A 288,358-nucleotide genomic window follows, 5' to 3' on the forward strand; every position below is an offset into this window, starting at 1 on the left:
CAACAGGGCTTGGCGCTTGCCGCCCAGTAGAAAAATGGAGACTCGCATAAAATAGCACTATGCGATTGTGGCAGCAGCACTTGTAGATGTAGAGGACGACGTACTGCTTCCTGCTAAGAAAAGATGCTTCCCAAATGGGTGGATGCAACAAGAAGGATGTGAAATCAAAAATCAGTTGTACAAGGTGTGGCTCGAGGACAGCATCGATGAATCTCAAAGACTCGTCCGGGTGCCTCGGACGACAAGCGCGACAGTGCAAGCCACAAGTTAGGTGACCCCGATGCTACCGCCGCCATCTTGCTGAGAAGTCGCCAGAGACGCAAATGAAACACCGCCGATTGCAGATTCCACGAGCAAAAGCTCCTCCATGCCCCTGGGATGGCTACATTGGCGCAGCTACGAGCAGAGGTGCCACCTTCTTATGCGATGCGCATCGCAGGGAGCAAAGCAAGGGATTTCTTTCTGTGAATACCTGTCCCTCCCTATTGTAGCCAAATTGAACCTTGAAAATTTTACAAGCCCAGAGGGAGGATTCGGGGCCTTCAGGAAAGTACCCAATGTGGTGCTCCGTCGTCACTGCACACCTCACTCAAAAGAAGGCAAGAATTGAGGGGTACCCAGACCTTCAATTTGTATATATTTTTTTGCACGAGGTCTAGCACACTGAAGATAGAACGGAGAGCAGCGTAACTAAATGCCACGTCCTCAAAAAATCGTGGACTACAAAAAAAAAAAAAGTTTTACGAGTTGACTTTGGCGTTGGGCAACTAGACCGTCGGCGACAAAGAAAAATAACAAAAAAAAAATAAAAAGGAAAAGCGAACCCACATTTCCCAACGCGCAAGATGGACCGCAAACAATGCTACAAAAAAGCGCTTTGAGAGCGCGCCGTCTCCGCGCCTGACCACATGCTATGTTCTCCGCATTACTCCACGCCAGATTGGTTGCGCTGGCTCGTGTCATTTCTTTTCGTTCATCTCGACGGCATAAAGGAGCAGGCGCATATTTGTGCACGTTCGGCTTTGCAGCAAAAGGCCAGTGTTTCGCCGTACGTTAATTTTTCTGCCATGGTGACGTGCAATGAGAGCCCGCGCACATTCACTTGGGACGAATCATCCGATACGGAGTCTTCCCGAGTTCGAAATATCAAACTTTTCCTCCCATAGAAATGTATGGGAGCTCACCACACTTTTGAACACGATCGACTTAAATTAAAGTCGAATTAACCGAAGTCGAACGAAAGTTTACTATACCCAATTTAACCTGACCTTATCAAAAAGACATTTGGCACAAACAAGAACAGTCAGAAAGCATGCTCGGAGATCGGAACACCTTTAGAATTAGTGAAGGGGGGATCAAACGGGAGGAAGCCACCAACTAATGCGGTTCACGTCGAGTACTATAGCAAGATAAGAGTTAAGAATGTGCCAAATAAGCACCACCATGTTACCAGCCACCACATTCAATTGCTCCACGGATCAACCAGGAAATGCAGCAGCCATCGCAGGTCACACTACGTGTCGACATGTGGAACAGAAAGTCGCTGGCGTGACCGAGGGCGTGCCCTAGATTGTTGGACTACCACTTCGAGTTGACCTTGTTGGTGGATTCTGACCAATGGTAAGAAACAGCTCGAACACAAAACGATTGCGCAGAGCTTTGTCTGTGTGTCCCATCTGTGTAACCCTTTAAAGTTCAGGCAGTTTCCCTACCACTAGATTGCTGCACCTGTCCAGATAATGGAGCATTTTCTCTGCAAATAGCCCGTCTTGTTCTTTTTTTGGGGGGGGGGGGGGGGTGAGCAGTGTGCACTGGTTTCCCCAGATGTCAGCAGGACGCGAGCCTCGGTAGCGGACTATTGGCGCATTGTCGTGGAACACTGGCCGCTGATAATGAGGGTGTGGGGGGTAGCTTACGGTGCATTTTTTACTTGTACGAGAGATGGTCAGAAAGATTTGCAAGTCGCATATAAAAAAAGTTTGAAGGCACCTAAGCACTTCTTATGAGTTGTGAATGCGAAAATATAAATGTCCGACGATGCGGATGCTAGAGGTGGTGCCATGTTCGTCGGAGGCAAGACGAGCAGAAGCACCGCCGACGATTTGGATGATGGACGCGACGGCATGTTGGTCGGCGGCGAGACGAGCAGAGGCCTCCAAGCACACGCCAACGTGTCCGTTTTAACCAACACGGGGCCCGTAGTGGCATGGGGTTGCGCACTTTCGGCACTGACACACAGCGCCATCTGGTGGCGGTTGTGGAAACAGACGCGCACAGCGGCCAATGGGAACCTCGTCGCCAGCCAATGGGACCTTCAGGGTCAGAGAAACTAGGTGCCGTTTTCGTGCTCTGAACTGATGAAGTCGGCGTGTTAAGCAATTGCTCAGCGTCGTTTGCAGCGCATTCAAGTCATAGAACCTTGTTCCCTCGAAGCGTTTCCTTAGATTCGGGAAGTAAAAAAAGGCACTAGGGGCCGGATAGGGACTGTAAGGTGGGTAATCAAGATCTTCAAGAGCTCTTTTGTGAACCTGTGACTTGTGAAAGGGGACGTCACGCAGGAAGAAAACATGTCTTGTCACCAATCCTAGTCGTTTTTTCCACGACGGTCTCGCGCAGTTTGCGGAGAACGATGGCATAATATTTGCCCGTCACTGTGTCCGTTTTCCAGATAATCACTCAGCCGGATCCCCTCTGCGTTTCAAAGCACTCTCGCCATCACTTTCCTCCTCGAGTGCCAACCTGAATTTTTTCAGAGGGAAAGAGCCTAAATGCCTCCACTGCACAGTCATTTGGCTTCTGGGTCCCACTGGTAGAGCCTCGTGTCATCCCCAGTCAGAAGGTGGGCAATAAAATCTTCCGGGCAACCTTCATAGAAGCTCAAAATGCAAGCGGTGGTGTCGATCTTCCGTAGAGAAGCTCTGTGGCACCCATCGTGCCAAGACCTTTGACATACCCAAAACATGGATGACCAGGGGTGGAACTCGGGAAATGTACTTGGGAGCAGCCACGGGAGCAGCTGAAACAGGTGTTTTGGAGCAGGTTGGGGGCAGCTAAAACTACGTTCTGGAGCAGGCTGGGAGCAGCTCAGATCAGTATTCATTGCACTTTAGCAAGCACGGGAGCAATTTCAATAGCAGCACAGATGACTATGAGTGGTTAGGGACCTAGGTAGATGGGATAACAGTGTAACACATGCGAAAACTGGAAACTTTGTGAGCCTTAATGAGAATCAAAAAGCAAGTACCCTATGTTTCTGAAGATAGCGTCCTTCGCATTTTCTGAGTGGCTTTCAGCTGCTCAAAATGCAAACCAGCACTGCTTATCGCACAACCCACACATGCTCGACATAGTCATGATATGTGCGAACCACGTGACGTACTTAAGCAATGGACCTGCAGTTGCACGAAGAAACAAGGCAACAAATTTCGAGTTTATCCTATTGTGCAACTCGATATCGAAGCAGCAGGCTACGATTAACGAAGTTATCGTATTTGAAGCGATAAGCAGTAGCAAGGTTAAAGTACGCCTAGTAGATCTGCCACTCGCGTAAGAGCTGCTCGTCGGCAAGGTTTCGGATCGGACCGCGTTTCAGTTCCATAAAATCACGATTTATTTTGCGAGAATAAGGTTCCAACTTCTAACGATGAAGTACTAAAAGAAATATTTTGCTCATTTGTTTTTCACTGGCTGACGTCCGGATCTCGAATCCCGAGCCGCAGAGCCTCAGGCAATCTGACGCTTAACGACTCGACCTCACTTCAGCCGACTTGCTTAACCACTTATGGTTGAAGAATAACAATCCAGTCGCAAGTGGTGTAGCGCTTAGAATCCGAGCTTTTTCGTGCGCTTCCGACTCGGGATACACAGGGAGAATAAACGGAACAAAGGTTTGCAAAGCCGACCAGGCTAAACGCGCTCATTGTTGCTAATCGAATCAATGAAACCGAAACCAAGACAAAATAAAAAGTTTTTTGGCACACGTTTTGCGATTTGGCGCATAATGGCGCGAGGTATTGGCTGTGGCGCAGTTTCTGCAACATGGATCAGAATGGCGCAGACACATGCGTCTGGCGCAAAATTGCGCGAATGGCGCAGCCGTTCCACCCCTGATGACTGTGGAAGCACTGCCATACGAAAGGTTAGATTCTGTGGAAACTTCAGACACCTTATTTCGGTAATTCTTAAAGGGCAACTCCGCTCGATTTTGGAAATTTTGAAATAGTGGGTGATATAAACGAGAAAAGTACTTCAAAACAACCCTAGACCGTTTGTCTCATTAGAACTAAAACATTTTTCGTGCGATCTTGTTATTGACCATAATTGCAAACCGAAACTGAAACTTCGGCTCAGCCGGGCAACATTCTACCCTCAACGTCAGTTGCATACACACCCACGTGGGATACAAGTGGTCACGTGATCTACCTGCGGTCACCCAAAAAAGACGCGGATGCGCGGGAAAGGGCGAGGAGCGAAGAGGGGACGGGCGAAGCTGCGGCAGTGAACAGGCAATGCAAGCAGCAACGAAGGCGGCTAGTCTGTTGGCACCGGTTGGCAGGGTTGGCACGTACGTCAGCGAAACTCATTCGGTACAACCCTCTCCCTCCTCTTGTTTCTCTTGTTCTCGTTCATTTTTTTTTTTCGTCTGTCTCACTTCTTTGCTTGCTCAGACGCGGAGTGTGTTCGTAGCGCCGCCTGAAAAGCTCTCCCTGGAAAAAAAATACCAAGAAAAAAACTGTGTATGCAACAGACGTCAGCCACAACAGAAATACAATGTTGGTTGTGCCGCTCGTCGCCCGCTAAACTAGCAGATTTTGATGACTTAGCGCATCTCAGTCTTTGTCGGCCGGTTAAAGATATTTTAGGTGATATTACGTTTTAATATTTGATACTTAACCTCTTTAGATGATACTAAAGAGGGTCAGTGTTTGTCAACAACCGAGAATGAAGTGGAGTTTCCCTTTAAGTGACGATGTTCGGAGCTTGTAGAAAGATGGCTCCCAGACTTCCGGTTATAGCAGACAGAATTGCAAAACTCCGATCACGCTTCGTACATGACTACAATGCAGACTACAGTCGGTGACAGGTTAACAATGACGTAGAACTCCCCCCCTATCACACGCTCGTTGCGTTCCATGGTGCTTTGGCTATGCGAGCTCACGAGACAACGTAGTGCCATTCAAGGTAGAAAGCAGGTGGTGGAGCCACCTGCTTTCTACCTTGTCCTGCTTCTTTAACCTGTCCACAAAACCCTGCACCACTGAAAGCAAACTGGAGCACTGAGAGACAAATCAAACGTGCCCTCGACAAAATAGGAGCCTCCGATCGAAAAGGCGCGAGTACCTTTTCTCTTGCACTTGAGGCGCCACCCGCATCCGTCCGGACCAACGGTCTGCCGTCGGCAGCAGGCGTCGCCCGAAGAAATGGCACGCAACTCCTCGCGTCGGAAGGACCCTTTATTTGTTTTTAGATAAATTATACACTAGAAACTTCCCTAGCGCTTACTCGTAATTACGAAAGTTCCAGATATTTACACTGAACAACTAGTAACCAATTTCTCCGGGAAAGGGGAAGAGAGAGAAGACTGCGGGCGGTGCTCCTCCGCCGGACACTGCAGAGGCCGGCACCGCCCAAGCGTCACACAAAAATAAGTGCGGCTACCGGGCGTCCCACGCCGCCTCCCGCACCGGCGCGCGCCGCCGGTGTATGTACATGGCTCCGCCCCCACGTTTCCCGCACGAGAAATCTGCCTCCTTTCCCCTTTGCGGCGGGCAAAGGGGAGGGGAAGGGGAACCACCTCTGCGGGCGGCGGAAAACAGGCGGCAATGCGTGGAGAAACCGTCGGGGCAGCCCCCAATGCCTGTTGTATATGTACACGGCAATGCTCCGAAACAAAAAACAAGGTTTATGTACAAGTCATTTCTAATAACCGGCGTGTTAAGTGTATAAAAAAAAAGAGAACAGACTCCTTGAGCTGCAAGTGTCGTCCGACGCGGCGGCCGGGGAGCGGAGTCGGGAGGCAGACGACGACGCCGCCCACGTGTCCCTTCCCCGGAGCCGGACGCCGCGGGGGTGCCGCGGCGGTCTCGGCCGGTCGGAGAATGCTAAAAGACCGGAGAGAGGCAGTCTAAAAAGAAGGGGGCTCTTTTCTTCCGTAAGCTAAAACAAAAAATGCAGACACGAGCTCGGGGACAGTGTTTGGTCTCGAAAGTGTCCGTCGCATCTCTCTGGCCCGAGCGCGTCCCTCGCTAAGTAACTCTCGCGCACGCACACACACACCGGGGGAATGCGGCCCCTCCCACGTGCACAATTGAAACAGACAAACCCCAAAGAAGGGCCTCCCCCCTTCGGCGGCGGCACATCCGTGCGGCACTCGCGGCGCCGTCGGGGCCGGGGGGAGGCCCGTCGTGTCCTACGTATGTACACGCTCACGGGTGTCGCGCACGCATGCCGGCCTCCTCCTCGAGGTCGAGAGAGAGTCAGAGCTTGAGCTCGTTGGCCACCTTGGAGGCGATGTTCTTGAAGCCGATGGAGGTGCCCGAGATGCGCTTGAAGCGCACGCCGTTGAGCGACAGCCGGGGCAGCTTGCACACCTCAATCTCCCACTGGACCAGCGAGTCCGTGTTGGGGTCCCCGTGCACGCACAGCAGCAAAAACTTCTCCCGCTGCTCGTAGTCGCAGTTGTTCCGGTCCAGCACCTTGCGGATCTCCTGCATGATCTCGTTGGGGTCCCGCGACGACGTCGTCTTCATGCTCCACGTGAAGCGCAGCGAGCGAGGCTTCACCTGCTCCTCGTTCAGGCCCCTGGAAGCAAGCCACACCCCGCCCGTCCAAAATTCAGCACCACCTCGCAACTCCGACAGCCGTCTCGCCCCTTACGACGCCGCTCGAGGACGTTGAAATACTACTTTACTTTGGCACGTTCAATATTTCGCGAATTTTGCCAAGTGTGAGAATATTTTGTGGACACGTAATATTGCGATACGCTATGAATGTGTAACCCTCGAGCCATATTCACGCGATAAATTTTTCACCGTAGTGTTCGAGTAGCGAATTTGGTCAAAACCAGGTTCTCGCAAAAATGAAGTCGCATACATTAGTCACTTTTCGAAATGCAGTGCCGTCTAGTGACTCCAATGGTGGCCTACAAAACCATTTGAGAACCTTTTCTGAAACCTGGTGCCATCCAGTGGCTTAAACAGCTATCCAAGCCGCTAATATCAGCGATGACAGGGTCGTTATCGTTTGGGCCCGTTCTTGTTTCGACCTTCTCGTTTGGACTTTCTCCAAAGGCCCATTCTCGGTTGGCTTGCCCTATTTCATCGCTTCTCGTTACATGCTGCCCACTTGATCCCCCAAGAAAAAAAATTGAATGGGGGCACTTCGAGGTGTCTGCGATATGGCTGCGTCAACACATACCTCTAAAATGTTTCTTTAAGTCCGCAAGCGCTTGCATGTGCGTGTGCTTGCATACACACGCACACGTGCTAATTCGTCCCACGGTTTGGTTGGTAGTTCCTGGAATGTGCCCCTTCAGCTCTCGAAACATGCAGCAAAGGTCAAGACCCGCTCGTTGGGTTGTTCGGAAGTGGTAGCAGGCACTGGGCATTAAAACACTGAACTGCTCTTTCGCGTCGAAGCACGGCTTCATAGGCCTTTCTTTTCAAGGGTCCCAGGAGTGTGCATTTTAAGTGGTTTCCCCCCCCCCACACACCCTGCAATCTATTTTCCCTTAAAGTGGATTGCAGCATATCCTGCGAGCCGTTGGAGCAAATCCAGGGCTGAAAACGTACCCCGCACCATTCGATCCTAGTATCAAAGGGACCAAATACGAAGAGGCCCAAATGCGAAAAAAAAAGAAAACACGGTTTGGATGTTTGGAGAAGGTTCACATGAGAAGGTCCGATCAAGAATGGGGCGAAACGAGAACGGGCAGAATGCAAATACGACATTTCGATATACACCCGTAACAAAAACATTTTATCACAAATCACAACCTTCTTACGTGGAAGTCTCGCGAAGTTTTGTCCTGCACGGTGCAGCTTTAGGTTCACTGGCAACCAAGAAACTGGTCTGCACCAATTGCCTACCTCGGTAAAACCCACGACAAAACTCGCTACCTCGAGGCTGTGTCCGCCAACAAAAGCTGAAGGGCCAACCCAAGAATCAAACAAATTGAAAAAAATCGGTGACTGGTTAAGAGCTTGGGGGAAGCTGCTCCCATCTCTTTCCACTTAAGCGGAGCAAACGCTGCGAGGGAGGTCGCCTCTTCTCCTGCGTTTACTCTGCTAAAGTAGGGAGAAGTGGGAGGAGCTTCCCCCGAACTCATAAGCAGTCACCGTCTAAACACTCATAATGTTTCGCCGAATGCCTCCAATTATCCGTCAGCAACTGTAACAGTGGCCCTGCCAACATTAAATCTGGAAGAAACAAAAAGCTGAAATTTCCCTTTTCTACAAAAGCTGAGAAAAGCTATACAGCAGAAAGAAAACTAAAAAAACCAAAGCCAAACCCTATTCTTTAGTTCACCTTACGACAAACTGCAGAAAACACTACGAGCCAATCCAACGTCAAGTGGGTGCTGGATAACCCCGATGGGGGACGCAGCTACGCGCCAAGCGCAGAGTCAAGCGATACATTCACAATGCCGAGTTGGCTGGGGTGGGTCGTGGTATTCGCCGCAGTCTATCGTAAGGTGAAACGAGCATAAACCACCCTAGGGTGGTGGCAGTCTCTGTTTAAAAGCTTTCTCAAGGCTGGGAGAGAAGACAAAGCCATAGCTGGCCTAGCAAGGGAACGGTGGAAGAGAGAGGTGTCCAAACGAGACCCTCCAAGGCAGCAAGAGATTGCTCGGCGAGCCTTTGCACAGGCACGGTCACACATACTCGTAATTGTGCGCGCATTTAAGCGGGGCTCCTCTACTGGCTCTCGTCGGCCCCTTACGAGGTGCACCGTCTCACGGCCAGAAATGCGGGCAGACCTTTGCCACATTTGCTCCATGCAGAGGGAGTGCCGTGCAGACACCCCTCTCTTCCTCCACCGTGGGCGAGCGGAACCCTCTCGTCCCAATCGCAAAATGCACAGAGAGTTTTTTTTCTACATTTATTTTTTTGGCTTTTTACATTAGCCTCTTTTTACGACCTATTCTTAGGTAAGGCCTCGAGCACCGGCTTGCCGACTGCTGCAGGAACACTTACTCGCGTGCCACTTGCATCCCGAATCACACTCGAGCAATTCGAAGCCACACGTTTCGTGTTACGTCTTTACTTAGCCCTAGGGCGGGACTTCTGGGTGAAAGAAACTCAACGTAAGCCATCGCAAGCTCGTGGGACCCTTCCAACCCCGTCTGCCAAGCAGGGCAGGCATAATCACTGGTTCCAAGGTCCAGGGGCTCTCTGGAACCTGGGACAGACGACCCGGGAAAACTGCACCCCACACGTCTCCAGACCACACACAAAGAAAAGCGCATGCAATCGGGGACGTTAAGGGACACGACCACCTTCTACGTAACCGTCGCATGCAGGTGGGTGGCTCGGCCATTCGAGGAGGCTAGTGCAGACGGAAGGAAGCAGACACACGCGAGTGAGGGAGGGGGGGGGAGGGGGTGAAATGTGACGGGTGAGTGAATACCTTGTTCTAAGCTCTCGTGGCATGGGCGGTGGAGTAGCGTTGTAGCTGGCAGCACTGAGGTGGGACCAAAAAGAACGGAAAAACAAAGAAACGGTGGAATTACAAGCGGTACACTCTCCGGTTGCAGCCGACGGCGGCGGCCAACACAACGTCTGCCCACCGCCGTCTCCGACGTCAGCCTTGCCACAACACCTGGAACGCGTCGCAACTGGTCCCAAAGTGCAAAGAAATTATGGTAATTAGTTACGGAATTTCCGGCGAAGAGTAGCAGCCAACGACAGTCTCGCCGTCGTCGTGCCGTTCCCACTTGCGGCTGCCAAAGTTTCCACGCGCCATAAAGGCCGGAGAGCGATCCAAAGCAGAACGAGCATTTGTCCAGTTGGTCATCGTCAGTCGGTCACCGTCGTCAGACGCAAACTGAGGAACCACAAACGAGGACGCAGTAAATGCGCCGCCCCGACGCACGTTCCAGGTACCGTAGCCACGCCAGAAGCACAAGCCGAACGCCGAGGGGTTGTACGAGCAAAAGCTGCCGTGCACCTCTGAGGCATCTCCATTCGCTACCCCTGTTGCTGAAAATGTTAACTAGAAAGCAACGTCAGCCTACACAGTCGCAGGCACCGAAGAGATGCTCTAGGAAGCTCGATGACGCACCTTTGGCACGACGACGGCAACTCCGGGAAGCATGCAGTCTTAGGGGGTGTCCAAACAGGACACTACAAAACGCACGACTCTGACAAATCGTGAAAATTGAAGCGGGCGCATACGCTTCAATTTTCTTGATTTGTCGGAGTCGTGCGTTTTGTAGTGTCCTGTTTGGACACCCCCTTAGACAGCGACTGCGGCTTTCAAATGAAAGCCATGGCACGACTGGTACTATATTTCTTCTATAAAGCCTCAATTACCATCTCAATTTTTTTCACCATCATTGAGCGAGTTCATTCCTGTCCGTTTACTGCGTCGACTTCAAATGTGTAGATTGCGACTTAGTGTCAACTTGCCATCGTCCAAATAATAGAGCTCTCGCTTGCTCCGTTAAAGGTCGCAGTCCGAAGATGCCGTTTTTTGGACGACTAAGAACTCAAACTGCATGCGATACTCTCCAGAGTAAAATCCAACACTTCCTCGGCAATATTAATAAAAAAAGGCCAGATGTTTTGTCCATTGAATATATAGATGTCGACAAACATGCCGTGGTCTGTAGCCTGCTTCCGGACAGTGACATTTTGCAAGTGGTAAGCCTAGGAACGGTCACGGCACCCCAAGTTTCGCCATTCCCAGAGCATAGTGAATGCTACGCACCTCCGTTAGCGGAATACTGCGCGCCTCTACTAGCAGAGACAAGCAATAATCAACTTCTCCCGGTGAGCACTAAATAAATAAAAAGAAAGAGAAATACTGCTCGTGCTCTTTTTAATTAAAAGCAAGTTTAATCTGAAGAGTTTTGCTGTCCCCGAGAGCTTCTAATTGTCGAGAGTTGACTGTAGTTCACATTAAAGTTACTAACAATGTGCTCTACTTTGAGAGAAAAAAACTGAGGCATTAGTTTCACTCTGCTCCTCGAAGCAAGCAGCTCAGTACCCCATTCAGAGGCAATGCACAGCAACAAGGCGTGGAAAGCCGAGAGCGAACGCCAATTGTTTTTGTAGTAGGTTTCATGCTCGTAGCAAAGCCAAATATAAACTATCACATCTCTAATCTGAAAGGTATGACCTATTTATTCCACAAGTGCAGTATTATTAACCGCACTAGCTTCAATGTCAGTATTAGTATGTCATGGAATGCAGTGTACTCTGAGAACATGCAGTGACCCAGTTAGACGTGGTTGGCATACCTTAATGCACTACTACCCAATAAATGCGGTGGTCTTACAAGTAGCAGCAAGTGGAGATACTACGGTAGAACCTGATAGATACACGACACAATCCGGGAGAATGTAACAACCGACGAGGCTTTTGGGGACAAACAGATGATGCGGAAAAAAAAACTCATGCAGAAATGTATTTCAGATGGACTTTCACGTCTGCGAAAAACTATCAGTTTCTCAAGTACAGGTCAACTTTTTGTTGGAAACTTGCTTAAAATTGGGGGTTGTTTTTGCTACCATACCTAAAGAATGCCAATCTATAAGAGTGAGTCAAGTTTCTCAGCCGACTGAGCTAACCGATGCTGCCACCACTTCCACACTTTGTTTCACCACAAGTGAGAGCAAAGGTGCTACAAGACCCAGCTGTACATGCGTGCTCACAAAGCGACGGTGAAGGCAACATGCTCATGCTTTTAGCATCTGCTTCGCTCATACTTATGGTGAAACCCTATAGGCAAAGCTCGACGCGCACGCATCACAATCGCGTCGCATGCAGTGCATGATTAACACACTTTCCGGTTTATAAGCGCACCTCCCTAAAGTGCAGCCTTCACGAAAAAGTTTGAATGTAAATCACACTTTTGTATAAGTCAAACTTTTGTATAGGTCACACTTTCGTTCAAGTAACACTTTCGTACGATCAGCACAAAGTCGCTGCAGCCATGAGAATGTCAACACAGCTTACACCTTGCAAAGTTAAGAGTCCATGCTTAAAAAAAGCATATAAGTCGCAAAGTCAAATAAACAATGTCGCAAAAAAAAAAAAAAAATGCAGCTTATACGTTAGAAAATACGGCATAAACTCCAAACTCCATGCGAAATAACACGAGCTCAACCGAGCCAGAAATATGCGCACATCGAAAAGAGACGGAACGATAAACAGACAGCTGCTCAAGCGTCAATCCCTGCCAAGTCTAGTACAAGGTCAAGCCACCCGGTCAAAACAACTGACGAGGAACGCCGCACAGAGAGGCGAGGAAGAAACGGCAAAATCAAAAGGGTGGTCAGAAGCGTTTCGCTGGCTGTGCCGGACGGCAGTTTTTGGACTGAACAGCCGGGAAGGCAAACTCGGCAAACAGAAAATACCCACGTCCCGGTGGGCATCTTCCGGGACTGGCGTTCACAGACGTAAAAGCCGGGAAAACGCATTGGAGGTTCTACCGTAGCTTCAGAAAATCGTTGGGATGTCAGTTTTTTCCTACAGCTCATTACCGTATTTTCCGGATCATAGTCGACACCCGGTGTATAGTCCGGAAAGGTGAAGATCGGTAGAAAAAAAAAAAGTTCTTGCTTAGATTGTCTGAGCCAGGTGCATAGTGGGCACGTAAAAGCTTCTCGTACAGCATTAAACACTCAGTTGGAGTAAGCGCCCTGTCCTGTCCCCTCTTTTCTTGGTGTTTGCGCTTTCGATCTTTAACAATGTATAGCCAACTAGCCCAACCGTTAATTTTGATTCTCGTACGCAGGACAGATTGACAAATGCACGCTTTATTGGCCCAGAGAGAAGCTTGTATTGTATACAAATCCTCATTAACACATGCTGGCATTCAAAATATTCGTCGCGTGAACGACCTTCAAGAAACAAGGTTCTGTACAACCCGCACCTTAAGGTGTCCCCACAGCGTAAACTTTGAACTTTCAAATACTTGCAGTTTGTGAACCACAGTCCGGAAAATACGGTAATATCTTTTCCCAAGGCACGAGTGAGACACACTGAGTGTGTGCACCACTGTAAAGCTTGCTGCTGCCTGCAAGTCCGGTTAGCGAGCCCTTCCGCACGGGCACACCCCGTGCACGCCACAACGCAGCTGGCCCCGGTGCATTGATGGTACCGCTTGGTTTAATGAAGCACCATGCAGAATTGGCAGAAAGGAATTTTAGTAGGTGTATTTCCGCACTCTGGGAACTGTGCCCAGCGACACGGTAAGACTGTCACACACTGGTAACATTCAAAAAGGACACTGTACTCCCAAAGGTCTTTCTGTTCGGTGCCTAAACAGGACGCGCTTGTCGCGAAACCGACTTTTTCCCAACAAATATCTTTTAGACCAATATTTGAGTTGCGGGTTTCATTTTTGGTGGAGAGCGAGTCTGAAGGTGTTTTTACTTTGGCATGTCATTGCAAAACAAAAGTGATGTAGAAGCATGTCACGATACTCAAAATTAACAACTCTACATAAATACTGAGATTTTTTGTTTTCTATTCAGTGAAAGTTTATTCTGCAGTTTATGTGACAATGACTAATTGAAAGCCCCGAAATGTCAAAAATTTTGTTCAATTAAAACTTCGATGAAAGCCATTTTTTTTTTACTTAATTAGGCAATTGGTTGAAATAATACAATCTGGGGGTTTTACGTGCCATTACGACGAAGAGCATGTGGCATGCACCGGCAGACGACCAAAGATTAACTTCGACCGCCTGGGGACCTTTTGACACGCAACCAGAACCTCAGTTGCCTCGTCCGCAATAATCCCGCAGGAATCGAACGTGCCAGCTGGGGATCCATAGGCCAGCCTTCGAGCCACCGAAGCAGCTCCCCACCGGACAAATTTCTGATGTTTACTTTTCCACCTTTAACATCCTGTCGAGGCACTTTCTTTTTACCAAACTACCAGGGCCCATTTTGGACAGCCCCGCTCTGCTACAGCTTGTTTGGGAGAGAGGGGGGCTCACCTCTTGGAGAACTTTGAGGAGAGCTTGGAGAAGAAGGACTGCCTGCCCGAGACGCTCGAGGTGTCCTGGGCCTGGGCGGGCAGGCCCCCCGGCCCGTTGTAGGCCCTGCGTGTCTGCCCGCTGTGGAAGGTGCTCCGGTTCACAGTCCCCCTAGGGAAGGGCCGGTTCGTGTGCGACGGCAGGGGAGACGCCCCCAGGGCCTGCTGCTGGGGGGGCCCCTTGGCCCCGGACGACGCGCTGCTGGGGACACAGGCAGGGGGGGTCGGTCGGCCGCCCCCTCGGGACACGAGGCGCAGCACCGTATGCAGAGACACTGTTGGCGCGAGCCTTTGTTTTCTCTTTATTCCTTCGGTCGTCAACGTCAGACCCTTCAGTGGTAGACGTCAGAGGCGCTAACATGACTGCACCTCGCCACTCGGAAATGAGAACCCCTCGTGGTCAAACCTGTCTGACACCGCACGCCGTCCAAGCACCGTGTATGAATGGATTTGCGAGGAGTGCACCGATCATTGCCGACGTGAAGTCGCCGTGTATAGGCGCTTTACGTTACACTGGAATTAAAACTATGTTGTTGAAATTACCACTGGGTGCAAATGCTTCTTTTGAGGCACTAACCTAAGCGGCGGAAAATGCAAAAAAAGCAGCGACGTGATGTTCGCGCCAACAGTGTCCCGCAACAAACCTCGACCTAAACTCCAGTACCGTGCCTAGGCTCTTCGACATTGTGAAGAATGTAGTGGCATCATGAAACGAGCCAATTGCAATACCTCAGTCTCCTAAATCTGTTCCTCACTTCGTAAAAAAAAAAAAATAGAAATATGGCCTTTGAGCTTAGCTTTGACTCTACAGTCAGTGACAGGTTAAGAGTTTGGGGGAAGCTCCTCCCACCTTTCTCCTCTTCAGCAGAGCGAATGCTGAAGAGGAGCTTGGCTCTTCTCTGGCATTTGCTCTGCTGAAGTGGAAAGAGTACTGGTGTGCACGTGTAAACCACTGGGCAGAGACTGCAACTCTTGCTGTTCCAAATCTCCATCATCCCATCAACATGGTCTAGGAGGCCCAACCAGTTATCCAGTTTAAATATTCCTTAAAAATAAAAATATATATATCTGTGCTAGTATTTTGTAATATACTATATATATATCTCTTTTTCTTCCAAAAGGCAATTATTGCAGCACAATGCTTCGTAACAGCTGCCACTCACCACGCGCACATCCTCACTCTCTTTCTCGGCACAAAATTCCAACAACTCTGAGCATCTCTAAATACACGCTTAAAGGGGCACTTGAGTGCTTTTTGTAGAAGCTCATTTTTGATGGCCATTGTTCCTTGGACTTTGGTCAATAAAAATGACCAGTTCTCGATGGCAGGATGTCCTAGTCAACTCGCAGCGATAGAAATATCTGGGCACTATTTTCTCTGGGAGGGAGGGCCATCCAATGAAAATAGTGTGTGGAGATTCCAAACATTATTATTGCTCTTTTTAGGCACGTTGCGCATTATATTTTGACAAAAGCGTCGCGAAGACGTAATAATACGTCAAATATTGTTTAAAAACAGCGTTTGACGGCGCACCCTGGTATCCACTCCAAGGCGCAAAAGGCGTGTCACCATCTTTGATTAGATTTTTAATAGGGAAGCATAATTTTGTGTTTTCTACGATCGTTAGAGCTCGCAAATTGAGTTACCCCCAGAAATAGACCATCTCAGAACACACTCGAGTGCCCCTTTAGACTGTGCCGTTAAGTAGCAGTCTCCACTAGGGTCCTTACCAGACTTCCGAACTTCGCACACACCGGGCAATTAGAGCGGCACGCCGTGCAAAAGAAAAGCACGTGCAAAGCAAAAGCCCCATACACATGCTCGTCCCAAATAAGTGTAGGACTCGGAACCGCCAGAGCCTCGCAACGGGCTCCCCAAATGTCGGTACTTAGATGGACTGCCAAACAGCGGTGCGCCAAACTAACATTGACCCCACAGCAGCCGAGAACATTAGTGCGGCGTCGCGGCTTCGGCAACAACAAACCCAATCCAAGGTAGCAGCGGCAATTCACTCCACTCGCACACCATGCAGTGCACACCCGTCGGCACATGCTGCGCAATTCCAGCATTCACGCTAGACAAGGAACGGGGTTGTGCAGGAAAGACGTCCCGGGGAAACGAGGGTTAATGCGGCTGGCACCGCCGATGGCACAGGCAATCTCCGGCTGGGCTTCGCAATCGTGAGGCCACACGTGTCGCCACAAAGACTAGTGTCGCCACATGTAACCGAGCATGGCAACGTCCCACAAAGGAGCAAGCTTCATTTGTCTGCACATGGCATAAAGCCAAAAGTTAAAATCCCAAGTGTGTTTTTTTTTTTATAACACAGGGTAGAGGAAAAGGATCGACACCTTTCCCTTTAGCTGTGCGCATCGGGTGAAATTGATCCGAACATTGGGAGCCCCGGGGAGAAGTGACATTTCAGCCGCAGAGTTCGAGCGGGTCATCGCAGGTGGCTCTCGGTCGAAGCTAAAGGCTGCCCCTTGTTCTTACACGGTCAGTGTCGCGTAATGTTAGCCGTAGGCCGGTACACGAGCCCCTCAGGAAGTCGGATGCTCCAACGACGAGCAATTCTTTCCCTTGTTAAATGAGCGCTCTCGGCGCTGTCGACCAGAAATGGTCGGGGTATGGAGCGTGACACCTCGGCACAAACAGCGAATCCGCGGTATTAACCTGTTTTCTCTCACAACTGATGGACCGTGATGAGACTGGAAGACGTCGGAATTCAATGGCGTTTGTTCGTGTTACGCTACGACACGACCGCGAGTCGTTGGGACATCCGTGCTTCGCACGCTGTGCGCTCAACTGCTCCCAAATCAGTTGCCACGCTTCACACGAACTGACTCGCGACAGTAACTCGACGTAAGCCCTCGTAACCTAGTCTAATGTAATCAAATGCCACTGCGTGAATGGGCCTTTAATGTGACAGTGTGTGCCGGAGCTACGCACCAACGGACGCAGTGAAGTCTGGCAGTCACCCAAACTCTTAAGGCTCATTCACACCGCAACATTTTCTTACGTTAAGTTACGTTACGAAATATTACGGCAAAGTCACCGGGACCTCTGTGCTTCGTATTAAGCGAGGCTTCCAGTTTAAGGAGAGAGCATGACACGCGACATTCGAGACACAAATCTTTTGGTGACTTACATGTAACGTAAATTAACGTTAAGAAAATGGGACAGTGTGAATGAGCCTTTAGAGCGAGCCACTAAAAAGCATCTGCTCAAACAGACTCTGTTGCACGCTGTACCTTAGAAAAGAATCCGCACGCGCAATTTCCCCGACGCGGCGAGCGGGCCCACCCGCGCAACGGAGACCCGGTGGCAACCTCCCGGCCCGACCAAACTCTCCTTGGAAATGGCCTCGACGAGTAGCGGCAGGCTGCCCTTTCGGTACCGTGCCCGCAACGCTTCTACAACCGGTGCATCTACCAAGTCCTCGTCTGTGGTCATGGTCAACTCACAGCCACGAGCTGCGATGCTGCAACGACGGCAACGCTCGCTTTCGCTCCTCTTTTTTTTTTGTTTGCCAGGACTTCTACGACCCAATACTGGGATCGCGACGTCGTCCGTTGCCACTTCGGGACCCCACTCGACGAAAGGACGGTAAACGCACCGGTTGGGGACACGTTCGAGGCCTCGGCCCCACCGTGCCTGGGGACCGATTGGGGATGGTGATTAGTCGTGGGGGTGACAGGCGGGAGGGTGCTGTGCACGCTGTTAGGAGGGCTGCGGCAGAGGGGGCCCTCCGAGCACAGTCGTTACCTGGGCTTATTGACCGGCAAGCGAATCTTCCAATGGGACAACAACGAACCGGACCTGGATTTTGGCTTAACTGCCTTTGCCTCTCTACAACAGAGAACGAGAAAGAAAAAAAAAGAGGACAAAATGGCGGCACACTTCTAGAACGGCGAAACGCAGTCAGTAGCTGGAAACAAGTCCAACTCCCCAAGCAATATCTTTACAGTTCACACACCCTGCCATACTTTGTATTGAAAGTAACAATGTCACTCTCTACAACTGTACAGTCTTAGACGTTACACATAACGTAAATCCTGCAAAAAAAGTAAGATCAAGTATCTTCTTTTTTCTTCCTTCATGTTGGTTGGAGGCGACTTTCGTTTCAAAGTGTATACAAGAGGTTTTCTAAGCAAATGTTTCAGCCAAATTCGAGATGTCGTCTAACTCTTCTCCCCGTCTCTTGTACTTTTGGTTGTTTCAAAATTTTCTCACCCAGTCTAGGGTGTCTTAACAAACTGCTAAAGAACTCATTGCCAGTCTCACTTCCAGCGGTGCTTTGAGGTGCAGCGTGCCGGGATTGTTGCAAAGCCAACCAGTACCCCAGGAATGCAGGTCATGCTTCAAGCACGCTAAAAAGGAGAGCCACGCGGGCCGCGGAGAAGCTCATCTTTTGCCCCCCCCATTGTCGAACTACTTTCTATGTGCCTAAACTGATTTGTTAGAAGCACTCTCGCACAAAATACGCCATTTGGCGCGTATACGGCCACACGTGTCCAAGCGGCAGTTAGCGAGGTCTTCACTACAACGGACAAAGCGGCATTCGCACCGAGGAACGGCGAGGTCCAGCCGCCACCGAAAAGAGTAGAGTCAGGTTCACACGCCATTGTTTGCTTCCGTTGCGTTATGTAACGGAAGTTTACGTCCGCTTGCGTCGAGGGTCACCCAGACATCTGTGTATTAAGCGTGCCAACCAGTTTAAGTAATAGCCTGGCACGTGACATTCGAGGCACATACATTCCGGCGACTTACAACGTAACGTGAAAAAACGTAAGTAAATGCCCGCGTGACTGGGCCTTTAGTGTCGCTCGATTAACACTGCCTCAGCCATCTGTTGCAGGCAGCCTCGCACGCACACCTGGACGCGTTTTAGTGTTGGCCAAAGACCGATCCGCAAACTCTCATTGCCTGTGCCACCGGACAACAACCCCAATGGGCCGCAAGCATTGTGCAAAAAGCTGCAGAACAGCTCCGGTCACGATCGTATCTCCCGCGAAGCATTTCCCTTCGAAACGCCGCCCACAAACCCTCACCGATCCCTTCACCAGCCTAAAATGACACGACGCAAATTCCTATATTAGGTTTCGCCTTACGTCCAGATGCAGCGGACGCCGCGAGCCATTCTAGCCAACCCGGCTCTGTGGACGTAGCCCGCAATACGTTTTCTGCGCGTCGCCATGCCCCTTCTCCGAGGTCGCACGACGCTCTTGCGGCCTCGGATGGGCCCCAATGGCTCGTGGCATCTGTCGCGCCCGGACGTAAGGTGAAACGGAGTATGGGGACGAAGGAGCCACCAAAGCCAGATAGAGGAGAGATGCGAGGAAGCCGAAAATTATCGGCTCGACGCAAGTGCAAGGTTGCCGGAGCTCGAGCGAGAGGAACAAAACACAAACACGCTAGAAGGATTGGTGCCAGGGAACGTCAGCCGGGGCAGGGAGCCTGTAGACAGTGAAAGCCCCAACCCCAGGGCTACCCCCTTCTCGCCTGCCCCGAGCGAGAGCGCACAACCGGGCGACCAAAGGCAGGCGGTGTGCAAGGCGGGGAGAAAGCGTGCGTGCGAGCCATCCAGGACGAAGAGACAAACCGTGCGAGTGCAAGACGGGGGGACGACAAGGACGGACGGGAGTCAACCGTGCGGTACCTGGGGCGCAGCGGGTCGGCGGGGGCCAGGTCGGAGCCGGCCCTGCCCGTGCCCGACACCGAGGCCGACTTGGCGTGGCCCCTGGGACGGGACGCGCCTCCGCTCGACTCCTCCGCCAGCGACGTGTTGCTGGGCCACGGGGGGGAGGGGGCAGGCCCCTTTCAGATGCGGAGGACTACCCTTCGCTCCGCGCTCGAAAAGTTCGCTTCCGCTACATTGCCCCCGGTTCCAACGTCCGGACCGACTTCGACCGCCTCTACTACGGTGCCCGCGACTCGCCTCTGACCGGCACTTTTGACGTCCCATTACGCCCGCGAATCGAAAGCGGTCCCAAAGCGGCAACGGACGACGTCGCAGAAACCGACGCGTCCCGGCGTCAGGTGCCACAATTCTGGCAGTTCGTAAAAGAATTCCCGGGAAAAAGCACGAGCGCTTACAACAGTCGCTTTTGTCGGGGCGTCCAAATTTCCAACTGCCAAGGCGTCTGCTGACCGTCGAGCCGGGGAGCGAGCGACCTGCACCAGAAAGGCCTGCCGCCACACTTGCCAATGCGGCTGCAACGCTGGCGGGATTCCCAAGGGACTGGCTTTTAGGACGCGGTAAACGCGTGCGCTCCGGGCCTCTACTGCCCCCCCTGTGCTCCTGGTTAGCCAAAAAAGGCGGTTTGGCCTGTGCGAGTGCGCGTCCGTTGCCACTGGCAGGGTCGTCTTCCAAACAACTTTGCGACCTCCCTCGGGTCGCTGGGATTGCGAGGTCACGCAGTACTGCTTCGTTGGTATCTTTTCCCTTCAGAGTGACGGCCTTTCGTTTAAATTAAGCCCCCTAGTCAAATTTATTCTGTTTTTCTATCTTAGAATGGCAGACACGAGTCCGTAGATGCGAGAGAATGCGCGTGACACGGATACCAAAATGGCGAATGTAAACAAACTGTCACGATGGCGATGGGGTCACCCACCTTATACTAAGTACTGCGTTTTTCTTTTTGAGTTTCGGTTTTTGGTTTCGATTGTAACACACAAGTGTTTTTGGGCACCAATTTTGGCAAAAAAAAAGGTACGAGTTAGAATTGTGCAAACAAAATACCTCCCTTCTACCAATTATGAGGTTCCAAATCTAACCGCAAGTTAATAAGCTAACCTGCATATGATATGCCTGTTGGATTGTCTCCATTTTAGAAGTCGGACCTGCGACGACGCTGCATTAAAAGCAGTAATCTCCCAATCAACGACGCATGTTGCTCATTTCGACTCTGTCCTCGACTTTCCAATCTTACTGGCGGGTGTAATGTGGTGCATCTAAAGCGTGACAGAAGAGACCTTTGCTCCCCCACACTCTTCCCTGCACCAACGCTATGCATCCCCCCAGTCGTCTCCTCAAACGCACCGTCGACGGATGTCCTTTTTCTTTCTTGCTGGCGACTACGTGAAATTGTTGTGGCTCTTCGGTTTGTGAGAATTGCGGCCCTCGCCTAGAGCCTCAGCTGTTCGGGCGTCCATCTAGGATCCCCCATTTCCCAATAGCCCTCGTATCCCAAGAATCACCAGTTAATGCCCCCCAAACATTTTGGACTGCTGACAAGACTACGTTCCTGAGAGGGTACCTTCCGTCCAAACAGACCTGCATTTTGATTACACCCTCGACACGGCCTCGTCTCTGTAGCACCCCCAATTCCAAACGTTGTAGTGGGATGACGGCCACACTGCACTCTATTCCGGTTTTAATGAGACGCCGCTATCCAGCTGGACGGCCGTCCCCACCAGCTCCCACGAGACGCAAAAAAGAAGCCAACTGAAACGAGCAACAGCGGCTAAGAGCGGACCGCAGCCAACAAACCAGTTGCGCAGACAGAGCACAAGCGGCAAAGCAGCGTTAGTGCGTGTTAGTAGCACAAGCGTGACCATTCCTCAGTGGGGCTCCTTTAGAAGGGCACCAAAGTGGTGTCCGCAATATCAACCTACGACCTCTCAACATTTGAAGGAACCCACGATTAAATTGACGCCCGCTCAATTTACCTAAAACAATATCAAAGTTGCGAGACGCCCGCTTTTCTGCGACCTGACGCAGAAACCAGGGGGCACCGCGGTCGTGCGACCACCAATCGTGACCAACCACCTTCCGGACGGATTTTCGAATGTGCGCAATCCATGCTTGTGAAGAGATCACTCTCGATTGCCTGGTGCACTTCCAATGGCGCCTTCTGGTATCCATGCCGAATCACAGAAAAGCGGCCTTGTTGTCATCTTGGATTTTGCCTTTGAAAAAATCGGATGCGTATCAATCTAACCTTGGGTTTCTAAAAATGTTTACAGCCCACAGAGTTAGAGCTATGACCATAAATAAACAGTTTCAGAAACCACTTTACCGCCCCTTTAACTATTCAGAGTTTTTGGCGGCCCCAACGTTTCATTTCTGCGGACAACCCTGTACCCTCCCCGAGCCAAAAGTAGACGCACTCAACCTTGTACGAGGGTTCTCCAAAACCCGACGTCGCCACGCAAAATATCTACAAAAACGGCTGTAACCAAGGTCCCTATATACTGAAAGGTAACGCAAACAAGTCTGAAATGGGGAAAAGATATTTCTCCTCACACATGCCCTTTCCCTCTAGAAATTTCTCTTTCCTCTTGCTTTAATTGCATCGGGAAATACATGTGACTGTTACCTTCCCATGATCCCACACAATTTGGTCGTCTGCTCTGAACCGGCGCCATTTTCGTGCAACGTATGGCAAGGCATCACGATTTTGGCAGCAATGTGATGCTATATTGCTGCGCAGTGGATTGCACGAACTGCGTTACGAAAGGAAAGAAGCTTTTTATTGTCTTGACGAGAAAAAAAAATCTTCAGCGACAAATTCAATGGCTCCACCGGATCGGTCGGTACACTTTTGACTGCCTCCGAGGTGATGCATGAAAGGGTAATTAACCGCTTTTGACGAAACATGACATCGCTCGTCTGCTTTCCCGATTCACGCACTCAACCGTTTTAGACGAACCAGGCTCGCTCAAGCATAATTTGAGGCTCTAACAGATGGCAGCACCTAATTGTTTTTTTTTTTTTTTTAAATTTTGCTATTTTGTTTGTGGTAAGAAACTTGATTTTGAAGGCAGCAAATTTAAGTTCGAAGACGACAATAAAGCAGTTAAGAGTCAGATACTCCCGAAAACTAAAAACAGTTAAGAGGTTAAATACACGAAGCGCGCAAGTAGCAGACGTCCATACTCCTTCGTGCACGTGTGCACAGCTGCAGGTAGTATTCAACGTTTATAAAATGCGTACGAAGTAACCAAGCTGATGGTTTGGAAGAACAATCGGTAATGGCAAAAATTACAGACAAGTCCTGGGTTTCTACGCGTTGTTCCGTATTTTATTTGCCGAACTCCGATGCCAAGTCTGCAAATGCACTTTGTTCACGATACTAAAAAGTTTTAGTAGCACATACGCTAAGGATTCAGGGCCTTGTGGGCACGTGCTCAATCCACACTCAAAGCGACGGCACGAACTCCCGCTAGCAAAGCAGTCCTTGCTTACGATCCACTAAAACTATTTACATGCATAAAGTGCATTCTGTCGTGTGCCTGCTCTCAGCACTTGGTACAATAAACGGGTAAACGCAAAATACTTTAGAAAGTGCATGTCCACGTCCCAAAATACTCGGGACTACATTGGCATTTCTTTTTTTAAATTGTCTGCATTCAGCGGAATTGGAGAGAAAGCTTGTCATCACACTCGAGCGACTCCAACTCAACTCATGGTATTACATTTGCCAACTGAGACGTCGTCTTGTGCTTTAGAACTCCAATAAAGGTGCACAAATGCTAGTTTCTTCAAGCTAAAAAAAAAAAAATTGTCTTTATATTAAAAAGAATATTTCTCTAGTCCTGATGGCCTGTAGCTGAGCCGGTTGGTTATCCATGCTTACTGATTACCAGCTGAACGTTAGGAAAAGCGACGGAGAGAAAGAAACACACTGCTGGACTATCAACCCTTTTTAATAAACTTCCTTTTCCTCAACCCAATCCTAAAAGGGTAGCTTCTTCTTCTTCTTTCAAAGCTTATACTTAAACTTCCTTTTTCTTCTCACGGACCGTGGTGTTCTCCCCTCTTCGACTTTCCCCATCCCAAAAGGGTAGAAGCTACCCTTTTGGGATGGGGAAAGTCGAAGAGGTGGAGAACACCATGGTCCGTGAGGAGAAAAAGGAAGTTTAAGTCTAAGCTTTGAAAGAAGAAGAAGAAGCTACCCTTTTAAGGATTGGGTTGAGGAAAAGGAAGTGTATATAAAAAAAAGGGTTGATAGTCCAGCAGTGTGTTTCTTTCTCTCTTCGTCGCTTTCCTAACGTTCAGCTGGTAATCAGTAAGCATTCTCTAGTCCGCAATAGCAAAGAAGTATGGTCCGGCACGTGCGCCTTGCGGGCGTCGCACGGCAGCGGGAAACGTGGCACAGGATTGCCCCCGACGGAAAGGAGGAAAATGTGGGGAGAGGGGGAATTGCACTACCTTTCAGTTTATAGCATAGAGTTATTACAATAAACACCAGAGGCTCGGCTGGCGCTAGTGTCTATGGGACTTCCGGTTGCAAATTGAAGCAGACAGCATGCAGTCTAGATTTCCAGCCTCCCTGTGTATTCCTATGGGAAAACGCGCGTGAATTTTATCTCTTCGCCGGAAAATAACATGAATAACTTTCATAATTTCGGTTGTACCGGATAGTATGTACCTTTATTGGTATTGTGAGAGTGCAATTGCTTTAGTTACAACATTTTTCTTTACTACTGAACAATGTTAAACTTCGCTCTATTTCAGGCCCAAACCTCTGTGGCAAGGAAGGTATGTAGAAACGAGCGACAATTCTAAGCAAACTAACGATCGAAAGGAATGTAGAGTGTGTTCAAGGTTTGCTAGCATTTCGGTGGTGCTTATATGTTGCTAATTGCCCGTCCTGTCATTGGATGAAAATGACTCCGTCGTGCATCTTTACGATCCGCCAAAAAAAACATTCTAACGCAAAAAATAAAGCATGTGAACTACGAAAGGTGTGTCTTTTTATTATTTCCTGTGTAGGGCACTTTTTATCGGGCACCTACTCTCTGGCTCCTGCAAAGATTTGGAGCGTGCGGTTGATGATTTGAACACATAACAAGCATCTTCGCACATACTCATGAGCAGGAATGAAGCACTACTTATTTATTGCAAATTAGACTATATTACGTGGCATTCAATTTATTTTGATCGTCTGCATGCACAAGGAGTTACTTATCCAGTGTTACTGCGTAATTCTTGCCGTCTCTCTTGGTTTTCCACGTGTCCTTCGTTCAATTGGCACGTATATCCCCCATGCTGGAAAGCGCCGACGCCGTGTTCGAGCTAACAGTGCCCGGCAGTGCACATAAATACACGTACGAAGCGGTTTTAGCACAGTTTTTCATGCCACGAATTTCAAATAAAAATGCCGTAACTGACCAATTATTTCGTCTGCGTGACTGAGAAATGTTCCAATGTGCCTAGTACGTACAAATTATTTGTGATATTTGCTCTTATATTTGAGCGCAGAAAGAAAATGCACTCGCTTTTTCGCATAGAAATGCATTACCGGAAGTCAATTTCCGACTGCTTGCTGTCTGCTTCAAAATGCAACAGCACAATAGCGCCAGCTGAGCCTCTAGCGTTTATTGTAACAACTCTATGGTTTATAGGGACCTAATCTGCAACCAGTGTCCTATACCTGCCGCCTGCATAGAGCTCACAAGCTCATACAATCTTATGGACGAGGGGAGATTGCCCCTTCTCTAAGTACAATTTGTTGCAATAGAGAACCAGACTCGTAAATTCAGCACAAAAAAAAAAAGGCTTGAACAAACTTCAAAGGACCTAGAGCAAAAGGAAGTTTGCTGGGGAATTTGACAGAAGTTTGTACACCTCAATAGATTGTCCAATTCGAGTTTCTTCAGGTGGTACTTCACCAAAGTCCCTTGAGATTTCATCAACCAACTGAAATGAGCGTCGCATTTGCATGTAATATGCGCCTAAAAAAGTAACAGTTTGCACGCATAAAATTTCTACTTCACGTACATTCCGCAAACCAGGATAAAAAAAAAATTTTTTTTTTTATAATTTTTTTTAAACTCAAATTAAACTTGCACGATTTGAATCACTTCAGCAAGACAAAGCAACTTTTTTTTATCACTAGATGCATTTACAATTACTGCCTAAAATAAACATTTTCTGCTTGACCATTCTTTGCTTCAAAAAAAATGCCCATGGGGTGCAAACACCGACGGACAAACGGCAAATAGAAAATATTTTGGGAAATATTTCGGGGAAAAGTGGAGCATTTAAATCGTCGCAGCCAAATCGTCCCAATAGTCTCGATTCTTCCAGCCTGCTGCGGACTGGTTGGGAAGGGTACCTGGTGGGGGCGTCGATGGTGGCGGGGCCCCCCTTGCCCTCGGCGTAGTTGTAGGTGTTGCGCCGGGGGATGCCGCTCAGGTTGGCCTTGATGTAGTTGGGGGCGCTGTTGGGGACCCCTGCCTTGCGCACCGAGCCCACTGCCTTGGAGGGACTGCTCGAGTTGGCACCCGGGGGGGCCCCCAGGGGCGTGCCCGGGGTGCTGCCCCCGGACCCGGCCTTCTTCAGGCCCAGGGGCTTGCCCGGGCGGGGAGAGCCCCCCCCCCGCGGGGCTCTCCTTCGCCTCGCTCCCCCCCCGGCAGGGCTTGTAGCCCCCCCCGGGGGTGGCCGCCGGCGCCGTGCCCCCCTGGCCGCCTGGGGGAGAGAAGGCGCCCAGTCTCATGCGCGGCACTCCAAAGAAGCGATCAACTGCCCTCGGTCAACGAGTGTGCCATTCGATTACTCGAGAAGAAAAGTGATTAGACGTTGCTCAAACAAGTAACCGTTACTTCTTGGATTACTAAATAAATAAAATTGGATTAAATAAATAAATAAATAAAAAAAAAAACAAATTTTTCTTGTGGTTTGAAGGGCCACTCATAATGTCTATCACTCTATGGTAATCGCCGAAATAAAAAATACTAATCTTTTTCAGATTAAGGGAAGTTGGTCAAATTGACTGACCACAGAAAGACTAACGCAAACTTCATCCCGAGTTTCTTTTATTCTTTCTGTCAGCAGTGCATCTTCTTCATTTACCAAATCTGGTAAACCACCCTCCTGTTGGAGAACTGGTTTGAGGATGTCTTCACGAAAAATTGAAATGGTTACGAAAAATTTCAGTACTTCCAAAAGTAACGAGGTTACTCTCGCAATTACTTCCTCATAAATGTATTCCAATCATTACAAAATTACTCGAAAAAGTAAACGAGTAATTTGAGTACCTGTAGTCGGGGTGCCACGGTGCAAGAATTCCACTCTGGGATTGTCGGCCTGGGGACGAAGCTGCTCCCTTACAGCCTCCCGACGTGAAAGTACGAGGCAAGGCTCTCGTGTCGCTCGTATTTCAATCGAATTACTGGGCCGTCGCATATCTCGTAGTGCTGTGTTACGGCGATCGTCCCAACAATGCCCGTTCTGGTAGAAACTAGAACGCCCCCTGTAGGCCATAAATATTGAGGATCGAGTTTGTGCGACAATCTAGGGCGGAGCATTTCCGTCTCGAATAACGCCCCTCTCGGGACCGACGGCCGAGGAGCCCCTTCCCAGTCCTTGCATGTTGCAACCTTGCACCTTGCAACTGAGCCTTGCAAAGCACAATGCACATTCTACTACTAACGTTGTCACTACATGGTTCAAATATTCTAAAATAGTACTTAAACTGGAACAATGCTTAACTTAGAGGCAGGCACAGTTAAGTCAATTCGGGAGCTCATAAGAACCTCTGCCGCCATTGTTTTTAGAGTGTTCCATTTTAATCGTCGACTCGGTTTAAACGACGATCTAAATCATCAATTTTTGTTCTCACCCTGGTTCCCAGGGGTTCCCCGAGTGCCCCCAGGTGCTCCTCCAAGAACGTTTAAGGGGGGACACGGGCTCCAATTCCCAGTTTTTTTTTGAAAAGTGCATTTTTCAAATTTGTTATATCTGATTTCAGAAACTAATAATGCACCCTTCCATAAAATTTCATGCCCGTACGTCGAGTATTTAAGCAGATATAAAAGATTTTCGACAGGTCGGCGACGCGCCTCCTATCCCCGAGTCGTTCCGTCGCGCGATCGGTTGACAATATTCGCCATTTTCAAATGCCGACCGCTCCGCGCCCATTTGGCCTACCGCGATGTTGATACCCTCGTTGGGAGCGTCGTTTCTTCGGGCTTTTATGACGATAGTAAACTTCGTTCGAGAGTAAGCATGAACAAAGCCAGAGCCCTCTAGTTGTCGGCTATAATTGGCTTAAAAACGAAACTCAAGCCTGGATTGGTCCGTGACACCCCACGTGATCCGCTCGCCCGAATTGTTGTTTCGTCTCGTTGCTTCGGCCGAACGTTCGCTTCTTTTGCTTGCTCGTTATATATTTCTCACAGTTTTATCGTTTTATCTACGGTCTCGTCGCCGCGATGCCGGCCGTTAAACGGCATTCCCTCCAAGCCTTTGGAGCTCGCCGCCGTTCTGTGAAACCAAGAGGCTCGTCAGGTGGACGCGTACGATGCGCTAACCCTAACGGAACCACGTCGGACGCGTCAGCTGCTTCGCTCCCGAGCGCGTCACCATCTCCCGGTTCGTCGCTTCAGGACCTGACCTCTGAACAACCAGCCGACGTTTCTTCGTCTCTTCCTGAAGATTATGAGGTTGTGGAGGAGCTCACGGCGATAGAGTGCAAGATCTCGCTACTGCAAGAGAGCGATCCCGCTGCGGATCCCACGGACGCTCCCGCTGCTCCCGACGGTGCCCCAACCGAAGGTTATCGTCTGGTTGCTTTATCTGCCATCGAGACACTGGTGTCCGCTCTTCTGTGCCCAGTGTGCCGTGGATCAGACCTTCAGCTAAGCGAGAGTGGCAAGGGAGTTCAGGCGCAATTCGTCGTCGTCTGCCCAGACTGCGGGGACGTTGCTCGGACGCCGCACTCGTCGACCATCGGACACTCGCGGCAGAATGAATTGGCAGCACGGATTTCTCTTGCGTCTCGTGAATGTGGAATCGGATACACGAAGCTTACGAACTTTTTTGCCGGTATCAATGCTCCTTCGCCCATGCATCTCCGATCTTATCAACATCTGGGAGAAAAGGTCCACGACGCCTCAGTGAGAGCAGCCAGCAACGTAATGAGCAAGGCAGCAGAAGCTGTACGAGAAACACGCGAGTCAGATAGCGGCGATTTGATGGACGTTTGTGTGACATACGATGGCACTTGGCATAAGCGTGGGCACACTTCACACTTTGGTGTTGGAGTTGCCATCGAGCTTGAGACTGGACTAGTTTTGGACTATTCTGTCCAGAGCAATTATTGCCATGGATGTAGCCTTGGACCTGCGCAGGGATCTGACAGCCATGAAGACTGGGCCGAAAATCACAGGGCAGTATGCCAGAAGAATTTTGCTGAGTCTGCAAATGCGATGGAGCTGCAAGCAGCAGACGAGATCTTCCGTCGGTCCGTCCAACTCCACAACCTGCAGTATGTGACAGTGCTGTGCGACGGGGACAGTAAAGCCTTCAACCATGTTGCGGGACTTGATCTTTACGACAAGGGCATGAGGAAAGAAGACTGTGTGAACCACGTCGCCAAAAGAATGTATGCTGGCATGGAGGCCCTAAAGAAAACAAAAAAAGGTCTCTGTGGAAGGGGCAAACTAACGAACCTTGTCATGAAGAAATTGACCAGCTACTATGCATCTGCACTGAAGACCAGTGCCCCAGACGTTCCAGCCATGCAGAAGGCAGTGTTTGCCAGCCTCCTCCACAGCTACTCCACCGATGAAGAGCCCCGGCATCAGGCCTGCCCTCATGGAGAACATTCCTGGTGTCACTTCAATCGCCAGAAAGCGCTGGAGGCAGCAGGAGAGCCGACGAAGCCACAGCCACACCGCCCTGCCTTCTCCAGAGACATCGCAAAGGAGTTGGTGCCCCTCTACAATAGACTCTCAAGGCGGGACCTACTCGAGAGGTGTGCTAGGATGGGAACGCAGAACAACAACGAGTCGTTCAATGCTCTGGTGTGGAGGCGGTGTCCCAAGACGGATTTCGCCTCTCGAAGAACTGTGGAAACTGCCGTGGCTCTTGCCGTCCTGGAATTCAACCTGGGCCCCAAGGGCTTTGAGAGGGCCCTTCATGAAATGGGAATCGAACCCGGAAGCCACCAGGTTCAGCACGCTGACAAGGCCCTCCAAGCCAAGGTCTCCAAGGCGAAGCAGAAGGCCCTCAACTCTTCGAAAGTGGCCCATAAGCAAAGGAAGCTGGCAGCAATCGCCAAGGCACAGAGGGACCAGGCAGCCGAAGGGGAGACCTACTCTGCCGGCGCCTTTTAGTGGACACAGACTGGGCCAAACTAATAAAGTAAAGGTGCTCAATGTTTGAATGCGTTTTTCTCAGTTTCACTTTTTTGCTGCAAACTTTGTAGCAAGGAATCTATCGTTTGATGGTAAACATATCCAGGTGCCTCGTTCAAAGTGTTTCTGAACTGAAATTTACTGGGGAATTGGGCTATCTACTTCATTTTGTTTTAAGTTGAAGTCATCACTGAGAAAAAGTGACATTTTGGCAAAATGGCATTCAAAGAAAGTGCATATCATTTTTGGAGACAGAATTTCTCTCCGAAATCTTTACATTTTAATCATACAAATTAGATAGCCCAAAGCCACATACCCTCTACTTCATATCCAAGCAATAAAAACAGTGGTTTAACATTTCATTTTCATACGATAGATTTCCTAAGGAAAGGTGCCACAGCCTCATACACAAATATGTAACTTTTTACATAATTCTCCTATAGAAGTCAAAGTTTGCACAGTGTCCCTGCATCTGCTCATAAATGCACTCTCCAAATTTCGTTAAAATCGGACGAGGAGTTCAAAAGTTAATAATTACGCCAGTGTCTCCCCTTAAGTTGACTCATGTATGCGTAGCCAGACTGTAGGGGGGGGGCCCACCTGCTGCGTTTGGTGTGGCGGCGCTCCCGGCCTGGTCCCCCGTGTGGCTCAGCCGCCGATGGGGCTTGTTGGCCGTGGCCGAGGCACTGCGCTGCACCTTCACGTGCGAGGGCGACTGGTTGGCCACCGCCTCCACCCCCGTGGGCCTCAGTGTCCGCAGGGATAAGCTGGAACTAGACCTCGAGTCGCAGCTCTCGTTCTGCAACGCCCCGTTACCCACCCGTCAGTCCTGCCGCATACTCAAACTACCAGCGTGCCGGTAGCGATGCCAAGAATATGTCGCATCTCCGGTTCGACAAACATTTAGACTGCAGGCACAATTTGACCAAGTTACTCATTTTTAACCCTCCGACCGTCATCGTCATACATGACACATCTGAAACTGGCCGCCTAAACGAAAAACTCCACGCAGCGCGGGAGGTGTTGCTATCCATTCTCTCTTTGGCAAACTACAAATCTTTTATTTGCACAAAGTTTCACTTTGCTGGGCTAATTAAAGTTTTCAAACTAGACGTTCCAGGCACGTGATGCTCACTTTGCATACCAGTCGCTCTGGCGGTATGCCACTGTGGACACCTTTCGGGATTCAGAGGATGAGAGTTGATTACCCGACGGAGAATTTCCACAAAGTATCTACAGTTAGGGATCTGAAGCAGCTGGGAAGTTGCGGAAGTGGCTCCACCAAAATGAAATTGAATGGAATAAAGGTGACAACTTCCTGCCTTCCATATTTTCATTCGATGCTTCTAAACCTAAACAGCCTGCAAGCACTGCACATACTCCCGCTAGATAAGAAAAAACAAACCTGCGCATCGACCCTTTATGTATACTATCACTTCAGAGACAAAACCCCGACAGAGGGAAAACAACTTTTTGGGAAAAAAGAACTCGACTGCAACGCGGACTTATATACGAAAATATAAACTTTTGGCAAAGAAAAAAACAAATATGTCATACTAAAGTTCATTTCAAATTTTAAGAAGCAATAACAAAAAAATTTAGAACTCCAGCAGAAAGGGACCCTCGCCCGCGGTGCCTCGAACGTGTCCCCAACTGGCGCATTTAATCCGTCCCCAATGGACTACTTCCAAAACCGACGCGCCCCATCGCGGCGAAATTCCACGCAGTGCACTCGGGGAACTAGTTGGCCACTCAGTTTCGGTTTCGACTGAGCAGCTTCACCTCATGCTATCACTCCGCGACCGAACGCGCTGCTTGCGTTCTCGATTATCTGACTTTTCACGAACGTACAATAGACTCATTCTCGAGCGATGCAAAACGAAGACCGGGGCACTTTCCTTGGTTCCCGAAACACCGGATATTGTGCGTCCGTAGTAAGACGTGGCTTAGTCACCTCGCCCTACGAGTGCATGTTTGAGCTCAATTTCAATAATCCCGTCTAGTACCACTGAACTAGAGCTGAAATTTGTTCATCTGGAGCCGTATTTTGTTTGCCAAACGTCCGTTTCTTGTTACTTCATTGGGCGAAAAGAAAGCCGCATCCTCACAGGGTATCAAAGTTGAGTCCAGCGTTTACGCATGAACTTTTAAGGAAACGCAATAAATTCGACATAACTACAGCACAAAAGTTACTATGATGTCTTCCTCGTGTCATCATATATCTCCCACTCTAATTTTATGCTGGTAGAAGATTAATTTCTCGCAAATGCTGAGATCGGCTAGCTACGACGGAGGCCCTAACAAGCGTCCCCTACTCCTCGCTAAGCCTTTTTGGACGAGCTTTTACTGACGCCCAAGATCTGCGCCTGAACGGTGCGTCTGAAATTATCTCGGCATACTCAGGCAGGAGAAAAAACAAACACAGAACAAATATTATGGCCATTAGCAACCGTCAAACGCACTTTGAATTCGTTCGAGCACTTGTGTGAAGAATGTCGCACCGTGCGCCGGACGGGCATGAACCCCTATGTGGTGCGCATAGGGGTTCGTGCCCGTCCGTCGCACTTCCGGGGAACGGTGCGACACTCTTCACACAAGTGCTCGACTTTTGCTTTTTCAAAACGGTCTGTATGTGCGAATTTGCCTATATGATTGCAGGATAACTTTATGTGCATACGCGATGTTGAATATTAATGGAATGCAAGCGGGTGGGGACTTCACTTCGTGCAGTGCTGCGGGTCAGTACGGATAAGAGATAAGAAGTGTGTCAAAATTGAGCTTTTCAATGGCGCCTCCGAGTTTTACCTCGCATACTCAGGCATATTAAGAAATACAGTAATTGCAAAAAGTAACATTTCGTCTATGGACGCACGAAACAAACAAACTTCCTGATCAACAACACTAATGTAAAGGCGCGAGCTCGATGAATGCATACTTATTGGTTGCTACAGCTTGTTGATTCGTATACAAGCAAGATCCCCGAGCTTCGCAGCGTCGAGATTCCCAGCACTGGCTCGTCCACATAACTCGATTGGAACGCTAACAGGAAGGCTCAAGTACAAAAATACAACAAGCATGTGTTAAGACAAGCTATACGTCTCAGGCTTGAGCTAAAGCTTCGAGGCCTGGCCATTTAGGTTAGTTTAGAGACCACAAATGACGCTCTCGGGACCCGAAAACAATCTCTTGTCGACGTGTCGATCGAAACCGAAACCATGCCACCCTCCTCCCTGGCCAACTAGTTCCCAGAGTGCAACGCGCGCCGTGTTGCATGCAGGGCTTTATGGAAGTAGTCTATTGTGCTCCCTCCCTTTACACCCGTCGACCTCGTCCAAGCGTTGCGCCGTCACCCGTCACAATCCCGGAGATGGCACAGCAAACGGTGGTGTGTGCAGACGCGCATTCTGCCATAAGCCACTCTGCAGCCGGACTGTCGACGGAAACCAAAGCAGACGCAAAAAGAAATGCCGCGACACCACCAACCGCCAATATAGCAACGTTAACCCTGCACGACACACTGGCTCCCGCGAGTCGTCGCCACTTCCAAATGCCGATCATAGGTACGGTGCCCCCAAATGACCCTTCTACCGGTGCGCTTACTACGTAAAAAAAGACCTCCACCACCGTTCTGGTGGTTGTAGCAGACGCCCTTCCTACCACAGGTACCTCTCCGGGGGCCCTAATTTGGACACTTGGCCAGTCTTGGGTAGTAACGCGTTACTAGTAACGCGTTACTGTAATTTCGTTACTTTTTTGGTAACTTGTAACTGTAACGAGTTACTTTTTAAGAATGTAACTTGTAACTGTAGTTCTATTACTTTTTTCTGAGGTAACGACGAAAGTAACGACGTTACTTTTGTCGTTACTTTCCAGTTTTTTATGAATAATATATCACTGAACGAGTACAATTTAGCCATTTTTTGCGCTTTCCACATTGTCTCTTCCGACATTTCGAGTGTCAAGTTATTTTTTGCACAGACTTGTGAATACGTTCTTTCTCGCCAGTCACGACCCGAATATAGCCACGTGTAGGTTTGGTGAAAAAAAAAAAAGTAGTTATCTTTAGCACGCGCTTGTACTTTGTGACTGAACACTTGCATCTTAGTGTCTTGAAGAACTATCTCTTTCGCGGTTTTTCTTTTTTTCTGCGCAAACGCTTTTTACTCGGGTGAATCAAACGTGAAACAACAATACACGGGGAGGGCACTGCGAATGTTTCGTATTTTGATTAGCGCCGTCACTCCGCACTGCGCATGTTTCGCATTTTGATTTGCGCCATTAATCCGGTGTAGTGTCTACAGTCGAGGCAAAATTTACTGCTGTTTGCGCGGGGTTTGTTTTTGGCTTGCCGGGTACAAACTGAAATATGTCCAGGGACTTTATGAACCCAGCGCAACTGTCAACGAGCCAGCAATGTGCTAGTGCTACCAAGGATATGAATGTTGATAAGAACAAAGAAAAACTACCATGGCCGGCGTACAGAGAGCATTTTGCTGACGTGGAGGAGGCTACTAAGACCTTGACCGCAGAAAACGGCACTCTATTGCCTCACCGCCTACCCGGCAATCAAAAACCTTTTCCGGCGAAACAACACTGCAATCCCATCTAGCGCGTTAAACGAGCGCCTGTTCAACAAGGGCAGGAACTTGTTTGTTATCAAACAAGGGAAACTTTCAGAAACTAATTTCGGGAAGCAACTGCTGCTAACTTATAATACGAAGTAAAAAGAACACTTTTTAATTTTATGCAAATAAACTTGGTGAAAAGCGTTTTCTAGTTTTTCCTAATTTTTTTTTGTGTTATAGAACAAGTAACTGAAAAGTAACGTCGTTACTTTTTAAAAGTAACTGTAACTGTAACGAGTTACCTTTTTGTTGCGGTAACTGTAACGGTAACTTTACTACTTTTTTTCTGAAAGTAACTGTAACTGTAACGAATTACTTTTTAAAAGTAACTTACCCAAGACTGCACTTGGCGAGAAAGTCGGCGAGAAATCTGGCGGCCGTGATTGGTCAACGCTGCACTTGACCTTGGCGCCGGCCAATCTTAAACGCCGGATTTCTCAGAGACTTCTTCGCTAAGTGCCCAGATTAGGGCCCCAGCTCGACGGTACGGAGAAGATTCTGCCGCTGGGAGCCGGGACGCCGCAACAACGCCTGCGTTTGCTCGTGCCTTCTGCCGGAACTTCTACAACCGACCTCCGGGACCGCAGCATCCGACGGCAGAACGTGCCGGCTCTCGCGACCGCTTTCAACGCGTGGGCGAATGGGACGCCCAATGCACCGGTCAAGCCCGTGTCCCACTAGAGCGACATACAGAAACAAAAGACAACGACAAGCCTCAAACCAGAGTATTTCGCGATATGAGTGGCTTTGTAAAATAAGAGGCTATGCTCAAACACGTACATCATGCACGCGAGGGTATCTTTGGCAGGCTTGCAATTGCTCGTGCTCACTTCACGAGCACCGAACGACTAAACACCTGCCAAAGGTACCATCGCCAGCATGCTGCATGGGTTTGAGGCTTGTCGCTGTCTTTTGTCTCTGTCTGTCGCTCTAGTGGGACACGAGCATCAAGGAAGCGTCTGGAGGCACCTCCCCGCGAGAGAGGAAGAGAGCACCCACCTCGGTGGTCCGCTTTCCGAGCAACAGGTAGTTGGCCATGATGTCGTCGTACTTCCTGTTGCGCAGGGAGTCCTCTATCTCGTCCCGACTGTATCCCATCGACATGAGGATCTCTGCGCGCGAGGACACAGCTGCACCGCCGCCCACGCGGGAGGGGGGAGGGGTCGGGGGGAGGCCGCCGGGGCCGGCAGCGGGAGAGAAGGGCCGCCTGTTAGTCACACTCTTGCCACACGGGGGTCACACGCAGCCACGCCCCGTTTTGCTCCCAGTACAACCGCAGTCGACGCCACCATCCGACCGAGGAAATCGGGCGGCGCCAAAGGAGCGTCGTCGCAGCACTCGGCTTCGCGGGTTTCCAGTCGCCGGCAAAACCGGTCACGCGCAGAAAAATGCGCAGGATCGCGGCGCATTCATTGCGTGCAACTGGATTTCACTGGCAACAGCAAACGCACGAAGGCAACAAACAACACGACGACGGCGCCGCTCGAATCGTAGTGCCAGCTGCGGTCGGACTTGGAGGAAAACTGAGAACATTTTTTAGGTGGAAAAGCAGCATTCAAACGTCACCGGACAGTCACCGAGGAAGGGGCAAGAAACATGCCGACCCAAGGTACCTAGACGCCAGTTTACGCATGCCTCGTGGCAGAGACGACGCGGTCACCACCGCATCTGCGCCGCCGTCAATGCCAACTCGGCTCCGAGTCGGCACTGCGTCGTGCGTAAGGGGGAAAATACAGGGTCGCATGCAGTGGAGCACCCTTATAACTAGGGAGTGCATTTTCCGGTTTTAACCGAAAAACACCGATAAACATCCGTCGGTGACGAAAATATAAAACCGGTTAAAACCGAAAAACACCGGTGGTTGGATATTTTCGCCCTGGTTAAAACCGAAAAACACCGGTCGTTGCTAGTTTTTGACCTAGCGAAACCCTTTCCCCGTAGAGGTTCGTCAAACGTGTTATCTCGCGGATCCTGCATTTTTCCAGTGTTTATACATGGCTTGCAGGTGGCGTCAGTCCACCCTCCTTTCTGGGAGTCAAAAGCGTCTAGTGAACGCAGTGGAAGCTAAGCTCTCATACGCCTTTCCCCTATTGTGTCTCCCATGGCCCCCTTTCGTGGAAAAATTAACACAGTGGAGGGTAGGCTCTCACGTGTTTTTTCCTCATTGTGTCTGGCCAAGTGATGTCGGTGCAAGCCATGTATTCAGAGGTTGCTGTGGTTCCTGGAAGACACTGCCAACGTCCGTGTCGTACAGGAGTGCGTTTTCATAATTGCGGGTTGCGAACCGCAAGGAACGTGCTGCCACGACGGCAGCACGTTCGTTGCGTGTAGATGCAAGCATGAAAGTATGCTTGCATCTACTATAATAACCAAGTGTGAGAAATAGTTGCTTCCTAGAGAAGAAGTGTATGAACTATGTGAATAAAATCGGAACTCTCTGTATGTGATCAATCGCTTTTTTCACCGATATTCACCGATTTCAGCCTTGTCGCGAGACGTTCCACCGAAATACACCGGTGTTTTGAAAACAAATAAACACCGAAAAACATCCACCGATTTTTCTCACAAATAAACACCGGAAAGTACACACCCTACTTATAACGCGGAGAGTGCAAAATCCGCGCCGTGTCGATAGCACCGAGTAACCACAGCAGTTTCAGCGTGTCTGCCTCTCGTAAAGCTGCAAGGAACCCTCTCGTAAGGTGTATGCTACTATACTCTATGCAATACATACGATAGATGTGAAAAAAAAAAATCGGCAGACAAATTTCAGATTGCTTACATGTATGAATGCAAAAGCATTCCTACACGCAGTGAATTCTTACAAGCAGCGCGCCACGTCTTCCTTTTGCACTTGGGCGGTGCCACCAGTCTTCCCCGCTGCGCAGGCACGGCAAAATTTGCCGGCTTCACGACGGCTTCCGTGACGAAGCATTGTGTAGCTGCGCTCTTCTTTGCATTTTATTTTCGAGGGACTTTCACCTTTAATGGCCACACGAGCATTCGTGACAGCGCATCTGACATGGCGCAGCCAATGGGGCTTTAGGTGCCGTTTTTTTTTCTCGCTGCTACAGGCGATGACTACAGAGGCCGGCAGCTTCGCTTTATGGGACAGTTAATGTTTTCGCATTAGGAACTGCCACACCTCCAACTTTGCCTTTTCGAGACACCTACTGTTTGGCTGATGTGCACAAAAAAAGTTGTAAGCGCAGCAAGGGCTCGGGACACATTGCGGTTACTTCGGCTGTCGACCCAAGCACCCATTTCCAAATCATTACTTCGCAACTCACAATTTTGTATCTGCAGTCAATCGCAGCTTGCAAGGTCGTGCATTTCATTAGTTGGGATTTGCTCCAGTGCTCGAGTTAATATCTCGAGGCCATAGGAAAATGGCCTACACTTCTCACTCAACATGAACCTTCGTACAAAAGGCATTTGTCGTCTCCGATTGTACGGCCGAAAGCCCCGTGCTGATGGACACGCGGGTGTGTGCAACCAGTCGGGAAGCAGTGGGGGCAATGAAACAACCAAGGCGGCTCCCACACATGCATCCGTGCACTGTCGCACCATCTGGTTCGCCGGCACGAGAGGACTCCAAAATTAAAATCTCAAACAAATCGAGGGCTTTTGAAACTAAGATAGGATTTCGGTGGAACAAGAGTGAAACTCCAGAGCCTGGGCCAAAGCGAGGTTTATCCTTTCATCCACATTTAAGCAATCTGAAAATAACAACAGTCGCACGGAAATGGCTTAGATGCAAGTCACACTCTAAGCAACTGCAGTAAAATCACTTTAAGGGGGCACATGGGCCTTGGGAAGCAAAAAATACTCCATTCTTTCAGAAATGGCAAGGTTGACCTCTATAGCTGTTGCTTTCCTGAATCTACCAAGCTTCTATTATCACGGATGAATATTTGAGCTATCGATCAACTTGTAATGTCTACGCAGGCTTAATGACCACTGATGTTAACTCTAAAAGACTGTATCCACAAAACACAATTTTTGGACTTGTTTAAAGTTTGCAGGAGGCACATGCTAATATCTAGAGCAGATAGACTTTTCCTGAAACATGTAGCCAATGTTACTAGAACAGTCAGTTGGGAAACTCGCCGTCGAAACCTGGGCCGCTGGCGTCCACCGAGACCGAGCTAAATACGACAACAGCGCCACTCTTTATCATTTGTCTGTACTGTAATCACTTTGAGCTTTTACATAGCATATTTTTTGCATAAAAACAAAGGGAAAAGACTCTTTTTGTATGAAATTTATTGGAGTTTAGTACAAAATGATGGGTGCATGATGTTTTTAAAATCTTTAGTTTGCAGGGTTTTGCGGCACAATTAATTTTGTTTTTATACAACCATGCCTCAGCGGGCCTTTCAGGTAGCGCGTCCCGACCTAGGTGCATTTTAATTTCGGTAGTAGGACGCGGCGCATCCGCTGGGGAGACGGGGGTGGCACCCCCGTAACCTCTTCCGCGGTATCTGTTTCGGCTCCAAAATGGCCGATTAAAGCCAAAATAGAAGCGACATACAGTTCCTCGAGTGACCGCTGTGGTAGGAATGGTGGCGTTGGTGTTAGTCATTAGCTCGGTTCTCGAGGCCACTCCTTCAGATAAGTCTCTATGGCAGTTTCCCAACTGAGTGTTTTAGTAATGTTGCATGTAGCTAAATGTGAGAAGCATAGAATGTTGACAGCAGAATTTTAACATAGGTCTAAGAAATTTTTAAGTGATCTTTCGTTTTAATAGTTGCTAGTCACACATAGATCACTGAACTTGTATGTCTGATAAAATCACTAATGAAGGGTTAATCTTAACAGTGCTTCAAACATTGCATTCGCGTTCATGCCAACAGCGTACGAGGCAGCCACAGCCAAACCTAACCGGAGGGAGTGGAGGAAAGCCCAGCAACCGCAACTTTTCCGGGACAGACTGCCAGAGAGGTGGCATACAAGCCACAGGGACGGGCGGGTAGGGCCTCACCTATCCTTTTGGAGTCCCCAAAGTCCGTCTCGGGTTCCAGGTAGGGCTTCAGCTCGTCTTCCTCGTAGCCAATGTTCATCCACTTGTCCTTCATTATCACCTGCGGGAAGGACACATGGGAAGTTCTAAAGAAGCACGACCGCCACCGAAGGGCCGTCCAACCGCAGCTACTGCCCCTACAAGATCCCTCCAACCCACGCCTCGCATAGACCTGTGCAAAAAGAGCTCTCTGACCGCCGCCATTCTGTGACTCCAGCGACCGGGTTCCGAGCCCGTCCCCCAGTAGAGGAGGTGTCGCTCCGACGCAAGCACAAAAAAGTGACTGTTCCGAGCGAGCTCCAAGCTGCCCCAGAGCGCCTTTTCTCTAAAAGTGGATGGTCCGTGCTCACACAGGAAACGGAGGCACCTTATCTGGTCGTAACAGTCGACGTCCATACCGCTATAATTACCAACAGAACTGTCCTGCATCGAGCGCGGGCTTCCAGTCTCCGAACCGCATAGTCCCGAGATTGAACTAAGGTGTCCAGAACGCGCCTCTGGCCGGTGCGTTTACTGCGTCTTAAACGCCGGTCCCTCAAATTTCTGCCCGACGACGCCGTACGAGCATCATGTTGTTGCCGGACGTAAAAGGCGCCTGCTCTGGTGCGGGTCGTTTTCCGGCTGGAAGGCCCACGGAACCTTCGGCAGCCGGGAGCTCGTACGTTGCGACGACGGCTACGCTACTGTTTGCTCGTCCGCCGGGGTCGCTACGTCGGACGACACGATGCTGTTTGTTGCCGCTTTGGGACCGCTTTTGATGTATGGGAGAAATGGGACACCGAAAAAGCATTCCGGACGTTGTACTTGGAGCATGCAAATGCGGCCAAGTGCGTGCCAAAAGGCAAAGAGAGTGTGTTAGAGGCCAGGCATCCCCAAAAGACGTCCCGCCATTGCCATCCTGTCAACAACTATTTCAAAAAATAAATAAATCCATCCAAAAAAAAAATGTTTACAGGTTCGATTGTGCTAACAAAGACGAGAAAGCGCATAAAGTGCCTTGCACAAAGCACACTGTTTCGTTTTGTGCTGGATTTTTTGTTCTTTTTAAGATCCGTTTCATTTATTTTTAGGCATATATTTTTGTTCTTATTTTATCACATTTTTTTTTTAAACATGCACTCCTCACCAGCACGTTTGCATTCAAATAAAATCGTTCTGTGATCCAGAGCAGCTGTGCGCACAGCTTAGTGCTTATGGTGACCGACAGCCACCGTACCAACCAGAGTTTAAGCCCCGCCAGGGTGTCGTTTTTCCATTAGTTTTACAAAGACCTTTGTCAGCTTTATATAGGACTCGAACATCGCGTAGCACTCCCAGCATCATTCGTGGCGCCCTATCCCGGCGTTCGTTCCAGGCGCACGTCCACGACGTACCTTCATGACACCCATTCGGGAGTATATTTTCTCGTAGAAACGACCCACAAGACACATTCTGCAATGAATGGACAAACAAGGGCCGACCGTCGGCGGAGAAGGGGGGTCCTCACCTCGAGGGTGGCCCTCTTGGCCGGGTTCAGCACCAGGAACTTCTTGAGCAGGTTCTCGCAGTCGGTAGACATGTAGAAGGGGATGCGGTACTTGCCCCGCAGCACCCGCTCCCGCAGCTCCTTCAGGTTGGCCCCGTCGAATGGCAGGGACCCGCTGACTAGCGTGTACAGGATCACGCCCAGGCTCCACACGTCCACCTCAGGCCCATCGTACTTCTTGCCTGCAGTCCACGGGGGAGGCGCTCAGCACCCCGCTCAAGCCCGGACACCGGGGAACGAAAAAAGATGGGCAGCTTTTTGCCAAAGTGTCCGAAGAAGTGACGGCGATATGGTCGCCAACAAGGGCGCGTCTTTGGAACACCTGGCCTCCGGCACGCCTCCTGTCATTGTTTAGATGCATGAGACAAAGTATCGTCGAAAATAGGAAGTTTGAGAGGGACCGACTAAAGCTACTGCTCTCAGTCAGTAACCATAACTGTCATTGCGCACACAGTGATGGAAGCGGCATTTCACCTTTGGTAGCGGGTTCTGTAGCGGGCAAAATATGGGTTTGGAGCAGTCACTGATGCTTGTGAAGCTGATCCCAACATCCGCTAGCGCATCGCTTGAAAAGTAAAAAAGTGATTGCATCTCTAACAGAGTTCATCCATTCATCTATAATAATGACTGAGGGTTCTTTTCGATACAGGAGCATATTACTTATTACTGTTGAGACCGGCTATAACAAAGTTAGTTATAACGAAATAGCGGCTACAGCGAAGCGATCATGACTTCCCATTCCCTTTTGCACTTCGTTATAACCGAAGTCGGTTACAACGAAATAGCGGATATAGCGAACTGATTTCCGATTACCGTTGACTTCGTTATGACCGGTCTCGACAGTACCCTTTGAAATAAGAAGAGACAGGGAGCAAAAGGAACACGGCCATTTTTTTTTAGAAATAAGGCATTCTATTTACATGGGTACGAAAAATGGTTGAAAAAAGGAATCATAGTGCAACATCTTAGCTGGGATAAAGCCTCTCTTCCCTCCTCATTTTAAGCGCGGTAGTTGATACAGCCTGTAAATATAATTCCTATAAAGTGCCAGCAAGAAGCACCCCATCCGCTAACACCTACCAAAAAAACGTGTCCCACAAGTGCTACGAACCTACAAAACTGAAGACTTCGATTAAAGTGCAAAAAAAAAAAAAAACCAATCGCCCACAAATATTATCAAAGACTCGTTTTGTAAAGGTGACTGCTCTTTTGCGGTGCTGGAACCAGAGTTAAATCAAAGTTTGCTGCTCTTTTGAAAGACGGCTGTACAGGAACTACCCCGACCACCGTATTTATTCAAATATAGACCCGTGTTCTCTTCCTTCTCTCCCTTTCTTGTTAATTAGAGATCAACCTACAGTCTAGACAAAGGTCGACCCGTAATAACCCGGAGCACTATTAGCATGCCTATCACGCTAAGCAGCCGCTACCCCAGGCCAGCCGCTGCTTCCAGCACTTTGGTGCAAAGCGGCGAAGCTCGACGGGCTGGTGAGAGGTGGTGAAGGTTGATGCAAGCGGAGCAGGTGCCACGGTACACAGTCTGCAACCAAGGCAGGAAGGCACGTGATAGACATGTCAGCCAAGTGACTTATCACACTAGCCACCATCTTAGTTTTCTTGCAAAGATTTCTCGCGACTTGGAGTTACCGACGTCGCCGACACAGTCTAAAAATTCAGACGATGTCGGCGATCGACCGATCAGCGCATGAACCGGCGAGAGGGGTCGAAAAGCAGTCTCTATACTTCACCTTAAGCCAACGCTACGAGCCAATGGGACCAATTAAACGGAATAAAAATGCCACATCGTTGCTTTCATCATCCCCCTGTACTCATTCTTTCATCGGCCAAACCAATCGAGCCCAAGAAATGTCCCGTGAATCACGCCTTTAGTATGCCTGTTCGTTATTGTATATGTTCAAACCTTCGACTGCGCTCTAACCTAAGCATAGTTGTACCCATCTCTTGTCACTTCTCTGAATATAAAAATCAGCCCTTAAACTATTTTTTTTTTCTTTTTGCTTCAAGCCCATTTTGGAACAGGTGTGGCAAAAATCTCAGCCAAAATGGCGTACTGGCACAAGATGTAGCAGGCATGACACAATTTGGCGGAAATGGCGCAGCACTTCGATCAGTGCGCATAGTAAGTCACTTTTACGCGTGTCCACCTTTCATTTACTCCATCGCACGCAAAGAGCGCCTCGTGGTCACTCAAGCGTGTAGGAAAGGGAATGCTACACATACAAGGCGGCGTTCCAGCTCAAGATTAAAAAATCAGGCAGGCACCACCGAGCACCGCAGTTTCTCGACTCAAGGGCAAACTACTCTGGTTGCACATGGTCACATGATTTGATGACCCAATTAAAAGTATGACTCCAATTAACTGAGCAACAACAAAACAGATGCTGTTGTGGCTCCGAGCATTTTCTTCTTTTTTCAGTGTGTTTTTACATACTCTCTAAGGCTCCTGCCTCGTGTTTTATTTCTGCGTGCTCGACGAATCCGGGGTTACGTCAGTTGCCAGAAGGTCCCGGAGTTTTCTGCCCGGCACAACGTTGCTGCCAATGTGGCCGTGATAGCAGTTATTGCCGTAAAAGGGGGAAGACGGTCACGGAGGTCTCGGGTTCGGCTGCAATGTTCGTTTACCCTTCCCCGGTTCACGAGGAGGTCAAACTACCGACCTTTAGGCGTGCCGTGTCGATAGTTTGGCATGCAACCGAAGCTACCGGCACAATACCGAGGCACTCGAGGCATTCGCATACAACTAGCGTACACATACAATTTCTAACGTGCATCATTTTGATTCTCCATTGGAACATCCGTTTAAAAAGATTGAACGTAATTACCGGTGCCAATTTTTAAAAACAATCTGGAAATTTTTAGTGGTTTACATGCCTTTTAGAACTGACAACTTTGCACAACTTTCTGAGCTTGTTTTGTTTGTCCCAAGCTCGGTGCAATTGTGTGTTTATCAACCTCTCCTGTAATGGCCTTCGGGGGAAACTCAACAGTATCGGTAAATAAACAAATAATAAACGACCCCCCGCCATTCACGGCCTCAGAAGTTCACCAGCTCGCCCGCATCTTTTCCGTCACTTCAAGCGCCCTATCAGTTTTGAGAGCCTCGTAATCCTGAGGAGGCTTGCCAGGCTGCAAAAGGTTCCCAACGAAATAATAGGTGCGTTCGTGAAAACAAAACGTGAATGGAATAAAAGAAGTGGGGCACAAATTTCTGTCCCCTTCCTCCCATTCATCCAAAAGTAAAAAAAGCTGCCTCCACGACGTACAAAGACCAATTACAATTTGGCACCGGCGAGCACGGGGCAGCAAGCAGAACCTCTACTACAAAAACCAGCATTGCAAAAGTTCAAATTTAGCGAAGCGCCTTCAACATGGGCACGCAATGCCGCTACAGCCATCCGTCGGTAAACCAACCTCTCTTCATCAGATCGCTCGATTGGTTGGGAGTGTGGGAGCGGTCTCATTATTTGTAAGCGCAACACGACGGAGAAAACTCCCGGCTAAATTTTAACTACACGCTCAGAGTTCCGGCATTGCTCGAGTAAAAAGAAAGAAACACCGGGCCCTTTGATTCAAAAGAATAAGACTACAGTTCGGAGCCAAGCAAGCCGAGTCAATCTTGGGGATGGAACTAGCCAAGTATATATTGAGAAAGGCAAGGAAACTGAGAGGCACGGGCAAATGCTGGACGAACAATTTTTTCCGCTTCCTCGCCTATTTCTATATAGGTTCAGCTGGTTTTATTACGAAAGAACAGAGACACAAAGGACTAGGACTAACAATCTCAAAAAGCTTGAGCATCCGGTGCAAGCGGAAGAGAAGCAGAATACAAACGTGCGCTCACCCTGGAAGAGTTCGGGTGCCGCGTAGGGTGGGCTCCCGCAAAACGTGTCCAGCTTCATGCCGGGCACAAATTCGTTGCTAAATCCAAAGTCCGCTATCTTTATGTTCATCTCTCCGTCCAGCAGCAGGTTCTCCGCCTGCCGAGAGAAGACCACGCCCCTTTGTGACGGCCGCCAAAAATGGCCGCCGTTCGGTTTCTCGAGAGGAGATCCCTCACCTTCAGGTCCCTATGGATTATCCTCTTTTGATGACAATACTGCACTGCCGAAACAATCTGCGGGGGAAGAGAGACAAGCACGCACTCAAGACCAGGGCCTCAGTCGATGCTTCATCCATACAGAAATTTTTTTTTTAAGTGACTTTAGCATATAAATGAACTTCGTTCATAAATGTTCCGTATAATTATAGGAGACAATGCAAAAAAGTGACTGATAGCAATACGTATGTCAATGCATGGCCTGGCCCACGCTTCAATAGTTCAGCTAAAGAGAAACTTTTCCCAGGCATACGGATGATTGAGAAACTTCCAACGCTCGTGAAGCCCTTAAGGATGCCCAAAGAACCTGTTAACTGCAATACTGTCGCCGGTTAATTTTTCGGATGCCAAAACTTCGGACTAGCTCGAATGTTTGGATGTCTTTGTAAGACCGTCACCGACACACCCCACTATAGAACTTAATGTGGAAGAGAAACCAGCATTTCGGACACCGTAACGTGTCAAAATTTTTTTTACTTGGTTAGTAAGGCTTGTACCCACCAAGCCGCCACGAACAGAGCCGTCGCTATTTTGGTTTAGACTTGTAGACTCTATAGCACTCCCTACATGGAGAAGAAGGTGGATTGGGCCTAATCGCGACTCCAGCAAAACGGACGCCACCAAGCGGGAAAACCAAGAACCAGCCGGACCAGGTTGCTCCGCACCCCTCCGCGTCTCTGGTGGCTTTCGCGGACACGTGTTGCCAGAGCGGTGGCGAGCAATGTGTAATTTGACCAAGGCCCGGAAATTTCTTAAGTTCGCCCGAGTGCTCATTAGTGCGGTGAAGCCTCAGCAGGTTGTTTCCTTCCATCACGTGTTTGAAAGCCCATTCACTCCACAACACACGACCGCATGCTTTCAATTTCTTGGATAAGGAGGAATCACGGAAAACCTTTTTAATTTCTCGTCTGCCTTGAATCACATTCAAAGGGACGACTGCTCGGTAACTGATAAGTGGTTTCTTTATAAGGATGTAGAACAGTGGACTGAGGACGACAGACGAGGCATTTCACTGGAGGAAACATCAATGTTCCAGTCAAGTGAATGGAAAGGTTCGATAGCTGCTTTTCTTGAGTTTGGTTGTGTTTGATTATCTTGAAAATTGAGCCACCCACGCCGGTTGGTGCATTGTCTATTCATCTTGGCTGCTTTTCGCTGAAAAAGCCTCTGGACCACACTAAAGGAGTTGGGCTGATTTCGCAATTACTTGATTCAGGAAAACCTGCTCGCTGCATATGATTAATGAGGGAAATTATCTGTTTTCAAAAGGTGGGGGACGTGTCTCGCAAAGTTAGAAGCTGTCACGGCATTATGATCTATCGTGCCTCCAATATTTATATTATAGCCCCGTCGAAGCCAGCAGCAATATACGTCTACATTGGTCAAATTGACCGGCCACAAAAAACTCATTATCTCCGTTCAGGGTTCGAAGCAAAGTTCAATGCAGAAAGGTTCTGCGTGAATCTACGATGAAGACTCTCTTCAGTTTGTCTCCGTGCTACCGGCTAGAACCATTTGGCTAAGTTTAAGTAGTATCTCTCTGTCTGTCAAATATACTTTTATTCAGCAGTTCACCTAATAGCTAGTCAACTAAGCTCATATTTCAACCCGAAGAATATACTAATATCGCTTTAGTGGGACCATAGTACATAATATAATACATAACCCGCTCGTCAAAATGACTTCTCGATTGCTACTAAAACCTGAATTGAAATACGAGTATCAGCTGCTTAGTGAAGCGCCAGCGGGTTAACATGCTCCTTAGCCCAAGAAGCGCGTGCTTCATTTTTGTAATTTTTCTGCAGTCTGTGTTGTTGACCGAGCAGACGACTGGAGCTGTTTCTTAAACGCGGATACGCACAAAAGCTCGATTCCGCAGGCAGATAAGTCGCATGGTCCAGGCATGCGAGTTGGCTGAATATTACTCTCGATAGAACAATTCTGTAGCCATCGATGCTTTCCTTAGACAATCAAAACTGATTAGTCTATTACCGTCTCTCTCCGGAGCCCATAGTTTCGGTTTTGAATGAAATCTCAGAAACGAAAGTGACATGAAAATAACAAGAAACACCGGGAAAACAAAACTGTGTTTTGCAAGTTTATGTGCACTGGCTACACTTAACCGTCCAAGTTCAAATACCTATAAAATTGGGCATTAAACAAAAGAAAATCTGTTAAACTGAACGCGCCACCTGTTCAGGCGGCCCGGCCGAGCCGACGCAACCTGGACTCAGCCGCCATGTTTGTTTGGTGGTGGCGCCCCCTATAGGTCTTTGGAGTCGCGAACAGTGAGGGTCCAGTTTCGTCGTCACCCGATAGCTGTCGTAGCCATCCCTGCCATCCACTCACCACGGCTGCGACGGCCATCGGTATGCTGCCATTTTCGTAGAATTTGCTTTCAAACCGTTCTTCTGCCAAGAGCTCTAGCAATGAAGTGATCTCAGCTGACAGAATGTGGCCTCTAAGCAGCACTGCACCAGCGAGATTTCAACGAGGACAAAAAGTGGCAAACGGAGCACGACGAGAAGAGGAGAAAGTTGCAACAAGCAAAGAAGTGGAAAGGGGACGACACCAAGCAAAAATTTGTGGGAATTTAATACCCCACCTGAACTGCATTTTTTAACCGCCTGATTATTCCAACTTTTGAGTAAATTCGTCGAGCTAAAAGAACTGGCTGCAGACTGTAAAGAAAACCTCGAACAAGACGCAGCTTTTGTCGTCTTCTTGCGGTGGCCCCTCACCCGGGTGGTTGAGTGTAAAAGTCTATTCAGAGAGTGAAGTACCCTTTTAAGTTCCACTTCAAGTATCAACCTTGGAGTGTCCCCAGACCAAATGACTTGGACCCATAAAAAACATATCAATGGTCCCAAGATAAGGGAGCAACGGTAACTGACAACTCTCACGACACAACGTGAGAAAAGTATTGCAGAATCGAATCCTCTCAGATACATACATGTGCAGCAATGAGACAACTCAATTCTAATGTTTTCTCAGTGACGACGATGTTCTCGAAAAAAAAAAAAGGAGACAAACTGTGCCACTAAAAATTTCTATGCGCGTGACATTTATTTTAGATCTTCCCCTAGAACAAGGTCTCTACAGGCCTTTTCCACATACCCCCAATTTGAATTGTGGAACTTCCAGTACGGCAGAAAACATTGTTTTGTTCTCGCCATACCACTAGTGTTCCACTGTGAAATGTCATTTATTTTTGTTATGCCTCCTTTCTTTTTTTCTTTTTGTACTTATTCCAGGTTGCACGTCCTGCTCCTTTTTTTTTTTTTTTTTTTTTTTTTGTCCCGGTAAATGAAAAAAATCTAAGACGCGTTCGAAGAAACAAAACGCCTCACGGAGATTTTAGAAGTAGAACGTTTGGTGAAACCCCTACAACTGGATGTAGCCCTTATTAGAGAAATGCACAAAGCAGCCAAAAGAATGGGAGATAAGCCGACGCCCGAGCGGCAGTAAGACTTATCAATAATGCGGAAGATAGTGCAACACTCGGAGGCCTCTCTGCCGGAGAACACTCAACTCGGGCCGGCGATTAGCGACCGCGCACTTTCCACCCTGTCGGGCTCGAGATACGCAACGGGCACTTGGACACTCGCAGAGTCCGGGGGGCACATCAACTGCGCGATTCAAATGCATGTGCGTGGTCAGGAAGGAACTGTGCGGAAACAAACATGGACAGCCCAATCGTTCGTCATCCAAACAGTTTGGGCAATGGACAAAAGTGATACGACGACTACGTTTCGAAAGAAAAAATGTAATCGCCTCAATCCTACATTTGAAGTTGGAAATATGCAAAACGTAGACTCCGGGACCTCTCTCTCTCTAATTATAAAAGCTGGTTTTGGCCTTTTGGACGTCAAGAAAATGAGTTACACAAATGGCAATTTTGGCAGGTGGGGACTGCCCACCTAATTTAGCAGAGTGGCGGTTGCGCGATCTCGGGTGGCACCGTAACTGGCAGCACGACGTCACGTCGCGGACTGCAATTAGCCGCGTCAAATGGCAACTAAATTTAGCGGGAAAACTTGCCCGCTGAACTCAGCAGCTTGCTGCGAGAGCCAGTGTCCCATCTACGGAGCTTGTAAACAATAACGAATGAGTGTCAGGCTCGTGGTCACGCATCCACGGGCAGCTCAGACAGACCCTTCAAAATAGTGTTTACACGGGGGAAAAAAGCTGGCCTTTTATAAGCAAAGTCATAAACAAAAGCATTACGTCCTCGCTATCCAGGAGGTGTTGCTGTGGCCCATCGAAACAAGGGAGGGATAGAGAGGCCCGAGGGGGGGGATCCAGTGTGGGCCACCCACCTGCCTAAACTTTGCCCTGGCCTCCTTCTCTTTCATCCTGCCGTGGGCCACCAGGTAGTCGAACACCTCCCCTGCAGAGGAAAACGGGTGAGCACCTCCTTCCCCGGGAAGGGCTACAGGGACACCCACCCCCGCTGGCATACTCCATCACCAGGTACAGCGTCTTCTCCGTCTCTATCACCTGGTACAGCTTCACTGCAAGGCACAACAGATGCACGGGATCGTCAACAACAGCACACAATCGTCACCCCCCCCCCCCCTCAACAGTCCACTGTGGATGTTTGCCCTAAACACGTCGCTCTATATTCAGTATAGAACAGAGTGCACAGCAACCTGGGGCAGGAGCTTTTTCTTTGGTTCCCCTTCTCTTCTGCACCGTTTTAAAATTTATCTGTACCCCTAGCCCAGTTACTTCTACAGAGCGTCCCCTCACAACATTCGGTGTTCTTTTAGTCACAAATATTAACTATGCATTGCCAAATGCTCAGTCCCCACCCAAATATAGCGCTAGTGGTCCAGACCAGATGCTAATGTTTCAGAAAAAACCGTTACCTCGTTCAAAAGTAATAATCGATATTTCAAAAATTTTCCACGAGAAGATGGTGGCCGACAAAGCCCCAGAATATGTGGGGCCGAACGGCGCAAATTACTGTCGAGACTGGTTATAACGAAATAGCGGCTACAGCGAAGTCACGATTTCCCATTCCCGTTTGTACCTTTTCAATGCATGTGTTGAAAAGTTTTGTAGCCAAGGAAACTGAGCGGCTCTCGCAGATATAGTGAAGAGATATTTTCTGATGATTTAAAAAATCATAAAATTCAGAAAGTTTATTAAGTCTCAGACCGCCACACTTTGCTGCTGTGGCTGAGCAGCCACCCAGAACGGGCCGCAGACGAGGCTGCAAAGGCCGCTGGCAGCAGCCTCTGCATCCTTGCTTGCTCCCCACTCCTCATCTGGGAAGCTGCTTTTCCGCGTCACACGCGGAGAGGGGCGTTCGGCGCGCTAGCAACAAACAGGCGGAGATGACGGAGGGAGCCTAGGTTTAAGAGAGGAAGCAACTCCAACCATCGAGAGCGCTTGCAATTTAAGGGCAGACGCCTCCTGGGCAAATTGGCGCAAGCAAGCCTGCATTTGGTTGTAGCATGGCCAGCGTGGCTAGGAAACTGGGCGGAGAGGGGGACAGGTTTACAGAAGGTGATCGCTTGCGAGTTTTGACTCCTTGCATGCTCCAGCTCATAGTGCAAACGCAGCCCACAAACCATGCATACCTGCCAACCTGTGGACTTTCAAATTCGTAAAAGTTCTGCAGCCGCGGCGGCGGGGGGGGGGGGGGGGGGGGTGACGCGAAGCGATGTGCAGCTGAATGTCAGCCTGGCCAGCGTGCAAAACGCTTACATCACACGTGCACGTGCTACAGAATCCAAACTTCTCTCGCTTTTCGGGCGGCACGAAGCACGGAAATTTCGACGTGTAGACACCTAAAAGTACCTCTTTTGAGGTTTGGAGTTCGGCATTGCGCCGGCAAAGCCACAGTGACCAGGAGAATGCTTCCGTTACACGTGCAACAAACACAGACGCCGTACTTCTCGCCTCGAAACTGGCCAATGCAACGAGGCCCAACAACGTCTGAGCATGCCGAACCAACGTGCACCCGTGCACCGCCGAACACACGAACAAAGGCTTTGGGCTTTGGATTGGTTTTCGATTCGTGGCCACCGGATAGACGGATAGTAAAAATCACGACACTGCCGCAGACGGTACCTATCTTCTTCTTGTGGCGGTGCAAGATACCGCCAACAATGGAGTTACAAAAACGACAAAAAAATAAATAAAAAATAAAAAAAATTAAAAAAATTATTTTTTCGTAAGATTTGAAGCAAGATTCGTAAAATCGTAAAATTACTCCCAATTCGTACATTTTACGAAAAATTCGGAAGAGTTGGCAGGTATGACCATGTGACCCCGATCGAGCGGTTGCCACCGTTCTTAAATCTAGGCCCACTATATCAACGAGAAGTGAGCTTGAGCGTGAACTCCGTGCCATGCACGCTCCTTTGCTTGCTTCGTGTTCTGTGTTGGCGTCGCGGATCGGTGTGGTCACTCTTGTGCAAAAGACTAACTTCGCTCAAGTACAGATTCGGCGAATGATCGCCACACAACGATGGGGAGTACCGGCACCGCCGGCTCCTCAACAAGGACGATGAACGCAATTTCCTTGAAACAAACGCGTGCCATCCTCAACGAGGTGCGCATAAACGTGGCTCGCAGGAGCCACGTTTATGCACTAGCCTCACTGTGGAAGCTATGCTGCAGCACTATTGAAACTATTCTAGTCAGTGTAGACTATGCGACTCCATAGAAGGTATGCTGCAGCACTGCATAAGCTATGCTAGCCTGTGGGAACTATACTACAGCACTATATAAACTATTGTCTCGAAAGCTATTCTAGTCTTGGAAGCTACACTACAGCACTATAGAAGCTACGCTAGCCCGTGAAAGCTATCATGCAGTACTGTAGAACAACTACTGTAGAAAAAGGGGTGCACAAAGGCGAAAACGGCGCGGTGTCGAATGAGACCTGAGGTGGTACCGTATGTGCACAGAATGTCGCACAACCTCAAGAAGGTGGCGAACCGCTTTGGAGTGCCGCTCGTGTTCTCAGCACCGAGCAAACTCGGCCAACTATGCTCTCGTATCACCGGTGGCAGCGGTAAGAGGCAAGGCTGTACCACAAAACATGCCAGGCCATATGTTGGTTGTGCCACGGGGGTGGTTTATGAAATCCCTTTTACGTGTGGGAAGTCCTACGTAGGACAGACGGGCAGGTGTGCGAACGACCGACTAAGGGAGCACACGCAAAATTTAAAGAAGAATGATGGGGCACATTTGCCTGAACACTGCAGCAAATGCCGGTGTGAGCCACGTCTTTCTGAGACAGCAATTCTGGGCAGAGGCAAGTGCCAAAAAGCGCGCGAGTTATTAGAGGCGTATTTCATTAGAGAAAGGGGTGCACAATGCGTAAGTGACACATCTGTTGCACTCTATAATGCCGAGGTTAGATTATTTGATAAGTTTTTGTAAATTGGGCGATAAGCGTATGTCACATGGCTAAGCGCGTGCGTGGACGAGATGAAGATGACGAGGATTGTATTCCTTTCTTTCTGCACTTTTCAAATATAGTTGTGAGTGGCGCCTGTTTGTCTCTTTCTCTCTTGTGTCCGTGTTTTTGCGCCTTGTAACATGAATGCAGTACTGTGTTGGCCATTCTAGCCTGTGGAAGCTAAGCTAACCAATCGAAGCTATCCTAACCCACAAAAGTTATGCTGCAGCATTGTATTAGCTATGCACGCCCATAGAGCTATGCTAACCAATAGAAGCTATGCTAGCCTGTGGAAGCTATGCCGCAGCGCCATATTAGCTGTGCAAGCCTGTAGAAGCTAAGCTGACTAGCTGACAGAAGCTATGCTGCAACAGAGCATTAGCTATACCGCAGCACTGCGTTGGCTATGTGAGCCTGTGGAAGCTATGCCACAGCACTGTCGTGGAAGCTAGGGCAGCGTCCCACTTACCGATGTTTGGGTGGTCGAGCATCTTCATGATGCGCACCTCGCGGAAGAGCTTCTGCAGGCTCGATGGGTTCAGCTGGGTCTTGTCGATGATCTTGATGGCCACCTCCTTGCCCGTGGGCACATGCTTGGCCAGCTTCACCTTGGCAAAGTTGCCCTTGCCGATGGTCTTGAGCAGCCGGTACCGGCCGATGTGGGGCTCCTCAGAGGTGCGGCTGCGTGAGGACGCCGTCGTGCGGGGCGCCAGCATCGACGCATCCTCCCCCTGGGACGGGACACACGCATAAGGTTAAGGGACATCACCCACGAGATGCTCAGATTGAAAAAGAAGCCACCACCGGTTGCCACGGGACAAGCACAAAGTGCGGGAAGCTAGGCTATGTCAGCCTCTGCAACTCGCTGCATAAACAAAGTCAAATTTTTTTTACATGCTAAACCAACCAAGGGCATCTAGTATGCCCTTTGTTGAGGAATCATTTAGATCATGTGGGGATCGTTTGATGTACAACCAAAACCTCGGTTAAACGGTGCCTGCTCTGCAATAAGTCTCAGTCAGACTGTGGGCACCTCAACCAGGATTCAAACCCACTACCCGGAGATCTGTACCCTGGCACTCTGCCTCGGAGCCACTGAGGCGGCTCGGCTCGCCATGCATCTTGCTCCACCCGTCGTGTTTGTGGGCAGCGGTAAGGTATGAGGCAAGCGTTACAAGTCTGTGGCTAGAAGCAAGGAAGAGTCACTTGAAACTAATGTTGGTGGTGGTACGACCAAAGTACTGGGATTTCGGTAGCCCACATGGCAGAAAAACACTTGTGAAAAGAGACAGATTCCAGCAATGTGTCGTGACAAAAAAAAGAAAAAGGTTCATTTTCATATCTGCATATGTGGCCTAACAAAAGCTCTTCCCACTTGATTGTGACAAAATCATTATTCAGGAAAACCTTAACGAGAACTTATCTTCTTTGACCAAACTATTTATCTAGAAGACTTAGTTTCCACAATACAAACTGCACACTATTTTTGGGTCTGCCCCTTTCACCCAAGCTCCATTTAAATGTAGAGCCGCCTTCCTGCTCTCAATGCCTCAATGTATCTAAGAAACCATTGGTTCAACATCAGAAGCAAAATTCAGTTCCAGGAGGCTGTAATTGCAGCCGCTCAGTCGCCCGATATATGCGCATATGCATAGACACAGAAACAGCACGACCGGAAAGCAGCAGTCCACTGAGCCCCAAACAAACTGCAGCCGCCGCAACCAGGCTCTAAGCAATAAAATTTCGCAGTTTGGCATCTTATTTTGAAGGCACAATGGAGTATTAAAAAGTGGGACTATACGGAAGGCGAGTAAACCTCCAAGAAACCCGAGTGCTCCATGTCGAGAAGCTACCGAAGCATTTTACGGATATCAATAGTCCCAGAAAGAACGAAAACTGCGCCTATTTCAGGCCTTTGGCACGCTGTCGGTACCTTCCCTCTTGCTTTGGCTGAGCGTGCAAATTTTAGGCTCAGGAAGCGCCAAAGCGTTACCAAAAATTGTGTGCTGGAGAGGGAAGAACTACCGTTCTCATCCTGACTTATAGCAGGTAGAACCTAGAGAAAAGGACCGCAGCAATAAACAGGTCAGAAGACACACTCACCACTTTCCTAGATAGTGACAACAATATAAATTAAGTCACTCAGCACCCAATAACAATGAACCCATAGCCACTCAGTACCTGTAGATACATCTTGGGGAACAAGGAAGAGATTCTCCTAAACTATTTACGAGGAAGAGAAGCATTGCATGGGACTGTTCATGATCTTTTTACCTGAAATCAGACTACCCAACCAGAGTGCAAGGCCCCCGCTGAAGTCCTTTACGAGCACAGAGCTCCCGTTGGAACAGCTCAAGTTACCGAAACACCTGCAGCGATGCCATTAGCCCAGCTGTCAATGAGTCACAAGGCCCGACGATGTGACGTAGCTATGAACTATGCAGAGAAGAAGTCGGCGGCTGCATTGCCACCGCGTCGACCATCCCCCCGCGCTTCCAAATCGTGCTGTGCACAGATAGACAAGGGACTCCCGGACGGCACACCCTCCGAGACACGCACACCAAGAGAGTTCACTCACCGGCGGAGATTTGGGGAGCTTAAAGACCGGCCCCTGAAAACGACAGTGAGGTTAGCAGTCCCCACGCAAACCCAAAATGCTCGGCGAGGAATGTCATACAAGCTATCCCTGGCAGCGTACCATCTGCCTTAGGCAGCATTTAAAGGGGAGACAGTCAGGTTGGGTAAAATGCACTCTTCTGCAGAGCACTCCAATTGCCCTGCCCAGCTTTTCGCTCAAAGCTCTGCAGTCTTCGCACTTCCAAGGTGCAACGTTACCTACCAGTGCAGACGGAAAACCTACGTTCTTTTAGTTTTAATCTCCACATCAAAGCATGTATGAATGGCCTCGTGAACATTTACGCGACATTCTTTTAGTCTTAATTCCTCTATCAATTATGTACAGCACGTGCTTGCTCGCCTGCCGAGCAGAAAGCCTGCGCATGGTGGGCTGTGACTTGTGCATGCTACACCGCAATGTAAAATTGTCGACACACTGCCTTCTCCCCTTTCCTCCTGTCCACCACTATTTATGTAAAGTAATGCCCTTGAGGAAGCACTGTGCCAGAAATGCTTAGAACGATCAAACACTAAGCTCGTGGGCTAAACTGCCATCGGTTCAAATGCCATTAGGAATCAGGCCAGGTCCTATTGTGGGTTCCAACAACTCACTACCTCTGTACAAGCTCAAGATATATGAAACCACCATCCTTCTAAAGCAACACTCCCAAGAACAGAGTTATATTTGCGTTTGCAGTGATACAGACGCCTAGCAACACAAATCCACTACCGTAGAATACCGAGCATCCACCCATTCCACATTAAGCGCCCATTCCCAAATTTGTAAGATCTGAGAAAATATGCACAGTACATTGATATGTAAAATTGATGACTGGGCAAGCGCCCATCCCACATTCTTTTGCAATGATCTCTAAATTTTGAGTGGGCGCTTGCCCGGTATTTTACAGTAGGTGTGTTTTTGACAGCTACCCCAAGAGCATCACCAGTGAGAAGCAGTAAAAAATGTGGTTGAAATTATGGCCCGAAGAAGGGGGATTAGCACCACCATCAGAGACCGAGGAAACGGTAATAATGTAGACTTTGGCACCAAGTTACGATAAAGACCCACAAAGACTTCAATCAGAAGCGAGGTGAACACTGCCACGCCTTGCTTTGGCCATTTTAACTGCAGCAACAAAACGGAGCAGAATTGGCATGTGACCGATATATGGGCCCTGACTCGATGAGAACAGCAGGACGCCTCTTTCGGATATCCAGGCTCACGAGATGCTTGAGCCATGTCAAGGTCGGAAGCTCGTGCTGGACACGGGAAAACCCAAGGTCCTCCCTGCCATTCTCATTTCTTTCGCGCCTATACCATTCTTCTAGAGCAATTTTCCTCGCCTAAGAACCAAGCTTGTGTTTGTGTTTATTGTGTTTAAAGTGATGCAGACACCTAGCACCGGACAATGCAGTCCTTTTTAAGTTCATGCGGCACTTCTTTTACTGCTGCCCCGAATGCCCTTGAGAAGCAGTAAAGTGCAGGCAAGTATGACCGGGAAAGAGTATGAAGAAGGGTAGAAGGAGCAGGACATTAAGGGTCGAAGAAACTCCGCTAATGTATGCCTGCATACCGTGTTACATAGAAGTCGCACACAGACTCGAATTAGAAGACAGGTCAATAGACAACACCCAGGACCCCGGAAATAATGTGGCCGGCCATGAGGGTGGGCGCATGGGCCCTCACCTGGTCCGTGGTGACAGACTCGTGGACCGTCTGGAGGGGCGTCCGCACGCTCGACATGGCGACGGTCAGCGGACGCAACTTGACCGTCCCTCCTTTCTGGACCTGTGGGCATCGAGAAGCAGCGACGTTAGGTCACCTCGATTGGGGAACTCCCACAGAGGGGGGTAGCCCATCTCCCTCCCCCGAGCCCACCACCCGTCGTTTGAAGCGCCATCTAGAGGTCGCACTTCGAAACTGTACTTTTTGGCAACGCTGCCGTCGAGACGCCATACATCAAAACCTGCGTACTGCCGCATTCGCACGGGCGGTCGAATAGCATTTGCAAAGTTGTTGTGAACGCGATTGCTGAAGGAACCAATATGATTTTGTGCGCTCTTGACGATGAAAATGAGCGGATCCGCTTCATGGCCGCGATTTGAAAGCCAGTGTGAATGCACTTCACCTGAACACTGCGTGTGGAAGCGCCGTCTATGGGCACTTCCATAACCGAGTTAAACGAAAGCACGTGGGTGCACTTGGTGGGTAAACAAACACGCAAGGAGCGGACAAACATGCACACCGTATTGTACTCCAAAGTGACGCTCCGGATACGCCACCATTCCAGAGATTGGGCCATTCTACAGGTGCTGGGCTCATGTAGCAAAGCGACATTTCATTTCTTTTTTTCTTTCTCACTCTGGTTTTGCTTGTCAACAAACTTAGTTCTGCCACCTGCCAGCCATTCTTGTGTAGATTCCAATCAAGGTATGTTTACCAATTTTTTTTTTTTTTAGTACAGCTTTTCCAAATCACATGCATGGGGTTTTCCAGGAGTAACATCAGAGGTTACCGTTTCTCAACAAAATATTATAAAACTTTTATATTGCAAACAAAAAAACAAGCAGCAGCATCGATGCACAGGATCACTAGTGTTAACCAAGTACAGTAAAGGACCATTTTTCCGGGCTCAATATTTGACGAATATTGCGATGTACGGGTTTTGGGAATCTTTCGCTGGCACAAAATTTTGAGCTATCTATTTCTATTTCTTTGCTACCACAATCTATCTGTCGCAGCTTTTTCCGAGTTTCAAACTTCGCAAGATTTGATTTCTCACACAATTTAAGTCATTTCCAGCATTCCCACATGGGCAACAAAATGTTACAGCTTGACAGTGACCACAGTTGAGTGCAAACTCCTCGATGAACTGGTCAGTCAAGTTTTGACACTTGTGCCACGAGACCCCCCCCCCTTTCCAGATGCTGCTCACTGCTATAATAGTTGGGGTTGTGTGGATCTTTGTACAGCGTGTAGTTGGTCAGCCATTTCAAAGTTGCGACGAGTCACACGCTGTAGATGAGCAATTTAGCCAGTGCAGTACAACCACTAGCCTGGGGTGCACCACACAGTAATGATACACAAGCACACGCCGGTACGATGCTCATCCAGATCGAAACGGGCAGGGATTGATAGTGGCCAGCACTTCAAAGGAAGCATGTGTTAAACGTTCCTTGTACATGCAAGGGCAAATGAAAAGCAAACACAGTTTTCAATGCAACAAAATGGCCATTTGTGGGGGATTGGTGGCTGAGCGGGCTAGTGCACACAAGCTCGGAGCACGTGGAGCGAAAGCTCGCGCTGCAGAACCCAGGGATCCTGGGTTCAATCCCCACCCCTGCCCGTTTCGATCTGGATGAACATTGTACTAGCGCACGGTCGTTTATCACTCCTGTGTGGTACACGTTAAAAGACCCCAGGCTAGCGGTTGTACACCACTGGCTAAAGTTCTCATCTACAGCGAGTGACTTGTCGCAACTTTGAAATGGCTGCCCAACCACGCGCTGTCTAAATATCCACACAACCTCAATCATTACAATGGCATTCTCCTGCTCATTTGGGCGATTTGAAAAAAAAATTACAACAGGAGACACTGTACGCGCTTGTATCATGACTTTGGGACAATTATTGTGGGACAAAAGAAGCAGAAGCATGAGCTGGTGTTTGCAAAGATCGAGCTACTAGCTTTGTCCACGAAACAGCGACGGAAGCCAGTAAATGATTCTGCCTCCGCTCTCCCTTGCAGAATTCCCCAGACCTTAGACAATGTAAAATAAGTTAATACCTTTCTCACTGTTGTTCCCACAAATAGAATCTGCTGTTGTTAAGAAAGAAAAAAAGACTATGCTGCTTTTGCGAAACAAGGACAGACAATAGACACCAAAGTGTTTTCACCCTTCATTGCAAGTAGCTCCAGTTAAGACTACATCCAGCAGTCAGAACTGTAAACAACATACTTCATCGCTCAGCTTGTGGGAAGTTCCGCTAATTTAGAGGTCACAAAAGTGCTCCACCAGCTGTTTAAAAATGCAGAGGAGGGCCAGAAAACACGTGTCTGCAGTCACAAAGCAGCCACCGCCCATCCCTGCCCCACGGGAGGCAGGCAGGGAAGTCAAGTGTGCGTCGGGGAAGGCGGCCAGGACGGTTCAAAGAACGCGGGGCCCTAGCAACCCAGCCTTGGCACCCTAACCAGGGGCATTCTGGGGCCCCTTATAAATAGCCCCGCTCCGGGAAAGCTGGGAGAGTATGCGTGCCCAGCAATTGAGTGCACAAGGCCGCCGCCCAGAGCCACACCAATGCACCCCGTCACTTGACCCCGCCTCTCTCTGCAACCGCATCAAGTTGCAACCCAACGGCGCTCTTGGAAGCCTGGATCCCTAACGGAATCAACTGTCAAGCGGCCACTGGGATCGGTACACAGTGGCCGACGAGGTACGGCAACAAAGGCAAACCATGCAACTACTTTGCGTAGAAATTGAGCGAGTGAATTCCGGCGATTCGGAAAGTCGTGTGACCCACGTGCCTTGAAACTTGGTCAAACTCTGCATCCGAGCCAAGCATTCCAAGATAGTCTATAACGACACTGCAAGGAATCCCAGGGGGTGGAAGTGAAACCTTGCGACAACTTCCGGAAAATCTTCCGACCGACGATCCAAGTTCCGTCACGGTCCTTGGACGTGTTTAGTCCAGAAACCATGCCGATATCCACATTGGCAACGGTACTGCGGCGAGCACCACAAGTTGCACAAGGGGGAAGAGAACTTCCAAGGTATCGGAGAACTTGACGCGCGATTGCCTCCGTGGCAAAGAGGTTGTTGTGGGTTGCGAGCCATGAGGTTGAAAGTCCCAACCCAGGATGGTTCGTTCCAAAGGAAACCTCTGAAGTGTAACTAACAGCCATAATTGATTGGCAACATTTTTTTTTTTTGTCTAATTTGCATTAGAGTTTAAAAGCTAGCAGTATCTTTTGCTTTTAACATTATTCTTATGTACCTCCGAGAGATTTCCATGTTCAGGCAGGTCTTGCTTGCTGAAGGAAATAAAAAAATACAGAACCACCTAATTTTTTATTTTTTTTTGTCATTTAGAAAAAAAGCGAAATTGCTGCCTTTGGACCTCAAAAGAGATGAGCAGTACGATCGAAGCAAAGTGCACAGAGTCCTGGCAACTCATTGGGAGAGTACAAGGCAGTCTCATGCCATAACAAGCAGATAGGATTTTAGTGCCAAAGCAGGGTGCAAACATTAGGGTAAATGTTAGATACATAGCACACAAGCCATAGTATGAGAACACAAGGAGCCATGTCGCTAGAGCTCAAGGTTTGTAATGCTGAGGAAACATTGAAGGGAAACCAAGTTTAGGATCTAATAACAAAAAAAACAATGAAAAAAGAAAAAAACAAAAAAACCTAGGCAGTGTTTTAAATTTCACATTTTTCTTCAAGCAAAAAGGTGACTCTGTATTGTATTTTAAAACAGACATTTTGTCTACTTTCAGCTTTAGGAATTGATAAATGCCAGAAAACACTGCCTACAAGATGGTGCCTGCACAAGCTCAAATGCCCCAGATGAGGCCAAGGTAACCAATTCTAGACTGAAAATGAATAAAGCCACACATTTTGTCTCTCTTCCCGGAAAGCCACTGTTTAAGCTGAAAACTGCCCCGGAAGGAAACTAACTGGCCCTTTCTGAAGGATACTACAACTGCAGGAATATCACTTGCGTCCTCTGCATTATTCTATAGAACATTATGTTTTTATTCGTCCTGTTTACACAGTTTGTCTTTTTTGGGGGGGAAGGGCTGAGGAAGAAGGGTTACAAGCATCTGAAACTAAAGGTCCGTTTACACTCTTGCAACCGAGTACGACCGTGAGAGACCAGACCGGTTTTTAAGCCTCTTGCGATCTCTTAGGACCAGCTCCGCTGTAGCACATCCGGTCCCAAGAAGTCGCAAAAGGCTTTAAAACCGGTCTGGTCTCTCTCGGTCATACTCGGCTGCAAGAATGTGAATGGCGCTTAACCTGTTAGGGTCTGCTTAGTACCTGAAGCGCATCTCTGCTGTCAGCATTGTGAACAAAACAATTGTCCACCAGTAGCACCGAGTAATCTTCGGATGTAAAACTCTGTGAAGCTAATGGCACTTCACACGAAGCCTATCACGGTGTTCTGCCTCGCTTTGTACCCGACAGTGGCGCAAGATTGTTTATTGCGGTACCAAATGCCAGTTTCTCTTCTGGACAACAGTGCCACAGTGCAATGTTGGAGTTCCGCAGCACTGTGGTGTGGCAAAGTGGTACGATCCGTCCTCGCTCGGCGTCTGCTTGTCGCCTCCCTCGTGTGGACGCACTTGGGAGACGAACTGCGGACATGTCGTCACGTGATCAATCAGTGCACGGATCAGCCTGTCCTGTGAATCGGTTGTGAAGGGGAAAGGGGTGGAAGGAGCTTCCCTTTAGCCCTTAGCCTATCACTGACTATAGGTGGCTCGATTACATGGGAGGTCGTGGATGCAATTGTTGAGCAAACGCACCTTTTCCAGTGTTAAACACTCGCTGCGTTTTGTCCACGGAGCAATTATGTATAGACCAGTGGAGAGATGTGACTGCATGTGAATTCTATGCATTTCTGGCTTCCATAATGCTGATGGTGCATTCAAGAAAGAGCACCATTGCCGAGTTACATGCCAAAAGACCAGGCAGGGGTTGAGCAGGAGTAAAAAAAGAAAACAAGACCCGGCAGTGAAAGGGATCAGCGTACTCTCATTTGGCCACTTCGTCCCGAGTGAACTTTTATGGTTGGGTTGAAAACAAAAAAAAATGCATTAAGCGAGAAAGAGCTAGGCAATTAAATGTATGGGTTTGCATCGCCTGTGCATGATAGAGTCAGGGCAATTAAGCACACGGGTTCGCAGTGACTCTCGGTGATAATGCTACTCGCGGTGCTGAATTTTTTACGGTAATAAGAAGGAAAAGGAATGAGAAATCTAATTATTTGGGAGAATGTTGCAGATAAGCAAAATTGAGAGTGTACAGAGCCGAAGAAGCTCACTATGTCAAGGCTATGATTTTCTAAATCCCGATTCCTGGTTGCCCCCACAGTGCTGATTAGATGGACGGCTCTCAGCTCCCTTGGCGAGGCCAGCGCTGCGCGTGGTTGTGTACCAAGCTCTCCCATAGCGCTACAGAAAAGTTTCGTGACCAGTAGGATATCAATGGATTCTGTTCCGATTTTGTCGTGAACAAAAAGGTCTACTTCGGGGGTTCACCCTAAAAACAAGTGTTATGTACATATACTTACTGGAGAACCTATTTACTGGGTTCAAGGTGGCCGGGACAGTGCACCCATGACCGGCAGTTTCAGTAGTTGGTGCTGCGATAGCTGCAGTAACCGACCCGCTGCTCGTAGTCTTTGTCGTACTACACGCAGCGCATCTTGTATGTGCACATATTACACTAACAATCTAGGCAAAACAATGGCTGAGACCACCGAAGCTTCGCATTAAACGCCACCAATTATGCTGCGGTTGCTCAACAGATCTCAGGTAGGAAAATGGATTGGGTCGGCGTGAACAATCTGCCTAACCCACCGCATGCGGTTCTGCCAAGTCGAAGCAGACAATAGCCACGGGACCGTGGTTCCATGTGTCACACATGTGGCCTTGACAGTCTTGCATGTAACTGTCATTAATGGCACGACTAGCACTGCGTTTGCTCAACACCACAAGGCGCACATTCAGTGCAAGCAATAAAGAAGTAATCTGCGATGTGGAAGTGTTGAATGCTTTAAGCGTGTGTCCCCCCAGATTGCATCAATGAGCTCGCACCAACAACCTGGTAAGCATGAGTAAGATGTAGGGGTGAATGCGCACACATTAAATGGGCCAAAAGCTTGGCACTGTCAGTCAGGTGAGAGGCCAGTGACCTACTGTCTCGTACTGTAGTCACTGATAGGGTAAGAAAGGGGGAGGTTGAAGGTAGGAAGTTAGCTCTCCATCGCGAACTTCCTACCTTCAACAAGGCTTCGGCGTCTGGTGCAGCCCAAGCGCACAGCCAAGCACGGCGGAGGTTATGGAGCGCGTGCTGGAGGCTCGACAGACACGCCCTGCCGTTCTCGCTCTGTCAGTGACCAACGTATAACAAGCAGGATTTTCAAATCTCGACGAGAGAGGCACGTATTCAGGAAAGTCAGAAAGGAGGTCCTAACGAAATTTCTGCGCACAGCGCAGCAGCAGTCGGCGTCGTGGTGCGGGAGGCGCGGACGACAATAGCCCGTGAGCGAGCGGCCACTTCAAATCGGCCCAGTGGAGAAGGCGCTAGCTCGAGCAGAGGCGCCACAGTTTCGTGTCCACAAAACACCACGATAGCCCAGAAACACTCGGCGGCCGAGATAACCCCCGTCGAAACGAGCAGCAGCAGCAGACAAAGAAGTGAACGCCACCGTCCGTCAGCGCTGCCTCGATAAAGAAGGGGGGCCCCCGGCGGTCAGCGGTCGCGCCTCGCTGCACCGCCATGCCTCGTCACCGTCCACGGCGGGGAGGGGGGGGGGGGGTCACCGATCAGGGAAAAGGAGCCGCTCGCGCCCGGCGTAGCACGACGCCCCGGCTTTTGGGGCGTCCCCACCGTACGGAAAAGGAGCTGCGGAGATTCCGCGTTCTGTGCGGCTCGCGCAGACAGAACGACGCCAAGCATCGGCGTTGGCCTCGCCGCCGCTCGCTAAGCCTACTTGCCAAACAAACGCCACCCCCATGAACCCGCGAGGTGTAGTGGGGGACCCGTTAAAAAGCAAAACGGCGATTGCGGTTTTTAAAGCGCGCCGGACGGGTGTGCATGACGCCGATCGCTACCGATTCGGGGTCGTCGTTGGGGGATTCAGACTCGCTGACGCGTCGCGGACCCGCAAAGGTAGCGAATATTGCGTTCGCGAAGCTTCGTGTTGAGCAACGCCGGGGGGATCGTCGCCTCGATCGGCGGCAGGCGCGGTGCATCGTGCATTCTCAAGCAAACACCGAGTTGCTCCCCGATGCCGAAAGTCGCGAAGTAGGGCAACCGCCGGGGAAGGTGCATTTTGACGTGCCGGACTCCAGGAAGGTTGCGGGGAAGCCGCGGGGTGTCCCAACCCCTTCAGCCGGTCTCCGATCAACGGGGTTGTGGGAGGAGCCCCCTCTCCGGACGTAAGGTGTGAGACGTCCAGCCATCCGGCGCGAACAACGGAAGGTCGTTTGGCAGCTCTGTCACGCCCGCCCGACTGCCCCGACCGAGGCGGCACAGCCGCCCAAAGCCTAGGCCTGGCCGCCCCAGGCACCCGATTTCGTGCCGCAGTCCCAAGACGCCGGCGTCCGCACGCATGACAAGCAGGCACCGATCGCCGCTTTGGGGGTACCGTCAGAGGTCGTCGACGGGAGGGAGCCGACGAGGTAGCGAGCCGCCCCGCTGACACGAACTCGCAGACGCGGCACCGGCTAGCCCACATCACACTGGGGGTCAGGGTAGGAGACCCAGCAACGCGGGAGGGACACCCACCTGGGGAGGGTCTTCAGGGCAGTCCCGGCGTCGTGAGGTGCGGGCAGGTAACACCCGACGGCTCAAGGGGACTCATCGTCGCCCGAGGCGTGTGCCGCGGCGCAGTCATCCACCTTCGCGAAACGCAGTCTGCCGAGTCGCACGGTGCGGGGCACGGGCCCCAGGGCGGTTCACATGCGCGCAGGTTCACACACACTGCAGGTTATAGCGGGAGCAGCACGGCAGAATCGAGGCGCCCACAGCCACCTTTTTCCGGTTCGCGGTGCGCTAGGCCTACCGCCGCCGCGTACACCATTGCGAGTCGATCCTCGGCGGAGATGGAAGGCCACGCAGCTCCGCTGGAACGTCGTGGGAGACGCGGCGAGAACGGCTCCGAGAGAGACACGGGCGCCGGGCCGGGCGTGGAACCAGCGCTACGCGGGATTCCGGGGGTGCTCAGGCCGATGCTGGCGATGCCATGTCGCACAATATGGCGGCCATGTCCACGGTCAGCGCGGCGGCAGAAAAAAGCGACAAAAGGGGACGGTGCGCAGATTGGCAGGCCCGGATCGTCGACGGCGCAGGTCGCCCATTGGTCGGCGTCGCTGACTCATCGCGGTCACGTGACGCAAGCACGCCGCCACCGAAGCAGCAAAGAAAAGGCGCAGAGCAAAGGGAAGTCCTCGCTCGCTCCGTTCACAGGTGACGCCGGCCAACAACGCGCGCAGCCAGCGCAGCGCCGGTCTTTCCATTCTTATTTGGCCCCCATTGTGCGCTGCACGAGCGACGGGTTTTGCGTCGAAGCCGTTGCCGAACCCTCTACTGCCTCTGCCACCGTTGCCGGGCAAGAAGAAAGAAAGGCGGTTGCCGCTGCCGCCCCTCGGATAGGCAGGTTGCGTCCGATTATCCCAGACCTTGCGCGAAAGCGCGACCGTGACGTCACCGGCGGGGTCGCGAGACGGGGCGAACGAAGGGGCTCTGCGGTCGCAGGCGTGTGACCTTTCTCAGCTGGCGTAGGTAGCCCTCTAGCGCAGGGGCGCAGGCACTACAGCAACGTTGGTCAACAGCTAGCGCTCAGAGCATAGACACCCCGCGATGGTCTCGTGTGCGCCGGCATTTTGTTGCCTAAAGCAGAGCGGGCGAAATTGCGATGGAAACAACACGAAAATGCGAATTCCTGAGCTTTCAATACGGGTGTCGTGAAGCTCGGGCGGGACATTTTGCTCTCGCGGACTGTTTCCACATTTCTGGAGGACGGAAACGCCATTTCAGACAGAGGTTCAGGCAGCTGGCAACTATGACTTTAAGCACCAAGATGGCTGAAGTGTCCTCACTCTAAAGCCTATGTACTGATTCTAGGTAGGCAATCGCTCGGCTTAGCTTGGCAGATAAAGATAGCGGCGACGAAGTGCTGTCCAGGGTCTGCTGCCGATTATCTCAAGCTCTATCTGAAATCGCAGGAAACGTTTCTCCGTCTTCCAGAAATGTTAACACAGTTCGCGTCCCCAACTCCGTATATAAATAAAGCTCAGGAAGTCATCTTTTTCCATCGTAACGATATTTGCCCCCGCTCTGCACGAAGCACCAAAATGGCAGCGCCCACAAAAGAATCCGCGAGTGGAGTGCGTAGCTTTTTTTCGTGGTACTAGGGCGCCCGAAGCGGAATCGAATCGGCGGCCCGCAGTCGGACGATGACGAGCCGTCGTCGGTGGAGCAAGCAGCGGCGCGCTTCCTTCTCGGCCGTCCTTCCGAATTCAGCAGTCGGTCATGTCGAGTCGTCTGCGCGTGTTCCGAGAAAACCTGCGTCCCCGACTCGAGGTCACTGCTCTCCGCTGATGGCGGGAATGTGGGCTACACGGCGACTTCTCTGAATCCGACGTCATTAGGACGCAGCATCGGTTTCGTGGTCGCACCTGTTTTAACCTTTGGGCGAATACGCGACTCGGCGCTAGTTTCCTATCGGAGGGGAACCATTTTGCTCTAAAAGCGGATTCACACACTTGTGGCCAGGGGCAGATTTAGGGGGAGGGACCGCCCCCCCCCCCCCCCCCAAACCAATCAACTTCTTTTTAATAAAAAAGAGTTACATACATCAGCCAAAAGCTTAGTTTTTGGTGACAGCAAATATTGGGTCAACAAAAGAGGCCTGGGCAACGCCTGCTAATTAATGTCAGTGGCTCCAATAATGTAATTACGTCCCCAATGAGAATCACCACCGATTCTTCAACATTGCTTGATCTGCCCATCACAAGCACTGACATACTGTACTGACATCTGCACTCACATAACAGACCACCAACTTATTGCCTATCTGCGTTTAGACAAACTCTCAGACTTGGAATAAATTGAAGTCTTTGAAGAAGACAGAAATGAAGCGTACAATTTGTTTTTACACAAATTCGTGCAGCGTGCTTTCCATATAAATCCGTTAAGATTTTTTTTTTTTTTTTAGGTTGCGGATTATTTTAGATCTCGTCAAGATTAGCAACAAAATTTTCATTCTCGTGAAGAAGGAATAGCAGCGGAGCTGTAGCTTCTGTTCTCATAGGTGGCTTTCCAGGCAAGCGATCTGCTTTTCTTTTGCAAGGGAATCTGAAGCGCTCGACGCACGCGGCGGTTGCATCATCATCATCATCATCATCATCATCATAATGCCTTTATTGGTGCCAGTCAACAACCAACAAAGATCTACAATGTGGCAGTAAAAGATTGTACAGCTGTAACACATGCTAAACTGATAAAACTAGCATGCAACAAAACACGACAGTACATTTTTAGCGACGGAAAATAATCTCATCTAATTGTCTACTGAGATTTACCTAGGTATCAAAAATATCAAAATTTTCATGCCCAATATTGTTTAGACTTGTCTGCATTCTTGTTGTTGCTGATATCATGTGTTGATTATGGGGATAAAAAGTGAGAGGTCTCCTATTTGAGCGAGTCGGTACGTTAAAATTTACTGCGAACAAAAGTGTTGAGTCAATGTCCCCGTGAATTATTATATACAAGAAAGCTACATCGCGCGATAATCTTCTGAGGGATGGACACTGTAGGCCAAATTTGTCGAGCAGAAGTTCATAGTTTTAAAGATGCCTTCGGGCAAGGTATTATGCGCACAAGGCGTCTTTGAACTGACTCTATTTTAGCTGCATCACGTAGTGTCAGTGAATTCCACACCACAGAGCCAAAGTCTAGTCTCGATCTGAAAATATAACAAAATAAACGAAGGAAACAAGCACAGTTCACAAACTTTCTAGTTAATCGAGTAATCATTCCAAGTAATCTAAATGCAGAACAGGCAGTATGCATCAGCCAAACGATAGAGTATAGCGTCAGAGCGCACTCCGCGATCACGAAGCGGTGATACTCTTAAAACGCACTTATCATCAATTGAGTATGAATACTGTATAATTTCACGTTTTTTACTGAAAGACATGACCTTAGTTTTTTTTTTTTTTTTTCTGGATCGATGATTAAGCAATTTTCCCGACATCATTTTAAAATCTGCAATGCGTCACTCTGAAGAAGGTCACAGTCGTCGATCAAACTAATACTCAAAAAGAGCTTGATATCGCCTGCGAATAACAGCACGTTTGAGTTTACTACGCAAGTAGATATCTCATTGATAAAGATCAAAACAATAGTGAACGCAAATTGGAGCCCTGTGGTACTCCCGATGACGGATAAAAAGGATCAGAGACAAGTTGTCTCCACCCCACAGGAGACAACTTGTCAGCAGTGTCCCAGGCGCCAAGGCCAACTTCTGTGACCGAGCTAAGATCATTCCTTGGCCTCATAAATTATTACAGTAAATTTCTGCCTAACATGTCCACGAAGTTGGCGCCTCTGTACCAGTTGCTAGCTAAAGGTGCAAAATGGCAGTGGGGAAGAGAACAGGAAAAATCGTTCACTGGGACAAAGAAAGCGTTGGAGACCGCGCGGTTCCTAGTGCATTTCGACCCAAACAAGCCCTTGAAGTTGCAGTGCGATGCCTCTCCAAAAGGGGTAGGGGCAGTGTTGTCACACAGCACCAATGGCACAGATTATCCAATTGGTTTTCGGTCGAGGACACTAACGCCGGCCGAACAGAACTATTCACAGCTTGAGAAAGAGGCCCTTGCTTTAGTCTTTGGAGTGTCACGGTTCCGAGATTATTTGTATGGACATAAGTTCACTGAATAAAAGGTTAAAAAGCGCGAACAAACGAGGACAATAAAGAATCACGGACGACAGGACAGGCGCTTCACTCTCAACTGGTTTTTATTAACACCATTGTCACCTATATATACACATTGCCCAAACCACATCGAATTCAATCGCGACAATCAGAGCCAACCTTCCAGAAACACCATCTCACTCTGGAGCAAATACAAAGACGGAGCGCTAACGCAATTGTTTTCTTTCTTTTTTATGTAGAATGCCTCTATAATCTCTCTTTCCGTTTTTTCCTTTGCCTTTCTTAAAAACTTTGTGCCAGTCAGGTCAGGTTTACATTCACATCGCCCACAATGGTCAGCGAGATGGCCCCCCGCGTTGTTGCGCACACACAAATCATGTTCCCGTGCTCTATCATTGAAGCAGCGCCCAGTCTGCCCAATGTAGACTCTGCCACAACTAAACGGAATCTCGTACACCACATTGGTGACGCACGCAGTATATTGCACCGCGTGTTTCTTGGAGCACAGTGCCTTTTTCTGCCTTGTCAACATCGGACATATCCTGGCAAGTTTACACGGTGCAGAAAAAACCACGTTGATGTCGTATCTACCAGCTACCTTTTTTAGATTATGAGATAGGGTATGCATGTACGGAATGACTTGCACTCGTTTCTTTTCTTTACGTGCCTCGCTGCCTTTTTTACTTCTTTTTAGCTTTTGAAGAAGGCTCTCACAACAATTAGAGATTAGATTAGGGGGATACCCCGCGTCTGTTAACCTTTTTGATTGTCGTTCAAAACTGATTTTCATCTGGTGGTTGCAACTTTTTTCCAGAGTCGCACTTAGACATGTCAAGGCTATACCCCTCTTTACCAGTTTAGAGTGAGCACTTTCAAGCAACACCAGGCTTTTCTTAGTGCGCGGACAATACTGCCAACAGACATGTTCTTCAGAAAAAAGGATCAAAATGTCTAAAAACTGAATGCAGTTATTCACAGGCAATTCCCAGGTAAAATTAAGTCCGCCTGACACCTCCCTAAACAGTCCGACAATCTTCTCAACCGTTTTCTCCAAACCCGAGTCTGTATCTAAAATTAAAAAATAGTCATCTACGTATCTATACGTCTTTAAAAACATGGAAATCTGCAAGTCTATCTGAAATTTGCCGGTCCAGTGATGGCAAAAAAATGTTACACAAAACGGGGGCAACTGTCGACCCAATGCACACACCAGACTTTTGTACAAAATATCTCTCGTCAAAACTGACGGCAGTCGACTGAAGATAAAAGACTAGCAGCTCCAAAAAATGATCGCTGCTAACGCCCGCGGAGCTTTGAAATCTAATTTCTCCAGACTCGTTGATCTTATCCCGAACAGCCTTGAGAAGTCCATCGTGAGGAACGGAATAATATAAGTCCTCAACATCCACAGATATTGCAGTGACAGCATTCTGAAAACCTTCTCTAAGTTCATTGACTATTTCTAGCGAGCTTTGCACCAAAAAAGGGTCTTTTAGCGCAAGAGTGTCCAAATGGCGCTGTAAGAACCGACTGATCTGAACCTGCCAAGTGTTCTTTTCTGACACAATGGCTCGGAAAGGACACTCAGCCTTGTGTGTTTTTCCCGCGAAAAAAATTTCCAAAATTCCACTTTCTGCTTTGTCTACAGCTTTCCTTAACATGTCTAGGTTCAGACCCTTTAGCAACTTAACAGCCGCTGATTTTTGAGACTTTTGTCGAAACTTAACTTCTTTGAAGTTCTTATCTATTGCTCTCAATGCTTTCTCCTGGAATTGGCCCTTCGACATTACAACAAATCCCCGTATAGATACGTAGATGACTATTTTTTAATTTTAGATACAGACTCGGGTTTGGAGAAAACGGTTGAGAAGATTGTCGGACTGTTTAGGGAGGTGTCAGGCGGACTTAATTTTACCTGGGAACTGCCTGTGAATAACTGCATTCAGTTTTTAGACATTTTGATCCTTTTTCTGAAGAACATGTCTGTTGGCAGTATTGTCCGCGCACTAAGAAAAGCCTGGTGTTGCTTGAAAGTGCTCACTCTAAACTGGTAAAGAGGGGTATAGCCTTGACATGTCTAAGTGCGGCTCTGGAAAAAAGTTGCAACCACCAGATGAAAATCAGTTTTAAACGACAATCAAAAAGGTTAACAGACGCGGGGTACCCCCCTAATCTAATCTGTAGTTGTTGTGAGAGGCTTCTTCAAAAGCTAAAAAGAAGTAAAAAAGGCAGCGAGGCACGTAAAGAAAAGAAACGAGTGCAAGTCATTCCGTACATGCATACCCTATCTCATAATCTAAAAAAGGTAGCTGGTAGATACGACATTAACGTGGTTTTTTCTGCACCGTGTAAACTTGCCAGGATATGTCCGATGTTGACAAGGCAGAAAAAGGCACCGTGCTCCAAGAAACACGCGGTGCAATATACTGCGTGCGTCACCAATGTGGCGTACGAGATTCCGTTTAGTTGTGGCAGAGTCTACATTGGGCAGACTGGGCGCTGCTTCAATGATAGAGCACGGGAACATGATTTGTGTGTGCGCAACAACGCAGGGGGCCATCTCGCTGACCATTGTGGGCGATGTGAATGTAAACCTGACCTGACTGGCACAAAGTTTTTAAGAAAGGCAAAGGAAAAAACGGAAAGAGAGATTATAGAGGCATTCTACATAAAAAAGAAAGAAAACAATTGCGTTAGCGCTCCGTCTTTGTATTTGCTCCAGAGTGAGATGGTGTTTCTGGAAGGTTGGCTCTGATTGTCGCGATTGAATTCGATGTGGTTTGGGCAATGTGTATATATAGGTGACAATGGTGTTAATAAAAACCAGTTGAGAGTGAAGCGCCTGTCCTGTCGTCCGTGTTTCTTTATTGTCCCCGTTTGTTCGCGCTTTTTAACCTTTTATTCAGTAATGGACCAACTAGCCCAAACCCAAGTTTTAATGCATAAGTTCACACTTGTCACAGACCACAAACCTCTGACAGGTTTGTTTCACCCAGACAAGGCAACACCACAAATGGCTGCGGCAAGAATCCAGCGCTGGGCCTTACTCCTCGGATCCTTCCAGTACGATCTGCTGTATCGCCAGGGGAATGACAATGCCAATGCCGATGCCGTTAGTCGGCTGCCAGTTTCTGACAAGACGCCATGTCGCAGCGATGGCGAGCCCGCGGAATACATGTTGTACACCCATGCAGAGCCTGGATGTTGGTGTCTTAACGGCTAGGCAGCTAGCAGAGATGACAGAGCAAGACCAGTCGCTCCGTCAAGTGAAGATCTGGATTCAGCAGGGGTGGCCAGGGCACCTTGCTGAGACAGAGAAGAGGTTTCAGCCCTTTTTCAGCAAGAGAAATGAACTGACTGCCAGTCACAACCTGGTCTACTGGGGACATCGAGTGGTTCTGCCCCAAGCCGCATGCTCCAGGATGTTATCGGCCCTCCATGACACCCATTTAGGAATGTCGGCCATGAAAAGTATGGCTCGAACCGTCTTCTGGTACCCTGGAGTTAATCGAGACATCGAAGATCTTGTAAGAAGGTGCGAAACTTGCATCCAGGCCTCTCCAATGCCCCCAGCTGAAGTTCCCATCAGTTGGCCGGACACCAACCAGCCGTGGTCACGCCTTCATGTAGATTATGCTGGTCCGCTGGAGGGTCAGATGATACTAATTGTAGTTGACTCAAGCACCAGGTGGATAGAGGCGGTACCGATGAAGACGGCATCGGCCGAGACCACAGTGGAAGCACTCCGCGTTATTTTTGCGCGGTTCGGACTGCCAAGAACGTTGGTCTCAGATAATGGACCACAGTTTACCAGCGCTGTTTTCAAACAGTTTTTGCAAGACAACCACGTACAGCACCTGACTACGGCTCCATACTATCCGCAGTCAAACGGACTAGCCAAGCGTGCGGTGCGCACAGTTAAGGAGGGCATTCACAAAGTATTGCCTGGCAATCTTAGAACAAGGCTTGCGAGATTTCTCTTTCGCTACCGGAGGACCCCCACAAAAGATGGGAAGTGTCCATCCAAGCGGTTACTCGGCTACCGCATTCGGTCCCGGATTGACTGCTGTCTTCCAGACCACTCGCACTCACGCCCGTCCAAAAGCAGCAGCCGTCCTTTATTTGCTGGCAGGACCGTGTGGTCACGCCATTTTGGCGTAGGACATCGCTGGGTTCCTGGAGTCCTCCGGTCGTCCGAGGGTGCCCGGATGGCAACGGTGGATACTTCACAAGGGGAGCAGCGGCGGCATGCTGATCAGCTCCGGACACGAGTTCCCTCGCCAACGGGCCAGCCTGCGACAGGTCTAAAGCCTGGTTCAGACAGTTGCGTTTGACTGCGTTTGACTGCGTTGCGGCAGCGAGAAACCAGGACATCCCTGCTGCTTACATCGCGTGCCATGATGATTCCTTGAATTGGAGTCCACGCTTCATACGAAGCACAGATGTGCCGGTGACTCGCTTTCGGTTCTCGACGCAACGCAGTCAAACGCGCTCAAACGCAAGTGTCTGAACCGGCTTTTACACCTGCTACACGTTCGAGTGCAGTGGATGACCAAGGGACCACCTCACCTGCTACACGCTCGAGTGCAGTGGATGACCAAGGGACCACCTCACCGGTGCCGATTCTCAGAAGATCGACCAGACAACGACGACCTCCTGAGCTTTTAGATCTTTAGGGGGGAGAAATGCTGTATATATCCGCGAGGCCATATAATCATCATCAACAAACTCGGGGGGGATCTCGCGGTGTTCGCTCGAGCAGCCATCTGTAAAAAGCCATTATGTTCCTTTCATAAAGTGTTCCTTGGATTGTGTCTCTAACCCGGCGTTACTTAGGCTGCGATGTAACAAGAAGTTACTTCAAATGCGTACGACACAACGACGGTTAGTCAGGTAGCTTTCAAGCCATAAGAAAAGTTGCGGACCCATTGGCGCTGCTGCGTACGTCGCCGCTCCTTCCGCACCCGGTCTTCTTTCCCCGAAGAACACGGCCGACACATCGGGAGTCCAAACCGAAACTGATAAGAGCGTAGGAAACAGACGAGGACGAAGAAGAAACACACGTGACGTGCGCTGCGCTCGTCACGTGTGTTGCTTCTTCGTCCTCGTCTGGTTTTCGCGCTGTTTCCTACGATAAATTCCCACCAACTCGCCCAACTATCCATTCTTCTATGATAGCTGGAAAGGTTGCCACCATCTGTGAGCGACGGCGGCAACCAGCCTGGTTGCCTGGTTGCCACCGTCGCTTATAGATGGCGGTAGCTGTCCAGAGGTTCGTGTAGGTTTGTGTCGACATTTCTTTGGTACCGGACACGATCCTGGGGAACCTAGCCCTTAACAAATCCGCTGTAAAAAAAAAAAAAAAAAAAAAACACGTTGTAAAGGTTATTTTTAAAAACGGAAGAGCCCGAAGGCATTCAAAGTGTACCGTAATAGACTTACAAAGAAACTCAAGAGTGCTAGAGAAAGGTACTTCGCCAACTTATTTTCATTATCAGTAAAGCGAAGAGACATCGCATGAAAAAGGATTAATAATATATTTAATCTGTCATCTGAAGTAAAACAAATCGATAAGATATGCGTAGATAATATAGAACTAAAAAAGCGATAGATAATCTTGATGAAAACGCTTGCTCATATATTGAAAACAAGAATGAGCAGTCCATCTTTCTTGTTCCAATTGTAGATACGGAGGTGACGCTAACGTTCTTATCACTAAAGCATATTGCAAGTTGTGACGCTAACGACGTTCAAATAAGCCCAATGAAACATGTTTCAGGTCTGATTTCTCCCTGTTTGACGCAGTTTATCTTTAATTTGGGTCTGCAGTCTAAAGACTTCCGTAAAAAAAAAAAAAAAAATGTAGATTGCTAGGGTAACTTTTTTATAAAAAGGGCGATAAGTATCGACATCGGACATTATAGGCCGATTTCAATTTTATCATTTTTTTTTCTGGGGCTTCGAAAAAAATATTGGTTTCACGACTGACGAAGTTGGCAGACAAAATTGACATAATTATCGGAGTATGGGTTTTGTAAGGGTCGATGTAAAAAAAACTTCCTTTTAAGCGCAAAATAAATAAATAAAAATAAAATAAATTATGCGAAATTTTGAGGACAAAAAAATGACACTCAGTATCTTCATTGATTACACTAAAGCATTTAATTATTTAAATCATACCCTCCTGATAAAACAAAAAATATAAAAATATGGGTTTTGTGGAAACGCGTTAGCTCTCCTTTCGTCTTCCCTTGCCCATCGTAAACAGTACGGGCATATTAACTGTTACTATTCAGACATTAAACCAACCGCATCCGGGGTTCCACAAGGCAAGGTCATTTCTCGTTTAATTTATACATTAAGGACATTGTAAACGCAAACAGAAATATAAAATAGATCATTTAGCCGACGATATGAGTCAATATTTTTACAGGTGACCTCTGTCTTGAACTAGTAAATAGGGCTAATCAAACTCTCCTGGAGCTGCAGGTAGCTGGAGCGTATTTAACGCGTTAGAAATAAATGTGAAACAAAAACAATGACGTTTTGTTTCAACAAAAAAATTAAAGTGCTTCTATCAGAACAAATATTGTGTTCGATTCGACCAATATAGAGGTTTTGAGTAGCTTTACGACGCTCGGTATTTCATTATACACGTCAAAAACTCTCAAAGGCCGCAGATGTTATGTACAAATAGCGCCGTATACTCCCAACGTCAGCAATGCTTCTTAGATATCATTCTCTGTTTCACGTGCATCATAATTACTGCTTTTTGATTGGGGGGAACACCACGTCCACAAATCTCGATCAGATACAAATTCTGCAAGAAAAGGTTGTGCCTATTAAATGCCATACGATGCTCCCATACGAAACCATCGATTAAAAATCTTCAGGCTGTACAGATTCCAAATTACTATAATAGTATAATTATAAACTTTGCATCCCCTATAAAAAGCACTTTCATCGCAAAGAAAACGTATTTCTGTCTATTTAAAGCTTACAATTAGAGACACGATTTATGATGCACGCAGAACAAATTATGGAAATGAGATGTTGCGAAGTAGCCTTCCCCGTCTTTTAAATCGTTTGAAGGAATTAAACGTAGAAATTGCGTGTATGATAAACAGATATTTGCTTTCGTTTTTCGCTGAGCCTTCAATGTGCATGACGTACGGTCATTTTCATTGCTTTCGTTTTTTCAAAGGAATAATTACGTATACTATTTCTTTTTGTGTGTCAACTGTTTTGTGTGCTTTGTCTCTGCTACTGCTGACGGGAGATGGAGACCAGTCAAGCAACTGCTCTGTTTTCTCCGTTTCTCCCAATGGAGAAAAATAGAGAATTTTGATTTTTGATTCGATATTTACGGATCGACCAGTGGCGGTAACGGGAGGGGCCGGGCGGCCCCGGGTATCAGGCGTCCCAATCACGAGGGGGTTGCCACCTCTGGCGACATCCCCCCCTCTTTCGATTACCTTTTCTGTGTACTCTCGCCTCCAGCCACCTAATAGGCGTATCCGGTATGGGCGACGAAAAAATAATCCAACGTTTCAACCTGCAAATAGTAAAAAAATAAAGGGGAGGCAAAAAGAGAAAGTGTGACGGTTACGCTTATATCCTAAATGCCTTCTATTGGAGTGGCAAAGGCAAAACAATGTTTTCGCCCATACTGGAAGTGACGTCAATTCAAGATGGCGTCGCACTTGCAGAAAAGGTCTATAGTAGGTTACAAGTCAAGAAGGTAGCGGCAAATGCCCCTCAAAGGGAATCGTATATCCCTCCGCCACCTCCGCATCCAATAGCGTCCCATCGTTTCCGTGACGTCGCGGCCAACGCGCCAGGAGGGTCTTGCCTTTCTGTACGTATTTGCTTTATCTTTCGACTTTGACTTAGCATTGTGCAAGCCGCGAGAGGGAGATTAGAATTTTCCCCCTCCTACGGAGACAAATACGACTTTCGGGGATTAGCTTCCCCCTCCGATGGATACAAAGGCTGCTTTCAGGGGCTCGGTTCCCCCTCCAATGAATACAAAGGTCGCTTTTCTTAAAAAGTGGGATCGGAGACAAGTTGGAATCCATTGAAGCGGAACAAGGAGCGTTTCCAGTGAACTCTTCTTTCGACAGCGCAGGGATTTGAAACCGGCGCATCACGCTTGTGGGAGGAGCTTCTCCTACCTTCTTGTGCCGGTGACTCGCTTTCGGCTCTCGACGCAACGCAGTCAAACGCACTCAAACGCAAGTGTCTAAACCGGCCTTTAAGGTTTTCTGCTAAGAAAATGCTCGGTTCTTGTGCAGTTGGATGTTCCAATTACAGCCGTCACGGTTTTCGTTTTTATGATTCTAAAAGAAAGAAGGAAAAGTATATAAAAAAAAAAAATTTCAGCCTTTCCATTCTGGTGAGGAAGGAAGACCAGCGGAGCTGTACTATGGAAAGTAATGGCCGGCCGCAAGTCGGCAAGCCAGAGTATAGAGTTCCTGTATTAGCGGCGAGATATTTCGGTGGCGCCCTCGTTGGGTTACCATTCGTGACGTCATTACCTTGCAAACAACAAGTTCGATGGTGTTTGTAATGGGCATGGTGGAAGCCTGAAATCATAGCGATCACAAACCATCACTGCCAACACCGTCAAAATTGAATTTCTTACATTCCTCTTATTTCCGTCGGTGAGACATCCTTTCCTGACGTCATAGTCAGCATTCGCCCAATTGTGGTGGGCCGACCACAGCGACGCTCTCGCTCGCTCACGTCGCCGATAGGCTCTCTACGGGAGCCAGAGTTGCGCGTTCTAGAGTTCCTGTATAGGCTCTAGCGCGTTCATCTCCCTAGCGCCGTCTTTCCTGCACGGCATGTTGATCCCACTCGTCACGTGACTGAATTCGGCGAATAGCGGCGCCGCGCGTTCGAGGCGCGCGGCGCGCTCAAAAGCAGGGGAACGTACGACGGGGCGCGTGCAACGTCTACTTTCCTGCACGGCACTTGATCCGGCTCCTCACGTGACCGGATCTCAGCAAATAGCGGCGCGGCGGAACGTGCAAAGTATTGGCGAGGTGCGCGATCGAAAGCGTCGCTGTGATCGGCGTTCTACTATTGGCTGAATGTGGTCTGTGACGTCAGCAAATGATTTCTAGTCGACGAAACTTAAAGTAATGAAAGCACTTCAATTTTGGCGGTGTTGGCAGTGTTGGTTTCAGGGCGCAATGATTTCAAGCAGGGATGGGCAGTATTTCAAATACTTTGAATACTTTGTGTATTTTGCATTTGTATTTAATTACAAATTTGGTAATGTATTTGACGTGTGTATTAAAATACTAAAACGTGGGTATTTCAAATACAATTGTAATTAAATACAATTTTGTGGGCGAAAATACATCCCTCACATTTATTGTCACTGTCCAGAGCAGGAAGAAAACTACGTTCTGCACCGAATGAAGTGTCTCTCAATCAAGCACAAGCGTTTAGTGACTTTGTGATTACGGCGCTAGTCCAGGGCAAGTATAGTGACGAAATCGACGTTCACAGGCAGACTGGCTAAATAAGTGCCTGTGACAACTTGTGATGCTTTCCAGCTTAATTTCCATTGATAAGTTTGCCTGGAACATTCTAAATGCGCGGGTCGTCCGAATTTTCGTAACTGGTGCGAGTTGCAACAATAAAAAATTCTCTAGCTAGTGTTGCGCATCTTGGTCGTCTCGGTTCTTTGTTGGTCTATACCAAAATGTAGTCAATAAAAAAAGCTGCTTGAAGCTCTGTACTTTTTTCACCTATAAAGTCCAAGCTGATTACATTTTTTTTTTGTGATTATATTTCTATTATGTTACTAGAGCCTCGCACACTAACTCCCGAGTGTGCGATGCAAAATTAAATTGAGATACCCAGAGAGCCGTTGCAGGTGCCCTGAAGTCGCTCACGCAAATTTTGAGGAATGTATTTGGAAAAGTATTTGGAGGAGACCAAATACATTTGGTTGTATTTGTATCTTGTACTTAAATGCTTTTTTGGAAATGTAATTAGATTTGTAATTAAATACATTTTTGACGAAATATTTTGTATTTGTATTTCGATACATATTTACATGTATTTTGCCCATCCCTGATTTCAAGCTTCCACCATGCTCATTACAAACACCATCGAACTTGTTTGCAAGGTGATGACGTCACGAGAGGGAAACATACGAGGCGCCACCAAAACATCTCACCGCTAATTGAGAAAACTCCCGTAGGGAGCCCCTACAGGAACTCTACCAGAGTATAAAGGCTGCCGCCATCTATGAGCGACGGCGGCAACCAGATACGTGGCTTGCCGCCGTCGCTCCTAGATGGCGGTAGGTTCCAGAGTTCGGTGTCTTCATTTCTTTGCGGCGGACACGATCCTTGGGAAACTAGCCCTTAAAGGGGCCATGAAACGAATTTTGGGCTGGGTTGAATAATTTTAAAATGGGACTTTACTAATCACATATCGTTTAGCTGGCCAAACGAAAGAGGGTAGAAAGTCAAAAGTCAGCTTTTCGGTACGAACATTTGAAAATATAGCGGACTATTTTGTATCTTGTTTCCTTCGAAAGCTCTCCGCCCTTTCACTATGATACATCCGCGGTTCCCAAAGCGCGTCAGCGGTGCCAACCTGACGTCAGCCGAGCCCAGCTCACGCATTGGACACGAGTACTGCGTCACTCGGACGTATGCGCTCGTCAACAATAAATCCGTCGGCGAATATTCGGATTCGCGTTCGTGGCCAATGAGTGCCCTGACGGAACTTATCGTCACTGGGGAATGTTCTATGGTGTGCATAGAAAGCACGGTGGAAGCTAGGAGTCATCGCACCGGTGCCGAAGAATGTCACGACGACGTCACAATTCGCATTTGAGTTGAGGATTAAAGCTAAGGAGGAAGAAGTAGACGTTTCATGACCCCTTTAACAGCTCGGCTGTAGAAAGTCGCAAAATATGGTTAATAAATTCAAGAGCGACAATTGGGGAAGGAAGGATCCCGTCTTTATGAGGTAAGAATGCTTGTTTCATCTTGAAACCTTTTTTTATAAAATGGAGTTTTCATCGCGCGACGAAGACTAGCCACGAAAACTAGCCAACTACTTGATACACAAAGTTCGGATGCAATGTGAATAATTGCAGCAGAAGACACATCTGTGAAGTGTTCTCCCCTTTTCTTCTCCAAATCGCCAAGTGAATTAATTTATTATTTGATGACTTTTAATAAATGTTATTTTTTTTTGTATGAAAAAGCAAAACACTTTGCCAAAACATTAGCGGTGTACGAAGGACATTTTCAAACTCATGAACCTCGATCGTCTTCTCAAAAACCACACGTTGGCACTTACAGAAAGAAAAAAAAAAAAAAGAAAAGGGGGAGGGGGGGGGGGGGGGCAGATGGAAGTTGTGGCAGCCAATGCGAGGGAGCTTGTCAAGATTGTGCGTTGCACAAAACTGTTTTTTTTTTTTGCCTTTTAAAGTATGAATATTTTTTTTTTCTTAACAAGCCCCCTCCCCCTTCCCCCCAACATTTTGTCCACCAGACCGTCCGTGCATTTCCCGCTAAATTTAGCGGGGAAACTGAACTGCTGTTGAGGTCACGTGACGTCCAATGGATGTCAGGTGACCTGACGTCACGTGATCTACAGCATGTACACTAGCGCTTCCACCCCACTTTGGACACTGGGATTTACTACAGAGGTGCTGCCAGGTGGTGCACGGATGGAGTTCAAATATTCACGGATCAGCTTACCTTGTTCAAAAAAGAAGACAAAAAAAAAAACCGTTTCGGGCTATCTGCCGCGGCATTCGCAGACGGCGTCATGACCGAGCTCGCCTAGTTAAATCTGCCGCCGACAGATGTCGTAAGCGTCGAGCGCGCCGACGCAAGCTTAGCAGACGATCTCCGAGAACTTTTACACTATGCCGGCGCGATCCTCCGCCGGCGCGGCGCGCTCGGCGCATCCGACATATGTCGGTGGCAGATCTAACTCATAGAGTTATTACAATAAACGCTAGATGTTCAGGCGCCAGAGTGCTGTTGCGTTTTAAAGCAGACAGCGAGCAGTCTAAATACGGCTTCCGGTAATGCATTCCTACGGGAAAACGCAAATGCGTTTTCTCTTCGCGCTCTGTTATAAGAGCAAATATTGCTTAGCGTTGTGAAAGAACAAAACGTTTGGAACGTTTTACAATCGGATGTACAAAAATATGCTTCAGTTTGAGCGTTTTATCTTTAGAATTCAGGTGTCGAACACTGCGCTAATATAGCCCAATACAGATATGTATAATACGTGTCGACGTTGCAGACTGCTATAATAACGTACGTATTTACGCATTAGGTGTGCCGCACTGCAAACGTCCATAGATCGTCTGTTTTTGCTCACATTGTCCAGGGGCGTACAAAATACTTGCAAAGATTTAAAAAAAAAAATGTTTTTTTGAGAAGCAATTGGGAGGATTTCCGTTTGTGGCAACTTGAAACCGTTTTAAGTTCTCGCTGTCAACCTCATGGTAACTGATTGTTTACTTTCTCTCTTTGTTTCGCGATTCCATCTCCTAGCCCACGCCTTTCCTGCCCACATCCGGCGCTTCGCTTCTCGCTAATCTCGCAGCCATCATTCATAGGAAGACGGGAGACGGGGCGGCACTTGCGCCTCGTTCAACGCACAGCAGTGGTTCTTAGAAAGGAACCTAGCCGAACGGAAGATAATTAAACGGATACCCTTCTTACGACTCTCCAGAGACGAAACTGCCAGAAGGTTCGAAGGGTTCGCGAGCCTTGCCCAATTCCCAGCTTCGAAGACCAACGCACACCGCGCAAACTTCAAAAAAAGAAAAAACAGTGGCCGAGTGGGCTAGCCCACACCCGCTCGGAGCGCGTGGAGCAAAAGCTCGTGCTGCAGGACCCAGGGATCCTGGGTTCGCACCCCACCCCCACCCTTCGATCTGGGGCCCTATGTTGGACGTTTAGGTCTCCCACGGCGACTATGGAGAAGGAAGTGACGTCAACAACGCAGCAAATGCAGGTTGGATGTTGAATGATGAGAGATCAGTCCACATCCAATCTGCATTTGCTGCGTTGTTGACGTCACTTCCTTCTCCCTAGTCGCCGTGGGAGTCCAAAACGTGCAACATAGGGCCCCTGGATGAGCGCCATACCGGCGTGCGGTCGTGTTCCACTACTGTGTGGGTCACGTTAAAGACCCCAGGGGTTGCACTGCACCGGCTAAATTGCTCATCTACAGCTGGGAGACAAGTAGTCTGTTGAGGCTCACTGACTTCCGGTTGTCACACAACGCAATTACTTATTGCAGATCAAGTGGCCGTTTGTTCTGGCTGCCAGTTGGCGCGGTAAACACGCATCTCGGTGGTTTTTTAACTGGTTTTTTTTTTCTTTTCTGCGACTGCCACTGCGTGCAAAAAAAAAAAAAAAAAACTAACGCGTTTTATGGGTTATGGAAGTCGAAGATATTTACTGAAAGGCCCAAACTTGCAACATCGCCCCTTTCAGTTGCTTCCCCTCTTGAATCTGGGACCAGATGGCGCCGCAGCCAGCTTGGCCTCCTCCGAGCACGGACCCCCGGACTTTCCCGGGTGACGCATCCAGTTACGGAGGCCGCGGACGCGAACAAAAGAACCCCGCGCTGCACAAACATGTTCGCCGCCTGCGAGACGGCTAACGAGCCAGGGTTTCGACCCAAAATAGTCGTTTGACGTCAAAATTATTGTTTGCAGAGCGTTAGCTTGCCTGCAAAAAAACACTTCCTGCAAAGCTAGTTTTATGAGGGAGTGTGGACTGGGTGGGGGGGAGCCGGGCAGAAGCGCGTTACAACCGGAGTAAACAATTAAGCACCGTATTTAAATACTAGGATTTTTTTTATGATTATTCATTATGACGGGACGTGATGCGTTTTGGGAAAGATTATATTGTTCATGATTTCTAAATGATACGAGCTTATTTGTGCGTTAATAATGCGGGAAGTTTTCAAAATGCGCTCTCTGTGAGATTCATTGGCGTGCAAACTATAAACCTAAGAAGGAAAAAAAATATTGTTTTATCTGTTGAAATTTTTAGATTCGAGTCGGGACAGTCAGGTTATTTTTTCTAATAAGAACAACTGAGAAGTCGAAACTGCTGATGCAGAGAAGTGTTCTAATTTATCATACTTGATTTGTATTCAAAACCGCGCCAGCTCCCTGAAAACAGCGTTGCTAGGGCGATTGGTGTTAGCGAAGTTCTTGGTACTTCATTTGTTTTTTTGTTTCTTCGTAAATGAACACACCCGAACGAAAGGGCTATTAGTATTGTAAATGAACAAATAAATAAAACGGTGCTTCCATGTTCCTTTTTTCTCGGGGCTGGTTTTCTTAAAATCTAAAATTCCGGACCTCTGAAAAATTGGTTAAATGCAATTAACAAAAAAAGTTAGATATATTGTGATTGGTCCCTCGGCCCTTTAATTTTCAGGTGACCATTCTATAAAATGCACCCCCCCCCCCCCCCCTTCCCTCCTCTTCTCTAACAAAAGTCGAGTCATGCGTTTCAGAGTTCCGCCAGTTACCTGAGTGTTCTTCAGTTGACACTGAAATTCACTCCCTCTTTCTCTCTCTTTCTCACTCTCTCTCCAATGAAGCTCCAGCATTAACCATGCAGGCAGCGCCACTGCTCCTTGGATCCTAGCGCCACCTCTCGCCATTATTTTGCTATTAGGGCAGTTCAGGAAGTTCAGGCAGCATGCAGGTTTCCAAAGTTTGCGGGAAGTTTAATGAGAACTTGTAACACCGAACAAGACTCAAAGTTACGGAAATTCGACAAGGCATGTCCGCAAATCTTTAAAATAACAGAGAGTACAAGGCAAACGGTTTCGGAGCTCCGACAGAGTTAATCCTATCCATACGGGTTATACGGCGACTTCCGCAAATCCTCTTGAATTTCCTGATTAAAAATAAATAATTACTCAAAATTAATTAATAACTTAATTATGCCGAACGTGATTAAATTATCCTAAATAGACCCCTTGGCAGAGAACTCGGTTTGAGAAGAAATAGGTGTCTGAACAAGGCCAGAAAAAGGACCGATATTTCACTCGGGCTTCGTGCATCTCCCGGCAGGGGGCCCCTCGAGCTCCAGTGATGCTGCGCCATCTCACGGCGTTTGCCAGAAATACGAGCAGTTAAATGGCTGACTAGGAAGGCAAAATTTCAAGCCTGCCTCTGGCTCCACCGCAGCACAGTCATAGAAGGGTGCTCCCAGGACAGCTGTAATGTGCACTGCTCGATACTGTTAGCGCGAAAGCGACATCGGCGATTTTTTAGAGCGCAGCTCTTAGGCGCCCGTTTCCGTGTTCCGTGGCGTCGGCGTAACGGCGCTAAATTTAGCGGGAAAATTGACGTCACGTGACCTCGAAACCAATTCAATTCCCCGCTAAATTTAGCGGGGAAATTCAGTTTCTCCGCTAGATTTAGCGGACAAATTGACGTCACGTGACATCAACACCAATTCTATTTCCCGTTACGTGACCTCAACACCAATTCAATCCCCCACTAAATATAGCGGAGAATCGAATTGGTGTTGAGGTCACGGGCAGTCAATTTTCCCGTTGAATCTGACGGAGAAGCTGAATTTGTTCATAGGTGAGTTGACACCAAATCGTGTGACGTCATTTTCCCCGCTAAATTTAGCGGGGAAACTGAATTGGAGGAGGAGGGGAGAAGGAGAGGGTATGGAGGCGGAGGGGAATAGCCTCCCCTACGTACCCTCCCCTCTTTCTCAAGAGCTGCGCTCTAATTTCGCATTACAAAGATTTGTAAACGTATTTCGTTTTTTTTTTCGTTTTTTTTTTTTCAACAGGGTTACGTAAGAGTCGAATTTTACCGCATAGATCAGTGCCGCTTTCCGCTACCCTAGTAGTTTTGATGATAGCCATTAGATTTTAGGAGAAAAACAGGAACGAAACCGGCGGTCGCATGTTCACGCTACCAGCGCCGCACAGTGTTTCCCTGCCCACAACTGTATGCAGGGCGTCCCATGTGGCCGGGGGCACTCGCCTTGTTGCCGGCCGCTTCCTTGAGGGCGTCGTCGCCCTCCTTGATCTTCATGGCGGGGCGGCGGCGGCGCCGTCAGCGCGGGACACACACCTGCAACAGGACACACGGGGACGTGAGCACGCGCCTGCCGTCCATCAGTCACGCAACGCCAGCCGTCGTCCAAGGCTCCCAAGAATCTGTTGCCGCGCAGCGAGAAGGAGAGCCGGGCGAGGGGATCCGAAAAATTTGGAGAAGCTTTCAAACGACCGACTCAAATAGTTTACTCCGTTGGAACTCAAGAAGGCGAGGCAAAGGAAGGCAGGGGAGGAGGAAGCATGCGGAACGCTGGAGAGAAAGAACCTCCTCCACTCTCCAGCGTTCCGTCTGCTTCCCTACCGAAAAATAAAATTATATGAATTTATTTCTGATATGTCGATTGGACACATTTTTCATGTCAACTCTTTGGGAGTTTCGTATCAGTTTCATATGTCGCATATAAGTTTCAGCTAGGCTAGGTGGCGCTAGGTACCACCCAATTCATATGCTACAAAAATATTTTTCGCTCACGCCCCCTTGCACTTCCGGCTCTTCGGGCACCTATTATACACATATGTAGATACATTAGGCAAACGTCTAGCATCAGCCTCACGTATACATTGAGTGCATATACATACACGGCACAACAAACATGAATACAACAGTACACCCGGTAACTACTTCTGAGCTCTCCGTTTCCGCCTTTTATACTGGTCGTTTTGAAGTTACGGATTTTCTCGGTGACCAGCTAAGCAATAAATAATATTCGCAGCATGTTGATTTGTTTTCAGTAAGGTCATACCTCCGAGAGTATTTCGAACGGGCCAGGTGATGAATCTTTAAGTAGAAATTAAACTCTGATGCCGTAATTATTTGAAAACCAATAAAACAAGCCGCTCCACTGCGGTTCCAAGTCACGTGCTTGCTTCCCCGCACGGCACGTCGTATACTGAAAAAAAAAAAAAGCATATGAATTCATTTCTGATATGTTTATTGGACACATTTTCATATCGCAACTTATATAAGCATATTAGTTCTTATATGTCGTATATCAGCTTTTTGGTATTTCATACAAGTTTCATATGCCGCATATAAGTTTTTGGATATTACATATCAGTTTCATATGTCGCATATCAGCTTTTGGGTATTTCATATTAGTTCTTATATAGATTCATATATTGTTTTCAGTAAGGTTCCTCCTCCCCGGCTTTGCTTTCCCTCGCCCTACCTTCTTGAGTTGCAACGGACTATATATAGGTAATACAGCGTACTCTGCGAAAATACAATGGCCGCACCGCGTAATAATTGAAACTGCTGGCCGCGCGGAGCCTCGGAGAGCCAGCCGTCGCTGCTGTCTTGGCAAATCCGGTATCTCGGCGTGCCGGCGGCGGCCCTCTCCCTGGGCGCAACGCGAGTCTTCCCTCAGACCCGCCCATACTAGGGAAGGATATGGCGCGGTAGGTTGGCGCTAGGCAGCGCCACTGGCGGTAGGCGCTCTGCGGAATGCGCGAAGTAGAGTGTTCTGCCTGCAAAGATCATGTTGCTCCTCACTCTCATTGGCTGGCGTAAGCGAACATGTGACCATGGCGACAACCAATGGCGTTTTCGCCGGTGGTCACACTCAGTCTTGAATAGTAGCGCGTTACTATAACTTCGTTACTTTTTTGGTAACTTGTAACTGTAACGAGTTACTTTTTTTAAAAATGTAACTTGTAACTGCAGTTCTATTACTTTTTTTCTGAGGTAATGATGAAAGTAACCACGTTACTTCGTTACTTTCCAGTTTTTTATGAATAATTTATCATTGAACGAGTACAATCTAGCTATTTCTCGCACTTTCCAAATTGCCTGTTTTGAAATTGCGAGAGTCAAGTTGGCCTTGAACAAACTCAGAACACGTTATTCCTCCCGAGTCACGACCCAAATATAGCCACGTGTAGATGTGATAAAAAAAATTTAGTTGTGATTTGCACGCGTTTGTACTTTGTGGTAGAACACTTACATCTTAGTATACCTTAAAGCCCTCTCTTTGTTGCGGTTGTTCTTTTTTCTGTCCAAACGCTTTTTAATCGGGTGAATCAACCGTGAAACAACAATGCACACAGAGGGCCCTGCGAATGTTTCGTATTTTAATTAGCGCCACTACTTCGCACTGCGCATGTTTCGTATTTCGATTTGCGCCACTACTCCGGCCTGGTGCAACAGTCGAGGCAAAATTTACTGCTCTGTGCGCGGGGTTTGCTTGTTGTTAGGAGGGAACAGCGCAAAAAGGACGTAAGACGAGGTCGAAGAAACACACAGACAGGGCGCTGACTTACAACTGAAAGTTTATTGCTCTCAAGAAAAAGAAATAAACACAGAAAGGAGGAAGGGGAGAGAACGAACAAATCAAACCAATAACATGCGGCATCACCCACGCCCACGCTCCGTCACACGAACCTGCCACACTTTCTGAGAAAATCCACCTCGTCATTTGCAAGGGCAACCGAAGGAGCGCTCACACGCGTGTCAGTTCCGATAGACGCGATAAAAAATGCTTCGTCTATCTCCCTCGCAGTTTTGTTTTTGTGACGAGACAAAATCTTTATGTCACGCAATGACGGCGTGCAGCCACACCTGTCACAATGCACCGCTAGGTTTCCTGAGGGCGAGGAACGTAAAGAAAGGGAATGTTCTCTTGCCCTTACGAAGAAAGGGAATGTTCTCTTGCCCTTACGTTAACGTAAGGGCAAGAGAACATTCCCTTTCTTTACGTTCCTCGCCCTCAGGAAACCTAGCGGTGCATTGTGACAGGTGTGGCTGCACGCCGTCATTGCGTGACATAAAGATTTTGTCTCGTCACAAAAACAAAACTGCGAGGGAGATAGACGAAGCATTTCTTATCGCGTCTATCGGAGCTGAGACGTGTGTGAGCGCTCCTTCGGTTGCCCTTGCAAATGACGAGGTGGATTTTCTCAGAAAGTGTGGCAGGTTCGTGTGACGGAGCGTGGGCGTGGGTGATGCCGCATGTTATTGGTATGATTTGTTCGTTCTCTCCCCTTCCTCCTTTCTGTGTTTATTTCTTTTTCTTCAGAGCAATAACCTTTCAGTTGTAAGTCAGCGCCCTGTCTGTGTGTTTCTTCGACCTCGTCTTACGTCCTTTTTGCGCTGTTCCCTCCTAACATTATGTACCACCAACTAGCCCAACTACATGCCTTGTTTGCTTGTTGCTCTGGTTGCGCGGGGCCTATTCAGCAAGGGCAGGGACGTGCTCGCCATCAAGCGAGGGAAACCTTCAGCCACTATTTCCAAAAAACAACTGTTGCTAAGTTGCAATATAAAATAAAAAGCATGCTTTTTAATTTTATGCAATAAAACTTGGTGAGGGGCGTTTTCTAGTGTTTCATACATTTTTAGCGTTATAGAAAAGTAACTGAAAAGTAACGTCGTTAGTTTTAAAAGTGTAACTGTAACGCGTTAATTTTTTGTTGCGGTAACTGTAACGGTAACTTCGCTACTTTTTTACTGAAGGTAACGGTAACGAATTACTTTTTTTAAAAGTAACTTACCCAAGACTGGTCACACTACGAGTATCAGTGCAACAAACGATTGCATCGAGATTAACTTATTCGAAAATAGTACGTGCAACGATTTTGTTACTGCCGCTATGTTTGTTTTAATCAGCGTGTGCAGTCTGAAATATCATCTGGTATCGATGGAAGTCTCAGGTCCCGGCTCACTTCTCTGCGCGTGACTGGATGAGTCGGCGATTAATCCGGCGGCTCGGATTGGCCGGCGCCAAGGTCAAGTGCGGAGTTGGCCAATCACGGCCGCCTCATTTCTCGCCGTCCCTGATTTGTCCCTCGGCTTGTATCGTCCGCTCTGCCTCAAAGGGCCATCTGACAACCCCAGCGTGGATGCTCTTTATTTGCATATTTTTTATCGTTTCAAACGCTTGTGGAGCGCGTGATAACTAAAATAGATAATATCGGAAAATATTTTTATTTTAGCGAGCGGAAGGACCGGTCTCAAAAAACCGCCCCCCTCAACTTCGACTGTTGTGTTTCGCGTGCATGGAAAGTTTTCCCGAAGTGGCAACAAATGACGTCACAGGAGTTGTGGTCGGGTGTTGCAATCCTGGCGGTTGGTCGTAGCACTTCCGGCTAATGTACAAGCGAGCGCAATCGTCGTTATCAAGTCTCTCTGGCGTGAGCACGTGGCGAAAAATGATGTTCGCCTTTAACAGGTTATACCTCACAGGACGACCCCAACTGGTGGCTTTCAAAAGTCGCAGAAGTATTAGAACTTTTCTGACTGCCGGGGTGCCGCAGGGCTGAGTTCTGTCGCCGATGTTGTTTAAACCTTAAGGAAATGACCTTCCTAATGCTATCTCCGAATGTAAAATATAACAATACGCAGACGACACGGGTTTGATGTCATATGACGTAGGTTATCACACGTTGGCGTTCAAAAACTTCAAAAATATCTTATTTCCACAATGGAGTGGTTTGATGCTAACTTAATTCAAGTGACTGCTTCGAAGACAGAACTTGTTGGGTTTAGCTACCCGCTCAAGCAGGTGGATCTAGCAGATACTATAACGCTGCATACTTCCACCTGAAGTTCTTGTGGTTGCGAACCTCGTCAGTATGTGAAATAGGTAAATACGTGGGAATTTACTTGGATAGTGATTTGTCATGTTGTACTCAAATGATGTATTCGTGTAAACGATTAAGAGGCGTGTCACGTTGTCTTTACAATGTCAAAATGTTCTTTCCATTTTCTGCTAGAAAAATGACAACAAAATCCTCGGCATATAGTTACGAACGGTACCGTATAACCATTAGTGCACATTCTTTATTAAAAGGTATTTTGAGAATTGATGTGTTTGGTAGGCCAGATGTCTTATTAAATACACGTATATTTCACCAACTTGGACTATCGTCTTTCGATAGACTTTTTTTAAACAAACAGTCGTCCTCCGGCACTTCTGGAATTCTGCGTTTAAAACGCCATATCTACAGCAGCGACCAATATGAGATTTGTTTCGATGTACCGCGCATCACAACAAGAGATGGTGATGAGCATACGTGAATGTACTACGTATCACACCTTTTCAAGACCAGAATCATTGCTTTCTATACACCAAGTCATGTTTACAAACAAACCGGAGCGCCCGGAGCGCCCCTAGCGGACGCCACCGGCGCCGCGCATGCGCGATGGGGGTGTGGGCAAAAAGCTCGCCGTCGCCCATAAACAAACCATTGAAATGCGATGTTGTCGGCGCCGGTGTGAGTCCCCGCGCTCTTTTTCGCGTTGGAACTGTTGATTCTACGTCCTCCTAACGATGTCTGACTACTTGAGCGCCGTCAGCGAAATTAACGAGGCTCGTTGCACCGCAAAACTGCGCGTGAATAATCTGACATGCGGCGATTCATTCCGCGTGGACGCCGCAGAACGCACGCTAAAGCCTGATTCACATGATGAGATTTCGCTCGCAATTTTCAGTAGCGACATCGCTCGGACTGCAAAAGCGTAAACCGTAGCTGAGATGGTCGACGTCGATACTGAAAATCGCAAGCAAAATCTAACCAAGTGAATCAGGCATAACAAGTCGGTGATGGCCACTGGTAACAATTATCAACATCTCCTTGTATCTACTGTTCACGTCGAGCCTGCTTACCAACGTTCAAACTTAAGTCTTTTAAGGCATGCAGTTAATTCTTATCGCAAGTACCGGGCCCACGTTTGGTCTACGGGCCGGTGTCCACTAAAAGAGCAGACGACAAGCAGAAACGTTTGAAAGAGCAGACGACAGTTCGAACGATCGGGCGACCGTTTGAACTTGAAGACGCACTAAACGTAGTCCGCAGGTGGTCCGTACAACTTGACGGTTTTCCGGCGTTCATTTTGGAACCAAACATGTAAATTTGATGGCCAGTAGTATCCGTGAATTTAACCCAAAATGCTTCCCGCCCAAGCAATCGTGGTCCGACGGCGTCTGGTTTTCCCTTTTCACGGCACATATCCGCGTTCTCGGACGAACCGAGCGCATGAAAACTGACCTTCAAACCTTTCTCGACTCTCTTGGTACAGCCCCAGTCGCAGCATTTTGACGACAAGGCAGGTTTTTGTCTGGTTCCTTTCAGAACAACGCAGGAATACACGTCTCAAATGGGCACTTCCGCCCACAGCCCCAGACCGGAAGTGCGTCCGACGCGCCACCACCGCGCCGTGACGTAACAGAGATGAGTTCGTGTATAACATCTCAAAAATAAACTTAAACGAGCACTGCGAAACTTCGAAGAATGAGTTGACATTTTCTGTTTCGTCGCTCTGTCACGTATCAAATTGGATGCCGCATATTTCCATTTTTTTCCGTCGTCACAATTTTCCGAGCCTTTCTAAAGCATGTTGTCGAGGGTAAAGAAATATACACCTAGTAGTTTTAATTATACCGTGACCTCGCCACGTGCCGAGCTCACAAGCTCCTGACGCTAATGCCGTTAGTTGTACTTTGGACATTGTTACTCGTGAAGCTATGAGGTTCTAAAGGTAGACGTACGAACTGGTTCAACGAACGCGTATAGCTTCCAGCGCACTGTAAGTTTGGCGGTGAACAAAGTATACAGTGCTAACTGAAGCTTCCGCGCAATGTAAAGGCGAAGAGAGACGACAGCAGAACAAGCGTCTATCACCTCCGCCGCTCTGCCACCGCCAGGATCGCGGCGGGCAACAGCACGACGCAGATGGGACGACATCAAGTGCAAGTCGAGGGAACACAAACGGGACGCGGAAAAGAACAGACCAACAGAGACGCGCATACTAGAGCCACCAAATTAGCTACGCTATAGAGTATCGGCACTCCCCGAGATTGTTGCGGGCGCCGCCATCTTGGTGCCCAGTGCAGACGAGACGCAACTACATGCCGATCGTTGTGATTCGAAAGTGCCACTTCCTCAGCATAAGATTCGGTGTTAGGAAGATCATGTTTTACAGCTTTCCTTTGTCGCGAACTGTTTCGACACTTGTGGAGGACGGAAAAAGCGTTTTCTGCGATGTCAGAGGAATCCTCACCTCGTGCGCACCGGTGGAACACAAAGTGGCAATAGGAAGTTTTAGCGATTCGTTTGCACGCGAACGGTTCGTCTTCGAGCGCATCGGCGACGTCGCTGCGCATGCGCGCGCGAGTCGCTGGGGGCTTCGGCAGGCTCTTCTCGTCCGTTTCTTCCACTCCGCTGGAGTCGTCCACGGAACACAGCCAGCACCGTTCACGATTCGGGTAAAAGAAGATGGCGGTCGGTTTGTCCGCCGCCCCAGCAGCGGGAGGCGATTTGCCATCCTGTTACACATGCCTCATTTGAGAGGTTGAACAAAATGATTTCGAGGAGTGCTCACAATGGTAAGCGATCGTGAGTGCTGTAAACTATGCACGCTAGTAAATGTTTTCGATCTGCCGGCTGACTATAGCTGTCGCGTGACGACCGCGAGCAAACGAAATGATTTGGTTCGACGGCGCACAACGCGAACTATCGTTCAATTTCAAGATGACCGAGACACACCACCTACCTTTGCGGTCGTTCAGACACTTTTGACTCTATCTAGCTACGCAGGTCTGGATCATGACCGGTAAATGTTACGTCAGCCGTCTTGTCATACCCCGGAAACACAAGCCGCTAAGGATTTGCACGCTGCAAAATGTTTCCCAAGTTTGTTAGAAGATGGCGCTGCCGGTCAAATGCAATCATCATCATTGTTCACAAGGTTGGCCCAGTTTTACGATTCGCTAAAATATGTTATATTTCACGTACAGTTTTACGGAACGGACGTTACTGATTTCGGAACGGTGTGCTCCAAAAACGCTAAAACTCCCTCCTCGAAGATACACGAGCGATCTCGGACGCTCAAACGGTACCACTCAGAAGGCCCGCGCGCGACGTTGTTCCTAGTGGATCCCCGACCTGCCCCAAGCGGCAAACGCGGCACGACGAGATGCGCCACAGAGAGGCAGACGTGTCCATCTTGGCGTCGCCGCGTGATATGCGGAGCGAAACTTGGCCCGCTTCTTTTGCAGGAGCTCTGGTGACATCAGAACACCGAGGTCTGATTGGCTGATTGGAAGGGGTAGATCTCAAGGCAACTAGCATTGAGGTCACTATCCTTCCAGTCAGGCCCCGTAAAAGACGAACTTGCGAGACTCTGCACGGCACGCTGGCGTGGGTCCACTGGTGGTGACGTTCGGGGGAGAAGGGGGTGGGGGGTCGGAGGCCTTATTTTTAAGTGGTATTGGCTCAATGCGAGTGAGAAAATACTCCATTTTCCGCACCCCGACTGCTTACGCACTACGGTGATCTTCCCCGTCGAGTGGAAACAAACACAAGTTTCGTGTGCTCCGTCCTCCCGAGCGTTGCGAAAGCGAACAGCCCCCGAGCCAGCTGCGCAAGCGAAACACACACCCCCGTCAGGCCCGAGTCTCTACCAGGGCGAAAGATAAAATGACAGAGCCTTGGACGGGTGCCAGGGAGGCCGAGAGAACAACAACACAGAGTGCCGGAACTTTGGTCCGTTTCGAGGAAACTGACTGCCAGGAAAACGTACGGGATGTGCCTCGATATGACACGCCGTTGTCAACCGACGGGCTTCCGGAAGGACGATTCGCAATGGACCCTTCGCCGAAATGAATGCTGGGAACTGGCTGTAGAGGAACAGGACTTCTCGTTCCTGAGGCGAACCCGAGAATAAGCATGTCCGATTTGTGCGCCGCGTAAGCCTCTCGTAGGTCACGCCGAAACTTCCGAGCACTACGCAGCCTTGCTATCGGGAGGGTATTATTGTTACCGTCTCTTTCTTTCTTTGATGTAACGATCCGCACCTCGTAGATAATATGTATGATGTCGGGTGAATGCTGCGGAAGCAGGAGGGTGCGCACAGGACGTTTCCATGGTTCGTTGCGCGGCCATTAGGAATTTCTGCAAAAGGCGTATTCGGCCGACATGACGCCGCCTTGACAATGACAGAGCAGATGCCTGCAGTCAAGGGGGCCTACGTGACTGTCTATGTTGCATAAGCACACGACAGCTAATGTCATTTAGCTCAAAGTATACCTACTGGCTGCAACAAGTATATATGCTCAATTCACAATGAGTAAATATCTATTATTGGGGAGTGGTGTATTTTATGAAAAAATTTTCAAACCCAAACCACGACCAGCGCGGGGAAATTTGACTTTCGAGACCTCTGGAGTCATGTGGGCTGTTGACTTGCGGCTAGCACAGGAAAGCTTTTTCATGCGCTAACGAATCTTCGGTGGTAATAAAAAAGAAAAAGAAAATTACGTGAGATAGACCTTGTCAGCATTATTACCGAAGAAGTGTCCCAGGCGGCTCGTAACTGTTGTGTGTCGTCACGGCACGTGACTGCGGAAGAGGAGGAGACAGCGGAAGTCACGAGCCGTCAGCTCAAGACGTCAGAGGAATCCCGCCACCAACGCCATCGGTTTTCGAATCAATCAACCTTTTCTGAACTGAATCTCAGCCAAAGGTCGTCATGTTTAAAAAAAGGAATTATTTTTTTTTGCAGATATGTTTTATTGATTGTAGGGCAGTAAAAGTGTGGACGTACATAAATGCGTTGCAATTTGCTGACTAACGAACTGTTCTATTTGTAGGAAGAAATTATGGCCGTCGCACAATAACAAGCACTCTTCCGACCATCCCGTAGCAGCTCAACCATTCCGCAAGAAATACTGAAATTAATATTATCTCGATAATCATATTACGGGATATGATCTTTTTTTAACTCTGTTGTCTAATTTCAACGAAAACATGTAAAATCTTAAATACTGTTGCTGTTTATTTTGTCTTCTTTACACACGTGTTTAGAGTAGATTTTTCTATTGTGCAAGTTCACCAATATCCTGTTGGTATAGCTGTAAATCTGTAAAGCTTTATTTTGATGCCTGCTCTACCGTCGTATTTTATGGAAACTTAGGGCCTAGTCATGCTGTTTCACACAGCTTTTCCCTTTTCGTCTTTAACAATTTTGTTGAAAAACAAGAATTCTTCTTCTTGTTCTTATTATTATGAAACACAGCGAGAAAGGACAAGCACTAGAATAGAAGGAAAAGACAAGACTTAAGCGCTGACTAAAAACTTTCGTTTCGCCGCGTTTATTTCAATGTGTAACCAAATAGGCCACCAGTTGATTTCGACTAACGATTAACGTGCAAAAATATGACGACTTGCTTTGTCCACCGAACTGCCAGACGCTTAGGACTTTTCGGTGCTTTATACGTACACGAAAGATGCGCCTTTAGCAATGTATGAACGCTCGGTTATTTGACTCGTATATATTTGGATGACGCTGCGCCTAGCTGCCAATACTAAGGGCCTGTGGACTCGTCAAGCTGCAATGCTGCCGCTTTTTTTCTTTCACAGCCCCTTTGTGTGTATTCGTACAAGGTGAAAAATAAACCGATTTGAAAGACGAGGCGTCAAGTGCCAATGGGTGTTTTACCGCGTCCGGTGTGATGGCCCCGGCAGCTGTGAATCCGAACCGTCTGGCGTCGTTAATCGGGTGCCACTGCACCGATACACACGACGCCGCTCCTTCGTATTACGGCAGCCGTATACGTGTCTCTACGTTGGCTCGGGAGAGCGCCGTAAAAGGTGTCGGCTGAGGTCACACCTAAAGGCAAACGGACAGGTCAGACAGCAGCGGTATACCAGTTGCATGGGACAGCCACAATGGCAACGTCTGCGAGTGAGGGGACGGCCCAGTCGAACACTTGCCACCGGGCACTCCGAACGCAGCCTTAATCATTGGGGACTGGTAGTAGACCGTTTCAGCAGCCCGCCACAAGAACTGTGCAGGCAAGGCAGGCGGCGCGCATGCGCAGCTGCGGCGTTTACGGATACCCTAGCGGAGGCGAAAAACGGTCCACTACAATTGCCTATTGTTGTTGCTGTCTCTGGAAGTGCTGGCGCGTGCCCAATAGATTGGCCGGGGATCAACGTGACAAATAGAATCGATCGTTTCCAGGCGTGAAGCTCGGTGCCGATCGAGCGCGACTATGCATGGTCGCGAGGCGGCATAAGTATGAATACCTGCACTCTAGAATTCGCACGATATGCGGAGAAAAAGGATGGAAACGTTTCTACTCGGTGACGGCAGGGCACGAGTGTGACGCTGTCCTATGCGAAGCCTCCGTGTGCGACAATCTTATACGACGAGGCAATCGTTGCTTCTCTATTGAAAATTTCATCAAGATACGTAGTTTGGGACACTGACTGCCAGTCAGCAGCCTTGGTGGAACGTGATGGACCATCAGACGTCATCTGATGGTCCATCAGATGACGTCTGACTGCCACTGCCAAGGGAATTTCATCAACAAGGGCAGCACTTATATAAGAGTAAAGCTATAAGCACTCATAAATATCGCCAAATGCCTCGATAAAACAAAATGTTCGAGAAAAAAAAAAAAAAGCAGGACCACCGCGGATCGAATTCGCGACCACTTGCGTACAAATCGGACACCTTAACCCTATGCTACGCCATCACTTTGGAAAATCGGTTCGACCATTCGTTTTATACGAGATGCTTCGGCTGCAAATGCAGTTAAGCCTTCAGCATGTTATGCAAAGCACTCGTACATCACTCGCCGTACTTCAGTTCTACTCACCTGCCATGTAGAGTACTTTCGCGTCGTAGAACGATCCTTTTGTTCGCGCATCACCGGCCCAGTAGACCTGGTACACCCTGTCGTCTTCAACTATACCGCTAAAGTCCCTTACATCGTCGGAACTCACAACAGGCTGGGTCTTGTCGAGTAGAAATTCTACTAAAACATAAGACACTGTAGAGCCCGGGCAGGATCGACAGGTTGGAGCGAGCGGGCAAACAAAACGAGTCGAGAGCGATCGTTCATGAAAGCTCGGCGAAGCCTCTATGGGCGAAGCGAAGTGGCGTGTTCGGCGTTTCGGCGGGCTTCTGATCAAGGTTGTCGGTAGGCTGACCGTACGCGACTGACCGCGAACTGCGAGACCTAGCGTGAACACCGCGTTTCAAGGATGAATAAATCCTGCTTCGAAAGCGTTATTATCAAACCAGGAGGGAGTAGACAGAGCCCGGTGGTGGTGTCATGACTCGAGCACCGCAGTATTTTCCCGCCGCCCCGCAGAAATCGCGGCGAGAGAAGCTCGCACCAAGGCGAGTTGGCGACGCAGTTTGTCAGAGGCATACGGCAAACGAACAAGCAGCGCCGACGAAACTTCCTCCGCGGTCTCGACGGACACTTGGTCTACACGCTCGACCAAACGCGGGGACGTTGAACGTTCGTCGGCAGCGGCACAACGGGCGAACGCTCACGTCATTACGCAAACTACATCGCATCAGAAGCGGGTACCGACGGAAATTTACGACGAGAGAGACGTAACCCGGGTAGGTAGAGCGCAGAAAGATCACTGCGAGAAGCCAGCACAGCTCCCGGCCGACCCCGCGCTCGGCGACCCCTGACTCGCAGACAGCGTCGTCCGTTCGTGAAGCACGAGAAGAGCACGCGATCATCGACGCTGGAGCGGGAAGGAAGCGCGCTTCGTGATTGGCCGCTCCCTCCTCAATACGGGAACCTACGTCACAAAGAAACTTGGAGGACGCTTAAAGGGATACTGAATAGAAATTTGGATTTCGCAAAGTAAGGCTGCTGAAGTGTTGAACGGGACGCTACTAACTCCAAAACATCACTCGTACATCGATATCTCAAACGGATGGCCGTACTTTTGGAAAAGAAGGGCGCGATCAAGCGGGTTCTTTGACGTAACTCCTCCGGGAGAATTTAAGAATAAGGAGAAGCGGCCTCGCTTCTCTGCTCCTCGCATCGGTTCACTAGCTTGACGGGACGTAGCGAGGAGGAGAGCGAATGGGAATCGTGACGTGCCTTGTCTCGTCGGCCTCGTCGACCGGGTTCAATCGCGCATTTCTTTTCCAAAAAATACGGCGATCCGTTAGATATATCGCCGTATGAGTGACATATATATATATATATATTTTTTTTTTGGTTTTGCAGCTTTTCGCTTATCCGTCCGGCCTTGTTTAGTGAGCTCGAAATTTCGGTTCAGTATCCCTTTAAGCTTCGTCTTTAAGGGGACACTGACAGTGTATTAATGCTCGTCAAGGTTTTTACTTGTACATGACATATGAGAGCCTCACTCCCCAGAACACAATTTGCTGCTCGAAATTCGTTTCCTTCCCGCCCGAAAACCGCCAATCGAGAACTGGCCGGTTTGAGTCGCGTTCACTCCCTTCTCCGCGGCCACGCGCTGTTTTCTATGGTTTAGACACATTCTCCAAAGATAATCTAAGCCCTGGGTCATCGAAGGCATACACACAATATTAAAAATAGAAAAGAAATATGATGCCGATTTTTTGTGGCTTGTAAAAAACTGCAAACACGTTGATGAAAAAAGTTGCACAGTCACATGTCTTCCGCCAGCCAGGTCTTTTATCCTTGATATTGCTCATTCCACCCCATCCAGTTTCGGTTTCGGTTGGGAGCAGTTGCGTTTGTGAGCTTTATTGAAAATATACGTGACGCTGTAGAAAAAAAAAATGATTGGCCAGTCTTTTGACGCCAGAATAAAACGCCTGGCAAAAAAAAAAAAAAAATTTTGAAGGCTGTCCCTGTAAGACTGGAAAGCGATAGCGTTATTCTATCGGTCCCCGTTCCCTTCTCATTCGCCGTGCGAGCGTGCCTCGCTCGGCCTACCGTAACATCCCGAGAGATAGCCCGATTAAAATCAAGAGCAGAACGGGTGGAAATAGGGAGTGGGCGAACTTTCACGGTACAATCGAGAAAAGCTGAAAAAAAATTGTTTTTTTTTATTTTTATGTCGTGTCCCTTCCGAGCTTGTTATCGCGGTGAGGTGCATCAGGCAAAGATGACTGTACTTCCCAGTCAGCAACGTTCGCTCACATCCTTGTCATAGCTAATTAGCCGCAGTTACGCCGAGGCCCTCATTGATCGTAACACGTGTGCTATCACTAAGAGTGGGCTACCTTTCGGTGTTTTAAAAAAATATAGCAAATCAAGCCAAACATAGGGATGGGCTATCTTTCGGGGGTGGGGCTCTCTCGAGATTTTACGGTAGTCGTGTCATGTTCTTCAACCACTCTCATTCCACGCTTGACGTGAACTCTCACGTGAGCGTCGTGGGTTGCTCGGAAATCCCGTGCGAGGTCTGGTGGCGTTGACGTCGTGACCCTATCGACCAATCAGGAGTGCTTGCGCCACGCCACCGATGCCGGCTTTTCTGCCACGGCGCCGAGGCCGGCGCGACACGATCTCCTTAACGCCATCGCGTTAACACAAGCACCCGGTAACGTTGAAAATAGACGGGACAATTTTCCCAGCAATTTCCCAGCTTCAAAGGGGCAATTTTTCCCAGCAACTTCGCCGTTGCTGGCGCGTTGTTCCCTAGCGTTCCCTAGATTCTCGCGCTGCAGTCCGGCTCAAAACGCTCGATCACACATTGAACTCGGAGAGGTTTGAAGCGGCAGCAGCCAATCAGGGACGCGATATTTTCACGTACACACCTGTGGTGGCGATGATGACAGCTAAAGACTGGGTTTAACTTGGCTCTAATTTGAAATATATAAATATATATATATATATATATATATATATATATATATATATATATATATATATATATATATATATATATATATATATGTAGGGTGTTTTTTTTTTATTCTTAGATTTGTTTAAAAAAACGTGAAAGCTACAGTAATGCAGTTTGTGCAGGTGGGTTATACGGCCAGGCGGACATTATGTGGGTGGCTAATCTTTGCGATAAGTCGCCTAATTAATTAAAATTCATTAATTAACTTTTTATTTGATGAAAATAGACATATAGTTCCAATTAGAAACTTGCTGAGCATCATCAAAAACCACTAAATAGAATAAATTTTTAGAAGGATATAACGCCGGGGCAGCATTCTACGGCGTTCTGTAAAAACGCTTCATTTGGACGCGTTTCTAGATTTCGGTTTCTTAAAGGGATACTACAACGAAATTTCGGCGCTCATTTTTTGGTCTATATGTGTTCAAAAGAGCAGTATCACGTGGAACATACCAATATCTTGTTAAAAAAGTCTCGAAAAGGAATTTTAAAACGAATTAAACGATTAGCAAAGAGCACCTGGTGGATGTCGCTAACGCCTCGTTTATAATACTCGTCTAGGAACCTTGACAGCTAGTGACGGAGGTTGTCTCGTCTCCGGCCACGACGAGAGAAGGGAGGAAGGAGGAACTCCCCCCTTCCCGAGAATCCCTTTTGTGTGTCGCAGAAGTCGCTATTGTCCCCCTAGAAGATTATAGAGGATTAACCCGTCACTCAAAATTTGTACAAAAGCAGCCGCTTCGGTGGCTGGAACGACTAGGCCATCCTCTCGACGTCAGTCTCGCCGTAGCTTTGCTCGTCTTGAGACGACCTACGTCACGATTGCGTCGGATGTCACGTGGTCTCCGCTGGGCCTTCTCCCAGTGCTTGCCAGAGTGGGCCCTTTATAACAAAAATACAGCCATCAGGCTCAAAATACAAACATGCTATTGTCATTTACGGATATTGTGGATCATATTCAACCTATTTTTGAACACGACGAGAATATTTCAAATTTCGTGAAGTAGCCCACATGGCGCGTTTTTCAGTGCGTCTAGACGCGCGTATCGGCTTGGCGCGCGCGCTAAGCAGGATGCGTGCGCCCAGTCAAACCACACGCAGCGCTACCGGGCAGCGCTTCGCGTCTGCGTTTCCGAAGCGTCTGCCCAACGTAGCCAGACGCGCTTAAGAAACAAAATCAAATTTTAAATAGAAATCGCGCGGTAAGTGATGGCTACATGCCGTAATATTTAGTTTTAGTAATAGTAAGCACTCATTTTTATTACAGCAATCGCAATGAAGCCCAATTTCACTAATTTTCATCCTTTTTAGTGCGTACGCCTCATCCACGTTTCGATGCGCCATTGGCATCACCATCGCCCGCGCCAAAACATTCACAGCTGGCCGCTGGCCGCTACAGAGGTTACGTTGTTGCGGTTGTTGCCGGTAGTATTGATTTTGTACCTTTGTCTCTCGGTGTCCTTGTATTCTTTACATTTGGCCTGCAAGAGTGCAGGACGCTTTTGTACTTCGCTAGGTCCTCCCTGTTCCGCTGAAGCAGCGTCAGCCTCTCCCGCGGAGCAGGGAGGATTGCACATGGTTGAAAAAAACCCGAGACTGCGGGTAAACGACACAACACTAAAAAGTATCTTTAGAGACTTTTTAGTGTTGTGTCGTTTACCCGCAGTCTCGGGCTTTTTTCAACCATGTGCAATGTACACCAGCTCGTTTGCGCCTTTACTTTTTGTTCAGGGAGGATTCCCTGGACTTGTGTAAAAGGTATGGTAAACTGATATCCGCGGAGGGAAGGACGTAACTACCCATGTTCGCCCTGCTGCGAGAGTTGGCGGGGCCTAAAAGCCGTTTTTATTGAAGGCCGCGAGCGTGCAAATTTTGTGAACTCCGCGCGCGCGGGTGTGCGTGTGTGCGTGCGCGCGTGCGCTCTGCCTTGGAATGGCACAGGGCTGTTACCCGTTTTGTATGTGTATCTTTCTGTTTTGAGTGTTTTTATTTATTTTCCTCTCCCGTATCCCTTTCCCTACTTGGCGGCGTGCTAGCAGGCCCACCTGCGTAAAGGTCTAAACCTTTCTGCCTAGCCTCGCACGCTGCCGAGTGGGTATCGCAATATGTGCAAATAAAAATTATAATTATTATTATTATCACCTTTGTCGCGAGGTCCGTGGCGAAAACTAGAGTCCTACAGTGGCGAAAACAGGAGAAAATTCAAACGCTCCTTGCAACTAGTGAACACGGCCGTTCATTGGTGTTTGCCTTCTGGACGCAGCGCGAGACGCGACGCGTGGACGCAAAATATCTGGCTCCTCCGGATACGCCGGAATGCGCCAAAAAACGCTGCGTTTCGTCCCGGAGCCGGAAGTGACGTCAAAGCGCAGACGCACACGCGGAGAAAAGCGCACCAGAAAAGCGCCTTTATCGGAGCGCATCTTTGCGTCCGCGGTCCTGCTCCCCGGTGGTCGCGGCGTGAAGCCACACCCTCGCCTCCCTCCTAGAATGGAGGGAAGTACGGCGCACCTGTGTTGCGCGTCTCAGCCACTGGAGAGCAGGATCGCGGGCGCAAAGATGCGCTCCGATAAGCAACCGAAATCTAGAAACGCGTCCAAATGGAGTTTTACAGAACGCCGTAAAATGCTGCTCCGGCGTTATATCCTTGCAAAAATAGTCGATTTAGTGGTTTTCGATGATGCTCTACAAGTTTATATTTGAAACTATATGTCTATCTTCACTAATTAAGACGTTAATTAACGAATTTTAATTAATTAGCCCACTTATTGCAAAGATTACCCACCCACATTATTTCCGCCTGGCCGTATAACCCACCAGCAAAAACCGCATTAGTGAAGCTTTCACGTTTTTTTTAAACAAATGTGTAAGAATAAAAAAAAAACACTATATATATATATATATATATATATATATATATATATATAATGAGTACACCCGCCGGCATGCATATGAAGGTGAACACCTTACCTGGTTTATTGCCTATTTTAAGGCTCCCTCAACGTCTCAAATTGTAAGTGGCTTGGGGGTCTAAACTTTGCGTTCTAGTCCTCTTCTGGAACAGACGTTGTTCCAAAACTTGCAGGAGCGTCAAAAACAAGAAGAGGGCTGTTCACCTTCATATCGCTCAAGGGTGTACATGTTAGGCCATCCCTTTTTGAGCTATATATTGTTTTATAAATATAAAGTAGTATCTCTAAAGCCATTAAAAAAACATGAAAACACCTTTATATCGCGTAACGGTGCACCTAAATTGTAAAAGAAATTTAAAATTTAATGATTATGATGGAAATCGTATAGCAATTTGGTTGCTCCGTGCGGATGCGGGGAGACAGTGTGGCGTCCTGAAGTCAAGTTGCTGGGAGCCACTGTCCCGTCTGACCCGGCCACAGGGATATGATCGCGCGATATTCACGACTACAGTTACGTCGTTACAGTGAAAAAAAGACCGCTTGGTCGTCGGAGAATCGCTGGAACTCTTCTCGGATAAGTCCATTGTGGATCGACAAGGCTGCGGAGTGCCCTGGCGGTGTTGCGGCGACGCGCTCCCCAAGTGTCCTCAAGACTCGGCCAAACGTGACTTGGACGCGCCTCTGGCCCGCCAAGGCCGTTGCCGTATTTAGAAGGGCGGCCGTGGCAGGAGTGCGCGCCCAGGGACCTTCGATCCCTTCCGATACGGCAAGAGAGCGACGGCACAGCGGGACGTCGCTATCGCTGCCTGCCCGGCAATCGGGGACGACACACGAAGCCGCCGACGTATCACTCCATCTCGTCCTAAAGGGACATCCACCCAAAAATGATTCCCTTTTGTTTGCCATGCGATTCAATATGCTGTCAGAAACTATCCAATCAACGTTCTGCTACAGCGTCAAGTATGTGCTTAATAAAGTAAAAAATGCAACAGCTCGAAACCGAAACTCAACTGGAGATGGATGGCTAGTTGGTTTTGCATCATGGTGTAATACGCCAAAACGACAGGGACAAAAAACGAAGGAAGAACTAGACAGGACGCGGTGTATTCAACTGAATTGTTCAATTGGATGACAGAACTTAATAAAAAAAAATATATATAAAAGCAGGCACACTTGCCTACTTTTATAATATAAATATAATAAAATATAAAAGCAGGGACACTTGCCTGCGAAGAAATGCAGAGGAGGAGAGAGTTGCCGGAAGTCACGTGGCTACACCCGACCGCGTTTTTCTTTTTCTTTCTTTGTTTTTCTAGCCGTGCGAAGCAGACGAAAAAGACAGAAGTCTAGCACTTCGCGCTGGACGTTTGCGTGTTCTTCAAGCTCTTACCAATTCGTGTTCGCAAAACGAGCGATGTTTTTAGCTAGGACGGCTCGGCGATGTCTTCGTGCGAATCAGCTTGGTGGTCGGGCGTGTCGTACAGAATAAAGCCTAATTGCTTTGATCGGTAAACGATTCCTCTTTCGAAGCTAGACAGATTAGCCGGTACCGCAAGCGACAGTTCTGAAGTAGAGGTCGTCCGCCGTCCAGCCCGCGACTCTCGCGATACAACGACAGGTTAAGAATTACACAGAGAATGCACGAAGTGCTCCCGGTTCTATGTACAACTTGTTTCTTTTCAATAAACGTATTTGCAGTTTTTTTTGTATAAGCCACATAGAATGGGTGTCACTTTTTTGTCTATTTTTAAAATTGAATGTGTGGCTGCGATGACCCACGACTTTCATTATATTTGGTGCTTGTGCCCAAACCATGGCAAACGGCACGTGACCACGGAGAAGAGAGTGAGCGCGACTCAAACCGGCCGGTTCTCGATCGGCAGTTTTCGGGCGGAAACAAAACGAATGTCGAGCCGCAAATTGCGTTCTGGGTAATCGGGCTCTCGTATGTGATGTACAAATAAAAACCTTGGCGAGCATAAATACCCCGTCAGCGTCCCCATAAAGAACCCCTAAAAAGAAGACATGTTTTTTTTTTTTAACTGTTTGTTCTAACTGTCTTGTCAAAAAAAAAAAAACTAATTTTATTCGAAACAAATGTAGAGAAATATAGACAGCGCGAAACGCGATTTAGTAAGCAGTCAACCTCCTTTCGACCTGTTTTCTCTCGGCATTCGGGGCGCGTGAAGATGAACTGGATCGGTTTCGCCTTCACGTTGGGGTGGAAAGAGCGAACGACCATTCCGTGACGTCATGGACTTTCCACGCAGAATGGCAAATAAATCTCTCACCGTCAATATTGCTCTAATGATGCTTTTCGCGTAAAATTCATTTCTCGACTCGCCTGTCTCAACTAGACTGTTAAAACAAACAAACAAAAAAAAATTTTTCTTTCTAATTTTTTTTTTTTTTTTCAAGGCCCGTTTAACTTTCGCGATTCCCGGTCCTAAGCCGTTACGAGAAGCCGTCCCGAGAGGATCAGCGATCGCTAACCTCCACTAGGGGACTGGACGGCGCACTCATCCATCCAAAAAAAAAAAAAAAAGACTTACGTACCTACTGTTTTAACTATTCATAGCTAATTTTGTTCTTCTGCTACTCCAATGTTATGTGACCTTGTTTTATTTTTCTTATCACCATGGTAAAGTGTTTTATATGTTTGCTGTCCGAGCTGCTGCCATGTATAAGGGGGACCCAGACCCAGTCAAGCTGCTTTTAGCAGCTTTTTGTCTAGGGACCCCTCCAGTACTTCTGGAAAAATAAAGTTTATTGTATTGTATTCTATTGTATAACGGGTACGAAGCCACCGGAAGTGCGCGACTTGACCCGCAAGTGGGCTCTTCGCAGGTTTTCCTACTCTTTCGAGCGTTGCTCCAAACAGTGTTCCAGGCTAAAAGCCAAGCTTGTTGCGTAATAGCGGCGTATGCAGATTTGGGAAGTCTTCCGGGGACCCGTTCGATGTGCGAGAATTTCGAGATTCGAGTTGACCGAGTGTGCACGTCCCACGCTCAAACGCCTCATTCTCAAGATTCAATAGGGTTGTCGACACCCACAGAAAAAATGCGACGAAGCGTGCACCAAAAAGTGGACTGAATGTACTAAGAAGAAGCCCCGCAGACACTCGACCTTCAGGGAAAAGCATCCAACTTCCGGTGGCTTCATTCGCTCCCGGCTCGGAACACGGCTAAACGCCATCCAGTTGCACTTTTTTTTTTTTTTATGTTAATGTTAAGACATGTCGCGCGATAGTTGGGCCGGCTGTCGTGGAAATAAATAATTCGTGCGTAAATGTTGCGGTTTTTTAGAGCGCAGCTCCTAGGCGCTTGTTTCCGGGTTGAGCGGCATCGCCGTCGCCGTAACCGCACCTTGCATTATGGGATATTCCCCTAATTACGTCACACGTGACGTCCCATGAATGAATATGACGTCACGTAAAATTTTGAGGAAAATTTCCCCGCTAAATTTAGCGGGAAATCTGAAGTCAAATGAAATCAAGACCAATTTTGTTTTCCCGCTAAATTTAGCCGGGAAAGTTTCAGTAAATTTCTCCCTAAATTTCGCGGGAAAATGGTTGTAAATTCGCCGCTAAATTTAGCGAAAAATTTCCGCTAAATGGGAGGGGAGCAGGAGAGGAGGAGCGAGTTGAGGAGGGACATACCCTCCCCTCCGTACCCTCGCCTCCTCCTCCTCAAGAGCTGCGCTATTAGAGACAATTAAAACATCTTCGATTATTTTCCCCGAACACACGCGACTTGAGCGATAACCTAGGTAACATTGTTTCATACCGATTTGTCATTGTTCTGCCCCTTAACCACTCTAACTTTTTTTCAAAGTGTAATTGCTTCAAACTGTTTTTTTTTTGTTTTTTTCAAACTGTACGATTAATTTACGCGGCATATGAAGTGTGCTCTCTTCTTTGCAGGTTTACTTTATGCATGTTAACATTACAAGTGTAGATTATACACTACTCTGGCAGAGATGATTGGCAGCGTCCGTCGCTGGGGGAAATCCCCGAGACGGGACTGACCGCGGAGGTGTCTCCCTCCAAAGACGGGCGAGGCGGAACAGACGCGCCCTTGCCAGACGTCAGCCGGGCTGCGGATCGTCGTTCGCCGCGTCGCAGACCGCAATAAAGGCCGCGGTTACACGGTGCAACGCTCGACGCGTTGCGCGCTTCGCTGCAAAGGGACGGCCCCGTAATCGGTCAAAACACGTGCATACAAGAAGGTCAGTGACAGTGAGGCCCCTCGATGTGTGCGAGTTTTACGGAGGGGCTTGAAAAAGACACTCGAGACTAAAATAGAAAAAAAGGCTAATTTTAAGCACTCGGATGAACGTTACAAGAATACTCAGTTGGGAAACTGCCGAAGGAGCCTGCTTTGAAAATTGGTTCCGATCCGTACCCGAGAACCAAACTAAATGCGATCGCAACGCCGCCATTTCTCCCGCAGCGGCCACTCCGGGAATCGCACGACACACGTGTCGGTTCAGGTCGAGTAGCGCAAAGGCCGGTGGCGCTAGAGTTCCTGTAATATAGCTATCTACGGTAACAGAGTTGCGCATTCAGCCTATGCGGGTGGCCGTAGCGCCGGCTTTCCCGCACGCCCTGGATGCTTTGCTCCTCACGTGACTAAATTTGGCGAATAGCGGCGTGGCGGCGCGGGGAAAACAAATGCGCAACTCTGTTCCCCCTTCGGGGGAGCATATACAGGAACTCTAGGTGGCGCTAGAGTTCCTCGATATGCTCAGTTGCGCATTTGTTTCGCCACGCCGCTATTCACGTGAGGGGCAAAGCATCCACGCCGCGTAAGAAAGCCACCTTTACGGTCGCTCCGCCGACGTTTCTCGCGCCCCGGCGTATGTTCCCCTGCTTTCGCCCTCCTTCTCCTCCTCTCCTGTTTTCCATGCGCGGCGGCGCGCGCGGCGCCGCTATTCGCCAAATTTAGTCACGTGAGGAGCAAAGCATCCAGGGCGTGCGGGAAAGCCGGCGCTACGGCCACCCGCCGAGGCTGAATGCGCAACTCTGCTACCGTAGGTAGCTATATGCAGGAACTCTAGGTGGCGCCCTCTAGCAGGGCCATCTCGCGGTAAGTATATAAAGCAACTTTCAAGTTTTGACTCGTCGCGAAAGGGTGGCGCCGTCATCGTATTTAGTTTGGTCTCGGGGTACGCCAGCGGTCCAGGTTTCAGGGATGAGTCCCCTAACTAAGTGCTTTAGTAACGTTGGCTTGGATAGAACACGTAAGCCAATACTTAGGGTCGCGAGACTCATTCTGAGTGCAGCGATGCCATTCTATTTCGTGCTTCTATATCGAGCTTCCGTCTCGAGAGGAAATGCCAAAACGAGAAAAAAAAAAATGGTCAACGTGCAGGCGAGCTGGTGCGTATTAACCATGATGTTTGAACCCTGAGATTGGGGAGGAAACTTGAAAACAACGTAGAAGGGACAGAAGAAAAGCCTCGGCAAGCGATTCAAATAGATGCACGCGGCCGATTCACTCCTCCCTCCAAATCATCTCCCAACGTTAAAACTGCACTAAACATTTTTTTTTTTACAGCGGAGTTGTTAGGGGCTTGTTTCCCCAGGATCGTGTCCAGTATAAAAATGTCGACACCCCTGGTTGACACAGCACTCTGGCTGCCGCCGTCGCTCATAGATGGCGGTAGCTGTCCAGAGTGTTGTGTTTGCCGGTTGTAGGCTTGCCGCCGTCGCTCGTAGATCGCGACAACCTTTCCAGCCTCGGCCACCAGACAACTGGTTGCTGTCGTCGCTCATAGATGGCGGCAGCAATTCTTCGGCGGAGGAAGAAGACCGGGAACGGAACGAGCGGCGATCATGCGCAGCAGAGCGAATGGTTCCGCAACCGCCGTGAGGCCGCTATCGCCTAAAGTTCCACTGCGCCGAGCGCTTCAGATTCCCTTGCCAAAAAAGAGCAGATCGCTCGCCTGGAAAGCCACCGCCAAGAGCAGAAGCTACAGCTCCGCTGCTCTTCTTTCTTCAGCAAAGTAAAAAAAACTGTTCGTTTTTTTTCAGTGAAATTTGTTTTTTTGGGTAACGCCTGCAATCCAAACACTTAAACATTTATATTGCGAGCTCAGTGGCTCTAGGAGCGATTCCAAGACAAGCTGCGAATTCAGCTCCACATGTACCGAAACATCACAATCTCTCATACCCAAAATGTGTCTCCCAACGTCAATATTGCGCTAGATTTGTTCTCGATTTTTTTAGGGGGAAGAGGGGTGTATTAATTTTTGAACATGTCTCAAGCAGGCCCTAAACAAATAAAGGTTTTTTTGCGGAGTGCAGGGGTTCGCTCGCGTATCCTCACCTGACGGTGGCGGCACGAAGTCGATGAACTGGCCGAGAAATAGACTTATTCCAAAACTCGCAGCGCTTCATGGCGGCGTCATCCACGTTATGCACTGTGTGAATCAGTGGGCAGCACAATACATACGCGCTCCGCTCCTGGCCCACAGGTTCCCAGAATGCAACGCGCGCGGTGGCGGATTTCTGGAAGCCGTCTCTTGGACCACTTGGCTGTTCGGTGCGGGACAAGAGCGATTCGCCATCGTTAACCGTTCGAGAATGCGACTTCCTCAGCTAGATGCTGTCAGGCAGCTCGGCCGATATCGCTTTGCTGTGTCGCCGATTATTTTAACGTTGCACGAGGACGAAAAAGCGTTTCCGGCGATTTCAGGTGAAGCTCGGATAACTGGCGACCATACTTTTAAGCAATGCCGTTTCTGACTCACTGTCTGGCGATGGTTACAGAAATGCAGACGAGAAGCAAATTGCAGTGATGGAAGCGGCATTTGACCTTTCGTAGCAAACTCCAAAACAAAAAACAAAAAAATTTTTTTTTAGAAGCTATTTACGTTTTTGGAGCAGATGCCAACATTTGTCAGCAGATCACTCGACAATTAAAAAAGTGATTCCATCGCTATATGTGTTCGTCTTTAATAATAAATTAGTGTTTCTTTTTGATAGTGGAGAATATTACTTATTCGTAGTAAGGATATATTTCATTTTTAGATTAATAAGTCTCCGGTCAAAGTAAGTTTCATTTACAATGCGTACTAAAAAAAATCGTCGAAAAATGAATCCTAGCGCACCACTTCATTTTGCATAAGGCGTATCCCCTCTCCCACTTTTACACCCGGCATTCTATTTAGTTCGTAAATATAATTTCCGTAAAGTGCCAGCAAAACGCAGCACATCTGCTAATGAAATAAGGGTTACTGAGCAGGCGAGCTCTTCAACGATCATATTGAAAAAGCTATAATAGTAAAAAACAAAAGACTGCGTTGTGTTGTCCCTTTTCCTGTTCTTCCAGTCTAATATTATAAACTGCAAAAACAATCGCCCGCAAGTATTGCCAAAACCCACAGCTGTGCTTTAAAAGTGACATAAAAGCGGCGTTGGGACCAGAGTGTAGCTAAAGTTTCCTCCTCCTTCGATCGACAGCCACACGGGAACTACACTGACTACCGTAATTATTCAAATATACACCCGCATTATCTTTTTCCTCCTCGGCCTTCTTTTTTTTTTTTCTACTTAGAGGTTAACTAACAAGTAAGATGGTACACCTGTAATAGTACTGACCCTAATTTCGGAGCCTATCGCCTGGCGTTCACCCATGTCAGCTGCTGCTTCTAACACTGCGGTGCAAAGCGGTGAAGCTCGACGCCCACGCGCTGGTGAGAGGCGGCACGGGGGCAGACACGATAACCGAGTCATCTCACCAGGAAATACAAGACCTCGCTTCTGTATTTTCACGGTAGCCGCCATCCTACTAGTTTGCAGTATTTCCACGCGACTTGTAGCTCCTGACATCGCCGACGTCTGGAAAGTGAGACGGCGATCAAACCGCCAGCGCACCGACCAGCCAGCGTAATTGACGACGAACCTCCAAACTTCGTTAAACTCGGAGCGCAGCCGACTTTGAAAACCTGTGGTATCAACCGAACGACATGGAAAGAGCGACATCGTGGCATTCGCCCAACTTCCTCTACGTTGTCTTTCATCGGCTAAATTAATCGAGTGCCGCGAGTGTTCAATGACTTGGGCTTTTAGTGTACTCGTGTTACACTCTCAGAAATAGGGGGTGAAGGGGGTACACCCATTGCCCCACATGTAACCCCCCAAAACAACAATGTGACGTTCAGTCGACAGACGATACCAACCGACGATACCAACTTTCAAGAGCGGCTTGATCGTCGAGCGATACAAATTATTAAAATAGATAATGTACGCATTAAAGGCTACAGTAAGACAATCGAGGTTTTTTGGCCCTGTTGCAAAACCTCGGTGTTTTCTTGTCGCTGCTTTTGCAGCCTTTGATACGCACATAAGCTATTTATCACATCATACCCATCAAACCACTCGTAAAAGTTGGTATCGCCAGCTCGACGTCAGTGGACTGTCCAAATGTAGTTTTGGGGTGTTACATAGGGGACAAGGGGTTTACCCCCTTACACCCCCTATTTCTGAGTGTTGGGCATGCGCACGCGAGCCTTCGACTGTGCTCTGATCTAAGATTAAACAAACTATACGGTGACGCTGTGAAATAGATATTTCTACCATTTCCCTTTCGTCCTCCTCCTCTGGATATTAGGGTCGACCAATAATAACATATTTTATTTTATTTTTTGCTCGTAAACACATTTCGGCGCAGGTGTGGCACAATGCTTAGTAAAAACGGTGCTTTGACGAAACACTTGGCAGAGTTTCCTTCACGGCGCAAATTGACGCCAATGGCGCAGCACTTCCATCACCACTGGAATTGGCTTAGAGGGGCGAGGGGAGGAATCGTACGTTTGGTTTCTAGACTAGGTGGCGCAAGCTACAGCCCGTTACAAAGGCTATAGCCATTAGACATCCATCTGTGTTTTGAGTTTGTAGGCGCAAGCACTGATCTCTATTGTAGTAGGCTGGATCGCGGAGATGAGTCCGTCGGTGGCGCCACCGGCGGCCATTACTTGACACCGGGCAATACACGCGAGTCTATGGGGGAAACACAGAAAAGTGGGACTATTGAAGCTTGTACGCTGTGCTCGAAGGCGAGTTTTTTACGATGTGCTGGGATCGTTGTATCAGGAGTTTGAAGATCGAAACGGTATTTGTCAACTATTGGAACGTCCATTAAGAAATCTAACGTACCAGAGCAACCACGGCTGAGCTGGCAAGCTTGCTCTCGTAGTGGAATAAACGAAGGAACTTGCCGCCAATAAGACCATCGTAGGGGAAGCCCAGAAGTTGATGAATGTCCAAAAGGTTCCATCTTGACAGCGGCTTTCCGGGAGTGAGCGAATTCCGCGTAGCAAAGCTTTTCAAGCTCGTCTTCTGCTAAACCCTACTCACCGAAACCGCCACCGAATCCACGGTAACTCTAGGTAACTCTCGTCTCATTGAGCCGCACTACATTTTTCGCCGAGCGGAGTCACTCTCGACCATAAAACACTTATTTATAAGATCTGCGAGGGCCGTCAGTTTTAATGTTTGTGCACAGGCTTCCCGAAGCGGGGGAAACTGCACTTTTTCTCGTTTTTCCGATGGAGTCCCATGCATTGGCTGGTGATGGCTGGCGGTGGTGACCCCAGCGAGACATGCCTCGATCCAACCTACTAGGAATTCGCCTGCTTCTCGCACAGGAGTTGCGATCATGTCAGAACGCCAAGCTGGATGATTGAAACAAATTGTGGGTACCTAGCATTCAGGTCTATCCTTCCAGTCAAAGCCAATCAGAACTCGGCTTTGTTTTGACGTCACCGCACGAAGCACAAGAAGCAGGAGACTTGCTCTCCGTGGCCACCGCCGTCAATTTGAGCGTTTTTATCGAAACATATTTTCGGAAAGGGTACTAAAAATGTAGCCTATAGCAGCGGTTAAATCACGAAAAAACTGTTTACATAATTTATAATCGTTAAAATACGCTGAAACCGAAACTAACTTGCCACTCGACTGGTCCGCCATTTTGATGTGACGTCACATATGGTATAAACACTCGCACGTGTGCAGTTTGAGCCTGGCCAGCCTGGCAGCAGGTCACTGTTTTGTGTTCGTGCCGCGGATGAAAATGGACTCATCAAGCTCGTCTGAATCGAGCAACGATGAGGATATGCGGCTAGATTTTGCGGACGATGACGATAACCCGTTTTCATACGATCCGTCGGCATCGCCTCCGAGGGAAGCGCCAGCGGCGGCGGCATTCGTGATCCGCCGCCATGTGCCGCTTCCGAAGCGGAATGGTAAGGCAGTTTTTGTTGCTAGCACGCCAAGAAAAACTGATCGACGTTATGCCTTTTAATTGGAGGCACTTCTTGTTATATCTTGGGGTCTGACAATAGACGGTTTTAGTAGACCGTGTTTTCAAGCGACGCTTCCGTAGCGCGAGATCGCGCCGCCACTTCCAAGCATGCTCTAGCGCGCGCCCGGAGGGGTAGCGGGCCTCTGATAACTATCTACTAAAACTCCCCATGGAAAGAAGGCACGAGCGCGGGGACGGAAGATCGTTAGGGCCTCGTAACCTCAATTTCCATTCTCGCGCTGTAAAAGCGTCGTTTGAGACATCATTCGCGCATGTATAGCTTCGGCTTCGTGAACGTGCATTTCATCCGCGCGCTCGCGTGTGCTTTATAAAACGATAAAATAAGCAAAAACCAGACAGTCCTAGCACCAACAAGCTCCAAAGCAAGCACCCTGACCAACATGTGACGTCAAGGCAACCTCAGTGCCATCATGGCAGCCTCCGTGTGCCGCTCTTCCTCAGTGTTGCCAGTAGGGCGGCAGCAAGTGATTTGGGTGTGGACGTGTAAATTTCAAAATTCATTTTCTTCTAAGAAAATTAATATTTTTCCGAGATATTTCGTACACATGCTCAGGAAGGGCATGCAAATACATGGTCAAAATTTTATAGAAATCGGTGACTATAAAAATTACGGCGGAAATGCCCTTTAAAGGAGCCGTGCAACTATATAGTGGGCAACAATGTTTCTCATTTGCTGGCACTAATGGTGCCCAAGATGTACACCCCCAAGCGACGCCACTGACCAATAGACTAGTTCCGAGAATCCCTATATGCAGCACGTTGCATTATTCTTTGGCCATCGAAAGGAGTGGCATGGTTTCAATTTCTATAGCCCTGTTGAAGTACCGCATCTCAGCGCTGCATGAAAGTAAAATTAAGCACTCGCTTGCATTGCACTCCTTCATCTTCGTGAGAGCCCCCTTTGAAACACGGACCTCCAGCGGACGTAATGACGTGCCTAGGCTTAGCGACGAGTACGATTGTGGTCGGCCGCGTCCCAGAACTTTCTAGCAGCCTCGGGGTGCAGTCAGGGGGGTCTCGTGGGATCCCAGACCCCCAAGGATTTCGGCGGGGCTTCGAGACCCCTTCGGGGATCCAACCGTCGCGCCCTACAGTGGCGAAGTTGAGAACTAAACCCAGAGGTACAAGATGAATTATTTGGGCATGTTTCCGACGCAGCGCTCGACTGACTTGGTCGAACTCTGTGTCAGCGTTTGGATGGATGCGCATGTCATGTTAGTTTAAAGGCAAGCTGCTTTGTCTAAATATGTGAATGAACGTGAAGGAATAATTCTAAGCGGTATTTACACAAACTTTAAAAAAAGTTGCATCGCCTCTCTAATGTCCATCCACCCTCGAAGAGTAGGGGGTGTCCACAGGACGCCATTTTGTTGGACTCTATTCGTGCTCCAAACGATGCTCGAGGACAACTTTTGCTCGCCTTTCAGAAGAAGCGAATACCGCGTCTGCATAACTTGGATCGGTGCTCAAGGTCCGTGAGCACAGCCATAGCTCTGGCTTCGCTGCCCGCGAAGGATGCACGCGGACGCACGTTCAACGCCCGTTCCTCACAACCGTTGTTCTTGGACGACGAGAAATGAACAACGTCCCGCGTAGCCCCTCTGTCCTCTTTCTCAACAGTGCAGCACACACGTCCTGGACGCCCGCTAACTCGAGCAGTGGAAGCACCTTCCAGCGGTCTTCGGGGGGGAGCGCGCGATAATCGCATGCGCGAGAAAAGGCAAGGGCGGGTCTGCAAAACGCGCACTTCTTGCACAAGCGCTGGCGGAAAAACAGAAACGCGCCCGTGCTTTCAACGCGGCTATCGGAAAATGTTCCACATCCAGACGATCTTCGTTCAGATTATATTGTCCAGATGGCCGAGATGGTTGCGACACTCGTCTTGAGCTTGCCAAATTGCATGCATCAAGTGTTATTGTGCGGGCGATAAACATTATCACCGACAGTTGCCCGCCAAACAACTTATCGCTTCCTGTCAGAAAAAAAAAAAATATGTATATATATAAATATATATATATATATATACGGTGTGTATATATATATATATATTGATTACGTTTTTAACTTTTTTTTTTTGGGGGGGGGGGGCAGGGGGGGGGGGGGGGTGGGCGTGGGCAATTTGCCGGGCAGCGGGGCACGTTCCCAACAACCTGCCGTGCTGCCCGCGCGCCTGACCTGACCTGACTTACATGACACAACACAAAATTAATCCACGGTAACAAGGCGTTCTCCTACGGAAGGCCAGCTCGGATCGCATATTGAACACGAGGTCCTGAGTCAAAGTGCAGCTGGGACTCGTGTTTCGAACGACTGAACCCGAGTTCCGGCGGAACACTGACCACGCGTCAGTCGCGCACCAGTCACTATAGACCGTTCCATTAGGGTCATAGCAGAGAGGGTAATGAAGAAAAAAAATGCCCTCTCCCTCTCACCCCGGTGTCGTCTGCTCTCCTGAGTGGGCAGTACCCGGCATCCGGCTGACGTACAAACTCTGTTTAAAATCGCGTCATTTTGGGAATTTCAAGTGCAGATGTGCATATTTTGGTATGCCATTTATCGTGTAATATTATGCTAGATAAAACAAGACTAACAGGGTTCAATTGCGCTGTTAGCTGCGTGCAAATAAAAAAGAAATAGGGAAAACTGTGTCAGATTGGCTGGTTTCTCCGGCGAAAAGTAAATCCGGTTGCTGCACCTTTTTTACTATACAAAGTTCGTACTGGTGTAGGCCTTTAGCGACCATGAGTGGAAGTCTGAAATAATAAATAAAAACGTGCTCTCCTGCCACAATATACGCAGTAGTTGAGCGTAGTACTGTCGGCTGACTCAACAGCTAATTAATTAACGGAAAAGAGATATGCTAGTTGATCATTTACCGACTAAGAACAACGGAGAGGTATAGGCTGATTTTGGAGTAGCCAAACTATTCTAAGAACGCGAACCACTTCACAACGGCAGCCACGAGCGAGAGCTCTATGTTCCGTACAGCCCGCCGCTACAGCCCAAAGATGGAGAATGACAACCCCCCGGTTTGTCGTCTGCTAGCGGAGTCGGGCGCGTGCCCTTTCCCTCGTTTTACCCCGCCGAACCCGCTGAATTTCCCGGATGTATGGAGAGGGCGCTGCTGTCGAACAAAATGGTGCCGCCCAGAGAGCGCTAAATGGAATGGTCTATAGTCAGGCACGTAGCCAGGATTTTGTTTCGGGGGAGCAAAATGAAAGATTTCGGAAAAGGGGGGGGGCCCATGGGCCACCCCCCTGGCTAGGTGATTTGTGTTTGTCCTTTGTCCCCTTGTTCCCCTTCTCCAGGGATTATTGTCGTTATTCTCGTCCAGCTCGCTTGCGCCTTTGCATTACTTGCATTGTCGTCATAACCTTAAAAGTCAAGCCGTTCACCATTGTTGGTCTTAGATTGGTGGCAGCTTTTAAACCTGTTTGCTCTACTGACGTCTAACTCCTGGTTAGCTCAGTTGGTGGAGAGCTTCACCGAACCGTTAGTTTTAGTCGAACCGATAATGCGGGTAACAGCGGCACAGTCATGGGCAATCCGATCACTGCGCCGTAGGGCACAGTCATCGGATTGCCGATAAATGTGCCCTGCCTGTTACACAAGCGAGGCCCTCGAATACTAGCGTGATGCAACCTTTTGTACTCGCGCAGCCAAAATATATCTTTCACAAGAAGTGGGCCGAGAGCGTATCACCGAGACATACAAACAACGTTCAAAGAGACGGCAGTTGTATTTCACCGACGACCTCCACGCCACACTATACGATCCTGGAACACCTTTCAAGATGGCGTCCGCTGTCCAATGGACCCAACAGAAAGGCCGGGCTAGTGGAAAAAGGCGGCCGTGGCATAGCAAAAGTCAGGGAAACGGAGGCCACGCATTCTTACAACGCGATACTTATTTCGATTCGACTTTGGCCAATTCGCGCCTGCATTCCCCGAACCTGAGCCCGTTTGAGTTGGTGACGAGACGACTTTCTCCGAGAACCTCGCCTGGCCCGAAGGGGCGGGCGCCGAGGGACCGCAATCGCCTGCCCGAGGAGCGCGGGCGGGGATCGGAGCGACGGTCAGGCGTCGACCGAGCGCGACACTGCCCTCCCCCTGATGGACGGCGCAGCACGGAGGAAGGCCGCCAAATGACCGCTCGCACACAGAGCCTCTGGCCGCCCTGCCTGCCTGCCCCGTGCACTGAGCCGGAGAAACTTGGCAGCGCGGACGGCGGAACCGACGCTGCGCTGAGGCAACCACCATTCCGAGCGGGCAGGAGGTCAGCCACTCGATGATGGCCGCAGTCTCTCTACCCCGGTTTCTTTCGTATCTATTTTTTTTGTTGTTATTTGCGGTTGTTTATTTTGGATTTCGAAACGTCTCCCAGGAACCTTTCGAGATTCCCCGTGGCCGACATTAGGTTTAGGTGCTCCTTGCGTGAAAGTTGTATTCATCCCACTAGCAGCAAAGAACGGCGCGGCACAAAAAAATAAATAAAACACAAGATACGTGATTATAGGGCACGACACTTTTTTTTTTTTTTTAATTTTCCAACTTATAGGTTATAAGTTATAACCAGGGTGTCGAACCGGAACCGAACCGAAAACCGGAACCGAACCGGTATTTTTTCCGGAACTGAACCCGAACCCGAACCGTTATATTGTTATCGCGATGAACCCCAACCGGAACTGAACCGGAAAAAAAAAATAACGGTTACCGGCTCATGTCAAAAGGGTTCGGCCACGCGCTGTTGACAATGAATGTGCTATCAATGCCATTTGTTTTTTAAGTGCCGTCAACTGACACACACCTCGCTTACATATTTTTCTTCTCCACTCAGTCTTAGGAATATAAACGCTGCATCCATGAATCTTGACAAACGCTGCATCCATGAATCTTGACATAGGAACCAGTATTGCGCTGGTCGCGGCTTGCACGGAAGAAAAAGAATTGGAAGGCTGTGCAAAAAAAAAAAAAAATCGCGTCACGCGATTTTATTTTTCTACAATCTCGTAAATCCTAAATGCTGCTGTGTGCTCATTTCATAACACGTTTCTAGAACGCGCGAGTTCTTGAAGCTTGCTTCCATCGGAATGAGAAAAGAAAAGGCTGTGCAGTTTGATAATAATGCATCCGGTTTCGTATAGGCACTTAGAAGCTAACATATTTGTGAGACAGCGAACTCCTCTATTTTAATATTTATCCTATTACGTCCTTCTGGCGTTGCGTTCGGTGAAGTGCTTTTCATATTCCGTATCTTGTTTAATGAAAACTTCTTTAAGGGTCTAATTTGAGTTACCGAAGGCTAGTTCAAATAAAGAAAGCTGTATTTTCTCCCCACTGTTCCTTCAATTGCTTACACGCCGAGGTGGCGGGATAGTTAGCGAGTTCTACTTGTAAGTGGGTTTGTAAGGAGGTCGCGGATTTTACAGCTACTGCGTCGGACCCAATTAGATGAAGTCCGAATGCGTAAACGTCGGTGAGGTAACCTTTGAGTGCACATAAAGAAACCATTCCTGGTAGAAATCCCTGAGCCTTACACTACGATGTATCCCGTTTCGTATGTGCTGATTTCAGATGTTTTATTTGTAATTTATTTTGATGTTGCAATTTGTCATTTATAATTTTTGAACCGGTTCGCGAACCGGTTCGCGGATCGAATTAATCGAACCGGAACTGAACCGGAACAAAATAAATTTACCTGAACCTGAACCGTAACCGAACCCGTATTTTTTTCGGATCGACACACTGGTTATAACGAACAATATTTAATGATCGGTGATTTGCCATTCATCCATTGTGGAGGCCGGGGAAAGAAAGCTGCGTTAGAAGCTTCACTACTTCCCAGAAAGTTTTGGCAAGAGCTGCAGCGTAAAGGGATTTTGAAGTCTGAAATATTATTTAAATGATTGTTGGAGGCTTAGTAATAGTAACTTTAAAAAAAACTTACAGTTTAACATTGAAACAATGACCTCAAAGTTGTATTTAAGACTTTGGGACACTGCTATTCAACGGTCAACAACAAGTCGTTTCTTCCATGGAAACGAATCGTTGAAATCCTAACATGAACACCCTTGACTTAATGAGGAATGAACTTAGTCGAGTCATATTGTCACGAATGAGAAATGATGAGGCGAAAAATAGTCGAGAAACTAAACGTTTAATGGGGAGAACTTGTGCCCATAACAAAGTAGAAGTTAGCGTCGCAGGCGTCGATACTGGCGGAACTGCACGATCGAGCGCTGGAGCGAGACTGACTGCGCTCGCCATGCGGAGTCCCTTATGTACCCTCGTGGGTATTTGGAACACTAGGCGTAGAACTTACGGCGCGTAGAACATTCGAAACTCGATCAGACTCGAATGTTCTCGAACTTACGAGAAGGCCAAGTTGAAAGAATAAATGAAAGGTCATTCCGCTGACAGGGAATCGAACCTAGACCTTCCCGCGCGACAGTTAAGCGCGGTAATCATTCGGGCACGCGCGCGCTCGCTCGGCAACGCGCGTGGCAATATGAGCCTTTAAAGGGACCATGAAATGACCTTTTTACTTTTTCCAGATAACTTTTACATTAAACCGTCAATGTTCACTGAATGCCGAACAGGCATCCGTTTTCGTCTCGGTTTATTAACTTTTACACAAAAAATTATTGAAATATCGACTTTTTCATTCTCTCCAACTGACCGCAAAAGAAGCCGTGACGTAGACCGTTTCCGGAACCGGAAGTTCTCTCGGCAGTAGGAGAATGGGAGTGTTAGCGGCAACGAGTTGGGGTGCGCCGGTAGGTTTTACTGCGCTGATGTCACCGACGTATTTCCTGAATCGGCGCCTCTCATCGCCGCATCGCAGCTGAGCGAAATTCAATGAGATATGTTGCGCTACAGCGACAGCATGGGACTAGTCCCATACGCCGGTATGCCTGTTGGGAAGTGCAGCGAGTCTTGTCACCACCCCGTCATTGTTGGCAGAAGGGCCGGCCCGTGTCAGTCGTTTGCAAAGCGACGTAGATGGCGTTTTTCGCGGCCTCGGAGATGCAGGAGCGAGCCGACGTTAAAAAAAGATACGTTTGAACTACGAGTGTCAGCAAGAGCCACGTAAATACCTGCTTACACTCGGAGCGGACGCGCGCGCTTGATGGAAGTCTCGTATTCGCGCTGTTGGTAAGCGCTTCGGGACCGTTCTTTTACGATTGCAACTCGATACTGACGCGACACTCGGCAAAAAAAGGTTGGACCGGGGTCGACAGTGACGTGCAGTCTGTCAGAATAAAAATGGCATACCAATAACAAAGTGTACATACCGTGTTACGAAGGCAATCCATACGGCGTTTATTTCAGCTCTATATCACACAAAACAAGAAGATAGAATCGACGAGAGTCCCTTTTCGACGAGTGTTCGTCAACACTGCCTCGGAAAACAAGGGGAAGAGATTGACCTCCTCACCTCTTAATCTAGAATTGAGGTCAGTGATCAAACAATAATACGGGAAGGGTCCACAAGGGTCGCGCGGGCATATTCCATTTAGCACGCCAGCCGGTCGTAGGCAGACGGTCTTGCGACGAAGCAACGCAGCGCCGAGTCGGAATGCCTGCTAGGCCTATACGCTTCGTCGGAGTCGGTGAATCCAGCGTTCTTGTTCGTCGTGGTCTGTTTTAAGTACTGTTTTCTTGCTGCTTGAAGTCGGCACGCGCGGGAAGAACACGTAGAAAAATAAACGTTCAGTCAGTCAGAGTTTTGAGAGGAAGGAAAACAAAGAAAATAAATGTTCGTCGGTCGCCGTCACCCAAGTAACTGGCGGCCCTGCCCTACTGCGCACGCGCAGTAGTTGCTTCGTTTACCACACGATAGATGGCGCTTGGCTCTCAGCATTATCAAATTTGGCAATTTTCGCCACACATCTCTAATTATGCTACAAAATGTGGATCTGAATATTATTTAACAAAACTTTTAGGAAACATTCGCCGGCTATTTATTGTTTACGATCGCGGTGCTGGTGAGGTAGGCTCTTACCCAATAGGCGATGTGGATTCGGCTGACGTGCACCGATTCTGCGTATGCATCGTAGTGAACAGGCGAAGGAAGGAAGGCGCAAAAGAGTCCAGTTTTCTTTTAAAAGTTCTATAGCAAATAATTTTTTTGGGCTCCCTATTTTTGTGTTTTTGTGTTTCTTCTCACACCTTTTACGACGTGCGGTGGATGAAACTCGATTTTAAAATCATTTCATGGTCCCTTTAATGAATCGCGATACTAGATATATCCCCATCAAAAGTAAAACGCCAAATTTACTCGGAGTCTGTGCACTCCCTACCAAGTTACTGTCTGTTCGTGTGCTGAACCCCGACCCAACCAAATTTTGACTCCCTTCTATCTCCACAAAAGCGAGCATTACGTGCGATTGGAAATGTACATTTTTTTTAAGTGTTGCACACATTTTAAGACGGAATTTATTTTAAATTTATTTTATTTTAAGAATTTATTTTATTTTAAGACGCATTTTAAGACGGAATATTAAACATAAGAAATCCTTACAAACAAAATTTCACTCCGGAAATGTTTCGTCAGTATCAATCAAGGTTTGAATGAAAGGCGAACACTGGAGCGCGTGGCCGTCGACAAATGCTGCGCTTCCTGGAAGCCTCTGGGAACTGATAGAACAGAGGGGTCGCTGCGAGGGTGTGCGCCAGCTGCTCCGATGGGTTGGAACCTCGTCCAGCACAACCCAAGCTTCGATGCAGCGCCGGTGGTGCACGTCACTGTTCGCATTTCGTTCGAACGCGATATAGTACCTTCCCCTTCCTTTCCCCCTCCCTCCCTCCTTCCTTGCAGACTAAGGCATTCCGCCTGATTCAGAGGAAACCGAGAAAGAGGACAAGGAGGCCAGAACTATGCTCCAGAGATTCATCCGAGGTCATCTCTTTACAACAGATGGGGAGCGCGTTTATCTCAGGAGGCTACAGACCAAGAAAACAATCCCCCTGTGGCGAGCAAAGGACCAAGTGGTCCGAACGATCCACCCCCCGACCCCAACTGTACGTGCTGCAGGGTTCCGGCAACGTGTCCCCCACCTCGTGTAGGACTGCACCGGGGTCAGGCAGCACAGAGACGAAGCACTCAGCAAGCTCCCGCAAGAGGCAAGACCGCCGTTGTACGAAGCCTGGACCTAGCCTAACCTCAAACACCTTGAAAAGAAACAGATTCTCGACTTCCCGATCAGCCTCATACGCCCGTCAGGGGTCGCTAGGCGCATCTAGAATTCCCTCTCCCCCGAAGCAAAGAGGGTTATGGAAAGGCGAGCGCCTTCCCATAATCCTCCTGTTTCAAAATGCGATGCGATCTCTGTTTACAAGGGCTGAATGAGTGTGCATTCGCCGTCTCGATCCACCTCTGCGTAGCGACGTGAATGCGATGCGCTTCCCTAGCGCATTGAGCCGTTTACATGACCGAATTCAATGCGACAACTGGAGTCGATTCGACTACGTCGCATTCACGTAAACGCCGCTATTGTGAATGTGCGTGGCATAAGAATAGACCCCTTCCAGGATCGAAGCAGTCCTAGCAGCGTAATGCCGCGCATCTTGAGTACTTGCTGGCCACTAAGTTTAGGTTTCGATATGCCAACCTCACTTCACTACGACATCGGATCACGACAAAATACAATGCTTACTTTTTTTCTTTTTTTTTCGCGTATGCGACTTTTTTTTAGATTTATAATACTCTAGTTGTTGCCTACCGATACAGGTAGAATTCTGGGGCACGATTTTTCGGGCTACCGATGTGGCTGAGTTTGAGCGCAGGTAACCAGAGGACGACTCCGCTACGGCACATGGAAGATGTACACTGGGCCGGTCAGCTTGTTCCATCGTTTCCTCAATATACTAGGCGCCTTAAATTGTCCGTAAGCCGGGAGGGCCATGCCGCACTCTGCAGTGGTAGTCAGACCCCCAGAAAGCTCTCGTTTTATTTATTTATTCATATCGAGTGATTTGCAAACAGCTTGACGGCTCCTTAGTGGTGCGCTTATCAATGTCACATGGTATAGCATGCTTGCTCGGACACGATAAAACAAGATGGAAAGACAAAACAATGGCAACAACAAGTGCACTTTCCAAATTTACGCTCTTCATCAAAGACATCTAGGCCAACATTCACGCAAATATGATCTAAATGATTATATGTCATTTGAAGGCGTGTCATGGGTGCTGCATGATATTAATCGGAAGGAGAAAACAAAGAATGAAGTCTACCAGGCGTATGAGCAGGGTTGGGCAGAAATACTCAAAAATGTATTTGGAAATACAAATACTGGAATACATCAAAATAGTAGCTAAAATACTGATACTAAAATTTATCTGTAAAAATGTCTCGCCATACGTATCGGAAATACATTTTAAATAGAGACAAAAAGTATTTGGAAATAAAAATACGGGAACACGTTTTAGGGAGGGCAGAAATACAAATACAGAAATACTGATACTGGAATACATTTTTCACATTTGTTAGAGACGCCAAAGGAGATGAAGCTTGAAGTTGGAAGTGGAAGTTTCTGATCCCGAAATTACTTTCCCGTGGGCTAGGCACTTTGCCTTGAACGTAGCGGTTTCGGACGACGAGCAGTCTTCAATAAGCTAAAAAAAAAAAAAAAAAAAAAGAAGTTCAATCAAGGATTGACCGCGGTCCCTTCTCTGATATCCTGTCTATCTGACAAGGGATGCGAAAAGACTTCGACCTCTAACTAAATTCTATGTCACCCTAAATCCCATCAAAACGTCACCACGCCCCTGTCTAATAAGGACGCCCCTGTCAACGTTGATCACATGACGTCATGGTGAAATGAACTGGTACTTTTTATCTCTAGGTGTGGCCTTGACCATGAAACTTTCCCAAGCTGCTGTATGAAAGGACAATACATACTTACGCTTGCTTGGTAGAAGAGCGTGTTGGTTTAAGTCATTGATGAAGAAAGAATAAACAATTAAAACAGGGACAACACAACCACATCTTTCAACTAGCAACAGACGAGTAAACTTTCCACAGCGAGCAGCCGACTATACCCAGTAGGAGTAGGGGAGAGAAGGGGAGAGAAGGAAAGATAAAACACGCGAAGTGCAAGTCAGGGTGGTAGGGTTATCTCGGATTTTAAAAATTCAATCTCAGTTTTCGTCAGCAGGAGGGAAGGGTTTGACACGTTGTTTTTTGCTGTGGTCATGGCGAATGATTCAATGATTTCCCTGCCGAATCTGTTGTCATGCCCCCCAAGAATTTTTGTGTCATCAAAGAGGGGATGACAACGCAAACACGAACGGGCATGTATGACTATGGGATGATAAGAATCTGGAGAGGCCTTAGAAACTTCGTTGTGATGTTCTCGGAGTCTGTGATTGGTGCATCTGCCGGTCTGTCCTATGTATTGATGGCCACAGCTCAAGGGGATGGAGTAAACTTTCTTCTCTTTGCAAGGAATGAATTTCTTTTCGTGTTTGACAGTGCATCCAATCGGAATCCGGTTGTTGTTCACTTGTTGACAGAGTTGTTTAAGACGCATGCGGCACGAGAAGACAACATTCGTGTCGAACTTTGAGGCAATGGATTTTATCCGGTGGGCTGAATTGTGTACGTAAGGAATGACGGCGAATCGGGCTTTCTTTTTTGTGGCTGGTGACTGGCGATCAGGCCCGCGAATCATCCTTTCCATTACAGATCGGAGAAGGTCGACGGGAAACCCTGCCCTGACAAGCCTCATGTGCTGCAATTTGAAGCTATCTTCTGAAAGATGACAGCAAGACTTCGTGAAGGATGAAGAAAACAACGATTTGATGATACCGTGTTTTACCGACTTCGAATGGGCGCTAGAAAACGGTAGGACAGGTTTGGAAGACCTTTGTTGAAAGGCCCAGCAGAGTCCAGTGGCACTGACATGAAGCCGCAAATCTAGATTCTCCAGATAGCATTACAGCTGTTTTTTCCGCTTGTTCGTCGGGCCTTACATTCACGAAGGAAGAACCATCAAATGAAGGTCTTCAGTAGCTAGATTTGCGGCTTCATGTCAGTGCCACTGGACTCTGCTGGGCCTTTCAACAAAGGTCTTCCAAACCTGTCCTACCGCTTTCTAGCGCCCATTCGAAGTCGGTAAAACACGGTATTATCAAATCGTTGTTTTCTTCATCCTTCACGAAGTCTTGCTGTCATCTTTCAGAAGATAGCTTCAAATTGCAGCACATGAGGCTTGTCAGGGCAGGGTTTCCCGTCGACCTTCTCCGATCTGTAATGAAAAGGATGATTCGCGGGCCTGATCGCCAGTCACCAGCCACAAAAAAGAAAGCCCGATTCGCCGTCATTCCTTACGTACACAATTCAGCCCACCGGATAAAATCCATTGCCTCAAAGTTCGACACGAATGTTGTCTTCTCGTGCCGCATGCGTCTTAAACAACTCTGTCAACAAGTGAACAACAACCGGATTCCGATTGGATGCACTGTCAAACACGAAAAGAAATTAATTCCTTGCAAAGAGAAGAAAGTTTACTCCATCCCCTTGAGCTGTGGCCATCAATACATAGGACAGACCGGCAAATGCACCAATCACAGACTCCGAGAACATCACAACGAAGTTTCTAAGGCCTCTCCAGATTCTTATCATCCCATAGTCATACATGCCCGTTCGTGTTTGCGTTGTCATCCCCTCTTTGATGACACAAAAATTCTTGGGGGGCATGACAACAGATTCGGCAGGGAAATCATTGAATCATTCGCCATGACCACAGCAAAAAACAACGTGTCAAACCCTTCCCTCCTGCTGACGAAAACTGAGATTGAATTTTTAAAATCCGAGATAACCCTACCACCCTGACTTGCACTTCGCGTGTTTTATCTTTCCTTCTCTCCCCTTCTCTCCCCTACTCCTACTGGGTATAGTCGGCTGCTCGCTGTTGGAAGTTTACTCGTCTGTTGCTAGTTGAAAGATGTGGTTGTGTTGTCCCTGTTTTAATTGTTTATTCTTTCTTCATCAATGACATACTTACGTTGCAGGTTATCTCGTTGAAGCTCATACAGGCAGTGTCATTTTGAATTTTCAAGGATAGTGGATTACCTGAAGCATCTTGGAAGACGTACGTCTCATCTTCTCTTACGGTTGAAAAAACGATACAGTGGCACAGGCACGTAGCCAGGATTTTGGTTCGGGTTGGGGCCCGCCCATGACAAAATGCTTTATGAGGGGGAGGGGGAAAAGGAAGACCCCCCCTGGCTACGTGCCTCGGTGGCATCCCTGTCGTGAAGGTCCTTCCTGGCGACCTTCCGCCACCGATGCATGGATTGCAGCCCTCAAGTTTCGCCTAGCACCATCGAAACATAAACATCGTGGGTTGCGACCTGATATTGCCGGCACAGATACGAGCTCTCCGAGATATAGCGCGATCGAGAGGAGTCGCAGGTGTACGAAGCTTGGGTCGGCACAGCGAGGCCACTTCTGGCCTCCTGGGTTTCGGATCACCAGAGCAGCGGGTCACATTCACGTCGGCTGATGACGTACCCTTGAGCCGTGCAATATAGCGGGCGCAGCCGCAGACGCATTAGAATATGTGTTGAACTTCACCGCGTGAGTCATCCTATTATTTCAAGTCAACCACCGCCAGTCTCGTGCTGCAACGGACTGTGACTCAGCTTTGCCGGCTGGGTGTACTGTGTACGCTAAGGCAGGAGAGGCGGTTAGCAGCGGGCATTGGATGCCAGCAAACAATGACTCAAGAAATCCCTACCTAAGGACCTGCCCTGCGGCAGAAAATGCTCCGACTCCACTCCTGACACGCCACCTGGTTCGAGTCCCTGGCTACGCAACACTTCTCAGAAGAGAGAAGAGCACGCATAGAAAAATAGTTTCGAGAATCGAAAGGAACCTTGGTCAGCATAGTAACAATGCGTTCGAACTTTTTGTCTTTTTTTTTTTCTTTTTTTTTTTGAGGGGGGAAATTTTTTAAAGAAATGTAACGGAATACATTTCATCCTGGTTGTATCGCGATACAAAAGAAACATTACAAATGTATTTCGATACAGGAATACAGATACTAGTGAGAAAAAAAATGTATCGCGACACAGAAATACAGATACGAAAAGTATTTCTGAAATACTATCGCGATACATTTGTATCGCGATACTGCCCAACTCTGCCTACGAGGAACGCGCAAGTAGACGTGACCTAATAGCGCTGGTGAATTAATTATACCATTTACGATTTTATACAGAAACATCAATCCATGGATCGTGCTCCAGTTGCGCAACGTGTCCAATTTCACGAGGCTACATACCCTTTCGTACCTGTCGAAATACGCCCCGCAAGTGGGCTCATTTTCGTCTTCTGCGCATGGAGAAAGGAAGTAGCGGTGACGTCAGAACGCAGAGCCCTGATTGGCTGATCGCGACCCCCTATCTCAGCGTCGTCTGCTCCTTTGCAACGTCGTCTGCGTCTGTCTTACCTTTCCTGCGACTTTCGGAGGTGCAGATCTTTACGAGCGAGCTCGACTTCGCCTTTCAGAGAGGGCAGACGAAATAACTCGAGCGGTACGTTGTTTTTGTCGAACAACTAGCAGACGCGCATCAAGGAGCGAAGTCAAAGGACTCACAGGCGAGGTGTCCCGAGGCGCCGAGGTTTGTTTGCTAAGAACCGAGAGTGAGCGTCCGTAAGTTCGCTCCCAAATACTTTTTCCCTTCTTTCGTGTGCGGCGAGGCTCCTCACTCTTTAACGGCGTCGACTCGACAGGTTGGCGCAGTTAACGTCGTCTGCTTTACGTCTGCTAGCCAAAGCGATGGCTGCTTTACCTTTCCTGCGTCTGTCGGAGATTCACCGCTTTTTCACCGGCGAGAGTCAGCGCTGCCTCGGAAAACAAGGAGATGACAAGAGGAAGAGATTGACCTCTTAATCTAAAATTGAGGTCAGCGATCAAAGGAAGGGTTCACAAGGGTCGCGCGGGCATATTCCATTCAGCATGCCAGCCGGTCGTGGGCAGACGACGGTCGCCGGGTCGGAGTGCCTGCTAGGCCTATCTGCCGAGCTCGATTGGTCGTTGTCGGTGGAATCGTGGCCGGTGGAGCTTTTCCCGGGTGTTTGTGGATCCAGCGTTGTTGTTCGTCGTGGTCTGTTTCAAGTACTTTTTTCTTTTTTTCTTGCTGCTTGAAGTCGGGACGCGTGAGAAGCGCACGTAGAAAAATAAACGTCCGTTGGTCGTCGCGACCGCGACGCTGTCGGCCATGCTGATTTGATCGTAAGGAGTGCGTGAGACAGCTTCGGAGCTGTCGTAGGATTTCGTCGTAATCTGCGCAAAACTTACGAAAATTTCGTTTCGTGAATACGAATTTGTTCTCAAGTTTTGTCTTACGCATATTTTTGGCGTAAGATCGTTTTGTGAACCTGGCCTCTGGCCTCTGCACTTCCGAAAGTCGCAGGAAAGGTGAGACTGACGCAGAGGACGTTGCGAGCAGACGACGTTGCAAAGGAGCAGACGACGCCCAGATAGGGGGTCGCCATCAGCCAATCAGGGCTCGGCGTTCTGACGTCAGCGCTACCCCCCTGCGCAAGAAGCAGACGAACTTGCCCTCCGCATAATTCCGGTGAAAAAATCGACCAAACAATGCACGACTGAATTTACGTTGAACACGCTCAATAGACCCTTTCCGGAAGTCCACGCCAACGCCTGTTCGCCATTGCTTGCTCACATACTCTGAACTTGTATTGGACACGAGCGGAGCGTCAGCGTTCGGCGAGGACTCGGATCCAATTACTCGCTTCGTGCCCCAGCAATGCGGAGCGCAAGTTCGTCTGCTTCTTTAGCGGGGGGTGACGTCAGAGAGACGCCGAGCTCTGATAGGCTCCGATTGAAGAATAGTGAATGGACCTCGAGGCATGCTCGCTTTGAAGTCTACCCACTGTTCTTCAATCAGAGCCAATCAGAGCTCGGCGTCTCTCTGACGTCAACCCCCGCAAAAGAAGCAGACGAACTTGCGCTCCGCATGGCGACCGCCAATGTTGCTCGATGGACTTTCGAAAAAGGCTATATTACACTCGAATTGGTGACTCCAATACAGTCGCAGACAGTTGGGGCACATTCGACACGACTACGCGCCATTGAACCCGGCCCCCCGCATACTCCTACTTCTCGCTAAGCCTCGGCAGGTCATTACAGCCGCTGGAAGTCGGTGTTTTAACGAGCGCTCTCACGGAAGATGAAAGGGTGCAATGCAAGCGAGCGCTGACTTTATTCGTCGTACGTTACTCCTTTTTATGGAACCAGTACGTTACTAAGCAAGAAAAATGACTGCGCTACGCGTAACGCCGTTACTTGCAACGCGTAACCGCCGACACGGGCTCCTAGAACGTGAGCATATTTTCATAGCTGAAACTCGGGAACGATGGCTTTCGAAAATAGACGATCGACACTGAAAGCGAACGAGCAAGCAGGGAAGCACACAAAAAAGAAATAGGACAGTATGAAAAAAACAAAAGTTGTATTATTACTGATAATGATTTTCAAATAGATGATGCCGTGCCGTCCATCTCGTTGCGACGGCCGAGCAGTAATCATAGAAACGGCCGAATTGGCGTCGCAATTACGAAGGCAGCGGCACGAACGTGGGCCCGTCCGCCCGAAATACATTCGACAAGGCGACCAGGCCAGGCGATCGACACGTCCCACGTGTCGAGACCCACGTGACCCAACTGATCCGCGCAACGACCTTCGAGTGGCACGGGATCGAAAGGACCCGAGCCGCAGTTCCAAATGACCAGAAGAGAAGATGGGTCGCGTGACCAACTTTGCATCCCGGTAATTACAAATGGCCGCGGCGGTCGGGGAATCGGGCGAGGGAGGCAAGGGCCCCAGAGGACGCGAAGCCGCCACATGCATGCGCGCAGGGACGCCATCACGAAAGACAATGACGAGAACTTGTGTTTTTCTCCCCGCAAGGCCGGGCGCTTCTTTCAGAGAAACGCCCGGCCTTGCGGCGAAAGGTGACACCCCTGACGTGCCTGCGGCAGATCGGGAGACGCGATGTCACGTTTTCGGACAATTCTCAAAGCCTTACCCCTCACAATTTTTTTTTTTGTTCGTTATAGAAGTATTATCTACATTTTAACGAGTCTTTCCAACTTGCTATCCAGTCAAGTCGTATCGACAGTTTTCGGTACATTTCCAAAATCTCTCAACCAAAGTCTATGGAGTACGGACGCTATAAATTCTATACAATTTCTATCGCCACCTTTCATTCGATTTTGTGTCGTCTTTTCATATATGGAATTTGTATAGACTAGATAGAATAATAAGAAGCGGAGCGCAGAAGTTTGATGACAGTTAGTTTGAACCTCCTTGCGGGGGGGGGGGGGGGGGGGGGGGTTAGGGGGGCTAGGGGGGGGGGGGGGGGCTCTTTATGCGAGCGTGTCAAGTCATTATCATCCCTCGCAATGCTTTATACAAATCGATATAAAATATTCGAGAGAAAAGCCACACATACTTGTAATCCCTTTAAGTGCTGATGTGGTCCTCGTTCGAAGGACTGCCTTTCAAATGTAGAGTACATGATGCAGTGGAGCTGTGGACACCCCTGTATTACTGAGCTCTTAGCGGCGTGTGTATTTGTGATGCTTGCGTAACTGCACGGAGCATATATTGAGAGTGTACGTTGCCATGGATGTAGTAGAAAGTATAAAATTAATGTTCAGAAGTTTGTTTTGTCTTTGTATTTTGACGAGAAATTGGCTGATTGTTTGTACAAAGTGAATAGAACGTTCAATTCAATTCATCTTTATTGACTCCAGTTTGGAGGAGACAGGAAAAAAAAAAAACTACATTGCGTAGCTTGACAGGTCCCTGCCTCCCTACAGACATAACCAGATTAATCAACACTTGCAAAAATAAAGAAAAAAAAAAACAGACAGGGCATGATACAGTTTTTGATATCATAAACCTAACAGAACTTCTAAAATATTATTTGTTGTTAAAATAAAATTGTCTAATTTGGTTATTTGACATATTTTCTACGTGAATATTGTTTTTTATGAGTTCATTAATGGTAGATGGTACAGTATACTGGAGCATTTGAAATCCGTAATTGGTTCTGGGATGCGGCACTCTCCAGTGCTCTGGACTACGCCTATGATAAAACGAAGAGTTTTTAACCAGCGAAGGAATTTTTTTATTATACTAAATACTATTTTTATGTTTCTGGATTAATGTCTGTGTATATAAGTCAAAAACCCGTGTTACCTTATATTTTGAGAATAAAATACCGGCATGACTATTATATGGTACATTGGCTACTAAACGTAAGATCTTTTTTTTTGTGTGTGTGATGTATAATCTGTCTAGGTTTAATTATGCCGTGTTGCCCCATACAAGCTGGCAGTGGTTTAAATGTGAAGCAAATAATGAGCTATATAAAATAATCTTGACCCTTTCTGGTGAACAAAAACGATGTTTATAAAAAAAGAAAACTACCTGTTATTTTTTGATAATTTAGACATAGCATGTTCTATATGTTCGTTCCAACTCACGCATTGGTTAAAGAACACCCCTAGTATTTTTACCTTTGGAACACCTTGTATGGTAGGTGTCTCTAACTTAAGTGGTATACCCATTTGACACAAAGAACTTTTGGGGCGAAATAGAACACGTTCAACATGATAGACCAAGACCCCGAGAGTGGGAAGAAGAAGGGACGACAGGTACACAAAATTTTCAAACCCAGCTTCAGCGTCTCCAACACGTGCATCCGTGTTTGAGGCTTCTGCGTCGTGCCGTCCCTCGTTCTCCCTAGAGCCAGTTCATTTGCTACGGTTAGAGTGTCGGCACTCCAATCCCCGATCTGCTAATGGGCGATGTGACTTCCCCAGTTTTAGAGCGCAGCTCTTAGGCGCCCGTTTCCGGCCTGAGCGGCGTCGCCGTCGGCGTGACCGCGCGGTGCATTATGGGACGCGTGACGTCACTGATGACGTCATTGGCATCGTCATCGTCACTGATGACGTCATCAGTGACGTCGTCGGCATCGCTACTGATGACGTCATCAGTATCGATGACTGATGACGTCATCGGCATCGTCACTGATGACGTCACTAGTTACGATGACATCATCGTCCTCGTCACGCGACATCATAGGGGTCACGTGGCCCCCGTGAGGTCACGTGACCCTCGTGAGGCGACGGCGACGCGGCTCGGAGTAGCAGACAGGATGAGGAGGTGAGGAGGAGGGAGGAAGGTTATATCTTCACCTCATTACCCTTCCCCTCTTCCTCCTCAAGAGCTGCGCTCCCATTCGGTGTTACAGGGAGCTGTAAACGGCTTTCATTTTTAGATGCGGTGTTAGAAAGCTCAGGTGATATCGCTAACTGTTCTGACCTATCCGGAGGACGGAAAAGTGTTTCCTGTGATTTCAGATAAAAGCATCAGATCACTGGTCCCCGTGATTTCAAGCGTAAAGATGGCTAAAGTGTCGTCACTCTATAAAAAGTTGCTTATTTAGTCGCTCTAGTTCTCCCTAGAGTATCGGTGTATTAATTAGTCTAACACGTCCAACAGTCACCGTGCTCGTTTACGACCTAACTTTATGTTCAGAAAATGTTTTTTTAGAATCTGTTTCCTAGACAAATTGTACCCAATCTCCACGCACCAAGTTCTCTATAAAGACTGAAGGAAAAAGGGACTAAAAGTGTATATAGACAGTGGTTACAAAAGTGTATATATTTCCTTGATGATATTTATAGTCTCTATGGGCGCTTTCTAGCAGCTGTGCATGGGAGCCGCCCTAACCGACCTTCAGTTCTTGTTCCCTCTTATTCCGTTCGCTTCGCTTCATCATTGCCACAGCAGGAATGGTCAGTGCCACTTTAGCTGCCACTGTGTCCTTCTCCCTTGCATAGGCCTTTGTGGAGGCGGGTCGTAAACGCCCGTTTCAGTGTCTCGGCATCTCGGTAAGATCAGAGAAGGTCGGCAATGGCGGCTCAATCTGGCGCCTGCTTAAAGCGACTAAAGCTATTTTTATAGCAATTCTGTAAAATAAAACTTTTTTTTTTTTTTTTTTTTTTTTTGATGGACGGTTTTTGTCAGGCGGTTGAAGTTCCGTTTATCAACTTGTCACGTAATTCGCATCCAGGGGCAAACTCGGACCCCAAATTCTTGCACGCTACACGGGGCTGGAAGCCGATCGGATCCGGTTTAGAAAAAAAACGTGTTGTCCGGTCTCGTATCTTGTAGATTAGAAGCCTGTCACGTCTTATATGTCTGTGTGGCGCTCGGAAAGATATATATATTTCCTTTCTTGTTGCGAATTCTGAGACAGTTATATTTTTTTATATGTGGTTATGAAACTGGGAACGTGGTAAATTAACGCAGGAAGTTGGGCTACACTCTCAAGAAGAAAAGAGTGTAAAAGGGTGTATCATTACACCCTTTGTCCCCTATAATACACCCCAAAACTTCAATTCGACGTGCAGCGCCCTACAGTCGAACAGCCGGCCCGAAATTTAATGAAGGGCTTGATAGCCGTGGGGTACAACTTATTAAAATAGCTAATGTACGTTTTACTGACTACAAAAAAAAAAAAAATGAATCCGGGTTTTCTTGGCCCTACTGTAAAGACTCGGTGTTTTCTTTGTGTTGTCTTTGACACGTACTTTAGCTATTTAACAAGTTATATCGCACCGTTATGAAGCTTCTCGTAAAATCTGGGATCGTCTGTTCGACTGTAGGGCTCAGTACGTCGAAATGAAGTTTTGGGGTGTATTGTATGGGACAAAGGGAGTAACGATACACCCTTTTACACCCTTTTTTCTTCAGAGTGTACTCGGTTCTGAATCATACTGAGATTTTACGCCCAAAAACCACAGGGACAAAAGATAAAAGTCAACAGAAGATAAAGCGTACTTTCAACTAAAATGTGCAACTTTTTGGTTGAAAATTAAGCCTCGTCCTGTTTTGCTTCTTACTTTCTGTCCCCATTTTTACACACTAAACCTTAGGGATGAAAAAAAATAGTATTTTCTCTAAGACAGAAAGGAGGGTGAAGGAATCAATCACAGCGGAAAGCAACTTTGTCGCAGTGTGCGTCGTGCGAAGAGGGACAAAAGAAAGTCAGAACAGCAAAACAAAACAAAACAAAAAGAAATGTGACGAGATATTAAAAAAAAAGGCTGTCCTTTTGCCAATTTACAGAGGCGTTCTAAATGCACAGCATTTGTAGGGCCTCTACGCTCTCTTTTGCGGGCTCGGTATGGAAGCCCCTCAAGGGCACACTGCGAGCGCTTTGGGAATAGTCAATGTGTTTCTTTTTAAGCGTAACAGATTCGTTAAAAAAAAAAAAAAAGTCGCGAAAGATACACAATGCGGTTTGTGCAGGTGAGTTTTATACGGCCATGGAGCACAGTATGACGGGCTCAAGTTTAGCCAGTTGGTACATGTAATAACAAAAAAGAGTTCAGCCTGAACATTCCGCAAACACGAAAAGAGGGAACGAGCATACAGCTGATAGTCAACGGTGTGTGTGTTCGTTCCCTCTCTTTGCGTCTAGTGTTGAAGTTAACCTCTCTCTAAGGACACATTCGTCATGATAAGTGAAGAGAAATTAACTTACATTTGTTATTTCACTTTTTATTCGGTGAAAATAAACACGCGGTTCCAATTAAACTTCCTGAGCGTCGTCGAAAACCACTACCTCAGCGATAAAGTGCCCCCTCGTGCAAGATGCACAAGGCAGGGGTGAGAAACCCCGGATGATGAGAGACGGAAAAATCGCGCGGGCGCATTATCGCACGCTGTTCCTGCTGCACGAGAGGTCAGTGTAGCGCTCCCCTCTGCTTCCCTAGTGTATGTCTAACATCGACTGATTTAGTGGTTTTCGGCCACGCTCGGAAGGTTTATAATTAGAACCGTTATTTTCAGGAACTAAAACGTTAGTTAACATATCTTAATTAATTAGACCACTGACCGTTACGATTAGCCCCCTACACTATATCGCCCTGGCCGTATAACTCACCACACAAGCCGCATTAGTGTGGCTTTGAAGGCATTTTTTTTTTAAACAAATATGTTCAATTTAGGAAGGAAACACCCTGTACAAAGCCGTCCCAGTGTCAGGTTACGCTGTAGTATCACGTGACGTCATGATGTCACGTGGCGTCAGGTGACGTCATTATGCCACTGACATTAGAACGTCTGAGGCTACATGCCACGGACACAAAATCTCCGACGCTAACCATATAAAAAACTACAAGTTCAAAGAAAAAGATTAACGCACTCGGGCGCAAGTACACGCACACACCGTGTGCAGCAAAACTCCAGGCGTTGCTGATCTGGATGGGGCGGGACGGAAGTCCGCTGGATTCAGCGAAACTTAGCGCGACTCACGAGCTCGGAAGAATCGCTCGGGGCAGCACGCTGCATATTTCGTCTCTCCACGGGGTAATTGATATTTTATTTCCTTCGGTGCACGAGCCTAGCCAAACTCCTGGAGCCCCAGCCTTGAGTGTGGCGGCGGTCTTCTCGGGGGTGCTGCCAACTTCCGAGATCGGCCGTTCCGGCTTGGTGACAAGGGCAGCGCCGAGAGCGGCCGTTGGGCAACCGCTCACGAAACGGAGTCAAGGCTGCACGCGGGAAGAGCAAGCTCGCAATCTCCCCATCAGTGCACGTCAGCACGCAGGCCTCGACTCAAGGCCGGAGTGCTGAATTTCCAACGTCATTCACCGAAGGCAGCGTCAATGTTCGCCTCGTACTCCCATTCGATCAAGGAGGGCAGCGGTGGCAGCGGCAGTCGTCTCCAGAGGCGAGGCCCGGGGGGAGGGGGTTGATGGGGCACAAGCTCCCCCGGCTTCCGAATGCAGCCGACCCAGGCTGCCATGTTTTAGTTAATTATCCGACTTATCCTGGAAAGTATCCTCTATATATCATGTCTCCCTGGCCGTACAAATCACCTTCGTTTTCGTCTCATTTCGTCGAGCACTGCGCCTTTCACAACTTTTCTTTTTTTTTACAGCGGAGCTGTTAAGGGTTAGGTTCCCCAGGATCGTGTACGTGTATGTCGACACAAACCTACCCGGACAGCTACCGCCATCTATAAGTGACGGCGGCAAGCACACAACCAGTCTGGTTTCTGCCGTCGCTCGTAGATGGCGGCAACCTTTCGAGCTACACTAGAAGAATGGATAGTTGGGCGCGTTGGTGGGAATTCATCGTAGGAAACAGCGCGGAAAACAGACGACGACGAAGAAGAAGCACACAGTGTATCGAGTACAGCTCCGGTAGTCTTTTTTCTTCACAAAAATAAAAAAAAATAAACATTTTTTTTTTTTTTTTTTTTACAGCGATGATGCTAATGGCTATTAGCGGCGAGATGTTTCGGTGGCGCCCTCCTTCGGTTACCTTCCGTGACGTCATTACCTTGCGATCAACAAGCTCGATAGTGTTTGTGCAGTCTGGAAGCCTGAAATCATAGCGGTCTCAAAGCAACACTGCCAAACACCGTCAAAATTTAAGTTCTTACATTTCCCTTATTTCCGTCGATGAGACATCCTTTGCTGAGGTCAGCATTCGGCCAATTGTGGTGGGCCGACCACAGCGACACTCTCGCTCGCTCACATCGCCAACAGGGTTCCGTGGATCTTTCGTGCGCAGTGACTAAAAAGTCTACGCTCGCACCGCCGCACGCGCACGCCTTCCCCGTATATATAATTCCAAGTAAATAACCAAAATAAAGCGATGAACGCGAGTGCAAAATTCCATTTCTTTAGGCTTTCGCTTTGGAACTGTTACTGCTGCAGACGCCGGCACGTGTGGCGCGTGGAGCACCATTCCCTGCATTTTCCTTGATGCTTGGGTAATTTAGCAATAATTCAGTAGATAAGTTATCCACCATTTTCAAGATCAGTAGATTCTCAGGTAGATAATTTTCTTATTTATTTATTTATTTTATTGATACTACTATCTTCTTTAGGAGATGTGGTAGGAGGGGGAACATAATGTTTTTATAAAGGCACACATTCCTAGTCAATTTTGCACACGTGAACTAGAGTCACTAAATAAAGCTACGCTTTCAGAGTACCGAAACTCCCAAACTACGCGTCTGAAGCGCGTAAGGCGCCGCCATCTTGGGTCCACGCGCAGATGGAGGGGCGCCTGTAGCTGAGCCAAGCCGAGCTTTAGCCGTCACCTTCGCCAGCTGCCGTAGCCGCAGCTGTGGCAGCGAGTCAAGGTCGTGTGGTTCGTATCTCGACACAAGGAAAAGGTGCGTGCTGAGCGACGGACTTCAGCGTGCGCGCGCACTAAACAGGAAAACAGCAGCAGGCAGCGGATCGCTGGCGTTGAAAAAACGCGATGATGATGATAGTGACTCACGTGACTGCCGCTGTCCAATGATGCCGCAGCGAACCAGAATATTGTTGAATAGAGCGACTGTATTGTCGGCAAAGTGCCAAGGAAAAGGAACGCGATACTCTGAAAGCGTAGCTTATTTGGTGACTCTAACGTGAACATGGCAATCAATGCCATCAATATACAATATTGAATTAAAAAAAAATTAAGGTTTCTCGAAGATTTGCCGCTGTGCGACCCGCGTCGGCCATGTCTACGCTCTCACCGCCCTGTCTTTGTCGTCGTTCCAAGCGCTTACGTGCCTAGTTTCCTTTCCTTCCACTCTCCCAGGGTGGCGGTGCCGCCGCGCGTGCCTACTTTCCGCCAGGTGGCGGTCCCGTCGCGCGTGTCTAGTTTCCTCCGGCTCCTCGGGGCGCGTCTGCGTCGTATGCTAAACAGCTTTGCTGGTAATCCACATTCACAGAGTGGAATGGCTCATGATTTTTTTTTTCTTTTATACAAGTTTTTTTTTCCTTAAATAACAGGAATTATCTTATGGAGGGCGGGGGCTCCTTGCGATACAAGTTTCGCCCGCTAGGTGCGTTTTCTAGGGACCCACCCGCATCAGTGTAGAAGTCGGTGTTCCCGCGAGACACTGCGTTCGGCTTCAGTGGATTGTTTTCTGGGGACTCCTTCAGCGCGCTGCACCTATTTCGTGATGGCTGATGTATACCGAACAACAACAACCGAACAACCGTACAAAATTTCAGTGAAATTTTGTTTCCTGTTAAACAAAATGCGGCGGAAACGGAACAGTTTCCGTTTCCGCTTTCTTAACTGTCTTCACGCAGCCCTCAAGAAGCCATGTGACCACAAGGCAAGACAGAGCTTTGAGACACAAATACACCGACTCAAGACCTCTGGTTATCCAAGTACCACCTTGTACGATGTAGTACAAAGAATGATCAACATCCACAGAAAGAAAAAGCCAAGAACAAAGGACAACGCCCGGCTGTAATAGCCTACATTCACCGGGTATCAGACAATATGAGAAAGGTGGCTGCCAGGTGTGACATCCCTGTCGTCTTTTCGGCACCACACAAGCTAAAGAAGCTTTGTCCTCTGATAAATTCCCAACAGGAACGTCGCAAAGAATGCGACCAGAGGCACAAGCAAACATATACCTTGCCAAAGCCAGGTTATATATGAAATACCTTTCACCTGTGGCAGAGTATCTGTTGGTCAGTCTGGCAGGTGCGTGAACACCAGGTTACGTGAACATGCTCCGTCACTCCAATCAATACCAACGGGGCATCCCGCAGTGCCCGTAAGAGACTGTCACTGCAAACCGATACTTACAGAGACAAAGGTCCTTGGAAGGTTCCGGGAGAAGAAATCGAGGGAACAATGACCATAAAAGAAAAGGAGAACTCGTGTGTCAGTACACCATCAGTGGCACTAACTGACAAAGAACTTGGATGAACAACTTCGTCTTCCTTTCTTTGTGGTAATTCTTTTTTTTTACGTAAAGCCCTCCTTTTTCTTTATTGTTATTTCTCAGTTCTTTCAACGTAACTTCCTCTTCCCATGAAGGCAATTTCATTTTGGGAATTTTTTCATACCGAAAAGAAAGACGGGAAAGAAACGCTACATCTTTCTCGTCTTCTGCGTGATTATTAAAACGACAGTTGTGAGTTAGCGCTTGTTTCGTCAGTTTGTACTTGACCTTCGCGCCATTTATTTCGAAAATGCATATCCAACTAGCCCACCTTAATATACGGAAACGGAAGTTACGCTACAGACGGCTTACGAGAAAGCTTGCTCTGAGTAAAGCACGAGTCTACGAATGGTTTTCCCGTTTGAAACAAGGCGAAATGCGGTTTGACCCTCGTTCCGGGCGTCCCTCGGACGGCCCAACTCTACAGGCTGTGACAAGAGTTCGTGAAGAGTTCGTCGGAGGATTCGCACCTGAAACGAGTGCGGCAAAATACGTGTCTCGCTGGCACCTGAAGAAAAGGTAATTGCTTTGCTGCGTGCCGTGCTTTGAAAACACAGTTAAAAAATTACTGTTTTTTTTTCCTTTTTTTTTTTAAGTCATTACTGGAGACGAGGTTTTGTGCTACGGCTACGACCCCTAAACAAAACGCAAATCCAGCCAATGTAAAGCTAGCACTCCCTCCTAGAAAGCACGACAAGCCAAGTCCCACATGAAAACAATGATCACCCGTTTCTCTGACGTGACGGGGATTATGCGCTCGGAATTGCTTCCTCCGAGTAAAACGGTCAGCCGAGGCCTTTACCTGGAAGTTTTGAGAAAGGGGCGTTACGCTTTGCGGAACAAAACATGTCGAGTTGCGGCATACGGAAGACGGCAGATTCGTGACTGCCCAAACCGCGCTGAGTGTTCGGAAGATTTGGACCATAAAAGGCCCGACCCCGGACCCCTCCCTCTCTATTCACCCGACCTTAGCCCGCGTGACTTTTTCCTCGTTTCCCCCGAACAGCCTTCAAAGGGAAACAGTCCGCCGTTATGCAAAAAATGAAGCAAAGAAACGACAACAAAAACGGCAGAAGCACTAAAAAGGCATCAAAATCAACGATTGGAAGAAACTCCTTGCGAGTGTAATGTATCGGGCGGAGAATAAAAATCCAACACCTCGTATACGTGACAGACGGCGAAAAAACCTATCCCGGCAGCATATACACCAAGGGTGCAGGTAAGCGTGCTCGACTAGGCCTTAGACGGGGGCGACTCGGGCGTTCATATACTTACCGGTTGAAAGGCGCGTCAGCAGCACGACACGGGGCTGCAAGAGCGGAGCCTGCCATCAGATGCGACGGTTGGTTAGCTCTTGGGCGCGGCTTGTTTTCAAAGCCCCCGAAGGAGCCGCCGACTGTTTCGCCTTGTGACTCACGCCTCGGCACTAATCAAAGCAAAACGGCGGACTCACGGCGGCCGATCGCCGTCACGCGTGGCGGCCGCGTCCCGCCCCTGCATTTCGTGCCGCCGTCCTCGCTGCTCGATCAAGTGGGCCAACGAGGAATCACAAAGCAGCAGTCTCATACATCGTACAAAAGCACTGTAGATATGACGACACCTCCCGACACGCGTGTGCACGTTTGTCTCATGCCATAGCCTCCTGTATATACTCACAAAGCCTGGCGATTCGACGGCGGAGCGTGCCCGGTCGCAGACTTGTAGCGCGAGGATCTCGTAGCACGGAGCATCAAAGAGCCATTTCTCGGGGAACCTGGACGTCAGCGCACAGCTTTTGCAGCGGCGAGGACCCGAAACACACTTGTTCGCGCGGGAGAAGTGTGCGTCGGCGTCTCGCCGCAGCGGGGCGCCAGTCACGTGGCTCTCCTCTCATCCGTTGTCTGCCGCTCCACCTTTTCCATTTCGGCGGCCGCTTCTCGTGGCGATCTGCCAGGCTTTGTCAGTATAGGAGGATATATGCTCATACCTATCGATGCATGCAGATCGTTTTTGTGTGACCAACGTCACCTTGACAGGAGGAAGGAACGCGGACCGTGTACGCACACTGCCTTCTGTACTATACCAGTGTGACAGCGGCTCCAAGGCGGGTATACGTTTCAGTGCGTGCCTCCTCGTGTAGCCGCGATGAGAAAAGAGACTGGCACCCTCTCCCGCCACGGTCACCCACTTTCGAACTGCGTAGACGTGTTCGTCATTCTTTCACGGTGGGCTCGAAATAATTCCGCGTTATGAGCGACCCTCGTGTATACTGCGCATAGATTTCGTCTCCTAAATACTGCAAAACCTTCTTCCTCACACAACTCGGAAGTGTCCAGTGGCTACACCTTAGCGTGTCAGTGTGAACGCGTTCTCTCGTCGGCGGCGGTCACAGGCGCGCACGGCGCACTCAGTCAAAACTCAAACGCGGATGCGTACATCTGCCTTTATGCGCAATGTGTTGGCGAAGTTACGAACGCGGGTGTGACAGACCCCTCCAGCCACCTTACAGCGACGTCGTAAGCGTCAACAGCCGAGGTTTGAGCTCGACTGAATTGGACCTCTTCGAAAAAAAAAACAAAAAAATAACGGAACATCGTTTTGCTTTTTGACTACGTCAAGTCAGGGAACCAAACACGACACATGTTACCGCTTCACCCCATTCAACCTCCCATCCCCTGGCAGATCAGTCAAACTCTCTCCGCTTTCCTTCCTGCTTAATTAGTTCATCGTATTACTCCTTTTAAGCGGTCACGAGACAAAGCAACGCACTGGAGCATATACTCAAACGCAAATGAGTGAAGCAGCCTTTACGGCCTTGCTGGCGGCGAGATGATTGCTATGGCAAGCGAGGTCCGGGAAACGCGTTCCAGTGGAACGCGAGGAGTCATCCCGGGCGGCGACGACCCGATCAACACCTCGCACACAGAAAGACCACGACTCCTCCGGGTCCCTTACAGGAGGGTAGTGGACGCCAGTACAGCCTGGGCCTGCGAATGCTGTTCTCACCGGTTTCATAACCACTTTCAGCCAGACGTTACAAGTAATCAAATTATTTAAAATCGATTACCTTTTGAAGTAATTTTATATTCATTTGATCACATCGATTGGGAAGTAATCGCGAGAGTAATACTTTTGGAAGCACTAAAATCACTGTGTCACCGATTTCCCCTCCCCTTTCTAAAGGCTTCTGCTAAGAAATCCTCAAACCAGGTCTCGAAAGGTGGAAAATGTCTACCCAAATCGGCAAATAAAGAAGTACCGTATTTTCCGGACTAGAGTCGGCACCCGGTGCATAGTCCGGAGGGTTCAGGTTTTAGGTCAAAAATAAAAGTATTTGCTTAGATAGTCCCCACCCGGTACATAATCCGCACCCCGTGCATAATCCGCACTTAGTGCCTAGTCCGAACTTAATAAGTATCAAACACAGCACACCTCGATAAATGCCTACTGTATGAGCTCACAAAGAAGCTTTATCGGACCAAAATCAATATCAATATAGTCCGTCATTCATAAAATTCTTCGCGACTTGTCACAGTGAACGATAGTATAGAAAAAAAAAACAAATCATTGTATAGTCCGCGCATATGCATAGTCCGCATCGGGTGAATCTTCATCTTTTAAACACTGTACGGACGGTCCGATAAGTAGTTAGCCTCACCACCCGATGGCGCCACTATCGCAAGAGAAATTTACTATCGTGTAGTACATTCTCGTAGACGGCTACTATCAAAATTTCAACCGAATCGGACTCGTAGTTTCGTTTCGACCGCATGTGGAAGCGGGCGTGTCCGCAAATTTTAGAAAAATGGAAAAGAGCAATATCGGTCGGTGATTCGATTCTTGTTTTCGGAAGGGAAATCGCGCAGTGAAATCAAAGAGCGCTTGGATGTTGTGTACGTTGACTCTTCTCCTTCGATGGCGACAGTCAAAAACTGGTTAACGAGTTTCAACGAGGTCGCACGTCGGTTTTTGATGAGTCACGCCGAGGTGCCCCGAAAACGGCTACCACGGAGGATAATGTGACAGAAATCCACGATTTCGTATTTGCAGACCGCCGATTGAAGGTGCGCGAGACAGCATCTCAAAAGACCGCGTGGGTCATATCCTGCATGAAGTTTTGGGCATGAGAAAGCTGTCGGCGCGATGGGTGCCGCGTTTGCTCACTCCGGACAACAAGCGCAACCGTGAGACCACTTCAGAGCAGTGCTTGACGCTGTTTAGGCGCAATCCGAAGGAGTTTCTACGTCGTTTGGTGACCGTCGACGAAACATAGATCCACTGGTACACACCAGAGACCAAGGAACAGTCGAAACAGTGGACTTCACCGGCGAACGTGCTTCGAAGAAGGCGAAGACTGTCCTATCGGCCGGAAAGGTGATGGCCACCGTTTTCTGGGATTCACAAGGTGTGATCGACATCGACTACCTGGAGAAGGGCAAAACGGTCACAGGGCGGTACTATGCCGAATTATTGGACCGATTCGACACCGAATTGCAGAAAAAATGGCCCCGTTTGGCGAAGCTCTTCCGCCATGACAACGCACCGGCTCCCAGCTCCGCCCTCGCCACGGCCAAATTGGTCGACTCGAGTTACGAACTGCTGCCCCATCCACAGTATTCTCCAGATTTGACCCCGTGCGACTTCTTTTTGTTTCCAAACTTGAAAAAGTCACTCGCCGGGAGAAATTTGAGTCGAATGAGGAGGTCATCGCCGTTACGGAGGCCTACTTTGCACAGCTCGAGAAAACGTATTTTTCAGATGGGTTAAAAAAGTTAGAGCATCGCTGGGTGAAAAGTATCGAACTAAAAGGAGACTACATTGAAAAATAAATCGCCACTTTTCCAAAATTTTCGTTTTTCTTTAGTAGGCTAAGTACTTATCGGACCCGCGGACTATAGTCCGGAAAATACGGTATCTTATAATTCGGTCGTTCCGATTCACTACTGTACTATACGAAAAACCCGTCTTTAAACCGACCGAGAAATCTGTCGCTTTGAAGGTCTTAAATAATCGGGAAAATAACCGTTACTTTTTTTCAATTAACGGTCGATTACCTTTTTTTTTTTTGTCAAGCAATCAAATTAAATACTTTTTAACCGAGCGCAATCGCAATTGTGTTCAATCACTCTTTTCGAGTAACATGTGCAAGACTGGTTTCAGCCCCCGAGTCTGTACTCCGCATCGGCCTCTCGTGGGTGACGTCATCCCTTCGGCCTTGTATATGTAGAAGGTGCTGATTGGGGCAACCTTCCCCGCTGTTAGCGGTAGTGACGCCACGCCAGACACGCGAGCGAACTCCGAGTCGGCTTCCGCCAGAGTACAATCGCGCTTTAAAAGTCCCATCATCGGAGCGCGAGACAATGCACAGCCGGAGACAGTCTGCCCGTTTGCGGGCGCACAGCGGAGCGAATCCGGGAACGAACGTCAATGCGGGCAAAACCTGGCGTCCGCGGAAACGAGCCGCCGAGGTCCCCGCCAACTGGGTCAGTGACCTCAAGGCCAGCGCCGCTCATGACGCCGCCGTCAAAGGAGCCCCCCCGGGAGGCTTTTTTGCGCGCCCAGAATCGTCACCAGGAAGTCGCAGCTGCGGCAAAGACTCCCGCGCGGCCGTCGCCACGTTGGATTCTCACGTAACCGGCGACGGAATATCACGTCAAATGTCAGCTTTTTTTTTAAAGTTTATTGATCTAATTATTGCACAGGGCATTACTAACAGGAAGCGGGGGGCAGACCGACACGCTGTTTACAAACAAGCCCGCGTCTGCCCACACCAGGTGTGGGCACTGCGCGTGCGCTGAAACCAAATTCATGCGGAGTGATTCGTCTGCGCGTGCGCAGTGCCGTCGACAGCGCCACCGCAGCGGCGTGACGTCAGGGGCACAACACTCGTGCCAAGGGGGAAGCGCACTCAACGAGGGTAAAGGGGTCTTTAATGTTACGACACTGTACACTGTTGTTTTTCAACGACGAGTTTTCTGCTCTGCACTCGAAATGTCGGGCGAATATTCGATGGCGAGTAAAGTTCGCGCAGCTTTATCAGAATGAGACGGTGCAGAGGCAGAAGCTAAAAAAAAAACACCGAACCGGACCGCGACAAACACACACAAAAGAAGCTCGCGATTTCAGAATATTCTAAAAATCAAACCCCACAAAGTAACAAAAAAAAAATATTGAAAATAATGCGGTGCTTTGAATATGTGTGATACAAAATAAACGGCGATTTACACACACACACACAAAAAAAGCCTTTAACAGTCACTTTATGTATTTATTCATTTTTACAGCGCGTATTTTTGGGGCATGCCCGACGCAAAAGATGTCGGACATGCGAAGCTGTCCTACCTGTGGCAAAAAAAGCCAGAGTCAACGTCCCAATGACTATATATTGAAATACTGTCCAGACCGGACATAACGAAGTCAACGGGAATCGGAAATCACTTCGTCATATCCGCTATTTCGTTATAACCGACCTCGTTATAACCGGTCTGGACAGTAAAAGAATAATAACGTCTAAAACACGAAAACGTGTATCAGAGAGGCCAGTGTTTGGTTTCAAAATACATCAACTAGAAGCTTAACTGACGGTAATTTGTCAGAGCTTCCCGAGGATGATGCCGACGTCCGTTGCGTCGGGCATGCCCCGGAATATTTAAACATCCCCTCGCTTACGCCACAGGCGACGCTTGGAGACATATCGCGTGAAGTTTAAGAAAGATGTTGAGCGAGGCAATGATCATCTCTTAATGTCCCTTGGATGGGACGAAGGAATTGGGATCATTTAGAGACCGACCACTTAGAAGCAGACGGAATCGACCGATCTCGCCAGCCATTTCCGTTGCGCCGTCGCCACGCATCGGGGTTCTCCCATCGAGAAAAAGTTTTATTAACGCGCTCGGCGAGGCAGTTCTTACGAGATTTGGCTGTCGAAGGAACAAACGATGCCTTTGGCGTTCGAAACGTGCACGCCTGGAACTCAAAGCTCATCTAAGATACACCTGCGTACGTCTTAATGGAACGCATGAAGCGGCAAATCAGAAAATCGTTCCGACAAAGCCTTTTTTGTTATGGTTTTTGAGGTAAACACGAGACTGCATCGCGGGAACTCAAGTCGCTGAATCCTGGAAAAGCCGTTGCCTTCCCCGCCTGCTAGCCGGGCACAAACAGATACTAACATACAGACGGCTGATCGGTTGCCGAGGCCATTTCGCTCCATGCAAATCTGCAAAGCTTGGGCTCGTTCTGAACCAGTCGCGCCAAGATCGCTGCCGGAGTATGATCGTATTGAAAGCGTTCCTCGCCAACGTCTTTGGCACTGTGCATGCAATGCAAACACCAATCATGCTAATCTCCGAAGACAATGATAATGTTGTTCGTGCGTATTTCAAGACAGGAAGTATATTTTTCTCAGTGCCGTCAAGCACCAACGCCGCATCTGGTGTGAAGATGTGCCCTTGTTTCGTTGGTGTGTGAATAACCAAGTCTCGGCTCTCCAGAAATGTCTTTGTAAAGGAACCTGTCACCGGGAATTCGGGTCGGCTACCCAAGAATGGAGGGGTGAAGGGGAAGTTCATTAACCAAAATGGCGACCATACGGGGAGCTTGGCGCTACTTTTCCAGGATCCAGTGACACAGACGGAACAAGAGCCACTAAATAAGCTACGCTTTAGAATCGCAGGATCTAAAATAGGACGAAACGCTTGTCCGTCCTCCAGACACGTCAAAATAGATCGCGACACAGCAAAAACGATATCACCTAAGCTTCCGAACACCGCACCTAAAGCTGAGGAAGTCACGTTTTTTTTAATTGTCACGACTGACGGCAGCGTCACCAAGATGGCGGCGCCCACTACCGGATCGGGGAACGGAATGCCGACACTCTAAGCGTAGCTCATGTAGTGACTCTATAGAACTAACCTCTCCGCAAGCTTCCGGGAAGTTTAAGGGGCGGAGTCTTCGAGCCCCCTGCGGTCGGTGCAGAGGCTGCCTTGAGAGGCAATCATCCGAGCGCTTCGAGGGAGCGCGCGAAGCATGCCGGACACGTGGAAGCGTTTTGCACTTCATGTACGAGTGAAGCAATTTCCCGAGACGCCCTTAGCGACGGGGTTGCAGAACTTCTCCGATCATCCCGCCACGGGCACGCGGGAAACCATCTTCGGCGGACCCGGGGGATGCCCTGTCACGTGGGCGGCGCTTCAACGAACAATGGCGACAGGTCTCGCAAGACGCGCTGTCTGCCAGCCCTCAAGGCAAGCGACGTCGTACGCGTACGGACACCTGGACTGCCCTCCCGTTGACACGCGCGCGCTTGATGGCGCTGGGCTATAGCGCGTTACGCTGCCACGGCTGCGTTCGAGCTTGTACCCACGTTCACCCTAGTTAAGTGTGACCGAGGCCTGACTTTCATTTCATTTATTACGCCTCAAGGACCTGCTTAGAGCACTAGATAAAAGGGGGGGTCATTCATATCATACAATGAAATACAGTGACAAACAACAAAAACATTCAGAATAAATCAGTAACTAGTCGAGAGTAACGGATATTAATAACATGAAAAATGTGATTGAAGAGATGACATGATTCCTCCGGGGCGACGATGGTGACGATCGAGGATGGGAGACTGTTCCAGTCATTGATGGCTCGTGGAAGGAATGATCCGTAGAAGGCGTTTGCTGAGCCAGAAATGCCTTTGAAGGTGCAGGCACTGTTAGGGCGAGATGAGGTCCGGCCGCGAAGTAATTGACTTTATGAAGAAGGCAGGTCTACGACTTTTCTACGAAGCTGCAGGGGGCGAGGGGTTAGTTGACTTTTTAAGGCGGAAACACTGATGGAAACGTCGTATGTGGATAGAGTGAATAGAGCAGCCCTTTTTTTAATTGTTTCCAGATGATTGATGAGGTAGACTTGATGAGGGTTCCAGATAATCTAATTTCGGTCCAAATAAACGCGTCCTACGCCAGCTTGCGGTCAAGTGATTGTGCAGATCTGAGGTTTCGTCGGAAAAGTCCTGGAGTTCTGGAGCTATCAGCAGAGATGGCTTCGATGTGATCATTCCAGAAAAGGTATGATGTTAGTCTGACGCCCATATATTTATATGAAGGAACGGTTTGAAGTCAAAATCCAGGTAGAACTGGTGGGATGGGATTTCTTTTTTTTTTTTTTATGAACTAGATTAGCTTACATTTAGATGTATTTAACGGTACCACTCACTCTTCGCACCATTTGCTAATTGTTCTTATGTCATCCTGAAGTTGAATGTTATCGTCCACAGATGTTAGCTTGTTATAGACGACACAGTCATCTGCAAAAAGACGAATAACAGAGAAAATAGAGGCAAGAAGGTTGTTCATTAATATTTAAAGAAAGCAGTGGTCCCAGACCAAACCCCAGAGGAACACCAGACGCGACACTTGTCAAAGGGGCCCTGCAATCATATTTAAGCGTCTACATTTTCCCCAAAATAAACGTCAAATCTGCGCAGCGTCTATGAGCAATGGCCGCTTGTATCGTTCTCAGAATTATTTCAAGCGCACGGTGAAAGAGCGTCAAACGCACGCAGGTCGGAGGTGTGCCGGGGTAACCCGAAACACGGCGCGTTCTCTCGTCGCAGGCGGTTGCAACGTCGGTCACACTGTCCATACAAAAGGACACAGGCGGTTTTCTTTCTTGCATGGCAGTCAGATTGGTCATACTCTCTTCAGACCCATATGTACGCAAGCAAACACACTCGACACGCACCTAATTCTGTCGTCCGCGTGATGTACACCCGTGAGCGATATGAAGGTGAACAGCCCTCTTCTTGTTTTTTGACGTTCCTGCAAATTTTGGAACAAGGTCTGTTCCAGAAGAGGGCTAGAACGCAAAGTTTAGACCCCCAAGCCACGTACAATTTGAGACGTTGAGAGTTAACATAGCTTTAGGGAGCCGTAAAACAGGCAAGAGACCAGGTAAGGTGTTCACCTTCATATTGCCGGCGGGTGTACCATGAGCAGTGCGTGTTGTGAATTGCAAAAGACCACTGGTAGTGCAAGAAAGAAAAAAAGGAAGATCCGAGATCGGCAGAGGCACGAGAGGAACGGGTCAGTGGCGCGAGACGGAGCTCGGCTGTTAAACTGCATGATCAGTGCTTCCCTTGACTGTATTGTACATATGTAAATATCTCGCTCAGTAAACAAGTGGTTTGTTACCGTTGAACGGATCTTGAACGACGTATTCCGCTAAATACACAACAGTGCGGTCTTAAATGGACCGAGCGCCGGCCACCGCTCGCCAGAGGAGAGAGCGCTCGACGAACCGCGACCACCGGCGTGACCTCCGTGCGTAACGCAGGCGGCCCATTTACTTCGGCATGCAAACGAAGCCACCGATATGGACGGACGTCAAGAGCCCGACGGCCTCGGCGCCGAGGCCGGCCGGCCACACGGCACCCGCGGATGCGCCATTTGATTGCCCCTGCGGCCGCAGCCGTTGCCCAAACCAATACCACCTAACAACGGAGCAGACTCAACCGCCGTCACTTTAGTGGATCCACGTCGCAGTTTAGTTCGAGTCAGCGCGTACCACAGCGTCTCAACAACGTGCGCGATGCTAGCACGCGGGCGACGCCAGACACGCGCGTCGTCTGCCTCTTTGCGGCGTACTCCCATCATCATCATCATTTATTTTCTTCGAGGTCACGCGAGGGTACGATGCCTGAAAGGCGTCTCCGAACCTGCTGCGTTTACCCATAGCCTCCTGTATACTGACAAAGCCTGGCAGATCACCACGAGAAGCGGCCGCCGAAATGGAAAAGGTGGAGCGGCAGACAACGGATGAGAGGAGAGCCACGTGACCGGCGCCCCGCTGCGGCGAGACGCCGAAACACGCTTCTCCCGCGCGAGCGAGTGTGTTTCGAGTCATCGCCGCTGCAAAAGCTGTGCGCTGACGTCCAGGTTCATTTAGAGTTCCTGTATAGCTATAGCTACCTACGGTAGAAGAGTTGCGCATTCAGCCTCGGCGAGTGGCCGTAGCGCCGGCTTCCCCGCACACCCTGGATGCTTTGCTCCTCACGTGACTAAATTTGGCGAATAGCGGCGCCGCGCGCGCCGGCGCGCGAGGAAAACAGGAGAGGAGGAAAAGGAGGCGGAAAGCAGGGGGACATACGCCGGGGCGCGAGAAACGTCGGCGGAGCGACCGTAAAGGTGGCTTTTTTTGCACGCCACCGGATGCTTTGCTCCTCACGTGATGGATCTCGGGGAATAGCGGCGTGGCGGGGAAAACAAATGCGCAACTTTGGCTCCCGTAGGGTCTAGGTTCACTGAGGGATGTCTCTTGGATACTCTGTGCTCCCAGATCCCATGGCGTTCCAAATCTGCGACCGGGCACTCCATGGCTACGTCGTCGAACTGTTAGGCTGCGTGAGTATAGAGGAGGCTATGGCTTACAGCGTCATAAAAACAAGCCGTCCCTCGATTTCCGCTCGGTGACGTCATAGAAGCTTCATGCTGTCGCCGATGCCAATCCTGGCGGCGGTACAGCGGCGGTGGTGGACGCTTTCAGCCCCGGCAGCAGGAGTTTCGGACGCCGCGAGGAGAGCGGCGACACTCGCCTTCCTAATGTGCTACTCACGAGCACTTCTACGACCAGCGGCCAGGATCGAGACATCCAACGGCGCGACACCCCGGCTTTGATGAGGTGTTGCCACTTCGGAACGCCTTTCGAGGCGGAATGGGACGTCAAACAGACCGGTCCGAGACGCCTTAGAGGCACCGTAGAAAAGACACGAGGCAGTAGGCACGCATGGAGATCTTTAAATGCAAAAAGAAAAAAGGAACACAACGTGGACTTGATATTAAACAACTCTACTCTAGAAATAACAGAGAACTCGCAGACGAGCTGGTGAACTTTCGACATCTTAAACACCCGAGACTAAGGAGGGGGGGGAACAAACGCAATGCGAGGGGCTAGCAACGAGAAGGTATGCGGACAGCAAATCGCCTGCTTCCTGCACAGGGGTTGCGGTGACGTCAGAGAGACACCGCGCTCTGATTGGCTCTGATTGAAGGACAGACCTCGAGGCAGCTTGCTTTGAGGTCTACCCACTATCCTTCCCATCAGAGCTAATCAGAGCTCGGCGTCTCTCTGACGTCGCCACAGCCCCCTGCAAAAGAAGCAGACCAACTTTCGCTCCGCATAGCTGCTGCAAATATATGAGCGTTATTGATTCAAAGATCGTCGTCAGGTAGTGCTTTTCCAGTCCCCAAGTGCCAATGCTAAGGTGGATGTCAGATCAGGGAGACTGTGGACGATGTCATTCCACGTAATTTACGAGAACGATACGGTAAGCGGGTGAGCTTGGCCGCCTAACTCGCGTCGTCGAACTGCAGCCCGTTTTCCGCACGGCGGAGGGTCAGAGGTCCACAAGCGGTGACGTCACGCGCGGGCCTCGTCTCCTCTGGGTCGCGGTGCCCGAACGCGCCGCCGGGTCCCCGGTCGCGGGGGCGTCAACCCGGCAGCCCCCGGTCGAGTCCGCGTTGGCCCCGGGGGAGGTCGTCGGCTGCGCGACACACGCCCCCGTGCCTCGGAAGGAATGAGTCGTCTGGCCGTCGGCAAACGCCGAACCTCGCTCCTGGCAGCCTCCCAACGCCCGACGGAAAAATACCCCCACGGACGTACCTGCGGCAGTGCCGCGCTGCCACCGCTAATGCGTCCTACAACAGGCCTGGTTCCTCCTCGCCACGCTGTCGCATCGGTCGTGCAGAAATTCATGGCAGACATGTTCCAAGCGTGTACATACGTACAGACCTGCTCTGGAATATGTGCGAGGCGTGTGCCCGCAGATAATTATGCCACCATGTCTGAAGCCAAAACCGTGTATTGTGTGCCATTTGCGAGCATTCTCGATGGGACTACACGGCGTGCAAATCTACACCAGTCACCTTCTCCCGGGACGGTGCATCCCGAACACTCGGTACCAAAGACAATGTGTTTTGTTGTTTTCATCCAGAGACTATCTCGGAGTCGTTCCACACACCACGGCGAGAGACATTTTACAGAAATACCCAAAGGCGAGGTGCAGAGCACGGAACGCACTATGGGAACGTCCTGTGCGCTCCTTCCTGCCTCCGCAGTCCCTACCAAATGACACCGAAGAGAGCGAGAGAAGCGGGTGCATCTACACAATTGGCGCTCACTCTCCCCTCCCCCATTTCAATCTATACACACACACACACACCTAAAACCTCTTAGATAACCAAGGCATTTTCCGTTTTCCACCCGCCCCCGCCAGCTGCTCTGCATATCTTACGCTCCCGGGGGGAAGGAAAGGGGGTGTAGTGGCGGGCTACCGCCCCGGGTGCCGCTGACCCTCGTGACGCCACTGTCTGCAGGATGTTTCCAGCAATCATTCCGGTGCCGCCGGGGGCGCTGCACGTTTTTCGAAATGTCTATCCGTGCCAAAATAGGTTGTGCTGTATCTACTTATTTCGTGCTTGGAAGGTACAATGTTCGATGTGCATTTCGACGTCACCACGGTGTTATCGAGCGCAGACAGGGATTGGAGACGAGCGCTGCGTCACGTTCGGCCGGGCCTCGTGTCCAATCAGTGCGTCGAAGGACGCACGGAGTCGTGCTCCGGCCCAACCGCTCAGCTGGCACCACCCAAGTGGGATGACGTTAGGTGAAGGAGAGTGTTTGTGGCTGCTGCTCTAGCCCATTTTGGAGTCCCTGGTCCCTTAATAGATGGATGGATGGATACGGCTGAAAGCTTCAAATCGGGCGGAGTCTTGCGCCACCTAGCCAAACCCTTTTCGAGAGTGCGCGCCATCTAGTAGTCGCCGATGAACCGTATCCGTCATTGTTCGGGCACGTATTCTGAGCATGTACACTGCGCACGAGTGCTGCGTCACTGGCGTTCGACGAGGACTCGGATCCAATCACACGCTTGGTGCCCACATGGAAGGGTGGATGTTAATGGCTATACCCCTTGTAACGGGCGGTAGCTTGCGCCACCTAACCAGTTCAAAAAGACAGAAATGGCGACCACCAATGTTGCTCGATGAACTATACAAAAGGGTATAGTGCCTCGAGAATAAACACTCAACCGACGTCCCTTAACTGATTTGAGAGTAAATCCTGGTATGGCTACAGGAGAAGTGAGAAGGGGCCGGGTAGGGGTCATCGCGGCAATCTTCGACGCCCCACAGGCAAGCGCAAGGCACGTGCAGAACGACGCGAACGCCCTGGGGTGGCCGCTTCGAGCGGCACACTCCATAAGTGGCTGAATTATCTATCGGGGAAGCCAGACGTCTGACGAAGGTAAATGATCCTGGACAAATGGATTTGACAGGTACCCAAGACGCTAATAACCAGCTCCGGATCAATGTACTCATGCATAGTGCACAACCCTGCCACGGCTACCGGCTCCGTCTTGCTTATGCATAGGGTTCTCGGTACAGATACTGAGAAAAACGTAAATTAACCCGGAAGGCGGTTTTACGAAAATCGGGGGAAACCGAAAGACCCCGATTTACTCAAATATATACCCTCAATAACAAGAAAAAAAAAAAAAGAAAAAAAGAAATCGAAGTTTTGCGAAAAATATATTTAACAGCAGTTTTTTTTTTTTTTTTTCGTGGAGTTGGAACACAGCTTGCCTTGAACTGTCCGCGCGCGGTTGCTTGATTCTTCCGTAACCACACCTTCACTGAACATGACAAAAATCCTGAGATTGTAGGTAAAAAACGACACAAACACTAAAAAACTCTGTGCCCTTATTTGTCGTTTTTCTTTGCAATTTGGAGGTTTTCTGTCATGGTCAATGTACAGCCTGCCCCCCCCCCCCCCGCCCCCCCCCCCCCCCCCCCCCAAACAAAAGTTCGGTGTTTCTTTCCACCCACCCCCCTTTCCCACACACACACAAACAAAAATAGTTATCACCGAACGCGTACTTTTCGCCCAATCGTAGCGGTAACGATCCCAAACAGAGGTCAAAGTTTCGGAACTAACCGTTATCTCATTTAAAAGTTATAAGTCATCTTCTGAAAATTTCGATGGAAAAAACGGGAATATTTTTTACCCTTTTCGGCAACTGGCTTCATATAGAGCTCGATGTATTCGAGAGCTATGTCCGGCCGCCATTTTCCCATTGCAAATTTCAACAAAAAAAAGACCTCTGGCAACTTTTGAATAAGGTAACAGTTAGGTCTGAAACTGGCAACAAGTTGGGAGCGCTCGTCCTACATTTGGGCAGAGAATGGGCGTTCCACGACGCGTAGTTTATTTTTCCGGTGGAAAAAACCCTGTATATCTGTTTGGGGTACACCCAGTTCATCAGCTCGTTAGCACACTTACATGCGCATTTTTAGATGAGGCTTGAGAATCCTACGCCCGTGTCCTGTTTTCTTAAACAGCCCCGATAAACACCAAGGTTTTGTCCGACATCAAAAAATAATACCGAAAAACACCGAATCTGTGAAAAAAGAAAAAAGCCCAGAAAAAAAAAAAACGCACACACATTTTGGTTTAGTTCGCGCCGTTCAGTCTCGTAAGATTCGTCAGTAACCATTTTACTACTAAAAATTTCTGAAAATCGCTTATCACTTTTGAGTAATGGTGAATATCGCTCGCAGACATCGAGAGCTCCAAAAGCGCCCCCCCCCCCCCCCCCCCCCCTTCCATCTCTGGCAGCGCCCGCTCGACGGAGCGCCTCCAACCCCGCCGAACTTGCTCCGCGGGATTTCACAGATTTTTCCGGAAGTTGACAGAGCGCCTACGTCATCATTTCCTTCCTAATTGACAGTGCGCATGGGCGCGAGGTTGGCGAGGTGGGCTCGGCGGGCCGGTCGGGCCACGGTCGGGTCGTCGAGTTGGGTCTGTTCGGGTGCGTCGGTTGTTTACGTGGGATCGTGATGGCTCGAACGCTTCTAGCTACCTCACGTAGATAAGTGTACAAAGCCGAGACTGTGGAGCGTGGTAAATCGTAAGCGCTGACATCTGTGATCGTGAGAGGAAGAATGAGAAAAAGACAGAAGAGCCGGACGCAGACGGAAGGTTAGGCCTCATTCCGCAGCCAATGATTGTTTACCTTTTTACACATGCATTCCGCCGGCGTTTTCCCGGGCAATAAAGCAAGGAGAGATTAGGCAACGACCGTGCAAGTGATCGTTTGTTACCTCTGTGTTTATTGAAGTCGTACCATAAATCTGAACTCCACCGCTGGCAATCGCTGTCCATGCCCCGCCGCTTCGAGGCGGCCGAAAGGTATGTGACGCTGCCGATCGCGGACGCCTTCGTTATTTGTGACATGGGCGCCGTGGTACGCACAATTTCGCCCAGCCTGTGTCGCGTGTTATTTCTGCAGCTAAGCAGTGAGAGTTGTCACTGGTCGTCGGAAAGATCAGTCGGCTGAGGCGTTGGTGGGCTTGTCAAGTCCGAGCAGCGGCCATTTTGAACGGCGGAGGGGGACGCGGTGGGGAGGGGTGTGGGGGAGCTCGCTCCAAAAGTGCGAGTTTATCTTCCACGTGTCGATTCGGAGCGGGTCCCACGAAGCGGAATTTCGCCTCCCTCGAAGATTTGGGTAAGCGCTCCGGATCTACGAGTGGAATTCACCAGAAGATACCGGACCGTGCTAAAACGTTGCCCGTATGGCCCGGACAACTACGGCGTTACATTTGGGCGGAAACTGCGCGTTTGACGATACGTAGTTTATATTTGTATTTATCTGCCATTTGGTGGGGAGCCTTGGACAAAAAAGGTGAATAAAAACGTCTGACAAAGGCTCAAACCCATACAGGTTTTAACAGGACAAAGCACATACGGAACACTTGAAACAGTAATGAAAAAAAGAAAAGAAATAAGAAAAAAAAGTATAAACTTTTTTCAATCACGTTCAAGTTAAAAATAATAATTTTATTCTGATGGTAGAAGAAACATGGGGAACAAGTTTTTTTTTTTTTTTCAATAATTTTAAAAATGCGCGGGTGTTGGTTTACTAGTTGAGTGATTCGGTGCGTACATTTCCTTCGGGGACACACTGTGGATGAGAGTGATGAATGCAAGCGTTCCTTATTAAAAAGGAAAAAAAAAAAAAACATGCCTGCAAGCGTGTGCTAAGAGAATCGATCAGAACGGGGAGTGTTGACCAACTGCATTAACATTCTTTCACTGTTTCTGATAGGTGCATGGTCCTTTTGGGGACCCGGGCTGCTCAGCCAGTTTATTGATCACCGGAAATCAGTTGCTGACAGCTAGCCGTCACGGAGATGTTTTATGCAAGAACCCTACCGTCCACAGTCACGAACTTCTGACGAATGTCGCGAGGTTTGACTGATACGGCGAACCTTCGAAGTTTCAGCGAAATTCGACGACGTTCGACGCACGAAGCGTTGCCCGACTCCTCAAAAAAAAAAAAAAAAAAGATTGAGAATTTTTGAGAAGCACATAACCTATAAAGTAGTTCATTTCCTATTTTATAAAATGGCCACTAATGTTTACACAGCACAAAAACAGACATGTGAGCTTTGAACGCTTTAGTTAGATTATCATTTCTATAAAGCATCCTAAGCCAAGTGGCGTCAGGCCGTCTGTCAATTTTTGCGCACTCGCACAAAAGCCGAACTTTACTCGAACTTTGACCTAACTTAGGGCTATAAGTTCAACAGATCGAACCTGGTCGAAATCGACTGTCGGCAGGTTCGCGACCTTTCAAAGCCCAAAGAACGCTAGGTCTTCTAGCCAGGTCCGGTGGACGCCATATTTGAGCTCCTCGTTCAGAGAACGTGCTAACACTTCTATACAAAATGTTTAACCTTAAATCAAAATTTTTCTTTCTTAAGTGGGTGAGAGTGAGATGGGTGCCGTCTTCACCGTATATTTATCACTCGGCGGACATTATGCAAAATGTAATCATCGCGGTAAAAAAAAAGTCAATGCTTGTGAGAGAGAGAGCTAGTGATCATTTTAAGATCAAGCGCAGAAACAAGGTTATGGAATGCAAAACTGGAGATGTATAGGACATTCCCCTTCCCTGTGGGCGCTCCTGTGTGGGCCAAACTGGGCGTTGTGTGAATAACCGCGCCAGAGAACGTGCAGCCTCGTTAAAGCAGTCAGTCCCGGGTCTTGTTCACTGCAACCGATGGGAGCGCACTCCCCGTTTTAATGACACAGCGATTCTGGAGCGAGACAGCCAAAACACTACGAGACGAATCCTCGAGGCATCTGTAATCAAAACAAGGGGTCCTGATAAGTGTGGAAGCGAGCCATCATTGGCCTTGATTGATAAGGAACTTTTCTTTTTGGAGCATGAGTGCGCATCGCGAAAATAATGTTTTTTTAATGGTTTTTAAGCCAAGGTGTTTAGAATAAAATTTTCAGTTGGGAGCGCACCTCGTATTGTCGTGATTCTTCACGCTGTCAATGTTGTTGTTGCTGTTTTTTTTTTTTTGCGTTGAAATTTACGTAACGAGCCGACTAGCTCAACACACCGTTTTGTTGTAAATAACCAAAATCCGCTGATTTACTTTTTAATTCTTCGTTGCAGGGGCCATGTCGCAATCACGGCATTGACGGCAATTGCCATTAGAGACTAGACCAGTTAAAAATTTACAAAAAATGTCATGGCGTTTTTTTTTTTTAGATAATAATTGATAAGTTTTTACGCATTTCGGGCGATATAAAAATTGTGCGCCAAACAAGCGCCACGAGCCCTGCCCACGACGACGCTCGGAAGAGTGACTTGCCAGCTAGTTTATTACTTGCACGTTGGAACTGAACACCCGCCCAGTCCACATTCATTGGAAAAGCCCCAGCTTCTGTGGAAACTTCATTTCCCAGTGGTCAAGCCATCTGGAAACTTTCGCTCAGAACTCACTTGGGAATGATCGAAGAGCGCATTCAGGATTCGAAAAAGAATAAAACCTACGAACTAACAAACACGTGCCGGAACGGAGGACGGACACCCACACGCACAGTTGCTGGTGGTTTCGAGAGCTTTGGGCACTTACTCGAATGGGGATACTTCCGGAGAACTTTGCGCTCTTTAGTTTCAGGTATTTCCATTTATGAGAAAGGGGCCGCTGGGAGGTGGCGTAGTAAATGAGAGGCAGAGCGCTGCAGGGTCGACTTTTACAAAAAACAAAGTGCCTGACTCGACGACGTCATCAACACTGCCGCTTCTCATAGACCCAAGACCCTTTTAAATCTCAGGTGGAAGGGACATTCTGAAGTGCAAAGATGACCCCAACAATTAAAAATGCATGCGGAGCACGTTCTTTAAATACAAACAGTGGGTACGCGCGCGCGCGCGCGCGCGTGTGTGTGTGTGTATGTGTGTGTTTGTGTGTGTGTGCGTGTGTGTGCGTGCGCGCGCGTTTGCGTGTGTGTGCTTTTTTTCTTCTTCAAATATTTCAATTTATTTTGCGTATACCGCGCGAAAGAAAAAGCTTTTTATTTAAAAGTCGAAACATGTGTAGTGTTAATAAAATCCCAAAGGAGCGGTGAATCAAGACGACTTTCGTTATCTTTATCGTTATTGTCGTTGTTTGCATCTTTGACTGTCGCTCGCGATCCTATTAACGTATTAACGACTGATCCTGGGTAATCGATGTAGAGTCTAGTAACGTAACATTTCAATTGATGGTGAGTATTTATAGCCTAGAATTTTATAAAAATTCGCAAACAAACCTCTTCGGACAAATCTGCCCAAAACTACTGTTGCCGTTTTTTTTTTTTTTTTTTTTATAATTATTTGTAGTAGATATTTCAGAGTATCATGTTGAAATGACAGCCACGCACTCGTACAATAAGTGTCACAACAAAATGGCCGTTCGCACGCTAGTTACTGTGCTGGCTTGCTCCTCTCCCCGACGCAAGTCGGACTCGTGAGACCCGAAGACCTCTGCCGCGCACCGGGGTTACCCGACGTTCCGAGAGCCCCTTCTGGGCGACTCATTGCAGCTTCCCCCGAGAGGGCCCCGGCCAAGAGCGAATGCGACAGCCTGGGACCAGCGGCCGGAGCGGACGCCACATTCGTCCGCAGTCAAATTCAAAATGCGTTCATTTCATCGATTCTAACTTAAGGGCCCCGGCATTACGTAAGGGGGCAATATCTCGACACATTTTACACACGTAAGGTAATTACGTGGGTAGATAACTTATCAAACGCCGTTCGACTTCAATGATTATTTGAAACATTCTGGCGAGGAAAGGCGTGTCGAGTGAGCTCTGTTGATAACGAGGCATGGTCAACTATTGTTACGGGAGATACCGGGAATGCATTTCAATATCACCTATACACAAAAAGAGAGGTAAATTTTTAGAAGTGTTCCTTCTGGCAGAAGGCAATACGAGCTCATGACAATGGTCACGATCAGTCAGTTTATTAAAGCATAAGATGCTTTTCAAGACTACCCCCCATCCCAAAATTTTGTCCGTCCGTCTGTCCTTCCGCACATTTCCTACTAAGATTAGAGGGGGAACTGATATCCCGGACAATAGATAGGAAAAAAACTATGGAGAGTGAAAGCCGAATCTAAGTATGGATTAACTAAAAGGTTAAAAAGCGCGAACAAACAGGACGAAAAAAGAGACACTAAGTAGGGATAGTAAAAAAAAAACTCGATAGTACTACCGATAGTATACTATCGATAATCGTCTATCGATAGTGAATTATCGTGAAACTATCAACAGTACATTCATAAATGGTCTATCATTGAACTATAGGCTATCGTAAAACTATTGATAGCCGACTATCGTTCAACTACCGAGAGTCTACTATCGCAAAGCTATCGATGTAGTACTATCGATTGCCGAGCATTATAAAGCTATCAATCATATTTTGGATAGGCAGCTGAGAATAATGTGCTTAGATGGGCCAGTTGCAAAGGCTAAAAAGCGCCGAAAAAACACGGGCCTAGACAAGAAGAAAACAACGACACACAACGCACTCTCAACAAAACTTTTTTTTTTTTTTTTAAGCGTACACGCTATTATTTGTAACGGGAACGTTCAGTCATCAATCAACCATTGCCCGGCTCACGTTTTAAATACTCATACTCATCCGTAGATGGGGCCGAAGACGTTTCGCTGATGTACTTGTTGCCCCTAGCCCTAATCTCAAAAGCCTCGTGCAGTTCGCGTGACACCTCGTTTTTGTATTTAGCCAAAAGATGTGTGCTGTTGAATGACGGGGTGCAAAGGCCTAATAAGTTTCAGCGCCTAATAAGATGTGGCGATTTTGCCGAAGAATCAATAACCCCCAACCGATCATAGACCCGTGCAACACTAAGCATAGGAACAAGTACACAGATTACACAACGGGGGTCATGTATGAGATTCCGATGGCGTGTGGGTTAAGCTATGTGGGGCAAACAAGCAGATGTGTTCATGATAGGGCCCGCGAACACGCGACTTCCACTATAGGACACCACCGTCAGGGTATCTCGCCGTTCATTGCAGATGCCTTTGCACCCCGCCATTCAACAGCACAAAAGATTTGGCAAAATACAAAAAATAAAGGCGTCACGCGGACTGCACGAGGCTTTTGAGATTAGGGCTAGCGGAAACAAGTCCGTCAGCGAACCCTCTTTGGCCCTATCCACGGATGAGTATGAGTACCTAAAACGTGAGCTGGGCAAGGATTGATTAGTGACTGTGCGTTCCTGTGGGAATGATAGTGTAGTCTTTCGAATAAACTTCAGTTGAGAGTGCGCCCTGTGTCGTTGTTTTCTTCGTTTCTCGCTCCGTGTTTTTTCGGCGCTTTATACCCTTTGGCAACGGAAAACATCAAAAGTACAATCAGGTAATCTCGTGAAACCAAAAACACAGTGGCACTTCAAGTAACTTCCGCTAATTACCGCGAAACAATCTGAAAAACATTGGAAAACGATAAAAACTGTTGAGAAACTGTCGACAGTATACTATTGATAGCATACTATCGAACTACTATCGATAGTCGACTATCGATAGAATATCTGTATGTGACTATCAATAGTTCTTCGGTACCACCGATAGTCTTGGGAAAAGTACCGATACGCAATTTATCCACAGTTTCTTATGACTAATCTCAGTAGATGGATAAAATGGAGCGCTGAGTCGGGGCTGCTTTCACCTCGAGAAAATGACCGCAGAACCCGACAAGTTACGGGAGAGGCTTAGCGGAGATAGGCAAAGAAGATGCGTTTAAAAAAACCCAACAACGCGTCAATCTGATGATTGAAACTGGTGGCTACTTTGTGATGGCAACTTTCTTACAAGGCAGCCGGAAGGTATACGAAGAGGCAATGCCTCGTTTTATCAACTTTGAATGTGCACTATCAAAAGACTTTTAGCCCGAAGGCAGGAAGAGGCTATCCCTCTTCCTGCCTTCAGGCTGCCTTATCAAAAAGTTGCCATCCCGAAGTAGCGACCAGTTTTAATCGACAGATAGAGCACTAAACAATGCAGGTTACCTTCCCTGCTTGATTTTTAGTGTGTGAATGTATCCTTCAAAGAATCTAAACACAGATGGTGTTCAACAAAACAAAGTTAAGAAATCAAAGACTCAAGGGATTCCTTATTTGCATAGGGTGTCACACAATCTGAAGATAGGTGAAAAATACGAGGTTAACGTTTTTTCTGCGCCGTGCAAGCTGGCAAAAGTTTGTTCTATGATGACAGGCCAGAAGCACGTCGAGTGCTTGAAGAAGCAAGTCACACAATTTACAGCCTACACATCTAATGTTGTTTACGAGGTACCGCTAACAAGCGGGCGCGTTTACATCGCACAGACGGAACGATGTTTCAATAGGGAGTTGTAGCAGATCGTTTTTCTCCTCCGCTACGGTATCCGTAAAGAAAACGCCCCAGCCGCGTATATTTTTTTTTCAATTTATTTGACAATACTATGAGTCCTCACGACCGGGACCATGATAGGGGTGAGCAACAAAAGTGAACATAAAATAGCCACGCAGAACATGGTGTACAACATAACATTACCTGCGTACCCTACGGTTATATTATCAAACACAATGGAAACACTCACAAAAAAGAAATACACAAAGCACTGTGAGCAGCAGATTTAGATACATAAATTTTACAATAACTTTTGCAGACCTCTCATAAATTCAGAAACGGTGCTGGCTGCAACAGTGCTTTCTGGCAGCGCATTCCACTCCTTTATCGTTCGGGGGAAATATTAATTTTCAGAGCAGTTTTTGGCGAAACGATATTCTTCAAGTGTTCTAGTGTGTTTGTTTCGCGTAATTCTAGACGTATGGTGTCTTATCAATCTATCTTTGTCTGTCCGTTTAAAATCAAGTAAACCATTTTCGAGCGTTTGCTCCTCTGCCTCTCTTCCAGTAGATTCATTCCTGCCCTGGAATACAGTTCCGTAGGTGAATCTAGCCTCCTATACTTCGAGAAAATAAAGCGCAACGCCAAATTCTGAATCCTCTCTAATTTTAATACTAATTTCTTTGTGTACGCACCGCCAGCTTTGTCTGCATAGGTCTTGCGGAGGGTTACGGAGCGCTATGCGGGTGCCTAGCGGGCTCCGGAAACGGTCTGGGAGTTTTAGTAGACCGTTTCCGCAGCCCGTTCAGCACCCGCAAAGCACTCCGTAATCCGCCACAAGACCTTCAACTCTGCAGACAAGGCTGGCGGCGCGCATGCGCAGCTGCAGCGTTTTCTTTGCGGATATCGCAGCGGAGGAGAAAAACGATCTACTACAGCTTCCTAGGGCGTGACCGTCGACTTGCGGTCCGCAATAAGTCGAAGGAGGGAGGGCATCTTGCGGTTTACTGCATGCACTGCGGGTGCGAACTGTTTTTAGTATTAACAAAATTTATTAAAATAGCCCATAGTAAGACTGTAGGAAAGATGGGCGTTTTTTTATCAGAGCTCGGGTGACAACTGCGTTAGCACCCCGCCTATCGCCCTTAGTGACAGAGAGGCTTTCTGGACGGTTTTGCCTAGACGTGTATGAATCTTAGGATTTGAACACGTGTGTAGAATTGTGCCACTTGTAGTTCTTTAACCCGAGGTGGAGGCATGAGTGGCAACTTGGTTCGCGCATGTGCGCTGGTTTGACTGACTGGGACACAACATGAGCTGCAAGTTTGCGCCTGTTTGTGTGTTTTCTTCTTCGTCCTTGTCTTGTTCTGCGCTTTCAGCCTTTTCAATCATCATGAACCAAGTAGCTCGAACCAGCATTGAGTCTGTTGTCCTTTTTTCTTCTTTTTTGCGTCGTCGAGCAAGCGCAGCTGTTGCGACGTTCCGTGTTTGTAAACACAGACGTCACTGGGTAGGCTCAGCTACGTCACGTGGGCGCATCAGTTACCTGGTGCGTCACCGCGTTAAGCTCTACACAGAGTTTTACGGCCACGCGTGCTTCTACCTGTGGCTTTTTATTATTATTATCATTACTATTATTATACGTGCACATACGAACCGATGAACATAGCGATCGGTCTTCTTTCCGCGTTTGGTTGACATGTGGCATGACTAAACCGCATTCGCGCTTCTGCATGGCTTCAAAATAAAATAATAGCTCTTCTTTTTCTTTTTTTGTACTTGGTTAGAGGTGATCCTTTGTGTGAGGCAAGGCTGTGGGCATGTACGGGCACTGGACAAGCGTGGTGACCTATGTTTTGGAACGGCAAAGTTATGATCAGTTCAGCGTGTTGGTCACGCTCTGCTCATCCATAATACAATTCTTATCATTTTCCCCCTCGCGTCACTTCCAGAACCTTTCTGGGACCTGAGACACCTTCCGACACGAGTGCTTGGACAATCTTCTCCAAACCAAATACTTGTTTTTCTTTTTTAACGCTAGCAGCGTTTATGCGAAACTTTCGCTCCGTAATAGAGAACTACGAAGCCATGGCCATGGCAACGCTTGAAGGCCACGCAAAAAGCCCTAGACAGACAAAACGTGTAGAAGTGCGTGGGGGCGGCAGAGGCAAGTCGACCTTGGGGGGCACCCACTGCTCAGACAAGCTCGCACGCTGCAGTCGCCCGACGTCTCCTCGAGCCAAGCAATTTACTCGCCAAAGACCACCTCATCGACGGATCGGTCAAACCGTCGCGGATGAAACGCAGCTTTTCCCGCCGCAATCTATCCGGTTCCAAACCTGCTACGCGTGAGGTGAGGGGCAGCTGCGAGGAACGCGAGAATACAAAGAAAAACAACGCGTACAACAAACGTGCAAAGTGACTCATTCTGTGGCCGTCATCGTGCTCACGGGAACACGGGGAAACGAGAAATAAGCGGCTCGCCGACCTCCTAGCCGTGGAAGCAGCAGCAAAAACTTCCCCGTTCGGTTTTCGTAGGCGCGAGCAGCAAAAGTGCGAGTGGCCAATTAAGAGCAGAAAAGTGGGGTCCCGCGGTACTTCCCGATCCAAATAAGGCGACCCCGCAGCAAGTTTTCGCGGTTCGTTGCGGCCCCCCCCCTCTTCGAGGAAACGGCGAAAGCGGATTTTTGAGCCCCAACAACGGACGGACCGAACGCAGCCACTTGTCAAGGAGGCCGGTAGCGACGGACACAAGAGTACACAATCGCCGTCGTCGATCACTCCCGCGGAACCGAAAATAAAGGAGGGCCAATCCTGAGGAATTCACCTGGTTCGACGGCAGCAGTAGCACCGCCGCCACGCAGCGGGGAGTTCACTCCGGGGCAGCTTGCTCTGGGCGGGACGGAACATGCACGGAAGGGCCGACGCCGAAAACACAGCCTGGCAGCGGCGCGCAGGGGCACAGCCACACGCACGCACACACACACACACACGAGGAAAAGTCAGCTGAGCCGCGAAACGACACAACGACAAAGACACACGCCTTCGATCTGGCGTTGCACGCAACTGCCACTACTTCGCGAAAAAGCGCTGCGGTTGCGCCAATCAGGACAACTGGGTGGAGAGACGTAAAGCCACTGGAGATCAAAGGAGATGGCGCCACTGGTGGCGGCGCCGCCGGCGCCTTCGAGAGGAGGACGTGGGAATCCGCCAGTTTGCAGTCTTTCTCGGTTCTCCGCGTGAATATAAACAGTCCACGTTCCTTCTCGCAACACAGAGCCCACAACGTCCGGACGTATTTCGGAGAAGGGATTCACCTTTCAGAGCACAGGGGGCCACATGCAACATGGTCATTTATGCGAAAAGTGGTCGCCGCGACGTACACACAGGCCAGGTAGCGCTAGCTACCACCAATTCAAAGGGAGGCGTTTGATTTTCCTTGCTTGGACAGGTGTCGCCATCTCTCGCAAACTTCTGTTAAGAGGGTGCAATTGCATGGCCTCCGATAAGCCACCATAACTCCGAGATCCCGAAGCGCGCGAAAGACGGGGACAAAGGAAGTGGGTAACGACGACACGAGGCGCACTCGCAACTGAAGGTTTATTGAAAAATACAGACTTAAATACTATGACAAACCACTTCATTTCCAGCCACCCCACTCTCTCTCTAAAAATGGAATCTCCTTATCTAACAATGCCGCAGACGGCTCGCTAACGCACTTATCGAGCAAGTGAACTACATACGGCAAGCAAGTGAACTACATACGGAGAAAAAATGCCATTGACTCCCGGGCGATTGCAAAGGCCGTAAGAAGAGAAAGAGAGCGGGCGCTTCCAGTCCGGCTGTGGCAGAGGCAAGTAACTTCAGCGGTCGACCGGAGTGACCAGTCATGCTCACGGGTTCGGTCATTAATACATCGGCCAGTTTGGCAATGTACTAGGGATGCCGCGAACTTTTTTCGAATCGAAGTTTCGATGATCGATTCAAGCGGTTCGAATTTTAGAACTTTCCATATCGAGAAATTCGACGGAAGTCGAATTTTCGAACTTATTAAACTAATAAGTTCGACGCTTTTCAAATTTTCGAACTTATTACGCTGCAAAATTTGATGCTTGTCGAACTTTCCAACTTGATAGACTAAAAATTCGATGACTTTCAAACTTTCGAACTTCTTGCACTAAAAAGTTCGTAGCTCGAACTTTCGAACATCCTACGCTAAGAAATTCGATAATTTTCGAACTTTCGAACTTATTAATCTAAAGAATTCAAAAATTGTCGAACTCTCGATTCCAGAAAAGTCAAAAGGTCGACGAACTTCGAACTTTTAGGGTAAAAGTTCGAAGTTCGTCGAACTCCGAAAGACCGGCGGGCGGTTTCATTTGGATTCAAGCAGTGAGGTACATTCGTAATTTTTTTTTTTTCGCTATTTTACATGGGGTGCCCCATTCCTTGCGAAAGACAATGCCGTTTATTTCAATCATCTGGCATGCTTGGTTTTAGAAAACTAGATTCCCGAAGGAGCGAGGAAGGACGACGGGTTTTTGACTATTGTCGTTTGTGCCATATTTGAAGCGCGCTATAGCCGAAGCTATTTATGGTAGAGATGTTAATCTTTTTTAAGAATGATCTATATATAGCCTAGGTGAATATCGTCTTAAGGTATGATTATTGTTGTTCAAGACGAAATTCGAATAAACATCCAAACATGTACCTACGGACAATTATGCCCTAAACTTGGTAATTTTTTTCGCCTACATTGTTCGGGGTATCGCATTTAAATTAACACCAGAGACAGTACATATCATTAATATCTGCAGAATACAAAATAATGCATTTATGTATTTTCACGTTGAGGAATAAATTAACTCATGGGGGAAAATTTCTTAAATTTTTCAAGTTCAGCGCGTCATAAAAAAAAAAGAATTTGTTTCTCATTTCACGTTTTTGGGACGTGTTTCTTTTGGCCTGTACACATTTTGGTAGGAGAAACTTGTCTCATAGTTCTGGGCCTCTGAATATGCAATAATACAACACTTCCGGCGGGTTCTTAAAAGCTGTTTTTTTCTCTCGTCGAAAATGTCGAAACTTTTCGATATCGAACATCAGTTCGGTTCGAAAATATCGAAACCTTTCGAATTCGAACCTAGGGTAATTCGCGGCATCCCTACTCCCAACCAAGTCATCGACAGCTTGGCAGAAGGTTTCAAGAAAAAATATTGTTACGTCGAGCTCACGGTGGTCGAGTTACTGCCACTTCTACTTACAATTTTTTGTGTATTGTGGTAGAACGGTGAACAGCTGCTCTGGGGACGTAGACAGACAAGTTGTGATGTTTATTTAATTATTTAATTTTCATCTGGACATGTTGCGGCTAGCGCTACAAGCGCGCCTTTTGATATATCTGACTGAAATCTGTAGCTCGCATAAACCTCCAGATTAAAATAGTTTTAATACTTATCACGAAATTTTTGCAGGTCGTATTGCGGCGTTTGCTTCTACTAGAAGTACCTTTAAGCCGGGGTCACACAGCTTATACGTTATATGAAAGGCAGTCTGCAGATATCAGTCACCACGATACCCGTGGTTCAAATGCCACGTGCCAAGTGTCTCCTTGAACTCGTTGCCGTGCGACATTTGACGCTCAGATCTCGTGGTGACTCGCGTTTCAATCTGTTTGCAGACTGTCTTTTGTATGATGCATAAGCAGGTGACCCCGACTTTGGGAGAAAAAAAAAAAATATGGTGGTGAGGTACGGCCACCTCGCCATGAATTCGCCATTTTTTATATATAAACTTCGCGATAATTGTAGATCCGGGGTGCCCGGGTGAGCGCAAGATGAAGCACGACGACGCGACGGCAGCACCCACCTGCGATGCGTGCGACTAGAGGTCTGCACGGGCCTATAGACGCTTTACACACGCGCCAAATTACAGCCGCCATTGCTGACCTTCTCTTGTCTTACCGAGATGCCGAGCAACTGAAACGGTACTTGACGATCCTCTACAAAGGCCGATGCTTTAGAAAAGGACACAGTTGAATCTAATATGGCAATAACCTGGCCTGCTATGGTAATGATGAAGTGAAATAAACGGAATAAGAGGAAACAAAAACTGAAGGTCAGTTATGGCGGCGTCCATGCACAGCTGCTGCAAAGCGTCTATATTTAGAAGCCCTGCTCAGCTCGGCCCGTTGTCTATTGGGCCCGGACTTGCCCGCAGCCCGCTATCCATTTCCGACAGCCGGCCCGGCGTGAAGCTAATTTTCACGGGCCAGCTGCGCTTTATTTTAGCCCGGTATGAATAAATAGCTCACAAATTGCGCGGCTTGGCAGCTCGCTTGCCACTGCTACACGTAAGTTGATTAAGGTATATGCATGATATTTTTATATCATGCATATCACACTAGACATTGGCAGCGGCGGCAGCATATCGCCCTCATCGCTAATTTGGACAACACGTCTGTTACAGTTTCCGCCTTGGAAGTTGTGCTCGTCTCGACCGTCTGCTCCTTCAGTCCTGCTGTTCGCTTCTTGGCGACTGCTTTCGGCGAGCTTCTGCTTCCCATCGTTGGTGGTATTACGCTGCTGTTTTCTGCCCGCCTCGGACCGGCGACGGACTTCTCCGCGCAAGCGCAGCTCTTCCTGCGTCGAGGGCAGATAAGGACGGGTTCCTCCGTGCAGCGGTCATTGGCAGCGGCGGCAGCATATCGCCCACATCGCTAATTTGGACAACACGTCTGTTACAGTTTCCACCTTGGAAGTTGTGCTCGTCTCGGCCGTCTGCTCCTTCAGTCCTGCTGTTCGCTTCTTGGCGACTGCTTTCGGCGAGCTTCTGCTTCCCATCGTTGGTGGTATTACGCTGCTGTTTTCTGCCCGCCTCGGACCGGCGACGGACTTCTCCGCGCAAGCGCAGCTCTTCCTGCGTCGAGGGCAGATAAGGACGGGTTCCTCCGTGCAGCGGTCATTGGCAGCGGCGGCAGCATATCGCCCACATCGCTAATTTGGACAACACGTCTGTTACAGTTTCCACCTTGGAAGTTGTGCTCGTCTCGACCGTCTGCTCCTTCAGTCCTGCTGTTCGCTTCTTGGCGACTGCTTTCGGCGAGCTTCTGCTTCCCATCGTTGGTGGTATTACGCTGCTGTTTTCTGCCCGCTTCGGATCGGCGACGGACTTCTCCGCGCAAGCGCAGCTCTTCCTGCGTCGAGGGCAGATAAGGACGGGTTCCTCCGTGCAGCGGTCATTGGCAGCGGCGGCAGCATATCGCCAACATCGCTACTTTGGACAACACGTCTGTTACAGTTTCCACCTTGGAAGTTGTGCTCGTCTCGACCGTCTGCTCCTTCAGTCCTGCTGTTCGCTTCTTGGCGACTGCTTTCGGCGAGCTTCTGCTTCCCATCGTTGGTGGTATTACGCTGCTGTTTTCTGCCCGCCTCGGACCGGCGACGGACTTCTCCGCGCAAGCGCAGCTCTTCCTGCGTCGAGGGCAGATAAGGACGGGTTCCTCCGTGCAGCGGTCATTGGCAGCGGCGGCAGCATATCGCCCACATCGCTAATTTGGACAACACGTCTGTTACAGTTTCCACCTTGGAAGTTGTGCTCGTCTCGACCGTCTGCTCCTTCAGTCCTGCTGTTCGCTTCTTGGCGACTGCTTTCGGCGAGCTTCTGCTTCCCATCGTTGGTGGTATTACGCTGCTGTTTTCTGCCCGCCTCGGACCGGCGACGGACTTCTCCGCGCAAGCGCAGCTCTTCCTGCGTCGAGGGCAGATAAGGACGGGTTCCTCCGTGCAGTGGTCATTGGCAGCGGCGGCAGCATATCGCCCTCATCGCTAATTTGGACAACACGTCTGTTACAGTTTCCACCTTGGAAGTTTTGCTCGTCTCGGCCGTCTGCTCCTTCAGTCCTGCTGTTCGCTTCTTGGCGACTGCTTTCGGCGAGCTTCTGCTTCCCATCGTTGGTGGTATTACGCTGCTGTTTTCTGCCCGCCTCGGACCGGCGACGGACTTCTCCGCGCAAGCGCAGCTCTTCCTGCGTCGAGGGCAGATAAGGACGGGTTCCTCCGTGCAGCGGTCATTGGCAGCGGCGGCAGCATATCGCCCACATCGCTAATTTGGACAACACGTCTGTTACAGTTTCCACCTTGGAAGTTGTGCTCGTCTCGACCGTCTGCTCCTTCAGTCCTGCTGTTCGCTTCTTGGCGACTGCTTTCGGCGAGCTTCTGCTTCCCATCGTTGGTGGTATTACGCTGCTGTTTTCTGCCCGCCTCGGACCGGCGACGGACTTCTCCGCGCAAGCGCAGCTCTTCCTGCGTCGAGGGCAGATAAGGACGGGTTCCTCCGTGCAGCGGTCATTGGCAGCGGCGGCAGCATATCGCCAACATCGCTACTTTGGACAACACGTCTGTTACAGTTTCCACCTTGGAAGTTGTGCTCGTCTCGACCGTCTGCTCCTTCAGTCCTGCTGTTCGCTTCTTGGCGACTGCTTTCGGCGAGCTTCTGCTTCCCATCGTTGGTGGTATTACGCTGCTGTTTTCTGCCCGCCTCGGACCGGCGACGGACTTCTCCGCGCAAGCGCAGCTCTTCCTGCGTCGAGGGCAGATAAGGACGGGTTCCTCCGTGCAGCGGTCATTGGCAGCGGCGGCAGCATATCGCCCACATCGCTAATTTGGACAACACGTCTGTTACAGTTTCCACCTTGGAAGTTGTGCTCGTCTCGACCGTCTGCTCCTTCAGTCCTGCTGTTCGCTTCTTGGCGACTGCTTTCGGCGAGCTTCTGCTTCCCATCGTTGGTGGTATTACGCTGCTGTTTTCTGCCCGCCTCGGACCGGCGACGGACTTCTCCGCGCAAGCGCAGCTCTTCCTGCGTCGAGGGCAGATAAGGACGGGTTCCTCCGTGCAGCGGTCATTGGCAGCGGCGGCAGCATATCGCCCTCATCGCTAATTTGGACAACACGTCTGTTACAGTTTCCACCTTGGAAGTTGTGCTCGTCTCGGCCGTCTGCTCCTTCAGTCCTGCTGTTCGCTTCTTGGCGACTGCTTTCGGCGAGCTTCTGCTTCCCATCGTTGGTGGTATTACGCTGCTGTTTTCTGCCCGCCTCGGACCGGCGACGGACTTCTCCGCGCAAGCGCAGCTCTTCCTGCGTCGAGGGCAGATAAGGACGGGTTCCTCCGTGCAGCGGTCATTGGCAGCGGCGGCAGCATATCGCCCACATCGCTAATTTGGACAACACGTCTGTTACAGTTTCCACCTTGGAAGTTGTGCTCGTCTCGACCGTCTGCTCCTTCAGTCCTGCTGTTCGCTTCTTGGCGACTGCTTTCGGCGAGCTTCTGCTTCCCATCGTTGATGGTATTACGCTGCTGTTTTCTGCCCGCTTCGGATCGGCGACGGACTTCTCCGCGCAAGCGCAGCTCTTCCTGCGTCGAGGGCAGATAAGGACGGGTTCCTCCGTGCAGCGGTCATTGGCAGCGGCGGCAGCATATCGCCAACATCGCTACTTTGGACAACACGTCTGTTACAGTTTCCACCTTGGAAGTTGTGCTCGTCTCGACCGTCTGCTCCTTCAGTCCTGCTGTTCGCTTCTTGGCGACTTCTTTCGGCGAGCTTCTGCTTCCCATCGTTGGTGGTATTACGCTGCTGTTTTCTGCCCGCTTCGGATCGGCGACGGACTTCTCCGCGCAAGCGCAGCTCTTCCTGCGTCGAGGGCAGATAAGGACGGGTTCCTCCGTGCAGCGGTCATTGGCAGCGGCGGCAGCATATCGCCCTCATCGCTAATTTGGACAACACGTCTGTTACAGTTTCCACCTTGGAAGTTGTGCTCGTCTCGACCGTCTGCTCCTTCAGTCCTGCTGTTCGCTTCTTGGCGACTGCTTTCGGCGAGCTTCTGCTTCCCATCGTTGGTGGTATTACGCTGCTGTTTTCTGCCTGCTTCGGATCGGCGACGGACTTCTCCGCGCAAGCGCAGCTCTTCCTGCGTCGAGGGCAGATAAGGACGGGTTCCTCCGTGCAGCGGTCATTGGCAGCGGCGGCAGCATATCGCCCTCATCGCTAATTTGGACAACACGTCTGTTACAGTTTCCACCTTGGAAGTTGTGCTCGTCTCGACCGTCTGCTCCTTCAGTCCTGCTGTTCGCTTCTTGGCGACTGCTTTTGGGCGAGCTTCTGCTTCCCATCGTTGGTGGTATTACGCTGCTGTTTTCTGCCCGCTTCGGATCGGCGACGGACTTCTCCGCGCAAGCGCAGCTCTTCCTGCGTCGAGGGCAGATAAGGACGGGTTCCTCCGTGCAGCGGTCATTGGCAGCGGCGGCAGCATATCCCCCACATCGCTAATTTGGACAACACGTCTGTTAGTTTCCACCTTGGAAGTTGTGCTCGTCTCGACCGTCTGCTCCTTCAGTCCTGCTGTTCGCTTCTTGGCGGCTTCTTGGCGACTTCTTTCGGCGAGCTTCTGCTTCCCATCGTTGGTGGTATTACGCTGCTGTTTTCTGCCTGCTTCAGATCGGCGACGGACTTCTCCGCGCAAGCGCAGCTCTTCCTGCGTCGAGGGCAGATAAGGACGGGTTCCTCCGTGCAGCGGTCATTGGCAGCGGCGGCAGCATATCGCCCACATCGCTAATTTGGACAACACGTCTGTTACAGTTTCCACCTTGGAAGTTGTGCTCGTCTCGACCGTCTGCTCCTTCAGTCCTGCTGTTCGCTTCTTGGCGACTGCTTTCGGCGAGCTTCTGCTTCCCATCGTTGGTGGTATTACGCTGCTGTTTTCTGTCTGCTTCGGATCGGCGACGGACTTCTCCGCGCAAGCGCAGCTCTTCCTGCGTCGAGGGCAGATAAGGACGGGTTCCTCCGTGCAGCGGTCATTGGCAGCGGCGGCAGCATATCGCCCACATCGCTAATTTGGACAACACGTCTGTTACAGTTTCCACCTTGGAAGTTGTGCTCGTCTCGACTGTCTGCTCCTTCAGTCCTGCTGTTCGCTTCTTGGCGACTGCTTTCGGCGAGCTTCTGCTTCCCATCGTTGGTGGTATTACGCTGCTGTTTTCTGCCCGCTTCGGATCGGCGACGGACTTCTCCGCGCAAGCGCGGCTCTTCCTGCGTCGAGGGCAGATAAGGACGGGTCCCTCCGTGCAGCGGTCATTGGCAGCGGCGGCAGCATATCGCCCACATCGCTAATTTGGACAACACGTCTGTTACAGTTTCCACCTTGAAGTTGTGCTCGTCTCGACCGTCTGCTCCTTCAGTCCTGCTGTTCGCTTCTTGGCGTCTGCTTTCGGCGAGCTTCTGCTTCCCATCGTTGGTGGTATTACGCTGCTGTTTTCTGCCTGCTTCGGATCGGCGACGGACTTCTCCGCGCAAGCGCGGCTCTTCCTGCGTCGAGGGCAGATAACGACGGGTCCCTCTGTGCAGCGGTCATTGGCAGCGGCGGCAGCATATCGCCCACATCGCTAATTTGGACAACACGTCTGTTACAGTTTCCATCTTGGAAGTTGTGCTCGTCTCGACCGTCTGCTCCTTCAGTCCTGCTGTTCGCTTCTTGGCGACTGCTTTCGGCGAGCTTCTGCTTCCCATCGTTGGTGGTATTACGCTGCTGTTTTCTGCCTGCTTCGGATCGGCGACGGACTTCTCCGCGCAAGCGCGGCTCTTCCTGCGTCGAGGGCAGATAACGACGGGTCCCTCCGTGCAGCGGTCATTGGCAGCGGCGGCAGCATATCGTCCACATCGCTAATTTGGACAACACGTCTGTTACAGTTTCCACCTTGAAGTTGTGCTCGTCTCGACCGTCTGCTCCTTCAGTCCTGCTGTTGGCTTCTTGGCGTCTGCTTTCGGCGAGCTTCTGCTTCCCATGGTTGGTGGTATTACGCAGCTGTTTTCTGCCCGCTTCGGATCGGCGACGGACTTCTCCGCGCAAGCGTAGCTCTTCCTGCGTCGAGGGCAGATAAGGACGGGTTCCTCCGTGCAGCGGTCATTGGCAGCGGCGGCAGCATATCGCCCACATCGCTAATTTGGACAACACGTCTGTTACAGTTTCCACCTTGAAGTTGTGCTCGTCTCGACCGTCTGCTCCTTCAGTCCTGCTGTTCGCTTCTTGGCGACTGCTTTCGGCGAGCTTCTGCTTCCCATCGTTGGTGGTATTACGCTGCTGTTTTCTGCCCGCTTCGGATCGGCGACGGACTTCTCCGCGCAAGCGCGGCTCTTCCTGCGTCGAGGGCAGATAAGGACGGGTCCCTCCGTGCAGCGGTCATTGGCAGCGGCGGCAGCATATCGCCCACATCGCTAATTTGGACAACACGTCTGTTACAGTTTCCACCTTGAAGTTGTGCTCGTCTCGACCGTCTGCTCCTTCAGTCCTGCTGTTCGCTTCTTGGCGTCTGCTTTCGGCGAGCTTCTGCTTCCCATGGTTGGTGGTATTACGCTGCTGTTTTCTGCCCGCTTCGGATCGGCGACGGACTTCTCCGCGCAAGCGCAGCTCTTCCTGCGTCGAGGGCAGATAACGACGGGTCCCTCCGTGCAGCGGTCATTGGCAGCGGCGGCAGCATATCGCCCACATCGCTAATTTGGACAACACGTCTGTTACAGTTTCCACCTTGGAAGTTGTGCTCGTCTCGACCGTCTGCTCCTTCAGTCCTGCTGTTCGCTTCTTGGCGGCTTCTTGGCGACTTCTTTCGGCGAGCTTCTGCTTCCCATCGTTGGTGGTATTACGCTGCTGTTTTCTGCCTGCTTCGGATCGGCGACGGACTTCTCCGCGCAAGCGCAGCTCTTCCTGCGTCGAGGGCAGATAAGGACGGGTTCCTCCGTGCAGCGGTCATTGGCAGCGGCGGCAGCATATCGCCCACATCGCTAATTTGGACAACACGTCTGTTACAGTTTCCACCTTGGAAGTTGTGCTCGTCTCGACCGTCTGCTCCTTCAGTCCTGCTGTTCGCTTCTTGGCGACTGCTTTCGGCGAGCTTCTGCTTCCCATCGTTGGTGGTACTATTACGCTGCTGTTTTCTGCCCGCTTCGGATCGGCGACGGACTTCTCCGCGCAAGCGCAGCTCTTCCTGCGTCGAGGGCAGATAAGGACGGGTCCCTCCGTGCAGCGGTCATTGGCAGCGGCGGCAGCATATCGCCCACATCGCTAATTTGGACAACACGTCTGTTACAGTTTCCACCTTGGAAGTTGTGCTCGTCTCGACCGTCTGCTCCTTCAGTCCTGCTGTTCGCTTCTTGGCGACTGCTTTGGGCGAGCTTCTGCTTCCCATCGTTGGTGGTATTACGCTGCTGTTTTCTGCCTGCTTCGGATCGGCGACGGACTTCTCCGCGCAAGCGCAGCTCTTCCTGCGTCGAGGGCAGATAAGGACGGGTTCCTCCGTGCAGCGGTCATTGGCAGCGGCGGCAGCATATCGCCACATCGCTAATTTGGACAACACGTCTGTTACAGTTTCCACCTTGGAAGTTGTGCTCGTCTCGACCGTCTGCTCCTTCAGTCCTGCTGTTCGCTTCTTGGCGACTGCTTTCGGCGAGCTTCTGCTTCCCATCGTTGGTGGTATTACGCGGCTGTTTTCTGCCTGCTTCGGATCGGCGACGGACTTCTCCGCGCAAGCGCAGCTCTTCCTGCGTCGAGGGCAGATAAGGACGGGTTCCTCCGTGCAGCGGTCATTGGCAGCGGCGGCAGCATATCGCCCACATCGCTAATTTGGACAACACGTCTGTTACAGTTTCCACCTTGGAAGTTGTGCTCGTCTCGACCGTCTGCTCCTTCAGTCCTGCTGTTCGCTTCTTGGCGACTGCTTTGGGCGAGCTTCTGCTTCCCATCGTTGGTGGTATTACGCTGCTGTTTTCTGCCTGCTTCGGATCGGCGACGGACTTCTCCGCGCAAGCGCAGCTCTTCCTGCGTCGAGGGCAGATAAGGACGGGTTCCTCCGTGCAGCGGTCATTGGCAGCGGCGGCAGCATATCGCCACATCGCTAATTTGGACAACACGTCTGTTACAGTTTCCACCTTGGAAGTTGTGCTCGTCTCGACCGTCTGCTCCTTCAGTCCTGCTGTTCGCTTCTTGGCGACTGCTTTCGGCGAGCTTCTGCTTCCCATCGTTGGTGGTATTACGCGGCTGTTTTCTGCCTGCTTCGGATCGGCGACGGACTTCTCCGCGCAAGCGCAGCTCTTCCTGCGTCGAGGGCAGATAAGGACGGGTTCCTCCGTGCAGCGGTCATTGGCAGCGGCGGCAGCATATCGCCCACATCGCTAATTTGGACAACACGTCTGTTACAGTTTCCACCTTGGAAGTTGTGCTCGTCTCGACCGCCTGCTCCTTCAGTCCTGCTGTTCGCTTCTTGGCGACTGCTTTCGGCGAGCTTCTGCTTCCCATCGTTGGTGGTATTACGCTGCTGTTTTCTGCCTGCTTCGGATCGGCGACGGACTTCTCCGCGCAAGCGCAGCTCTTCCTGCGTCGAGGGCAGATAAGGACGGGTTCCTCCGTGCAGCGGTCATTGGCAGCGGCGGCAGCATATCGCCCACATCGCTAATTTGGACAACACGTCTGTTACAGTTTCCACCTTGGAAGTTGTGCTCGTCTCGACCGTCTGCTCCTTCAGTCCTGCTGTTCGCTTCTTGGCGACTGCTTTCGGCGAGCTTCTGCTTCCCATCGTTGGTGGTATTACGCTGCTGTTTTCTGCCCGCTTCGGATCGGCGACGGACTTCTCCGCGCAAGCGCGGCTCTTCCTGCGTCGAGGGCAGATAAGGACGGGTCCCTCCGTGCAGCGGTCATTGGCAGCGGCGGCAGCATATCGCCCACATCGCTAATTCGGACAACACGTCTGTTACAGTTTCCACCTTGAAGTTGTGCTCGTCTCGACCGTCTGCTCCTTCAGTCCTGCTGTTCGCTTCTTGGCGTCTGCTTTCGGCGAGCTTCTGCTTCCCATCGTTGGTGGTATTACGCTGCTGTTTTCTGCCTGCTTCGGATCGGCGACGGACTTCTCCGCGCAAGCGCGGCTCTTCCTGCGTCGAGGGCAGATAACGACGGGTCCCTCCGTGCAGCGGTCATTGGCAGCGGCGGCAGCATATCGCCCACATCGCTAATTTGGACAACACGTCTGTTACAGTTTCCACCTTGGAAGTTGTGCTCGTCTCGACCGTCTGCTCCTTCAGTCCTGCTGTTCGCTTCTTGGCGACTGCTTTCGGCGAGCTTCTGCTTCCCATCGTTGGTGGTATTACGCTGCTGTTTTCTGCCTGCTTCGGATCGGCGACGGACTTCTCCGCGCAAGCGCGGCTCTTCCTGCGTCGAGGGCAGATAACGACGGGTCCCTCCGTGCAGCGGTCATTGGCAGCGGCGGCAGCATATCGCCCACATCGCTAATTTGGACAACACGTCTGTTACAGTTTCCACCTTGAAGTTGTGCTCGTCTCGACCGTCTGCTCCTTCAGTCCTGCTGTTCGCTTCTTGGCGTCTGCTTTCGGCGAGCTTCTGCTTCCCATGGTTGGTGGTATTACGCTGCTGTTTTCTGCCCGCTTCGGATCGGCGACGGACTTCTCCGCGCAAGCGTAGCTCTTCCTGCGTCGAGGGCAGATAAGGACGGGTTCCTCCGTGCAGCGGTCATTGGCAGCGGCGGCAGCATATCGCCCACATCGCTAATTTGGACAACACGTCTGTTACAGTTTCCACCTTGAAGTTGTGCTCGTCTCGACCGTCTGCTCCTTCAGTCCTGCTGTTCGCTTCTTGGCGACTGCTTTCGGCGAGCTTCTGCTTCCCATCGTTGGTGGTATTACGCTGCTGTTTTCTGCCCGCTTCGGATCGGCGACGGACTTCTCCGCGCAAGCGCGGCTCTTCCTGCGTCGAGGGTAGATAAGGACGGGTCCCTCCGTGCAGCGGTCATTGGCAGCGGCGGCAGCATATCGCCCACATCGCTAATTTGGACAACACGTCTGTTACAGTTTCCACCTTGAAGTTGTGCTCGTCTCGACCGTCTGCTCCTTCAGTCCTGCTGTTCGCTTCTTGGCGTCTGCTTTCGGCGAGCTTCTGCTTCCCATGGTTGGTGGTATTACGCTGCTGTTTTCTGCCCGCTTCGGATCGGCGACGGACTTCTCCGCGCAAGCGCAGCTCTTCCTGCGTCGAGGGCAGATAACGACGGGTCCCTCCGTGCAGCGGTCATTGGCAGCGGCGGCAGCATATCGCCCACATCGCTAATTTGGACAACACGTCTGTTACAGTTTCCACCTTGGAAGTTGTGCTCGTCTCGACCGTCTGCTCCTTCAGTCCTGCTGTTCGCTTCTTGGCGACTGCTTTCGGCGAGCTTCTGCTTCCCATCGTTGGTGGTATTACGCTGCTGTTTTCTGCCTGCTTCGGATCGGCGACGGACTTCTCCGCGCAAGCGCGGCTCTTCCTGCGTCGAGGGCAGATAACGACGGGTCCCTCCGTGCAGCGGTCATTGGCAGCGGCGGCAGCATATCGCCCACATCGCTAATTTGGACAACACGTCTGTTACAGTTTCCACCTTGAAGTTGTGCTCGTCTCGACCGTCTGCTCCTTCAGTCCTGCTGTTCGCTTCTTGGCGTCTGCTTTCGGCGAGCTTCTGCTTCCCATGGTTGGTGGTATTACGCTGCTGTTTTCTGCCCGCTTCGGATCGGCGACGGACTTCTCCGCGCAAGCGTAGCTCTTCCTGCGTCGAGGGCAGATAAGGACGGGTTCCTCCGTGCAGCGGTCATTGGCAGCGGCGGCAGCATATCGCCCACATCGCTAATTTGGACAACACGTCTGTTACAGTTTCCACCTTGAAGTTGTGCTCGTCTCGACCGTCTGCTCCTTCAGTCCTGCTGTTCGCTTCTTGGCGACTGCTTTCGGCGAGCTTCTGCTTCCCATCGTTGGTGGTATTACGCTGCTGTTTTCTGCCCGCTTCGGATCGGCGACGGACTTCTCCGCGCAAGCGCGGCTCTTCCTGCGTCGAGGGTAGATAAGGACGGGTCCCTCCGTGCAGCGGTCATTGGCAGCGGCGGCAGCATATCGCCCACATCGCTAATTTGGACAACACGTCTGTTACAGTTTCCACCTTGAAGTTGTGCTCGTCTCGACCGTCTGCTCCTTCAGTCCTGCTGTTCGCTTCTTGGCGTCTGCTTTCGGCGAGCTTCTGCTTCCCATGGTTGGTGGTATTACGCTGCTGTTTTCTGCCCGCTTCGGATCGGCGACGGACTTCTCCGCGCAAGCGCAGCTCTTCCTGCGTCGAGGGCAGATAACGACGGGTCCCTCCGTGCAGCGGTCATTGGCAGCGGCGGCAGCATATCGCCCACATCGCTAATTTGGACAACACGTCTGTTACAGTTTCCACCTTGGAAGTTGTGCTCGTCTCGACCGTCTGCTCCTTCAGTCCTGCTGTTCGCTTCTTGGCGGCTTCTTGGCGACTTCTTTCGGCGAGCTTCTGCTTCCCATCGTTGGTGGTATTACGCTGCTGTTTTCTGCCTGCTTCGGATCGGCGACGGACTTCTCCGCGCAAGCGCAGCTCTTCCTGCGTCGAGGGCAGATAAGGACGGGTTCCTCCGTGCAGCGGTCATTGGCAGCGGCGGCAGCATATCGCCCACATCGCTAATTTGGACAACACGTCTGTTACAGTTTCCATCTTGGAAGTTGTGCTCGTCTCGACCGTCTGCTCCTTCAGTCCTGCTGTTCGCTTCTTGGCGACTGCTTTCGGCGAGCTTCTGCTTCCCATCGTTGGTGGTATTACGCTGCTGTTTTCTGCCCGCTTCGGATCGGCGACGGACTTCTCCGCGCAAGCGCGGCTCTTCCTGCGTCGAGGGCAGATAAGGACGGGTCCCTCCGTGCAGCGGTCATTGGCAGCGGCGGCAGCATATCGCCCACATCGCTAATTTGGACAACACGTCTGTTACAGTTTCCACCTTGGAAGTTGTGCTCGTCTCGACCGTCTGCTCCTTCAGTCCTGCTGTTCGCTTCTTGGCGACTGCTTTCGGCGAGCTTCTGCTTCCCATCGTTGGTGGTATTACGCTGCTGTTTTCTGCCCGCTTCGGATCGGCGACGGACTTCTCCGCGCAAGCGCGGCTCTTCCTGCGTCGAGGGCAGATAAGGACGGGTCCCTCCGTGCAGCGGTCATTGGCAGCGGCGGCAGCATATCGCCCACATCGCTAATTTGGACAACACGTCTGTTACAGTTTCCACCTTGAAGTTGTGCTCGTCTCGATCGTCTGCTCCTTCAGTCCTGCTGTTCGCTTCTTGGCGTCTGCTTTCGGCGAGCTTCTGCTTCCCATGGTTGGTGGTATTACGCTGCTGTTTTCTGCCCGCTTCGGATCGGCGACGGACTTCTCCGCGCAAGCGCAGCTCTTCCTGCGTCGAGGGCAGATAACGACGGGTCCCTCCGTGCAGCGGTCATTGGCAGCGGCGGCAGCATATCGCCCACATCGCTAATTTGGACAACACGTCTGTTACAGTTTCCACCTTGAAGTTGTGCTCGTCTCGACCGTCTGCTCCTTCAGTCCTGCTGTTCGCTTCTTGGCGTCTGCTTTCGGCGAGCTTCTGCTTCCCATGGTTGGTGGTATTACGCTGCTGTTTTCTGCCCGCTTCCGATCGGCGACGGACGTCTCCGCGCAAGCGCGGCTCTTCCTGCGTCGAGGGCAGATAAGGACGGGTCCCTCCGTGCAGCGGTCATTGGCAGCGGCGGCAGCATATCGCCCACATCGCTAATTTGGACAACACGTCTGTTACAGTTTCCACCTTGAAGTTGTGCTCGTCTCGACCGTCTGCTCCTTCAGTCCTGCTGTTCGCTTCTTGGCGTCTGCTTTCGGCGAGCTTCTGCTTCCCATGGTTGGTGGTATTACGCTGCTGTTTTCTGCCCGCTTCCGATCGGCGACGGACTTCTCCGCGCAAGCGCGGCTCTTCCTGCGTCGAGGGCAGATAAGGACGGGTCCCTCCGTGCAGCGGTCATTGGCAGCGGCGGCAGCATATCGCCCACATCGCTAATTTGGACAACACGTCTGTTACAGTTTCCACCTTGAAGTTGTGCTCGTCTCGACCGTCTGCTCCTTCAGTCCTGCTGTTCGCTTCTTGGCGTCTGCTTTCGGCGAGCTTCTGCTTCCCATGGTTGGTGGTATTACGCTGCTGTTTTCTGCCCGCTTCGGATCGGCGACGGACTTCTCCGCGCAAGCGCAGCTCTCCCTGCGTCGAGGGCAGATAACGACGGGTCCCTCCGTGCAGCGGTCATTGGCAGCGGCGGCAGCATATCGCCCACATCGCTAATTTGGACAACACGTCTGTTACAGTTTCCACCTTGAAGTTGTGCTCGTCTCGACCGTCTGCTCCTTCAGTCCTGCTGTTCGCTTCTTGGCGTCTGCTTTCGGCGAGCTTCTGCTTCCCATCGTTGGTGGTATTACGCTGCTGTTTTCTGCCTGCTTCGGATCGGCGACGGACTTCTCCGCGCAAGCGCAGCTCTTCCTGCGTCGAGGGCAGATAAGGAGGGGTCCCTCCGTGCAGCGGTCATTGGCAGCGGCGGCAGCATATCGCCCACATCGCTAATTTGGACAACACGTCTGTTACAGTTTCCACCTTGGAAGTTGTGCTCGTCTCGACCGTCTGCTCCTTCAGTCCTGCTGTTCGCTTCTTGGCGACTGCTTTCGGCGAGCTTCTGCTTCCCATCGTTGGTGGTATTACGCTGCTGTTTTCCGCCTGCTTCGGATCGGCGACGGACTTCTCCGCGCAAGCGCAGCTCTTCCTGCGTTGAGGGCAGATAAGGAGGGGTCCCTCCGTGCAGCGGTCATTGGCAGCGGCGGCAGCATATCGCCCACATCGCTAATTTCGACAACACGTCTGTTACAGTTTCCACCTTGGAAGTTGTGCTCGTCTCGACCGTCTGCTCCTTCAGTCCTGCTGTTCGCTTCTTGGCGACTGCTTTCGGCGAGCTTCTGCTTCCCATCGTTGGTGGTATTACGCTGCTGTTTTCTGCCTGCTTCGGATCGGCGACGGACTTCTCCGCGCAAGCGCGGCTCTTCCTGCGTCGAGGGCAGATAAGGACGGGTCCCTCCGTGCAGCGGTCATTGGCAGCGGCGGCAGCATATCGCCCACATCGCTAATTTGGACAACACGTCTGTTACAGTTTCCACCTTGGAAGTTGTGCTCGTCTCGACCGTCTGCTCCTTCAGTCCTGCTGTTCGCTTCTTGGCGACTGCTTTCGGCGAGCTTCTGCTTCCCATCGTTGGTGGTATTACGCTGCTGTTTTCTGCCTGCTTCGGATCGGCGACGGACTTCTCCGCGCAAGCGCAGCTCTTCCTGCGTCGAGGGCAGATAAGGAGGGGTCCCTCCGTGCAGCGGTCATTGGCAGCGGCGGCAGCATATCGCCCACATCGCTAATTTGGACAACACGTCTGTTACAGTTTCCACCTTGGAAGTTGTGCTCGTCTCGACCGTCTGCTCCTTCAGTCCTGCTGTTCGCTTTTTGGCGACTGCTTTCGGCGAGCTTCTGCTTCCCATCGTTGGTGGTATTACGCTGCTGTTTTCTGCCTGCTTCGGATCGGCGACGGACTTCTCCGCGCAAGCGCGGCTCTTCCTGCGTCGAGGGCAGATAAGGACGGGTCCCTCCGTGCAGCGGTCATTGGCAGCGGCGGCAGCATATCGCCCACATCGCTAATTTGGACAACACGTCTGTTACAGTTTCCACCTTGGAAGTTGTGCTCGTCTCGACCGTCTGCTCCTTCAGTCCTGCTGTTCGCTTCTTGGCGACTGCTTTCGGCGAGCTTCTGCTTCCCATCGTTGGTGGTATTACGCTGCTGTTTTCTGCCTGCTTCGGATCGGCGACGGACTTCTCCGCGCAAGCGCAGCTCTTCTTGCGTCGAGGGCAGATAAGGAGGGGTCACTCCGTGCAGTGGTCATTGGCAGCGGCGGCAGCATATCGCCCACATCGCTAATTTGGACAACACGTCTGTTACAGTTTCCACCTTGGAAGTTGTGCTCGTCTCGACCGTCTGCTCCTTCAGTCCTGCTGTTCGCTTCTTGGCGACTGCTTTCGGCGAGCTTCTGCTTCCCATCGTTGGTGGTATTACGCTGCTGTTTTCTGCCTGCTTCGGATCGGCGACGGACTTCTCCGCGCAAGCGCGGCTCTTCCTGCGTCGAGGGCAGATAAGGACGGGTCCCTCCGTGCAGCGGTCATTGGCAGCGGCGGCAGCATATCGCCCACATCGCTAATTTGGACAACACGTCTGTTACAGTTTCCACCTTGAAAGTTGTGCTCGTCTCGACCGTCTGCTCCTTCAGTCCTGCTGTTGGCTTCTTGGCGACTGCTTTCGGCGAGCTTCTGCTTCCCATCGTTGGTGGTATTACGCTGCTGTTTTCTGCCTGCTTCGGATCGGCGACGGACTTCTCCGCGCAAGCGCGGCTCTTCCTGCGTCGAGGGCAGATAAGGACGGGTCCCTCCGTGCAGCGGTCATTGGCAGCGGCGGCAGCATATCGCCCACATCGCTAATTTGGACAACACGTCTGTTACAGTTTCCACCTTGGAAGTTGTGCTCGTCTCGACCGTCTGCTCCTTCAGTCCTGCGGTTCGCTTCTTGGCGACTGCTTTCGGCGAGCTTCTGCTTCCCATCGTTGGTGGTATTACGCTGCTGATTTCTGCCTGCTTCGGATCGGCGACGGACTTCTCCGCGCAAGCGCAGCTCTTCCTGCGTCGAGGGCAGATAAGGACGGGTTCCTCCGTGCAGCGGTCATTGGCAGCGGCGGCAGCATATCGCCCACATCGCTAATTTGGACGACACGTCTGTTATAGTTTGCACCTTGGAAGTTGTGCTCGTCTCGACCGTCTGCTCTTTCAGTCCTGCTGTTTGCTTCTTGGCGACTGCTTTCGGCGAGCTTCTGCTTCCCATCGTTGGTGGTATTACGCTGCTGTTTTCTGCCTGCTTCGGATCGGCGACGGACTTCTCCGCGCAAGGATATCTCTTGCTGCGTCGAGGGCAGATAAGGACGGGTTCCTCCGTGCAGCGGTCATTGGCAGCGGCGGCAGCATATCGCCCACAACGCTAATTTGGACAACACATCTGTTACAGTTTCCACCTTGGAAGTTGTGCTCGTCTCGACCGTCTGCTCCTTCAGTCCTGCTGTTCGCTTCTTGGCGACTGCTTTCGGCGAGCTTCTGCTTCCCATCGTTGGTGGTATTACGCTGCTGTTTTCTGCCTGCTTCGGATCGGCGACGGACTTCTCCGCGCAAGCATAGCTCTTGCTGCGTCGAGGGTAGATAAGAACGGGTTCCTCCGTGAAGCGGTCATTGGCAGCGGCGGCAGCATATCGCCCACATCGCTAATTTGGACAACACGTCCGTTACAGTTTCCACCTTGGAAGTTGTGCTCGTCTCGACCGTCTGCTCCTTCAGTCCTGCTGTTCGCTTCTTGGCGACTGCTTTCGGCGAGCTTCTGCTTCCCATCGTTGGTGGTATTACGCTGCTGTTTTCTGCCTGTTTCGGATCGGCGACGGACTTCTTCGCGCAAGCGCAGCTCTTCCTGCGTCGAGGGCAGATAAGGACGGGTCCCTCCGTGCAGCGGTCATTGGCAGCGGCGGCAGCATATCGCCCACATCGCTAATTTGGACAACACGTCTGTTACGTTTCCACCTTGGAAGTTGTGCTCGTCTCGACCGTCTGCTCCTTCAGTCCTGCTGTTCGCTTCTTGGTGACTGCTTTCGGCGAGCTTCTGCTTCCCATCGTTGGTGGTATTACGCTGCTGTTTTCTGCCTGCTTCGGATCGGCGACGGACTTCTCCGCGCAAGCGCAGCTCTTCCTGCGTCGAGGGCAGATAAGGACGGGTTCCTCCGTGCAGCGGTCATTGGCAGCGGCGGCAGCATATCGCCCACATCGCTTATTTGGACAACACGTCTGTTACAGTTTCCACCTTGGAAGTTGTGCTCGTCTCGACCGTCTGCTCCTTCAGTCCTGCTGTTCGCTTCTTGGCGACTGCTTTCGGCGAGCTTCTGCTTCCCATCGTTGGTGGTATTACGCTGCTGTTTTCTGCCTGCTTCGGATCGGCGACGGACTTCTCCGCGCAAGCGTAGCTCTTGCTGCGTCGAGGGCAGATAAGGACGGGTTCCTCCGTGCAGCGGTCATTGGCAGCGGCGGCAGCATATCGCCCACATCGCTAATTTGGACAACACGTCTGTTACAGTTTCCACATTGGAAGTTGTGCTCGTCTCGACCGTCTGCTCCTTCAGTCCTGCTGTTCGCTTCTTGGCGACAGCTTTCGGCGAGCTTCTGCTTCCCATCGTTGGTGGTATTACGCTGCTGATTTCTGCCTGCTTCGGATCGGCGACGGACTTCTCCGCGCAAGCGTAGCTCTTACTGCGTCGAGGGCAGATAAGGACGGGTTCCTCGGTGCAGCGGTCATTGGCAGCGGCGGCAGCATATCGCCCACATCGCTAATTTGGACAACACGTCTGTTACAGTTTCCACCTTGGAAGTTTTGCTCGTCTCGACCGTCTGCTCCTTCAGTCCTGCTGTTCGCTTCTTGGCGACAGCTTTCGGCGAGCTTCTGCTTCCCATCGTTGGTGGTATTACGCTGCTGATTTCTACCTGCTTCGGATCGGCGACGGACTTCTCCGCGCAAGCGCAGCTCTTCCTGCGTCGAGGGCAGATAAGGACGGGTTCCTCCGTGCAGCGGTCTTTGGCAGCGGCGGCTGCATATCGCCCACATCGCTAATTTGGACAACACGTCTGTTACAGTTTCCACCTTGGAAGTTGTGCTCCTCTCGAGCGTCTGCTCCTTCAGTCCTGCTGTTCGCTTCTTGGCGACTGCTTTCGGCGAGCTTCTGCTTCCCATCGTTGGTGGTATTACGCTGCTGTTTTCTGCCTGCTTCGGATCGGCGACGGACTTCTCCGCGCAAGCGCAGCTCTTCCTGCGTCGAGGGCAGATAAGGACGGGTTCCTCCGTGCAGCGGTCATTGGCAGCGGCGGCAGCATATCGCCCACATCGCTAATTTGGACAACACGTCTGTTACAGTTTCCACCTTGGAAGTTGTGCTCGTCTCGACCGTCTGCTCCTTCAGTCCTGCTGTTCGCTTCTTGGCGACTGCTTTCGGCGAGCTTCTGCTTCCCATCGTTGGTGGTATTACGCTGCTGTTTTCTGCCTGCTTCGGATCGGCGACGGACTTCGCGCAAGCGTAGCTCTTGCTGCGTCGAGGGCAGATAAGGACGGGTTCCTCCGTGCAGCGGTCATTGGCAGCGGCGGCAGCATATCGCCCACATCGCTAATTTGGACAACACGTCTGTAACAGTTTCCACATTGGAAGTTGTGCTCGTCTCGACCGTCTGCTCCTTCAGTCCTGCTGTTCGCTTCTTGGCGACAGCTTTCGGCGAGCTTCTGCTTCCCATCGTTGGTGGTATTACGCTGCTGATTTCTGCCTGCTTCGGATCGGCGACGGACTTCTCCGCGCAAGCGTAGCTCTTGCTGCGGCGAGGGCAGATAAGGACGGGTTCCTCCGTGCAGCGGTCATTGGCAGCGGCGGCAGCATATCGCCCACATCGCTAATTTGGACAACATGTCTGTTACAGTTTCCACCTTGGAAGTTGTGCTTGTCTCGACCGTCTGCTCCTTCAGTCCTGCTGTTCGCTTCTTGGCGACAGCTTTCGGCGAGCTTCTGCTTCCCATCGTTGGTGGTATTACGCTGCTGATTTCTGCCTGCTTCGGATCGGCGACGGACTTCTCCGCGCAAGCGCAGCTCTTCCTGCGTCGAGGGCAGATAAGGACGGGTTCCTCCGTGCAGCGGTCTTTGGCAGCGGCGGCAGCATATCGCCCACATCGCTAATTTGGACAAGACGTCTGTTACAGTTTCCACATTGGAAGTTGTGCTCGTCTCGACCGTCTGCTCTTTCAGTCCTGCTGTTCGCTTCTTGGCGACAGCTTTCGGCGAGCTTCTGCTTCCCATCGTTGGTGGTATTACGCTGCTGATTTCTGCCTGCTTCGGATTGGCGACGGACTTCTCCGCGCAAGCGTAGCTCTTGCTGCGTCGAGGGCAGATAAGGACGGGTTCCTCCGTGCAGCGGTCATTGGCAGCGGCGGCAGCATATCGCCCACATCGCTAATTTGGACAACACGTCTGTTACAGTTTTCACCTTGGAAGTTGTGCTCGTCTCGACCGTCTGCTCCTTCAGTCCTGCTGTTCGCTTCTTGGCGACAGCTTTCGGCGAGCTTCTGCTTCCCATCGTTGGTGGTATTACGCTGCTGTTTTCTGCCTGCTTCGGATCGGCGACGGACTTCTCCGCGCAAGCGTAGCTCTTGCTGCGTCGAGGGCAGATAAGGACGGGTTCCTCCGTGCAGCGGTCATTGGCAGCGGCGGCAGCATATCGCCCACATCGCTAATTTGGACAACACGTCTGTTACAGGTTGGTAATTCTGACATACTTTTTATACATTGAACCTATGCCGTCGCTGCTGCCGCTGCCACTGTCACTATTACAGTAGTATTTTGTGCTACATTGGTGTCCTCTGTAAGCAATGTCTGACTCCTGTTCGTATTGTAAATCATCCTTCCTCGAGAAGAATGACGGGCGGGTAGAGTGTAGTGAATGTGCACGTAAGTATCACTTTGGGAAGTGTGCAGGAGTCACTAAGAAATCCTTTAGTGGGAAAAGTGAAGACTCAAAGGCGACATGGCGATGTCCTACATGCAGAGCTACCGGGTCGCGCGCTAGCAATTGAGGAGTTTCAGCGACGGTGTCACCGCCCTGGCGGCCGGTCGCCGAAAGAGAACGAGGGGGATAGGTTCGCTGGGCGTTGGCTTTGTGGAAATGCGTTGACCGCGAACGTAGGCTTATAAACTTCGGCATCAAGATTACGCGGCTGTAGTGTTTCGGTACGAGCAACTGAGGTGACACGATCTGCTACGACCAGCTACGACCACCCGCCGCAGCGATGCAGGCGTCGAAGGAGCGCAACCTGTGTACTACGCAGTCAGTCGCCGTCGCCCGACACCGGTCGTTTGCCATTCAGGGCTTTCCGCCCCGGGTTCTTCGCTTGTACTTGGAACCGAGTATTATTTCCTGTGCTTGTGTATGTGCTCAGTGGTTGGATATGGACCTCATAGAGCAGTTCTTCAGAATCAACAGCGACTCAAAGTTGACGGCGGAAGGGCTTGCAGCAACGCTTTCGGTTGGTGCACGGCTGCGACGACTACACGGATAAATTTTAAGGTTGCTGCTAGCAAGGTGGGCCATAGTCGCTTTATGTTGGCACGATTTTGAGTGTATACGTACTCCGTGCAAAGGCGAATCTATCGCGTTGCTAATCCACTTTTGTTTTTGTTGTTTTTAGTACGCACGACCGACTGCTATGCAAATGCTTCTGTACCGATCAAGGAGTGAATGTCTTCGGCCTTACATTGCGGAACGCCCAATAAAAAGTCATATTCGTTCAGCGAGAAAACTTCCCTTTCGAGTGACCTTCTGATTGATAATTTCTCCCGTACTTAAGTGCTTTAATCAACACGATCGATTAAGTTTCTTCCCTAGTTAGGACATTTTTGTGCCACATGCGGCACTAATGCTTGGCACGATGTATGCCACTGGTGGTATTGTAAATTGGTTTACTTCCAAAGCTAACAGTGTGACAGGTGGGACCATTCAATTTGCTAAAAATGTGGTGATATGGGAATTTCGTTGCATAACTAGCGTTTTACGTTTAAGATTGATAAGAAACATGCTCATGTGATGATGCATGTCTACAGCATAAGCTTTGCAGATCCAGAATGAATGTGCTGTAGTCTACAGCCTCAAGATTTTTAATGGACGAAATTGGTGATTACACGGCAATAAATATTGTGGTGAAAAACTGCCCATTGACTCTGAGTTTTGATCGTGACCATTGGTGTGCTGTTGGCAAATTAGGTAATGGCACACCTTTTCCCTGACCATCTGGCTTCAAGGGGCATTGCATCTAGGTGTGCTTAAATATATTTATTTCAAGGTTCAGTGGACCCCTCTGCATCATTACAGGAAGGCAGTCTCAAGCCACAACAAACAGCAGTGAATATACAATGTACAATAACAGGCACCAGTGTCCAGGCGTATAGTCCGCAGAAGTCAATTTGAGCCTAAAAATGTTTTTGTTTTGTTTAGATAGTTTGCATTTGGTGTATAATCCGCAGGGCCCGATTTCCGCGCCCAGTGCATAGTCCGCCAAGCTGGTGCGTTGCGTCTTCGTGCTTTTTTTTCCTGGGTGGCATTTTCTTCAGAAGTTCTTCGGCGAACGCTACTGAGCCTGAAGAACTGCTCTTGAGGCCTATATCTAGCCACTGAGCACACACAAGCACAGAAAATAACACTTGGTGCCAAATACAAACGAAGCACCTGGGCGGAAAGCCGTGAATGCCAAACGAGCAGCGTCGGGTGACGGCGACTGACTGCGTTGCGCCCCTTCGATGCCTGCATCGCTGCGGTGGGTGGTCGTAGCTAGTCGTAGCGAGATGATCTTCACTTCAAGCAAGAAATCTTGCCATGCCATAGTCAATATATGTGTGCAAGTGCTCGACGACGTGGGCTCTCTCACGTTGGTGCAGTTATCAAGAAAGGTGCATATCAACAATGTTGCGTGTTTGAGGCTGAAACTATGGCGCATACTTATCTAAACCTAAATTTATCGGTCTGCGGCTACAAACATTTTCGTTGACGTTGTTTAGATGGTGTAACCGTTCAGGCCTCGCATTAAATGGTGTTGCGACTCTTCGGTTGTGTATGAAAACCCATTTTTGCCCTAATAAAAGACAGTTTCAAAAGGACACGTGTCTTTTGCTGATACATATCTTCCAATTTACAATGCCGAGGCAAACAGAAAATCAACTGCGTACATCTACCACTTAGCATAAGCACCTTTGGCATTCATTCTTGAGCACACTTAAATATCAGCTTAGGTTGCTCTTGTTTTAGAATCTTTGCCCTGTTTTGTAAAAAGAAAAAAGTTAAAAAGCTTCACCTGTGTTCTCCTTCTGGCATTTAATACAGACTTGATTGTCAGCAGATCACACACAGCAGATATCACCGTGGCACATACAACTCGAATAACAGATGAGACTATTGCTATTACAATAAAGCTTTCCACAAGAGCCAAAAGGAGGCTTGTAGGGGTGCACAAACACATCGAAATGAGATTGGCGCTTCCAGGGCTTGTTTATATTCAGGGATGGGCAAAATACATGCAAATATGTATCGAAATACAAATACAAAATACTTCGACAAAAATGTATTTAATTACAAATCTAATTACATTTTCAAAAAAGCATTTAAGTACAAGATACAAATACAACCAAATGTATTTGGTCTCCTCCAAATACTTTTCCAAATACATTCTTTAAAATTTGCGTCACCGACTTCAGGACACCTGCAACGGGTTTCTGGGTATCTCATTTTAATTTTGCATCGCACACTCGGGGGTTAGTGCAAGAAGGTAGGAGAAGCTCCTCCCACAAGCGTGATGCACCCGTTTCAAATCTCTCCGCATTCGAAAGAGTTCACTGAAAGCAGCCTTTGTATCCATCGAAGGGGGAAGCTGATCCCCGAAAGTCGTATTTGTTTTCGTCGGAGGGGGGAAACTCTAATCTCCCTCTTGTGGCTTCCACAATGCTGAGTCAAAGCCGAAAGATAAAGCGAATATGTACAGAAAGGCAAGACCCTCCTCGCGCGTTGGCCGCGACGTCACGGAAACGATGGGACGCTATTGGATGCGGTGGTGGCGGAGGGATATATGAGTCCCTTTGAGGGGAATTTGCCGCTACCTTCTTAACATGTAACCGACTATAGCAATGTAATAGAAATATAATCATAGAAAAATGTAATCAGCTTGGACGTAATAGGTGAAAAAAGTACAGAGCTTCAAGCAGCTTTTTTTGTCGTTTATACATTTTGGTATAGACCAACAAAAAACCGAGACGACCAAGACGCGCAGCACTAGCTAGATAATTTTTTATTGTTGCAACTCGCACCACTTACGAAAATCTGGACGACCCGCGCATTTAGAATGTTCCAGGCGAAAATATGGATGGAAATCAGGCTGGAAAGCATCACAAGTTGTTGCAGGCCCTTATTTAGCCAGTCTGCCTGTGAACTTCGATTTCGTCACTATTCTTGCCTTGGACTAGCACCGTAATCACAAAGTCGCTAAACGCTTGCGCTTGATTGAAAGACACTGCATTCGGTGCAGAACGTAGTTTTCTTCCTGCTCTGGACAGTGACAATAAATTTGACGGATGTATTTTCGCCCACAAAATTGTATTTAATTACAATTGTATTTGAAATACCCTCGTTTTAGTATTTAAATACGCACGTCAAATACATTACCCAATTTGTAATTCAATACAAATGCAAAATACACAAAGTATTTGAAATACGTATTTCGAATACTTGTACTTGAAATACTGCCCATCCCTGTTATTATGCGTACAAACAGGACGATCGGCGACCACCTGATCGCAATATAACACCAAGGATACCGATGTTTCAATACATAGAACGCAGGATAAAGACCTCAATCGTCCCTTGTATGCTGTAGCTGTCATACTTTCCGTCCAACCGCTTTTTAGCACAATAAACTAGAACAACCGAAGAGTTCGCAACAGCGTTTAATGCGAGTCCTGAATGGTTACATCATCTAAGCAACGTCAACGAAAATGTTTGTAGCCACAGACCGATAACCTGTTTTAGATAAAGTACGCGTCATAGTTTCAACACGCGAATATTGTTGATAAGTACCTTTCTTTGGACCCGCGTACATTCGGTTCAGCTTGACGACAGCTGCACCAACGTGAGAGCTCACGTCGAACGCTTGCACACATATCTTGACTATGGCAAGATTTCTTGCCTTCGATTGGCTTGAACACTTCATCTGTAGCATCACGGTAGGTCTTGGTTGAAACGATGATCGTCTCGCACACGGCAACAAACAGAGAACGACACGCTTTGTTTTATTTATACGCTACCGGTCTACGGGCGTCGCAAATCTATCCCCCTCTTGTCCGCCATGTTGGGTCGATCGGAGCGCCCCCTATATTCGCTGAAAGTCCTCAATAGTGGGGACGATCAATCTGAGGCCTGGTTCACACTTACAGCTAATCCCCTGCCGCCGAAGCGGAATCGGCCGCGGCAATGCACAGTGGATGCTACGCCCGGCGGCCGAATTCTTGCAGATTCGCCCGCCGATTCGCAAGTGTGAACCAGGCCTGAGTCTGATGTCAGAGCCCTCCTCGCGTCCATCAACCAGAGACTGGCCGGCCTTCCCGAGCTAAAAGAGAAAGTGGACAGCATGGAACGGTCTGTCCAGTTTTTGTCCAAACAATTTGATGATTTCGAGAAGGCAATCAAGGTCCACAATACCGAAATCAAGGAACTAAAAAGGAGGGTGACAGATCTACAGAAGAAAGACGAACTTAGCAGGGCAGCAAATGACCAACTCCAGAGAGAGGTTAACGACCTTGAATTTCGAAGTCGGCGACTGAATCTGGAAGTTCATGGTATCCCGGAGGTCCAGGGTGAAAACTTGATTGAGACATTAAACAAAGTTGCCGAGAAACTAGAGGTTCCTCGTCTGGCAGAATCTGACGTTGTAGCTCTACACAGGCTGCCCGCAAGACAAGACCACGCCCCCGGAATAATTGTTCATTTGGTAAGACAACAAATCAAAGACACGTGGATGAAAAAGAAAAGCAACCTAAAGAAGTGTACACCACGTATTTTTATCCAAGATAATCTCACTCAACATAACAGGGAATTTCTCCGGGCAGCCAAAGATCGGGCGAAAGAAAGAGGCTACGCTTTTGCGTGGTACGCAAACGGGAAAGTTCTTGTTCGTAGGACGGAAGGCGCACGGGCCATTCAGATCAAATGCCTGGATGACCTTGACAAGCTGTAGAAGATAAGACCAGGGGAGCTTGTTTTTTTTTTTTTTTTTTTTTTTTTTTTGTTCACGTGACCGTCGCAGAACTTCGCTTTCCTTCAGATGTGATAAGGTTGCTCAATGATAAAACAAATAAACCACTTTCTGTTTTTCACTTAAACGTCAGGTCGGCGAGAAATAAAAGTGATGAGCTTGGTATCCTTCTTGATGATTTTGGATGTTCTTTTGATGTAATCATGCTAAGCGAGACATGGTACAGTCGAGAATCTGATATGCTGCGCTTCGAGAATTATAACATATTTTATCTGAATCGTATTTCTCGGCGCGGTGGTGGAATAGCTATGTACATTAAGAAAGATATCCAATGCAATCTCATAGCAGATTATTCTGTAATGACTGATAATTATGAAGCTCTATGTGTGAAGTACGGTAACATTGTGTTTGCATTAATGTATAGACCAGCAAGTGGTGACTTTTCAGCTTTTTTTAGTTTTATTGAAACTGTATTTCAATTTGTTGGTAACAACGATTATAAAATAATTCTAGGCGGTCATTTTAATATCGATATGAATTCTATTTCTGCTCGTCAAGTTGAATTTTCTACTTTGTTTCAGTTGTTTGGTCTCTTCAATGTAATCACTTGTCCTACTCGCGTTACTTCTTTCAGTGAAACGTTACTGGACTTGTTTATTACAAACATAACTCGCACTCGGGTCTCCGCTGGTGTAGTGTGTTCTGATATCAGTGACCATCTTCCAATTTATTTTCTTGCTGATTTAGATAATTTAAGGAAAACCCCTAGTTATGATACCATATATTATTCTCAAGTTGTTAACGTTCAAACGCTAGAGATGTTCAGGCACTGCGTGGCGTCTAAAAACTGGAATGTGGTGCTCTCAAGGAACTCGGCTGATGAAGCGTACGATTACTTCATAGATCAATTTGATGCTATATATAAAGAATGTTTTAAGCCTAAAAAAGTAACTATATCTAAAAAGTTAAGAAACTATGGGTCACCAAACTAATATTAAAACGATAACTAAAAGCAACAAGCTCTATGCACGTTTTTTGAGCACTAGAGACCTAGATGTGTTTCAAAAGTTTAAGAAGTGTCAAAACGAGATAACCAGCATGCTAAGGAAAGCAAAATGTTCATATTATTACAGAATGTTTCACACTGAAAATAGAACTGACGTAATTTGGAAAAAAGTAAATATTTTATTAGACCGGAACGATCATGATAACGTTATAAGGGAACTTATAATAGAAGGTAATAAGTTGAGTGGAGCTGAACTAGCAAATAAATTTAATGATTATTTCACGAATTTGTTCTCCCCCGCGCAAACAAGGGGTTCCCCGTGTTCAACTCAAGGAATTTCACAAAACTGTTTTCTGTTTCCTACCGACGAGAGCGAGGTAAGCTCGGCATTTCTGAACCTCAAAAACAGTAGATGTACCGATTTTAATGGAATGCACGTGCAGCCAATAAAATACATGCTTGACATTATCTCGCCTTGTCTTCCACATATCTTTAATTTGTCGCTCTCGACTGGTGTATTTCCTAAAGGTATGCAGATAGCTAAGGTGTCTGTCTTATACCAGTCCGGAGACAAAAATAATATGTCCAACTACAGACCGATCTCAATATTGCCTGTTTTTTCCAAGGGTTTAGAGAGAGTTATTCATGTTGGGCTAAATAATTTTTGTGAAAAAAATATGCTACTTACAGATTCTCAGTATGGTTTTCGGAAAGGTCGCTATACTGAACTGGCTCTTTTACAGCAAAAAGAAATTATCTTAAACAATTTTGAAAAATAAGTGTCTAACTTTAGGAATATTTATTGATTTTTCTAAAGCCTCTGACCGACTGAGTCATAAAGTTCTGTTAGAAAAACTATATTCTTATGGAATTCGAGGGAATTCCCTGGCTCTTATAGAAAGCTACTTGAGTTTCCGGCATCAAGCTGTTGAAATAAACGGATATTCCTCAATGCTGAAAGAAGTTCGGACAGGAGTACCTCAAGGAAGTGTCTTGGGGCCATTGCTGTTTAACCTATATATAAATGATATAGTTACTATCACAACAAAAGCTTCATTTGTCATTTATGCAGATGATACCAGTATATTTTTTTCAGGAAAAGACATTGATAGTTTAATTACCGATGCAAATATATGCCTTGAAAGACTTAGTTGGTGGACTGTCTACAATTCTCTGAAAATTAATGAAAGTAAAACAAATGACATTATCTTCAAACCGAAAGGTGCAGTGTGTAAGGCGACCACAAAATTAATGATGAATTCCTCGGAGGTTAAGTTTGTAACTACTGTTAAAACATTAGGCGTGATTTTTCACGAACATATGTTATGGGACTCGCACGTTCAAAATCTTACTATGAAACTTTCAAGCATCATAGGTATTCTATATAAGAATCGCTTTATATTACCATCTCGTGTAAAGCTTTTAATCTACAATGCATTATTTAATCCTCGTATATCATACTGTCATCTAGTTTGGGGAACTACGACAAGTACTAACGTTAATAAATTGTTTTTGCTGCAGAAAAAAGCAATTCGCATCGTAACTAATGAGTCTTATTGCGCACATACTGAACCTCTTTTTTCTAAACATAAAGTAATGAAAATCAAAGAATATTTTAAATATAAGCTAGCAACTACGTACATGGCATCACTTAAATTTCAAAATCCTCCATTACGGCAAATTTCCAAATTGACTAGCAAAAATATTGCATACGACATGCGCAGCGCCGGAACCTTGAGACTACCACGTCCAAGAACTAATTACGGTCTACAGATGATTCAGCACACACTTCCAACAGTATTTTTTCAAAGAAAAAGATGTCTTCATTGAAAATGCAAACAAGAATAGATTGCGTGAAATATTATTTTCCTAATAACATATTTTTCGGTGTGGTGCATAAATGTTCTTTTTTTGTTTCAAATGATGCAATTGTATCCCGCTGTCCGATGTAGGGGGCAGGGGCTTCGTCAAGCTGCATTTCTGCAACTTTTTCTCCTGCCTCCATCGCCCATTTTGTATTATGGGAGTAAATAAAATGAATTGAATTGAATTGACCTCCTCAATATCTTAGTCGATTACGGTACCTGACAGTAAATACTGTAAGCATCTTTTTTTTTTGCGTTGTTGTTAATAGGCAGCTAATAGGCAGGCCTAGGCAGCTTGTTAAGAAAAATCCCCCCGGTCTCCCTTTTCTGCTACCAAACCCGCGCGGAAAGAACGGGAAAACAAAAATCACAAGCAAGGCTAAACTATGCCCCGTGTCACAGTTGAAAAGGAAGGGAAACATCGCGACGAGTTTGGGCAAAAGACGGACAAAGTTCTAGATTAACCACTCTCACTGCACACAACCGCAAAAAAAAAAAAAAATGTCATCGTCTTTTGCGGTGGTCAGCGAGAAATTGTTCAGGTAAAGTACACCTCAGGGGAATTCCTTCACCCCTATTGGGGATGCAAGCACTCGTGCGTACAGATGGTTTACGTCGGCGAGGGTGCGCATTATGTAGGCGCGTGTGCGTGCGTGTTGGTGGTGAGCAGCAGTGTTGCCAGATGGAGAAAAAAAAAGTCAGCAGATTGATCCCCAAAAAGTCAGTAGATTTGCACAAAAATCAGTAGATTCCACGAAATATGTGTTTTGCCATGTTTTGCTATCTCCATTAATACACACTTCAAAGAAATAGTATAGAGTAACAAATAACATGGTAATAAACACAAATAAAAATGAAAGAAAAAAACAAGACCAGTTCTCAAGTAACTTTATATGAAGGACAAATTAAAATGACACCATAAATGTTTTTGTTTTAGTCATTATTGACTGTTTCGAGGATTATTCTTTAGAATCGAGACTGAGGCACTTTTGGGATCACAGATGAAGGCGACAGTGCGACGTTCACCTGTCGCTATTATTGAAACAAAACCGAAACAAGACGCTCCGGCAAGTGCGCGCGAACTTGTCCAATGGAAGTCCTCTGCATGCTGCCATCTTTCCTCACTGGGCTGTGGAAGGTTTCTGAAGCAACGCTGTTGGTCCGGAGCACTGTTGAGGCTACGCGTTGTCTGCTACGGGCTTATTTCTTTTTCGCCTGACCCAAAGTTTGCGTTCAAACGTGGCGAAACTTCATTCGTTAGCTTTTTAAGCCACCGAGGAATAGGATTATATCATTTTCTTGCCACAGCCTGCCAAATAAAAGAAAATAACTGAAATTTGGATGTCGATCCCATGCATTCCGCCGAACGAATGAATGAAAATTGCGGCTCTCTCCGCTCAACTTGAAGCTATTCTAGTAGATTGTATAGGAGCAGCCGAGAGTACAGGCGCATGCGCAAACACCTCTCGCTCTGCGCCGCGGGCTGATCGGCTCACCCGGGAGAGGGACGTTACGGCGAGATCATAGACTAGCCAAACTCTCTCCATATATGGCTCTGGCCCGGATGTCACCATCGAACCTGCCGAACCTGCTCTGGGTGAATAGATAGATGAATATACGACTACGTCACTCGAATAGGACGGGCTTCTGGGCCATCTTGCCAGTGCTTCGTTCTTAATTCTGGGACATTATGAGTTTCCTTTGATGGGCTGCACTGGGAACTGAAGGGGCCATATAATAAATTTTTAATATGTTTACTAAAAAAAAGTCAGTACATTTTCTTGTTTTTCAGTGAATCAGTAGACCCGGAACGAAATCAGTAGATCTACTGATAAATCAGTAGATCTGGCAACACTGGTGAGCAGTGATGGTATGATGGCGGCGCCACCGGGAACGAAAAGAAACGCCGCGCCGCTAGTCCTCTGGAAGAGCATTCGCTGCACACACCGAACCGTTCAAAAACGTACACGTACACACACACACACATGCTTCAGGATCTGTTTACCCCCCTTATGGTTCCTCTCCCAACCCCCCAACACGTATCCAAAGAATATGCCGCTAAAAAAAAAAAAGGAAGTAATGGCCGGCTTGGCCCGCTTGGCCTTGTAGATTTGAATGCAAGGCCCGTATACCCGGCCCGGGCGCTTTTTGAACGTAGCCGTGAAGCCCGAGCTCGGCCCACGGGCCGGACGGGCCCAGCCCGTTGCCCGCGGTCTGGCCCGTATCAGTGCAGACCTCTACGTGCGACGCTGACGTTAAAGGGGTACTCCACCGATTTTTTGAGCTACCTCAACCAACTATATTTTCTGACTCCCCGGCCTTTACTCTCTCCGGTATGCTATTTAGAATCGCGAAATTCATAATAGGTATTGTGAAATCGGCAAATGAAAATGATGCAAAAACCAACATTCAAATATACACGCACTTTTCAGTGCCGTGACGTCAGTGGAGAGCAGGCTTGCCAGTCGAGCAAGCAGGCAACGAATAGAATATGCCAATCATTTGGTGCGTGCTGGAGCGCGGGTACTGCAGCGAGCTTCCCAAGCATTCATTTGACACCATGAAACTGCTTCGAATAAGTTTAAAACAAAATCTACAGCCCAAAGAGTGAACCCCTGCCTTCCACTGACGTCACTTTTTCATTGTTGCCAGTGGAGACTTCGAGCTTGAAAAACACGGTGAGGACCAAAACTGTAAATTCAATAACTTCGCGAAAAAAACAATATTTTCACATAATATTGTGGATACTATTTTCGCGATGTTTGTTTTTTAGTTTAGCAAAATTTCAAGCAAATCGGAGACAATAAAAAACCTGTGGAGTATCAGGCCCATACGCACATTCGCGTTTGAGCGCGGTGCGTTCCGTAGCGGCAAGCGGACGCGTTGCGTTGCGAAGACCGCTTGCGCCAAACTTGTACGCACATTTGCATTGACGCGCAGTCAACCGCAGTCAAGAGCCAATAAGAACGCGCTATCGTCGCTAGTGGCTCACCAATAGTAAGCGAAATCCAAGGCAACATGGCGGCGCACAGCGACAGCGTCGAAGTGTTCGATCTTGGGACAATCTCGCCGGCTTCCCCGACGTTTTGTCAAGCTTGAACCACCGCAGTTTTGGAAAATACAGTCCCCACCGCTCCCCAAAACGAAAAAGCAAGCACTGCGACCGGGGAGCGTATTAGCAAACCATATCCCGTACAGTGCCTGGCCACGCCTCCTTTGGCGCGACGCAAAAGCGGCCATTTCATTGGTTTTCAAAATGTCACGTGACATGACGTCACATCCGCGCCGTTTGAGCGCATTTGAGCGCGTTTTCGTCTCGTCAAAATGGCGTCTGCCGCTACGCTGGTGGGTGAGACGCGCGTTAATCTGCGCCGCTGTAAACACTTCGTTTCACGCGCGTGCCTAGATGACTCGAATGCTTTCAACTTAGCGATGTGGACTCGTTTTTCGGTAAGATGAACGCCCAGGACTGCCACGCCGAGATGATGCCACCGCATACGCGCCGCTGTCGAAGTCGCCCCTACGAGTACGACCACTACGATCGTCGAAGTTCGCCGCTGCACCGTAGCACCAAATGCTAGCAACTAATGCTTTCACCTCGGCGATGTGAACTCGTTTTTCGGTAAGATGAACACCCAGGACTGCATGCCGACATAATGCTACAGCATACGCTGTAGCATTATGTCGTGAGATGCGCAACTCCAACCTACTGCGGTACATTTACTGAAGGTGTCAGTCATTCTGAGGGGCCCGAGTACTTTGATGGTGATAGAACGACACCTCCATCGCTTTCCGAATTCGCACTGGAACGCGCGTAGACATCAGGCGCACAGCGCGCCCGTGTCACGATTAGGCGCGAATTCGCGTAACGAGAACATATTCACGTATAAAAAGCATTGCGTCCGCGTCGAGCCGTCCTCCTGCTAGCATTTGGTGCTACGGTGCAGCGGCGAACTCCAAGAATCGTTATGGGTCGTACTCGTAGGGGCGACTTCGACAGCGGCGCGTATGCTGGAGCATTATCTCGGCATGCAGTCCTGGGCGTTCACCTTACGGAAAAACGAGTTCACATCGCCGAGGTGAAAGCATTAGTTGCTAGCATTTAGTGCTACGGTGCAGCGGCGAACTTCGACGATCGTAGTGGTCGTACTCGTATGTGTGACTTCGGCAGCGGCGCGTATGCGGTGGCATCATCTCGGCGTGTAGTCCTGGGCGTTCATCTTACCGAAAAACGAGTTCACATTGCTAAGTTGAAAGCATTCGAGTCATCTAGGCACGCGAGTGAAACGAAGTGTTTACAGCGGCGCAGCATAACGCGCGTCTCACCCACCAGCGTAGCGGCGGACGCCATCTTGACGAGACGAAAACGCGCTCAAATGCAATCAAACGGCGCGGAAGTGACGTCATGTCACGTGACATTTTGAAAACCAACGAAATGGCCGCTTTTGCGTCGTGCCGAAGGGGGCGTGGCCAGGCACTGTACGGGATATGGTTTGCTAATACGCGACCGGGGAAGCGGATACGTCTCGCCGAGTCGGCGTCACCCCCTCTCCTCTTTCGGCTCCTGATTGGTCGAACGCACCCGAACGCACCGCAACGCTTCGGAAAGTTGAGCGAGTCTCTACTCGCTTGCGTCGCGCTACCGAGCGTTGCGGGAAGGCGCGCGTCGCTCTGCAAGCGACCGCGCCTGGCCGCAAGGACTCCGCAACGCACTCAAACGCGTTCAAACGCGAATGCGCGTATGGACCGTTTGAGTGCGTTGCGGAGTCCTTGCGGCCAGGCGCAGTCGCTTGCGGACCGACGCGCGCCTCCCCGCAACGCTCGGTAGCGCGACGCAAGCGAGTAGAGACTCGTTCAACTTTCCGAAGCGTTGCGGTGCGTTCGGGCGCGTTCGACCAATCAGAAGCCGAAAGAGGAGAGGGGTGACGTGTTCGCTCGCCCCACCCGGCCGACTCGGCGAGACGTATCCGGTTCGCCGGTCGCAGTGCTTGCATTCTTGTTTTGGGGAGCGGTGGAGACTGTATTTTCCAAGGCTGCGATGGTTCAAGCTTTACAAAACGTCGGGGAAGCCGGCGAGATTGTTCCAAGATCGAACGCTTCGACGCTGTCGCCGTGCGCCGCCATGTTGCCTTGGATTTCGCTTACTATTGGTGAGCCACTAGCGACGATAGCGCGTTCTTATTGGCTCTTGACTGCGGTTGACTGCGTCTCAATGCAAATGTGCGTACAAGTTTGGCGCAAGCGGTCTTCGCAACGCAACGCGTCCGCTTGCCGCTACGGAACGCACCGCGCTCAAACGCGAATGTGCGTATGGGCCAAAACGCGTTCAAACGCGAATGTGCGTATGGCGCTCCACGCGCACCGGGCCGCCGGCCACCGCTCCTGCCCCCTCGCGCGCCGTCGTCCTCCTCGGCTTCCCACACTTCCCCCCCCTCAAGGCCCGGTCTTCGGGGGGCCCCGGGTGCTCACTGGTTTTGGCCGAGGAGTTGTTCCACCTCGGCCATGATGGCATCGTCGGAAGTCGAGGGGGACGGAGGGGGCTGGTGGACGACACTGGCCCGATGGCTTGGGCCGCAAGATGTGGTGGCGGCCGATGTTGTGGAGGCCGTCGTGGTGGCGGGTTCGATAACAGCGGCTGCGGCAGCCGGTGCGGCGGCACGGTTTTCGGGAGGCCGGGCTGGCTCGACGGAGGCCAAGGCAGCGGGAGCCAGGAGGTCCGGGCGGCTTGCCCTCAGAGTCTGGACCGCTGCCGCCACGTTGTCCGGGAGGGGCTGTGCCTCCAGCAGGTCAGAATGGAGTCGACCTGCTTCGTGGGTTTCCAGATGTATTATTGGGACCCCCGCACAGCCAGCAGGTGTCAGGCGCTCCCAAGACCCGTGGCGCCGCCGGTTGCGTGTGGCCACGGAACGGGAGTGGGACTTGGTGGTCGGGCTGGCCAGGCGTTGGTCTGGGTTGATGCTTCCAACGCCGGCGGGAAACGAAGTGGACCGCCCCTCCTTCCTCCCACGCCGTCCACGTGGCCACGGTGTGGCAGGGGGGCCGACTCCAGGCAGGTCCCCCCGGTCGTAGACGGACCCGCTCCGTGGTGCGGGGGCTCCGTCGCGGACGGCCCTGCCTGGTGCCGCGATGTTGCTGCGGACGGCCCTGCTTGGTGCCGCGATGTTGCTACGGACGGCCCTGCCCCGTGCCGCGTAGGCCTGCCGGCTGCCGGGCTCGCGGTACCTGCGGAGCCCGGGCGGCGCTGGCCCGCTCCGCCGTTCGGCCATCCCCGGTGTTGACGCCTCCCTGGGCGGCGGCCCCGAGGGTTTGGTCAACCGGACCACTGGGGTCCAGCCGCCCCTGGGCCTGGCCCGTCCGGTGGGCCTCCTGGGTATGGCCCCCTGGGGCGGTTTCTCCAAGGAGGCATCCTGTGTAGAAAGAACACTGTCAGACACCGGAAAATCATCACTTTCTGTGGCCGAATGTGGCGGCGGCGGTAGTTTTCATTCACTATGTTCCCCATCGCGACGGTAATACCCCTTCAAGTCCGCGATGTGAACTGGACCGGACTCCTCATTTGTATCACACCCAGTGAGTTTATAAGTAAGCCGTGACATTCGCGTCTTTACCTCATAGGGCCCTTCCCATCTATGAGCAAGCGATGCGGCGAAACCGCTAGCTGCGTTACTCAGAGGGTGGGTTCTTCTCAGGACCAAGTCACCAACCTTGAATTCCAAGTGCCCATGGCTCCTGTCATACTGCGCCGCTTGCTCGATCCTTGCGGCATCAAGATTCTCTCTAGCATCGTGCAGCGCCCCAGACAAGCGGTTCGTTAGCTGTTCCGCATACCTAGAGAGCGGGCGTCCTGGTGTTCCTTGGTTGCTCCGTAACTCGTTCTCCAGCGGAGACGGGATCTCTTTACCCAGGTTCAGAAACGCTGGCGTGAAACCAGTCGATCTGTTCACAGTATTCCGAATGGCAAAATCCATCTCAGCGATGTGCTCATCCCAGTCTCGGTGTCTCTCCGTTAGCGTGATCAGCATGCTCTTCATATTCCGATTCACACGCTCAGTGATATTGGCTTGGGGATGGTATGGTGTTGTCCTCTTGTGCTTTATGTTCAGCGCCAAGCAGGAGTCCACGAACACTTTACTAGTAAAATAACTAGCGTTATCACTAATGAGACACCTGGGTGTGCCGAAGCGTAGGAAAGTATCCAGTAGCTTTTCCCAGATCCGCTCTGAAACCAGCTTCCTCAGTGGGTACAGCTCTGCCCACTTTCAGAAATGATCGGTAATAACCAAGAGGTACTGGTTTCCCCGCGGACTTCTCGGCAGTGGGCCGATGATGTCGCAAGCGACGATCTCCCACGGGTAGTGACTCTCCACCGACTGCATCAAGCCCGGAGGCTTGCCCCCTCTGGGCTTCGCTTTCTGGCAGGCTGGACAGCTGCGGGCGTATCGGAGTGCGTCTTGTCTCATCCCCGGCCAGGTCGCGGCGCGGCATAACTTATGAAAAGTCTTGCTGCCACTGCCATGACCTGCCAGAGCCGAGTCGTGGAAGTACCCGATAAACCTCTTCCGTAGCTTCCTGGGAATCACCACCCTGAAGGGAGACTCATTACCCTCCCCTTCATCGATCGTTGGGATGTAGCGAAGCAATAAGCCGTCTTCGCCCAGCAGATATGAATCAAATTGATCATTAACTCGACCGCCAGCCTTCCCGGTGTCAACCGCAATTTCAGCCAGTTTACCCAACACCCGCTGGCAAAAACCATCTGCTTTCTGGGCCTCGACAAGCTCTTCCTTGCTGACCACTTCACCCCAAGCGACGAACCTTTGCTCCTTCGTGCCGCGCGCTAAGGCTGCTACGAGTGGCGGTTGCTTCGCCTCCTCCCAACCGTCCGTGAGGGACCTCACCCCTGCATCCGGAGACATTCTCCTGTTCTTCCCGCGCTTCTCGCTAGACTCTGGTTGCGTCACCTCCTCCCAACCACCATCCTGGGGCGCCCGAGAGAGCGCATCCGCGACCTTGTTGGTCGATCCCTTTCGGTACTCAACCGTGTACGAGTAGCGCTGCAAGGTTAGTACCCAGCGGGCCAGCCTTCCCGCGGGCTCTTTTCGCCTCTGAATCCAGGTAAGTGCTGCGTGATCAGTCTGAATAACGAAAGTCGCACCGTCTAAATAGAGGTCGAACTTCTTCAGAGCAAACATGACGGCCAACCCCTCCTTTTCCGTCACGCTGTAGTTGCGTTCCGACGGTGTGAGCGTTCGACTAGCGAATGCCACAGGGCGCAACTGTCCATCCTGCTCCTGTAGCAATACTGCTCCGACACCGTAGTCGCTCGCATCTGTCTGCACCACAAAATGCCGATTAAGATCTGGTAACCGAAGGCTAGCGGTGCTTGCTATTGCCCTCGCGAGAGACGAGAAGGCAGCACCCTGCTCTGGACCCCAGACCCACCTCGAGCCTTTCCGGAGCAGCAGATTCAATGGCTGCGCCAGCTCCGCGCACATCGGGATGAACTGCCGGTAAAAGCCAACCATCCCCAGAAACCTTTGAAGGCTCTTAACATCGTGCGGTGGTGGATAATCGAGAATGGCCCTCAATTTCTCATCGTTCGGCTTCAAGGTACCATTGTCTACTACAAAGCCTAAAAGATTTACCTTTGAGGCGGCCAGTTGCACCCTTTTTGGATTAATCGTTAGACCGGCCTCACTCATTCGCCTTAAGACGATCTCGAGATGAGTTAGGAATGAATTCAGAACCCCGGCACCTCCACCAGAAGTGTGGGAAGCCGAGGAGGACGACGGCGCGCGAGGGGGCAGGAGCGGTGGCCGGCGGCCCGGTGCGCGTGAGAGGCACGAGAGATTCCGCCAGGCACTGGGGCAAGACACACGGACGAGGACTGCAACGGCAAGGCTACAGCGACCAGCCGAAACAGTAAAACGTTCTGAATTCATTCTTGCTCGTGTGACTTCTTGGGAGGGCGGACCAGGCAGGGACCGATTGGGCAGCAGTGTAGTAGAGCGACCCACACAACTGGCGCCCAACGTGGGGCCAGTTGTGTGGGTCGCTCTACTATACTGCTGCCCAATCGGTCCCTGCCTGGTCCGCCCTCCCAAGAAGTCACACGAGCAAGAATGAATTCAGAACGTTTTACTGTTTCGGCTGGTCGCTGTAGCCTTGCCGTTGCAGTCCTCGTCCGTGTGTCTTGCCCCAGTGCCGGGCGGAATCTCTCTTGCCCTCTGTCACGCGCACCGGGCCGCCGGCCACCGCTCCTGCCACCTCGCGCGCCGTCGTCCTCCTCGGCTTCCCACAACCTTTACCTAGTGCAGCGGAGGCTATCCGTGGCCTTGGCCTTCAGGTAGGTGCCGTGGTTTACCTTATCTCTAGCTTGGAGACTGTAGCAACGTGATCCTACCCGGAGATCCGATTGGCCTAAAAGAAGCATAGTGTCCACTCTACTGTCAATACCGAGTGAACAGAATAGCTCCATACATCCTAATGGTGAATTCGCGTGGTCGCCTCTCTCCTCTGACCTCGATTCGGCACAGCGCCCCCTCCTCGCCGCCAGAGCTACTTTGGATCCTCTTCAGCCGATCACAACTGCTGGCTTCAGAGCGCTCCGAGATTCTCAGACCAGTCACGGAATTAAAATTTCTGGACATTAGTAATGCATTAAATACAACACTATCTTACAGCGTACGGTGGACGATTGAGCAAAATTTACGTTCGCAACGTGATGAACTAACGGTTGTGACGTAAATTGTTTTACGCATCGGCATGTCAAAAAAAAACAAAAAAAGCAGCTGTATGCGAATTGATTTTGCAGAATGGAACGAAAGCGAACGCTTGGAAACAGTTGTCAACTCATCGCGTTTTCGACAGTGGACGCGATGCGATAGCGGTCATGCGTACGACAGAACAGGCAAATATAAGATGGTTAATAAACCGCATTTTTCTCACGGCGAAATATCGTGCAAGCTTCGCCATGTGACACAAATCACAGTGCATTATATTCGGCTCTCCCTTTATTTTACAACACAAACCTTTGAACGCACTTTTACCAAACCTGAAAATTTCTTGAAGCGACCACACAACCGGTAATACAGCGGCGAGCTCTGCGAACTGTTTCTTCGTCGGTTAGGCTTAGCGGATTCACCGCCGTGAGATGGACGATCTCGTGAAAGCACTGGGAATCAGAGTGTCGAACCGATAATTTTATCGGTTCGGTTCGGGTTCGGGTTCACGGCTTTCGGTTCAGTTCCGGTTCAGTTCCGGGCGCAAAAAATAACGGTTCAAACCGGTTCGAACCGGTTCGAACCGGTTTGAACCGCTAAATTGAGAATATATTTTCCGCGTTGTTCTGTCAATAGGCACTATTTAGGCCCTGAAACTAACTGCTGTAAACGATCTGATTTTTGCGAGGACCTCTTCTTGAGAATTTCGCGAATCGCCTACAATTCGCGAAAAATGGGCCCCGCGAAAAATTTCGGTAAAATGTAAACACATTGAAATTTATATTGAGATTCCACCGCGGTCGAGAAAATTACAACCCGCGAATTATTCCAAAACTTCAGCTTTGACCTAAATCGCGAAATATTGAGCCCACGAAAAATAAGTCTTTACAGTATATAGTTTTCTTCTTTTTTTTTTATCGTTTGTTCAATCCAGTTTTATTTTCAGGTACAAAAATTATAAAATTCTGTTATTTATTCCTACACAACAAGAAAAGAAAATTTACATTAACATACAAAACGTCGAGTTTATACGACTCAACATCTTTTCGTTTACCAGGGTCACATACATTGTACCTGAATCGAAATGTTTTCGCGAAGTGAAGTAGGTTGCCTAAAATACCCGTGATCGGTACCACTTTGTATCGCAGTATCAGATGTTGAATCGTGGTTTTGCCCTTGAACTAAGGAATTAATTACAGTGAATAAAATCATGAAATGGGCACCTCGTCGCCATATATACCATAAAATGTGTTTTACGGAATACCTTTCACAATATATATATATATATATATATGATGACGAGACGACTGAGCTTAAGGCAATATAATTTTCAAAATGTCACAAAAGTCACGGGACAAGTCCTTCCAGTCTATATTTTATAGAAACACTAAGCGACAATTGCAATGCTTGTTTTTCTAACTAGCATTGTTTGCTCTTAGCACCATGATGCGGGCGACGAGTCATGCGAAAAGGAGTGGCTGAAATAGTTCACTCTAATCTATGGGGACCTTCGTACTGAGATCGAATCTGACCTAAAACAGTGCTTACCCATGTGTACATTTTCTTATATTGGATAAACTGGCATAGCCTGGATGTTGTGGTTTGCTCTTGACAAAATGCCGGTCAATTTAATTTGCAAATGAGCATCACCCTCGCTAATTGATGATTTTTGTTAAATAGAACAGAGTGGTATTTCGTGCTCTACTTAATTCGGAAGCTACTTAATCGGACACTTTCTGAGAGTTTAAGTGTGCAATCGTCATAGTTCCACCATTCGTTCCAGTAAAAAAAACGCGATAATAAAAACACATAAAAAAGGCGATAATAAACTTCTATATATTTGAGAAGTTATATATGCGTGAGGAACATATAAGTATTTAAATTAGCTTCAAAATAAAAAAAAAATATTTAAACCTTTTCCAAATCACCTATAACGTGTCTATAGAGGATAAAAGCGCCGAAAAAGATTTACAGAACATTTTTCAGATAATTTAAAGGTGCATTTACTTATATATCTTTGAGGTGAGGATCTTCTATTTATGCTGCCAAATATTCATACAGGAATTAAGTATATTTTTATTATCATCGATAAATTTGACTTTATGAAGTTCACATAACCGCCTGAGACCGACACGGAAGGACGATACTCGAAAATACGCCAGCTGTTGAGTCTTCGGCAACGTGCTTTTGTTAGCTGTTTTGCAGTGTAAAATACTGGGTTGCAGGGTATGCCAAAAAACACTGTGGTCACATGATATATCGGATGGCAAATACACGAAATGGGCAGAAATAAGGAGATGACACGCAATTTTTTCTAAATAATCCCTTACACAACGCTTTACTGCAAAAAGAGATGCATAGAAATGCATAAAATGATATTCCTAATTAAACATAGATTCCGCGCAGGGCAAACGAAGATTTTATAAATCCTAATATAAATCACTTTTGGGCATCAGCTTACCTCAGCTCGAAACGCCGCGAGATACTACTTCGGGAGGCTAATGTTATCTTAGGTTCTACGTGCACTTGTTTTGGAACCTTACTTCACGACTCTGTTCTTTATCAGTCATGTGCTCCAACATCTCATTAGGCTGCCGTATATCATCGCGAGACTGCTATAAATACTACACAACTTTACACCTTGGACGTCTACTGCTGGTGTTGCGAACGTCGCACTTCACCAGAAAGCTGAAGTATTTAACATGGTTTGCGCGTGACGTAATCGCACTAGATACTGGTTGTCATTGCGAGTTGTTCTTGCTGAGAATATCAAATTCGGTGGGGCAAAATGCACGCTGCAAAAGTTTCGCGCTCAGTGCAAGCTGTGTATTTGAGAGGCACAGATTTTTCTTGTTGGTGCATCGGCGTTAGGCACGGCGCGAGTAACTCGCACGACGAAAACGTGCTTTCTGGCAAGAGTGTTTTTACAAATAAAAGTTTTACCAACTACCCATCTGTCACTACCGTTTCCAGGCCACGCTTTGTAGTCTGCGCCGAAAATGCGGGGCAGAGGAATCTTTACGACACAGTATGCTTTAAAACTACTCCCCTCCCCACTCCCTTTTTTTTTTTTTTTTTTAGTTGCTCCTCAAGATACTTGTTGTTCCTCAGGGATTGCCTGCTCCGTATTGAGTGGTGTTCACTCGACAATTATATTTGTGTCACTTGTTAACAGTAATTCTTCCTTGCTTTTACTTTGCACCACACTGTGAAGTTTAAACAAAATACAGGGCGGTCGAAACTTGGAAAACTTGAGAACGACACTCCTGTGAGATTTAGAGCGGCTGCTATCCCCCTGAGGCCACTAGGATCTTTCTTTTCAGGCATCCCTCCCGTACACACTAATAGTTTCATGTAACGTCGGACTAATACGTCACATTTAGACCCTTTAACACTTCTATTCTCGGGACAACTTTTTGAGGCAGTTCAGCAATAACGAAAACATGTTTGGGAGCCTCAAGGGTGTGCATACATGTAAAATGGGTCGTGCAGCAGTTTTTTTTTTACCTTAAGTTCAATAAATACCGCTAAAATGTTATCCCTGACGTTGATAACTTACAAAAGCATCCATTAGTTTGCCCCTCCGCGAAATGGAAGACAGTCGAAAGAAAGAAATGAAATTGCTTTCCCCTCCTCAACTCGCAATTAGAACTCTCAGCCACGTGATCTGATCCTAATATACACACCGTCAGTGTTTATCATAGTCATACGCAGGGTTGGCAAAGCAGAGAGCATGGGCTGATCTTCAGATATAGTTTTAGTTGGGCTACAATGCCCGAGCCCCACTAAAGCGACAAACAGAAACAAACGACAGCGGCTTGCCTTAAACCAGAGTATTTCGCGATTTGACAGGCTTCGTAGAATAAAGAAGGCTATGCTCAAACATGAGTATCATGCACACGATGGTACCATTTGCAGGCTTGTAAACGCTCGTGCTAACTTCTCGAGCACCAAACAACTCAAAGCCGTATAAAGGTACCATCGCGAACATGCTGCATGTGTCTGAGGCATGTCACTGTCGTTTGTTTCTGTTTCTAGTTCTAGTGGGACTCGGGCCCATCATAATCTTTGAGTTGAACACGAGCCGTCACCCGAATGTTTGGCGATGCTAGTTGTCATGAACCAGAGCATTCGACTCGGGATCATGACAATCGGGTACATCATTGTGTCACGCGACTCTCAGTGCGAAGTTGTGATGTCATGTGACGTCACGGTATCAACAACGTTAATAGATCTAGCGACGTCCTTAATTTGAATCTACGCGGTGAGTCACGTGACGTCACGTGATGTGACATTACTTGACAGCATGTCCTGACATCATGACGTCACGTGACGATGTGACACATGGCTAATCACAGTGCCAATAAGAAAGCGCCGCAGAAAACCAGGATTTATTATACATTGCAATTCTGTATATGACGATTTGATCAATATAGGAACACAGCTGCCAGTTTTTTTATTCCCAAATAATAAATTTGTAATACTAACAAAAAACAAATACCGCGAACCGTTTTGAACCGGTTACCGTTATATTTTTTTCCAGTTCAGTTCCGGTTCAGTTCCAAGATGGCGGCAAAGATTTCGGTTCGGTTCAGCTCCGGTTCGGCTAAAAATAACGGTTCTGTTCCGGTTTTCGGTTCGGTTCGGTTCCGGTTCGACACCCTGCTGGGAATACTTCACACGTCGACTTTTCCTGTTACGGTCGCAAAGGAATGTCGTCCCGTCCGTCGTAATCCTAGCACCGTCGAATTCACAAGCACTTTGTAGAACCACATATCAATCGCCGTCATGCCGTACCCCGCACACCACCACAGACCACTGCCGGCCATCGTCAACAAAATCACGTGATCCCCGTCAAAGTACCACGTGACGCACTCCGACGGCTACAGACGGAGTGCCAGAGAGCGCTCTGAGAGGGAGAGGCGCCCTCGGAATGAACCACCCGATCAGGCCACAGCACTCTCTTTCAACCACGCGATCTCGCGCGCTCTGGAAAGAGCGCTCGATAGCGCGCGGAAAGAACCACGCGAATTCGCCATAAGAAACTGCCCAACCTCAAAAGTGACCCCATAGGGGGAATCCAAGCCCAAGCTGATCGAGGCGCGTGGCTAGCGTGGGGGTGCACTGATACGCCTAGAGGTTTTTAAGGGAGAGGAGGATGCTCATGGCAACACCTCCAAGAAGACAAGGCCGTAGCGCTCTAGTCGTGACGTCGCGAGGGAAGGCCATTGGGGGCGCGTGGCTAAGCGAAGGCAACGCGCGTGGATCGATCGTCGCAACGTGCTTTTAGTCACATAAGCGTGCCTTATTAGCTAAATTGAGAGCTGCACATAGCAATGAGTCTCGAAAACATTTCATTACACGGGCAAAATATTACACCGCTAAGTGATCGGTATGAAATGGTACGAGGAAGGCGTATAAGAGAAAACATTGATTCACGCAATTATTGCTGCAGGAATGCATATTTTACACAGAAAAACTTCGACAAAATGGCAAGACACGCAGTGATTGGACATAGCAAAACAGGTCACATTGAAAAATCAGGTAGACGTAGTCAAAGCGGACACGGCTAGAGGAATGTCACTTACGATCATGTAAACGATGTTATCGCGTGCAGTCACTGAATTCTTGCATCATACCCCGGCCACATGGCAAAAGTAATGTAATTTCGATGGAACGAAAATATAGGGCCGACAAAGATCCAACGAGTCAAAAGGTCCATTAATGGATCATTTGACTCGCTGGATCTTTTGACTCGCAAGACACGAGTCAAAAGATCCAATGTAGGTCAAGAGATCCAACGAGCCAAGAGATTCAACGAGTCAAAAGATCCACGGCGAGTCAAGAGGCCCAACGAGTCAAAAGGGATCTTTTTACGCGTTGGATCTCTTGACTCGGCAGACACGAGTCAAAAGATCCATTTTGGGTCAAGAGCTACAATTACTCGAGAACTGCCGCTTCATATTGCAAAGGGGTCACGGAATGTCCCTCACCACTCCTGCCCTCATCGCGGGGAGGCGTTGTATAATAAAAACCAATAAACGATTTTTGACTAAATGTCTTAGTTTTTGTTTAAAAAAAATAATAATAAAAAGGTGAAACAGATTTATGTTCGATGCGCCGCTAAACTACGCACCGTTTTCCGGTTTGTGGCCGGAAAACCGGCTCGAGGGGGGCACCCGAAGACATCCAGTTTCATGTTGCTGGCCATGGGGAGTGGGGAGGGAGCGCTTTTCTTAGCTTCGGGTAGATGGCGCCACTAAAAATTTGCGTAATAAAAGTCCAGAATATCAGGCTTTTGACGCGTATGTTCATGTTTTCACGACAACATTAAAAAAAATTAGCCTCAAATCGAGCAGACACTTACTGAGCTTGCTAACTGAATACACTTTCAACCAGTTCACGTCACGCGCCTAGTTTTCTGGGAGCGCTTTTCTTAGCTTCGGGTAGATGGCGCCACTAAAAATTTGCGTAATAAAAGTCCAGAATATCAGGCTTTTGACGCGTATGTTCATGTTTTCACGACAACATTAAAAAAAATTAGCCTCAAATCGAGCAGACACTTACTGAGCTTGCTAACTGAATACACTTTCAACCAGTTCACGTCACGCGCCTAGTTTTCTGGGAGCGCTTTTCTTAGCTTCGGGTAGATGGCGCCACTAAAAATTTGCGTAATAAAAGTCCAGAATATCAGGCTTTTGACGCGTATGTTCATGTTTTCACGACAACATTAAAAAAAATTAGCCTCAAATCGAGCAGACACTTACTGAGCTTGCTAACTGAATACACTTTCAACCAGTTCACGTCACGCGCCTAGTTTTCTGGGAGCGCTTTTCTTAGCTTCGGGTAGATGGCGCCACTAAAAATTTGCGTAATAAAAGTCCAGAATATCAGGCTTTTGACGCGTATGTTCATGTTTTCACGACAACATTAAAAAAAATTAGCCTCAAATCGAGCAGACACTTACTGAGCTTGCTAACTGAATACACTTTCAACCAGTTCACGTGACGCGCCTAGTTTTCTGGGAGCGCTTTTCTTAGCTTCGGGTAGATGGCGCCACTAAAAATTTGCGTAATAAAAGTCCAGAATATCAGGCTTTTGACGCGTATGTTCATGTTTTCACGACAACATTAAAAAAAATTAGCCTCAAATCGAGCAGACACTTACTGAGCTTGCTACCTGAATACACTTTCAACCAGTTCACGTCACGCGCCTAGTTTTCTGGGAGCGCTTTTCTTAGCTTCGGGTAGATGGCGCCACTAAAAATTTGCGTAATAAAAGTTCAGAATATCAGGCTTTTGACGCGTATGTTCATGTTTTCACGACAACATTAAAAAGATTAGCCTCAAATCGAGCAGACACTTACTGAGCTTGCTAACTGAATACACTTTCAACCAGTTCACGTCACGCGCCTAGTTTTCTGGGAGCGCTTTTCTTAGCTTCGGGTAGATGGCGCCACTAAAAATTTGCGTAATAAAAGTCCAGAATATCAGGCTTTTGACGCGTATGTTCATGTTTTCACGACAACATTAAAAAAAATTAGCCTCAAATCGAGCAGACACTTACTGAGCTTGCTACCTGAATACACTTTCAACCAGTTCACGTCACGCGCCTAGTTTTCTGGGAGCGCTTTTCTTAGCTTCGGGTAGATGGCGCCACTAAAAATTTGCGTAATAAAAGTCCAGAATATCAGGCTTTTGACGCGTATGTTCATGTTTTCACGACAACATTAAAAAAATTAGCCTCAAATCGAGCAGACACTTACTGAGCTTGCTAACTGAATACACTTTCAACCAGTTCACGTCACGCGCCTAGTTTTCTGGGAGCGCTTTTCTTAGCTTCGGGTAGATGGCGCCACTAAAATTTTCGTAATAAAAGTCCAGAATATCAGGCTTTTGACGCGTATGTTCATGTTTTCACGACAACATTAAAAAAAATTAGCCTCAAATCGAGCAGACACTTACTGAGCTTGCTACCTGAATACACTTTCAACCAGTTCACGTCACGCGCCTAGTTTTCTGGGAGCGCTTTTCTTAGCTTCGGGTAGATGGCGCAACTAAAAATTTGCGTAATAAAAGTCCCGAATATCAGGCTTTTGACGCGTATGTTCATGTTTTCACGACAACATTAAAAAAAATTAGCCTCAAATCGAGCAGACACTTACTGAGCTTGCTACCTGAATACACTTTCAACCAGTTCACGTCACGCGCCTAGTTTTCTGGGAGCGCTTTTCTTAGCTTCGGGTAGATGGCGCCACTAAAAATTTGCGTAATAAAAGTCCAGAATATCAGGCTTTTGACGCGTATGTTCATGTTTTCACGAAAACATTAAAAAAAATTAGCCTCAAATCGAGCAGACACTTACTGAGCTTGCTAACTGAATACACTTTCAACCAGTTCACGTCACGCGCCTAGTTTTCTGGGAGCGCTTTTCTTAGCTTCGGGTAGATGGCGCCACTAAAAATTTGCGTAATAAAAGTCCAGAATATCAGGCTTTTGACGCGTATGTTCATGTTTTCACGACAACATTAAAAAAAATTAGCCTCAAATCGAGCAGACACTTACTGAGCTTGCTACCTGAATACACTTTCAACCAGTTCACGTCACGCGCCCAGTTTTCTGGGAGCGCTTTTCTTAGCTTCGGGTAGATGGCGCCACTAAAAATTTGCGTAATAAAAGTCCAGAATATCAGGCTTTTGACGCGTATGTTCATGTTTTCACGACAACATTAAAAAAAATTAGCCTCAAATCGAGCAGACACTTACTGAGCTTGCTACCTGAATACACTTTCAACCAGTTCACGTCACGCGCCTAGTTTTCTGGGAGCGCTTTTCTTAGCTTCGGGTAGATGGCGCCACTAAAAATTTGCGTAATAAAAGTCCAGAATATCAGGCTTTTGACGCGTATGTTCATGTTTTCACGACAACATTAAAAAAAATTAGCCTCAAATCGAGCAGACACTTACTGAGCTTGCTACCTGAATACACTTTCAACCAGTTCACGTCACGCGCCTAGTTTTCTGGGAGCGCTTTTCTTAGCTTCGGGTAGATGGCGCCACTAAAAATTTGCGTAATAAAAGTCCAGAATATCAGGCTTTTGACGCGTATGTTCATGTTTTCACGACAACATTAAAAAAAATTAGCCTCAAATCGAGCAGACACTTACTGAGCTTGCTACCTGAATACACTTTCAACCAGTTCACGTCACGCGCCTAGTTTTCTGGGAGCGCTTTTCTTAGCTTCGGGTAGATGGCGCCACTAAAAATTTGCGTAATAAAAGTCCAGAATATCAGGCTTTTGACGCGTATGTTCATGTTTTCACGACAACATTAAAAAAAATTAGCCTCAAATCGAGCAGACACTTACTGAGCTTGCTAACTGAATACACTTTCAACCAGTTCACGTCACGCGCCTAGTTTTCTGGGAGCGCTTTTCTTAGCTTCGGGTAGATGGCGCCACTAAAAATTTGCGTAATAAAAGTCCAGAATATCAGGCTTTTGACGCGTATGTTCATGTTTTCACGACAACATTAAAAAAATTAGCCTCAAATCGAGCAGACACTTACTGAGCTTGCTACCTGAATACACTTTCAACCAGTTCACGTCACGCGCCTAGTTTTCTGGGAGCGCTTTTCTTAGCTTCGGGTAGATGGCGCCACTAAAAATTTGCGTAATAAAAGTCCAGAATATCAGGCTTTTGACGCGTATGTTCATGTTTTCACGACAACATTAAAAAAAATTAGCCTCAAATCGAGCAGACACTTACTGAGCTTGCTAACTGAATACACTTTCAACCAGTTCACGTCACGCGCCTAGTTTTCTGGGAGCGCTTTTCTTAGCTTCGGGTAGATGGCGCCACTAAAAATTTGCGTAATAAAAGTCCAGAATATCAGGCTTTTGACGCGTATGTTCATGTTTTCACGACAACATTAAAAAAAATTAGCCTCAAATCGAGCAGACACTTACTGAGCTTGCTACCTGAATACACTTTCAACCAGTTCACGTCACGCGCCTAGTTTTCTGGGAGCGCTTTTCTTAGCTTCGGATAGATGGCGCCACTAAAAATTTGCGTAATAAAAGTCCAGAATATCAGGCTTTTGACGCGTATGTTCATGTTTTCACGACAACATTAAAAAAAATTAGCCTCAAATCGAGCAGACACTTACTGAGCTTGCTAACTGAATACACTTTCAACCAGTTCACGTCACGCGCCTAGTTTTCTGGGAGCGCTTTTCTTAGCTTCGGGTAGATGGCGCCACTAAAAATTTGCGTAATAAAAGTCCAGAATATCAGGCTTTTGACGCGTATGTTCATGTTTTCACGACAACATTAAAAAAAATTAGCCTCAAACCGAGCAGACACTTACTGAGCTTGCTAACTGAATACACTTTCAACCAGTTCACGTCACGCGCCTAGTTTTATGGGAGCGCTTTTCTTAGCTTCGGGTAGATGGCGCCACTAAAAATTTGCGTAATAAAAGTCCAGAATATCAGGCTTTTGACGCGTATGTTCATGTTTTCACGACAACATTAAAAAAAATTAGCCTCAAACCGAGCAGACACTTACTGAGCTTGCTAACTGAATACACTTTCAACCAGTTCACGTCACGCGCCTAGTTTTCTGGGAGCGCTTTTCTTAGCTTCGGGTAGATGGCGCCACTAAAAATTTGCGTAATAAAAGTCCAGAATATCAGGCTTTTGACGCGTATGTTCATGTTTTCACGACAACATTAAAAAAAATTAGCCTCAAATCGAGCAGACACTTACTGAGCTCGCTAACTGAATACACTTTCAACCAGTTCACGTCACGCGCCTAGTTTTCTGGGAGCGCTTTTCTTAGCTTCGGGTAGATGGCGCCACTAAAAATTTGCGTAATAAAAGTCCAGAATATCAGGCTTTTGACGCGTATGTTCATGTTTTCACGACAACATTAAAAAAAATTAGCCTCAAACCGAGCAGACACTTACTGAGCTTGCTAACTGAATACACTTTCAACCAGTTCACGTCACGCGCCTAGTTTTCTGGGAGCGCTTTTCTTAGCTTCGGATAGATGGCGCCACTAAAAATTTGCGTAATAAAAGTCCAGAATATCAGGCTTTTGACGCGTATGTTCATGTTTTCACGACAACATTAAAAAAAATTAGCCTCAAATCGAGCAGACACTTACTGAGCTTGCTAACTGAATACACTTTCAACCAGTTCACGTCACGCGCCTAGTTTTCTGGGAGCGCTTTTCTTAGCTTCGGGTAGATGGCGCCACTAAAAATTTGCGTAATAAAAGTCCAGAATATCAGGCTTTTGACGCGTATGTTCATGTTTTCACGACAACATTAAAAAAAATTAGCCTCAAACCGAGCAGACACTTACTGAGCTTGCTAACTGAATACACTTTCAACCAGTTCACGTCACGCGCCTAGTTTTCTGGGAGCGCTTTTCTTAGCTTCGGATAGATGGCGCCACTAAAAATTTGCGTAATAAAAGTCCAGAATATCAGGCTTTTGACGCGTATGTTCATGTTTTCACGACAACATTAAAAAAAATTAGCCTCAAACCGAGCAGACACTTACTGAGCTTGCTAACTGAATACACTTTCAACCAGTTCACGTCACGCGCCTAGTTTTCTGGGAGCGCTTTTCTTAGCTTCGGGTAGATGGCGCCACTAAACATTTGCGTAATAAAAGTCCAGAATATCAGGCTTTTGACGCGTATGTTCATGTTTTCACGACAACATTAAAAAAAATTAGCCTCAAATCGAGCAGACACTTACTGAGCTCGCTAACTGAATACACTTTCAACCAGTTCACCCCCTATAAAAATGGCTTCCGCCATTCAATATACATCTGACTGACATTCTATTGCCCCTATCGCCATTCGATTGCTCTCGCTTGAAATTTATGGACACGGTATTACCCCTTTATTGAAATTTGGCACTGACGTGGTAGGCGCTACAATGGCAATCAAATCGCGAAAGAACCCTTTAGCGTCTTTTTATTGGCAGGTGTCAATACAGAATTCGGGTATCGTCTTTTTATACTCATCCTATTGTCAATCAAGCGCCCCCGGTGGCAGTGCAATACCGGCCAAATTCTGCTGCAAGTAAATCAAACTTTAGGTACAAACCATAGTTATAATATACGCTAGAGGTTCAATTGGCTCTTGTGTTCCGCGGCAAATTGAAGAAAACCATACATGGTAAATTTCTTCCAAAATGTAATTTAATTACAATTACAATCATTTCGCTCCAAAAGTAGTTTAACCATAATTACAACTACTACTATGTGAAAAATGATTCATTACAATTACAAATTACATCAAAAAGTAATGCAATTACTTTACAATTACTTATTTCTGGGAGCGACCATTTTCGTATATATAACTTCAAACAACACGTTAAGGATGCAACGCATTTCTTCATTCCTTGCCCAAATGTTTGAATCGCCGAAAATATGTCACGAATTGTACTATTTTTTTGTAAATTTTCTTAAATTAATGAGAGAAGTTAACAATTTGGGATAATGAAATCCTACGTTCTTATATTTTCAATAAATAATGATAAATTAGTTTATATACACGAAGACACCAGATCACTAAAATAAAATTGGTTGACACACTTTTGTTAGCCAGGCAAATAAAAATGTGACAATTAGCCATATCTGAATATTTTAATAGTGTTAATATATGACTACAATCTACATCCACACGCGCTAATACAACCATATTTACAGACAAACGTTTCATTTTTTCCTAAATTATTTACAGTGAGTTGAAATTACAATGGCTCAAAATTTATAAGACCCGAATATGGGCTCCCGAATCCATCATCCGAAGTAAAACCAACGAAAAATAAACGTGAAAATAATACAAAAAAAAAAGCGACAGTAATCAAAGAGGGGCGCAAAAAAAACTGGCAAACAAATAAATAAAAAAAAATTACTTCATAGACCTTAAAAACCTCAGCCCTTTTTTTTCGGACATTTTGTTTTGTTGGGACATTTGACGATATTTACGGCATTTTTTTTTTATGACTAACACTGAAAAAAAGAAAAGAAAAATGCTGTCGACGACAGTGCTAAAAGCGCGAGCTCGTTGCTTTGGATCGCGCGCCACGAGCGCTCCAGCATCGGGTGCAGTCATGCCAGTCAAGGCTACTCGCTCGCTGCTTGCACGGCCTTCGCAGCTATTCTATGCAAGGGTGATAATCCGTCGTACTGCACACAAGTACAGCTCCAGAAAAATGCGTACGAAATTACTGAGGCTGGGCTCTGTCGCCTCCGGTAGACGTAATCTTCATTTGCAACAGGAGTGACGGACGGCACCGGGCGAAGTTTGAAGATGGAGAACGCTTATTTTGATGTTCCTAAGAACGCGACGAGTACAGGCGGCAATGTTGACAACACGCACCAGCGCGGACACCGCCGAGCCGCCGAGCCGAGCACCCGGCCACACACACGCCGACCTACCGACATTTCACAATGTAGTCAGCGGCATCCAAAGAAAACGTGTTGTTGACGTAACAAAAACTAAGATGCCAAAATAGAAGCTGCTATTTTAACGTCCATGACGCCATTGTCCACGCCCCCTGGATATCCAATCGGTGTCGAAAATACGCAGCCTCCGATTCCAAACCGGAACTAATATCCCGTCGTAGTTGTGGGACTAAGCGAAGTTTCGTATCCCGTATAAAACTTTTATTTTAATACATTTGTTTTAGTTTTTTAAGTTTGTTAAAACGTTTTATTGTTTCGGTTCGCCACTGTTTTACGAATAATGTTACGTTAACTTTTTTATTTTCGCATTTATTATGCACCTCGAAACAAAGTCTTTTACAAGCCAATCCAATCCACCCTGAACTTCATTTGCGTTGAAGCTTCCGAAGCTTTGTTGCGGTTTGGTGTGTCTTTTATTTTTACGTAGAACTCATATCGATCCGATATGCCGCGTCCGAGAATGGATTTTGCGACTAATAAGTGGCGAGGCACCACGCGAGCAAGAATGAACAGCCCTGGAGGTTATGGGCACTGCTCAATTGGCTCATTCCTCGGTGCTTCTCGAAGGTAAGCCTTTTTCCTCTGTGTCCTCCTAAGCTTCCGTTCAAGCATCTCCTTGGTTTGTTTCCTTGCCCTGCCTTTGCCTAATCGCGCCCGAGAAGTGTATTCTGACAGGTATTTTCCTTAGGCGAGCATCTCTCCTCGCGCTTTTCGTCAAACCGTCCGACGGGTTGCGAGTTCTAATCGCGAAGCCATGATTCGGTCACCCAACACGTCGGTCGACCTGTCAAACGTTTTATCGCACGTGGGTCGTCACTTCGCGTCGGCACGCATCGCTGCCTACCCATATCTGTTCTGGCCAGGTTTCTTTGTCGGCCCGCGCGTCTTATCGCTGTGGGTGATCTCAAGCGACGCGAGCGAAACGCGTAAAAAAAGAAAACATTGTGGTTGGAGCCGTTTGATCTACTGCGCTATATATATATAGAGAGAGAGAGAGTAAAGCTATACGCACTCCGGAGTGCACTTCGGACGGAAATGGCTATACGCACTCCTCCGAGAGATCATGCCGCTCGGGCCACCCTTTTGGAACGGCGCGTGTATCACTGGGGAGCTCGTTAACACAGCCCCCCGCCTGCGTTCACGCCGCTTCGCGGCGACAGTATCGGCTGCTAATTACAAATCGTAACCAGTACACGCCGCTTCGCGGCGTCCAGCCGGCAATCCAAGCCCCGCTGTCCCCGATCGCACCTCGAAAGGGAGTCCCATACCATTTAGTTTTGCGAAGTTTCTCAACAACATTCGATTTTTTTTTTTTTTTTTGCTGTTTATTGCAAAAAAAAAAAAAAAAGAAATGTCCTAAATATCGCCAAATGCCTCGACAAAACAAAATGTTTGAGAAAAAAAAAAAAAAAAGAAAAAAAAACAGGCCCACTGCGGATGGAACCCGCGTCCACTTGCGTATGAAGCGGACACCTTGACCCCTATGCCATGCCTCCGCTTAGGCCCGCTTCAGACAGAGCAATTTCACCCAGCAACTTGACGTCGCAACACCAGCAACACGGGCCGCCCGCGTTCACACGCAACAACCGAATTGCTCCGACTTGCCATCATCATCATTAAATTTGATTTTTCTTTCACTATTTAGACGCCCAGCTACGCGCTAAAAACACATTCTTATATCTTTGAACAGCGTTGAGAATACTAACTAATTTTTCTGAAACTTTATTTCCGAAAACGATCCATTTCAAACCAGAACTAAGTCTTTAGCTGTCATCATCACCACCACAGGGGTGTCACGTGAAAGTATTGCGTCTTTGATTGGCTGCAGCCGCTTCAACCGTCTTCGAATTGCTCCGAGTTGCTCGCTTGTTCGAGCCAGACCCGATCTCAGCAATTCGCGTCGATCTAGGGAAAGCTAGGGAACAACCCGCCAGCAACCTCAAAATTGCTGGAAAAGTTGCCCCGTCTGAAGCGGGCCTTAGAAAATTCGTTGTGACCACGCGTTTTATGCGAGAAAAGCGGAGTGCGTATAGCCATTTCCGTCCGAAGTGCATTCCAGAGGGCGTATAGCTTTACTCGTGTATATATATATATATATATATATATATATATATATATATATATATATATATATATATATATATATATATATATATATATATATATATATATATATATTTATTTATATATTTATTTATTTATTTGGACACACAAAATAGACTGGCACTAATTAACTTCACTAACATGCTCACATAATCTCCACTTGTCATGATTTTTGTGTGGGCTTTGCCCGATGATGCTAGTGAGTCATTTTCGTTTCAAGTGGAGTGTCCAAACCATTTTGCACGCATGTTCGGACTCTCGGGATTTGCAGAAACTGGGAGTCTGCAACGCCTGCTGTCCTTGTCTTTTTTTCTCCAGTTCATCTTTTTTCCTTGTGCAACAGCAGACTGTCGCACAAGAGCGACATCTTTTTCATGCGTGGTGTCACCTGAACCGTAGGATGCTCGCTTCATAGTGTGGCCCGTGAGGCTGTGCGCTTTCCGCTGTCTGCTTTCACGAACACAAATACGGTGATGTACCCAGAGCGCACCGCTCGCTAGCCTTGCTTGAGTACACTCTATATGGTATATGTTGTTCAAACTACCTTTATGCATAGCTGATCCAACCTGCATTCTCTTTTGCCATTGCCGGTAGCAAATTGTGTCTGTTTAGTATTGCACACCTGCCAACTTCCCCGTATTACCCAGAAGTCTCTCAAAGTTTGATCAGTTTGTATGATTGACAGAAAAACCTCCCGAAAAGAGAAATTACCCTCCCCCTCTCTTTTGTACTAAAGAAGAGTTTTTGCCATCACTGTGGACGGCTGTAATCCCATGAGCATAGGCAGTGCAATATATAAATATAATGAAGTTGTCTTCATGCAAATTTGTTCTCAATATTTCTTTTTAAAACACCCCCCCCCCCCCTCCCCTGCTTAGAAATTATCCCGAATTTAATGTCCCCAAACTTGGAAGGTATGGTACTGTCTGTGCCTTTTCTATCTTCTGTCATTTATGTAACGTAATATATCTGTTCTTCATATTTATAATCGCTGCAGGCCTGGTCAAGGAGGAGTTGCTCAGTGAACTACTAGTTTGAGTTCCCTGAGACGGACACCACTGACATCACCTACAGTGCCGAGGTACAGGCTTAATGGCAGATATCAATAGGAGATGATGGTAAGCTGTCCTATTTATTTAGCAGTGTCGGAGTAACTCACTTGAGTTTTCATCACTGTTTTCGCTGGCAGTTTGTTGCCTGCACACAAAAATGGTTCATTAATTGTCCATGTCCATTAAAATTGATGCAGCCTTCACACTTCTGCGGTTTAGAGCGATTCGCAGACATATGTCGATCATAGTCGAAACAGCGTGGCTCATCATTAGAGTTGAATGCTGAGTTTCGCTTGGCAACTTTTTGGCCACTTTGGTCACTACAAAACATTATTTGCCTTCTCAGGTACGCGTCACGTCTGTTTGGTTGGACAGCCACCAAGTTGACTTGGATGTCAGCGCCTGTTGTCATCAGAACCTAGTTCTTGTGCTGCCACATCATTTTTGGTGGTGGCGCTGTCGTCACCTCCCAACGCTTGCGCTCCCTGAGTTCCCATTCAAGATAGTGAGTGGTATACTTGTGGGGGCCTCGCTGCTGCAGGTGCTGCCATGTAGCTCTGGCTCGTGGTGGCTCCACCGCCATCATTTGTGCTCCCTGTGATCCCAGCCGGAGTGGTGACAGGGATTATGCGAGGGCTCTTTGTCACAGGTGCTGCCACGGACTTTGGCTCGTGGGGGTGCCGTCGCTACTGACAAAGCCTGTGCTCCCCGTCGTCCCTGTTGAAATGGTGGCTGGAACTTGGAGAGGGTTTGCTGCCACAGCCGGTCAGTTCAAGTTCCGCACATTCTGCCGTAGCCCTTGGGAATTCGTTCCTTCCATGTTGAGGTTCTAGTAGGAGAAGTCCACCGCTGTTGAGCTACATGTCACCACAGCAGTCAATCTGCAGAGGGGCATGGCCACGTGACCACACTTCTGAAATGTTAGAGCCTTGTTGTGGACATGGAGGCCGGTGTGAGAGATTTAATATGCGTCTGGCACATCTGCCCGGCGAAAGAACTCATGGGTGTGCCACATGGAAAGTGAGCAGACTGTGCAAGTCTCTTTTACAAAATGGCGCTAACAATAGGTAGTGTCTGCAGTGATGTGATTGCTGCGCCAATTGCGCCAAACTGCGCCAAGGGGCTAACCCTGCTACATCCTGCCACATTTTGCCAAAATATAGGTAATCTGCGCCAAGCCTGCGCCAAAGAACCAATTTTGCTCGCCTTTCAAAACCGAATCTAAGCTGAGTACTGTAATGAGCGCACGTAAGCTAGGTGGCACAAGCAGGCACCCGACACAAAGTACTCTGCATCAATCGTTCATCCGGTCTTGCATGGTTTTTTCCCGCCGTCTCTCGTTTCACGCTCTCGTCCTCTCGTTGTCTCGCGTCTTTTGAAAACTTTTTCAACAATAGACGCGGGTGTCTGCGGACGCTCCGACACTAGCGTGCTGGGTACCAGCCATGCCATCATGCTGTGAAACGTTTTTGCGCGGCGGGAGTTACTTTGTGAGCTGAAGCACTTGCTCCTGAAAGCAATGGCCGTGGGAACACTACATTTGGTATCTGCCTTCCAGTCGCCGTGGTCGCGCGACGTCGAGTGTTGCCGTCGCCACGTCGCTGCAGATATGGCGCTTTCTAAACTGAAACGTAAGGACCGCCCTAACCTTCATCAACATTCCTATTCTTGTTTAATACGCTACTACAAAAATCCCTCTAGATCAAAGACTGCTGTGTCGAAGTACTGTTTGCCTGGGTTTCTCTCGGTAAGCTTTCTTTCGAGGGAGACCCCGGTACGTGAAAAATCTGCCGCGAGAGAGTTGGTGAAGAGAAGTGAGCTAAAGCAAAGAATACAATGTCTGTTACCCTGAACTCGCACAGCGCGCTTGTTTGTCTCGAGTTCAGTCGTTGCGCAAAGCGCTCCAGGAACTTTCTGACCCTGGCTCGTGATGTCTTGCATCGATGTGCTCAGGTTCTTTTTTTGTGTTTAGCTTATACCTCGCCAGCCGCTCTGGCAAGCACGTGCGGCTGGGTTGTTTTTTTGTCGTATGCTGGACAGTTACATTTTGTGTACAATTTTAGCAACCAGTTGGCGACGGAGCGGAGTGGCATGGTTTCGATTGAACAGCTATCTGCACTCGCGTGACAGTTTTGCATCGCAGTGCAGTGGTCACGTGGATCAACAGTTAGAGACTGCTTCTATTTATCATATAACTAGTCAACCTAATGCTGTGATATTTACTACTAAGCTCGTCACTTTAAAAGAAATTTTAATAGATGCAGTTTTGTTTTTATTTATATACCTATAGAAGGTACATATATATGTATCATTTTACTGAAGCATTAAAATATGTTTCATGTGATTTCCATTTCAGTTACATGTTGAAAGACTCCCAGGTGGTCTAACTTGACTATAATATGTTTACTGCGGCGAGCAAAGTGCCCTTCGTTTGTCCAGCACTTGAAACGAATATTTTTATTTTTCTAAGAATATCTGCTCCAAAGGCCACATTTGCTGCTCCAAAACACTGTTTTGGCAGCTTCGAAAGGTGCTCCAAAATGGCTTAGGGCAATCACATCACTGTGTCTGAATCATTCTTGTCTTACGTAGGTGATACTTTCTAGGCGTAATGTGTTAGTAGATAGCTATGGTGTTATTGCTTAACTCTGAACAAGATACAAAGTATGAGACATTTTCAGGCCAAGTAAAAAATTTCTGCTCACTTTAATCTTGAAGATCTTCCAGAGTTTCACATCATCCAGCAATCCTGAAGGCGATGCACCACATGCAATTATAATTAATATTCCCGCTCTTAGTTTACCAGGAAGGTGTTCAAAAAATTGTAAGTAGTGTTAGTTGCTTAGGAGAGCGATGTGTTGCACCTTGGCGTTCCATTCACTTTGGGATGAGGTGCTCCATTCTTGTGCGTCCTTGGTTGTTTCCGTAGCCCCAAAAGATGTTGGAGATTTATATGTTTTATTTTTGGGGAAACCATGTTATGTTAGTATCTGGCATGCTTCTTTTTTATTGCTGAAAGCTGTTTGAAGTGAGCCTTTTGTCCACCTAAGAGCATAATGATTGGGAGCATCACTCAGGTGTGTTTTCTGGCCACACCGCAGAGCATGATTGTAAGCATCGATGCATGCTATTGATACCAAGATCGGGACTTCAGAGAGGATCAGACAAGTCTTCCTATTTTTATTTCCATTGATTCTTTGGCATTCTAGATATCTTTTTGTAAGCGTGTTCACGTAAGCTTGTTCAACTTTCTGGGTCATAGTATCGGGTCGTTCTGTAATTATCATATGCTTTATGCATTTGTCATTAGTCTCCTCTGAAGTTGTCATGGGCACATGGCTGACACATTTGGTGCTGCTTTGATTTGGAGGGTAAATATTGTCCGCCATAGGTCTAGCAAACTTCATATATTCTACACTTCAAAATTTTCTCGTAGACCTGATTACTAGGCAATAAGCTCCTTTTCAATATGTGCATTTACTTAAATTGAAAAGCCAAAAGGCTTTTAATAATCAGCCACATGCAGAATAAGAACAGTGTTTCTGCCACCTAGTGTGGGAGAAAATGGGTGGGGGGTGGAGGCCAAAGCAAACGCAAGCAGTGTGAATACAACTCTAGGACTTATATGCGGGGTAAGTGAGGAATTTGAACTGCCTACCAAGACCATGTAGCTCACACATTTAGCAGAGGATAATTGGGTTTGATTTAACAAGCTATTGGGGTGGTTGTAAAGCTCCTATACAGCCCCACATGGAGTCACCCTGCATGCACTGATCTAGACTGCTCGTTTCACATAGATTTGTGTGACCTATTGATCTAACTGCTTCTTTTATTTGCAAATTTTTGTGTTATTCAGGATAATTGGGAACCCAGCAAAAGGTTGGCATGTCATGGAGTAAACATGCCATTGTACAGTGTGCTTTACTCTAAAATGTAATGCATGAGCAGTGGCCAAAGCTGATGACACTTGTCTAATGAGGAAATCAATGATACTGCACAAACTGAAGCATATCTTCCTGGGACCGTTGTCACTCCCCTATAGAATTATTGCATGACCTCCTTGTTTTTTTTTTAATTGCCCTCAGTTAATTTGACGAGGACTGGATTGCTGTTATCCTTAATAGGTCGGCGTGTCACGTTTATCTTGAGGTCCAATTAACGGGAAATTGGTTTTGATAAGTTAAATAAGGGGAACAACAAAATATTCAGAGCAATGTCTTTTTTTTTCTTTCTATTTTTTGCATCACCGAAACATTTATTGGTCACCGCATTGAAACTGGGAGTGTAACGCACAAAGAGAACTGCAGTGTGACCCTCCAGTCTCTGCCGTCAGACGATGCACACATTCTGCAACGTAAGTGCATAATCAGCTTTTTTTTTTTTGGGGGGGGGGGAAAGGGGGGGGCCATTTTTCTGAGATGACATGAAAATGTTGTGGTCATCACCATCAAAGTGATTTGTTGTCTGCATATTCCCTGCTTTAGTGACAAGGCCACTGACAAGCCGCTTCACGGGTACTAAATTGAACCGCTTGACAAGTTGCTCAAACAATAGTGATACAGAAATGGCAGTACGAGGACAAGTTGAAGAACCACAAGTAGCGCTTGTCCTATCACTTCTTCAACTTGCCGTTGTCCATAGCACTATTTGTGTTTTGCTCCTCTTCACCTGCTTCATAAAGAGCAAATATATAACGCTGCTTAATAAAATGACAGCGTCCGTCAAATCGGTAAACATTTCTCTGTAAAACGAATTGCCCTGGCCAAGTCCAAGTCTCGTTTTCACGATGAGTTGCATAGTGAATCGGCTAACAATGGTTGATGAATATGATGTAGTTCTACTGAATCAGTAGCATACTTCAATCTCTCTTCTGCACAAAACCTATGTTTCGGAGCGGTTGACATAGTGTTTTCTCGACAGCCGAGGGGCTTGAAGCAGGTGCTTAATGTCTGTGAGCCTCCACCATTGGAATTTTAACTTGTCACTTGCTCTAGAACTTGATAATGGAGCAATGGCAGATTTTATGAAGTTTGCGAAACCGACGTCGGAGACCTCCGAATGGGAAAGGTTTACAGGACTAGAAAAATAATGACAGCACGTCCTCACTCACAATTATCTGTAATAAAAAGACGGTGCCCAAAGAACTGTAGCTAGTTTTAAGTGTCACTCGCTGAAGCGGTTTGTATATTGTGTTAATTCCTGCATTTTGCTGTTTTTTTTCTGTTTCAGGATCCAGTGTTACATTCCTGTGGCTTTTTGGTTGTTTCCCAATTATTGAAGGGAGTTGCAGGCTTATCATGGGCGACACAGTGCTTTGGTGAGTGTACCTTTTATTTACTGCTTGGCCAATCAAATCGAGTGGCTTTGCAGGAAACTCTCTACAGTATCAGGATGTTTGAGGGTATGTTCTCATTCAGACATTCTGAAATGGCTCGCATTTTTTTGTGCTGCATCACTATACTCTGTTGGATGACCAGCTGAAATCGTAGTAGAAGCTACATGCTCGTTGGACCAGTCATATGTCTACCTTTCGCCATGTGTTACACTCCCGCCCATAACCATGTGCAGAAGGCGGGGTCAGGTAACGAGAGGGAGGTGGTTGATTGATCCGGTGGGTGCGTAGTTACCACCACAGTCAGCTTAGAGGTGAATGTTAATTACTCAAGCTTTAAAAAGGTCACAGTACTCAAAGCTTGAGGAACGCCTGAGAAGTTTTTAGAATGTTTTTATTTACCGTGTCTACTCGCTCCATGAGTCTCAAACTACGTCCAACTCGGCTAGCCATCAAGCCAATTTTCTTTCGCCGCCAAGCGGCCAGGCCACTTCAAACCAGGCAAAGCATAGCGGTACATGCTTTCATGGCTGCAAGTGTGTAGTTGCGGATGTGATCAAGAGTGAAACCGAGCGGCGCATACACGTAACAAAGCTGGGGTCGAGGAATTGCCCAGCTTTGGACATGTTTCACCCACAGAATGCATTGATGTCAACAAACACGCGGTCATCTGTAGTGTGCTTTCGGACAGTGAAATCGTGAAAGTGGTTAGGCCTAAGGACGGTCGCGTCACTCACCATGCTGAGTGAGCTTCCCTAGTAAAAAAATCTTAAATGTATAAAAAAAATTTATGCCCAACAAACGCGTATGATCCAATAAGATCATATAAGAAAATACAAGAACCTTATAAAAACATATAAGAACAATATAAAATTATATTTGAAGTTATAAGAAACTTCTTTTCAGTTTCTTAAAACTTCTTATAAAATCTTATATATTTCCTATATTGTTCTTATATGTTTTTATAAGGTTTTTATATGATCTTATTTGGTCATGTGCTTTTATTTGACACCTAAATTTCTTACATGCAAGATTTTTTTACTATTCACTAGGAGGGCGCTTTTCCTTTGACAGAAGGCACACCGAAAGCACCCTAAAAAAAGGTTTTCAAATTGTAGAACATGGTTATTGTAGCGCGCCCACGACCAGCCGTCAACGCGCCTCCGTCAGTGGAGACATGCCACAGTACTTTGCCGTGTCATACTGCCACCTAAAATTACATTTTCGCGAAGTGTGTAAATGCAGAAATTTACTCTGCATAATAAACGCACCCCCGAAATATATGTCAATTTCAGAATAAAGAGGTGTGTTCATTATGCGGGTAAATATGGTAAAAAAGTGAATGATGACTCAAACAAATGCAAAACTCATACATTGGAATTTGAAAAAAATCACCAACCATATCCTACAACAAGGTCCCAAAGTTTCAAAAACAGCTTGTTTTTTTCTTCAGGGGTGACTGCTTCCAGATAGGAGACAACAGCTTTGTTTTCTTCTACGATAGTCTCTTTTTTTTTTCACTTCGTTAGGTGGCTGAGTCCGTTCACGTAGCATGATGGCAATGTGCCAGCGGACCTATTGATGTTTCCTGGTGTTGTTTGGATATGCCATGACTATAAAAAGCTGCTGGCAGAAGTTTGTCTCAACATTTATGAGGGTGTTGGCAAAGTTGATGCGATATTCATTGTCCTCACAGTGCTCTGCAACAGCGCTGCGCTCGTGGTCGAATTTGCAGTTGTTTTTGTGTTGTTGAATTCTTTCTGGGAAGTTCTTTGTTTTTCCAATGTAGGTGGCATGGAATTGAATATACAATGCCTTGCGCTCTTTGTTTAGAGGGATGACCTTTAATTCGCAGCATCATACGTCAAAGAGTTGATACCGGTTTGTGGGACACCTGAATACTTTCTTTTACCAGCATACATCACAGCGCTTCGCTAGTTCCCTTTATGTAGGGAACACAGATGCGGGTGTGTGGACGGATGTTTTCGAGTTTTTAAGCTTTCTCCCGACCAGGCAGGCCTCTGCCAAAATGTTTACCCTCAAAACTTGCACTGCATGTAGTAATGGATCTTGGTCTGCGAGAATTTTTGTTTTAGTTTTGTGTTTGTTGAGCATTACTGGGCAAATGACAAAGGCTATGCCACCTCATTATGACCACAGTAAAAAGAGCTATACACTTGATAACATAGTCCTGTCATGTTTTTGCTTTGAAAAAAATGTTAACACACAAGATTAATCTATTTCTTGACCCCTTGACTGGGGACCCATGACCAAAAAAAAATTTTTTTGTCCCTATTTTGCCTATATTTTTTTGTACGAAACTTTTCTTGTGCTACCATCATAGCTTTAATTTCTAAAGGAAAATTATTTCCGATGTTAGGGGATAGATGGTGCTTCCCGTACGATAAAAAGAGTGAGCGTTTAAAGACGCACTCCCCAAACTGATTGAAGAGTGGTGCATCTATGAGTGCGCCCCCAGGCTGCTGTTAAAATTGCCAAGCATCCAAAGATCTTATCAAAAGTAATAGATAAATCTTTGTCTAAGGTGAAGTGAATATTTACATTAAATTCAAGTAATGACGCAATAACAACATGGCAGTGCCCACAAGCTGCATGCGCATGAACGAATTTCACCATCCAAATGGATGAATGACCGTTTTGGCAGAACTGGAAAATGAAGAAAAGGGTACCAATACTTGAGTGTAGCTTTCTAGGGACTATTATCATTTTAAATTGCAATTCTCATTTGCTCTTTCAGCTCGCACCTTCACGGAGTACAGCAATGTGGGGAAGCCAGTCGAGGACAGCCTCTCTCGATTTCTGTCCCGGGGGCGCTATGCTCTTCCAGGTAAGCTGCTTCCCTCTCTTAAGAGACACGAGTAGACCCCTTTATTCAAGACAAGAATGACGATAATAATCACATCAAATAAAATGGGGAACAAGGGGACAAAGGAGATTCCTCTTTGACCTTTCTCCCCCTTGTACCCCTTTTCCAGGGATTATTATTGTATTCATATTTATTACATTATTGTGGAGTTGACATTTTGACAACCTGTGGTTGGCTGATATGTTGTGGAAGTTAAAGCTATTGCACATTCAAACATTGTGTGAAATACAGTAGAACCCTGCTGCTGCATCTTAATGCAGTCACAATAAAGGATCATGACATGAGCAAAGATGTAACAACTGATAATGCCCTTGGGATAGCCATGGATGTTTCAGGAAGCTGTATTCTCTGTTTATCTTACCGTAGCTTTTATGGCTGTAAAAAAGATTGCCTTATTTTATATGTTGACAATTTTTTCAACACTTCTTAAAATTGTGGTTGTACTATAAGTAACACACTGTTCACAGACAAGCTTGTGTTTGCCCACAGCAGCTATGGGCACTGCATACGCAGGAACTAGATTCGTGAGAGCTGACATGTGTGTACATGTGCTGTGCCGACAGCCGCGCCATCGCAGTGATGCGTTGTCTAGAGTTGCAGTTAAAAAAATATTGAAATATAAGGATGCCAAAATTCTGAGCCCATCGAGCTAAACCACAGCTGCCTCAAACAAATCACTGCACCCTGCATGCCACATCAAAGCAGTGGGGCTTGATGCAGTCAGCACTGCTTGAACATGGTGGCATGGAGGTGGTAAAGAAAAATGGGGTGTCGTGAGAGCCTGAATCTCTTATTGTCATACAGGACCAAGCAAGAAACACAGTGCAGAGAGGCAAGGAGGTAAAATAAAGGGAGTAAAGCAAAAGGAACAGGGTATGTGTTCCTAGTAGTCATGCCGGCCACATTGAGTGGCAGTGTTTGGGCATAAGAACCAAGAAAGAAATTCATGAAGCCTGTAATTTTAACACATATATACTTTTGGACGTTCGATAGGACCGGTTTCCGTGAACATAACAGCCGAGAAAACATGTGAGCAAGGTTCTTCTGTGCATATTTTTGAATGTGCTGCAAGAATATTTCTGGTTATATGCCCACTTAATTTATAATGTTTTTCTTCTTTCAGCTGACACCTTACAGACATGTCAGGAAGCAAGGAAAGGTTATTTTTTCACTGATCGTTTACATTTGGGTGATTAACTTAGTCTTGAAAAAAAACACATCATTTTAATGACATTGTGATAAATAAATTTTGGGTCTTGAAATTGTCCTTCAATCTTTGTTTTCTTCCCATATTGCAAGCCGGCACTATGTGTATCAGGCATGGAATCAATGGTAGGCCATGTAAACTATTGCAGTTTTTCGGCTGGCCAGCTTAAAGTTTACGAGGGGTTGACAATGGCGAAATGGTCACGAAATTCGATCAAATGACGTCTATGTGATAATTATGCCCTTATAAAAATGGTTGATGCCATTTTGTATTATTGCCAAATGGCAACAGGTGTTTAAGAGCAGTCAATCAGCAGGCAACAGATGTTCATCGTCATTGAGATGTCATCTTGTTGACCCGGATAGCCATTTCGCCACCGTCAACTTTTTGCCGTTCTATTGGTTATTGTCGGTGCATTGCCAGTGTATCTACATGCTAATGCTAATTGGCTATTGGAGGCAGTCAAAAGATTATAAAATGTATAGTCCTTTGATTGCCTCCTTTAGCCATTTAACGTTAACATGTAGATACACTGATGATACACCGACAATAACCAATAGAACGGCAAAAAGTTGACGGTGGCGAAATGGCTATCCGGGTCAGCAGGGTGACGTCTCAATGACGATTAACATCTGTTGCCTGCTGATTGACTATTTGTAAACAGCTGTTGCCATTTGGCAATAATATGACTTTCAAATGGCATTAACCATTTTCATAGGGGACGTCACGCGCCTAGTTTTCTGGGAGCGCTTTTCTTAGCTTCGGGTAGATGGCGCCACTAAAAATTTGCGTAATAAAAGTCCAGAATATCAGGCTTTTGACGCGTATGTTCATGTTTTCACGACAACATTAAAAAAAATTAGCCTCAAATCGAGCAGACACTTACTGAGCTTGCTAACTGAATACACTTTCAACCAGTTCACGTCACGCGCCTAGTTTTCTGGGAGCGCTTTTCTTAGCTTCGGGTAGATGGCGCCACTAAAAATTTGCGTAATAAAAGTCCAGAATATCAGGCTTTTGACGCGTATGTTCATGTTTTCACGACAACATTAAAAAAAATTAGCCTCAAATCGAGCAGACACTTACTGAGCTCGCTAACTGAATACACTTTCAACCAGTTCACGTCACGCGCCTAGTTTTCTGGGAGCGCTTTTCTTAGCTTCGGGTAGATGGCGCCACTAAAAATTTGCGTAATAAAAGTCCAGAATATCAGGCTTTTGACGCGTATGTTCATGTTTTCACGACCACATTAAAAAAAATTAGCCTCAAATCGAGCAGACACTTACTGAGCTCGCTAACTGAATACACTTTCAACCAGTTCACGTCACGCGCCTAGTTTTCTGGGAGCGCTTTTCTTAGCTTCGGGTAGATGGCGCCACTAAAAATTTGCGTAATAAAAGTCCAGAATATCAGGCTTTTAAGGCGTATGTTCATGTTTTCACGACAACATTAAAAAAAATTAGCCTCAAATCGAGCAGACACTTACTGAGCTTGCTACATGAATACACTTTCAACCAGTTCACGTCACGCGCCTAGTTTTCTGGGAGCGCTTTTCTTAGCTTCGGGTAGATGGCGCCACTAAAAATTTGCGTAATAAAAGTCCAGAATATCAGGCTTTTGACGCGTATGTTCATGTTTTCACGACCACATTAAAAAAAATTAGCCTCAAATCGAGCAGACACTTACTGAGCTCGCTAACTGAATACACTTTCAACCAGTTCACGTCACGCGCCTAGTTTTCTGGGAGCGCTTTTCTTAGCTTCGGGTAGATGGCGCCACTAAAAATTTGCGTAATAAAAGTCCAGAATATCAGGCTTTTGACGCGTATGTTCATGTTTTCACGACAACATTAAAAAAAATTAGCCTCAAATCGAGCAGACACTTACTGAGCTTGCTAACTGAATACACTTTCAACCAGTTCACGTCACGCGCCTAGTTTTCTGGGAGCGCTTTTCTTAGCTTCGGGTAGATGGCGCCACTAAAAATTTGCGTAATAAAAGTCCAGAATATCAGGCTTTTGACGCGTATGTTCATGTTTTCACGACCACATTAAAAAAAATTAGCCTCAAATCGAGCAGACACTTACTGAGCTCGCTAACTGAATACACTTTCAACCAGTTCACGTCACGCGCCTAGTTTTCTGGGAGCGCTTTTCTTAGCTTCGGGTAGATGGCGCCACTAAAAATTTGCGTAATAAAAGTCCAGAATATCAGGCTTTTGACGCGTATGTTCATGTTTTCACGACAACATTAAAAAAAATTAGCCTCAAATCGAGCAGACACTTACTGAGCTTGCTACCTGAATACACTTTCAACCAGTTCACGTCACGCGCCTAGTTTTCTGGGAGCGCTTTTCTTAGCTTCGGGTAGATGGCGCCACTAAAAATTTGCGTAATAAAAGTCCAGAATATCAGGCTTTTGACGCGTATGTTCATGTTTTCACGACAACATTAAAAAAAATTAGCCTCAAATCGAGCAGACACTTACTGAGCTCGCTAACTGAATACACTTTCAACCAGTTCACGTCACGCGCCTAGTTTTCTGGGAGCGCTTTTCTTAGCTTCGGGTAGATGGCGCCACTAAAAATTTGCGTAATAAAAGTCCAGAATATCAGGCTTTTGACGCGTATGTTCATGTTTTCACGACAACATTAAAAAAAATTAGCCTCAAATCGAGCAGACACTTACTGAGCTTGCTACCTGAATACACTTTCAACCAGTTCACGTCACGCGCCTAGTTTTCTGGGAGCGCTTTTCTTAGCTTCGGGTAGATGGCGCCACTAAAAATTTGCGTAATAAAAGTCCAGAATATCAGGCTTTTGACGCGTATGTTCATGTTTTCACGACAACATTAAAAAAAATTAGCCTCAAATCGAGCAGACACTTACTGAGCTCGCTAACTGAATACACTTTCAACCAGTTCACGTCACGCGCCTAGTTTTCTGGGAGCGCTTTTCTTAGCTTCGGGTAGATGGCGCCACTAAAAATTTGCGTAATAAAAGTCCAGAATATCAGGCTTTTGACGCGTATGTTCATGTTTTCACGACAACATTAAAAAAAATTAGCCTCAAATCGAGCAGACACTTACTGAGCTTGCTACCTGAATACACTTTCAACCAGTTCACGTCACGCGCCTAGTTTTCTGGGAGCGCTTTTCTTAGCTTCGGGTAGATGGCGCCACTAAAAATTTGCGTAATAAAAGTCCAGAATATCAGGCTTTTGACGCGTATGTTCATGTTTTCACGACAACATTAAAAAAAATTAGCCTCAAATCGAGCAGACACTTACTGAGCTCGCTAACTGAATACACTTTCAACCAGTTCACGTCACGCGCCTAGTTTTCTGGGAGCGCTTTTCTTAGCTTCGGGTAGATGGCGCCACTAAAAATTTGCGTAATAAAAGTCCAGAATATCAGGCTTTTGACGCGTATGTTCATGTTTTCACGACAACATTAAAAAAAATTAGCCTCAAATCGAGCAGACACTTACTGAGCTTGCTACCTGAATACACTTTCAACCAGTTCACGTCACGCGCCTAGTTTTCTGGGAGCGCTTTTCTTAGCTTCGGGTAGATGGCGCCACTAAAAATTTGCGTAATAGAAGTCCAGAATATCAGGCTTTTGACGCGTATGTTCATGTTTTCACGACAACATTAAAAAAAATTAGCCTCAAATCGAGCAGACACTTACTGAGCTTGCTACCTGAATACACTTTCAACCAGTTCACGTCACGCGCCTAGTTTTCTGGGAGCGCTTTTCTTAGCTTCGGGTAGATGGCGCCACTAAAAATTTGCGTAATAAAAGTCCAGAATATCAGGCTTTTGACGCGTATGTTCATGTTTTCACGACAACATTAAAAAAAATTAGCCTCAAATCGAGCAGACACTTACTGAGCTTGCTACCTGAATACACTTTCAACCAGTTCACGTCACGCGCCTAGTTTTCTGGGAGCGCTTTTCTTAGCTTCGGGTAGATGGCGCCACTAAAAATTTGCGTAATAAAAGTCCAGAATATCAGGCTTTTGACGCGTATGTTCATGTTTTCACGACAACATTAAAAAAAATTAGCCTCAAATCGAGCAGACACTTACTGAGCTTGCTAACTGAATACACTTTCAACCAGTTCACGTCACGCGCCTAGTTTTCTGGGAGCGCTTTTCTTAGCTTCGGATAGATGGCGCCACTAAAAATTTGCGTAATAAAAGTCCAGAATATCAGGCTTTTGACGCGTATGTTCATGTTTTCACGACAACATTAAAAAAAATTAGCCTCAAATCGAGCAGACACTTACTGAGCTTGCTACCTGAATACACTTTCAACCAGTTCACGTCACGCGCCTAGTTTTCTGGGAGCGCTTTTCTTAGCTTCGGATAGATGGCGCCACTAAAAATTTGCGTAATAAAAGTCCAGAATATCAGGCTTTTGACGCGTATGTTCATGTTTTCACGACAACATTAAAAAAAATTAGCCTCAAATCGAGCAGACACTTACTGAGCTTGCTACCTGAATACACTTTCAACCAGTTCACGTCACGCGCCTAGTTTTCTGGGAGCGCTTTTCTTAGCTTCGGATAGATGGCGCCACTAAAAATTTGCGTAATAAAAGTCCAGAATATCAGGCTTTTGACGCGTATGTTCATGTTTTCACGACAACATTAAAAAAAATTAGCCTCAAATCGAGCAGACACTTACTGAGCTTGCTACCTGAATACACTTTCAACCAGTTCACGTCACGCGCCTAGTTTTCTGGGAGCGCTTTTCTTAGCTTCGGATAGATGGCGCCACTAAAAATTTGCGTAATAAAAGTCCAGAATATCAGGCTTTTGACGCGTATGTTCATGTTTTCACGACAACATTAAAAAAAATTAGCCTCAAATCGAGCAGACACTTACTGAGCTTGCTAACTGAATACACTTTCAACCAGTTCACGTCACGCGCCTAGTTTTCTGGGAGCGCTTTTCTTAGCTTCGGGTAGATGGCGCCACTAAAAATTTGCGTAATAAAAGTCCAGAATATCAGGCTTTTGACGCGTATGTTCATGTTTTCACGACAACATTAAAAAAAATTAGCCTCAAATCGAGCAGACACTTACTGAGCTTGCTAACTGAATACACTTTCAACCAGTTCACGTCACGCGCCTAGTTTTCTGGGAGCGCTTTTCTTAGCTTCGGGTAGATGGCGCCACTAAAAATTTGCGTAATAAAAGTCCAGAATATCAGGCTTTTGACGCGTATGTTCATGTTTTCACGACAACATTAAAAAAAATTAGCCTCAAATCGAGCAGACACTTACTGAGCTTGCTAACTGAATACACTTTCAACCAGTTCACGTCACGCGCCTAGTTTTCTGGGAGCGCTTTTCTTAGCTTCGGGTAGATGGCGCCACTAAAAATTTGCGTAATAAAAGTCCAGAATATCAGGCTTTTGACGCGTATGTTCATGTTTTCACGACAACATTAAAAAAAATTAGCCTCAAATCGAGCAGACACTTACTGAGCTTGCTAACTGAATACACTTTCAACCAGTTCACGTCACGCGCCTAGTTTTCTGGGAGCGCTTTTCTTAGCTTCGGGTAGATGGCGCCACTAAAAATTTGCGTAATAAAAGTCCAGAATATCAGGCTTTTAACGCGTATGTTCATGTTTTCACGACAACATTAAAAAAAATTAGCCTCAAATCGAGCAGACACTTACTGAGCTCGCTAACTGAATACACTTTCAACCAGTTCACGTCACGCGCCTAGTTTTCTGGGAGCGCTTTTCTTAGCTTCGGGTAGATGGCGCCACTAAAAATTTGCGTAATAAAAGTCCAGAATATCAGGCTTTTGACGCGTATGTTCATGTTTTCACGACAACATTAAAAAAAATTAGCCTCAAATCGAGCAGACACTTACTGAGCTTGCTAACTGAATACACTTTCAACCAGTTCACGTCACGCGCCTAGTTTTCTGGGAGCGCTTTTCTTAGCTTCGGGTAGATGGCGCCACTAAAAATTTGCGTAATAAAAGTCCAGAATATCAGGCTTTTGACGCGTATGTTCATGTTTTCACGACAACATTAAAAAAAATTAGCCTCAAATCGAGCAGACACTTACTGAGCTCGCTAACTGAATACTTTTCAACCAGTTCACGTCACGCGCCTAGTTTTCTGGGAGCGCTTTTCTTAGCTTCGGGTAGATGGCGCCACTAAAAATTTGCGTAATAAAAGTCCAGAATATCAGGCTTTTGACGCGTATGTTCATGTTTTCACGACAACATTAAAAAAAATTAGCCTCAAATCGAGCAGACACTTACTGAGCTCGCTAACTGAATACACTTTCAACCAGTTCACGTCACGCGCCTAGTTTTCTGGGAGCGCTTTTCTTAGCTTCGGGTAGATGGCGCCACTAAAAATTTGCGTAATAAAAGTCCAGAATATCAGGCTTTTGACGCGTATGTTCATGTTTTCACGACAACATTAAAAAAAATTAGCCTCAAATCGAGCAGACACTTACTGAGCTCGCTAACTGAATACACTTTCAACCAGTTCCCGTCACGCGCCTAGTTTTCTGGGAGCGCTTTTCTTAGCTTCGGGTAGATGGCGCCACTAAAAATTTGCGTAATAAAAGTCCAGAATATCAGGCTTTTGACGCGTATGTTCATGTTTTCACGACAACATTAAAAAAAATTAGCCTCAAATCGAGCAGACACTTACTGAGCTCGCTAACTGAATACACTTTCAACCAGTTCACGTCACGCGCCTAGTTTTCTGGGAGCGCTTTTCTTAGCTTCGGGTAGATGGCGCCACTAAAAATTTGCGTAATAAAAGTCCAGAATATCAGGCTTTTGACGCGTATGTTCATGTTTTCACGACAACATTAAAAAAAATTAGCCTCAAATCGAGCAGACACTTACTGAGCTTGCTAACTGAATACACTTTCAACCAGTTCACGTCACGCGCCTAGTTTTCTGGGAGCGCTTTTCTTAGCTTCGGGTAGATGGCGCCACTAAAAATTTGCGTAATAAAAGTCCAGAATATCAGGCTTTTGACGCGTATGTTCATGTTTTCACGACCACATTAAAAAAAATTAGCCTCAAATCGAGCAGACACTTACTGAGCTCGCTAACTGAATACACTTTCAACCAGTTCACGTCACGCGCCTAGTTTTTTGGGAGCGCTTTTCTTAGCTTCGGGTAGATGGCGCCACTAAAAAATTTGCGTAATAAAAGTCCAGAATATCAGGCTTTTGACGCGTATGTTCATGTTTTCACGACAACATTAAAAAAAATTAGCCTCAAATCGAGCAGACACTTACTGAGCTTGCTAACTGAATACACTTTCAACCAGTTCACGTCACGCGCCTAGTTTTCTGGGAGCGCTTTTCTTAGCTTCGGGTAGATGGCGCCACTAAAAATTTGCGTAATAAAAGTCCAGAATATCAGGCTTTTGACGCGTATGTTCATGTTTTCACGACAACATTAAAAAAAAAATTAGCCTCAAATCGAGCAGACACTTACTGAGCTCGCTAACTGAATACACTTTCAACCAGTTCACGTCACGCGCCTAGTTTTCTGGGAGCGCTTTTCTTAGCTTCAGGTAGATGGCGCCACTAAAAATTTGCGTAATAAAAGTCCAGAATATCAGGCTTTTGACGCGTATGTTCATGTTTTCACGACAACATTAAAAAAAATTAGCCTCAAATCGAGCAGACACTTACTGAGCTTGCTAACTGAATACACTTTCAACCAGTTCACGTCACGCGCCTAGTTTTCTGGGAGCGCTTTTCTTAGCTTCGGGTAGATGGCGCCACTAAAAAATTTGCGTAATAAAAGTCCAGAATATCAGGCTTTTGACGTATGTTCATGTTTTCACGACAACATTAAAAAAAATTAGCCTCAAATCGAGCAGACACTTACTGAGCTCGCTAACTGAATACACTTTCAACCAGTTCACGTCACGCGCCTAGTTTTCTGGGAGCGCTTTTCTTAGCTTCGGGTAGATGGCGCCACTAAAAATTTCCGTAATAAAAGTCCAGAATATCAGGCTTCTGACGCGTATGTTCATGTTTTCACGACAACATTAAAAAAAATTAGCCTCAAATCGAGCAGACACTTACTGAGCTTGCTAACTGAATACACTTTCAACCAGTTCACGTCACGCGCCTAGTTTTCTGGGAGCGCTTTTCTTAGCTTCGGGTAGATGGCGCCACTAAAAATTTGCGTAATAAAAGTCCAGAATATCAGGCTTTTGACGCGTATGTTCATGTTTTCACGACAACATTAAAAAAAATTAGCCTCAAATCGAGCAGACACTTACTGAGCTCGCTAACTGAATACACTTTCAACCAGTTCACGTCACGCGCCTAGTTTTCTGGGAGCGCTTTTCTTAGCTTCGGGTAGATGGCGCCACTAAAAATTTGCGTAATAAAAGTCCAGAATATCAGGCTTTTGACGCGTATGTTCATGTTTTCACGACAACATTAAAAAAAATTAGCCTCAAATCGAGCAGACACTTACTGAGCTCGCTAACTGAATACACTTTCAACCAGTTCACGTCACGCGCCTAGTTTTCTGGGAGCGCTTTTCTTAGCTTCGGGTAGATGGCGCCACTAAAAATTTGCGTAATAAAAGTCCAGAATATCAGGCTTTTGACGCGTATGTTCATGTTTTCACGACCACATTAAAAAAAATTAGCCTCAAATCGAGCAGACACTTACTGAGCTCGCTAACTGAATACACTTTCAACCAGTTCACGTCACGCGCCTAGTTTTCTGGGAGCGCTTTTCTTAGCTTCGGGTAGATGGCGCCACTAAAAATTTGCGTAATAAAAGTCCAGAATATCAGGCTTTTGACGCGTATGTTCATGTTTTCACGACCACATTAAAAAAAATTAGCCTCAAATCGAGCAGACACTTACTGAGCTCGCTAACTGAATACACTTTCAACCAGTTCACGTCACGCGCCTAGTTTTCTGGGAGCGCTTTTCTTAGCTTCGGGTAGATGGCGCCACTAAAAATTTGCGTAATAAAAGTCCAGAATATCAGGCTTTTGACGCGTATGTTCATGTTTTCACGACAACATTAAAAAAAATTAGCCTCAAATCGAGCAGACACTTACTGAGCTCGCTAACTGAATACACTTTCAACCAGTTCACGTCACGCGCCTAGTTTTCTGGGAGCGCTTTTCTTAGCTTCGGGTAGATGGCGCCACTAAAAATTTGCGTAATAAAAGTCCAGAATATCAGGCTTTTGACGCGTATGTTCATGTTTTCACGACCACATTAAAAAAAATTAGCCTCAAATCGAGCAGACACTTACTGAGCTCGCTAACTGAATACACTTTCAACCAGTTCACGTCACGCGCCTAGTTTTCTGGGAGCGCTTTTCTTAGCTTCGGGTAGATGGCGCCACTAAAAATTTGCGTAATAAAAGTCCAGAATATCAGGCTTTTGACGCGTATGTTCATGTTTTCACGACAACATTAAAAAAAATTAGCCTCAAATCGAGCAGACACTTACTGAGCTCGCTAACTGAATACACTTTCAACCAGTTCACGTCACGCGCCTAGTTTTCTGGGAGCGCTTTTCTTAGCTTCGGGTAGATGGCGCCACTAAAAATTTGCGTAATAAAAGTCCAGAATATCAGGCTTTTGACGCGTATGTTCATGTTTTCACGACCACATTAAAAAAAATTAGCCTCAAATCGAGCAGACACTTACTGAGCTCGCTAACTGAATACACTTTCAACCAGTTCACGTCACGCGCCTAGTTTTCTGGGAGCGCTTTTCTTAGCTTCGGGTAGATGGCGCCACTAAAAATTTGCGTAATAAAAGTCCAGAATATCAGGCTTTTGACGCGTATGTTCATGTTTTCACGACCACATTAAAAAAAATAAGCCTCAAATCGAGCAGACACTTACTGAGCTCGCTACCTGAATACACTTTCAACCAGTTCACGTCACGCGCCTAGTTTTCTGGGAGCGCTTTTCTTAGCTTCGGGTAGATGGCGCCACTAAAAATTTGCGTAATAAAAGTCCAGAATATCAGGCTTTTGACGCGTATGTTCATGTTTTCACGACAACATTAAAAAAAATTAGCCTCAAATCGAGCAGACACTTACTGAGCTCGCTAACTGAATACACTTTCAACCAGTTCACGTCACGCGCCTAGTTTTCTGGGAGCGCTTTTCTTAGCTTCGGGTAGATGGCGCCACTAAAAATTTGCGTAATAAAAGTCCAGAATATCAGGCTTTTGACGCGTATGTTCATGTTTTCACGACAACATTAAAAAAAATTAGCCTCAAATCGAGCAGACACTTACTGAGCTTGCTAACTGAATACACTTTCAACCAGTTCACGTCACGCGCCTAGTTTTCTGGGAGCGCTTTTCTTAGCTTCGGGTAGATGGCGCCACTAAAAATTTGCGTAATAAAAGTCCAGAATATCAGGCTTTTGACGCGTATGTTCATGTTTTCACGACCACATTAAAAAAAATTAGCCTCAAATCGAGCAGACACTTACTGAGCTCGCTAACTGAATACACTTTCAACCAGTTCACGTCACGCGCCTAGTTTTTTGGGAGCGCTTTTCTTAGCTTCGGGTAGATGGCGCCACTAAAAATTTGCGTAATAAAAGTCCAGAATATCAGGCTTTTGACGCGTATGTTCATGTTTTCACGACAACATTAAAAAAAATTAGCCTCAAATCGAGCAGACACTTACTGAGCTCGCTAACTGAATACACTTTCAACCAGTTCACGTCACGCGCCTAGTTTTTTGGGAGCGCTTTTCTTAGCTTCGGGTAGATGGCGCCACTAAAAATTTGCGTAATAAAAGTCCAGAATATCAGGCTTTTGACGCGTATGTTCATGTTTTCACGACAACATTAAAAAAAATTAGCCTCAAATCGAGCAGACACTTACTGAGCTTGCTAACTGAATACACTTTCAACCAGTTCACGTCACGCGCCTAGCTTTCTGGGAGCGCTTTTCTTAGCTTCGGGTAGATGGCGCCACTAAAAATTTGCGTAATAAAAGTCCAGAATATCAGGCTTTTGACGCGTATGTTCATGTTTTCACGACCACATTAAAAAAAATTAGCCTCAAATCGAGCAGACACTTACTGAGCTCGCTAACTGAATACACTTTCAACCAGTTCACGTCACGCGCCTAGTTTTTTGGGAGCGCTTTTCTTAGCTTCGGGTAGATGGCGCCACTAAAAATTTGCGTAATAAAAGTCCAGAATATCAGGCTTTTGACGCGTATGTTCATGTTTTCACGACAACATTAAAAAAAATTAGCCTCAAATCGAGCAGACACTTACTGAGCTTGCTAACTGAATACACTTTCAACCAGTTCACGTCACGCGCCTAGTTTTCTGGGAGCGCTTTTCTTAGCTTCGGGTAGATGGCGCCACTAAAAATTTGCGTAATAAAAGTCCAGAATATCAGGCTTTTGACGCGTATGTTCATGTTTTCACGACAACATTAAAAAAAATTAGCCTCAAATCGAGCAGACACTTACTGAGCTCGCTAACTGAATACACTTTCAACCAGTTCACGTCACGCGCCTAGTTTTCTGGGAGCGCTTTTCTTAGCTTCGGGTAGATGGCGCCACTAAAAATTTGCGTAATAAAAGTCCAGAATATCAGGCTTTTGACGCGTATGTTCATGTTTTCACGACAACATTAAAAAAAATTAGCCTCAAATCGAGCAGACACTTACTGAGCTTGCTAACTGAATACACTTTCAACCAGTTCACGTCACGCGCCTAGTTTTCTGGGAGCGCTTTTCTTAGCTTCGGGTAGATGGCGCCACTAAAAATTTGCGTAATAAAAGTCCAGAATATCAGGCTTTTGACGTATGTTCATGTTTTCACGACAACATTAAAAAAAATTAGCCTCAAATCGAGCAGACACTTACTGAGCTCGCTAACTGAATACACTTTCAACCAGTTCACGTCACGCGCCTAGTTTTCTGGGAGCGCTTTTCTTAGCTTCGGGTAGATGGCGCCACTAAAAATTTGCGTAATAAAAGTCCAGAATATCAGGCTTTTGACGCGTATGTTCATGTTTTCACGACAACATTAAAAAAAATTAGCCTCAAATCGAGCAGACACTTACTGAGCTCGCTAACTGAATACACTTTCAACCAGTTCACGTCACGCGCCTAGTTTTCTGGGAGCGCTTTTCTTAGCTTCGGGTAGATGGCGCCACTAAAAATTTGCGTAATAAAAGTCCAGAATATCAGGCTTTTGACGCGTATGTTCATGTTTTCACGACAACATTAAAAAAAATTAGCCTCAAATCGAGCAGACACTTACTGAGCTCGCTAACTGAATACACTTTCAACCAGTTCACGTCACGCGCCTAGTTTTCTGGGAGCGCTTTTCTTAGCTTCGGGTAGATGGCGCCACTAAAAATTTGCGTAATAAAAGTCCAGAATATCAGGCTTTTGACGCGTATGTTCATGTTTTCACGACAACATTAAAAAAAATTAGCCTCAAATCGAGCAGACACTTACTGAGCTTGCTAACTGAATACACTTTCAACCAGTTCACGTCACGCGCCTAGTTTTCTGGGAGCGCTTTTCTTAGCTTCGGGTAGATGGCGCCACTAAAAATTTGCGTAATAAAAGTCCAGAATATCAGGCTTTTGACGCGTATGTTCATGTTTTCAAGACAACATTAAAAAAAATTAGCCTCAAATCGAGCAGACACTTACTGAGCTCGCTAACTGAATACACTTTCAACCAGTTCACGTCACGCGCCTAGTTTTCTGGGAGCGCTTTTCTTAGCTTCGGGTAGATGGCGCCACTAAAAATTTGCGTAATAAAAGTCCAGAATATCAGGCTTTTGACGCGTATGTTCATGTTTTCACGACAACATTAAAAAAAATTAGCCTCAAATCGAGCAGACACTTACTGAGCTTGCTAACTGAATACACTTTCAACCAGTTCACGTCACGCGCCTAGTTTTCTGGGAGCGCTTTTCTTAGCTTCGGGTAGATGGCGCCACTAAAAATTTGCGTAATAAAAGTCCAGAATATCAGGCTTTTGACGCGTATGTTCATGTTTTCACGACAACATTAAAAAAAATTCGCCTCAAATCGAGCAGACACTTACTGAGCTCGCTAACTGAATACACTTTCAACCAGTTCACGTCACGCGCCTAGTTTTCTGGGAGCGCTTTTCTTAGCTTCGGGTAGATGGCGCCACTAAAAATTTGCGTAATAAAAGTCCAGAATATCAGGCTTTTGACGCGTATGTTCATGTTTTCACGACAACATTAAAAAAAATTAGCCTCAAATCGAGCAGACACTTACTGAGCTCGCTAACTGAATACACTTTCAACCAGTTCACGTCACGCGCCTAGTTTTCTGGGAGCGCTTTTCTTAGCTTCGGGTAGATGGCGCCACTAAAAATTTGCGTAATAAAAGTCCAGAATATCAGGCTTTTGACGCGTATGTTCATGTTTTCACGACAACATTAAAAAAAATTAGCCTCAAATCGAGCAGACACTTACTGAGCTCGCTAACTGAATACACTTTCAACCAGTTCACGTCACGCGCCTAGTTTTCTGGGAGCGCTTTTCTTAGCTTCGGGTAGATGGCGCCACTAAAAATTTGCGTAATAAAAGTCCAGAATATCAGGCTTTTGACGCGTATGTTCATGTTTTAACGACAACATTAAAAAAAATTAGCCTCAAATCGAGCAGACACTTACTGAGCTCGGTAACTGAATACACTTTCAACCAGTTCACGTCACGCGCCTAGTTTTCTGGGAGCGCTTTTCTTAGCTTCGGGTAGATGGCGCCACTAAAAATTTGCGTAATAAAAGTCCAGAATATCAGGCTTTTGACGCGTATGTTCATGTTTTCACGACAACATTAAAAAAAATTAGCCTCAAATCGAGCAGACACTTACTGAGCTCGCTAACTGAATACACTTTCAACCAGTTCACGTCACGCGCCTAGTTTTCTGGGAGCGCTTTTCTTAGCTTCGGGTAGATGGCGCCACTAAAAATTTGCGTAATAAAAGTCCAGAATATCAGGCTTTTGACGCGTATGTTCATGTTTTCACGACAACATTAAAAAAAATTAGCCTCAAATCGAGCAGACACTTACTGAGCTTGCTAACTGAATACACTTTCAACCAGTTCACGTCACGCGCCTAGTTTTCTGGGAGCGCTTTTCTTAGCTTCGGGTAGATGGCGCCACTAAAAATTTGCGTAATAAAAGTCCAGAATATCAGGCTTTTGACGCGTATGTTCATGTTTTCACGACAACATTAAAAAAAATTAGCCTCAAATCGAGCAGACACTTACTGAGCTTGCTAACTGAATACACTTTCAACCAGTTCACGTCACGCGCCTAGTTTTCTGGGAGCGCTTTTCTTAGCTTCGGGTAGATGGCGCCACTAAAAATTTGCGTAATAAAAGTCCAGAATATCAGGCTTTTGACGCGTATGTTCATGTTTTCACGACAACATTAAAAAAAATTAGCCTCAAATCGAGCAGACACTTACTGAGCTTGCTAACTGAATACACTTTCAACCAGTTCACGTCACGCGCCTAGTTTTCTGGGAGCGCTTTTCTTAGCTTCGGGTAGATGGCGCCACTAAAAATTTGCGTAATAAAAGTCCAGAATATCAGGCTTTTGACGCGTATGTTCATGTTTTCACGACAACATTAAAAAAAATTAGCCTCAAATCGAGCAGACACTTACTGAGCTTGCTAACTGAATACACTTTCAACCAGTTCACGTCACGCGCCTAGTTTTCTGGGAGCGCTTTTCTTAGCTTCGGGTAGATGGCGCCACTAAAAATTTGCGTAATAAAAGTCCAGAATATCAGGCTTTTGACGCGTATGTTCATGTTTTCACGACAACATTAAAAAAAATTAGCCTCAAATCGAGCAGACACTTACTGAGCTTGCTAACTGAATACACTTTCAACCAGTTCACGTCACGCGCCTAGTTTTCTGGGAGCGCTTTTCTTAGCTTCGGGTAGATGGCGCCACTAAAAATTTGCGTAATAAAAGTCCAGAATATCAGGCTTTTGACGCGTATGTTCATGTTTTCACGACAACATTAAAAAAAATTAGCCTCAAATCGAGCAGACACTTACTGAGCTCGCTACCTGAATACACTTTCAACCAGTTCACGTCACGCGCCTAGTTTTCTGGGAGCGCTTTTCTTAGCTTCGGGTAGATGGCGCCACTAAAAATTTGCGTAATAAAAGTCCAGAATATCAGGCTTTTGACGCGTATGTTCATGTTTTCACGACAACATTAAAAAAAATTAGCCTCAAATCGAGCAGACACTTACTGAGCTCGCTAACTGAATACACTTTCAACCAGTTCACGTCACGCGCCTAGTTTTCTGGGAGCGCTTTTCTTAGCTTCGGGTAGATGGCGCCACTAAAAATTTGCGTAATAAAAGTCCAGAATATCAGGCTTTTGACGCGTATGTTCATGTTTTCACGACAACATTAAAAAAAATTAGCCTCAAATCGAGCAGACACTTACTGAGCTCGCTAACTGAATACACTTTCAACCAGTTCACGTCACGCGCCTAGTTTTCTGGGAGCGCTTTTCTTAGCTTCGGGTAGATGGCGCCACTAAAAATTTGCGTAATAAAAGTCCAGAATATCAGGCTTTTGACGCGTATGTTCATGTTTTCACGACAACATTAAAAAAAATTAGCCTCAAATCGAGCAGACACTTACTGAGCTCGCTACCTGAATACACTTTCAACCAGTTCACGTCACGCGCCTAGTTTTCTGGGAGCGCTTTTCTTAGCTTCGGGTAGATGGCGCCACTAAAAATTTGCGTAATAAAAGTCCAGAATATCAGGCTTTTGACGCGTATGTTCATGTTTTCACGACAACATTAAAAAAAATTAGCCTCAAATCGAGCAGACACTTACTGAGCTCGCTAACTGAATACACTTTCAACCAGTTCACGTCACGCGCCTAGTTTTCTGGGAGCGCTTTTCTTAGCTTCGGGTAGATGGCGCCACTAAAAATTTGCGTAATAAAAGTCCAGAATATCAGGCTTTTGACGCGTATGTTCATGTTTTCACGACAACATTAAAAAAAATTAGCCTCAAATCGAGCAGACACTTACTGAGCTCGCTACCTGAATACACTTTCAACCAGTTCACGTCACGCGCCCAGTTTTCTGGGAGCGCTTTTCTTAGCTTCGGGTAGATGGCGCCACTAAAAATTTGCGTAATAAAAGTCCAGAATATCAGGCTTTTGACGCGTATGTTCATGTTTTCACGACAACATTAAAAAAAATTAGCCTCAAATCGAGCAGACACTTACTGAGCTCGCTACCTGAATACACTTTCAACCAGTTCACGTCACGCGCCCAGTTTTCTGGGAGCGCTTTTCTTAGCTTCGGGTAGATGGCGCCACTAAAAATTTGCGTAATAAAAGTCCAGAATATCAGGCTTTTGACGCGTATGTTCATGTTTTCACGACAACATTAAAAAAAATTAGCCTCAAATCGAGCAGACACTTACTGAGCTCGCTACCTGAATACACTTTCAACCAGTTCACGTCACGCGCCTAGTTTTCTGGGAGCGCTTTTCTTAGCTTCGGGTAGATGGCGCCACTAAAAATTTGCGTAATAAAAGTCCAGAATATCAGGCTTTTGACGCGTATGTTCATGTTTTCACGACAACATTAAAAAAAATTAGCCTCAAATCGAGCAGACACTTACTGAGCTCGCTAACTGAATACACTTTCAACCAGTTCACGTCACGCGCCTAGTTTTCTGGGAGCGCTTTTCTTAGCTTCGGGTAGATGGCGCCACTAAAAATTTGCGTAATAAAAGTCCAGAATATCAGGCTTTTGACGCGTATGTTCATGTTTTCACGACAACATTAAAAAAAATTAGCCTCAAATCGAGCAGACACTTACTGAGCTCGCTAACTGAATACACTTTCAACCAGTTCACGTCACGCGCCTAGTTTTCTGGGAGCGCTTTTCTTAGCTTCGGGTAGATGGCGCCACTAAAAATTTGCGTAATAAAAGTCCAGAATATCAGGCTTTTGACGCGTATGTTCATGTTTTCACGACAACATTAAAAAAAATTAGCCTCAAATCGAGCAGACACTTACTGAGCTCGCTAACTGAATACACTTTCAACCAGTTCACGTCACGCGCCTAGTTTTCTGGGAGCGCTTTTCTTAGCTTCGGGTAGATGGCGCCACTAAAAATTTGCGTAATAAAAGTCCAGAATATCAGGCTTTTGACGCGTATGTTCATGTTTTCACGACAACATTAAAAAAAATTAGCCTCAAATCGAGCAGACACTTACTGAGCTCGCTACCTGAATACACTTTCAACCAGTTCACGTCACGCGCCCAGTTTTCTGGGAGCGCTTTTCTTAGCTTCGGGTAGATGGCGCCACTAAAAATTTGCGTAATAAAAGTCCAGAATATCAGGCTTTTGACGCGTATGTTCATGTTTTCACGACAACATTAAAAAAAATTAGCCTCAAATCGAGCAGACACTTACTGAGCTCGCTAACTGAATACACTTTCAACCAGTTCACGTCACGCGCCTAGTTTTCTGGGAGCGCTTTTCTTAGCTTCGGGTAGATGGCGCCACTAAAAATTTGCGTAATAAAAGTCCAGAATATCAGGCTTTTGACGCGTATGTTCATGTTTTCACGACAACATTAAAAAAAATTAGCCTCAAATCGAGCAGACACTTACTGAGCTCGCTAACTGAATACACTTTCAACCAGTTCACGTCACGCGCCTAGTTTTCTGGGAGCGCTTTTCTTAGCTTCGGGTAGATGGCGCCACTAAAAATTTGCGTAATAAAAGTCCAGAATATCAGGCTTTTGACGCGTATGTTCATGTTTTCACGACAACATTAAAAAAAATTAGCCTCAAATCGAGCAGACACTTACTGAGCTCGCTAACTGAATACACTTTCAACCAGTTCACGTCACGCGCCTAGTTTTCTGGGAGCGCTTTTCTTAGCTTCGGGTAGATGGCGCCACTAAAAATTTGCGTAATAAAAGTCCAGAATATCAGGCTTTTGACGCGTATGTTCATGTTTTCACGACAACATTAAAAAAAATTAGCCTCCAATCGAGCAGACACTTACTGAGCTCGCTAACTGAATACACTTTCAACCAGTTCACGTCACGCGCCTAGTTTTCTGGGAGCGCTTTTCTTAGCTTCGGGTAGATGGCGCCACTAAAAATTTGCGTAATAAAAGTCCAGAATATCAGGCTTTTGACGCGTATGTTCATGTTTTCACGACAACATTAAAAAAAATTAGCCTCAAATCGAGCAGACACTTACTGAGCTCGCTAACTGAATACACTTTCAACCAGTTCACGTCACGCGCCTAGTTTTCTGGGAGCGCTTTTCTTAGCTTCGGGTAGATGGCGCCACTAAAAATTTGCGTAATAAAAGTCCAGAATATCAGGCTTTTGACGCGTATGTTCATGTTTTCACGACAACATTAAAAAAAATTAGCCTCAAATCGAGCAGACACTTACTGAGCTCGCTAACTGAATACACTTTCAACCAGTTCACGTCACGCGCCTAGTTTTCTGGGAGCGCTTTTCTTAGCTTCGGGTAGATGGCGCCACTAAAAATTTGCGTAATAAAAGTCCAGAATATCAGGCTTTTGACGCGTATGTTCATGTTTTCACGACAACATTAAAAAAAATTAGCCTCAAATCGAGCAGACACTTACTGAGCTCGCTAACTGAATACACTTTCAACCAGTTCACGTCACGCGCCTAGTTTTCTGGGAGCGCTTTTCTTAGCTTCGGGTAGATGGCGCCACTAAAAATTTGCGTAATAAAAGTCCAGAATATCAGGCTTTTGACGCGTATGTTCATGTTTTCACGACAACATTAAAAAAAATTAGCCTCAAATCGAGCAGACACTTACTGAGCTTGCTAACTGAATACACTTTCAACCAGTTCACGTCACGCGCCTAGTTTTCTGGGAGCGCTTTTCTTAGCTTCGGGTAGATGGCGCCACTAAAAATTTGCGTAATAAAAGTCCAGAATATCAGGCTTTTGACGCGTATGTTCATGTTTTCACGACAACATTAAAAAAAATTAGCCTCAAATCGAGCAGACACTTACTGAGCTCGCTAACTGAATACACTTTCAACCAGTTCACGTCACGCGCCTAGTTTTCTGGGAGCGCTTTTCTTAGCTTCGGGTAGATGGCGCCACTAAAAATTTGCGTAATAAAAGTCCAGAATATCAGGCTTTTGACGCGTATGTTCATGTTTTCACGACCACATTAAAAAAAATTAGCCTCAAATCGAGCAGACACTTACTGAGCTCGCTAACTGAATACACTTTCAACCAGTTCACGTCACGCGCCTAGTTTTCTGGGAGCGCTTTTCTTAGCTTCGGGTAGATGGCGCCACTAAAAATTTGCGTAATAAAAGTCCAGAATATCAGGCTTTTGACGCGTATGTTCATGCTTTCACGACAACATTAAAAAAAATTAGCCTCAAATCGAGCAGACACTTACTGAGCTCGCTAACTGAATACACTTTCAACCAGTTCACGTCACGCGCCTAGTTTTCTGGGAGCGCTTTTCTTAGCTTCGGGTAGATGGCGCCACTAAAAATTTGCGTAATAAAAGTCCAGAATATCAGGCTTTTGACGCGTATGTTCATGTTTTCACGACAACATTAAAAAAAATTAGCCTCAAATCGAGCAGACACTTACTGAGCTTGCTAACTGAATACACTTTCAACCAGTTCACGTCACGCGCCTAGTTTTCTGGGAGCGCTTTTCTTAGCTTCGGGTAGATGGCGCCACTAAAAATTTGCGTAATAAAAGTCCAGAATATCAGGCTTTTGACGCGTATGTTCATGTTTTCACGACAACATTAAAAAATATTAGCCTCAAATCGAGCAGACACTTACTGAGCTTGCTACCTGAATACACTTTCAACCAGTTCACGTCACGCGCCTAGTTTTCTGGGAGCGCTTTTCTTAGCTTCGGGTAGATGGCGCCACTAAAAATTTGCGTAATAAAAGTCCAGAATATCAGGCTTTTGACGCGTATGTTCATGTTTTCACGACAACATTAAAAAAAATTAGCCTCAAATCGAGCAGACACTTACTGAGCTTGCTACCTGAATACACTTTCAACCAGTTCACGTCACGCGCCTAGTTTTCTGGGAGCGCTTTTCTTAGCTTCGGGTAGATGGCGCCACTAAAAATTTGCGTAATAAAAGTCCAGAATATCAGGCTTTTGACGCGTATGTTCATGTTTTCACGACAACATTAAAAAAAATTAGCCTCAAATCGAGCAGACACTTACTGAGCTTGCTACCTGAATACACTTTCAACCAGTTCACGTCACGCGCCTAGTTTTCTGGGAGCGCTTTTCTTAGCTTCGGGTAGATGGCGCCACTAAAAATTTGCGTAATAAAAGTCCAGAATATCAGGCTTTTGACGCGTATGTTCATGTTTTCACGACAACATTAAAAAAAATTAGCCTCAGATCGAGCAGACACTTACTGAGCTTGCTACCTGAATACACTTTCAACCAGTTCACGTCACGCGCCTAGTTTTCTGGGAGCGCTTTTCTTAGCTTCGGGTAGATGGCGCCACTAAAAATTTGCGTAATAAAAGTCCAGAATATCAGGCTTTTGACGCGTATGTTCATGTTTTCACGACAACATTAAAAAAAATTAGCCTCAAATCGAGCAGACACTTACTGAGCTTGCTACCTGAATACACTTTCAACCAGTTCACGTCACGCGCCTAGTTTTCTGGGAGCGCTTTTCTTAGCTTCGGGTAGATGGCGCCACTAAAAATTTGCGTAATAAAAGTCCAGAATATCAGGCTTTTGACGCGTATGTTCATGTTTTCACGACAACATTAAAAAAAATTAGCCTCAGATCGAGCAGACACTTACTGAGCTTGCTACCTGAATACACTTTCAACCAGTTCACGTCACGCGCCTAGTTTTCTGGGAGCGCTTTTCTTAGCTTCGGGTAGATGGCGCCACTAAAAATTTGCGTAATAAAAGTCCAGAATATCAGGCTTTTGACGCGTATGTTCATGTTTTCACGACAACATTAAAAAAAATTAGCCTCAAATCGAGCAGACACTTACTGAGCTTGCTACCTGAATACACTTTCAACCAGTTCACGTCACGCGCCTAGTTTTCTGGGAGCGCTTTTCTTAGCTTCGGGTAGATGGCGCCACTAAAAATTTGCGTAATAAAAGTCCAGAATATCAGGCTTTTGACGCGTATGTTCATGTTTTCACGACAACATTAAAAAAAATTAGCCTCAAATCGAGCAGACACTTACTGAGCTTGCTAACTGAATACACTTTCAACCAGTTCACGTCACGCGCCTAGTTTTCTGGGAGCGCTTTTCTTAGCTTCGGGTAGATGGCGCCACTAAAAATTTGCGTAATAAAAGTCCAGAATATCAGGCTTTTGACGCGTATGTTCATGTTTTCACGACAACATTAAAAAAAATTAGCCTCAAATCGAGCAGACACTTACTGAGCTTGCTACCTGAATACACTTTCAACCAGTTCACGTCACGCGCCTAGTTTTCTGGGAGCGCTTTTCTTAGCTTCGGGTAGATGGCGCCACTAAAAATTTGCGTAATAAAAGTCCAGAATATCAGGCTTTTGACGCGTATGTTCATGTTTTCACGACAACATTAAAAAAAATTAGCCTCAAATCGAGCAGACACTTACTGAGCTTGCTACCTGAATACACTTTCAACCAGTTCACGTCACGCGCCTAGTTTTCTGGGAGCGCTTTTCTTAGCTTCGGGTAGATGGCGCCACTAAAAATTTGCGTAATAAAAGTCCAGAATATCAGGCTTTTGACGCGTATGTTCATGTTTTCACGACAACATTAAAAAATATTAGCCTCAAATCGAGCAGACACTTACTGAGCTTGCTACCTGAATACACTTTCAACCAGTTCACGTCACGCGCCTAGTTTTCTGGGAGCGCTTTTCTTAGCTTCGGGTAGATGGCGCCACTAAAAATTTGCGTAATAAAAGTCCAGAATATCAGGCTTTTGACGCGTATGTTCATGTTTTCACGACAACATTAAAAAAAATTAGCCTCAAATCGAGCAGACACTTACTGAGCTTGCTACCTGAATACACTTTCAACCAGTTCACGTCACGCGCCTAGTTTTCTGGGAGCGCTTTTCTTAGCTTCGGGTAGATGGCGCCACTAAAAATTTGCGTAATAAAAGTCCAGAATATCAGGCTTTTGACGCGTATGTTCATGTTTTCACGACAACATTAAAAAAAATTAGCCTCAAATCGAGCAGACACTTACTGAGCTTGCTACCTGAATACACTTTCAACCAGTTCACGTCACGCGCCTAGTTTTCTGGGAGCGCTTTTCTTAGCTTCGGGTAGATGGCGCCACTAAAAATTTGCGTAATAAAAGTCCAGAATATCAGGCTTTTGACGCGTATGTTCATGTTTTCACGACAACATTAAAAAAAATTAGCCTCAAATCGAGCAGACACTTACTGAGCTTGCTACCTGAATACACTTTCAACCAGTTCACGTCACGCGCCTAGTTTTCTGGGAGCGCTTTTCTTAGCTTCGGGTAGATGGCGCCACTAAAAATTTGCGTAATAAAAGTCCAGAATATCAGGCTTTTGACGCGTATGTTCATGTTTTCACGACAACATTAAAAAAAATTAGCCTCAAATCGAGCAGACACTTACTGAGCTTGCTACCTGAATACACTTTCAACCAGTTCACGTCACGCGCCTAGTTTTCTGGGAGCGCTTTTCTTAGCTTCGGGTAGATGGCGCCACTAAAAATTTGCGTAATAAAAGTCCAGAATATCAGGCTTTTGACGCGTATGTTCATGTTTTCACGACAACATTAAAAAAAATTAGCCTCAAATCGAGCAGACACTTACTGAGCTTGCTACCTGAATACACTTTCAACCAGTTCACGTCACGCGCCTAGTTTTCTGGGAGCGCTTTTCTTAGCTTCGGGTAGATGGCGCCACTAAAAATTTGCGTAATAAAAGTCCAGAATATCAGGCTTTTGACGCGTATGTTCATGTTTTCACGACAACATTAAAAAAAATTAGCCTCAAATCGAGCAGACACTTACTGAGCTTGCTACCTGAATACACTTTCAACCAGTTCACGTCACGCGCCTAGTTTTCTGGGAGCGCTTTTCTTAGCTTCGGGTAGATGGCGCCACTAAAAATTTGCGTAATAAAAGTCCAGAATATCAGGCTTTTGACGCGTATGTTCATGTTTTCACGACAACATTAAAAAAAATTAGCCTCAGATCGAGCAGACACTTACTGAGCTTGCTACCTGAATACACTTTCAACCAGTTCACGTCACGCGCCTAGTTTTCTGGGAGCGCTTTTCTTAGCTTCGGGTAGATGGCGCCACTAAAAATTTGCGTAATAAAAGTCCAGAATATCAGGCTTTTGACGCGTATGTTCATGTTTTCACGACAACATTAAAAAAAATTAGCCTCAAATCGAGCAGACACTTACTGAGCTTGCTACCTGAATACACTTTCAACCAGTTCACGTCACGCGCCTAGTTTTCTGGGAGCGCTTTTCTTAGCTTCGGGTAGATGGCGCCACTAAAAATTTGCGTAATAAAAGTCCAGAATATCAGGCTTTTGACGCGTATGTTCATGTTTTCACGACAACATTAAAAAAAATTAGCCTCAAATCGAGCAGACACTTACTGGGCTTGCTACCTGAATACACTTTCAACCAGTTCACGTCACGCGCCTAGTTTTCTGGGAGCGCTTTTCTTAGCTTCGGGTAGATGGCGCCACTAAAAAATTGCGTAATAAAAGTCCAGAATATCAGGCTTTTGACGCGTATGTTCATGTTTTCACGACAACATTAAAAAAAAATTAGCCTCAAATCGAGCAGACACTTACTGAGCTTGCTACCTGAATACACTTTCAACCAGTTCACGTCACGCGCCTAGTTTTCTGGGAGCGCTTTTCTTAGCTTCGGGTAGATGGCGCCACTAAAAATTTGCGTAATAAAAGTCCAGAATATCAGGCTTTTGACGCGTATGTTCATGTTTTCACGACAACATTAAAAAAAATTAGCCTCAAATCGAGCAGACACTTACTGAGCTTGCTAACTGAATACACTTTCAACCAGTTCACGTCACGCGCCTAGTTTTCTGGGAGCGCTTTTCTTAGCTTCGGGTAGATGGCGCCACTAAAAATTTGCGTAATAAAAGTCCAGAATATCAGGCTTTTGACGTATGTTCATGTTTTCACGACAACATTAAAAAAAATTAGCCTCAAATCGAGCAGACACTTACCGAGCTCGCTAACTGAATACACTTTCAACCAGTTCACGTCACGCGCCTAGTTTTCTGGGAGCGCTTTTCTTAGCTTCGGGTAGATGGCGCCACTAAAAATTTGCGTAATAAAAGTCCAGAATATCAGGCTTTTGACGCGTATGTTCATGTTTTCACGACAACATTAAAAAAAATTGGCCTCAAATCGAGCAGACACTTACTGAGCTTGCTAACTGAATACACTTTCAACCAGTTCACGTCACGCGCCTAGTTTTCTGGGAGCGCTTTTCTTAGCTTCGGGTAGATGGCGCCACTAAAAATTTGCGTAATAAAAGTCCAGAATATCAGGCTTTTGACGCGTATGTTCATGTTTTCACGACAACATTAAAAAAAATTAACCTCAAATCGAGCAGACACTTACTGAGCTTGCTAACTGAATACACTTTCAACCAGTTCACGTCACGCGCCTAGTTTTCTGGGAGCGCTTTTCTTAGCTTCGGGTAGATGGCGCCACTAAAAATTTGCGTAATAAAAGTCCAGAATATCAGGCTTTTGACGCGTATGTTCATGTTTTCACGACAACATTAAAAAAAATTAGCCTCAAATCGAGCAGACACTTACTGAGCTTGCTAACTGAATACACTTTCAACCAGTTCACGTCACGCGCCTAGTTTTCTGGGAGCGCTTTTCTTAGCTTCGGGTAGATGGCGCCACTAAAAATTTGCGTAATAAAAGTCCAGAATATCAGGCTTTTGACGCGTATGTTCATGTTTTCACGACAACATTAAAAAAAATTCGCCTCAAATCGAGCAGACACTTACTGAGCTCGCTTACTGAATACACTTTCAACCAGTTCAGGTCACGCGCCTAGTTTTCTGGGAGCGCTTTTCTTAGCTTCGGGTAGATGGCGCCACTAAAAATTTGCGTAATAAAAGTCCAGAATATCAGGCTTTTGACGCGTATGTTCATGTTTTCACGACAACATTAAAAAAAAATTAGCCTCAAATCGAGCAGACACTTACTGAGCTTGCTAACTGAATACACCTTCAACCAGTTCACGTCACGCGCCTAGTTTTCTGGGAGCGCTTTTCTTAGCTTCGGGTAGATGGCGCCACTAAAAATTTGCGTAATAAAAGTCCAGAATATCAGGCTTTTGACGCGTATGTTCATGTTTTCACGACAACATTAAAAAAAATTAGCCTCAAATCGAGCAGACACTTACTGAGCTCGCTAACTGAATACACTTTCAACCAGTTCACGTCACGCGCCTAGTTTTCTGGGAGCGCTTTTCTTAGCTTCGGGTAGATGGCGCCACTAAAAATTTGCGTAATAAAAGTCCAGAATATCAGGCTTTTGACGCGTATGTTCATGTTTTCACGACAACATTAAAAAAAATTAGCCTCAAATCGAGCAGACACTTACTGAGCTTGCTAACTGAATACACTTTCAACCAGTTCACGTCACGCGCCTAGTTTTCTGGGAGCGCTTTTCTTAGCTTCGGGTAGATGGCGCCACTAAAAATTTGCGTAATAAAAGTCCAGAATATCAGGCTTTTGACGCGTATGTTCATGTTTTCACGACAACATTAAAAAAAATTAGCCTCAAATCGAGCAGACACTTACTGAGCTCGCTAACTGAATACACTTTCAACCAGTTCACGTCACGCGCCTAGTTTTCTGGGAGCGCTTTTCTTAGCTTCGGGTAGATGGCGCCACTAAAAATTTGCGTAATAAAAGTCCAGAATATCAGGCTTTTGACGCGTATGTTCATGTTTTCACGACAACATTAAAAAAAATTAGCCTCAAATCGAGCAGACACTTACTGAGCTCGCTAACTGAATACACTTTCAACCAGTTCACGTCACGCGCCTAGTTTTCTGGGAGCGCTTTTCTTAGCTTCGGGTAGATGGCGCCACTAAAAATTTGCGTAATAAAAGTCCAGAATATCAGGCTTTTGACGCGTATGTTCATGTTTTCACGACAACATTAAAAAAAATTAGCCTCAAATCGAGCAGACACTTACTGAGCTCGCTAACTGAATACACTTTCAACCAGTTCACGTCACGCGCCTAGTTTTCTGGGAGCGCTTTTCTTAGCTTCGGGTAGATGGCGCCACTAAAAATTTGCGTAATAAAAGTCCAGAATATCAGGCTTTTGACGCGTATGTTCATGTTTTCACGACAACATTAAAAAAAATTAGCCTCAAATCGAGCAGACACTTACTGAGCTTGCTAACTGAATACACTTTCAACCAGTTCACGTCACGCGCCTAGTTTTCTGGGAGCGCTTTTCTTAGCTTCGGGTAGATGGCGCCACTAAAAATTTGCGTAATAAAAGTCCAGAATATCAGGCTTTTGACGCGTATGTTCATGTTTTCACGACAACATTAAAAAAAATTAGCCTCAAATCGAGCAGACACTTACTGAGCTTGCTAACTGAATACACTTTCAACCAGTTCACGTCACGCGCCTATTTTTCTGGGAGCGCTTTTCTTAGCTTCGGGTAGATGGCGCCACTAAAAATTTGCGTAATAAAAGTCCAGAATATCAGGCTTTTGACGCGTATGTTCATGTTTTCACGACAACATTAAAAAAAATTAGCCTCAAATCGAGCAGACACTTACTGAGCTTGCTAACTGAATACACTTTCAACCAGTTCACGTCACGCGCCTAGTTTTCTGGGAGCGCTTTTCTTAGCTTCGGGTAGATGGCGCCACTAAAAATTTGCGTAATAAAAGTCCAGAATATCAGGCTTTTGACGCGTATGTTCATGTTTTCACGACAACATTAAAAAAAATTAGCCTCAAATCGAGCAGACACTTACTGAGCTCGCTAACTGAATACACTTTCAACCAGTTCACGTCACGCGCCTAGTTTTCTGGGAGCGCTTTTCTTAGCTTCGGGTAGATGGCGCCACTAAAAATTTGCGTAATAAAAGTCCAGAATATCAGGCTTTTGACGCGTATGTTCATGTTTTCACGACAACATTAAAAAAAATTAGCCTCAAATCGAGCAGACACTTACTGAGCTTGCTAACTGAATACACTTTCAACCAGTTCACGTCACGCGCCTAGTTTTCTGGGAGCGCTTTTCTTAGCTTCGGGTAGATGGCGCCACTAAAAATTTGCGTAATAAAAGTCCAGAATATCAGGCTTTTGACGCGTATGTTCATGTTTTCACGACAACATTAAAAAAAATTAGCCTCAAATCGAGCAGACACTTACTGAGCTCGCTAACTGAATACACTTTCAACCAGTTCACGTCACGCGCCTAGTTTTCTGGGAGCGCTTTTCTTAGCTTCGGGTAGATGGCGCCACTAAAAATTTGCGTAATAAAAGTCCAGAATATCAGGCTTTTGACGCGTATGTTCATGTTTTCACGACAACATTAAAAAAAATTAGCCTCAAATCGAGCAGACACTTACTGAGCTTGCTAACTGAATACACTTTCAACCAGTTCACGTCACGCGCCTAGTTTTCTGGGAGCGCTTTTCTTAGCTTCGGGTAGATGGCGCCACTAAAAATTTGCGTAATAAAAGTCCAGAATATCAGGCTTTTGACGCGTATGTTCATGTTTTCACGACAACATTAAAAAAAATTAGCCTCAAATCGAGCAGACACTTACTGAGCTTGCTAACTGAATACACTTTCAACCAGTTCACGTCACGCGCCTAGTTTTCTGGGAGCGCTTTTCTTAGCTTCGGGTAGATGGCGCCACTAAAAATTTGCGTAATAAAAGTCTAGAATATCAGGCTTTTGACGCGTATGTTCATGTTTTCACGACAACATTAAAAAAAATTAGCCTCAAATCGAGCAGACACTTACTGAGCTTGCTACCTGAATACACTTTCAACCAGTTCACGTCACGCGCCTAGTTTTCTGGGAGCGCTTTTCTTAGCTTCGGGTAGATGGCGCCACTAAAAATTTGCGTAATAAAAGTCCAGAATATCAGGCTTTTGACGCGTATGTTCATGTTTTCACGACAACATTAAAAAAAATTAGCCTCAAATCGAGCAGACACTTACTGAGCTCGCTAACTGAATACACTTTCAACCAGTTCACGTCACGCGCCTAGTTTTCTGGGAGCGCTTTTCTTAGCTTCGGGTAGATGGCGTCACTAAAAATTTGCGTAATAAAAGTCCAGAATATCAGGCTTTTGACGCGTATGTTCATGTTTTCACGACAACATTAAAAAAAATTAGCCTCAAATCGAGCAGACACTTACTGAGCTTGCTAACTGAATACACTTTCAACCAGTTCACGTCACGCGCCTAGTTTTCTGGGAGCGCTTTTCTTAGCTTCGGGTAGATGGCGCCACTAAAAATTTGCGTAATAAAAGTCCAGAATATCAGGCTTTTGACGCGTATGTTCATGTTTTCACGACAACATTAAAAAAAATTAGCCTCAAATCGAGCAGACACTTACTGAGCTCGCTAACTGAATACACTTTCAACCAGTTCACGTCACGCGCCTAGTTTTCTGAGAGCGCTTTTCTTAGCTTCGGGTAGATGGCGCCACTAAAAATTTGCGTAATAAAAGTCCAGAATATCAGGCTTTTGACGCGTATGTTCATGTTTTCACGACAACATTAAAAAAAATTAGCCTCAAATCGAGCAGACACTTACTGAGCTTGCTAACTGAATACACTTTCAACCAGTTCACGTCACGCGCCTAGTTTTCTGGGAGCGCTTTTCTTAGCTTCGGGTAGATGGCGCCACTAAAAATTTGCGTAATAAAAGTCCAGAATATCAGGCTTTTGACGCGTATGTTCATGTTTTCACGACAACATTAAAAAAAATTAGCCTCAAATCGAGCAGACACTTACTGAGCTTGCTAACTGAATACACTTTCAACCAGTTCACGTCACGCGCCTAGTTTTCTGGGAGCGCTTTTCTTAGCTTCGGGTAGATGGCGCCACTAAAAATTTGCGTAATAAAAGTCCAGAATATCAGGCTTTTGACGCGTATGTTCATGTTTTCACGACAACATTAAAAAAAATTAGCCTCAAATCGAGCAGACACTTACTGAGCTCGCTAACTGAATACACTTTCAACCAGTTCACGTCACGCGCCTAGTTTTCTGGGAGCGCTTTTCTTAGCTTCGGGTAGATGGCGCCACTAAAAATTTGCGTAATAAAAGTCCAGAATATCAGGCTTTTGACGCGTATGTTCATGTTTTCACGACAACATTAAAAAAAATTAGCCTCAAATCGAGCAGACACTTACTGAGCTTGCTAACTGAATACACTTTCAACCAGTTCACGTCACGCGCCTAGTTTTCTGGGAGCGCTTTTCTTAGCTTCGGGTAGATGGCGCCACTAAAAATTTGCGTAATAAAAGTCCAGAATATCAGGCTTTTGACGCGTATGTTCATGTTTTCACGACAACATTAAAAAAAATTAGCCTCAAATCGAGCAGACACTTACTGAGCTCGCTAACTGAATACACTTTCAACCAGTTCACGTCACGCGCCTAGTTTTCTGGGAGCGCTTTTCTTAGCTTCGGGTAGATGGCGCCACTAAAAATTTGCGTAATAAAAGTCCAGAATATCAGGCTTTTGACGCGTATGTTCATGTTTTCACGACAACATTAAAAAAAATTAGCCTCAAATCGAGCAGACACTTACTGAGCTTGCTAACTGAATACACTTTCAACCAGTTCACGTCACGCGCCTAGTTTTCTGGGAGCGCTTTTCTTAGCTTCGGGTAGATGGCGCCACTAAAAATTTGCGTAATAAAAGTCCAGAATATCAGGCTTTTGACGCGTATGTTCATGTTTTCACGACAACATTAAAAAAAATTAGCCTCAAATCGAGCAGACACTTACTGAGCTCGCTAACTGAATACACTTTCAACCAGTTCACGTCACGCGCCTAGTTTTCTGGGAGCGCTTTTCTTAGCTTCGGGTAGATGGCGCCACTAAAAATTTGCGTAATAAAAGTCCAGAATATCAGGCTTTTGACGCGTATGTTCATGTTTTCACGACAACATTAAAAAAAATTAGCCTCAAATCGAGCAGACACTTACTGAGCTTGCTAACTGAATACACTTTCAACCAGTTCACGTCACGCGCCTAGTTTTCTGGGAGCGCTTTTCTTAGCTTCGGGTAGATGGCGCCACTAAAAATTTGCGTAATAAAAGTCCAGAATATCAGGCTTTTGACGCGTATGTTCATGTTTTCACGACAACATTAAAAAAAATTAGCCTCAAATCGAGCAGACACTTACTGAGCTCGCTAACTGAATACACTTTCAACCAGTTCACGTCACGCGCCTAGTTTTCTGGGAGCGCTTTTCTTAGCTTCGGGTAGATGGCGCCACTAAAAATTTGCGTAATAAAAGTCCAGAATATCAGGCTTTTGACGCGTATGTTCATGTTTTCACGACAACTTTAAAAAAAATTAGCCTCAAATCGAGCAGACACTTACTGAGCTTGCTAACTGAATACACTTTCAACCAGTTCACGTCACGCGCCTAGTTTTCTGGGAGCGCTTTTCTTAGCTTCGGGTAGATGGCGCCACTAAAAATTTGCGTAATAAAAGTCCAGAATATCAGGCTTTTGACGCGTATGTTCATGTTTTCACGACAACATTAAAAAAAATTAGCCTCAAATCGAGCAGACACTTACTGAGCTCGCTAACTGAATACACTTTCAACCAGTTCACGTCACGCGCCTAGTTTTCTGGGAGCGCTTTTCTTAGCTTCGGGTAGATGGCGCCACTAAAAATTTGCGTAATAAAAGTCCAGAATATCAGGCTTTTGACGCGTATGTTCATGTTTTCACGACAACATTAAAAAAAATTAGCCTCAAATCGAGCAGACACTTACTGAGCTTGCTAACTGAATACACTTTCAACCAGTTCACGTCACGCGCCTAGTTTTCTGGGAGCGCTTTTCTTAGCTTCGGGTAGATGGCGCCACTAAAAATTTGCGTAATAAAAGTCCAGAATATCAGGCTTTTGACGCGTATGTTCATGTTTTCACGACAACATTAAAAAAAATTAGCCTCAAATCGAGCAGACACTTACTGAGCTCGCTAACTGAATACACTTTCAACCAGTTCACGTCACGCGCCTAGTTTTCTGGGAGCGCTTTTCTTAGCTTCGGGTAGATGGCGCCACTAAAAATTTGCGTAATAAAAGTCCAGAATATCAGGCTTTTGACGCGTATGTTCATGTTTTCACGACAACATTAAAAAAAATTAGCCTCAAATCGAGCAGACACTTACTGAGCTTGCTAACTGAATACACTTTCAACCAGTTCACGTCACGCGCCTAGTTTTCTGGGAGCGCTTTTCTTAGCTTCGGGTAGATGGCGCCACTAAAAATTTGCGTAATAAAAGTCCAGAATATCAGGCTTTTGACGCGTATGTTCATGTTTTCACGACAACATTAAAAAAAATTAGCCTCAAATCGAGCAGACACTTACTGAGCTCGCTAACTGAATACACTTTCAACCAGTTCACGCCACGCGCCTAGTTTTCTGGGAGCGCTTTTCTTAGCTTCGGGTAGATGGCGCCACTAAAAATTTGCGTAATAAAAGTCCAGAATATCAGGCTTTTGACGCGTATGTTCATGTTTTCACGACAACATTAAAAAAAATTAGCCTCAAATCGAGCAGACACTTACTGAGCTTGCTAACTGAATACACTTTCAACCAGTTCACGTCACGCGCCTAGTTTTCTGGGAGCGCTTTTCTTAGCTTCGGGTAGATGGCGCCACTAAAAATTTGCGTAATAAAAGTCCAGAATATCAGGCTTTTGACGCGTATGTTCATGTTTTCACGACAACATTAAAAAAAATTAGCCTCAAATCGAGCAGACACTTACTGAGCTCGCTAACTGAATACACTTTCAACCAGTTCACGTCACGCGCCTAGTTTTCTGGGAGCGCTTTTCTTAGCTTCGGGTAGATGGCGCCACTAAAAATTTGCGTAATAAAAGTCCAGAATATCAGGCTTTTGACGCGTATGTTCATGTTTTCACGACAACATTAAAAAAAATTAGCCTCAAATCGAGCAGACACTTACTGAGCTTGCTAACTGAATACACTTTCAACCAGTTCACGTCACGCGCCTAGTTTTCTGGGAGCGCTTTTCTTAGCTTCGGGTAGATGGCGCCACTAAAAATTTGCGTAATAAAAGTCCAGAATATCAGGCTTTTGACGCGTATGTTCATGTTTTCACGACAACATTAAAAAAAAATTAGCCTCAAATCGAGCAGACACTTACTGAGCTCGCTAACTGAATACACTTTCAACCAGTTCACGTCACGCGCCTAGTTTTCTGGGAGCGCTTTTCTTAGCTTCGGGTAGATGGCGCCACTAAAAATTTGCGTAATAAAAGTCCAGAATATCAGGCTTTTGACGCGTATGTTCATGTTTTCACGACAACATTAAAAAAAATTAGCCTCAAATCGAGCAGACACTTACTGAGCTTGCTAACTGAATACACTTTCAACCAGCTCACGTCACGCGCCTAGTTTTCTGGGAGCGCTTTTCTTAGCTTCGGGTAGATGGCGCCACTAAAAATTTGCGTAATAAAAGTCCAGAATATCAGGCTTTTGACGCGTATGTTCATGTTTTCACGACAACATTAAAAAAAATTAGCCTCAAATCGAGCAGACACTTACTGAGCTCGCTAACTGAATACACTTTCAACCAGTTCACGTCACGCGCCTAGTTTTCTGGGAGCGCTTTTCTTAGCTTCGGGTAGATGGCGCCACTAAAAATTTGCGTAATAAAAGTCCAGAATATCAGGCTTTTGACGCGTATGTTCATGTTTTCACGACAACATTAAAAAAAATTAGCCTCAAATCGAGCAGACACTTACTGAGCTTGCTAACTGAATACACTTTCAACCAGTTCACGTCACGCGCCTAGTTTTCTGGGAGCGCTTTTCTTAGCTTCGGGTAGATGGCGCCACTAAAAATTTGCGTAATAAAAGTCCAGAATATCAGGCTTTTGACGCGTATGTTCATGTTTTCACGACAACATTAAAAAAAATTAGCCTCAAATCGAGCAGACACTTACTGAGCTCGCTAACTGAATACACTTTCAACCAGTTCACGTCACGCGCCTAGTTTTCTGGGAGCGCTTTTCTTAGCTTCGGGTAGATGGCGCCACTAAAAATTTGCGTAATAAAAGTCCAGAATATCAGGCTTTTGACGCGTATGTTCATGTTTTCACGACAACATTAAAAAAAATTAGCCTCAAATCGAGCAGACACTTACTGAGCTCGCTACCTGAATACACTTTCAACCAGTTCACGTCACGCGCCTAGTTTTCTGGGAGCGCTTTTCTTAGCTTCGGGTAGATGGCGCCACTAAAAATTTGCGTAATAAAAGTCCAGAATATCAGGCTTTTGACGCGTATGTTCATGTTTTCACGACAACATTAAAAAAAATTAGCCTCAAATCGAGCAGACACTTACTGAGCTCGCTACCTGAATACACTTTCAACCAGTTCACGTCACGCGCCTAGTTTTCTGGGAGCGCTTTTCTTAGCTTCGGGTAGATTTCGCCACTAAAAATTTGCGTAATAAAAGTCCAGAATATCAGGCTTTTGACGCGTATGTTCATGTTTTCACGACAACATTAAAAAAAATTAGCCTCAAATCGAGCAGACACTTACTGAGCTTGCTAACTGAATACACTTTCAACCAGTTCACGTCACGCGCCTAGTTTTCTGGGAGCGCTTTTCTTAGCTTCGGGTAGATGGCGCCACTAAAAATTTGCGTAATAAAAGTCCAGAATATCAGGCTTTTGACGCGTATGTTCATGTTTTCACGACAACATTAAAAAAAATTAGCCTCAAATCGAGCAGACACTTACTGAGCTCGCTAACTGAATACACTTTCAACCAGTTCACGTCACGCGCCTAGTTTTCTGGGAGCGCTTTTCTTAGCTTCGGGTAGATGGCGCCACTAAAAATTTGCGTAATAAAAGTCCAGAATATCAGGCTTTTGACGCGTATGTTCATGTTTTCACGACAACATTAAAAAAAATTAGCCTCAAATCGAGCAGACACTTACTGAGCTTGCTAACTGAATACACTTTCAACCAGTTCACGTCACGCGCCTAGTTTTCTGGGAGCGCTTTTCTTAGCTTCGGGTAGATGGCGCCACTAAAAATTTGCATAATAAAAGTCCAGAATATCAGGCTTTTGACGAGTATGTTCATGTTTTCACGACAACATTAAAAAAAATTAGCCTCAAATCGAGCAGACACTTACTGAGCTCGCTAACTGAATACACTTTCAACCAGTTCACGTCACGCGCCTAGTTTTCTGGGAGCGCTTTTCTTAGCTTCGGGTAGATGGCGCCACTAAAAATTTGCGTAATAAAAGTCCAGAATATCAGGCTTTTGACGCGTATGTTCATGTTTTCACGACAACATTAAAAAAAATTAGCCTCAAATCGAGCAGACACTTACTGAGCTTGCTAACTGAATACACTTTCAACCAGTTCACGTCACGCGCCTAGTTTTCTGGGAGCGCTTTTCTTAGCTTCGGGTAGATGGCGCCACTAAAAATTTGCGTAATAAAAGTCCAGAATATCAGGCTTTTGACGCGTATGTTCATGTTTTCACGACAACATTAAAAAAAATTAGCCTCAAATCGAGCAGACACTTACTGAGCTCGCTAACTGAATACACTTTCAACCAGTTCACGTCACGCGCCTAGTTTTCTGGGAGCGCTTTTCTTAGCTTCGGGTAGATGGCGCCACTAAAAATTTGCGTAATAAAAGTCCAGAATATCAGGCTTTTGACGCGTATGTTCATGTTTTCACGACAACATTAAAAAAAATTAGCCTCAAATCGAGCAGACACTTACTGAGCTCGCTAACTGAATACCCTTTCAACCAGTTCACGTCACGCGCCTAGTTTTCTGGGAGCGCTTTTCTTAGCTTCGGGTAGATGGCGCCACTAAAAATTTGCGTAATAAAAGTCCAGAATGTCAGGCTTTTGACGCGTATGTTCATGTTTTCACGACAACATTAAAAAAAATTAGCCTCAAATCGAGCAGACACTTACTGAGCTTGCTAACTGAATACACTTTCAACCAGTTCACGTCACGCGCCTAGTTTTCTGGGAGCGCTTTTCTTAGCTTCGGGTAGATGGCGCCACTAAAAATTTGCGTAATAAAAGTCCAGAATATCAGGCTTTTGACGCGTATGTTCATGTTTTCACGACAACATTAAAAAAAATTAGCCTCAAATCGAGCAGACACTTACTGAGCTCGCTAACTGAATACACTTTCAACCAGTTCACGTCACGCGCCTAGTTTTCTGGGAGCGCTTTTCTTAGCTTCGGGTAGATGGCGCCACTAAAAATTTGCGTAATAAATGTCCAGAATATCAGGCTTTTGACGCGTATGTTCATGTTTTCACGACAACATTAAAAAAAATTAGCCTCAAATCGAGCAGACACTTACTGAGCTTGCTAACTGAATACACTTTCAACCAGTTCACGTCACGCGCCTAGTTTTCTGGGAGCGCTTTTCTTAGCTTCGGGTAGATGGCGCCACTAAAAATTTGCGTAATAAAAGTCCAGAATATCAGGCTTTTGACGCGTATGTTCATGTTTTCACGACAACATTAAAAAAAATTAGCCTCAAATCGAGCAGACACTTACTGAGCTCGCTACCTGAATACACTTTCAACCAGTTCACGTCACGCGCCTAGTTTTCTGGGAGCGCTTTTCTTAGCTTCGGGTAGATGGCGCCACTAAAAATTTGCGTAATAAAAGTCCAGAATATCAGGCTTTTGACGCGTATGTTCATGTTTTCACGACAACATTAAAAAAAATAAGCCTCAAATCGAGCAGACACTTACTGAGCTCGCTACCTGAATACACTTTCAACCAGTTCACGTCACGCGCCTAGTTTTCTGGGAGCGCTTTTCTTAGCTTCGGGTAGATGGCGCCACTAAAAATTTGCGTAATAAAAGTCCAGAATATCAGGCTTTTGACGCGTATGTTCATGTTTTCACGACAACATTAAAAAAAATTAGCCTCAAATCGAGCAGACACTTACTGAGCTCGCTAACTGAATACACTTTCAACCAGTTCACGTCACGCGCCTAGTTTTCTGGGAGCGCTTTTCTTAGCTTCGGGTAGATGGCGCCACTAAAAATTTGCGTAATAAAAGTCCAGAATATCAGGCTTTTGACGCGTATGTTCATGTTTTCACGACAACATTAAAAAAAATTAGCCTCAAATCGAGCAGACACTTACTGAGCTCGCTAACTGAATACACTTTCAACCAGTTCACGTCACGCGCCTAGTTTTCTGGGAGCGCTTTTCTTAGCTTCGGGTAGATGGCGCCACTAAAAATTTGCGTAATAAAAGTCCAGAATATCAGGCTTTTGACGCGTATGTTCATGTTTTCACGACAACATTAAAAAAAATTAGCCTCAAATCGAGCAGACACTTACTGAGCTCGCTAACTGAATACACTTTCAACCAGTTCACGTCACGCGCCTAGTTTTCTGGGAGCGCTTTTCTTAGCTTCGGGTAGATGGCGCCACTAAAAATTTGCGTAATAAAAGTCCAGAATATCAGGCTTTTGACGCGCATGTTCATGTTTTCACGACAACATTAAAAAAAAATTAGCCTCAAATCGAGCAGACACTTACTGAGCTCGCTAACTGAATACACTTTCAACCAGTTCACGTCACGCGCCTAGTTTTCTGGGAGCGCTTTTCTTAGCTTCGGGTAGATGGCGCCACTAAAAATTTGCGTAATAAAAGTCCAGAATATCAGGCTTTTGACGCGTATGTTCATGTTTTCACGACAACATAAAAAAAAATTAGCCTCAAATCGAGCAGACACTTACTGAGCTCGCTAACTGAATACACTTTCAACCAGTTCACGTCACGCGCCTAGTTTTCTGGGAGCGCTTTTCTTAGCTTCGGGTAGATGGCGCCACTAAAAATTTGCGTAATAAAAGTCCAGAATATCAGGCTTTTGACGCGTATGTTCATGTTTTCACGACAACATTAAAAAAAATTAGCCTCAAATCGAGCAGACACTTACTGAGCTCGCTAACTGAATACACTTTCAACCAGTTCACGTCACGCGCCTAGTTTTCTGGGAGCGCTTTTCTTAGCTTCGGGTAGATGGCGCCACTAAAAATTTGCGTAATAAAAGTCCAGAATATCAGGCTTTTGACGCGTATGTTCATGTTTTCACGACAACATTAAAAAAAATTAGCCTCAAATCGAGCAGACACTTACTGAGCTTGCTAACTGAATACACTTTCAACCAGTTCACGTCACGCGCCTAGTTTTCTGGGAGCGCTTTTCTTAGCTTCGGGTAGATGGCGCCACTAAAAATTTGCGTAATAAAAGTCCAGAATATCAGGCTTTTGACGCGTATGTTCATGTTTTCACGACAACATTAAAAAATATTAGCCTCAAATCGAGCAGACACTTACTGAGCTTGCTACCTGAATACACTTTCAACCAGTTCACGTCACGCGCCTAGTTTTCTGGGAGCGCTTTTCTTAGCTTCGGGTAGATGGCGCCACTAAAAATTTGCGTAATAAAAGTCCAGAATATCAGGCTTTTGACGCGTATGTTCATGTTTTCACGACAACATTAAAAAAAATTAGCCTCAAATCGAGCAGACACTTACTGAGCTTGCTAACTGAATACACTTTCAACCAGTTCACGTCACGCGCCTAGTTTTCTGGGAGCGCTTTTCTTAGCTTCGGGTAGATGGCGCCACTAAAAATTTGCGTAATAAAAGTCCAGAATATCAGGCTTTTGACGTATGTTCATGTTTTCACGACAACATTAAAAAAAATTAGCCTCAAATCGAGCAGACACTTACCGAGCTCGCTAACTGAATACACTTTCAACCAGTTCACGTCACGCGCCTAGTTTTCTGGGAGCGCTTTTCTTAGCTTCGGGTAGATGGCGCCACTAAAAATTTGCGTAATAAAAGTCCAGAATATCAGGCTTTTGACGCGTATGTTCATGTTTTCACGACAACATTAAAAAAAATTGGCCTCAAATCGAGCAGACACTTACTGAGCTTGCTAACTGAATACACTTTCAACCAGTTCACGTCACGCGCCTAGTTTTCTGGGAGCGCTTTTCTTAGCTTCGGGTAGATGGCGCCACTAAAAATTTGCGTAATAAAAGTCCAGAATATCAGGCTTTTGACGCGTATGTTCATGTTTTCACGACAACATTAAAAAAAATTAGCCTCAAATCGAGCAGACACTTACTGAGCTTGCTAACTGAATACACTTTCAACCAGTTCACGTCACGCGCCTAGTTTTCTTGGCCGGCACAAGCGCCTGCAGGACGGAAAATAGTACCCTTTCCTCTTCGCGATTTCTCCAAACACTCGCAACATTTTAAAAACTCGGGGCGTGTTTTTTTTTTTTTTTGCTGCTTTGTGCTAAGGTAAGTCAAACGAAAGTGACACGCACCCGATTCTTTGAATATTAGAATCGTTTCACGGCCCTTTTATATGGGTCATGACACGTTATCGGTTTGGAACGTTCGTGACTTTACCGGTTCGTGCTGGTCCCAGCCTGGCGCAAGTGTACTCGTACATACGCCGCTGATTCACAAACTTCTTTCACGTGGTGAAATTGCGAAGACAAAAGGGAACTATTTCTTTCAGTCTTGCCTTTGCAAAGCTGGATGACGTGATTGTGGAATCGAAATCACCCGACTGACGACAGACGAGCGCGGCTTATGCATGGATTGAACACGAGAAGTACGTGAGCACTCGACGTCAGCTCGTAGCAATCAATGCCACGGCGCACACTGCGGTGATGAAAATAGCCCAACTCTAATGTCTGAGCTCAGCACGCGTTATCTACTTTGTGAACCCCATCACGTAAGTATGATTACCGTTGAAGGTACAGGATAGGCACCAGGCCACGTGGCCGCTTGTTCTGGTTCCAAGTTGAGGGGATGAAGGATGCTTATATTTCTCGAATTTATCTGGCGACTACCACTGCCTAGAAAGAACAAAGTTTATTCAGTTATTAACGTTAGGGAGTGATTGTAAGTAGTATTTAGCAAAAGTAGAAAAATCGTTTCAGGGATTCTTAAGCGTGTTTCACATGCAGCGATTTTGGCCCTAGAGCGGCGCGATTTCTGCCGTCGCGGCGGTCGTGCCGCTCAACCGCTGGTGCTGACCAGAGCGCCGCGACGGCAGAAATCGCGCCGCTCTAGGGCCAAAACCGCTGCATGTGAAACACTCTTTAGACTGCCACTTCGAAGAGAGGAACTCCCGATAATTCACTGGTTCTTTTCGTGCAGGTAAGATATCGAACTTAGCCACTGGGAAGTCAATATGACAAAAAATAATTTAAAATATATATATTTTTTTGAAGGCGGGTTGATATGATGGTAAACGTTTATTTTCTAATAAACTTTCAGGTTCGATATAAAATATATCGAAATTTAAATTAGCATTTGATAAGCGGTTGCTGTAATGGATCATTTGATGCAAGGTTCCAAATATGTCGCGAAAATGTGGAAGGTACAATTTTTTTTTCTCGGCTTCATTACGTGCGAATAAAATATTTCAGTTTGCACGGACGAAATTGACTAGGTGCCGTACATTAAAAGGAGAAGTAATGTATAATTTCTGTGTGTATGCAAACCAAAAAAAAAGAAGACATATATACGTAGTATTGAGATACATCGAAAGACGAATAAGAGTGTGCATGAATTTGATCAATTCTTCTCAACCTGGGCACGAGCCAGTGTACCGTGCGCATGCGCAGCAAGACAAGAGGTACTATAGGGTTTTCTCCAACTCTAAAATGCCTCGAACACCAAGGTGTTCAAGGCGTCGCGCGGAGCAAGATGGCCCTTGACGCTCTCGACTCTTAGCATAGGCTTCGGCCCATCTTTAGGTGAAACGGAGTATAGCCTGAGGTCTTTAGGTGCACCACGCAGTAGTGGTTACACGAAGGCACGCCGGTGCTGGCTCTCCGTACAGCGTGGTGCCAGTCAGCAGTCATGCTGCACTGGCCGGCAATATATTGCGACTTGTTGACCCTCTGGATGACGGCCAAACATTACGCTGTCCGAATGATCCACACAACCCTTCCTCCCAGTTGAACTCATGCTGCGTATAGACCAAAGTCAAATTTGGGGGTTTTACGTGCCAAACCTACAACGGGCATCTGGCACGCCCCAGCGGAGGAAACGTTGTCGGGTTGAAACGTTGAAACATGAAACGTTATCGGGTTGGAACGTTCATGACCTTGCCGCCGTTCGTACTGGTCTCAGTCTTGCATAAAGGCCCATACGCACATTCGCGTTTCAGCGCGGTGCGTTCCGTAGCGGCAAGCGGACGCGTTGCGTTGGGAAGACCGCTTGCGCCAAACTTGTACGCACAGTTGTATCGACGCGCAGTCAACCGCAGTCAAGAGCCAATAAGAACGCGCTATCGTCGCTAGTGGCTCACCAATAGTAAGCGAAATCCAAGGCAACATGGCGGCGCACAGCGACAGCGTCGAAGTGTTCGATCTTGGCAAAACGCAGGCTTCCCCGACATTTTGTCAAGCTTGAACCATCGCAGCCTTGGAAAATACAGTCCCCACCGCTCCCCAAAACGAAAAAGCAAGCACTGCGACCGGCGAACCGGATACGTCTCGCCGAGTTGGCCGGGTGGGGCGAGCTAACACGTCACCCCCTCTCCTCTTTCGGCTCCTGATTGGTCGAACGCTCCCGAACGCACCGCAGCGCTTCGGAAAGTTGAGCGAGTCTCTACTAGCTTGCGTCGCGCTACCGAGCGTTGCGGGAAGGCGCGCGTCGCTCCGCAAGCGACCGCGCCTGGCCGCAAGGACTCCGCAACGCACTCAAACGCGTTCAAACGCGCCATTTTGAGAGCGAGAGAGAAAATGGGAAAGGGCTACCGGCGCTTTCCCCCTTTCTGGTTGCGTAGAAAAAGAAAGTCCCGGATGAGGAGACTTGGCCGGTGTTGGGTGTCTGCTGTGCCCCAACTTTGTTTGCGCTTTCTTTTCTGTTTTGAACTCGCAAACTTAATTAGAGCCACGGGCTTCGATGGCAACAGTCCCCCGGTCATCGGGACACATTGCTCGGTCATAGGGTGCACGAATAACGACAGAAAGTCTCGAATACTGCCCAAGGACCTCGTAGCTTGCATGGAATCCGGCAAGGCAAGTGCGGCTGCAATGTTTTGAAGCTCCACCGCTTTCCGCATGACTGGAAATGATAAACCATTCGTAAATTTTTGCTTGCAATATGCCTATTTCAACGTAGCCGTTTTTAGTAATGAACAAGCGATACGCAAAACGGGAACCTCAATTAACTTTTGTAAACACCCGGAACTGCTACAGATCTTTTTGCTGCGCTGCTTTTATCTTGCGTGTCCGTGTTCTTATATTTCCTTGTGGATGAACGACGAAGACGTTCTAGATGTGCTTATATTGAGCCGCACAAAGCCTCAAAGCAGCCACGACATATTTTACTATTTGATGCAATATTTTGAGCACTAACCTCCAATTTCTATCACTGACACGTTCGCTGCCGCTATTCCCCCCGTAGCCGCACTGGCGAATGCATGACTCGAACAAAGAAACGTGCACACTGGGCTCGAAGACGCAGATTGCAACAAACGAGACGTACCCTGCAGCGAGTATCCGGCGCTTTAAAGCGCCCTATCAACGGGAACAACCCAAACAACCCACCAGCGGCACTCCAAGGAGCGCTTTTGCCGGCTCTCTGGTTACCAGTCTGGAATCGCGCAGGAAAACCGATAGAACTACATTTTCAACAATTTCTAGCCTCACCCGGCGGCGGAAATAAGCCTTCAACTAAGTGTTGTAAATGATGAAATCGAGTCAGTCACCACTGCAAATTATCAATAGTAAGATAAATTCACTTACAAAATTTTACAAGCTGAAACAGCAATTATCAGGAGAAAACTGGCACGCACCTTGCGAGCGTACCACATGTTCTTCGGCGGTACAGCGTTCGGTGCGCGCTCCATTCACAAAATGTTCCGTGCACAGTCGAGAGGATGGCGTTTAGGAAACGTCTTTTCAGTTTACGAACGCAATCCACTGCCGCCAAGACCAGGGTCATGTGGTAAGTGATGGAGCTTAAAGACATTGCAGCAGCTCTCGCCTTCCCGCATTCATTGCAAGCTACATACGTCCTCGGGCAGTATTCGAGACTTTCTGTCGTTATTCGTGCACCCTATGACCGAGCAATGGTGTCCCGATGACCGGGGGACTGTTGCCATCAATGCCCGTTGCTCTAATTAAGTTTGCGAGTTCAAAACTGCAAAAAAGAAAGCGCACAGCAGACACCCAACATCGGCCAAGCCTCTCATCCGGGACTTTCACTCTTTCTACACAACCAGAAAGGGGAAAAGCGCCGGTAGCCCTTTCCCCTTTTCTCTCTCGCCCTCTTTCAGTAAAACGCACAGACTGCCACATATTGAGAAACTTCTTGGTCGCGATGAAATTGTGAAATCGCGAAGATAAAAGACGACTATTTCTTTCAGTCCCTTTACAAAGCTGGATGGCGTGATTCTGGAATCGAAACCACCCGACTGACGACCGTTGAGCGCAGCTCATGCAGGCATTGGACACGAGAAGTACGTCAGCACTCGACTTCAGCTCGTAGCAATCAAGGCCTCGGCGGAAACTCGGGTAGTGGCCCGTGTCCAACCACTGCGGTGATGAAAATAGACCAACTCTAATAATGTCTGAGCTCAGCACGCGTTATCTACTTTGTGAACCCCAGCACGTGGTTATGATTAACGTTCAGCAGCAGCTGTGCATGGGCGCCGCCATAACCGACCTTCAGTTCTTGTTTCCTCTTGTCACATTTACTTCACTTCATCGTTACCATAGCGGGGCAGGTTATTTCCAGTTTAGTTTCTGCAGTGTCCTGCTCCACAGCATTGGCTTTTCTGGAGGCTTGTCAACGCCCGCTTTAGTGTCTCGGCATCTGGGAAAGACAAGAAAAATCAGCAATGGCAACTGCAATTTGGCGCGTGTGTAGAGCGTCTATAGGATAGGCACCAGGTCACGTGGCCGCTTGTTCTGGTTCCGAGTTGAAGGGATGAACGATGCTTATATTTCTCGAATTTTTCGGTGAATGCCATTGCCTAGAAAGAACAACTAAGGCAAGTTTATTCAATTATTAAAGTTAGGGAGGGATTCTAAGTAGGACTGGAAACGATTTATTTTTCACGGGCTCAATATTTGCGATTAAGGTCAAAGCTGAAGTTTCAGAATAATTAGCTGGTTCTAATTTTCGTGATGCGGTCGTATCTCAATACAGATTCCAATGTGTTTACATTTTACCGGAATTGTTCGCGGGACCTATTTTTCGCGCATTGAAGTCGATTCGCGAAATTCACGAAAATTCGGTCCTCGCGAAAATTCAGTCGTTTACAGTATTTAGCAAAAGTTGAAAAATCGTTTCAAGGCTCCTTTGGGATGCGCCTTAGATGGCCACCTGGAAGAGAGGAACTCCCGATATTTCACCGGTTCTTTTCGTGCAGGTAAGATATCGAACTTCGCCCCTGGGAAGTCAATATGACGAAAAATAATAAAAAAAAAACATTTTTTAAAACATCTTTTCTTTCAAAGCGGGCTGCTATTATGGTACACCTTCGTTCCTAATAAACTACCAGGTTCGATATAGCATATATCGATATTTTAATTAGCATTTAGTAAGCGGTTGCTGTAGTGGATCATGGGATGCAAGGTTCCAAATATGTCGCGAAAATGTGGAAGGTACAATGTTTTTTTTTTTTTTTTCTCGGCTTCATTACGTGCGAATAAAATATTTCAGTTTGCACGGACGAAATTGACTAGGTGCCGTACATTAAAAGGAGAAGTAATGTATAATTTCTGTGTGTATGCAAACCAAAAAAAAAAAGAAGACATATATACGTACTATTGAGATACATCAAAAGACGAATAAGAGTGTGCATAAATTTGATCAATTCTTCTCAACCTGGACACGAGCCAGTGTACCGTGTGCATGCACAGCAAGACAAGAGGTGCTATAGGGTTTTCTCCAACTCTAAAATGCCTCGAACACCAAGGTGTTCAAGGCGTCGCGCGGAGCAAGATGGCCCTTGACGCTCTCGACTCTTAGCATAGGCTTCGGCCCATCTTTAGGTGAAACAGAGCCTGAAGTCTTTAGGTGCACTACGCTGTAGTGATTTGACGAAGGCACGCCGGTGCTGGCTCTCCGTACAGCGTGGTGCCAGTCAGCAGTCATGCTGCACTGGCCGGCAATATATTGCGACATGTCGACCCTCTGGATGAGGGCCAAACATTACGCTGTCCAAATGATCCACACAACCCTTCCTCCCAGTTGAACTCATGCTGCGTATAGACCAAAGTCAAATTTGGGGATTTTACGTGCCAAACCTACGACGGGCATCTGGCACGCCCCAGCGGAGGACTGAGGATTAATTTCGACCACCTGGAGATCTTTTGACGTGCAACCGAAAGCTCGGTTACACGGCGCCTTCTCCGCAATAAGCCTCCGTATTGCGGGCACCTCAGTCGGGATTCGAACCCGCCACCTGGGGATCCGTAGGCCGGCGCTCTCGCCTCGGAGCCACCGAGGCGGCTTGCGTATAGACCAACGTGCTGTTCCCATACAAGCCCTCACGAGGTGCGGGAAAAGGCGCAGTTTCCGCACGAGGTGTGGGTATACTGCACGTGCGCAGGGAGCGCATCAAGTGGACCGCCTGCGCGTGCGCGTTGCCGATAGCAGCAGCACCGCAGGGGTGGGACGTTAGCACCGCGTGTTGGTCTATACGTGCCTTGTAATCCAGTCACCGATTAACTGTTCATTGATTTCTAAAAGAAGAAAAAAAAAAACTTGCGTCCGTGCACTGTACACGACTCTCGGGAAAGTCACCAGCCGGTTGAAATGGAAAACGCACAACGCCGTGACAGAGCCAGCCATTCAGGATCCCAAAACCTCTCGTCCCCAAGGCCACTGTATCCTCTTCTACAGTTTCCCTCTTTTTTGTTGCTTTGTTATTAGTCACGGGATCCCACCCCGCTACAGTGCAGTGACCGTCACGCCCCCCCCCCCCCCCCTCCCTCCTTGCCACCCGAAACCCGTAGTTTTGCTTTTCTTTCTTTTCCTGCTCTTCTTCTAAGCCCTTCCCCCCCCCCTTCCCGGATTCCGAGTCAAGAGGTCCATCGAGTCAAAAGATCCAACGGGTCAAAAGATCCATTATTGGACCTTCTGACTCGTTGGACCTTTTGACTCGTTGGACCTCTTGACTCGCCGTGGATCTTTTGACTCGTTGGATCTCTTGACTCGTTGGACCTTTTGACCCACATTGGATCTTTTGACTCGTATCTGGCGAGTCAAAAGATCCAACGAGTCAAAAGATCCATTATTGGACCCTTTGACTCGTTGGACCTCTTGACTCTCGACGGGAAAGAGGAGGAAGTATTTTTTTGGAAAAGTATAGGAAAGAAAGAAAAGCAAAACTACGATTGATGAAGGTTTTCTGGTGACAAGAAGGGGCGTGAGGGTCACTTCACTGCAGCGGGGTGGGATCCCGCGTCTAATAACAAAGCAACAAAAAAGAGGCAGATGGGAGAAGATGATGCAGTGGCCTCGGGGACGAGAGGTTCCGGGATCCTGAATGGTTGGCTGTGTCACGGCGTTTGTGCGTTTTCCATTTCAATGGGCTAGTAACCAAGCCATTTCTTCGTCGGCAATGCTTGATTATCGGAGAAATTTCCAGAGAGTTGCGCCTGCTGTAAGGTCGCGGGGACGCAGGTTGTTTCTTGAATTTAGAAAACAACGAACAGTTGGTCGGTGACTTAATTACAAGACGTGTATACGCAGCATGAGCGGAACAAGCAGAACATTTATGGCTTTATATTTGGACAGCATAATGTTTGACAGCCATCCAGAGGGTCACAGTATATTGCCAAAGGGCCAGTGCAGCATGACTGCTAACTGGCACCACGCTGTACGGAGAACCATCATCGGCGTGCGTTCATGGTAACCACTAGGGTGCCTTCATGTGCGCACATGAAGGCTCCCTAGTAACCACTACTGCGTGGTGCACATAAAGGCCCAAGGCTATACTCCGTTTCACCGAAGGATTGACCGCAGCCTATGCTAGAAGTCGAGAGCGTCATGGGACATCTCGCTCCGCGCGACGCCGCGCCGAACCGGAAGGTCACGTGTCACACTGTCGGCGAAGGATCGGATGCGTTGTCTGGTTCACTCACATGCATAAGTCCGACCGTGTGCGCCTGCAACGGTTCGCGTCGTTAATCTCTTTTACGGGTTGCTATGGCAACGAAGTTTTAGGCCGCTTACGGCCGCCATTGCTGCTGCGCTGTGTGGCCGTAAGGGGGGGCTTCAAAACTTGTTCCGTCAGACTTGGTCGTAGTCGGTCGCAACAGTGTGAACCAGCCTTCAAGGTAAAACAGAGTACAACGTCCCACGGCCCCGGCTAAATTGCTCATTTGCGGTTTAGAAATATGTCGCCCTTTGGATGGCTGACAAGCATCGCGATGCCTCAATATCCACAAACACCACTGAGATTTGCGTTGACTGCGTACGGTTCGTCATCTTCAGTTTATTTCTGTCATTTTTCTTGTGTAATGATAAAATTCCAAGCAGGGAATCTCGTAGTTGGTTGTACAATGAAACCTTAGCAGCGACGAACATGTCTGTCAAATGAAGTGTCTGAGAGAATAGATTCAGACCTCAAACACGCACGACCGTCATTTTTTTTCCTTTTTTTTCTTTTTTTTTTTTTTTTGCTTCGCTCATTTAACTCGCTTTTCGCACAAGAGAAACACATTTCGAGCAAGTCATACATCACCTACAAGGTGCTCTTTAGCACATATTTCTAGCGAGCGTGAACGCGACACAATCGCGTTTCAAAAACGTGCGAAGGGCGTCATCTTCCATGGTCGTGGTGGGGCTTTTTTTTGTAACGAACAGACAAAATCGACCAAATCATTTTTCATTAACAAATATACACGCACTCTGTATCGGCCTTCTTGTACGAACTAGTTAGCAAACAAAAACACACCCTATCACAACCTATACTCTGCCCCCTGGCTCGGGAACGTTTTCCGTCCGCAAACCGGGAAATAGTGAGGAGTTAAACGGCGCGTCAAATTTAAATGCCTTTAACTTTTTTTTGGTAACAAAAATTAAGGCACCTATACCCATTTTCACTCCAAGAAAAAGCAAGCTTTGCGCATTATTCATACGCGGCGCGAAGTAGTTTTTACGAGATTTGGTTGTCGGAGGGAAAAGCGATGCTTTTGACGTTTGGAACGTGAACGTCTTAATAAGATAACATATATGTAACCTACAATTCACTCACGTATATCTTAATTCCCTACATGAATGCGTAAGACAGCAGTGTTCCGCGAGAAGCCGGACTTTTTTTTTTTACTTGAGGTGAAAACGGGTTTTAGTCAAAATTGTTTTCTGAATTTTATAGTACAATGCCTCCCCGAGGGCCGCGTCTAGGGCAGGAGAGGTGAGGGGCCTTTCCTAACCTCCTTGCCATATGACGCGGCAGTTTTCGAGTAATTGGACCTTTTGACCCGCATGCGATCTCTTGACTCGCGTCTGCCGGGTCAAACGATCCATTATTGGACCTTCTGACTCGTTGGACCTTTTGACTCGTTGGACCTCTTGACTCGCCATGGATCTTTTGACTCGTTGGATGTCTTGACTCGTTGGACCTTTTGACCCACATTGGATCTTTTGACTCGTGTCTGGCGAGTCTAAAGATCCAACGATTCATAAGATCCATTATTGGACCTTTTGACTCGTTGGATCTTTTGACTCGTTGGATCTCTTGACCAGAAGCGCCCTTCCCGGTGATCGGACAGGGAATCAAGAGGTCCGACGAGTCAAAAGGTCCAATAATGGATCTTTTGACTCGCCAAACACGAGTCAAGTGAATCAATGTGTGTCAAGAGGTCCAACGAGTCAAAAGATCCAACGAGTCAAAAGATCCACGGCGAGTCAAGAGCTAGGTCCGAGTCAAAAGGTCCAATACTGGATATTTTGACTCGTTGGACCTCTTGACTTGCCGTGGATCTTTTGACTCGTTGGATCTCTTGAATCGTTGGATCTCCGAGTCAAGAGGTCCAACGAGTCAAAAGATACAACGGGTCAAAAGATCCATAATTGGACCTTCTGATTCGTAGGACCTTTTGACTCGTTGGATCTCTTGGCTCGCCGTGGATCTTTTGACTTATTGCATCTCTTGACTCGTTGGACCTCTTGATCCAACGAGTCAAAAGATCCATTATTGGATCTTTTGACTCGTTGGACCTCTTGACTCCCTGTACGATCACCGGGAAAGAAAGGGGGTGAGGAGTTCGCGCTGTACGGTCGCGGGGACGCAGGTTGTTTCTTGAATTTAGAAACCAAGAAACAGTTAGTGGGTGACTTAATTACGAGGCGCGTATACGCAGCATGAGCTGAACTAGCAGGAAAGTTTTGGCTGTGTGGATGATTTGGACAGCATAATGTTTGACAGTCATCCAGAGGGTCAACATGCCTCTCCGCAGTGTATTGCCAATACGGCCAGTGCAGCATGACTGCTAACAGGCACCACGCTCTCTCTTTCTTTTTTTTTGTTTTTTTTACGGTGACTAAGTACCGGCTAGTTTAATGGTTTGTTGCTTGGCTTTGTGTAATTAGGTCTTGTATGACCTCTTTCCCTTTGGTTCCGTGTGTTTGCGGGTTTGAAAAAACCTTTTAACGGTTCTTTGTTAACTTTGTGTAGTCGGAGGCTTATCTTGTCCTTTTGTCTGGCTGAAAGATTTTTCTTTTGTAATGTTTTCGGCCTATGTTTGGCTTAGTGTATTCCGGGTGTTATGTTGTCATTGGTCGACTTGGTTGGTGGTGTGTGGACGTGGTGTCTATAAAAGTGCATACGATGGAATAAAATCCTTAGCTGTGTTTGAGACGTCGCCTCCTTGTGGCCTCTTTTCTTCTCGTCCCTTTTCCGAAATACCCCAGTCTCGGGTTAAACAAAACTATGGTTAACTTCCACCAGCTCGCCTGCACCCTTACAATTTTTTCACTGTAGTTTACATTTGCGATGACTTCAAGCAACTCGGCTGTCGTACAGATATATAGTTACAGACGGCGTAAATTTCCGCATCCAGCTGTCTACAACTGCGTTCTCTTTATAACCGCTTACACTGAAGAAAACTGATGATGCTGTCCGAGCAGAAGCTTTATTCGTTTGAGCATGGTATTATGCGTGAACCACTGAAAGGGTACGGCTTAAAACTAGTCTGTCGGAATACCCAGCAAAACTTCGTGGGACTTTCGATTTCGATCGTCATTACATGTGCATCAGATATTTATCGACGCCTTTGTGAGGGCGTCGATAACGAGAGCTTCCTCGAACAAAATACGACGGGGCATGTTAGCTGACGTAGGTAAATGTTAAACATAATGATGTTGCCCAAGCCTTGGGTAAAGTCACTATGTTTAGCTTTCTCTGGGTGTTTGTTGGGCAGTCACAGGTTTCTGCTGGGAGAGTTTTTTTGACAAATGTTAAATTTTTCACCCGCACGCGGATGGTGATCAACATCTGGGGGGCCGCTGATGCGTCTGTTCTGAGCATTTCTTTACACACTGGTATATTTCAGCGACTGTACGGCAACAGAGCGACTTAAGACCTGCAAATAAAGCACGGTTTGCCAATTGTTTCCTTCATGAAATAGGAGACGCTGACAATTCAAGCTCACGTTTGATTCCGTTGCTCGCGGGACGCGATTTCTATCAGAACATCTACTTTATTTTTTTCCTTTCGGTTCCGCGACACATCGTAGCAGACGAACCCTCGTCGTCTGCTCTCGCTCCTCGCCCGAGCGAGGCATGACGGGATTGCATTTTGGCGCACTCCCGATTTTCTCGGTGCAGCGAGTGCATGCACGCGTGGGGTGCCAGCGCTGAAACGAACTCGGAAAGTGCAACCACTCGTGGAGTGCCGGCTGAAACGAACCCGCTCCACGCTGCGAGTGGGCACGCGTGGGCACGAGTGCCGTGAAACGAACTCGCTATTAGAATAGCGTTTCTCCGCCGCGACGCAAAAGCCCAAACATCTCGCGCTTGCGACGCCACCAAGATACAGTAAAAACTTTTATTTCACATACGAAATGATGTAACTTTAGAAAAAAAACGAGTTTTTTGGTCCAGAGTAGCATTTTAATTTGTTTAAACATGAGAACGCGACGCGAGCGGTTGACCGGTCGTGTCCGCTTGCGTCGCCTCGGCAAGAGAGGTCTCGTGTACTGACCTACGCCGTGAAATGTTCGCGCGTCGCAAGCATCAAGTTGCCGGTGATCGCTGCCAAACCGAGTACAATTTCGTCCCGTATTGAAAATTGCAGTCGCGAGGATGCCGCCGGCGTCGCACTCACGACGCCGCCAAAGCAGCCACAGACATAATCCTGGAAGCCGCCATTTTTTTAACTGTGCTCGTCTTGGCTTTAGCCAACTTCTCATCACGAATTCTCCTTGGAGAAGCGCAAAGACTCTTTGCGTACGCACGCTATTTCCGAGAAATAGCGCGCGCTAAAATTGCGCACGCAAAGCTCAAAACCTGGTTTGCGTTCGGAGCATGCGCAGTGGCGACGACGCTATTCTTTGCGTACGCAAAGCTTTAGCGTGCGCTATTCTAAAACTCCCTAGTGACTCCTGAGTTTTTTTATCGCAAAAGATTCGATAACTTCCCTGTCGAATCTCTAAGGATGGCGCCCGAGCACGCGCGTTTTTTTGAACCTTGGCTTAAATCCTCCGCATGTGCGGTGATGTGCTGCAATCGGGTGCACCGTTTCCTCGCTGGGATCGGCGACCTCTCGGAAGTGCTCCCTCAGGCGGTCAGGCACCGGCCCGTTTGCCCGATATATCCTCCCACGCAAGAGAAAGGAATGGAATAGATTCCCTCTCTCCGGTAAGAGACGAACTGCTTTTCATGTCTCTTGGGACAGGGATTTGGAGGGGAAGGATTATTGTCCTGACGGCACATCTGCTTCAGTTTGAATTTGCACTTGAAGACGACTCCTACGTCAAAACGTGAGGCGAGCGCCTTCAGGCGATGTGAAGTGTTGTGCGTGTACGGAATGGCGGCGAATTGTTTTCGGCGGGGTCGGGGTGGTAGAGGGAGGTGTGTTGGGAGGAGGTAATAAGCCTCTTTAGAGTATTTGTCAGAAGGTCCCGGGACAAAACGGCCCGGACAAAATGGTCCGGTACAGAAGGGCCCCAAGCGCAAACCCCCAAAAAATGGTATTGTCCCAAGTGATTTGTTTGCACTTTGGGGCGACATTGAAGTTTAAATGGACTGCTACTCTGAAGCTGTCTTCGACACACGTGTAATGTATATTTTAATGTATTTAAGGTTTTTGTTACATATTAATAAAAAAACAAAAAAAAAAGTTTAAAAGTTAATTAAGTTATATTATCACTCACTTGGCTCTATGACTTCTATACGCATAAGTCAAAGCACTGTACAAAGCTGGAGGTTGAAAGTCACTACACAAATGCACTCGCGCACACTAAAAGCGCAAAGTCGCGAGGCACTCTGCGATTGATTGGACTATCCGGTAATAACATGCACAAAAAAAGTCTACGAACGCAATTAATACATTTTGTTTTCACCACTGCTTGGTTGGTCCTGTCAGCTCGTAACGTCGGCTGCACTGTGACTTTAGTAGAACGTAGTTTGAACGTGGGAAGAAAAACAAAATCCGGTAGTATTTTCTTTAATTCCGAATTAGCACAATGGCGGTCCAAGAAAATATATCTACATGATGAATCAGACATTATCATGAACATACTACATATAGTATTTGTAATGGCGTGCGTGCAGTCGTGAATGGCTACTGTGTGATGCACGTTAAAGACCACAGGTTAGTACTGATACTGCACTGTCGAAATTTCTCGTCTTCAGCGTAAACCAGTGTCGCCACTTCTCAAAGGCAGACCGACCTGACACTGAATAAACACAAACCTCAAATATATATTTTTGTGACTGTGTGTTATGCAACAACGTCTTTCTTGTGTTGGTGATATAAAATGTTCTTATTCCTATAGTATACGTTTTCCTTCTTGGATCAGCTACTGCATGCCATGTGTTTTGAATTGAATATGTGAACTTTAAAATGGGTAGCGTTTCATATCCTAAATATTCAGCAAATAATTGTTTTTCTATGTCCAATTTGCACAAGTGAAAACGATCGATTAGCTTCCGAAGAACAAGCAAACTATATATACATATGTCTCAAAATTTACTTGGGACCATTTTGTCCAGGTTCGCGCTTGGGGCCCTTTCGTCTGGGACCATATTGTCCGGGACCATTTTGACCGGGACCGTTTTGTCCGTGGCCACCGGATCCCGGATCTCACGCAACACCTTTTGCAAGGTTTCAACTTCTCTGCGGTGTTTCTGAATGCACGAATGAAAAGATACTCAGCTAACTCATTGGTGCTATCATGCACATTGGTAACATTACATTATCATGCTTCACCGAAAACTTGAGACAATAGAGTTTGATTCACACTTTCACTTGTGCCAGGTAAATTACGCTTCTCACTCAATTTTCCGTCAGGATTGAGTTGGTTTTCGTCAACTTAGAGCAGGGTTCGTACAGCTCCTTGAAATCCTTGAATACCCGGGATTTCGCTAAAAGCCTTTTAAGGGCCCCTAATATCCTTGAAAGTTGAAATGATCCTTGAACTCCTTGAAAATCCCTTAAGAAATGTGTAAATGGGGCCGCGTCGTCTGGCAACATGGCATGTTGTTTGTTCTAAATGATAAAGACAATCCAATCCAAGGCGTCCCGTGTCGTCGCTATTTTTGCTCTGTGTTGAGAGCGTTGAGGATCGGGTTGATAAGCGCGAAACAGTTTCAGTCGAGATTGAAAGCCGAAATTCCGGGTGGAAAGTGTAAGTTCCAACCATCTTGGCTGGAACACAAAGACTATCGCCAGTGGGTGAGACTAGAGCCACTATATGTGCTGCGCTTAGAGTATCGGCACTCCGTTCCCCTACATTGTTGTGGGCGCCGCCATATTGGGGCTTGTGCAGAGCAGACGGAACTGCCGATCGTCATGATTCAAAAGCGCGACTTCCTCAGCATCCGATTCGGTGTTAGGAAGCTCATGTAATATTGCTTTTCTCTGTCGCGGTCTGTTTAAACATTTTTGGAGGACGGAAAAGCATTTCCTGTGATTTCAGATAAAGCTTCAGATAACTGGCACCATGATTTTAAGCCACAATATGGCCAAGTGTCGTTACTCTGAAGCGTAGCTTATTTAGTGGCACTAGGTGAGACCAGATACGAATGACTCCTTTCGAGCGTAGTGCGCGATCTGTCGAAACACTATCAAAAACCACGGTGACCTGCTTCATATTTCACTGTCGAAGGAGTTAAAGCCCTTTGCACACCTATAGCAAGGCAGAAGCACGGTGCATATTTAGAAGAGCGCAAGAAAAAAGCACCCAGTGAGCAGGAAAGTTTGAAGAGAAAAGCAGTTGAATTGGAGCTGGAGAGAATGCATGAGAGGAAGTTGAAACTCTAGAAAACTCTGAACTGCCGGTTCGAGTCGACGGATTGCTTCTCAGAAGATGGCGAGGCGAAAATTGATTCGACACTTTTGACCAAGGCCAATAGCTTTTGCCGAACAGCAGAAGAAAAGGAAACAGCTCTAGCTGCTGTAGAACGAGAAATTAAGGCCATAAAGGAGCTTATTTCTTAACTCCTGTTAATAAAAAAAAATGTTTCGAACATTCCTTGAATTTAGTTTTCTGATGCCCTTAAAATCCTGGAAAAGTCCTTGAATTTTGCAGCAAAAATTCTGTACGAACCCTGTTAGCACTGCTGACTTTGGAGAGAAAAGTAAATAAACAGGTCATAACCGCACCGCTCCCCCCCCCCCCCCCCCCCCTTGTCGGTGTGATTGTGTGGTATATTGCCATTGTGTTTTATTCGTGTGGTTATACATTCCTGTTTTATACTTTGTAGGACACTTTTCTAACGCGTGCTGTTCAGTTTTCCGCTTATTGATTGCCTTGTAGAACACGTACATTCTATTTCCGACCAAAAGCTCATCGGATAAAAACTTGCCAGAAAAAATCATGAGCCATTCCACTCTGTGAAAGTGGATGAGCAGCGAAGATAGCAGACGACACAGACCCGCCCCGAGGAGCCGGAGGAAACTAGACACGCGCAACGGGACCGCCGCCCGGCGGAAAGTAGACGCGCGCAACGGAACCGCCATGCCGGGAGAGCGGAAGGAAGGGAAACTATAGTCCGTTGCAACCTAAGAACGAAGGGCGAGGGTAAGACCGGCCGGGGAGGAGGAATCAGACGGAACGCTAAAGAGAGAAGGAGGTTTCCCCCTCTCTTCTCCAGCGTTCAGTCTGTTTCCTCGTCCCCGGCCCGTCTTACCCTCGCCCTTCGTTCTTAGGTTGCAACGGACTATAGGCACGCAAGCGAGCTTGGTAAGACGACAAAGAGAGGATGGTGCGAGCGTAGACAAGGCCGACGCGGGTCGCACAGCGGCAAATCTTTGAGAAACCTTTATTACCTACCCGAGAATCTACTGATCTTGAAAATGGTAACCATGTTGAATTAACCTGAGACTGGGGTAGAGAAGAAACATTAAAACGTATAAGGGACAGACGTCGTCTTGTCTATTTTCTGTCCCTTCTACGTTTTGTCTCAGGTTAATTCAACATGGTTAATATTCACCAGCTCGCCTGCACCCTCACGATTTTTTCTATTGAAAATGGTGCCTCTTGATAACTAATCTACTGAATAGACATATTGCTAAATTACCCATGCATCAAGGAGAATGCAGGGAATGGTGTTCCACGCACCGCACGTGCCGGCGTCTGCAGCAGTAACTGTTCTAAAACAAGACCCTAAAACAAATGGTATCTTGCGCGCGCGTTCAACGCTCTATTTTGGTGATCACTTCGAATCTTTTCTACGGGGAAGGCGGGCGCGTGAGGCGGTGCGAGCGTTGCGTTTTTGGTCGCGCAGACGAGAAATCCACAAAACCCTAGCCATAAACAGCTTCGCTGTAAAAAAGCTCACTGTAAACGGTACGCCTAATGATGTTCCAAGTTTCTATATGTTATTTATTCTTGCAGTTTGAGAACGGGTCAGGTGTTACAAGATTGGAAAGTAGCCAAAGTAGTACCTATATATGAGTGGTGAGAAAAATAGCGTTTTCAATTATAGACCTGTATCGTTGTTGAGTACATGTAGTCAGGTTCTTGTACATCTCATTTTCAAGCACGTCATAACTTTTCTAGAATCCACATCATTTCTAGTAGATGAACAACACCGCTTTCGTAGAGGTTGCTCGACTGTGACTCAACCTCTTCACACTGTTCATAATTTTGGTACTGTAATCGATAATGATGGTCAAGTTGATGCAATTTTCTTAGATTTCGCAAAGGCATTCGACAGGGTTTCCCATCTCAAGCTACTACATAAGCTAAAGCAGGTACCAGATAATAACAACCTCTTGGCATGGTTAGACTCTTACCTTACCAGAACTTTGTAAACAAATCGTGTCTGTGAGCAACGCAGATTACCTGTGCTATCTGGAGTGCCCCAGGGATCGGTACTCGGTCCATTGCTGTTTTTAACTTTTATCAACGATCTGATGGTAGATAAACCCTCGATACAAAGTCCTTTTTTTTTTTTTTTTGCAGATGACTGTATATTGTTTTCCAAAATAGATTGCGTTCCTGACCAAACGTGTTTAGATGATAGCCTTAAAATGATTTCTTTGTGGTGTAAAAATTGGCAAATGAACGTTAAGAAATGTGTGCAAATGACACCAACGCTGAAGAAGTACCGCTTTGTTTCCCACTATCGACTCCAATCCGTTGGCAGTGGTCCACGACGACAAGTATCTGGGTCTCACATTTACCTCCAACTTAAGCTGGTCCCTTCACATTGGGCAGGTTGTTGCCAAAGCGTCTAGAAAGCTGTGGTCACTGCGCAGGACTATGATTCATTGCACTCCTAAAACGAAGCTAACAGCGTATAAAACTCTAATTCGTCCTTTACTAGAATATGCTGACATATTATGGGACCCGCATTCACCATCGTATATAAACCAGTTGGAGGGGGTTCAAAGAAAGTCTCTTCGATTCATTTATAATTCATTACAGTTAGCAAGCTGGAATGCAGCATGAAAAACAACAACACAAAACTAGATAAATATAAAGATAAGTAACTAGAAAGTATAAACATGCGACAAAATAAGCAGACACACAAAAAGCAAGTGCACATTATACAAAAGTAAAAAAACTGCATAATTAAGCAAAAAAAAAATTAAAAAAATTAAAATAACGTTTTATATATATGCATATAATACTTATAAAGGTGTTTAATAGGGGTTAAATATTAAAAGGTTATATTGTTCACAAAACAAAGAAAATAATTCAATCACAAAATTAGTAATTAAGCACAGTTTTCGGCATAGTATTAATACATAGTGTGTTAATACATTGACTTTGCTGAAAGTGTATCTGGTGTAATGGTATGTTCTAGTAACTCGCTTAGTAAGACAGATAGTTATATGTAATGAATTGATTACCATAAGATGATCTGCAGAATGGGATGTTCCAATTCTCTGTATGTCTAGTGTTATACCGTTGAATGTTTCTTCGGAGATTTAGGAAATCAAGGACTGCAAAGTTATTAGTTTTGATTGCCGACTCATCGTTGTATTTAAAGTGCAAAATAATTTTTAGTATTTTGAAATCTGTAAAATAAGTGTTTCTTTGAGTATA

At 47.5% G+C, this 288,358-nt stretch overlaps 2 protein-coding genes across 13 annotated transcripts; one reads left to right on the plus strand and one right to left on the minus strand.

Moving 5' to 3' along the window:
* Positions 1 to 5,440: 5,440 nt before the first annotated feature.
* On the minus strand, positions 5,441 to 164,840 carry LOC8042772 (MAP/microtubule affinity-regulating kinase 3). Its single transcript, XM_040211723.3, is given in 19 exon segments — positions 5,441 to 6,801; positions 9,628 to 9,681; positions 14,170 to 14,409; positions 19,868 to 19,996; positions 26,274 to 26,536; positions 26,538 to 26,626; positions 30,898 to 31,096; positions 35,922 to 36,052; positions 39,907 to 40,006; positions 41,432 to 41,652; positions 45,333 to 45,468; positions 45,549 to 45,605; positions 49,907 to 49,977; positions 50,036 to 50,101; positions 53,477 to 53,738; positions 55,586 to 55,618; positions 57,311 to 57,412; positions 85,340 to 85,429; positions 164,609 to 164,840. Coding segments are annotated over 18 exon segments (2,529 nt in total). The 5' UTR covers positions 85,391 to 85,429; positions 164,609 to 164,840; the 3' UTR covers positions 5,441 to 6,476.
* A 54,228-nt stretch (positions 164,841 to 219,068) lies between these two features.
* On the plus strand, positions 219,069 to 231,340 carry LOC115323821. Of its 12 annotated transcripts, XR_006076780.1 has the most exons (7): positions 219,069 to 219,271; positions 222,509 to 222,624; positions 227,089 to 227,176; positions 229,950 to 230,039; positions 230,883 to 230,951; positions 231,072 to 231,107; positions 231,202 to 231,254. XR_006076780.1 is itself a non-coding variant. In XM_042287178.1 (6 exons), the coding sequence occupies exons 1-6, from the start codon at positions 219,150 to 219,152 to the stop codon at positions 231,203 to 231,205; spliced, it is 456 nt and encodes a 151-aa protein (XP_042143112.1). In that variant the 5' UTR covers positions 219,069 to 219,149; the 3' UTR covers positions 231,206 to 231,242. The 12 variants fall into 12 exon arrangements, 7 of the variants coding, with proteins under 7 accessions (XP_042143112.1, XP_042143113.1, XP_042143109.1 ...); XR_006076783.1 differs by lacking the exons at positions 230,883 to 230,951; positions 231,072 to 231,107 and adding an exon at positions 221,805 to 221,925 and having other exon boundaries at positions 222,509 to 226,213; positions 231,202 to 231,340; XR_006076782.1 differs by adding an exon at positions 221,805 to 221,888 and having other exon boundaries at positions 230,883 to 231,269.
* The last annotated feature ends 57,018 nt before the right edge of the window (positions 231,341 to 288,358 follow it).

The sequence above is a fragment of the Ixodes scapularis genome, unplaced genomic scaffold, assembly GCF_016920785.2.
Source record: "Ixodes scapularis isolate PalLabHiFi unplaced genomic scaffold, ASM1692078v2 PGA_scaffold10__122_contigs__length_95168666, whole genome shotgun sequence".
Classification (NCBI taxonomy): Eukaryota; Metazoa; Arthropoda; class Arachnida; order Ixodida; family Ixodidae; genus Ixodes; species Ixodes scapularis.

Excerpts from the sequence above, each read along its gene's own strand:
- LOC115323821 (XM_042287175.1), top strand. The coding sequence starts at position 219,150 with ATGCCGCGTCCGAGAATGGATTTTGCGACTAATAAGTGGCGAGGCACC. Across the intron at positions 219,272-222,508 it reads TTCCTCGGTGCTTCTCGAAG|GTGCTGCCACGGACTTTGGC; the intron begins GTAAGCCTTTTT and ends TCTTTGTCACAG. Across the intron at positions 227,177-229,949 it reads ATGGGCGACACAGTGCTTTG|CTCGCACCTTCACGGAGTAC; the intron begins GTGAGTGTACCT and ends TTGCTCTTTCAG.